At 37.0% G+C, this 222,707-nt stretch overlaps 8 protein-coding genes across 10 annotated transcripts; 4 read left to right on the forward strand and 4 right to left on the reverse strand.

Moving 5' to 3' along the window:
* Positions 1 to 640: 640 nt before the first annotated feature.
* LOC117334819 (peptidyl-glycine alpha-amidating monooxygenase A-like) lies at positions 641 to 22,688 on the reverse strand. The gene is made up of 10 exons (XM_033894637.1): positions 22,383 to 22,688; positions 15,477 to 15,643; positions 6,220 to 6,330; positions 5,819 to 5,891; positions 5,285 to 5,427; positions 5,022 to 5,098; positions 4,602 to 4,704; positions 2,943 to 3,052; positions 2,271 to 2,401; positions 641 to 1,392 (listed from the first exon to the last, which is right to left on the reverse strand). The coding sequence occupies exons 1-10, from the start codon at positions 22,509 to 22,511 to the stop codon at positions 1,291 to 1,293; spliced, it is 1,146 nt and encodes a 381-aa protein (XP_033750528.1). The 5' UTR covers positions 22,512 to 22,688; the 3' UTR covers positions 641 to 1,290.
* Positions 22,689 to 30,646: 7,958 nt separating this feature from the next.
* LOC117334820 lies at positions 30,647 to 86,663 on the reverse strand. Its single transcript, XM_033894638.1, has 21 exons — positions 86,562 to 86,663; positions 77,279 to 77,400; positions 75,845 to 76,863; positions 74,956 to 75,036; positions 74,408 to 74,620; positions 67,365 to 68,151; positions 65,455 to 65,574; positions 64,796 to 64,918; positions 64,176 to 64,262; positions 63,847 to 63,977; positions 57,614 to 57,709; positions 56,989 to 57,090; positions 54,583 to 54,693; positions 53,150 to 53,336; positions 50,921 to 51,061; positions 50,590 to 50,684; positions 50,405 to 50,457; positions 40,624 to 40,637; positions 40,303 to 40,450; positions 39,449 to 39,537; positions 30,647 to 36,967 (listed from the first exon to the last, which is right to left on the reverse strand). Exons 2-21 carry the CDS (start codon positions 77,373 to 77,375, stop codon positions 36,942 to 36,944), a joined length of 3,720 nt encoding a protein of 1,239 aa, XP_033750529.1. The 5' UTR covers positions 77,376 to 77,400; positions 86,562 to 86,663; the 3' UTR covers positions 30,647 to 36,941.
* A 434-nt stretch (positions 86,664 to 87,097) lies between these two features.
* Positions 87,098 to 123,336, forward strand: LOC117334261. Its single transcript, XM_033893768.1, has 23 exons — positions 87,098 to 87,156; positions 87,935 to 88,800; positions 94,569 to 94,648; positions 95,505 to 95,548; positions 96,092 to 96,327; positions 96,606 to 96,952; positions 97,387 to 97,472; positions 101,640 to 101,729; positions 102,342 to 102,464; positions 103,065 to 103,187; positions 107,310 to 107,384; positions 107,606 to 107,733; positions 108,023 to 108,109; positions 109,019 to 109,108; positions 112,222 to 112,350; positions 112,570 to 112,768; positions 113,611 to 113,754; positions 113,853 to 113,938; positions 114,367 to 114,437; positions 116,244 to 116,698; positions 118,354 to 118,632; positions 119,133 to 119,277; positions 119,834 to 123,336. The coding sequence occupies exons 2-23, from the start codon at positions 87,952 to 87,954 to the stop codon at positions 119,913 to 119,915; spliced, it is 3,948 nt and encodes a 1,315-aa protein (XP_033749659.1). The 5' UTR covers positions 87,098 to 87,156; positions 87,935 to 87,951; the 3' UTR covers positions 119,916 to 123,336.
* A 3,247-nt stretch (positions 123,337 to 126,583) lies between these two features.
* LOC117334262 (cubilin-like) lies at positions 126,584 to 155,356 on the reverse strand. 3 transcript variants are annotated; one of them, XM_033893772.1, is made up of 10 exons: positions 155,128 to 155,356; positions 146,201 to 146,297; positions 142,518 to 142,620; positions 138,150 to 138,262; positions 137,122 to 137,283; positions 134,619 to 134,709; positions 133,895 to 134,013; positions 130,055 to 130,273; positions 127,014 to 127,355; positions 126,584 to 126,677 (listed from the first exon to the last, which is right to left on the reverse strand). In XM_033893772.1, the coding sequence occupies exons 2-9, from the start codon at positions 146,274 to 146,276 to the stop codon at positions 127,027 to 127,029; spliced, it is 1,212 nt and encodes a 403-aa protein (XP_033749663.1). In that variant the 5' UTR covers positions 146,277 to 146,297; positions 155,128 to 155,356; the 3' UTR covers positions 126,584 to 126,677; positions 127,014 to 127,026. The 3 variants fall into 3 exon arrangements, with proteins under 3 accessions (XP_033749663.1, XP_033749661.1, XP_033749662.1); XM_033893770.1 differs by lacking the exon at positions 126,584 to 126,677 and having other exon boundaries at positions 126,720 to 127,355; positions 155,128 to 155,355; XM_033893771.1 differs by lacking the exons at positions 126,584 to 126,677; positions 155,128 to 155,356 and adding an exon at positions 148,211 to 148,399 and having other exon boundaries at positions 126,720 to 127,355.
* Positions 155,357 to 158,285: 2,929 nt separating this feature from the next.
* On the forward strand, positions 158,286 to 159,722 carry LOC117333989 (neuronal acetylcholine receptor subunit alpha-3-like). Its single transcript, XM_033893410.1, has one exon. It carries the CDS (start codon positions 158,286 to 158,288, stop codon positions 159,564 to 159,566), a length of 1,281 nt encoding a protein of 426 aa, XP_033749301.1. The 3' UTR covers positions 159,567 to 159,722.
* Positions 159,723 to 165,788: 6,066 nt separating this feature from the next.
* LOC117333990 (acetylcholine receptor subunit beta-like) lies at positions 165,789 to 167,099 on the forward strand. The gene has a single exon (XM_033893411.1). It carries the CDS (start codon positions 165,789 to 165,791, stop codon positions 167,097 to 167,099), a length of 1,311 nt encoding a protein of 436 aa, XP_033749302.1.
* Positions 167,100 to 169,233: 2,134 nt separating this feature from the next.
* LOC117333991 (neuronal acetylcholine receptor subunit beta-4-like) lies at positions 169,234 to 171,939 on the forward strand. The gene is made up of 2 exons (XM_033893412.1): positions 169,234 to 169,898; positions 170,023 to 171,939. Exons 1-2 carry the CDS (start codon positions 169,455 to 169,457, stop codon positions 170,755 to 170,757), a joined length of 1,179 nt encoding a protein of 392 aa, XP_033749303.1. The 5' UTR covers positions 169,234 to 169,454; the 3' UTR covers positions 170,758 to 171,939.
* Positions 171,940 to 172,537: 598 nt separating this feature from the next.
* Positions 172,538 to 218,888, reverse strand: LOC117334415 (tetratricopeptide repeat protein 37-like). The gene is given in 41 exon segments (XM_033894022.1): positions 172,538 to 172,734; positions 174,381 to 174,516; positions 180,911 to 181,038; positions 183,082 to 183,142; positions 183,504 to 183,709; positions 184,321 to 184,418; positions 184,793 to 184,921; positions 186,122 to 186,230; positions 186,571 to 186,747; positions 187,565 to 187,739; positions 189,249 to 189,372; positions 189,642 to 189,769; positions 193,417 to 193,582; positions 194,041 to 194,182; positions 195,743 to 195,817; positions 196,609 to 196,677; positions 196,790 to 196,846; positions 197,180 to 197,241; positions 198,127 to 198,341; positions 206,558 to 206,749; positions 208,273 to 208,375; positions 208,616 to 208,716; positions 209,463 to 209,494; positions 209,742 to 209,826; positions 210,161 to 210,268; positions 211,038 to 211,090; positions 211,468 to 211,647; positions 212,286 to 212,418; positions 212,835 to 212,920; positions 213,206 to 213,283; positions 213,488 to 213,630; positions 214,057 to 214,158; positions 214,675 to 214,810; positions 215,020 to 215,110; positions 215,112 to 215,131; positions 215,247 to 215,345; positions 216,107 to 216,232; positions 216,329 to 216,401; positions 217,090 to 217,325; positions 218,290 to 218,412; positions 218,857 to 218,888. Coding segments are annotated over 40 exon segments (4,602 nt in total). The 5' UTR covers positions 218,380 to 218,412; positions 218,857 to 218,888; the 3' UTR covers positions 172,538 to 172,656.
* Positions 218,889 to 222,707: the final 3,819 nt, after the last annotated feature.

The raw sequence follows: 222,707 nt of genomic DNA on the forward strand, positions 1-222,707 counted from the left end.
ACGCTGACCTTGACCTTGACCTTGGCACCCTGAAACACGAACTCGTTCAAGGTATTCCCATGCTGGACCCATATATGAAGTTTGGTCAGGATTCGTTCAGAAATGAAGTTGTAAGAGTGCTGACAAAGATTTTCTATAAATAGTAATGGTGACCTTAGCCTTGACCTTGGCACCCTGAAACACAAACTCGTTCGAGGTATTCCCATGCTGAACCCATATATGAAGTTTGGTCAGGATCCGTTCAGAAATGAAGTCGCAAGAGCGCTGACAAAGATTTTCTATAAATAGTAACAGTGACCTTGACCTTGACACCCTGGAATAACTCGTTCGAGGTATTCCCATGCTGGACCCATATATGAAGTTTGGTCAGAATCCGTTCAAAAATGAAGTCGCAAGAGCGCTGACAAAAAGTGAACATACGTACGTACGTACTTACGTAAGTACGTACGTACGAACGGAACGCTATATCCCCTCCCCGACTTTCGTCGCGAGGGGATAATTAATTATCATATGTAATATTAATTTTGTCTGACCGATATGCTCTCTGAATAAACAAAGTGCTGTTAAATATCTGATTAATATTCTACCTGAGGGACAAGTGGCTTTGGTTTTGACAATATACCAATGTAAGCAACTAGTGTGACATTTTACGTCTTTATTGAATCACAAATGTTATAACAAAACCCAACAATGATTAACATTAATATATCGGACATTCAATAATGTTAAAATATTTCATATTAAGATGATTGGGAACATAATAAATCACCCGATTTATGAACTGACTATTTTCACATGACTTATATCAATGAATTTTTTTTTAAATGCAATTAAGATAATGAATTACACATGTAAATGTGAATGTCCTTGAAATACAATGGATTAAAAATTTCTCTGAATTTATATGAATTAATTAAAAATTGAATCATCATTGCACAAAAATAATTTCTGACAACAAATATATTTCAAATAACTGGACATGAGCATCAATAACACAAAACTGTCAACTGTCAAAACAAGAGATAATTGATCTCTGGAATATTTGCTAAATGGAATCCTAAATTTTAAGTTCGGTATATTTTCTTATTACTGTATTGTCGCCTTAAAAATGTTTTTCTCTGCAGTGATTTTCTCCGTTGTGATTTACTCCGCTGTTGTTTTCTGCTACTTTAGATGATGTAACCAATACATAAACACAAAATATGGAAAATTCCTCGACACGACGACAACGCTTTACTTCAAAACATTGACAAAATTATACTGTGCAGTAAATCCTTGAGTTGTCTCCCCTCACATCTGTCGAAACTTGAGAACCCGTTTTGGAACGATTTCCCCGGTATAGATGTCGCGGCCATCACGAGACACTGCGATGTCATGCGGCTGTCCGAAACCCTGAAGAAAAACTCACTATTATTAGAAATAAATAAAAAAACAAATGTGTATGTTATGGGAGAGGGCTTAATATACGTTTGAAAACTTGTGCCCAATCCCTTTGTAATAGATTGTAAATTACAAATAAAATATGTTTAAATCAAAATTACTTACACTGGTACTGCAGAACAAAGTATCTTGTTCATATATAACACAGCGCCCGTGCCCGCACTCGAACTAGCGACCCTTCAGTCGCGTAACCCTGAGTTAAACTAGACCAACATGCCTCCAATAATGCTAATACTATTACTAAACATTTCTCCTGGTTGGAAAGTATGGTTTATGTTAGGATTCCGGTTACACAACCAATTACCTTCATCAGACAAATGACCAAGACCGTGTACGAGTTGTCTTAGAAATTCGAAGATCGATGTTCATTTCGGCTATGCTGTGTGTTACAATACCTACAGCACTACAGCATAGTATTGTAACACATCAGTATAGCCAAAATCGATATGATCTCCGAATTTCTACGACAACTCCTACACGTTTTACACCTTTGTCTGATGAAGGTCTGATGACAGTGTACATGCCGCATTAGTCATTAAAACATCATGTATAAAAATCATTGGTTGTATAACGAAAATCTTACCTAAATGTTAAAACCAGGTGACCAACCTTGTATATTCTGATCAACAGAGTTATCACCCTTCATTGAACTCTATGATGGTATCATAGCCCTTAATGGACAATTCCCCTCGCAGATTCAATTTCATTACACGGAGGAAGATCGTGTCCTGTGTAATCGTTAGTGTCATTAATTCGTTAAAATACCAGAGCTCCGTGACGCAGTGTGACCTTACCTTAACATAAAGGAGGTTCCTTAAACTGTGACTTACCACGAAGTTATCTCCCCCTACCATCCGGTTCGGTGGCTCTGTCCTGTATAAGATTTGACCGTTCATGTCGATTTTGAATAGGAAAGCGTTGGGCATTGGGCCACTCACAAGGTACATGGCCTCCTCTGGACCTGTAAAGTAAAACACGTTAAGGGTATAGGCTATCTCATATAGTTATCTCCCTTGTCTGTCATTGAACAGGTCTTTTCGTCTATAAATAACATGTAAATCGTATGTGCACGAAGGGGGTAAAAGTCTTTTTGGAAAAAAGACGTGTGTAGCATACAGCCTTAAGTATAGGTGTGAATGCAGGCAGACCAGAATAAGTAGCCTGTCGGGCGGAATGTACAAGACATATTAAGATTCTAGAATTATGTTATACCCGTAATTACCATATTCCCAATCAAGCTGATTGATCAGCCTATCATTTTACTCCATATTAATATATACTCGTCTCTAAACACTTTAATGGATGAATATCAGAATAACAGCTAATTACGCTACACAAAATCATAATATATTGTCTCTATTTGTCCTCAGTAATGTATACCGATGACCAATATACTTGTTATACAGGGGTTTACACGATTAATTACACGGTATCATGTCTTAATACACTTTACAGCCCGTACATGTAATGACGTATTGTGTTTATTATTGGGGCGTACTTACCATTGTCATCATATGCAATAGCGAACACCTTTCCGAATTCTTTATTATCAAACGACCGTACGAAGTGTCCCGCCTCCGTTCCGTTAATGCCTGCCGAGAAGCATTGGATTCTGGAACACAACATGTACAAATATTTAGGTTCTGTAATACTACTTCTTAGAAATATGTTTACTTCAGGCGCCAGCTTCATCAATATTTCCAACTTAAGTGAATTCCTTAACTGAGAATGTCTGTAGAAAACATTCACTGAGATGTTTCCTTAAGCTAATGATGCTTTCCTCTGAAACTTGAAACTTGAATGTTAGGGAACGTTGATGAAACTGGGGCCAGGTTAATTAACACACTGTTTTTGTTACCTACCTGTAAAATATCATCTCAAGTCATACTCTCTTTGCAGCATGGATTATATTGCCCAAATGAGTCCAATACAATTCATCCAGGTGAAATATGTATTATATATACCAAAATCAGTTGATTTTGTATTTTAGAACCTTCACATTAAACTCCAGCTGAAATAGAAGACTTCCAGCGATTTAAATCCAGGTACTGGGCATAATTTCATCCTTATCATGACAACTAAACAGATATTTATTTATCAATGACAAATGATATTTATCTGGGATATTCATTACTCATACTTATTTTCATCATGTAAAAAGGAGAGTATTATATTGAACACCGTTGAATAATTTTATTTCATCTGTTACACTCATTTTCATTGGTTGCAAAATTAAGGTTATTTCTTCATAGCCCGAAAAAATTTACGTCATTTTTAATGACGTAATACACGTAGAACTACTCTTGACGTCGTCTGCTTGCGACTATCAATGTGTCGTTCAACGTCGGATATTTTCGGATTGGTTATCGAACAGAATATCGATTATAAAGTCATCGGAGATACGAAAGCTCTATCAGAAGCTACAGTCGAGAATGTTCTGCAAACCAAAAACGTGTAATCAGCAACACTTTAGCTTCGATAATCAATCAAAACTGCGGCCATAATCAAAATGGCGTAGGCCCACTTGTGGCCGCGGAAAATACAGCTTGCCTCTGATACCGTCCAACTCATACGCCTCCTCGATTAGCAATGTTCTGTCATCGGGGATGTTTTCCAACTCATCTTTCAATAACTGAGTGTTTAATTTTCCTCACAAGACTCTTACATATAAACAAACATTCCAGTGTTTCTGATTTGTTAGCCTACAGCACCGTGAGTGACTGTTGACTGTGTCCTCAGACTAGTGCGAACTGAATCAAACCGGTTCGGCATGATCGTTTTCGCGGGAAATTTTAAAAGCGGCACAGTTATTGGCCTCAATGAACCGCTGGTGTAATATTAATGCGCCGCACATCAATCTATCAAATTGTTAAAATAAATTGAATAAATGATGGTTTATGTCTAATAAGCATTGTTTTTAGTTATTACAATAAAACTATAAGCATTATTCCCAATTTATTTTTGCTTTATGAAGTTTCGCGTCTATGAAAAAGAATGCCCATCCGTTTTTTTGTCTATGACTTCATAAACCAAAAATAAACTGAGAATAATGCTTAAATATCGAAGCTGCAAATGGCTATAATTGTATTGGATTCGAAACAAATAACTAATTTTGTATTAATGAATTATCACTGTACCTGTAGGAGATCGCCATTTCTTACCTGCCATGTTCTCTGTCGGCCACACAAATGATGTTTCTAGCCTCGATCAAAGCGAGGCTGTGTGGTACGAAGAATTCGTCATCACTCAGTAAACCAGTGTTTCCTGTCAACAAATATTCATTGAAATAGAAAACCAACAGCATTTGAACTCACACGAATTCGCGTCTGTCATTCTGAAGAGTATCGGTTAATATTTGCTTCTATCAGGTTGGTATAACTACATACTGACCTCACTAAAGGCAATAATTGGTAAATATACCGACATGTTGTTTTCCGCTCTATCTCATACAAGCGACCAATGTAGCACGTATTTGTGGATTCCCCTGGTTTACCCCGCGGCAACAGGTGCTGAATACCCTAAATTAACATTAGGATTCCTATTTCTCTGTTTCCACCAACTTCACTCTGACCATGACTTACCTATGCTGGACTTTTTGCCCCACTGTGTTAAAAGGTGTCCCTCTTTGGAAAATTTCATGATTCTTCCGTTGCAATATCTGAAAAAAACGATTTTAATTACGAAAATTCATATTTATATAAATAACGACATGAACAGGTAATTTGAAAAAAAATGTTTATAGAACCAAGGAGTAGGAACGCATTTTCTCTTTTTTTTTTTTTTATACATTTAATAAGCAAATCGATATCAAAGGTCACTGGTTGACCTCTAGTTTAACTCTTACCCGTCTGAAACAAAGAAGTCGCCATTAGATGCAACAGCGACATCTGTTGGTTTGCAAAAGTGGTCATCATCACTTCCGGGAGTCATAGCTTCACCCAAGACGATGTCTGATGGCTCGTGACTACCTTTAGGGAACATCATTACCTGTAAAAACCGAGATAAGCTTTGAAAATATCAGGTATGGTATAACTATATATGGATTTACTTTGTACCGGTACTTCATTATGAGAACAATTAAGCATTTAATGAATGGCTGAAGTAAAATTAATCTTTATCTAAAATGATACGTATCAAGATTTTGAAATATTTCGTCAATGCTTTTTTTTATGAGTAACCGAACATTCTACATGTGACTTTGGCATAATAAAAAAAAAAACCCATTAATTTGAAACTATTTAAATCCACATTATAACTCATAGACGTTCTAAATATGTCAAATCCAAACTCCTATTAATGCGAATTTGAAACAATCTAATCCACTGTTCCATGTATACCGCTAATTGAGTTTTAAGTGAAGAACTGTTAGTGTGGTTACCTGATGGAGGGCGACGTCCGTCACCCACAGATTACCGGCGTTATCCACAGTCAGTCCATGGGGCATATAGAACCTTAAAACACGAGAACGACTGTCTCTTTATAGAACTCAACACTTAATAACACAAATATCAACAGCAGTTTAGAAGCATGATTCATTTAATGGACTAACTTACAGTGTACATGCCATTCGATTGTATATTCTATGTAAGCGTCCATTTAAGTGTCCTTTCTTTTTACGTCCCTCATAGACCATTACCCGTTTACCCCATTTAATAATATTGTTGAATGGCAACTCTGAGCATATTGATTGTAACTACTTCAATCCACAGTGAATTCCCAATATATATATAAACATATTCAATGTCGATATCTCTGAACATTCGGAGGGCCAGACAGTACCTGTCGGTTCCAAAGCTGTCCAAGATCTGTCCTGTCGTCCTGTCCAGACGAACAATTGTATCATTCTTTATGGTGGGCTGGCCGGGTGCAAACTCATCACCAACGAAAGAGCTGTAAAACAAATACCGGAATTACGAAACAGTTAACTTTTTTTTCGGGTAATGAGTCCTCGTATCGACCTCGACAGAAGTTAACAATTGTAACAACTGGTCATGACCATACAACTGTCTTCCTGCCTCCGCGAATACATTACGCTGTAATGGTTAAGTATGATCAGCACAAAGTATGGTTAACATTTGTAAGTCACAAAGTATGGTTAAAATTTGTAAGTCACAAAGTATGGTTAACATTTGTAAGTCACAAAGTATGGTTAACATTTGTAAGTCACAAAGTATGGTAACATTTGTAAGTCACAAAGTATGGTTAACATTTGTAAGTTACAAATTATGATTAACATAAATTTTCCAAGAAGGGCAATAAAAGTTAAACTTGAATTGTTACCCTTTATATGTATAAAGCCACAAAACAAATCCCAAATCATGATCTCTGGACATGCATTGTAACAAAAGAATCATTTTAAAGTACCATCATTTTGTCAAAAGGACGTAACGCCCGGAACAGATTTATCAAAATGCTACACACGCGAAATTTAGTCAACCAACAATAAAAGATTATATCATAACCTTTGTCTCCAAGAGGTAAGAACTCGTTAGACATGTTTGACTGTAGGATTCAAGATGGATGTAACTAAGCTGTCTCGTTGGATTTCTGCCGGAGGATAGCAAAGTATTGAGACATTTTGTTGATCGAGTAACACGACATCGGATAAAGGACATGATGGAAACAATACAGGTATTTCAGTTCACAAAGATTCTCTTAATGGATAATGGATGATAATTAGAGAATGGGGCGATTTTGGTCGCCTGTGGTTGTGGTTGATGAATAAAAAAATTCGAAATATTTTTCCGTAAATTGCGTACACTCAAATCTTGGAGGATTTTTTTTTGTCACGACAAGGGACTACAAATATCACTGTAATACTTCCGCTGGCAACCCAGCTGTATAATTATACCCTCTTACATACAAATAAGAGGAAATCAGTTATTGATGGACAAAAAATCTTCGTCAACATTAAGTAAAATGACATTCATGCGGAAAAATTCTGTCTGTGTCATGATTCTGGACAGTATACCACAGAACACATCGCTGATCGAGTACACTAAAGCTGTATAGATCGGAGATATAATTGGAAACGGGGAGCCATATATTTGACATCAAAAGCCAATCTACATCGTATCAGCGCTCTGGAGCGCTTCTGCTGCTGCTGCTGCTGTTGTTGTTGAGTATTTTGCGTGGGAGGGCTTGTGAATAATATCGAATACGCCCCTTGGTGCCATCACAGCGGCGGCTTATAATTGTGACGCGAGTAAACACCATGGTGATCACGCATTCGGAAAAAAAGGTCAATTCCATGATCTGTGAGGTCAATGTAGAACGGCTGGTAGGGAACAGTAAAAATGAAACTAAATTGATCTGAGTGAAGAATAGATCCTACTTAGATACATATAACGGGTTTAAAGCTAAACTTGTGTCGCATTCAATCATATAGCAATAACACTTGGCCAACAACATTAACCAAACCTGGTTCTATATACTAAGTATAAAAGGCGTAGAATGAATGTGTTTGGGGTTCCGTTCTGCCAGTGTCAGGGCCCGGGGGACGCGTGACTCATAGACGTCTCCGTCAAACGCACACGGGACCAGGGGCCTTAACAGCACGTGTCAGCTCCAATTCCATTGCATGTCTATTTCGTGTATATGACGCATCAGAAAATGGATTGGCTGTGTTTTATAAACTCGGCATATCATATTTGATGATGTTTAAAACCAATTGAAAGTCACTAGAAACCTCTGCATCATGTCAAAACTCTACAAACGGTTAATACCCCAAAATAACCATGTTAATATAGATATTTATAGATATTGTACGTTTGGCGAGTTTAACAAATAACCATGGCAACATCAGTAACTATATAAGTCAAAACAAGAATTCCACGGAAGAGGATGTGTCGCCTGCACAGCTGTGACTTTGACCTTTGGTCCTGAAAAGCAATCCCAAGCGAGCACTTTTGGCATCTGTATGACGTTTGAAATTGATCGCCCCAAGGGAATTTGAATTATAACATGGAAACGAATTTTCTATATTCTGTAACAGCGACCTTTATCCTTGACCTTCGGACCTGAAATGCAATCACAAGCGATCACTTTGGTAAGAAAGATCTGTATGAAGTTTGAGTGTGATCGGCCCCAGGGAACTGGAGTTATCACACGGAAACCTCAGTGCGGACGCAAAGGTAGCAAAACACAAGGCAGTATTAGATAGGGTTGTGTCTTCTAGAAATAACGGACATTGAAAGGTTTGTTACACTGAATGTTGTTACACTGAAGATTTGCTACACTGAATATTTGCTACACTGAATGTTTGCTACACTGAATATTTGCTACACTGAAGGTGTGTTACACTGAATGTTTATTACACTAAAGATTTGCTACACTGAAGGTTTGTTACACTGAATGTTTATTACCCTGAAGATTTGCTGCACTGAATGTTTGTGACAGTGAAGTTGTTGTTTTTTTTACCTGCGGGTGTTTGTTACACTAAGGATGATATAACTACAAGTTTTAATTCACACTTTGTTTGCTACATTCTTGCAGCAAGATGCATTGTTACAGCAATTAAACTTTTGTTCGCACAAGCATTGTTACAGCAAAGTTTTGTTACACACGAGCATTGTTACATCGACATATTGTTACAAACGAGCATTGTTACATCAATGTTTTGTTAAACACGAGCATTGTTACAGAAAGGTTTTGTTACACACGAGCATTGTTACAGCAAGGTTTTGTTACACACGAGCATTGTTACAGCAAGGTTTTGTTACACACGAGCATTGTTACAGTAAGGTTTTGTTACACACGAGCATTGTTACAGCAAGGTTTTGTTACATGTTACACATGTTTTTGTTGTTTTTTAAGACTTTCAAATTATCCGTGTTTCTCTGTGCCTTTGGTCCTTCCCAACCCCTAGTGTTAATGTGTTATACGGGTTATTTCTTACCATTTTCGTCAATTGTTGACGAAAACCTACCAGGACCATACCATAAGGTCATTGTCCATCCCTTCTGTAGGCTATAAAATGACGTCATTAGGCCTAACTTTACCTGGCAAGTACAATTTCTCAGATGCTGCTAACAAAACTGTTTTGTCACTACATATGCTATAAGCGGTATCATGAAGCCTTTATATAGCGGGAACTGTTAGTGGCCTACATACAGGCATTCAATTTAGTTTATATACACATGTATATATTTACCTACAATATCTAAGAAATGTAAATGTATTTGGCCATAACCGGACATAAGTACGAAGTGAAACTGACAACGAACACTAGAAAGCTGACAACGGGGACAACTCGTACCTATCTTTAGACTCAAGTAACTTTACAGTATATCTACAGGTTAATGCCAGACACAGTATATCTACAGGTTAATGTCAGACACAGTATATCTACAGGTTAATGTCAGACACAGTATATCTACAGGTCAATGTCAGACACAGTATGTCTACAGGTTAATGTCAGACACAGTATATCTACAGGTCAATGTCAGACACAGTATATCTACAGGTTAATGTCAGACACAGTATATCTACAGGTTAATGTCAGACAGTATATCTACATGTTATTATTATACCTCAGACTTGTATCACAGCTTCTGATTAGTGAAAACCATGTCACGTGATTAAAAACATTCGTTATGTCAACCACAACTTTCCAAATAATTCATTGTTGACTTGCTGTCGCTTTCGAAACATCATGTCACCCTCTGAATATCATAATGTCACCCTCTCGTGAGCCCTCCAAAATCGTTATGTCACCCTCTCGTGAGCCCCAACTCGGAACCCTCTTCCGTAACCTCTTCAAAAGTAGTCGAATCAGAGGAGTTCCGAGTATTCTGCTTGACAACAACAATGGCTGCCGGCGGACGCTATCGTCTGCCAACAGAGGAGGAATTGGCGAAATTATTGCAAGAAAAGGATTCTAAAAACACCAAAAGGGTCATCAATGGGGCCGTGGATTCCTTTAGACATTTCCTATCTGCAACAGGTAGGCCTAGACCAAGGATTGTGAAAACTTCGACGTCCATACATTGAAAGTTCGACTGGGAGAATTTTATGCCGGGTCCAGAAAGACGTTGGGGTACCTCTTAAAAACTTTTCTTAAAACTGTTGATAGTAATAAATAAACTTATTGATACCAAAATTAATTCACTTATGTTTTTTTCGGTATAATAAAACAATTACTGCCCTTGTTCCGGGTTGACTTGAATATTTGCCCACCCTTGAGGTGTCATGTCACCCTCGGGCTAGGGCTACGCCCGAGGGTGACATGACACCTCAAGGGTGGGCAAATATTCATGTCAACCCGGAACAAGGGCAATAATTGTATAATGTCAGACACAGTATATCTACAGGTTAATTTCAGACACAGTATATCTACAGGTTAATGTCAGACACAGTATATCTACAGATTAATGTCAGACACCGTATATCTACAGATTAATGTCAGACACAGTATATCTACAGGTCAAGGTCAGACACAGTATATCTACAGGTACATGTCAGACACAGTATATCTACAGGTTAATGTCAGACACAGTATATCTACAGGTTAATGTCAGACACAGTATATCTACAGGTCAATATCAGACACAGTATATCTACAGGTCAATGTCAGACACAGTATATCTACAGGTCAATGTCAGACACAGTATATCTACAGGTTAATGTCAGACACAGTATATCTACAGGTTAATGTCAGACACAGTATATCTACAGGTCAATGTCAGACACAGTATATCTACAGGTCAATGTCGGACACAGTATATCTACAGGTTAATGTCGGACACAGTATATCTACAGATTAATGTCAGACACCGTATATCTACAGATTAATGTCAGACACAGTATATCTACAGGTCAAGGTCAGACACAGTATATCTACAGGTACATGTCAGACACAGTATATCTACAGGTTAATGTCAGACACAGTATATCTACAGGCTAATGTCAGACACAGTATATCTACAGGTCAATATCAGACACAGTATATCTACAGGTCAATGTCAGACACAGTATATCTACAGGTCAATATCAGACACAGTATATCTACAGGTCAATGTCGGACACAGTATATCTACAGGTTAATGTCGGACACAGTATATCTACAGGTTAATGTCGGACACAGTATATCTACAGGTTAATGTCAGACACAGTATATCTACAGGTTAATGTCAGACACAGTATATCTACAGGCTAATGTCAGACACAGTATATCTACAGGTTAATGTCAGACACAGTATATCTACAGGTTAATGTCAGACAGTATATCTACAGGCTAATGTCAGACACAGTATATCTACAGGTTAATGTCAGACAGTATATCTACAGGTCAATGTCAGACACAGTATATCTACAGGTTAATATCAGACAGTATATCTACAGGTCAATGTCAGACACAGTATATCTACAGGTAAATGGCAGACACAGTATATCTACAGGTTAATGTCAGACACAGTATATCTACAGGTTAATGTCAGACACAGTATATCTACAGGTCAATGTCAGACACAGTATATCTACAGGTTAATGTCAGACACAGTATATCTACAGGTTAATGTCAGACACGGTATATCTACAGGTCAATGTCAGACACAGTATATCTACAGGTCAATGTCAGACACAATATATCTACAGGTTAATGTCAGACACAGTATATCTACAGGTCAATGTCAGACACAGTATATCTACAGGTTAATGTCAGACACAGTATATCTACAGGTTAATGTCAGACACAGTATATCTACAGGTTAATGTCAGACACAGTATATCTACAGGTTAATGTCAGACACGGTATATCTACAGGTTAATGTCAGACACAGTATATCTACAGGTTAATGTCAGACACAGTATATCTACAGGTTAATGTCAGCAGTATATCTACAGGTTAATGTCAGACACAATATATCTACAGGTTAATGTCAGACACGGTATATCTACAGGTTAATGTCAGACACGGTATATCTACAGGTCAAGGTCAGACACAGTATATCTACAGGTTAATGTCAGACACGGTATATCTACAGGTTAATGTCAGACACGGTATATCTACAGGTCAATGTCAGACACAGTATATCTACAGGTTAAGGCCAAGGAAAAAAAATGTTGTGTTTCCCCTTTCGTCTCTCAAAAAATTAGGGTAGGTAGGTAGGGATTTTTTTTAATTTTTTTTCATCTTTTTTTTTTAAAAATAAATAATCAAATGTTCATATTTGAATATTTATATATGCTGTATATATCATTTCAATATCATTATATTTCAGTGTTTGATCATTCTTCTACCTAACTTCATTTTGAAATGCAATGTATTGGGAGATGAAAATGATATTAAAAGTATATCAAACTTTATTTGCAGTGTTTGTTATCTCTTTTCAGATAATCTCAAATAGGAGCATCATATTAATAGTCAGAACAGTAAAACCATGTCATTATAAACGCAGTTTATTGAGAGTTTCCACTCTTCGATTTTTTTCCGTATGGACGATAACATGGAGGCTGTTCATGTTCGAGACATTCTAGACACACGGGCAGAACAGTTTTATATTGTTTCTTTAATTCCTGATCAACCTCCCCATCACAACCACCACAATAGTAGCACAAATCGAGTCGTCCAAGAGATGCACTGTAAAATGGTACTTCGATGGGATTAGCGCAGGTGAGGGTCATTCTAACCAATGCTTTGCCATGAAGACCGTCGCCAACAGACAGCCCTGGTCCAACCTCAAAGGTAGTCGACTGTCCAACCTCCCTCCCCAATATAACACAATCACCTTTTACAATTTTTTCGTGATATCTATAAAATATATCTCCACATAGCGTTGTATGCGGCAGTGATGTCATAATTCGCTTTTCGTCCATGTGTTTACATTTTTTTATCGTCAGTGCCAAAACAGACGACGGCGTGCAAAAAGCCGCCATGTTTTTTGAACATCGAGGTCATCAATACGCTTTAAAACCAGTGCCCGTCATATACAAGCGTTTATAAGACTTGGGTGTGTATAATAATAAAACGGAAAACGGGCTAAATTTACGAAAATTTCCGGATTTTCAGTATTTCAAAAAAAAAAAAATTAGGGTCGGTGGCCTAAAATTAGGGTCGGTCGGGAAAGGGGAAACACAACTTTTTTTTTTCTAGGCCTAATGTCAGACACAGTATATCTACAAGTTAATGTCAGCAGTACATCTACAGGTTAATGTCAGACACAATATATCTACAGGTTAATGTCAGACACAGTATATCTACAGGTTAATGTCAGACACGGTATTTATACAGGTTAATGTCAGACACAGTATATCTACAGGTTAATGTCAGACACGGTATATCTACAGGTTAATGTCAGACACAGTATATCTACAGGTTAATGTCAGACACAGTATATCTACAGGTTAATGTCAGACACAGTATATCTACAGGTTAATGTCAGACACAGTATATCTACAGGTTAATGTCAGACACAGTGTATATCTACAGGTTAATGTCAGACACAGTATATCTACAGGTTAATGTCAGACACAGTATATCTACAGGTTAATGTCAGACACAGTATATCTACAGGTTAATGTCAGACACAGTATATCTACAGGTTAATGTCGGACACAGTATATCTACAGGTTAATGTCAGACACAGTATGTCTACAGGTTAATGTCAGACACGGTAAATCTACAGGTTAATGTCAGACACGGTATATCTACAGGTTAATGTCAGACAGTATATCTACAGGTTAATGTCAGACACAGTATATCTACAGGTCAATGTCAGACACAGTATATTAGGTTAATGTCAGACACAGTATATCTACAGGTTAATGTCAGACACAGTATATCTACAAGTTAATGTCAGCAGTATATCTACAGGTTAATGTCGGACACAATATATCTACAGGTTAATGTCAGACACAGTATATCTACAGGTCAATGTCAGACACAGTATATCTACAGGTTAATGTCAGACACAGTATATCTACAGGTTAATGTCAGACACAGTATATCTACAGGTTAATGTCAGATACATAAGCAGTCTCAAATCGTACAACCGGCAACGAGTGAGGATACGAGTGAGGATACGAGTGAGGCGATCTTGACTTTGATGGCCGCGTGGTGATTGATGACTGTTTTCTCCTAAATATTATCAGATCTGAAGTAACAGCTGATCCTTACCATCCTTCATGACAGGACTGTCGTTTTTTTTTTTACGATCTTGTTGCATTATTAAAGATACAGTGGTCCACTGAAGGACTACATCGGTCGTTTATCATTCCTTCAACTTGAACAATTATAGGTTTAGTAAACGTGTCACCTAATGACAAGGTAGAATTGTTGCGATGTAAAAAGATATCATTTCCGAAAAAAAAAACAATAACTTCCTCATGCGGACGAATCACCAAGCAGCCCTCAAACACATGGACCTGAGAATTTATTAGTCTACGTATGAACACAGGTGTTGTAATTTTTAACGCATGCCAAAAACGCCTGAAAGTGTGCACACACTAAGGAAGGTCCAAAGACACGAAGAATCTTAGAAATGCCCAGGCCCCTGTCATACACTCTAAGGAAGGTCCAAATACACGTAGACTGTAACAATTTTTCGTGCCCCTGTGCCCCTAGTCAACGAAGGGAAGTAACTCTGATATATCAGAATATAAGTCAACAAAGAATGTGAACAACAGAACCCGGTTAGTCCGGAAACTCCTGTCTGTAAGTATACACGCCCATTCCTGTTTCTGATATTATGTGTTTAGTTCTACGTGTACGTAGTACAGTGTACTGTTGAAGACAACCTAATTTGTAGTCCGAGTTTCCTCTGACCCTGACACCATGTACTACTTCTATAATAGAGGTCTATGGCTATTTTTTGGTTCTTATGCCTGTGATAAGTTTCTCGCCGTGCTATCCTCTAACATTGTTTGAGTAAACATGAACCAGACATGGTGACAGGTCCAGAGGAAACTCGGACTACCTTATTTGGTCGTACGATGGAAAACCTCTGATATGGTCCTGTGATCATGTTTAGATGGAAAGATTGTATGCGACGATTTCACTGAATTGTGGTAACAACAGAAAGATGTGGCCTGATACTCACTTATATCCCCATTCTCTCTCCCCTCGGTGGAAAACTATGAGGTCACCAGTGGTGGGGTCGACCGCTATACCCCCAACTTGTCCAATTTTGACGTCACTAGCCGGCCAATGTGACACAAGATGAGGTTCCAGGCTATTTATAACGGGTTCGTCAGCGTAGTCAAGGCGCTGTAACAAAATATGACATAATCATACTGGTGTATAGCATGTCTGATCACAGGGGCCTCAGAACCTGTTACAGTATGGGTGTGGTACCGATGGTAAGCTAGATATGTAATAACTCAACATTCATGTCAATCCCGTAACTAATAAATCATAACTTTCTTACTTGTTTTTTTATCATAGCAATATAGATGTTCAAAAAAATTAAATCAAATATAGAAAGTTACCTGTTAGATTCATATTTTAGTAACAGTATACTACCACAGTACAATATTAGCACATTCAAATAACGTTATAATTGTCTCTGTATTAAGCTGTAGCACTCAGTATTTCTGTGTACAGCGTACTTACTAATACTGTTCATTCCTTGTACAAGTTTCTGTCGTTATACTTAAGTGGTAAGTTTATTTATTGTGTATATAGAGACAATCGTAATTGTTTTGCATTTAATGAAATGTTAATATTCATATGTATTATTAATGTGTGTTTTACAATGAATTAATTATGAACTTGTAATTTCATAGCTGCAGTTGGGCCATGTCGAATATTTAGTGTTGTATTATACTAAACATGTAACCCTCGTTAAATAAAGATATATTATTATGATTAAAAACGATACATATGTGTACAACCAATGTTTAACGTCATTTTGCCCCAAGCCTCATACAAGCAGGAATCTGGCTACAAATATTATCTTGTGATAAATGTAGTCATTATTGTGTTATTACTGAAGATCCCTTGGTATACATGTACCAAACGGCCAATCATAGTTATATATAGATTGTCTATAATTGTTTGGCTAATGTAACCACATACGTACGTAATTACCTATCTCTGATGTAAGATGATCAAAAGAAATAAGAGGAAGCGGGATTGAGGTGGTTTCAAATTATCAAACATGATATGGACTGATAGGAAACTTCGGGGTCAAAGACAGAGGCGGAGGTACAATATGAAAATATAGCTGTTTTCCGTCACTGCCGTATGCAGCAAAAATATATACGGTGGGTGTATTCCGACAATGCGGTGCCAGTTGCAGGATAAAACCAGACACATTCGTCCCTCACAGCTACCATATATATAACCAGACACATTCGTCCCTCACATCTACCATATATAAAACCAGACACATTCGTCCCTCACAGCTACCATATATATATAACCAGACACATTCGTCCCTCACAGCTACCATATCTATAACCAGACACATTCGTCCCTCACAACTACCATATATATAACCAGACACATTCGCCTCCTACACAGCTACCATATATATAACCAGACACATTCGTCCCTCACAGCTACCATATATATAACCAGACACATTCGTCCCTCACAGCTACGATATATATAACCAGACACATTCGTCCCTCACATCTACCATATATATAACCAGACACATTCGTCCCCTAACACAGCTACCATATATATAACCAGGCACATTCGCCTCCGACACAGCTACCATGTATATAACCAGACACATTCGTCCCCTAACACAGCTACCATATATATAACCAGGCACATTCGCCTCCGACACAGCTACCATGTATATAACCAGACATATTCGTCCCTCACAGCTACCATATATATAACCAGACACATTCGTCCCTCACATCTACCCTATATATTACCAGACACATTCGTCCCTCACAGCTACCATATATATAACCAGACACATTCGTCCCTCACAGCTACCATATATATAACCAGACACATTCGTCCCTCACAGCTACCATATATATTACCAGACACATTCGTCCCTCACATCTACCCTATATATTACCAGACACATTCGTCCCTCACAGCTACCATATATATAACCAGACACATTCGTCCCTCACAGCTACCATATATATAACCAGACACATTCGTCCCTCACATCTACCATATATATTACCAGACACATTCGTCCCAGATACATCTACTATATATATAACCAGACACATTCGTCCCCTGATACATCTACCATATATATAACCAGACACATTCGTCCCTCACAGCTACCATATATATAACCAGACACATTCGTCCCTCACATCTACCCTATATATAACCAGACACATTTCGTCCCTCACAGCTACCATATATATAACCAGACACATTCGTCCCTCACATCTACCATATATATAACCAGACACATTCGTCCCTCACATCTACCCTATATAAAACCAGACACATTCGTCCCTCACATCTACCCTATATAAAACCAGACAAATTTGTTCCTCACATCTACCCTATATATAACCAGACACATTCGTCCCTCACATCTACCCTATATAAAACCAGACACATTCGTCCCTCACATCTACCATATATATTACCAGACACATTCGTCCCTCACAGCTACCATATATATAACCAGACACATTCGTCCCTCACATCTACCATATATAAAACCAGACACATTCGTCCCTCACAGTAACCATATATATAACCAGACACATTCGTCCCTCACATCTACCATATATATTACCAGACACATTTGTCCCTCACATCTACCATATATATAACCAGACACATTCGTCCCTCACAGCTACCATATATATTACCAGACACATTTGTCCCTCACATCTACCATATATATAACCAGACACATTCGTCCTTCACATCTACCATATATATTACCAGACACATTCGTCCCCGATACATCTACTATATATATAACCAGACACATTCGTCCCTGATACATCTACCATACATATTACCAGACACATTCGTCCCTCACATCTACCATATATATAACCAGACACATTCGTCCTTCACATCTACCATATATATTACCAGACACATTCGTCCCCGATACATCTACTATATATATAACCAGACACATTTGTCCCTCACATCTACCCTATATATAACCAGACACATTCGTCCCTCACATCTACCATATATATAACCAGACACATTCGTCCCTCACAGCTACCATATATATAACCAGACACATTCGTCCCTCACAGCTACCATATATATAACCAGACACATTCGTCCCTCACAGCTACCATATATATTACCAGACACATTTGTCCCTCACATCTACCATATATATAACCAGACACATTCGTCCCTCACATCTACCATATATATTACCAGACACATTCGTCCCCGATACATCTACTATATATATAACCAGACACATTCGTCCCTGATACATCTACCATATATATAACCAGACACATTCGTCCCTCACAGCTACCATATATATATAACCAGACACATTCGTCCCTCACAGCTACCATATATATAACCAGACACATTCGTCCCTCACATCTACCCTATATATAACCAGACACATTCGTCCCTCACATCTACCCTATATAAAACCAGACAAATTTGTCCCTCACAGCTACCCTATATATAACCAGACACATTCGTCCCTCACATCTACCATATATAAAACCTGACACATTCGTCCCTCACAGCTACCATATATATAACCAGACACATTCGTCCCTCACATCTACCATATATAAAACCAGACACACTCGTCCCTCACAGCTACCATATATATAACCAGACACATTCGTCCCTCACATCTACCCTATATAAAACCAGACACATTCGTCCCTCACAGCTACCATATATATTACCAGACACATTTGTTCCTCACATCTACCATATATATAACCAGACACATTCGTCCCTCACAGCTACCATATATATTAACAGACACATTTGTCCCTCACATCTACCATATATATAACCAGACACATTCGTCCCTCACATCTACCATATATATTACCAGACACATTCGTCCCCGATACATCTACTATATATATAACCAGACACATTCGTCCCTGATACATCTACCATATATATAACCAGACACATTCGTCCCTCACAGCTACCATATATATATAACCAGACACATTCGTCTCTCACAGCTACCATATATATAACCAGACACATTCGTCCCTCACATCTACCCTATATATAACCAGACACATTCGTCCCTCACATCTACCCTATATAAAACCAGACAAATTTGACCCTCACAGCTACCCTATATATAACCAGACACATTCGTCCCTCACAGCTACCATATATATAACCAGACACATTCGTCCCTGATACATCTACCCTATATAAAACCTGACACATTCGTCCCTCACAGCTACCATATATATAACAAGACACATTCGTCCCTCACATCTACCATATATAAAACCAGACACATTCGTCCCTCACAGCTACCATATATATAACCAGACACATTCGTCCCTCACATCTACCCTACAATTATATGTATATAAAACCAGACACATTTGTCCCTCACAGCTACCATATATATAACCAGACACATTCGTCCCTCGCATCTACCATATATAAAACCAGACACATTCGTCCCTCACATCTACCATATATAAAACCAGACACATTCGTCCCTCACAGCTACCATATATATAACCAGACACATTCGTCCCTCACATCTACCATATATATAAACAGACACATTCGTCCCTCACAGCTATCATATATATAACCAGACACATTCGTCCCTCACATCTACCATATATAAAACCAGACACATTCGTCCCTCACATCTACCCTATATATAACCAGACACATTCGTCCCTCACAGCTACCATATGTATAACCAGACACATTCGTCCCTCACAGCTACCATATATATTACCAGACACATTCGTACCTGATACATCTACCATATATATTACCAGACACATTCGTCCCTCACATCTACCATATATATAACCAGACACATTCGTCTCTCACAGCTACCATATATAAAACCAGACACATTCGTCTCTCACAGCTACCATATATATAACCAGACACATTCGTCCCCTCACAGCTACCATATCTATAACCAGACACATTCGTCCCTCACATCTACCATATGTATAAGTAGACACATTCGTGCCTGATACATCTACCATAAATATAACCAGACACATTCGTCCCTCACAGCTACTATACATATTACCAGACACATTCGTCCCCGATACATCTACCATATATATAACCAGACACATTCGTCCCTCACAGCTACCGTATATATAACCAGACACATTCGTCCCTGATACATCTACCATATATATTACCAGACACATTTGTCCCTCACATCTACCATATATATAACCAGACACATTCGTCCCTCACAGCTACCATATATATAACCAGACACATTCGTCCCTCACATCTACCATATATATAACCAGACACATTCGTCCCTCACAGCTACCATATATATAACCAGACACATTCGTCCCTCACATCTACCATATGTATAACCAGACACATTCGTCCCTTACAGCTACCATACATATTAACAGACACATTCGTCCCCGATACATCTACTATATATATAACCAGACACATTCGTCCCTCACAGCTACTATACATATTACCAGACACATTCGTCCCTCACATCTACCATATATATAACCAGACACATTCGTCCCTCACATCTACCATATGTATAAGTAGACACATTCGTGCCTGATACATCTACCATATATATAACCAGACACATTCGTCCCTCACAGCTACTATACATATTACCAGACACATTCGTCCCCGATACATCTACCATATATATAACCAGACACATTCGTCCCTCACAGCTACCGTATATATAACCAAACACATTCGTCCCCGATACATCTACCATATATATAACCAGACACATTCGTCCCTGATACATCTACCATATATATTACCAGACACATTTGTCCCTCACATCTACCATATATATAACCAGAAACAGTCGTCCCTCACAGCTACCATATATATAACCAGACACATTCGTCCCTCGCATCTACCATATGTATAACCAAACACATTCGTCCCTCACAGCTACCATACATATTACCAGACACATTCGTCTCCGATACATCTACTATATATATAACCAGACACATTCGTCCCTCACAGCTACTATACATATTACCAGACACATTCGTCCCTCACATCTACCATATATATATAACCAGACACATTCGTCCCTCACATCTACCATATATATAACCAGACACATTCGTCCCTCACAGCTACTATACATATTACCAGACACATTCGTCCCCGATACATCTACCATATATATAACCAGACACATTCGTCCCTCACATCTACCATATATATAACCAGACACATTCGTCCCTCACATCTACCATATGTATAACCAGATACATTCGTCCCTCACATCTACCATATGTATAACCAGATACATTCGTCCCTCAGAGCTACCATATATATAACCAGACACATTCGTCCCCGACACAGCTACCACATATATGACCAGACACATTACAGTCTCCTGATGATAAGAAATCTTCGTGTCAACATATTGTTCTACCTTGACATCAAAATATTCGTAGTTATTCGACGATATAACAATCAAAAAATTCCTTAAAATTTTCCATTATTGTGATACTAGTACTGATATGCTATACTGTTTTGTACACAAATTAACCCATATTTACACCTTAGTATCGATAAGTTATCTGGACACTGCACTTTGATAGAAAGCGACGTCACAATATGGCGATGACCTGGGGCGAAGATGTACGAGGCATGACAATAACATATGTCTTCTTAGAACAAGGGAAGGCGACCACGATAAATAACTCCGCGTCGTATCTCTCGTAGGCAGTACGGAAATTATCATTACTTATATGTACATAATCACCTTAACCAGAAAAATATATAAACAATGAAGAAACTACATATACATTATACATGAATGAAAATTTATATAAACGTTGAAAAGCACGTGTCCAATATTTACCTGAAGTCTGTCGAGTAGCTCCGGAAGGTGTTCCCATATGTATTCCTCGTATCCCCGGGAGGGTCGAGCCCCGACCCCACAGGCAAACACCACCAGTAATACCACGATACTAAGACCGACACGATCCATTCTGAGGTCAATGTTTTCTTCTTATAATCAGTGTTTTATATAGCCGAGAAAAGACAGGTACATGTGATTCACATAGCGTAATGGCCTGTGTGTGTACACCTGTCTTGAATCACACAGGTGTAGGTCCCTCCTGATAACGAACCGATATCTATATGCTTCTAATACCATCAACAAGGTTCTATTAGCATAATAATTTCGCGTTGATGACGCGCGGTTATCAATGACAAGTTGCCATAGGGACGGAGGCCAAAATCGATTCTGCTTCAGGAAGCGTGGGCTGGCACTAAATCGATGGCTATTTATAACTATTAACTGTGTGTATGTTAGAGCTTGTCTTAGTCGGGTACCAATCTAATTTAAAGATTTTTTTCATGGAAGCAATTCCACTGTTTAAGTATCATAAAGGAAATTATTTACACTTTCTTTCAATACACAATAGGGCGTCTTAGCTAATTAAGGTTAAACCCATTGAAGTGGGTCTTTGCATTCGGTGAAAATGGATGCTGTTTAATTGAAATTCCATGCTAATTTCTCTAGGATTTAATGAAATTGGTGTACATGTAGACTAACTCACTATAAATACTGCGTACCAACATTACACATGTTGTACAATGGTAACAAAACGTAAAAAATGTAAATAAAAATAAGCAGGTCTTATCACATATAATTATGTCATTCTTTCGTATACATTGATAAGTCGTTATCAGCAGAATTATTTATGATATCCATTTTTAAATGCGGTATTAAAATACAATGTAGCTTTGTTTTCAGATTTTCATGTTCTGTTTTACACACACACACACACACACAGCATTGATATTGTCGACGTTGAAGTTTGATAACATGTTTTTTTTTGATGATGAGACAAACACATGATATAAAGGACGAGTCACATTACTTGTTTGTCTATAATGACTCGGTACATTACATTGATAGATGTCAACGTAGTACTAACATCAAAATTTGTCGTGATATATCTGTTTACATCACTAATTTATATTGTGTTGTGTGTTGTACTAGGTCACGCTAATTAGCCGAAAGGTTAAATGTATGATTTGAGTTGTTTACACCAAGCGCTATATTTAGGTGTTTAACCATTTGTTAAATGGTTGCAGAAAAAATATGAAAAATAAACACCAATACCAAAAGGCACCACAAATAATATTAAAAGGTTTTCACCATTTGTTTCCATGAAAACGAGAAAAATACAAAGCACCCCATACTAAAGGCACCACTAGATCACTAAAACAGTACGTGTACCAGGTTTCGTCATGTTATTTTAAATGGTTTTGGAGTTACCCTTCGGAAACGATAACATTTTGGGTGCGCCTTGGCAGATGGAGCCGAATTTAATAACGCGTTTCTTGGGAGATAATAAATAAGCGACAACAAAAAATGCCCCTCCAAGGCTTCCGTAGTAGTCGTTGCTCTGGATTTTTCTGCATGTGTCAACATTCAACAACACATATAAATATACCGAATGAATCTAATACTGCGCTGTACTGTTTCGTCCTTGTTCTTTTAGGACCCGACAATGATTTCCGTCCCTCTAGGACTCCTCAGTGATGCTAGCGGACCATACAGCCGTTTCGTCCCGCTAGGACTCCTCAGTGATGCTAGCGGACCATACAGCCGTTTCGTCATTGAAGGACTCGTCAGTGATATTAGAGGCACCATGTAGCAGTTTCGTCATTGAAGGACTCGACAGTGATGTTAGAGGCACCATGCAGCTGTTTCGTCCTTCTAGGACTCGTCAGTGATGTAAGAGGCGCCATGCAGCTATGTCGTCATTGTAGGACTCTTCAGTGATGTTAGAGACACCATACAGCTGTTTCGTCCTTCTAGTACTCGTCAGTGATGTTAGGGACATCATACAGCTGTTTCGTCCTTCTAGGACTCGTCAGTGGTGTTAGAGACACCATGCAGCTGTTTCGTCCTTCTAGGACTCGTCAGTGGTGTTAGAGACACCATGCAGCAAGGATTCGACACTGATGCTAGAGGCCCAATCTAAGCCCTGAAATATAGGAAGAGCGGTGCATTTACTCTTAGGCTACAACTGAACAAATTTCGTAGCTTCAGAAGATAGTTAGTATTTTGTATATTCTGAACGGATAACCCTATTCCTCAGAATTTCTACGTGACGTTCAGGACATAGGTTCTGCGTCACGTATGCCGCGGTTGTCGTCCGGTCTAAATAGTAGTCATGGCTTCTGATTGCGTTACACTCCACCAACGTTCTTGGAGTGTCACTTGGCTATCGAGATGCGGTCGCAGCCATAATGTTAGAGTCGCTGAAAAGCTTATTTCGACTTTTTAAAGACTTAAACCATGCGACGGCGACCTTTCCTGCGACGGCGATCGTGTGCGGGCATACTGACGCTACCACTTACACACATACCCGCACATCATACAGTCATACCCGCACATCATATACAGTACGTATACGGCCGACAAGAATTGTATGGTTGCCATATATGCATGGAGCCACGATCTGCGACATGGCTACGCTTAGTCAATGGGACTTAAAACTTTGATGTCCGTCACGTAATTGTGTGTTAGTATTTATTCGTATTCCCTTTTCTGTCCTATTATTTTGACTCCTACATGTAATTGTCGAGACGGAAACGGGTCAATATGCCACTAACACTATATACAATTTGTAAATGAAGTTCACAATAAAAATCCTATTTATATTACATGAATATCTTTATTAGATTAGAGATAGAAACTACGTAGAATCCAATAGAAATCACTGTGCAATACATATGGCCAACATTTAGAGATTATTAGCTGGATGTAATGTACTTTCAAGTTTCAGAAAGAAAAATCCCTGGCCGTTTTGAAATTAAGATCTGACTTCAAATCAAAGTTGAGCAAGTAATATGATAATTATATTGGTATAGATTATTTCCTTAAAGTTTCATGAAAACAAAAAAATCTTCGCTTTAACTGATGGGACTAATTGTAATAAAAATATAGTCACTAGTCATGATTAGTTGTTTGGATATTGACTTCAGGTGGAGGGTGTTACATGATCTTAGGAATTGTTTTGTTAATCTAAGAAAGTTTTTACTTTCTGTTATTGTAACCGGAAAGAAAATTCAACAACCAGACCGAGGCTCTAACCTGGGACCTCTGACCTGTAGACTGAGGATATAACCTGGGACCTCTGACCTGTAGACTGAGGCTCTAACCTTGGACCTGTAGACTGAGGCTCTAACCTTGGACCTGTAGACTGAGGCTCTAACCTGGGACCTCTGACCTCTCGACTGAGGCTCTTACCTGGGACCTCTGAACTCTAGACTGAGGCTCTAACCTCTGACCTCTAGACTGAGGCTCTTACCTGGGACCTCTGAACTCTAGACTGAGGCTCTTACCTGGGACCTCTGAACTCTAGACTGAGGCTCTAACCTGGTACCTCTGACCTCTAGACTGAGGCTCAAACCTGGAACCTCTGACCTCTAGACTGAGGCTCTAACCTGGAACCTCTGAACTCTGGACTGAGGCTCTAACCTGGGACCTCTGACCTCTAGACTGAGGCTCTAACCTGGGACCTCTGAACTCTAGCCTGAGGCTCTTACCTGGGACCTCTGACCTCTAGACTGAGGCTCTAACCCGGGACCTCTGACCTCTAGACTGAGGCTCTAACCTGGGACCTCTGAACTCTAGACTGAGGCTCTAACCTGGGACCTCTGACCTCTAGACTGAGGCTCTAACCTGGGAACTCTGAACTCTAGACTGAGGCTCTAACCTGGGACCTCTGAACTCTAGACTGAGGCTCTTACCTGGGACCTCTGAACTCTAGACTGAGGCTCTAACCTGGGCCCTCTGAACTTTAGACTGAGGCTTTAACCTGGGACCTCTAAACTCTGAACTGAGGCTCTAACCTGGGACCTCTGAACTCTAAGCTGAGACTCTAACCTAGGACCTCTGAACTTTAGACTGAGGCTCTCACCTGGGACCTCTGAACTCTAGACTGACGCTCTAACCTTGGACCTCTGAACTCCTGACTGACGCTCTAACCTCTGACCTCTAGACTGAGGCTTTAACCTGGGACCTCTGAACTCTGGACTGAGGCTCTTACCTGGGACCTCTGACCTCTAGACTGAGGCTCTAACCTGGGACCTCTGACCTGTAGACTGAGGTTCTAACCTGGGACCTCTGACCTCTAGACTGAGGCTCTTACCTGGGACCTCTGAACTCTAGACTGAGGCTCTAACCTGGTACCTCTGACCTCTAGACTGAGGCTCAAACCTGGAACCTCTGACCTCTAGACTGAGGCTCTAACCTGGGACCTCTGACCTCTAGACTGAGGCTCTAACCTGGGACCTCTGAACTCTAGCCTGAGACTCTTACTTGGGACCTCTGACCTCTAGACTGAGGCTCTAACCCGGGACCTCTGACCTCTAGACTGAGGCTCTAACCTGGGACCTCTGAACTCTAGACTGAGGCTCTAACCTGGGACCTCTGACCTCTAGACTGAGGCTCTAACCTGGGACCTCTGAACTCTAGACTGAGGCTCTAACCTGGGCCCTCTGAACTTTAGACTGAGGCTCAAACCCGGGACCTCTAAACTCTGAACTGAGGCTCTAACCTGGGACCTCTGAACTCTAAGCTGAGACTCTAACCTAGGACCTCTGAACTTTAGACTGAGGCTCTCACCTGGGACCTCTGAACTCTAGACTGACGCTCTAACCTTGGACCTCTGAACTCCTGACTGACGCTCTAACCTCTGACCTCTAGACTGAGGCTTTAACCTGGGACCTCTGAACTCTGGACTGAGGCTCTTACCTGGGACCTCTGACCTCTAGACTTAGGCTCTAACCTTGGACCTCTGACCTGTAGACTGAGGTTCTAACCTGGGACCTCTGAACTCTAGACTGAGGCTCTTACCTGGAACCTCTGACCTCTAGACTGAGGCTCTAACCTGGGACCTCTGACATCTAGACTGAGGCTCTAACCTGGGACCTTTGACCTCTAGACTGAGGCTCTAACCTGGGACCGCTGAACTCTAGACTGACGCTTTAACCTGGGACCTCTGAACTCTAGACCGAGGCTCTAACCTGGGACCTCTGAACTCTAGACCGAGGCTCTTACCTGGGACCTCTGACCTCTAGACTGAGACTCGCCTCGGACCTTTGACCTCTAGACTGTGGCTCTAACCTGGGACCTCTGAACTCTAGACTGAGGCTCTTACCTGGGACCTCTGACCTCTAGACTGAGGCTCTAACCTGGGACCTCTGAACTCTGGACTGAGGCTCTTACATGGGACCTCTGACCTCTAGACTGAGGCTCTAACCTGGGACCTCTGACCTGTAGACTGAGGTTCTAACCTGGGACCTCTGAACTCTAGACTGAGGCTCTTACCTGGAACCTCTGACCTCTAGACTGAGGCTCTAACCTGGGACTTCTGACCTCTAGACTGAGGCTCTAACCTGGGACCTCTGAACTCTAGACTGACGCTTTAACCTGGGACCTCTGAACTCTAGACTGAGACTCTAACCTGGAACCTCTGAACTCTAGACTGAGGCTCTAACCTGGGACATCTGACCTCTAGACTGAGGCTCTAACCTGGGACCTTTGACCTCTAGACTGTGGCTCTAACCTGGGACCTCTGAACTCTAGACCGAGGCTCTTACCTGGGACCTCTGACCTCTAGACTGAGGTTCTAACCTGGGATCTCTGACTTCTAGACTGAGGCTTTAACCTGGGACCTCTAGACTGAGGCTCTAACCTGGGACCTCTGACCTCTAGACTGAGGCTCTAACCTGGGAACTCTGAACTCTAGACTGAGGCTCAAACCTGTGACCTCTGAACTCTAGACCGAGGCTCTAACCTGGGACCTCTGAACTTTAGACTGAGGCTCTAACCTTGGACCTCTGAACTCCAGACTGAGGCTCTAACCTGGGACCTCTGAACTCTAGACTGACGCTTTAACCTGGGACCTCTGAACTCTAGACCGAGGCTCTAACCTGGGACCTCTGAACTCTAGACCGAGGCTCTTACCTGGGACCTCTGAACTCTAGACTGAGACTCGCCTCGGACCTTTGACCTCTAGACTGTGGCTCTAACCTGGGACCTCTGAACTCTAGACTGAGGCTCTTACCTGGGACCTCTAGACTGAGGCTCTAACCTGGGACCTCTGAACTCTAGACTGAGGCTCTAACCTGGGACCTCTGAACTCTAGACTGACGCTTTAACCTGTGACCTCTAGTCTGAGGCTCTAACCTGGGACCTCTGAACTCTGGACTGAGGCTCTTACATGGGACCTCTGACCTCTAGACTGAGGCTCTAACCTGGGACCTCTGACCTGTAGACTGAGGTTCTAACCTGGGACCTCTGAACTCTAGACTGAGGCTCTTACCTGGAACCTCTGACCTCTAGACTGAGGCTCTAACCTGGGACTTCTGACCTCTAGACTGAGGCTCTAACCTGGGACCTTTGACCTCTAGACTGAGGCTCTAACCTGGGACCTCTGAACTCTAGACTGACGCTTTAACCTGGGACCTCTGAACTCTAGACTGAGACTCTAACCTGGAACCTCTGAACTCTAGACTGAGGCTCTAACCTGGGACATCTGACCTCTAGACTGAGGCTCTAACCTGGGACCTTTGACCTCTAGACTGTGGCTCTAACCTGGGACCTCTGAACTCTAGACCGAGGCTCTTACCTGGGACCTCTGACCTCTAGACTGAGGTTCTAACCTGGGATCTCTGACTTCTATACTGAGGCTTTAACCTGGGACCTCTAGACTGAGGCTCTAACCTGGGACCTCTGACCTCTAGACTGAGGCTCTAACCTGGGAACTCTGAACTCTAGACTGAGGCTCAAACCTGTGACCTCTGAACTCTAGACCGAGGCTCTAACCTTGGACCTCTGAACTTTAGACTGAGGCTCTAACCTGGGAACTCTGAACTCTAGACTGAGGCTCAAACCTGTGACCTCTGAACTTTAGACCGAGGCTCTAACCTGGGACCTCTGAACTTTAGACTGAGGCTCTAACCTTGGACCTCTGAACTCCAGACTGAGGCTCTAACCTGGGACCTCTGAACTGTAGACTGAGGCTCTAACCGGGACCTCTGAACTCTAAACTGAGGCTCTAAGCTGGGACCTCTGAACTTTAGACTAAGGCTCTAACCTGGGACCTCTGACCTCTAGACTGAGGCTCTAACCTGGGACCTCTGAACTCTAGACGGAGGCTTTAACCTGGGACCTCTGACCTCTAGACTGAGGCTCTAACCTGGGACCTCTGACCTCTAGACTGAGGCTCTAATCATTTGAGCTACCTGGCCATTGGTGTTCTGACTTATCCAGTTTCACTACATTATTACCCATAGAAGTAAAACATATTCTCTTTTTTTTCAGTAAAAGACTGTTTTGTTAATGGTTTATTTTCCTCCTTGTAGTAGCTGTTGGCTACATCATTGAACAGCATACAGGAAAGCCTTCTTATGCCATCTAGGGCAATTAGGGTTAAGTGTCTTGCCCAAGGACACAGCCATGGTACAATTCTTTTATGCAAATCTAATCTTCCAAGGAGTCCTCAAACAAAGAATGCTATATACATAGAGGAAGTGTGAATACAATATGAACAGGTGAGCTAAGTCATTACTAAACTTCGGACAGTATACTTTTTTTTTCATTTAAAGTAACAGTGACCTAGATTTTGACTTTCTGACCACAAAAGTGACTTGCCATGTTAAAAGCACAAAGTTAAGTGACCATACAATATATAAATGTAGTCCAGAGACTGATTTTGATTTATAATAACAGAATAGTCAAAATTGCAGAAAGGAAACACATATTAGGTACAATGTATAAGCAAATGTATAGGCTTTAATTTATCTATTAATAATAACGGTCTTTTTGACCTTTGACCTTTAAACTTTCTAGTCTTTTAAACTGTCTATTCTTTCTTTTCCTTGCTTTGCTTTCATCTGCTGGTGTCTCTTATCTTCAAATAACCATCTTGATTGTTGCATGGATGATAAACCAAGTAGAAACAAGCAAACTCGTGGTATTTATATTCCCTGCTTTCCTGACATATTGTAGGTAAACATTTACACATGAATGAAAAATTATGTTGAGCCATAATGTATTGCTTGAAACTTGAAGAAAAAACATAAAGTCTTATACAGAATTTTTATGTTTTATTGAACATGTATAATGGGATAAAGTAAAAAAAAAATGAAAATATTTGCAGAAGTAATCTAATAGCAAATAACAATGTTCTTCATGAATCAAGGGAGGATAATTACTCTGTTACTCAGTTTGATGATAATTGGGTAATATTTGTGTGAATTATTGCAGGGAACTGCAGAAAACAATGTTTTTAGTTAATCAAAGGGCCATAACTCCATCGAATAAAGTTCAGTAGAAATGGCAATCAAACATGGCTTAGCTCTTTATACATTTAACCTTGTTACCTAGTTTAACAAACATCTGATAACATTTGTAGCAGTTACTGCACTGAAACAAAGTGTGAAAGATGGACAGACAGATAGTAGGACAGTCTAAACGACAGCTACAAAGTAATTCCAAGAACTTTCAGTTTTGGACAAAACATGACAGTTTGAGCTTGACGCTTTGCTATTAAAGCATTAACTAACACTAAGTGAAATTTTGGTTCCACAACACAGCGACAGTACCAAAGACTGACCAATGGTGCAGTACCAAAGTCTGACCAATGGTGCAGTACCAAAGTCTGACCAATGGTGCAGTACCAAAGATTGGTCAATGGTGCAGTACAAAAGACTGGCCAATGGTGCAGTACCAAAGTCTGACCAATGGTGCAGTACCAAAGTCTGACCAATGGTGCAGTACCAAAGTCTGACCAATGGTGCAGTACCAAAGATTGGTCAATGGTGCAGTACCAAAGTCTGACCAATGGTGCAGTACCAAAGAATGGTCAATGGTGCAGTACTAAAGTCTGGCCAATAGTGCAGTACCAAAGACTGGCCAATGGTACAGTACCAAAGTCTGACCAATGGTACAGTACCAAAGCCTGACCAATGGTGCAGTACCAAAGACTGACCAATGGTGCAGTACCAAAGACTGGCCAATGGTGCAGTACCAAAGGCTGACCAATGGTACAGTACCAAAGGCTGACCAATGGTACAGTACCAAAGTCTGACCAATGGTACAGTACCAATGTCTGACCAATGGTACAGTACCAAAGGCTGACCAATGGTACAGTACCAAAGTCTGACCAATGGTACAGTACCAAAGGCTGACCAATGGTACAGTACCAACGTCTGACCTATGGTACAGTACCAATGTCTGACCAATGGTACAGTACCAAAGGCTGACCAATGGTACAGTACCAATGTCTGGCCAATGGTACAGTCCCAATGTCTGACCAATGGTACAGTACCAAAGTCTGACCAATGGTGCAGTACCAAAGATTGGTCAATGGTGCAGTACAAAAGACTGGTCAATGGTGCAGTACCAAAGACTGGCCAATGGTACAGTACCAAAGTCTGACCAATGGTGCAGTACCAAAGATTGGTCAATGGTGCAGTACCAAAGTCTGACCAATGGTGCAGTACCAAAGAATGGTCAATGGTGCAGTACTAAAGTCTGGCCAATGGTGCAGTACCAAAGACTGGCCAATGGTACAGTACCAAAGTCTGACCAATGGTACAGTACCAAAGTCTGACCAATGGTACAGTACCAAAGTCTGACCAATGGTGCAGTACCAAAGTCTGGCCAATGGTGCAGTACCAAAGACTGGCCAATGGTACAGTACCAAAGGCTGACCAATGGTACAGTACCAAAGTCTGACCAATGGTACAGTACCAAAGGCTGACCAATGGTACAGTACCAACGTCTGACCTATGGTACAGTACCAATGTCTGACCAATGGTACAGTACCAAAGGCTGACCAATGGTACAGTACCAAAGTCTGACCAATGGTACAGTACCAAAGGCTGACCAATGGTACAGTACCAACGTCTGACCTATGGTACAGTACCAATGTCTGACCAATGGTACAGTACCAAAGGCTGACCAATGGTACAGTACCAATGTCTGGCCAATGGTACAGTCCCAATGTCTGACCAATGGTACAGTACCAAAGGCTGACCAATGGTGCAGTACCAAAGTCTGACCAATGGTGCAGTACCAAAGATTGGTCAATGGTGCAGTACAAAAGACTGGTCAATGGTGCAGTACCAAAGACTGGCCAATGGTACAGTACCAAAGTCTGACCAATGGTGCAGTACCAAAGACTGGTCAATGGTGCATTACCAAAGACTGGTCAATGGTGCAATACCAGGTCTGGCCAATGGTGCAGTACCAAAGACTGGTCAATGGTGCAGTACCAAAGACTGGCCAATGGTGCAGTACCAAAGTCTGACCAATGGTACAGTACTAAAGTCTGGCCAATGGTGCAGTACCAAAGACTGGCCAATGGTGCAGTACCAAAGTCTGGCCAATGGTGCAGTACCAAAGACTGGCCAATGGTGCAGTACCAAAGGCTGACCAATGGTCAGTACCAAAGGCTGGCCAATGGTAAAGTACCAAAGGCTGGCCAATGGTAAAGTACCAAAGGCTGACCAATGGTCAGTACCAAAGGCTGACCAATGGTACAGTACCAAAGACTGGCCAATGGTACAGTACCAAAGTCTGGCCAATGGTACAGTACCAAAGTCTGGCCAATGGTGCAGTACCAAAGGCTGGCCAATGGTACAGTACCAAAGGCTGACCAATAGTACAGTACCAAAGGCTGACCAATGGTACAGTACCAAAGTCTGACCAATGGTACAGTACCAATGTCTGACCAATGGTACAGTACCAATGTCTGACCAATGGTACAGTACCAAAGGCTGACCAATGGTACAGTACCAAAGTCTGACCAATGGTACAGTACCAAAGGCTGACCAATGGTACAGTACCAACGTCTGACCTATGGTACAGTACCAATGTCTGACCAATGGTACAGTACCAAAGGCTGACCAATGGTACAGTACCAATGTCTGGCCAATGGTACAGTCCCAATGTCTGACCAATGGTACAGTACCAAAGGCTGACCAATGGTGCAGTACCAAAGTCTGACCAATGGTGCAGTACCAAAGATTGGTCAATGGTGCAGTACAAAAGACTGGTCAATGGTGCAGTACCAAAGACTGGCCAATGGTACAGTACCAAAGTCTGACCAATGGTGCAGTACCAAAGACTGGTCAATGGTGCATTACCAAAGACTGGTCAATGGTGCAATACCAGGTCTGGCCAATGGTGCAGTACCAAAGACTGGTCAATGGTGCAGTACCAAAGACTGGCCAATGGTGCAGTACCAAAGTCTGACCAATGGTACAGTACTAAAGTCTGGCCAATGGTGCAGTACCAAAGACTGGCCAATGGTGCAGTACCAAAGTCTGGCCAATGGTGCAGTACCAAAGACTGGCCAATGGTACAGTACCAAAGGCTGACCAATGGTACAGTACCAAAGTCTGGCCAATGGTACAGTACCAAAGTCTGGCCAATGGTGCAGTACCAAAGGCTGACCAATGGTCAGTACCAAAGGCTGGCCAATGGTACAGTACCAAAGGCTGACCAATGGTCAGTACCAAAGGCTGACCAATGGTACAGTACCAAAGACTGGCCAATGGTACAGTACCAAAGTCTGGCCAATGGTACAGTACCAAAGTCTGGCCAATGGTACAGTACCAAAGTTTGACCAATGGTACAGTACCAAAGGCTGACCAATGGTGCAGTACCAAAGGTTGACCAATGGTACAGTACCAAAGTCTGACCAATGGTACAGTACCAAAGACTGACCAATGGTACAGTACCAAAGGCTGACCAATGGTACAGTACCAATGTCTGACCAATGGTACAGTACCAATGTCTGACCAATGGTACAGTACCAAAGGCTGGCCAATGGTACAGTACCAAAGACTGACCAATGGTGAATGGAAAAGTTCATAAAATGAAGGTTATCTACAAAGAAGATTTTTCAGTTTCGCAAAATATAACATTTACATTTAGCAGTAAATATATTTAACAGATGATTATAATGGCAAGATCAGTAAAAAAATAACTGGAGATATGACACATACTAAAACAAAATGTACAACAGTTAACTTAATATATAATGATCATGTTAATGTAACTAAGAAACAGCAAAGTAACCTTGACATATTTAATAATTAAACATATTTGACTCAATCTCAAAGCTAAACAGATGACAATGGGATTTTTTAAGAACATGAAATGAACTTAAGTCAGTTTTATGTCAGCGTAATGGTGAAACATGTTGTTAAATTTTGCAAATGGATGAATTATTGCATACAAAATGATTGCACATCTAACTTTATATTATTCAAAGTTAAGTTGAGATGATTAAAACCTTACAAAGCACTGTCTGATGCTTTGGTGGTATTTTGAAATGTATTAACTCTCGGACAAAACATTGAAGTTTTTATTTGAAAATTGTGTATGATTTATAGTTATATAACAGCAATAATGAGTATCCCATCCTATAAAAGCACCTTCATAGTAAGTACTGTACACAATACCAATATATACATGTAACGCAAATCTGAAAACTTAACAAAAATAACACTATCACAGGTATGTTGAGAACATTAATTATCTTACAGCAATATTAGGTAGATAACTGGTCAGTGTGATACAGAATAAGGCCATATAAGGGCAGTAGATACTGTACAGTTGTACATCATGTAACTGATGATATTACTGGTTATAACTACATAGTTACATAAACCTGGTACCGCCAGTGTAACATACAACACATTGTAATGAAAGACAATCTCAAAGCTGATGTATTGCTATTGGCAACCAACATAACAATATACATCGCAGTAAGCAACAACTGCTGGCATGGACAACTATATGAGGCTAGCATATTGCTATTGCTGACATCTTCAAAGTTGGCATATCAGTCTTTGTGACATAAATGAAGCTAAAGTGTCACCGTTGTTGACAACATTGAAGTTGGTGTATCACCTTGTTGACAACGTTGATGTCGGTGTATCACCTTGTTGACAACATTGATCTTGGTGTACCACCTTTGTTGACAACACTAAAGTTGGTGTATCACCTTGTTGACAACATTTAAGTTGGTGCATGACCTTGTTGACAACATTGATGTTGGTGTACCACCTTTGTTGACAACACTAAAGTTGGTATATCACCTTGTTGACAACATTGCAGTTGGTGTATCACCTTGTTGACAACATTGCAGTTGGTGTATCACCTTGTTGACAACATTGCAGTTGGTGTATCACCTTGTTGACAACATTGATGTTGGTGTATCACCCATGTTGACAACGTTGATGTCAGTGTATCACCTTGTTGACAACATTGCAGTTGGTGTATCACCTGGTTGACAACACTGATGTTGGTGTACCACCCTTGTTGACAACACTGATGTTGGTGCATGACCTTGTTGACAACATTGCAGTTGGTGTATCACCTTGTTGACAACATTACAGTTGGTGTATCACCTTGTTGACAACATTGATGTTGGTGCATGACCTTGTTGACAACATTGATGTCGGTGTATCACCTTGTTGACAACATTGCAGTTGGTGTATCACCTTGTTGACAACATTGATGTTGGTGTATCACCTTGTTGACAACATTGCAGTTGGTGTATCACCTTGTTGACAACATTGATGTTGGTGTATCACCTTGTTGACAACATTGATGTTGGTGTATCACCTTGTTGACAACATGGATGTTGGTGTATCACCTTGTTGACAACATTGATGTCGGTGTATCACCTTGTTGACAACACTGATGTTGGTGTATCACCTTGTTGACAACATAGAAGTTGGTGTATCATCCTTATTGACAACATTGATGTTGGTGTATCACCTTGTTGACAACATAGAAGTTGGTGTATCATCCTTATTGACAACATTGATGTTGGTGTATCACCTTGTTGACAGCATTAAAGTTGGTGTATCACCTTGTTGACAACATTGATGTCGGTGTATCACCTTGTTGACAACATTGATGTTGGTGTACCACCCTTGTTGACAACATTGAAGTTGGTGTATCACCTAATTGACAACATTGAAGTTGGTGTATCACCTTGTTGACAACATTGAAGTTGGTGTATCACCTTGTTGACAACATTGATGTTGGTGTACCACCCTTGTTGACAACATTGAAGTTGGTGTATCACCTAATTGACAACATTGAAGTTGGTGTATCACCTTGTTGACAACATTGAAGTTGGTGTATCACCTTGTTGACAACATTGAAGTTGGTGTATCACCTTGTTGACAACGTTGATGTCGGTGTATCACTTTAAAGCAGGTTAATCTCTATTGATGACAATCCTGACAAATTATCTCCATCACTTGTCATTACAGTAAGTAGTAATTAGTTATAAGTCAATCTAATTGACTGCTTCAGTCCAACACCACATTATCTTGATATTTCCACATTCTCACAAGCTTAGGTCTGGTCCCTTGTTGGAATAGCTATGTAAAAGGAAAATGATCTTTTTAAATTCAGAGTTAATCACTTGTTGATCCAGTTGAATGTTAGACATAAAAAAAAGAAATATAATGCTATTTAATCCTAAAATAGGCCACTAGATTTTTAAGATTAAAGTTTGTTTAACAACTTTCAAGCGAATTAATTGCTACCTGTTTAATAGTCATTTTAAACATTGTAATAGCTATTGATGCAAGTTATTTAGACAAAATCAAATAATATTCACTTTAAATAACACAATAAGTCAAGTAGTTAAATTGTAAAGCACTATTAAAAGTTTTATAGAAAAAAAATCATGGAAGATTATACTTATGTTGCCTCTTTTTTTTAACCAACTTAATAGCCCTTCATCATGATAATAAATTGACTATACTTAAATAAATATAAATTTTTGAAAATGCAGCAAATAACATGTTTTAACTTTATGACCTTGAAAGTGGTGCCAATGTGATTGACTATGATTATAACTGTGTAATCTGACATCCTGTCTAATGCGACCAACAGTGTAATGTTTCATTGTGTATACTGATATCCTGTGTAATATGACCAACAGTGTAATGTTTCATTGTGTATACTGACGTCCTGTCTAATACAACCAACAGTGTGATGTTTCATTGTGTATACTGACGTCCTGTCTAATGCGACCAACAGTGTGATGTTTCATTGTGTATACTGAAGTCCTGTGTAATACGACAAACAGTGTGATGTTTCATAGTGTATACTGACGTCCTGTGTAATACGACCAACAGTGTAATGTTTCATTGTTTTTTGACGTCCTGTGTAATACGACCAACAGTGTGACGTTTCATTGTGTATTCTAACATTCTGTGTAATATGACTAACAGTGTGATGTTTCATTGTGTATACTGACATCCTGTGTAATACCACTAACAGTGTGATGTTTCATTGTGTATACTGACATCCTGTGTAATACGACCAACAGTGTGATGTTTCATTGTGTATACTGACATCCAGTGTAATACAACCAACAGTGTGATGTTTCATTGTGTATTCTGATGTCCTGTCTAAAACAACTAACAGTGTGATGTTTCATTGTGTATACTGACGTCGAGTGTAATACGACCAACAGTGTAATGTTTCATTGTGTATACTGACGTCGAGTGTAATACGACCAACAGTGTGATGTTTCATTGTGTATACCGACGTCCTGTGTAATACGACCAAGTGTGATGTTTCATTGTGTATACTGACGCCCTGTGTAATACGACCAACAGTGTGATGTTTCATTGTGTATACCGACGTCCTGTGTAATACGACCAACAGTGTAATGTTTCATTGTGTATACTGACATCCTGTGTAATACCACTAACAGTGTGATGTTTCATTGTGTATACTGACGTTCTGTGTAATACGACCAACAGTGTGATGCTTCATTGTGTATACTGATGTCCTGTGTAATACGACCAACAGTGTGATGTTTCATTGTGTATACCGACGCCCTGTGTAATACGACCAACAGTGTGATGTTTCATTGTGTATACTGACGTTCTGTGTAATACGACCAACAGTGTGATGCTTCATTGTGTATACTGACGCCCTGTGTAATACGACCAACAGTGTGATGTTTCATTGTGTATACTGACGTTCTGTGTAATACGACCAACAGTGTGATGCTTCATTGTGTATACTGATGTCCTGTGTAATACGACCAACAGTGTGATGTTTCATTGTGTATACCGACGCCCTGTGTAATACGACCAACAGTGTGATGTTTCATTGTGTATACTGACGTTCTGTGTAATACGACCAACAGTGTGATGCTTCATTGTGTATACTGACGCCCTGTGTAATACGACCAACAGTGTGATGTTTCATTGTGTATACTGACGTTCTGTGTAATACGACCAACAGTGTGATGCTTCATTGTGTATACTGATGTCCTGTGTAATACGACCAACAGTGTGATGTTTCATTGTGTATTCTGACGTCCTGTGTAATACGACTAACAGTGTGATGTTTCATAGTGTATACTGACTTCCTGTGTAATACGACTAACAGTGTGATGTTTCATAGTGTATACTGACGTCCTGTGTAATACGACCAACAGTGTGGTATTTCATTGTGTTCTGACTTCCTGTCTAATATGACCAAAAGTGTGATGTTTCATTGTGTATTCTGACGTCCTGTGTAATACGACCAACAGTGTGATGTTTCATTGTGTATTCTGACGTCCTGTCTAATACGACCAACAGTGTAATGTTTCATTGTGCATTCTGACGTCCTGTCTAATAAGACCAACTGTATGGTATTTCATTGTGTATTCTGACATCCTGTCTTAAATAACCAACATTGTAATGTTTCATTGTGTATTCTGATGTCCTGTCTAAAATAACCCAATGGTTAATAAAAACATGCTTCACAGGATTGAAGATCTACAGAATAAGTTGATGTTTGACTGGATAGAGAATGCCTGGTACAAGCTTGCTTTGTACTAGAATTGATACCTTGGTTACAAATAGGAAATAGAATGGGGTGGCCATGGGTGTCTGGTACAGTACATCTCATCTGATGCTTGGAGAACATCAACCTGTATCTAAAAATAAATTAAAAATACATAAACACCAACTATCGCCTTAGATAATGGTGACGGTAACATTAACTGCAAGAACTAATCAATTCAACATAGGCTATGGAGAAATCTCTAAAATTACTGAAATGATGATGGTAATTGTAACTTCATGAAACTAATTTAAAAGCTATCATCATGATGGCAGAGTAGTAACATTACCCCCTACCGCACAACATCCTTTGAATATGTGATGGAACAGAAAGGTAAAAAGAACAATCAAACAGATTCTAATTAACAAATTAAGTATACAAGGTATGGTGTGGGAATAAGAAATATTCACTAAAAATAAATTTCTGACAGGAATTTCAATAACAGGGCTTAATTTCTGCAAATAAGGGTTAAAGTTGAAAATGATTAACTACATTAGGTCACAGTATAATCCATAAAGTTTGAAAATGTTGAGGACAAGGTTCAGTCTACAGACTTAGGAAAAGGGGCATAACTGTCATAATAATGCAGATCCAAATAGGAAGGCAAGATGCTTCTTACTACATCAGTGAAGTTTTTGAAAAGTTTGAATGAGAACTGTTCTGACAAGCCATCTTACTCCATTATCAACCCCCTTTTTATAACTGCATGCTAGGACATCAATTTTTTTTAGAACCCTACTGTTCTGTATAAGTTAATTATTGGCTCCAACCGGCAGTCAATGCCATACCATACTGACGGAGTTAAAGAAAGGGAAGTAACTCTCAGACTGAGAGATCAGAATGTAGGAATTCAACTAACCCTTTTCCTCCAAGTGAAATGACCATAGTCTTTGGTAATAGATTTCCCTCTTTCTTTTCTTCGATAGTCTTTGACACATCCAAAGGAAAAGGTTGCCACTGATTATTGTCACAGAACAGCCAGAAAGAGTCAAACTGGTAAATGTCATCTAAAAATCAAAAATAAATGGAAAGCGATAACTTAATGAAGTTTCTGGTTAATTTCATTTTAATGAGTTATATGATCAATCTTATTTTCATTTGGAAAGTAAAACCGATTTATCTTAAAATTTCAAAAAAAAAGACAAACTTATGGAATAGATTATGACAGAAAAATAGTTACCTTTTTCTACAAACCTGAAAAAGAAAATAAAGAACATGAGATAGATCTTCTACAGTAACAAGAGGCCCAAGGTGCCTGAATCACTCACCTGATTCTAGAGCCACTATAAGGTTGATCTAGGTCATTTATATGCAGATACTAACTAATGTTAATTACCACTTTATTACACTGTAAGGGAAGGCTAGCTAGTTTAGATTAAATACTAAATTGTTTAAGCCTTCATTCTATGGAGGGTTAAAAGGGACATAAGTCAAACATACTATTTTCAATCTTTTTTCTTACTTTTTTTTACTTTTCTAATTGCAACTTCCCATTATTTGTCATTACTGATTTATTTCTCACAATTTTAATGCTTCATTTTACGTTATTACTTTTTTGAATTCAAAACTCTTTATTTTAACATTTTATCTTCAATTGTGCATTTTGTTTTTTTGTTTTTGTTTTTTTTACTGTTGTTAAGATTTTATATTTAAACTTTAAAGTTCTCCAATTTTACAACTTGTAAAATAACTATTTTTGCTAAAACATGTTACATGAAAGATGAAAACTAAAAATGAAGAGAGAAAGAAAGGGGAAAAAGTAAGAAATAGAAAGTTAGAATTATGTCCCAAAAAACCCTTATGCAATTTTTCATCTTCATTCTATCGCCAGAGGGTGCTCAAATCAATCGCTTCGGAAGTAAGGATTACTCCCTACAGCAGCCATGGCAACAGTGACTCTCAAATTCCTACCAATGCCCGACTGAAACACTTCATCATTGTTTGGATTAAGCTTTGGCCCTAAATTATACACTCACTGCTTTTTATCCTTAATATTCGAAATAATATCAATATTATATCCTCAGATGATAAAATCCTAGTTTAAAAAAAGTGTTTACGACATCGAGCCCGTTTTTTCGTGTCTGCTCCGGTTGAATGGCACAGGCAGTAGGCCAAGAGCTCGAAGTACTAGACTGGTTTTCGTAGTTCCGCATATCATACAGCAATCTAATTAAAATCTAGATGGTCATTCTCACTCGTTACATGAGAAACGTGTAGTGATAATGACCATCTAGATTTTAATTAGATTGATCATACAGCGCCCGTACTGCCAGTTCCAAGACTTCCATATAACGGTTAGACTTCCATCAACCGATGATTTTGCCGAATATTGATAAATTGTAAATTTCATTTCGGGACTTTCCCCATAGTTCAAAGTCAGTATCAAGCGTCTTTGTCAGTGGTCAGTGTCAAGCAAATTGGGAGATTGTCTAATTTTTTTTATTCGAAAACTTCTTCAGTAGTGTTGGGAATCACTAATAAGTTCATTATCAATCATCATCATATCGATAATTGATCGATCATGAATAGAACTTTAGGGAAATATCTTATTACCCATGTAATTTAATATCAAGAACAGGTGAACGAGTTATCTCCCTTTTTCTATCACAGATGAAAATTAAGTAATTAGCAAGTTTTATATTATTTATGTGAATTTGACCAATAATTCATGTAAAGGAAGCTTAATAATGCATAATAAATCATATTTTTATTTTTAAATAACTTTTTTCAACCTTTTATCAGGTAGCAGTGTACACCAGTTTGCCCTGGAGTTTCTGAAAATGAAGTGGCAAATTTTCTCTTACTCTTATATATATTTGCTTTGTTATTTGTTAGCTTTGTTTATCACCCTTTGAATAGCCAGCTGAGTCAGTTTGAGGCAGGGTCTCCTTGTAGTAGTTAGTGACTACCTCTGAACAACATGCAGGAGACCTGTCTGTCCACATGCCATCCAGGAAATGGAGCTTACCAAGCAAAATAAATAATATTTTCTTTTTCAAATAAATGATTTAAACTTCTTGTAAGGTAGCAGTGTAGACCAGTTTGCCAAGATTCTAAAAAATAAGTAGCATCTTTAAGTCTGAGGCTCGGTCTCCTTGTAGTAGTTGGTGACTATCTGACTGAACAACATACAAGAGGCCCATTGCATGCCATCCAGAACAAAAAGGGTAAAGTGGTCTTGCCCAAAGACATAACCATTACAGCACATACCGGACTGATTGTCAGCTTCCCTTCTGCAGGATAACTGTTCAAACTATACTTCTTCTATATATATAATACTAATATACTTGGTGTATTTGGTATAACGTCCTAGTAACAGCTAAGTTCATTTAAGGACGTGCCAGGTTTAGAGGTGGAGGAAAGCCGGAGTACCAGGAGAAACACTACCGGCCTACGGTCAGTACCATGGCAAGTTAACTTCCAACGTAGGTTTTCGAACTAGCAACCCAGAGGTGGATAGCTAGTGATATTAAGTGTTATGACACCTTAACCACTCGGCCACCGCGGCCCCTCAATAATAAATGATTAATTAACTATCTTACAGTGGCAATAGTACCAAAGAAGTGAAAATTGTGGAAAATTTGTTTCTTAATATCTAAATGGCTTGAAATTGAGAGAGTAGTTCTACAAAATGAAATGAAAACCATATTTTATGCAAAGTCTCAAAAACATTTTAATGAATTTTTTTTTAAGTAGAACATAGAGGATAATTACTTGCGGACTAAGGCCTGCAATTTCAGTACCTGTTTAAAACTTTTTTTATTTTTATTTGTCACAGATTCAATTGTAAAAGATGTGAAAATAAAATAAAATGGTGTTATCCCAATATCAAAATAGTTTGATATTGAGAGAATAGTTCTACAATATGAAATTAAAACCAGATTTTATGTAAAGTTTCAAAATCCTGAATTTGTTTCTTCAGTAGAATATAGAGGGAAATTAACTGGTCTTTGGCCAACAATTTGTAACACCCTTCCTAATGTAAATGTTTGCATATGGTGGTGTTGGCCTAAAAAAAGAAACATATAAACTATTTACATGTACACTAGTCCTACTGTAGTGTTACTGTATTTCACCTGTGTGGAGATGACATTATGAAGAAGACTATCTTGTAGAATGGTTATCATTAAATCCTGGTCATTGTTTGAATTTGTCAAATAATTTTCTATAATACCTTTATATAAGTAAAGTTTAAATTCAAAAGATAAAAAAACAACTACCGGATGCATTGTTCCCCAACATTGAATTTAACTTAGTGCAACACAATAAGTACATAATAGTTCCAAAAACTTAAGTATAAATTTGTCAGAATTGGTGTCTTGCACATTGTTTTCTTTGGTATATGTAAGCGAAAGGTTGAAATATGTCAGAATGGTATTTAAAGCAAAGATATTTCAAAAATTACCAATTGCTACCTATGTGCAGATGAAATTTTGGAGAAAAACTATTTTGTAAAATAGTGATAACAAAATATTAGTAATTCTTTCATTTTGACAAGTAGTTTTCTATTATACCTTTTGTAATAAGTTGAAACTGATTACAAATTCAAAAGACAAAACTACAACATGGTTCCACACCCTAAATTAGTTAATTAACTTAATGTGATATAACAATCAACATAATTTTAGTAAAATTTTCTCAGAACAGGTTTCTCGCACATGGTTTTCTTTGGCACATGTAAGCAAAGGGTTGAAATATGTTGATATGGAATTGATAATAAAGCAACTTATAGATATTTGAAAATTTACTAATTCATGAAATTTCAAAGTCAACTATTTTGTAAAATTGTGATAGCTAAAACGGTTAAACCTGGTACCTGTTTGATTTTGTTAAATAATTTTCTATCTTATACTTTTTTGTAATAAATTGAAATTGATTTAATTTTAAAAGATAAAAAAAAATGCATGACATCTTTCTATACACCCAAAGCAACAGAATTTTTCCTAATGCAACATAACAATTGACAATATTTTAGCTTAAAATTTGTCAGAACAGCTTTCTTGCATATTGCTTTCTTTGGTGCATAAAAGTGAAGGGTTTAAATATATTTGAAAACTTAGTTCATTTATTAATCAATGCAACAGATGATATACAGTGTAATTTGACACTGTCAAAATTTAAAGCATTAGAAGTCTAGAACATATCTAGATATTTTATTAAGAATTTGAGAAAAAAAACTTCTATTACTGAAAAAGAATTATTTAATATACTGCTAGTGTGTACTGAAGTACATGTACAGTATACGTAGTTCCTTGAAAGTTCGTGTCATCGTAAGCTATATGTACGAGATATGATTCTCGAAATGTCGTTGCTCCACAACATAAACAACAAGAGATCCCAGAGGGATCTTGGCGCCCACCATTGAATGATCTTCATAGGTTCCATGTCAGATTGATCTTTTCTCTACTTTTCCCTTCCTCTAAGTCTTACTAATATGTGTAAATTCAGAAACAGCCCTCTATAGCTAGTACTTTTCAAACAAGGGGAATCTATATATAAAATTTAAGATTTAGCGATAATGGCTATCTGTCGACCATGTTGTTTTTGGATTGGTCCCAATATGCAAAACTAGGCACCAAGGGGAACCTACATGTGAAATTTGAGAAAGATCCCTTCAGTGCTTTCTGAGAAATAGCGATAACAAACTTCAATTGTCAAAATCCAAGATGGCTGCCTGTCGGCCATGTTTTTTTCCGATTGGTCTCAAAATGCAATATGCATAACTATGCACCAAGGGGAACATACATATGAAATTTGAGAAAGATCCCTTCAGTACTTTCTGAGAAATAGCGATAACAAACTTCAATTGTCAAAATCCAAGATGGCTGCCTGTCGGCCATGTTTTTTTCCGATTGGTCTCAAAATGCAATATGCATAACTATGCACCAAGGGGAACATACATATGAAATTTGAGAAAGATCCCTTCAGTACTTTCTGAGAAATAGCGATAACTAACTTCAATTGACAAAATCCAAGATGGCTGCCTGTCGGCCATGTTGTTTTCCGATTGGTCTCAAAATGCAATATGCATAACTAGGCACCAAGGGGAACCTACATATGAAATTTGAGAAAGATCCCTTCAGTACTTTCTAAGAAATAGCGATAACAAACTTCAATTGTCAAAATCCAAGATGGCTGCCTGTCGGCCATGTTGTTTTCCGATTGGTCTCAAAATGCAATATGCATAACTAGACACCAAGGGGAACCTACATATGAAATTTGAGAAAGATCCATTCAGTACTTTCTGAGAAATAGCGATAACAAGAATTGTTTACGGACGGACGGACGGACGGACCACGGACCACGGACGCAGGGCGATTTGAATAGCCCACCATCTGATGATGGTGGGCTAAATATCAGCTGATCAAGACATCAAAGCATAAACTAACGACACAGTAATTTCATTAAGCAAACAAACAATAAAGACATTAAATATTACATATTTAAACGTCGCCTGTCTCTAAAACGTTAATGAACACGTAACATTTACACTAGACCTAGGAAACCTACTGGAAACCTACGACTCCGTAAGAGATTACATTTGTTATCGAAAAGATGGACGCTGGTCTAGCTGATTGACCCACTTCCGTCACAAAAGTTGAGCGATGTCGTAAAACGACACGGAAAAATCGTCAAAAACAAATATTTTATTGGTACACAAACGGTGTCTCAATACTAATAATTACATACCTAAAAAGCACAATGCCTAGGATTTAACCGTTTTGATAAAATCATAATATGAAGTTACCAGTCGGTGATTGTTGGGGAGCGCCCCGTGATTATATATTTATGTTTAGATTTTACTGCCCCCTGGTGTTAGAAAAGTTTTAAAAAATGCATCAAGGGTTTTTTGGGATACAATTCTGAAACACTTACATTGTTGTTGTGAAACAAAATATACTTAAATAACCAAATAGGAAAAGAGGAAAATGCGGTATTAAACCACTACATTTGAAAACCATAAAACTATCAAGCAGAAACTGAAAAAATGACATATTAAATCAAAGTGTTTGGTCACAAAATAGAAATAGCCGACTAATATCTAAAATTGTTAAACACAATTTTACTTAGTTTATAGCATCAGTCTGCAGGAATAGGAATATAAAACAAAGAAACACAAACTATCTACCGCTGAATAAAAGAAATTAAATATCAACACTTATCACGATGTAAAAATAAAGAAATGAAAAAATAAAAGATAAAGGAACAATAATCAAAACAATAAGTTAAATAGTTAAACAAACAAGAAAAGTTAAACATATAATTATGTCCCTTTTAACTCTCCATATCATTCCAGCATACTATTGGCACAATATCAGGTTTAGGGAGTCTATTGGCTATCAAGAAACATTGCTTAAAGAGTTAAACACATTTGACCCCTGTGACCTTGAAAACAGGTCATTCAATTGAATCTGGTAGCCTTCATACCAGTATGCTTCAGACCAGATACAAAGTCCCCGGTCCTCTTGGTTATTGACAAGAAGCTGTTTAAAGATTTTAGCCTATTTGACCTCTGAGACCTTGAAAGTAAGTCAAGGTTATTCATTTGAACAGACTTGGTAGCCTTTCACCAAAGTTTTCTACCTATATAATATCAAGTCCCTAGGCCTCTCGTTTATAAAGAAGTAGTTGTTTAAAACTCAGAACCTTTTTGACCCCTGTGACCTAGAATGTCAGTCAAGTTCCTTCGTTTGAATAAATTTGGTAGCCCTAATTCATCCAAGCCTGTTACATGCCCAATATCAAGTCTCTAGGTTTCTTGGATATTCAGGAAAAAGAAAAGTACTGACATATAGTCACACCAAGCCTACAGTACTGTACATGTGGTCACCCTCCAGCCTACAGTACTGTACATGTAGTCACCCCCCCCCCCCCCCCCCCAGCCTACAGTACTGTACATGTAGTCATCCCCCAGCCTACAGTACTGTACATGTAGTGACCCCCAGCCTACAGTACTGTACATGTAGTCAACCCCCCCCCCCCCCCCCCCCCCCCCCGCCAACAGTACTGTACATGTAGTCACCCCCAAGCCTACAGTACTGTATATGTAGTCATCCCCAAGCCTACAGTACTGTACATGTAATGACCCCCCAGCCTACAGTACTGTACATGTAGTCACCCCCAAGCCTACAATACTGTATATGTAGTCACCCCCAAGCCTACAGTACTGTATATGTAGTCACCCCAAGCCTACAATACTGTATATGTAGTCACCCCCAAGCCTACAGTACTGTACATGTAGTCACCCCCCAAGCCTACAGTACTGTATATGTATACGTAGTCACCCCCGAGCCTACAGTACTGTACATGTAATGACCCCCCAGCCTACAGTACTGTACATGTAGTCACCCCAAGCCTACAGTACTGTACATGTAGTCACCCCCAAGCCTACAGTACTGTATATGTATACGTAGTCACCCCCGAGCCTACAGTACTGTACATGTAATGACCCCCGGGTGTTGCATGTTAATTTGACTGAAGAAAATAAAAGTACGGGATATGGGAATAGGGAAAATACAGATGTAGGAATGAAAGCCAGATGTAAGAGTACCCCCCCGTTTCTTTAAATGGGAAATTAGTTTTAAAAGAAGTTTAAAAAAGGGTTTTAATGAGTAAAGTAGTAGAAATGTAAAACAATAGAATTTAGAAAAATTTTTTTTCCCCCCCCCGGGGGGGGTAAGTTGGGGGTACATTAAATACCCCCCCCCCTACATACTGTAATGTATCACCCCCCCGCCCCAGTACTGTAATGTAATCCCCCCCCCCCCCCCCCCCCAACCACTACTGTACATGATACCCCCCACCACAGTACTGTAGATACCCCCAAACTACATACTGTAATTATTTCCCCCCCACCTACAGTACTGTACATGTAAACCCCCCCGCCTACGACTGTACATTATCACCCCCACCTAATCTGTCATGTAACCCCCCCTACGTAATTATGTAGTCACCCCAAGCCTACAGTACTGTACATGTAATGACCCCCCAGCCTACAGTACTGTACATGTAGTCACCCCCCAAGCCTACAGTACTGTACATGTAGTCACTCCCCAGCCTACAGTACTGTGCATGTAGTCACCCCAAGCCTACAGTACTGTACATGTAATGACCCCCCAGCCTACAGTACTGTATATGTAGTCACCCTAGCCTACAGTACTGTACATGTAGTCACCCCCCCAGCCTACAGTACTGTACATGTAGTTACCCCCCCCCCCCCCCCCAGCCTACAGTACTGTACATGTAGTCACCCCCAAGCCTACAGTGCTGTACATGTAGTCACTCCCCAGCCTACAGTACTGTATATATAGTCACCCCCCCAGCCTACAGTACTGTACATGTAGTCACCCCCAAGCCTACAGTGCTGTACATGTAGTCATCTCCAAGCCTACAGTGCTGTACATGTAGTCACCCCCCCAGCCTACAGTACTGTACATGTAGTTACCCCCCCCCCCCCCCAGCCTACAGTACTGTACATGTAGTCACCCCCCAAGCCTACAGTACTGTACATGTAGTCACCCCCCAGCCTACAGTACTGTACATGTAGTCACCCCCCCCCAGCCTACAGTACTGTACATGTAGTTACCCCCCCCCAGCCTACAGTACTGTATATGTAGTCACCCCCAGCCTACAGTACTGTACATGTAGTCACCCCCCAGCCTACAGTACTGTACATGTAGTTACCCCCCCCCCCCCAGCCTACAGTACTGTACATGTAGTCACCCCCCCCCCCCCCCGCCTACAGTACTGTACATGTAGTCCCCCCCCCCCCTACAGTACTGTACATGTAGTCACCCCCCCCCAAGCCTACAGTACTGTACATGTAGTTACCCCCCCCCCCCAGCCTACAGTACTGTACATGTAGTCACCCCCCAGCCTACAGTACTGTACATGTAGTCACCCCCCCAGCCTACAGTACTGTACATGTAGTCACCCCCAGCCTACAGTACTGTACATGTAGTCACTCCCCAGCCTACAGTACTGTACATGTAGTCACCCCCCCCCCAGCCTACAGTACTGTACATGTAGTTTACCCCCCCCCCCCCAGCCTACAGTACTGTACATGTAGTCCCCCCAGGCCTACCTTACTGTACATGTAATGACCCCCCAGCCTCCAGTACTGTATATGTAGTTAACCCCCCCCCCCCCCAGCCTACAGTACTGTACATGTAGTCACCCCCCCCCCAGCCTACAGTACTGTCATTAGTCCCACAACCCCAGCCTACAGTCTTGTACATGTAGTCACTCCCAGCCTAACAGTACTGATATGTGGTGCACCCCCCAGCCTACAGTACTGTAAAATGTAGTCACTCCCAAGCCTACATACTGTAACATGTTAGTTACCCCCCCCCCCCCCCCAGACTACAGTACTGTACATGTAGTCACCCCCCAACTACAGTACTGTACAGTGTAGTCAACCCCCCCCAGCCTAACAGTACTGTACATGTGTCACCCCCCCCCCCCCAGTCTACAGTACTGTACATGTAGTCACCCACCCCCCCCCCCCCCCCCCCGAGCCTACAGTACTGTACATGTAATGACCCCCCAGCCTACAGTACTGTATATGTAGTCACCCCCAGCCTACAGTACTGTACATGTAGTCACCCCCAAGCCTACAGTACTGTACATGTAGTCACCCCCCAGCCTACAGTACTGTACATGTAGTCACCCCCCCCCCCCCCCCCCCCCCCCCCCCCCCCCAGCCTACAGTGCTGTACATGTAGTCATCTCCAAGCCTACAGTACTGTACATGTAGTCACCCCCCAGCCTACAGTACTGTACATGTAGTCACCCCCCAGCCTACAGTACTGTACATGTAGTGACCCCCCAGCCTACAGTACTGTACATGTAGTGACCCCCAAGCCTACAGTACTGTACATGAAGGTCATGTTCATGTTGTCATACTATTTAGGTGTAAAGAAGCCATATGTTCAGTATTTTTTTTTTTTTTTTAAACTTACCTGCAGATATCAGAACTCAAGTGTCTGCATATCCCACTCTCCTCCCAAGCAACCTAAAATAGACATCACAAAAGGGTTTATAACATTAAACAACCTAATCTGTAGTTTTTCATCAAGAATAGATTCCCTTTTGAAGTTGAATCAATGGTAAACAATGCTAGGTGATGTTCATAAATTGTACTTACGTAAACTACATTTGGCTGAAGTGCAGACAAAGTTAGCACAATGCCCACTTCTGAAGTATCCATACTGATCTGGGGCACATCATTCGCACAATTTACTGAAAGAGAAAATTTCCATTTTGAAGAATTTTGAATTTACCAGGTAACTTTAAAATTTACTGACATTAATACAAAGTGTACATGAATTTAAATTGTAGCAGACATGCACAGCATTATTAAAATATGAATATTTTTTAGGAGAAATATATATCCGCATAGATTTTATTGAATGAAATTAAAAGATGACACAAAAAGGTGTATGAACAAGACATTACAATGAGATCTTTGAACCTACTTCTCCGGACCCTTGATCCAACCACATGAGTTTCACCCAGGTATTCTCTACAATCTCTTGTGGAACCCTTGACCAGACAGGACATTTCTTTAGATTCTAGCTCACCAGTCGACTTATTATCCCACTGTACCAAGGCTTTCTCTGTATAAATAAACTCACCATGAGTCACAATTCATATGTATCATACTCAGTTTAATTAAGGTACAAGCTAAAATTACCCAATATCACTTGAGTTAGAGTTATTCCCCTTGAAGCGGCAGTGCAAGTTATATTTGCAGATTTTAATGTTTTCAAGATGACCCCTCTGGTAACAATATTCTCCAGTTGTCATGTCTATAGGCAAGACATATTTGCTTATGCTTTGTATGGAAATGAGTAGGGTCATACCCGGGTATAGGAAATGAGTAGGGTTATACCCGGGTATAGGAAATGAGTAGGGTCATACCCGGGTATAGGAAATGAGTAGGGTCATACCCGGGTATAGGAAATGAGTAGGGTCATACCCGGGTATAGGAAATGAGTAGGGTCATACCCGGGTATACGAAATGAGTAGGGTCATACCCGGGTATACGAAATGAGTAGGGTCATACCCGGGTATACGAAATGAGTAGGGTCATACCCGGGTATACGAAATGAGTAGGGTCATACCCGGGTATACGAAATGAGTAGGGTCATACCCGGGTATACGAAATGAGTAGGGTCATACCCGGGTATACGAAATGAGTAGGGTCATACCCGGGTATACGAAATGAGTAGGGTCATACCCGGGTATACGAAATGAGTAGGGTCATACCCGGGTATACGAAATGAGTAGGGTCATACCCGGGTATACGAAATGAGTAGGGTCATACCCGGGTATATAACAGACATGCAGGGTCATACCCGGGTATATAACAGACATGCAATCATTCCACTTGCCAAAACAATTTTTATGTCAACACCAGTATGATAGCTTTTTCCACTTGCACTTAAACTTCAATAAACATTATCTAATCATCATACAAGAATCAAGTGTATTCATTGAAACTTATTTTTTTAGAAAGGAAATCACTTTTAAATGCATTGAAATTAAAATATACATATACACATATACCCCTAACTTAGATTAAAACTTTTACTCAGACATGTTAACTCTACCAATTCCAGCCGTAGTCTACTGCTTTTTAGACTGATCCTCCGCCTACCACTTAACTGTCAAAATCTTCCGCTTTATTGATATTTCTACCAAAATAAGGAAATTCCATAAGATTTCTCGGTTTGGCTTGGGGGAAGCCATATTTGTTGACTAAGAACTTGTTCTCACAAGAAACCTTTCAATGAAGCTGGTCTGAAATCCTCACCACGTGAAGTACTAAACATACTGTTAGAGCATATTTATCAGCTGGTGTAAACGTAAGAGCGAAAAAATATCATAGCGGGTCTTAATAACAAGAACGTTTTACAATTAGTCTATTGACTACGTATTCAATCACATTATTGACACCGAACGTGAACTCATATTAGCTACAACAAAACGTCAGATATCAGCGACTCCGCTGAGGAGGAAGAAAAAAAGAAGATATAAAACATGTACTTTAATTTATTTGCTTGTCAGTCTGGAGTAGAAGGTCAAAAATGTTTCTGTAAGAAATAAACTCGTCATTCAATACAATGATTGGATCAAAATGTATGATTTTGTGCATATTTTTTGGTCAGTCATGGTAGGAAAAATGGGATACAAAATGTAGATAAACATCGGAACACACACAGTCAAGGAATAAAAATAAGAAAGTTGACACATTTTTATTTCTTTCAAGCAAATTCTGCTGCAAATGACTCCTTGAGATGAGCAAGATTGTGAAAACAGTGATGTCAATCACTAACTCAAATATCAAATGTAAAAGGGTAATTTCATGTGTGAACAGATTCATTCTTGTTTCAGGTCTGAGATGAACAATGAGACTCTTTGTTCACTGTTATCAATGAAAACAAAAGCAAAATATTTTGATGACCAACATCAATAAAATCTGTTATTCAAATGTGTTTTTTTGTTTGTCTTTTTTATTGTATATAACTTGTATATATTTTGAAAAGTATTTGTCAACAAAATGCTATGCTACATGTACCGATTTGAAGATCTGAATCTCCCTATTTTTGGTCATCAGAGGCATGTCTGCCCTCACTTATAGATATGACAACTTCACAGAACTCTAAACACACAAGAGAAACTGTATATTTGTAAGTACTAACTGTGGGGTAAATGGCCAACAACGGTGCCTGTTCGGTCATCATCGTGTACTTCTTGTACTCGTTCCCCCAAAGGAAATTCTTTCCATAGCTGTTCACCAGGCTCTCCGGTCTGCTTGAGGAGCAAACGAATATCATCTTCGTTTCTTTCTCTATCATTTCTTTCCTTCATTATCCTTTGAACACTTTCCTAGAAGTATATGTTTTTCTAAATCAAATTTTTTATAGAATATTTCCAAAAACATTTCACGATCAAGGCAAAGTAACATAACAAAATACAGAAAACAAGAGGCCCTCAGGGCCTGTAATGCTCACCAGGTTGGATTTGACCAAACTTCAAGATAATGTTCATGTTCAATTCATTGATAGGTGTACTTATTGAATTTGAACAATACTGCGTACGGTTATAGGGTGAGGATCTCAACCACTTCAACGATATACCCAGAGTCAAAGTCCAGACTCCCTAGAGGTGTGAAAAGACCCCAGGTATTGATTTTAAAAACATTATTGTGTTTAAAGAAACTAAGTCCCTTGTGGTGGAAAAACACCCCAGCCCCACCATTTGTACAATTTTGAATCCACATCCAATACAGGTGCTACCTGCAGTCAAATATCAGCCATATCCATTGATGAATTTTAGAGAAGAAGCTGTTTATATCACTTTAGCCAAATTGACCCCTTTTGGCTGGCCCCTCAGGTCCCCATCAGCCCCATCAGTTGTATAATTCTGAATCCCCACCCAATAATGATGCTTTCAGACAAATATGAGCAAAACCCATTGTTTGTTTTTGGAAAAAAGTTGTTTATATCAATATAGCTAAATTCATCCCGTTTGGCCTTGCCTCTTGGCCCCTGGAGAGTCAACCCAACCATTTGTACAATTTTGAATATCAACCACCTAGACATACTTCCAGTCAAATTTTGTTTAATTCCAATCAGCCGTTATGAAGAAGAAGTCAATTGTTGAGGGACAGACAGAAGGACGCCGGACGCCATGGTATGGCATAAGCTCACCTTGGTCCTTTGGACCACTAATGAGCTAAAAAACAAATCTTTACCTATGTGACTTAAGTTAATTGAGTTAGAGAAAAAAACAACTGACCTCTGATATTGGTAAGTATAAAACAAAAAAACAATTGATCACTGTGACATTGGCAAATATACCCGTATTCTTGAAGTCATATAAAGCTTTTTGTCTTTTTGTTTGAATAATGATTTTGACTAACATTACCACATTTCATCAAATTTGAAGCTGTTTGAAATGTGGGCTTTAAAGGCAAAAAGAGTTGAACTCTATAGTCAGTACTTGTAAATTTGACCTTGGGTTGGATGTCCAAAACACAATATGTAATTTCTTAACTTCTATTAATACTAAATGTGGTTTAAATCACCCTGATGAGGATGACAAGAAATTGTTCACAGATAACACAACTTACCATGTCCTCAGGATCATCTCCAGTGAAAGACTTTATAATATTAAGGACGTCCTCAGGAGACATAGGTTCCCACTCATTCTCCAACATTCTCAGTATATTACAAGCTAGGATCTGTGAAAATCATAAAAACATTAAACTTTCATTAATCAGCTCTAGTCTAGTGGTCAAACCATTTTGACTTTAACAAGAGGCCCAATGGGCCTGTATCCCTCACCTGGCTCTACAGCAACTTTGAAGTTGATTGAGTTCATTTCTACAGATACTATGCTGATTATCATAGTAAGCTAGGTTTATTCATACTAATAAATTTTCTAGTCCTTCATTCCAGCATTTTATTGGCCTAATATCTGGTCTAGGAGGCTCTTGGCTATCGCAAAATTATTGTTTACAGATTTAAGCCGATTTCACCCCTGTGATCCTAAATGTAGGTCAAGGATCATTCATTTGAACAAACTTTGTAGCCCTTCACCCCAGCATGCTACAGGCCCAATATCAAGTCCCTGGGCCTCTTGGTTATTAAGAAGAAGTCATTTGAAGAATATAGCCTATTTGACCCATGTGACCTTGAATGAAGGTCAACATCATTTATTTGAACAAACTTTGTAGCCCTTCACTCCAGCATGCTACAGGTCCAATATCAAGTCCCTGGGCCTCTTGGTTATTGCGAAGAAGTTGTTTGAAGATTATAGCCTATTTGACCCATGTGACCTTTAATGAAGGTCAAGGTCATTTATTTGAACAAACTTTGTAGCCCTTCATCCAAGCATGATACAGGACCAATATCAAGTCACTGGGCCTCTTGGTTATTGAGAAGAAGTTGTTTGAAGATTATAGCCTATTTGACAAATGTGACCTTGAATGAAGGTCAAGGTCATTTATTTGAACAAACTTTGTAGCCCTTCACCCTAGCATGCTACAGGCCCGATATCAAGTCACTGGGCCTCTTGGTTATTGAGAAGAAGTCGTTTGAAGATTATAGCCTATTTGACCAATGTGACCTTGAATGAATGTCAAGGTCATTTATTTGAACAAACTTTGTAGCCCCTCACCCCAGCATGCTACAGCACCAATATCAAGTCGCTGGGCCTCTTGGTTATTGAGAAGAAGTCGTTTGAAGATTATAGCCTATTTGACAAATGTGACCTTGAATGAAGGTCAAGGTCATTTATTTGAACAAACTTAGTAGCCCTTCACCCCAGCATGCTACAGGCCCAATATCAAGTCCCTGGGCCTCTTGGTTATTGAGAAGAAGTCGTTTGAAGATTATAGCCTATTTGACCAATGTGACCTTGAATGAAGGTCAAGGTCATTTATTTGAACAAACTTTGTAGCCCTTCACCCCAGCATGCTACAGGCCCAATATCAAGTCCCTGGGCCTCTTGGTTATTGAGAAGAAGTCGTTTGAAGATTATAGCCTATTTGACAAATGTGACCTTGAATGAAGGTCAAGGTCATTTATTTGAACAAACTTTGTAGCCCTTTACCCTAGCATGCTACAGGCCAAATATCAAGTCACTGGGCCTCTTGGTTATTGAGAAGAAGTCGTTTGAAGATTATAGCCTATTTGACCAATGTGACCTTGAATGAAGGTCAAGGTCATTTATTTGAACAAACTTAGTAGCCCTTCACCCCAGCATGCTACAGGCCCAATATCAAGTCCCTGGGCCTCTTGGTTATTGAGAAGAAGTCGTTTGAAGATTATAGCCTATTTGACAAATGTGACCTTGAATGAAGGTCAAGGTCATTTATTTGAACAAACTTAGTAGCCCTTCACCCCAGCATGCTACAGGCCCAATATCAAGTCGCTGGGCCTCTTGGTTATTGAGAAGAAGTCGTTTGAAGATTATAGCCTATTTGACCCATGTGACCTTGAATGAAGGTCAAGGTCATTTATTTGAACAAACTTTGTAGCCCTTCACCCCAGCATGCTACAGGCCCAGTATCAAGTCACTGGGCCTCTTGGTTATTGAGAAGAAGTCGTTTGAAGATTATAGCCTATTTGACCAATGTGACCTTGAATGAAGGTCAAGGTCATTTATTTGAACAAACTTGGTAGCCCTTCATCCCAGCATGCTACAGGCCCAATATGAAGTTCCTGGGCCTCCTGGTTATTGAGAAGAAGTTGTTTAAATGAAAAAGTTGACGCCGGACGGCCGGACGGACGGCCGGACGGACGGACGGACGACGGACGCCGCACCATGGCATAAGCTCACTTGCCCTTCGGGCAGGTGAGCTAATAAACAAAAGAGACCAAGGTGAAATAGAAAGTTTCTTGTGGTTAAAAAGAAAAGGGGAGACAACTTTAGTACCAAAAGAAGAAAAACTTTATGTGTAACATTTTATGGCTGGTGAGCTGAAAAGTGAGCAGAACATTTTAAAGAAGACGGTAGTAATTGAGGCTCTCACCTGTTGCCATGTCTGTCGGCCGAGCAGTTCTCCGGATTTAGTGAGCAGTTTTCCTCCTGTTATATTTGTAACTGATTCCAGCCGGGTGTAAACCTCCGGCATCTACAGTAAATACCATCAAACACAATTACCACTTACTCTATCATCTCTAAATCGGCATTAATCAAAAAAAAAAAATTTCAGCTTTATTAATTTATTCAATGCTGTAATTTCAGCTTTATTAATTTATTCAATGCTGTAATTTCAGCTTTATTAATTTATTCAATGCTGTAATTTCAGCTTTATTAATTTATTCAATGCTGTAATTTCAGCTTTATTAATTTATTCAATGCTGTAATTTCAGCTTTATTAATTTATTCAATGCTGTAATTTCAGCTTTATTAATTTATTCAATGCTGTAATTTCAGATACTATCTATGTTTAAACTATGTATCAAACAGGAATTATTTAACGAGGAATTACCAACATCTGTCATTTTAACAAACAGACCTGCCTGGTGTTTCCAAGTGCTATCAAAGGTATTCTTAAGTTCTGGAGCACCTGTACTACACACGGTAAAGTATGGGTTCTAAACATCATTTATATTTTATCATTCCAAACAGCACTTGGAAGTTTATCACCTTACCTGTGTTGTGTCTCCAACTGGCACTACAAACACCGGGATACCCAACTTTTTCAGTTTCAAAGCTATTGTTAACAGCTCATTGTGCACCTCCATAGTCTGTAAAAAAGACAATAAATGGTCATTCATTTGGCCCTTCAATGAGATAAACTACATAAAAAGTATCTGGGAGCGCTTAATGTCAGACAGAGGTTTTTAACCAATGCAAGGCCACACATATAATTATGAATACATCACATAGTCTTTAGTTAGCTTTGTGAAACAGTAAATTAAAGGTAAAACACAACAATGCAATAATTATACAATTTACATAATATGCAGTTACTGTGTTTTCAAGACTATTTTTGAAAATTGCCACCTGGTGGAAATTGTGATTTCTTTTCTGTTTGTGCAGCAATGTGTAAAGTTACAGTTACTGTAAAAATGAGGAACATAGCAGGATTTTGTTTCCTTGCATAATTTTTTATTCTTCAAACATTTTGGGATTTCGATAACATCAGTGGGAAGCAAACATAATCAAGAGTGGCCTGGGGTCTGAGCTCGGACCAATATACATCGACAGGAACAGCACTGACTCAGTCTGAACTCAGACCAATATACATCGACAGGAACAGCACTGACTCAGTCTAAACTCAGACCAATATACATTGACAGGAACAACACTGACTCAGTCTGAACTCAGACCAATATACATCGACAGGAACAGCACTGACTCAGTCTAAACTCAGACCAATATACATTGACAGGAACAACACTGACTCAGTCTGAACTCAGACCAATATACATCGGCAGGAACAACACTGACTCAGTCTGAACTCAGACCAATATACATCAACAGGAACAGCACTGACTCAGTCTAAACTCAGACCAATATACATTGACCGGAACAGCACGGACTCAGTCTGAACTCAGACCAATATACATCGGCAGGAACAGCACTGACTCAGTCTAAACTCAGACCAATATACATTGACAGGTACAACACTGACTCAGTCTAAACTCAGACCAACATACATTGACAGGAACAGCACTGACTCAGTCTGAACTCAGACCAATATACATTGACAGGAACAGCACTGACTCAGTCTGAACTCAGACCAATATACATTGACAGGAACAGCACTGACTCAGTCTAAACTCAGACCAATATACATTGACAGGAACAACACTGACTCAGTCTGAACTCAGACCAATATACATTGACAGGAACAGCACTGACTCAGTCTGAACTCAGACCAATATACATTGACAGGAACAGCACTGACTCAGTCTAAACTCAGACCAATATACATCGGCAGGAACAACACTGACTCAGTCTAAACTCAGACCAATATACATCAACAGGAACAGCACTGACTCATTCTAAGCTCAGACCAACATACATTGACAGGAACAGCACTGACTCATTCTAAGCTCAGACCAACATACATTGACAGGAACAGCACTGACTCAGTCTAAACTCAGACCAACATACATTGACCGGAACAGCACTGACTCAGTCTGAACTCAGACCAATATACATCGGCAGGAACAGCACTGACTCAGTCTGAAGTCAGACCAATATACATCGGCAGGAACAACACTGACTCAGTCTGAACTCAGACCAATATACATTGACAGGAACAGCACTGACTCAGTCTGAACTCAGACCAATATACATTGACAGGAACAGCACTGACTCAGTCTGAACTCAGACCAATATACATCAACAGGAACAGCACTGACTCAGTCTGAACTCAGACCAACATACATCGGCAGGAACAACACTGACTCAGTCTAAACTCAGACCAATATACATCGGCAGGAACAACACTGACTCAGTCTGAACTCAGACCAATATACATCAACAGGAACAGCACTGACTCAGTCTGAACTCAGACCAACATACATCGGCAGGAACAACACTGACTCAGTCTAAACTCAGACCAATATACATTGACCGGAACAGCACTGACTCAGTCTGAACTCAGACCAATATACATTGACAGGAACAACACTGACTCAGTCTGAACTCAGACCAATATACATCGACAGGAACAGCACTGACTCAGTCTAAACTCAGACCAATATACATTGACAGGAACAACACTGACTCAGTCTGAACTCAGACCAATATACATCGACAGGAACAGCACTGACTCAGTCTAAACTCAGACCAATATACATTGACAGGAACAACACTGACTCAGTCTGAACTCAGACCAATATACATCGGCAGGAACAACACTGACTCAGTCTGAACTCAGACCAATATACATCAACAGGAACAGCACTGACTCAGTCTAAACTCAGACCAATATACATTGACCGGAACAGCACGGACTCAGTCTGAACTCAGACCAATATACATCAACAGGAACAGCACTGACTCAGTCTAAACTCAGACCAATATACATTGACAGGTACAACACTGACTCAGTCTAAACTCAGACCAACATACATTGACAGGAACAGCACTGACTCAGTCTGAACTCAGACCAATATACATTGACAGGAACAGCACTGACTCAGTCTGAACTCAGACCAATATACATTGACAGGAACAGCACTGACTCAGTCTAAACTCAGACCAATATACATTGACAGGAACAACACTGACTCAGTCTGAACTCAGACCAATATACATTGACAGGAACAGCACTGACTCAGTCTGAACTCAGACCAATATACATTGACAGGAACAGCACTGACTCAGTCTGAACTCAGACCAATATACATTGACAGGAACAGCACTGACTCAGTCTAAACTCAGACCAATATACATCGGCAGGAACAACACTGACTCAGTCTAAACTCAGACCAATATACATCAACAGGAACAGCACTGACTCATTCTAAGCTCAGACCAACATACATTGACAGGAACAGCACTGACTCATTCTAAGCTCAGACCAACATACATTGACAGGAACAGCACTGACTCAGTCTAAACTCAGACCAACATACATTGACCGGAACAGCACTGACTCAGTCTGAACTCAGACCAATATACATCGGCAGGAACAGCACTGACTCAGTCTGAAGTCAGACCAATATACATCGGCAGGAACAACACTGACTCAGTCTGAACTCAGACCAATATACATTGACAGGAACAGCACTGACTCAGTCTGAACTCAGACCAATATACATTGACAGGAACAGCACTGACTCAGTCTGAACTCAGACCAATATACATCAACAGGAACAGCACTGACTCAGTCTGAACTCAGACCAACATACATCGGCAGGAACAACACTGACTCAGTCTAAACTCAGACCAATATACATCGGCAGGAACAACACTGACTCAGTCTGAACTCAGACCAATATACATCAACAGGAACAGCACTGACTCAGTCTGAACTCAGACCAACATACATCGGCAGGAACAACACTGACTCAGTCTAAACTCAGACCAATATACATCGACAGGAACAGCACTGACTCAGTCTGAACTCAGACCAATATACATCAATATGAACAGCACTGACTCAGTCTGAACTCAGACCAATATACATTGACAGGAACAGCACTGACTCAGTCTGAACTCAGACCAATATACATCAACAGGAACAGCACTGACTCAGTCTGAACTCAGACCAATATACATCAACAGGAACAGCACTGACTCAGTCTGAACTCAGACCAATATACATCAACAGGAACAGCACTGACTCAGTCTAAACTCAGACCAATATACATTGACAGGAACAGCACTGACTCAGTCTAAACTCAGACCAATATACATCGACAGGAACAACACTGACTCAGTCTGAACTCAGACCAATATACATCAACAGGAACAGCACTGACTCAGTCTAAACTCAGACCAATATACATCGGCAGGAACAACACTGACTCAGTCTGAACTCAGACCAATATACATCGGCAGGAACAACACTGACTCAGTCTGAACTCAGACCAATATACATCAGCAGGAACAGCACTGACTCAGTCTGATCTCAACCAATATACATCGGCAGGAACAGCACTGACTCAGTCTAAACTCAGACCAATATACATCAACAGGAACAGCACTGTCTCAGTCTAAACTCAGACCAATATACATCGACAGGAACAACACTGACTCAGTCTGAACTCAGACCAATATACATCAACAGGAACAGCACTGACTCAGTCTAAACTCAGACCAATATACATCAACAGGAACAGCACTGACTCAGTCTAAACTCAGACCAATATACATCGGCAGGAACAACACTGACTCAGTCTGAACTCAGACCAATATACATCGGCAGGAACAACACTGACTCAGTCTGAACTCAGACCAATATACATCAGCAGGAACAGCACTGACTCAGTCTGAACTCAACCAATATACATCGGCAGGAACAGCACTGACTCAGTCTAAACTCAGACCAATATACATCAACAGGAACAGCACTGTCTCAGTCTAAACTCAGACCAATATACATCAACAGGAACAGCACTGACTCAGTCTGAACTCAGACCAATATACATCGGCAGGAATAGCACTGACTCAGTCTGAACTCAGACCAATATACATCGGCAGGAACAGCACTGACTCAGTCTAAACTCAGACCAATATACATCGGCAGGAACAACACTGACTCAGTCTAAACTCAGACAAATATACATTGACAGGAACAGCACTGACTCAGTCTAAACTCAGACCAATATACATTGACAGGAACAGCACTGACTCAGTCTGAACTCAGACCAATATACATCGACAGGAACAGCACTGACTCAGTCTAAACTCAGACCAATATACATCGGCAGGAACAACACTGACTCAGTCTGAACTCAGACCAATATACATTGACAGGAACAGCACTGACTCAGTCTGAACTCAGACCAATATACATTGACAGGAACAGCACTGACTCAGTCTAAACTCCGACCAATATACATCGGCAGGAACAACACTGACTCAGTCTAAACTCAGACCAATATACATTGACAGGAACAGCACTGACTCAGTCTAAACTCAGACCAATATACATTGACAGGAACAGCACTGATTCAGTCTAAACTCAGACCAACATACATTGACAGGAACAGCACTGACTCAGTCTGAACTCAGACCAATATACATCGGCAGGAACAGCACTGACTCAGTCTGAACTCAGACCAATATACATTGACAGGAACAGCACTGACTCAGTCTAAACTCAGACCAACATACATTGACAGGAACAGCACTGACTCAGTCTGAACTCAGACCAATATACATCAACAGGAACAGCACTGACTCAGTCTAAACTCAGACCAATATACATTGACAGGAACAGCACTGACTCAGTCTAAACTCAGACCAATATACATTGACAGGAACAGCACTGACTCAGTCTAAACTCAGACCAACATACATTGACAGGAACAGCACTGACTCAGTCTGAACTCAGACCAATATACATTGACAGGAACAGCACGGACTCATTCTAAGCTCAGACCAATATACATTGACAGGAACAACACTGACTCAGTCTAAACTCAGACCAATATACATCAACAGGAACAGCACGGACTCAGTCTAAACTCAGACCAATATACATTGACAGGAACAGCACGGACTCAGTCTAAACTCAGACCAACATACATTGACAGGAACAGCACTGACTCAGTCTGAACTCAGACCAATATACATCAACAGGAACAGCACTGACTCAGTCTAAACTCAGACCAATATACATTGACAGGAACAGCACTGACTCAGTCTAAACTCAGACCAATATACATTGACAGGAACAGCACTGACTCAGTCTAAACTCAGACCAACATACATTGACAGGAACAGCACTGACTCAGTCTGAACTCAGACCAATATACATTGACAGGAACAGCACGGACTCATTCTAAGCTCAGACCAATATACATTGACAGGAACAACACTGACTCAGTCTAAACTCAGACCAATATACATCAACAGGAACAGCACTGACTCAGTCTGAACTCAGACCAATATACATTGACAGGAACAGCACGGACTCAGTCTAAACTCAGACCAATATACATTGACAGGAACAGCACTGACTCAGTCTAAACTCAGACCAATATACATCGACAGGAACAGCACTGACTCAGTCTAAACTCAGACCAACATACATTGACAGGAACAGCACTGACTCAGTCTAAACTCAGACCAACATACATCGACAGGAACAACACTGTCTAGTGACTCCTGAAGCTTCAGTATGTATGCAAGTCATTTCAAGTTAGATACCAACCATGCTATGGTGAGAAATGATAAAATACAATTTAATTCTTACATATCCCAAGGTATCTTGGTCGTCTTCTCTTCCTCCAGCTACACTTGCAGTTTCATTCAATTCCAGATCACTGATAACAATTATCCGAGGTCGGACCTTCCGTCCATGTAACCAGACAGTGCCACCTGAGCCTGTCAAAACATTTAGCGATGAGTATATGACTATGATACAGTTAGTCGTTTTATGTAACTCAGTTTCATTATAATATATGATAGCATAACACTACGATCTGATAGTATATACATTCTTGTATTATGTATTTACAAATATCAGCGATACATTTAATAACTATTTTTATTTAAGCTTGTACAGAGAATAGAGTATTTAACCTTTTTCTGTGAACCACACACAGGTACAGAGAAGGAGACCAAGTCCTAGGGGGGATCGTCCAGCTGTCTCATTAAATCTGGTCAAGTCTGGAACAAAGGAAATATTCTAATAATTAATTAATCAATATGTGAAACAATGACAAAAATATCTGCCTCCTGGTGCTCTTTCTACTGTAATTCGCAATTTTGGCAGGAAAGTAAATAAATTACGAGTCAGGAAATGTCCATAAATAATGAGTGATACGAAATGTCCATAAATTATGAGTCATATGAAATGTCAATAACTTACGAATCATGAAATGTCAATAAATTACAAGTCATGAAATGTCCATAAGTTATGAGTCATGAAATGTCCATAAATTACGAGTCATGAAATGTCCATAAATTACGAGTTATGAAATGTCCATAAATTACGAGTCATGAAATGTCCATAAGTTATGAGTCATGAAATGTCCATAGATTATGAGTCTTAAAATGTCCATAAATTATGAGTTATGGAGTGTCCATAAATTATGAGTTGTGAAAGAACCAACTTCACACTTAAGGAAATCGTAATGAAATTTCAAGTTATTTTGAGTTCTAAGAGGACTAGGAATCAAGAGTGGTGAAAGGCCTTGTACCTAATGTATCCTGTACATCGTGTAGCTGTCTGGAGGGATATAACAGTACTTCTGTCTTGTGCCCAAATACTGCCACACCATATGTCTCGGACATCTGGCATCCAAAGTGTTTACTTCCAGCCACTGAATGAACAGGAAAACAAACTCTTACCACCGCTACATGAGTAATTGTATATGTACTTAATTTGACATATTCAAATTTTAGCACAAAAGCCAATTAGCGGAATGATAAATTAGCTCACCGATAATGCTTGCAATTTACTAAATTACCCTATTTGTTGATAAATGTCTAAAACTTAAAGAAATACGTGATGACTTTCGCGAAAATCGGAACATTTCTATTTTTGTGGTCAAATTTTTGTAGTCGAATAACCGAAAAATACGACTTTTCCAACCCAATTAAACAATTTTTTTTAACATGATTCAAGAGAAAATGGTTTTGGTTTTTGAATTTTTACCCCAATAAACGAAATACCCTATTAAGCGTTACCCGATTAACTTGAATGTACTGTAAAACATTGTTGATAAAGTACCATTAGCACAATCCAAGTGCTAATGGCTCCTCTTGCCCATTAATTGGACATGGTATAATAAATAATGATCATATACAGATATAAACAGGTTTTATTTAACCATGAGAAGAAGAATTTTTATCTCACCTTGTAATATACTTCTGACCTTGCTTTTCATTTGTGTGACCTTGTCGGCCTGTTCCATGCTCCTTGACAAGTCTAGTAGGAACATAGTACTAGGGTCTGGGTGCTGTTGCCTATTACAGTCTGTGCAAAAGGTCAATATAGGGTGACTTAATAAAATATACATCTAAGGTACAATATATATGCATCAAATAAAAATGGCTCTTAGTTGTTAATATCAACAGTTATTATAGAATTATCCTTACTTGGTATTATTGGAAAGAATCTTTTTTATCTATTTGATTTTAAATCCAATTAAAAAAAATAACAAAACAACAAGTCAGAGTACTGCAGGGGGAAACAATATATGCCCGTTTAATGCCATGACATTATGATATGTCAACTAGACAGCGCCATTTTGAAAGGACAGATCATCAACACATTTTTGATGTTTTCTCCTGCTACCTGTTATCGTGCTAACCATAGAAAACGTTTGTTGCCAACTGCAGGCATACTACCCTATACAAAGTCAAAATGAGGTACATTTCTTAAATATATGATCTTGTATTGAAATATAATTTACATCACCTTAAGAGTGGCTATCTGGCATGCTATAAATCTCACTTTTCACTAAAAAGTCGATATTTAGTTTTCTAAAAATAGTGAAGTTTACAACATCAGAAATTGACAGCAATAACTTCTTAAAAAAAAGTTGAATCAGAATTTCTTTGGAGAAAACATAATTTTACATAATGACTCTAATGCATTTTAAGTTTCAAAGAAATTGGTCAAATAATAAAGGAGGAAACCTCAGAACAAAAATCAAATACAAATGTACTACAAGAGATCCCAAAGGTATCTTGGCATCCATCAATGAATAATCTTTATTGGTTATTAATCAGACTGATCTTTTCTTTACTTCTCCCTTCTTTCTTAACTCTAACAATCTGATGACAAGAGGAAACTACAAGTGAAATTTGAGAAACGTCCCTCCAGTTCTTTTCCAAGAAATAGCGATAAGAAACTTTAATCCTCAAAATCCAAAATTGCCACTTGTCAGGGTACTGGGACAATATTTATTTAATAGTGATTGTAGACGTAATAAAAAAAGTAAGACATTTTTGCTGATTCGGTATAATATTACTACCAATGGATACCTGAGAGTGTATATTCAATATTATTTTAATACCACCTGACAGTGTATATTCAGTATTATTTTAATACCACCTGACAGTGTATATTCAGTATAATTTGGGCATGACAACAGAAAATAAACGAAAGAAAAGAGACAAACATGAATGTTTATTGAGAATATATCTTTATCTCATTTTGAAATATTATAGTCAACTTCCAAATTTACGAAAGTTCAGAATATTATCAACATAATTTACTAGGTATCTCATTTTGAAATATTATAGTCAACTTCCAAATTTACGAAAGTTCAGAATATTATCAACATAATTTACTAGGCTTTTTTATTTTATTATTTAAAACCTGATCTAGATCACCACATTCATTTATTTTATCATTTAAAACCTGATCTTGACCACGACATTATTTTATATTATTATTCAAAACCTAATCTTGATCACCATTTATTTTTTTAATCGATGATATACTAACACGACATTTTCAGAAATAACAAGGATTTAATGTTTACCATCCCCATCAATCCATTACATATATCAAAACAAATAATTACATTATCATCAAAATAGAGATTAAAACTTCATTTGAAATTTTTCTCACCAATTCATTTTAAGTGAAATTGACAGTGGATATTTGGATAATGTGAGATTTATACATCTACTGACTTAATTTAATTATTATAAAAATAAAATTACAATTTTTTCTTAATATAAACAGGGTCCTTATATCCAATCATCATATCATGGGGAACTTTTGACAAATTTAAATCACAACACATCAATTACCTTTCAAAGCAGTGAGCAAGCACTTTTCCCCATTGTCTCCAAGTGTTACATTCCAGGATTTCAGAAATGCCCGGTGTCTCTCGTTAAATGAATGTTGACCTCCGTAAGCCCCCATGGCTGCCCCACCACCAGAGTCTGCATTGCCTGCCGGTACAGTGCGCACACCATGTGAGTTACAATCGTCGATATCCTCATCACCAAGGTAATCCGACTCATCATCTACATCATCGCTTTCCTCTCTGTCACTGGAAAGGTCATCATCACTAGGAAAATCACCATTGCCTTCTGGATCTATGTCAGGGGTACGGCCATCAGGTCGAACCCCATCCTCGAGAGAGTCCAAGGATTCGATTCTGCTATGTTGAAGATTGTGTTGGGTGACATTTTCTTGTTCTAAATCACCACCATCAGTATCAGGTTGATCAAAGAACCTAGACTGACAACTTGTACCTTCCCCTTTTAATTTTGCCATGATCCTTTCCTTTACCTCCCAACCTGATGGTTCCACTGTTCCTTTTTCTTTCTTCAATGATCCAAGATCCTCTTCAATCTCATTGCCCCCTTCTGGAGACAATCGTCCTGATTTATCTGGATCCTTGATGAGGATTGCCGCTCCCCACTTTTTGCTTTTATCATTATGGAAGCGTTTCTTGTGCGGAGTGTTAGATGGTAAGTGTACATCAGTTCGGCCAGTTCCAACCCTGTGGTCACGATTGAATTGTGTGTAATCAACCTGTGAATGTTGAGGTCGTTTGGTGTCTTTTCCTCCATTCAGCCCAGCTACCAGCTTCAAGTAACACAAGAGTTTAAATAAATAAATGTATAAGCATTTTAAACAGCAATGTAACATACCAGCTGGTCAGTGTTTCCTCTAGCCAGTTACAAACTCTGAAACATCCAGATTTTTAAGAAAAATTAGAGAGAGAAACAAAGGTCCAATGGGCCTGGATCTCTCACCTGCTATCCAGTTATCCTTTTTGTACATCAACATAATAAAGAACAAAAGTATCAGACTAGATAAAAAATATCAGGGCCTTCCAGATATTTGAAAATTGTCTTTTAAATATTTTGTCCAATTTAACTATTTTCAAACTTTAATCATGGTCAAGGAATTATTTTGAACAAACTTCCTATAGTCTTTCATTCAACCATGCTTCAAGCCAAATATCAGGTTTCTGAACCTTTTGGTTATTGAAAGGTCTTTCATTCAACCATGCTTCAAGCCAAATATCAGGTTTCTAAACCTTTTGGTTATTGAAAGGAGGTCATGGACATAATTTAGTCTATTTGACCACTGCAGTTTTGAATAAAGGTCAAGGTCATTAATTTAAACAAACTTGTTGGCCCTTCACCCAACGTGCTACATTTTAACATGTTTTTTTTTTGTGCTTGGTTTATCGCCCCATAGACAGCTAGGATCATTTGAGACAGTGTCTGCTTGTAGTAGTTGGTGACTACCTCACTGTACAGACCAAAATGGGGTCCCTGGGTCTCTTGATTATTGAGAAAATATTTAAAGATTTTAGCCTATTTGACACCTGTGACCTTGAATGTAGGTCAAGGTCATTTATTTGAACAAATTTGGTAGCCCTTCAGGCCAAATATTAGGTCTCTGAGCCTATTGGTTTTGGAGAAAAAGTTGTTTAAATGGAAAGATGACGTTGGAAGGATGACAGACAAATGAAGGACATCGCGCCATGGCATAAGCTGACTTTACCTTTAGGCAGGTGAGCAAAAAACAAAACCATAACAATATCATGCCAACTAGCACAGCTGCTACGTTTACAGAACTTGAGTAGATGTGTTAAAAAACCTGGATATATAGGCATAGATGAGTAGTAGACAAGTCTCCTACAAAATAGTACCATGCCAATTGTAAGTCATGAAACTGTTTCTGATAACATCTTCAAATAATTCAAGGTGACCTTGATTGCTCATGTCAAGACTTTTTGTGATAACATATACAAATAATTCAAGGTGACCTTGATTGTCCAGATTTAATATCGTTTACAGGGATCCGTGAATTTGTACATTAACAACATTGAGCCTGCATAGCTCACCTGTATGCACTGGTTAGATGAGTCTCTCCCTTTCATTTAATTAAAACAACTTGATTATAGGCCTTTCAGGTTATTAGAAGAACTTGATTATAGGCCTTTCAGGTAATTAGAAGAACTTGATTATAGGCCTTTCAGGTAATCAGAAGAACTTGATTACAGGCCTTTCAGGTAATCAGGGGAACTTGATTACAGGCCTTTCAGGTAATCGGAAGAACTTGATTATAGGCCTTTCAGGTAATCAGGAGAACTTGATTACAGGCCTTTCAGGTAATCAGGAGAACTTGATTACAGGCCTTTCAGGTAATCAGGAGAACTTGATTACAGGCCTTTCAGGTAATTAGAAGTTGAACTTGATTATAGGCCTTTCAGGTAATCAGAAAAACTTGATTATAGGCCTTTCAGGTAATTAGAAGTCGAACTTGATTATAGGCCTTTCAGGTAATCAGAAGTCGAACTTGATTATAGGCCTTTCAGGTAATCAGAAGTCGAACTTGATTATAGGCCTTTCAGGTAATCAGAAAAACTTGATTATAGGCCTTTCAGGTAATCAGAAGTCGAACTTGATTATAGGCCTTTCAGGTAATCAGAAGTCGAACTTGATTATAGGCCTTTCAGGTAATCAGGAGAACTTGATTACAGGCCTTTCAGGTAATCGGAAGAACTTGATTATAGGCCTTTCAGGTAATCAGGAAAACTTGATTACAGGCCTTTCAGGTAATCAGAAGAACTTGATTATAGGCCTTTCAGGTAATTAGAAGAACTTGATTACAGGCCTTTCAGGTAATCAGGAAAACTTGATTATATGATTATAGGCCTTTCAGGTAATCAGAAGTCGAACTTGATCACAGGCCTTTCAGGTAATCAGAAGTCGAACTTGATTACAGGCCTTTCAGGCATTCAGAAGAACTTGATTACAGGCCTTTCAGGTAATCAGGAGAACTTGATTACAGGCCTTTCAGGTAATCAGGAGAAGAACTTGATTACAGGCCTTTCAGGTAATCAGAAGAACTTGATTATAGGCCTTTCAGGTAATCAGGAGAACTTGATTATAGGCCTTTCAGGTAATCAGAAGAACTTGATTATAGGCCTTTCAGGTAATCAGAAGAACTTGATTATAGGCCTTGCAGGTAATCAGGAGAACTTGATTACAGGCCTTTCAGGTAATCAGGAGAACTTGATTATAGGCCTTTCAGGTAATCAGGAGAACTTGATTACAGGCCTTTCAGGTAATCAGGAGAACTTGATTACAGGCCTTTCAGGTAATCAGAAGTCGAACTTGATTATAGGCCTTTCAGGTAATCAGGAGAACTTGATTATAGGCCTTTCAGGTAATCAGAAGTCGAACTTGATTATAGGCCTTTCAGGTAATCAGGAGAACTTGATTACAGGCCTTTCAGGTAATCAGGAGAACTTGATTACAGGCCTTTCAGGTAATCAGGAGAACTTGATTATAGGCCTTTCAGGTAATCAGGAGAACTTGATTATAGGCCTTTCAGGTAATCAGAAGAACTTGATTACAGGCCTTTCAGGTAATCAGGAGAACTTGATTACAGGCCTTTCAGGTAATCGGGAGAACTTGATTATAGGCCTTTCAGGTAATCAGAAGAACTTGATTACAGGCCTTTCAGGTAATCAGGAGAACTTGATTACAGGCCTTTCAGGTAATCAGGAGAACTTGATTACAGGCCTTTCAGGTAATCAGGAGAACTTGATTACAGGCCTTTCAGGTAATCAGAAGAACTTGATTACAGGCCTTTCAGGTAATCAGGAGAACTTGATTATAGGCCTTTCAGGTAATCAGGAGAACTTGATTATAGGCCTTTCAGGTAATCAGGAGAAGTCTTTCATAGTAATGATTGAACATATTTTATCTCTGTGATCTTGCATATGGTTCAAGGTAATTTCTTGATTACAGACAATTTGATTAACCAGAAATTGTTGTAACTTTTTAACAAGTTTGACCCCTGTGACCTTAATTACAGATCCATGTAATTTATTTTTGCAAACTTTGTCGGCTTCGTCTGAGGGAACTAACACACAAATATCATTAATCTAGATATATGTTTAACCAGAAGATTTCATTTGAACTTGATTATAGGCCTTTCATGTAATCAGAAGAACTTGATTATAGGCCTTTCAGGTAATTAGAAGTTGAACTTGATTATAAGCCTTTCAGGTAATCAGAAGTCGAACTTGATTATAGGCCTTTCAGGTAATCAGAAGTCGAACTTGATTATAGGCCTTTCAGGTAATCAGAAGTCGAACTTGATTATAGGCCTTTCAAGTAATCAGAAAAACTTGATTATAGGCCTTTCAGGTAATCAGAAGTCGAACTTGATTATAGGCCTTTCAGGTAATCAGAAGTCGAACTTGATTATAGGCCTTTCAGGTAATCAGAAGAACTTGATTATAGGCCTTTCAGGTAATCAGAAGTCAAACTTGATTATAGGCCTTTCAGGTAATCAGGAGGTCTTGATTACAGGCCTTTCAGGTAATCAGAAGTCAAACTTGATTATAGGCCTTTCAGGTAATCAGAAGTCGAACTTGATTATAGGCCTTTCATGTAATCAGGAGAACTTGATTATAGGCCTTTCAGGTAATCAGAAGAACTTGATTATAGGCCTTTCAGGTAATTAGAAGTCGAACTTGATTATAGGCCTTTCAGGTAATCAGAAGTCGAACATGATTATAGGCCTTTCAGGTAATCAGAAGTCGAACTTGATTATAGGCCTTTCAAGTAATCAGAAGAACTTGATTATAGGCCTTTCAGGTAATCAGAAGTCGAACTTGATTATAGGCCTTTCAGGTAATCAGAAGTCAAACTTGATTATAGGCCTTTCAGGTAATCAGAAGAACTTGATTATAGGCCTTTCAGGTAATCAGAAGTCAAACTTGATTATAGGCCTTTCAGGTAATCAGGAGAACTTGATTATAGGCCTTTCAGGTAATCAGAAGTCAAACTTGATTATAGGCCTTTCAGGTAATCAGAAGTCAAACTTGATTATAGGCCTTTCAGGTAATCAGAAGTCGAACTTGATTATAGGCCTTTCAGGTAATCAGAAGAACTTGATTATAGGCCTTTCAGGTAATTAGAAGTCGAACTTGGTTATAGGCCTTTCAGGTAATCAGAAGTCGAACTTGATTATAGGCCTTTCAGGTAATCAGAAGTCGAACATGATTATAGGCCTTTCAGGTAATCAGAAGTCGAACTTGATTATAGGCCTTTCAGGTAATCGGAAGAACTTGATTATAGGCCTTTCAGGTAATCAGAAGTCGAACTTGATTATAGGCCTTTCAGGTAATTAGAAGAACTTGATTATAGGCCTTTCAGGTAATCTGACCTTAATTACAGATCCATGTAATTTCTTTTTGCAAACTTTGCGGGCTTCGTCTGAGGGAACTAACACACAAATATCTTGAATCTAGATATGTTTAACAGGGAAGATTTCATTTGAATGTTTTAACAAAGTTGACCCCTGTGGCCATGAATATTGCTTAAAGTCATTTCTTTTTCAGAAAATTTGATACATTTTTTGTATGTTCTTGAATATGGTTCAAGGTTGTTTCTTTTTAGAATTTCGTGGGGACCCATCCCAGGAACCTACCAGCCAAATATCATGATACTAGGCCTTTTGGTTAACAAGAAGTTGTTAAATATTTTACAAAGGTAACAAATCGGACTCCTGTGACCTCGAATATGAATCAAGGTCATTTCTTTTTGTAATCTTTGTGGGGCTCCATACCAGGAACCTACCAACCAAAAATATTATGACCCTAGGTGTTTGGGTTTGTGAGAAGAAGTTACTTTAATGTTTTAGCAAATCTGACCACTTGGACCTTGAATTTACTAGGTTAAAGACATTTTTTTGAAGAAGAAATTGCTGAAATGGAAAAGTGGACGTCAGATGCTGGTGGACAGACCCCGGATGCAGCACCATGGCATATGCTCATTTGGCCAGCCAAGTGAGCATAAAATCACTCTGGTGTGAATAAATAATGGCATACAGTATTTACAAGACATATCATCCTGATTAAGACCGTTTTATCTCAGATTTACTCAGAACTCTGTTTATCGAGATTTATATGACAGTAACATTATATAGTATATTTTTTATACAATACTAAAAATACTAATACTTTAAACTTAATGTATTACTACACTATAAAAGTTTGAGCTTTGATCCAATTTTATCTATATATATTTTTTCAGTTTGAAATCTGAATTGGATTAACAATGAATTTCTATTAATTGTACACCGACTCTATATATAAACATTGGTATGTAACTTACAATCTTGTAAAAAATCATTTTGGGGATGATCTGATTATTTGTTTTCATTTGTTTGTGGTAATTAGATGTTTCTCAACCATGGGTTCCATTTTATGAAACTTGAGAAAAGTAGCTGTGTATGCACTGTCAGCAATGCCGCATCTTTCAAGTATGTTTCTGATGGCTTACCTGTACAATAAGTTTCTGATGGCTTACCTGCATGCACAATAAGTTTCTGATGGCTTACCTGTACAATAAGTTTCTTATGGCTTACCTGCATGCACAATAAGTTTCTGATGGCTTACCTATACAATAAGTTCTGATGTCTTACCTGTGCAATAAGTTTCTGATGGCTTACCTGTACAATAAGTTTCTGATGGCTTATCTGTACAATAAGTTCTGATGGCTTACCTGTACAATAAGTTTCTGATGGCTTACCTGTACAATAAGTTCTGATGTCTTACCTGTACAATAAGTTTCTGATGGCTTACCTGTACAATAAGTTTCTGATGGCTTACCTGTACAATAAGTTTCTGATGGCTTACCTGTACAATAAGTTTCTGATGGCTTATCTGTACAATAAGTTTCTGATGGCTTACCTGTACAATTTGCTTACCTGTACAATAAGTTTCTCATGGCTTACTTGTACAATAAGTTCTGATGGCTTACCTGTACAATAAGTTTCTGATGGCTTACCTGTACAATTTGCTTACCTGTACAATAAGCTCTTCAGATGTAGATTTCGCATCATAGTAATGGTATTTGTAGAAGACTGCTGACATGTGCGACAGGAAGTTGACATATGTATACACTTCCTTTAAACTCCGAAGAGTCTTGCTTTGGCCACTTATAATCTGACTCATCAACAGATCAATGATCTTACTCGTCCTAACTGTCACATCTACCTCATAGTTAATGGTAGACTCCTATAAAACACAAATATTGAAAACACATTTCAACCTTCTGTCTACAATGAAGTTTCAAATGTACATGTTCACATTTTAGCTGTAATCCTATTTTAATAGTTTTCACATCGAAAGCCTTCTGTTAAATCATGATTGTACTAATTGCAGTTTCTGTATATTAGTATCTACATATAATGCTGTAGGTTTATCAATTAATACATCATTTGCAATTGGCTACTAACTTATGTACCAGAATTTTCGAGTGGGTCAAAATAAATATGTTTACAGTCTAGATGTTGACCTTGTGGTTGGTGTAACATGACCTAGTCTTTTAATCTCAAACTCTGTTAACCTACCTGATCTTGGTCGACACCCTCTATGGTGTAGTCTTCTCTTTTCATAAATGTTTCAACAGTTCTGGAATTATGCTCAATAACCTAGAAAAAAATATCAAGGGATTCACAATCTTCAAACTTTGTTAGTAAATGATACTTACAGCAGAAATAATTAGTATTTATCAAGTTAAACTATAAATTCTATTGAATTTCAAATGAAGGATTACTGATGATATATAATGAATTAGAACAAATTTAATACAATTAAAATGCATTATACTGCCTGTTAAAATATTCAAATGCTAAATAAATTCATATTTGTCATCCATACAAATTCACATCATTTTAATTTAAAGAACAATTATATCTATTTATTAATATGTTCAATATCTTTTTCTGAAGGATTTAGGACTGAATATGGGTCCCATTCCCAATAGCAAAGCCTTCTCCCCCAAATCCATCCAAGCATTAAAATTCCCAAAATAATGTTAGCCTATTTCACATATTTGATCAATAATTGATCAAAACATTTGGATGTTGCTGTCTCGTACACAGTTTGGAAAGGCAGACCTCAGCATGATGGGGGAGACGCTTGTTTATTTACTTCTGGAAAGTACTGAGTTACACTGGAAACAAATAAACCTATTACTGTAAGTAACTATTACTTAATTCAAATATCACTATGTTTTTTTTTCTGAATTTCAGACTTTATGGCACTTTTATCCCAATTTCAAAGCCATGAATACCATTCCCAAAACAGTGACACAATCCATATGTTATATATACAATAACTCATATCCTTTATAACTTTGTTGATAATCACGGTAAAACACGTAATTACTGACAGTGAGATATTAAATCCATTGTTTTCAATAAGACAAAGGTACCAGTAATGTAGTGTATGTTTTACCTTCTCGGATGACTCATCCCTCTCTGATTTGGATCTCGGCATTTGTCTCACGATCGGTTCAAGCACATCAGTGTCATTTCCGGCCCTAACTCTGGAGGGGTAACTGCTTACAGAGTTGATTCCATCAAAGTCTTTAACACGAATACTAGAAAATTTTACAGAATCTGGAATATCTTGTGTTTCTGTTCCATGTGAACCTTTCTTTGTCCTTTCCTTTCCTGACTTCAATACAGTGTCTGAATGATCAAAGTCCTCCTCACAAGAAACTTTTTTCTGATTTGGCCATTTTCCTATACCAGAGCTTTCAGCTCTTTTTCTTGTCCTATTCATTGAGGATGTTCCTGTTCCATTTTTGTCTGTGAGTTTTTCTTGAACTGTTTTAAAATCTAACATCATTAACTTTTCCTGTTCTAACAAACCTTCAATCATCTGTTCATCACCTGTTACAGTATCACATTCCTTCTCAGCACTTTTTGAATCATCCAATACATTTTCCTCATTAGAATATTTCTCATTTCTCAAGGTTACCGATTCCATCAGGCCATCTGGCCCAGGACTAGAAGAGGTTATTTCCCGATTGGGAGAATCCTGATCTGTACTCACTTTACCAAATAATGTTTGAGTGGATTCAAACCCTGAAGATATGCCTTCACTCTCCAACAAAAATGTGCCATTCAATGGTGTTAGACAAGTTTTCATGGTGTCACCAAAGTCTGCCGGGTCCGACACAAACACTTCAAATACCAGCTGGTTTTGTGTGAGGTCCAGCTCATCAAAACGAATGTTATGTTCCAGGAGTTGTCTGACATAATTCTGTAAAAATTCCTTATTCTCAATTAGTTCTCTCAGGGCCTTATCTGTTATGCCCCTACTGACATAATGTGTCATGGAACGGGAATTTTTCTGATTTTGTCCACGTGTTTCACTGGCGTAAATGTCAAGGTCATCCTTTTCCACTTCCTCCTCACAGGATGACGTATCTTTTAACTGTATTGTAATTCTCTGCCCTTGACATGCTTCTGAAACAAAAGGAATTAGAACTGTACGCCAACAACTAGTTAATACCCCTATGCTACCCCTCATTTGCAACCATGGCAACCAAATGACATCTATTATTTTGGAAAACAACACAGTAACCATTGTAGTTGCTATCCCTCAAAATCTTGACATACCAATTTTCAGATTATTTGAACAATATATCTAAAGTTTGACCTATCAAAAGCCTCCGTTATGATTCCATAATAACAGTTCTGGAAACACCTGATGTCTAAAATCACAGACATAATAAGTTACACCACTTGACCATGTTTGAATGAAACTGATCTAAGGACAGTTGTCCAGCTAATGGCCACTTCACAAAACCTGCTGATAGTGACGTGGTTACCATTAATAATGTACCAAACTGTTTCTATAAATACTGTATTCATTACAAACCTTTTTTTCTCTCTGGTGGATTCACTTCAAATCTCTTCATCAGCTGCTTGTCAACTTTCAATTTGATGAAAACAGTATGGAAATGAGGAGAACTCATAATTCTTCTAATACTTTTGATTACTCTGAAAATATATATATAAAAATAACATCAGTTTTGAACACTTTTAAGTTTATTTTTGTCTGTTTCCCAATATTAAATAATATACACAATTCAACAGCAAACAATTTCCCTGTCCCCTGAAATATGTAAGATAAAATTTCAACAGGTAGATGCTGTGGTGATTAGTGTGGGCTATATATATCAAAGTGTATGTATATTGAAAAGTCTTTATGGACAGAATAGGACATTGACTTGGTACACGTACATGGTTATGGATAAATATCATGTCTATTATAAGAGAGGTGTAATGGCATACATTGAAACCTATTACCGGGTAGCAGCACCAAAATTACAGTGTCATGCCCTGACAATTCTGTTTTCATATCATTTGTCTACTCTACCCAACACTTGACTCAAACTGTCCACAGGCTGTCAAATGACACAAACCAAACCACTTGACTCAAACTGTCCACAGGCTGTCAAATGACACAAACCAAACCTGTCTTCCTCACTCCAAACATCCATGTATCCGTAAAAATTTCCATCATATGGCTTTGGAATCAGAGGAAATGCCAATTGGTCGGATATGATACAGGTACTTCTTTGTACACATGATATACAGATACAGCTTAACCTGTACATTACAATCTGATATAAATACCTAGATATCATCAATACGCCTAAGCTACATGTATTATTTTAATCAGATTGTCATACATTTAAACCACAGGGGTTAGTTACAAATGATATTATATATGAGATGAGTTGCACATTATATATCCCTACACCGCGACCCATCTCATCAGGTTGGGGAAAACCACCAACTTTTGTATAATATGCGAATTCACGTTTTATACGCCAGTTCGAGTATGGATTTGTTACTAAAAATAGACCAAATTGATTAAACAGTAAATTTTGAAACATATTTCTTGATAGGGATTAAATTTACAACAACATTTCTTACGATGTAACTTACCTTATTCTATTTAGCTATGATAATTACACACAGTTACAAAACTTGTATCCATATCTGTATCAAACAATAGTCCCAATAGGCCTGTATCGCTCACCTGGCTCTACAGCAACTTTGAAGTTGATTTAGGTTATTCCTGCAGATATGTTGCTGATAACGACTTTATACAAATATAAGCATTGGAAAGGTTTATTCATGTCATAGCCTAATATCAGTTTTCTTTGCTTTCCAGAAATCCTTGTTTGAAGAGTTAAGCCTATTTGACCTATGCGACCTTGAATGAAGGTCAAGGTTATTTTAACAAACTTGGCAGCGCTTCACCATAGTATGCTACAAGCCTATTATCAAGTCCCCGGGCCTCTTGGTTATTGAGTAGAAGTCATTTGAAGATTTTAGCCTATTTGATCTAAGTGACCTTGAATGTTGTTCAAGGTCATTAATTTGTACAAACTTGGTAGCCATTCACCCCAGCATGCTACAGGCCAAATAACAAGCCCCTGGGTTTCTTGGTTATTGAGAAGGTTTTTTTTAAATATTTTGACCTATTTGACCTATGTCACCTTGAATGAAGGTCAAGGTCACTCCTTTGAACAAACTTGTTAGCCCTGTACGCCAGCATGCTACAGGCCTAATATCAAGTCCCTGGGCCTCTTGGTTATTGAGAAGAAGTGGTTTGAAGATTAAACCCTATTTGACCTATGTGACCTTGAATGAAGGTCAAAGTCATTCATTTGAACAAACTTGGTAGCCCTAGGCCTACTCCCCATCATGCTACAGGCTTAATATCAAGCCCTGGACCTCTTGGTTATTGAGAAGAAGTTTTTTTTTAAGATTTTGGACTATTTGACTTATGTGACCTTGAATGAAAGTCAAGGTCACTCATTTGAACGAACTTGTCAGCCATTCACACCAGCATGCTACAGGCCTAATATCAAGTCCCTGGGCCTCTTGGTTACTGAGAAGAAGTCATTTGAAGATTTTAGCCTATTTGATCTTATTGATCTTGAATGTAGCTCAGGGTCATTCATTTGTAAAACTTGGTAGCCATTCACCCCAGCATGCTACAGGCCAAATATCAAGTCCCTGGGCCTTTTGGTTATTGTGGAGAAGTCGTTTGAAGATTTTAGCTTATTTGACACACGTGACCTTGAATGGAAGTCAGAGTTATTGATTTGAACAAACTTGGTAGCCCTAGGCCTACTCCCCAGCATGCTACAGGCTTAATATCAAGCCCCTGGGTTTCTTGGTTATTGAGAAGTTTTTTAAAAATATTTTGACCTATTTGACCTATGTCGCCTTGAATGAAGGTCAAGGTCACTCATTTGAACAAACTTGTTAGCCATTCACACCAGCATTCTACAGGCCTAATATCAAGTCCCTGGGCCTCTTGGTTATTGAGAAGAAGTTGTTTGAAGATTTAAGCCTATTTGACCCATATGCATGTGACCTTTAATGAAAGTCAAGGTCATCCATTTGAACAAAATTGTAAGCCCTTCACCCCAGCACTACAGGCCCAATAGCAAGTCTCTGGGCCTCTTGGTTATTGAGAAGAAGTTGTTTAAAGATTTTGGCCTATTTGACCTATGTGACCTTGAATGAAGGTAATTAAATTGTAAGTGTTATTCATTTGAACAAACTTATTAGCCCTTGGGTTGACAGAAACGTCCCATCCAAGCCAGATTTCACTTGTTAAAGAAACAAAGCTTAAAGTGTTTGCCTATATTATCATAGATAGTAGTTATTCACACCGTTATATAGAATCTTACACTTGTGGCCAATTGTATTGTGGAATTGATTAAACTTGTTAAATAAAGGCTCATGGCATATCAAATTATTAAACAAGAGGCCCAATGGGCCTGTATCGCTCACCTGGCTCTACAGCAACTTTGAAGTTGATTGAGGTCATTTCTACAGATACTACGCTGATTATCATAGTAAGCTAGGTTTATTCATATTAATAAATTTTCTAGTCCTTCATTCCAGCATTTTATTGGCCTAATATCTGGTCTAGGAGGCTCTTGGCTATCGCAAAATTATTGTTTACAGATTTAAGCTGATTTCACCCCTGTGACCTTAAATGTAGGTCAAGGGTCATTCATTTGAACAAACTTTGTAGCCCTTCACCCCAGCATGCTACAGGCCCAATATCAAGTCCCTGGGCCTCTTGGTTATCAAGAAGAAGTCATTTGAAGAATATAGCCTATTTGGCCAATATGACCTTCAGTGAATGTCAAGGCAATTCATTTGAACAAACTTGGTAGCCCTTCACCCAAGCATGCTACAGACCCAATACCAAGTCCCTGGGCCTCTTGGTTATTGAGAAGAAGTTGTTTGAAGAATATAGCCTATTTGACCCATGTGACCTTGAATGAAGGTCAAGGTCATTTATTTGAACAAACTTTGTAGCCCTTTACCGTAGCATGCTACAGGCCCAATATCAAGTCCCTTGGCCTCTTGGTTATTGAGAAGAAGTTGTTTGAAGAGTATAGCCTATTTGACCCATTCGACCTTGAATGAAGCTCAAGGTCATTTATTTGAACAAACTTTGTTGCCCTTCACCCCAGCATGCTACAGGCCCAATATCAAGTCCGTGGGTCTCTTGGTTATTGAGAAGAAGTCGTTTGAAGATTATAGCCTATTTGACCCATGTGACCTTGAATGAAGGTCAACATCATTTATTTGAACAAACTTTGTAGCCCTTCACCCCAGCATGCTACAGGCCCAATATGAAGTCCCTGGGCCTCTTGGTTATTGAGAAGAAGGCGTTTGAAGATTACAGCCTATTTGACAAATGTGACCTTGAATGAAGGTCAAGGTCAATTATTTGAACAAACTTTGTAGCCCCTCACCCCAGCATGCTACAGGCCCAATATCAAGTCACTGGGCCTCTTGGTTATTGAGAAGAAGTTGTTTGAAGATTATAGCCTATTTGACCCATGTGACCTTTAATGAAGGTCAAGGTCATTTATTTGAACAAACTTAGTAGCCCTTCACCCCAGCATGCTACAGGCCCAATATCAAGTGCCTGGGCCTCTTGGTTATTGAGAAGTTGTTTGAAGATTATAGCCTATTTGACCAATGTGACCTTGAATGAAGGTCAAGGTCATTTATTTGAACAAACTTTGTAGCCCTTCACCCAAGCATGCTACAGGCCCAATATCAAGTTCCTGGGCCTCTTGGTTATTGAGAAGAAGTCGTTTGAAGATTTTAGCCTATTTGACCAGTGTGACCTTGAATGAAGGTCAAGGTCATTTATTTGAACAAAATTGTAAGCCCTTCACCCCAGCACTACAGGCCCAATAGCAAGTCTCTGGGCCTCTTGGTTATTGAGAAGAAGTTGTTTAAAGATTTTGGCCTATTTGACCTATGTGACCTTGAATGAAGGTAATTAAATTGTAAGTGTTATTCATTTGAACAAACTTATTAGCCCTTGGGTTGACAGAAACGTCCCATCCAAGCCAGATTTCACTTGTTAAAGAAACAAAGCTTAAAGTGTTTGCCTATATTATCATAGATAGTAGTTATTCACACCGTTATATAGAATCTTACACTTGTGGCCAATTGTATTGTGGAATTGATTAAACTTGTTAAATAAAGGCTCATGGCATATCAAATTATTAAACAAGAGGCCCAATGGGCCTGTATCGCTCACCTGGCTCTACAGCAACTTTGAAGTTGATTGAGGTCATTTCTACAGATACTACGCTGATTATCATAGTAAGCTAGGTTTATTCATATTAATAAATTTTCTAGTCCTTCATTCCAGCATTTTATTGGCCTAATATCTGGTCTAGGAGGCTCTTGGCTATCGCAAAATTATTGTTTACAGATTTAAGCTGATTTCACCCCTGTGACCTTAAATGTAGGTCAAGGGTCATTCATTTGAACAAACTTTGTAGCCCTTCACCCCAGCATGCTACAGGCCCAATATCAAGTCCCTGGGCCTCTTGGTTATCAAGAAGAAGTCATTTGAAGAATATAGCCTATTTGGCCAATATGACCTTCAGTGAATGTCAAGGCAATTCATTTGAACAAACTTGGTAGCCCTTCACCCAAGCATGCTACAGACCCAATACCAAGTCCCTGGGCCTCTTGGTTATTGAGAAGAAGTTGTTTGAAGAATATAGCCTATTTGACCCATGTGACCTTGAATGAAGGTCAAGGTCATTTATTTGAACAAACTTTGTAGCCCTTTACCGTAGCATGCTACAGGCCCAATATCAAGTCCCTTGGCCTCTTGGTTATTGAGAAGAAGTTGTTTGAAGAGTATAGCCTATTTGACCCATTCGACCTTGAATGAAGCTCAAGGTCATTTATTTGAACAAACTTTGTTGCCCTTCACCCCAGCATGCTACAGGCCCAATATCAAGTCCGTGGGTCTCTTGGTTATTGAGAAGAAGTCGTTTGAAGATTATAGCCTATTTGACCCATGTGACCTTGAATGAAGGTCAACATCATTTATTTGAACAAACTTTGTAGCCCTTCACCCCAGCATGCTACAGGCCCAATATGAAGTCCCTGGGCCTCTTGGTTATTGAGAAGAAGGCGTTTGAAGATTACAGCCTATTTGACAAATGTGACCTTGAATGAAGGTCAAGGTCAATTATTTGAACAAACTTTGTAGCCCCTCACCCCAGCATGCTACAGGCCCAATATCAAGTCACTGGGCCTCTTGGTTATTGAGAAGAAGTTGTTTGAAGATTATAGCCTATTTGACCCATGTGACCTTTAATGAAGGTCAAGGTCATTTATTTGAACAAACTTAGTAGCCCTTCACCCCAGCATGCTACAGGCCCAATATCAAGTGCCTGGGCCTCTTGGTTATTGAGAAGTTGTTTGAAGATTATAGCCTATTTGACCAATGTGACCTTGAATGAAGGTCAAGGTCATTTATTTGAACAAACTTTGTAGCCCTTCACCCAAGCATGCTACAGGCCCAATATCAAGTTCCTGGGCCTCTTGGTTATTGAGAAGAAGTCGTTTGAAGATTTTAGCCTATTTGACCAGTGTGACCTTGAATGAAGGTCAAGGTCATTTATTTGAACAAACTTGGTAGTCCTTCACCCTAGCAAGCTACAGGCTCAATATCAAGTCCCTTGGCCTCTTGGTTATTGAGAAGAAGTCGTTTGAAGATTATAGCCTATTTGACCCATGTGACCTTGAATGAAGGTCACAGTCATTTATTTTAACAAACTTAGTAGCCCTTCATCCCAGCATGCTACAGACCCAATATCAAGTCCCTGAACCTCTTGGTTATTGAGAAGAAGTCGTTTGAAGATTATAGCCTATTTGACCCATGTGACCTTGAATGAAGGTCAAGGTCAATTATTTGAACAAATATGGTAGCCCTACACCCCAGTATGCTACAGGCCCAATATGAAGTTCCTGGGCCTCTTGTTATTGAGAAGAAGTTGTTTAAATGAAAAAGTTGACGCCGGACAGCCGGACAGACGGACGGACGACGGACGCAGCACCATGGCATAAGCTCACTTGCCCTTCGGGCAGGTGAGCTAACTAGTTTAATAAACTCTGTATAAAAGAATGTTGTTTACATCATGGACCCACACAACTAAATCAACCAATCAGCCGGTGTTTCACCTGAACCAAGTCCTGAGGAAAATGTGTTTTTGAGGTTTGTAGCTGTTTTCCTGAGTAAATAACATATGAAATGGATTCTTTATATACATGTGTATGAGAATAAAGAGTAGGGTCTTGAGATTTGGAAAATCAAAAAATATACACTCCTACTGAAAATAGAATGATGTAGGAATTGGGGTGTAAAATTAAAGGAAGGGGTTCCCCATGCCAGCTAGTGCACTGTAAATGTCAGGGTTAATGTCTTTTGAGTACCCGTGTGCTCTTAAACCTTTATGTTATTGCATACAATAATGACATTTATCTGATAGAAAAAAACTTCAAACTTTAATTTCATATAAATTCCACATCATTTGAACTTCAAACGAGCAAATGAAGGGATGGAGTTACTAGTAATAACATATAGTAAATTATTAGTTGTGCGAATCCTTAAGTGCTAATCGATTTAAACATCTACTTAACCCCATGGCTATTCACTTAATCTTTTACTCATGGCTGGAATCCTTTCATATGCATTTTTTTAATAAATTTTATTGATGACTACCCAAGTTAAAACTTGATGTTGTAAGTACTAGTGTTTTAGTAGAATTTAAAATAATCAGCTTGATGGAAATGAATGGATACAATGAAAAAAATATTCATATTATAAATAGATTGGGGCTCATTTTCACAATTGTTTCTTTGTTTGTTTTTAATCGACAAGTGCAATAAAAAAACTAAAAATTACTAAATAGCATTTTAAGTAATCACACATCTCTAATCCTGAATATGTAAATAAATACCAATAAAAAGAAAGAGTGCATTGTTTCTTTTCCAATGCGTAGGGAATGTTCCCCATTTATGTGTATAATTTTCGTTAAGAAGGAGAATTATAATTCTAATTATTAACAGAATTATTTCTACTTCAGTATACAGTGAATATCACCATTTTATTCAAAATCTTTTTGAGGGGAAATAACTCTTAAAGCCTATAACAAGAGGCCCATGGGCCTAAACGGTCACCTGAGTTTTGATATATTTAAGCACATGTGGCACCTTTCACTCTGAACGAAGGTCAAGGTCATCCATTTGAACAAACATATAGTAGCCCTTCATCTTTGCTTGCTACAGACCTAAAATTGGGTCTCTAGGCCTTTTGGTTATCAAGAAGAAGTTGTTTAAAGATTATAGCATATTTGACCCCTGTGATCTTGAATGAAGGTCAAGGTCATCCATTTGAACAAACTTGGTAGCCCTTCATCCACGTATGCTACAGACCTAGCATTGGGTCTCTGGGCCTTTGGTTATTAAGAAGAAGTCGTTTATAGATTTTAACATATTTGACCCCTGTGACCTTGTATGAAGGTCAAGTCCATCCATTTGAACAAACTTGGTAGCCCTTCATCCACGTATGCTACAGACCTAGTATTGGGTCTCTGGGCCTTTGGTTATCAAGAAGAAGTCGTTTATAGATTTTAGCATATTTGACTCCTGTGACCTTGAATGAAGGTATCCATTTGAACAAACTTGGTAACCTTTCGTCACAGCATGCTACAGACCTAATATTGGGTTTCTGGGCCTTTTGGTTAACAAGAAGTCGTCTAAAGATTTTAGCATATTTGACCACTGTGACCTTGAATGAAGGTCAAGGTCATCCATTTGAACAAACTTGGTAGCCCTTCATCCCAGCATGCTACACACCTGATATGAGCCTGAGGTCTGTGGGTCTGTTGGTAATTGAGAAGTTGAAAATGTAAATTGTTTACGAGGTACGAAGCACAACGGACAACGGACTAAGCTGGACAAAAGGCAATCACAATAGGTCAACTGAGACTTTGTCTCATGTGACCTAAAAATCTGGAACTTTCATTGATCAAGCACCTGTCCATGTGTATTAGAGATCACCTTCTAATATGTGCACAAATAGTTTTACTGCAATGGCACAGCAGGGGAAGTTCGATCAGCACAATGAAAAGGTTTGCATGTTCAATTTGTAAGGCAGTACCAGTGTAATACGACTAATGAAGAATTTTAGAACAAGGGATCATTTTAAGAGATAAACAGTGCCGGAAAACATAATATAAAACAATCGTCGAAAGGCAGAATGGTACACAACTTCAACATTTTCTCTTAATTTACCCATTTTGATATTTTCTTCAAAGCATATTGGATTGCTGCATGCCACAAAATTGCCGTTGAAATGAGCGTATGGCATTTATATTCACATCATGACATCATAACAGCAAACTTCACAGAATGGCCACACAATGGTTTTCGAGCCAAATAATCAAATTTTGTACCAAGTGGGGTCTTGTACCAAATGTGGTAGGGTAACGTTAGTCCTAATAAATGCGACTTGGAAGAAATTTTTTTTAGTTAACTTTTAGAGAGATTTTGGCTATTTTCAGAAACAAAACTATACCTCAGTTTGAGTATGCGTATTTAACTGTATTATACGCAAGTTGGTGGTTTTCCCAAACCTGCTCATATATCATATCTTTAGTTTGTAACGAATTTACCCCTGTGTTTATTAGCCTATAGGCATACATGTATGTAGTTGTAACACATTTATTGTAATACAGATGTCAAGACAATGCTTTGGTTTGGTTTATATAGTACGTGAATCTGATGCTTACCAATGATTCTGATGACAAACTACATCGTAATCAAAGACGTTGTTGTGAAATCCAGGATAGGACTACCATGATAATAATATTTCCTTCGAAATGTAAAATGGCGTCAATTCCGGAAGTAAATTACGAAACCGAAAGTAGATCATTAAGATCCTACACAAATCTGCACCCACTTTAAAAATTATATATCAGAACACACACACAAAAACGGAATAAAGAAAGAAAAATGAAAATGAGAATATTAGAATTGATAGTTTATAACGGGAAACAATATACATAGACTTTTTTTTTTTGTTAAAGACCGGAAGTTGGTATAATGCGGACTTTTTTTTCTAGGGGTATGATTTACTTGGAAACCGCCATGGAGAGGTTGGTAAAATTTCCTGAACGGTTAAATACTTTATCTTATATTTTAATGTATCCTTTTTGCTGATATATATGACAATCGCCTTGTATGACGTTCTAAAGTTACAAAAACTCGAGTTATTGGGCTGTGACGTAATACGGTTTTGCAATTGCTAAAAATAGTACGAGGAAAAGTCAAAACGAAAGTAGATTTTCCCATTATCATTGAAAGAGGAAATATATCATAAGGAAGGTATTGTTTCACCATATGATGACTTTTGTATATCTTATATGTATACATCACTATATATATACACACATTTTTATTATGTTTTTGTTTTTAACCTGTACTGAGCATGTACAATTTGTAACTAGCTGCTCCACGTAACCTGTTACAACTGAGGTACAAGATTTAGTGTAGTGTCATTTTAGTGTCCTTCTGTTCCTCTTACCTATAATTTTATAACTCGTTTTTTTTCTCTTTTTTTTTTTTTGCGAATATAAAATACAATTTTCATTAGTTTCCTTTGCATGCTCAAAAGTTGTTGAGCACATATTGCTTGTTCATCAAGATTGATTAAGACAATGCCATTTAACAATTTCATTGTAAACTGTGCAAAGATATACTATACATATATAATATTCTACTGTAGGTCAGAATCCACATTTAATGAATGAGAAAGCTTAAATCCTTTGTGTGTTGCTTCAATGTGAAGGAAGTAATATTTTGATAAGACAAGACATGATTTCTGAAAATACATGTAATCTACACCTGTATTTGTTGAATACATATATTCAAGTTTAAGCGATCAATCTGCTCAAACAGTTTAAACAAAATTAAGGTATGCTTTTAAGAAACAAAATATAATGGATACAAAATCGTAGGTCTCTAACATAAAATTGTATTTGATGGCAGTGTTATCACTTGAGCCTAAACCAGTTATAAATACAGTCATATTTTTCTAAGTGAATAAAATTGATCAAGTTCTTAATTAATAACTAATAAGGTCAACTGATTCTTTTTTTCCCAGTTCAGACCAAGATAAGAATGGGTCAGGATAACTCCAAAAATCAAACAAACAATGAACTATCAAAATCACAAGCTGAAACATGTATGGATGATCACATTTCTAAAATGCAGGGAACATCTGTTGATCAGTCGCCAAAATCATCAGTACGTTTAAAGGTCAAGGACAACAACAATGTGTCTTTGTCTCAACCAGTGGAACAAGTGACTTTGCCAGAAACATGCGATACTATAGTCCCAGGAATGTCTACAGGGCTACATTATACAAAGACAAAACAAGGGCCAGGAGACACGGAAGTCCACACAGGTCTACAAAAACAACAGCGTGTGGAAATGGACACAGGATTGCAGCAAATGTCTGTTGCCAATAACAATGAGGCAACAGCAAAATTTGGAACAGAACCTAATTCATCTGTTACTTCAGACACAGCCAAGCTATATAATTCCTATGAAGAGGAGGAACCATTCAAGAAGTCAATGTACAATGTTCAAGGTGTCTTCCCTAGTCATGATGGTAAGGAAAGCTGGCAGGATGATGATGAATATATTTCAAATATATTTCCACTTGCATATGATGCCTGTGTCCATCCTGCATCACCTAAAGATGATGCTCCTGTCAATCGTGTGTCACCTAAAGATGATGCCCCTGTCCAGCATACTTTTGATGAATCAGTCGGTGAGAAGCCACTCATTGAAAATAGAAAGATATTAAATCCAGAATGTCAAGTTGAGCCAGCAACTACATCTACCATTCAAGATAACAAGGGAGATAATAATAAAAATCAGGACAAGGACTGTGATATATCGGCTACAGAACTGGTAACTGATGTGAATGGCATCTCTCCCACATTACAGGAGGCATACACAGAGGTATATTGATTAGAACATTTATTGGTTGTATAAAAAAAAACAAATCTCATTTAAAATCCTGTTTTAGTCACCATGTGTAAAATAGATAATAATACTACATGAGTTAATTAAAAGATTATTAAATAACTATAATTAATCCTAATAATTAAGATGTTAAACCCTCTTGCTAATATAATGTAGACATGATGGGGAAATAATTTGTTAATGTTATTGACTGTCATTTTTACACAACAATGTCATTAACATAGTAAGGACACAACGAGGTCATTAACACAGTAAGGACACAACAAGGTCATTAACACAGTAAGGACACAACAATGTCATTAACACAGTAAGGACACATCAAGGTCATTAACAGTAAGGACACAATAAGGTCATTAACACAGTAAGGACACATCAAGGTCATTAACACAGTAAGGACACAACAAGGTCATTAACACAGTAAGGACACAACAATGTCATTAACACAGTAAGGACACATCAAGGTCATTAACAGTAAGGACACAATAAGGTCATTAACACAGTAAGGACACATCAAGGTCATTAACACAGTAAGGACACAACAATGTCATTAACACAGTAAGGACACATCAAGGTCATTAACAGTAAGGACACAATAAGGTCATTAACACAGTAAGGACACATCAAGGTCATTAACACAGTAAGGACACAACAAGGTCATTAACAGTAAGGACACAACAAGGTCATTAACACAGTAAGGACACATCAAGGTCATTAACACAGTAAGGACACAACAAGGTCATAAACACAGTAAGGACATAACAAGGTCATTAACACAGTAAGGACACAACAAGGTCATTAACAGTAAGGACACAACAAGGTCATTAACACAGTAAGGACACATCAAGGTCATTAACACAGTAAGGACACAACAAGGTCATAAACACAGTAAGGACATAACAAGGTCATTAACACAGTAAGGACACAATAAGGTCATTAACACAGTAAGGACATAACAAGGTCATTAACACAGTAAGGACATAACAAGGTCATTAACACAGTAAGGACATAACAAGGTCATAAACACAGTAAGGACATAACAAGGTCATTAACACAGTAAGGACACAATAAGGTCATTAACACAGTAAGGACACAATAAGGTCATTAACACAGTAAGGACATAACAAGGTCATAAACACAGTAAGGACACAACAAGGTCATTAACACAGTAAGGACACAACAAGGTCATTAACACAGTAAGGACACAACAAGGTCATTAACACAGTAAGGACACAATAAGGTCATTAACACAGTAAGGACACATCAAGGTCATTAACACAGTAAGGACACAATAAGGTCATTAACACAGTAAGGACACATCAAGGTCATTAACACAGTAAAGACACAACAAGGTCATTAAGACAGTAAGGACACATCACGGTCATTAACACAGTAAGGACACATCAAGGTCATTAACACAGTAAGGACACAACAAGGTCATTAACACAGTAAGGACACAACAAGGTCATTAACACAGTAAGGACACAATACGGTCATTAACACAGTAAGGACACAACAAGGTCATTAACACAGTAAGGACACATCAAGGTCATTAACACAGTAAGGACACAACAAGGTCATTAACACAGTAAGGACACAACAAGGTCATTAACACAGTAAGGACACAACAAGGTCATTAACACAGTAAGGACACAATAAGGTCATTAACACAGTAAGGACACATCAAGGTCATTAACACAGTAAAGACACAACAAGGTCATTAACACAGTAAGGACACAACAAGGTCATTAATATGTACAGTAAGGACACAACAAGGTCATTAACACAGTAAGGACACAACAAGGTCATTAACACAGTAAGGACACAATAAGGTCATTAACACAGTAAGGACACATCAAGGTCATTAACACAGTAAAGACACAACAAAGTCATTAACTCATTAAGGACACAACAAGGTCATAAACACAGTAAGGACACAACAAGGTCATTAACACAGTAAGGACACAACAAGGTCATTAACACAGTAAGGACACGACAAGGTCATTAACACAGTAAGGACACAACAAGGTCATTAACACAGTAAGGACACATCAAGGTCATTAACATGTACAGTAAGGACACAACACGGTCATTAACACAGTAAGGACACAACAAGGTCATTAACGCAGTAAGGACACAATCAGGTCATTAACACAGTAAGGACACAACAAGGTCATTAACATGTACAGTAAGGACACAACAAAGTCATTAACACAGTAAGGACTCAACAAAGTCATTAACACAGTAAGGACACAACAAGGTCATTAACACAGTAAGGACACAACAAGGTCATTAACACAGTAAGGACACATCAAGGTCATTAATACAGTAAGGACTCAACAAGGTCATTAACACAGTAAGGACACAATACGGTCATTAACGCAGTAAGGACTCAACAAAGTCATTAACGCAGTAAGGACACAATCAGGTCATTAACACTGTAAGGACACAATACGGTCATTAACACAGTAAGGACACAACAAGGTCATTAACACAGTAAGGACTCAACAAGGTCATTAACATAGTAAGGACACATCAAGGTCATTAACACAGTAAGGACTTAACAAAGTCATTAACACAGTAAGGACACAATACGGTCATTAACACAGTAAGGACTCAACAAGGTCATTAACACAGTAAGGACACAACAAGGTCATTAACACAGTAAGGACACAACAAGGTCATTAACACAGTAAGGACACAACAAGGTCATTAACACAGTAAGGACACATCAAGGTCATTAACACAGTAAGGACACAACAAGTTCATTAACACAGTAAGGACTTAACAAAGTCATTAACACAATAAGGACACAATAAGGTCATTAACATAGTAAGGACACATCAAGGTCATTAACACAGTAAGGACACAATACGGTCATTAACACAGTAAGGACACAACAAGGTCATTAACACAGTAAGGACTCAACAAGGTCATTAACACAGTAAGGACTCAACAAGGTCATTAACATAGTAAGGACACATCAAGGTCATTAACACAGTAAGGACTTAACAAAGTCATTAACACAGTAAGGACACAATACGGTCATTAACACAGTAAGGACACAACAAGGTCATTAACACAGTAAGGACACAACAAGGTCATTAACACAGTAAGGACACAACAAGGTCATTAACACAGTAAGGACACAATAAGGTCATTAACACAGTAAGGACACAACAAGGTCATTAACACAGTAAGGACACAATACGGTCATTAACACAGTAAGGACACGACAAGGTCATTAACACAGTAAGGACACAACAAGGTCATTAACACAGTAAGGACACAATAAGGTCATTAACGCAGTAAGGACACATCAAGGTCATTAACACAGTAAGGACTCAACAAAGTCATTAACACAGTAAGGACACAACAAAGTCATTAACACAGTAAGGACACATCAAGGTCATTAACACAGTAAGGACACAATACGGTCATTAACACAGTAAGGACACATCAAAGTCATTAACATAGTAAGGACACAACAAGGTCATTAACATAGTAAGGACACATCAAGGTCATTAACATAGTAAGGACACAATAAGGTCATTAACATAGTAAGGACACATCAAGGTCATTAACATAGTAAGGACACAATAAGGTCATTAACATAGTAAGGACACAACAAGGTCATTAACACAGTAAGGACACAATAAGGTCATTAACACAGTAAGGACACAACAAGGTCATTAACACAGTAAGGACACAACAAGGTCATTAACACAGTAAGGACACATCAAGGTCATTAACAGTAAGGACACAACAAGGTCATTAACACAGTAAGGACACAACAAGGTCATTAACACAGTAAGGACTCAATAAGGTCATTTACATGTACAGTAAGGACACAACAAGGTCATTAACACAGCAAGGACACAACAAGGTCATTAACATAGTAAGGACACAACAAGGTCATTAACACAGTAAGGACACAACAAGGTCATTAACACAGTAAGGACACAACAATGTCATTAACACAGTAAGGACACAACAAGGTCATTAACAGTAAGGACACAACAAGGTCATTAACATAGTAAGGACACAACAAGGTCATTAACATAGTAAGGACACAACAAGGTCATTAACATAGTAAGGACACAACAAGGTCATTAACACAGTAAGGACACAATACGGTCATTAACACAGTAAGGACACAACAAGGTCATTAACACAGTAAGGACACAACAAGGTCATTAACAGTAAGGACACAACAAGGTCATTAACACAGTAAGGACACAACAAGGTCATAAACACAGTAAGGACACAACAAGGTCATTAACACAGTAAGGACACAACAAGGTCATTAACACAGTAAGGACTCAACAAGGTCATTAACAGTAAGGACACAACAAGGTCATTAACACAGTAAGGACACAACAAGGTCATAAACACAGTAAGGACACAACAAGGTCATTAACAGTAAGGACACAATAAGGTCATTAACACAGTAAGGACACAACAAGGTCATAAACACAGTAAGGACACAACAAGGTCATTAACACAGTAAGGACACAACAAGGTCATTTACATGTACAGTAAGGACACAACAAGGTCATTAACACAGTAAGGACACAATAAGGTCATTAACACAGTAAGGACACATCAAGGTCATTTACATGTACAGTAAGGACACAACAAGGTCATTAACATGTACAGTAAGGACACAACAAGGTCATTAACACAGTAAGGACACAACAAGGTCATTAACATGTACAGTAAGGACACATCAAGGTCATTAACACAGTAAGGATACAACAAGGTCATTAACATGTACAGTAAGGACACATCAAGGTCATTAACACAGTAAGGACACAACAAGGTCATTAACACAGTAAGGACACAACAAGGTCATTAACACAGTAAGGACACATCAAGGTCATTAACACAGTAAGGACACAATAAGGTCATTAACACAGTAAGGACACAATACGGTCATTAACACAGTAAGGACATAACAAGGTCATTAACACAGTAAGGACACATCAAGGTCATTAACACAGTAAGGACACATCAAGGTCATTAACACAGTAAGGACACAACAAGGTCATTAACACAGTAAGGACACATCAAGGTCATTAAGACAGTAAGGACACATCATGGTCATTAACACAGTAAGGACTTAACAAAGTCATTAACACAGTAAGGACACAATACGGTCATTAACACAGTAAGGACACAACAAGGTCATTAACACAATAAGGACACAACAAAGTCATTAACACAGTAAGGACACATCAAGGTCATTAACACAGTAAGGACACAATAAGGTTATTAACACAGTAAGGACACAACAAGGTCATTAACACAGTAAGGACACATCAAGGTCATTAACACAGTAAGGACACAACAAGGTCATTAACACAGTAAGGACACAACAAGGTCATTAACACAGTAAGGACACATCAAGGTCATTAGCACAGTAAGGACACATCAAGGTCATCAACACAGTAAGGACACATCAAGGTCATTAACACAGTAAGGACACATCAAGGTCATTAACACAGTAAGGACTCTGGGCCATGATGCATGTTATTTGTTGTTTGGAGAAAATGTTCTCCGTAAAATTTGTTCAATGAGTAGTTTTGACTGTTTGGAAAATATTCACAAATCTGTTACTCATATCTCCCAATTACTATATACATACTAAATTTAGCTACATGAATGTAAATTATAAGTTCTGATGTGAAATCATGTTATGGAATTCAGTCGCAGACATAATTAGCAAACTGTTTTGTACCTTCCAGTTTCAGGCTCTTTTCAGTTATGTAAATGATCTGAAATTATCAAACCGGAGTTTAATGAAGAAACTAACTGAGGAACAGCAGTAAGTCCTTTGATTATTTGTTTGTAGATAGTCTGTTGGATTTATGTAACTGTTTTTTGGCTGTCATGTGATTTTTTGTAATACCATATCTGACCTAATTAGCAAATACTGTACATGTACTTACAAAAACATGCAAATTCCATGCTTTATGAAAACATTACAGAGCAAAATTTCAATGTGAAATTTGGATGGAAAAAATAACTTCAAAAATAAATTAGATTCAGTCTTTGGTTAAAAGGTTGAAAATTATATTGGTAGATCAGTGGGGGTAAGGCATATTCTTTATGTTTAAATAGCACACACATCCTCTTTTCCTAACAAAGGTGGAGGTGAGCTTATTAGGGTAATACGGTCATTATATTTGTGTCTTAATGATAAAGGTGGAGATTGCCTTGAAATCCAACAATTTAAGTTGTCAGTACTGTCTCTATTACTTCAACGATCAGTATCTGATATTAGTTTTATGTATTCAATTAATTCAAAAATCCCATATATTCATCAATAATGTATTAATTTTATTGAAACAGTCCATTGCCTAATTCAATATTTCTTTTTTGATGATTTTTCTTTTGATTTTGATATTCCTGATTTCACTTTTTCATGTTTGCTGTATGGTTTGTTAAAAATTAACAATATTACTGTAATAGGATGTATACAATATACAATGTGCTGTTGAATGATGAATGTTGTAACAGTTAAGGATATATAGGGGGACATTAATGGTAAGTTCCTCTTACAATGTATATTGTTCCTATGATTGTGTTTATTTCATTTATGAAACCTGCTTTATCTAATATGTAAAAATTTAGGCTATGGACTTGAAAACCATCTTGATGATTGATTGATATTTTTGTAGGAGATATAAAAAGACATTTGAGGACTCTGAAGTTAAAGTGTCTGGTAAGACAATTGTTTCTGTCGTTTTGATGTGTTTTGGGGTCTCTTCTAAAGATTGTAGTAGTTCACAGGTAATATGTGAAAGTTAGTTAATTAAAAGTACTCGGTAGTTATAGAGAGAGCTGTATCTGATTATTGATAAAAAATCATGATCTTGCAGCCATCATGTTATTAATTAAAATTGATTATCATGATAACTTTTAGTCCATTGAAGGACTATAAATTAAATACATTTTTAGTTTACCTGTTACAAAGGGCCGATGAGCTTATGCAATGATTTTGTCTGTTGTGTACATCATCCGCCTGTCAATTTTCTTCTTCTAAAAATTGCTAGTTGACATCATGAATGACAGCAGATTTTGATCAAACTTGGTCCAAAGTATCCTTCGTTAAACTGATAGAAGGGACCATAAATTTGAATAAAAATAGTGAGTCTGACCCCCCCTGATGGGGGCAGATGGATGGGCCCAGGGGATATTTAACAAATTCTTTAAAAACCTTCTTCTATTGTCATATTCATGGTATTATCATTTGTGGTTGTTGTAGGTCTGGAGGAGTGTGTTAACTTCCTTGAAGAACGTGTTGATCAGAGAGAAGGTCAGATCAGAAAGTTAAAAGGCATTATACAAGTACTTCTTCAGAAAGTCTCTGTTCTTTCCTCTACACTTGAGGATCTCCCAGGGAACAATGGCCGGGGCCAGGAATCTGAGGTATCATCATCATCTGAAGAAGAAGAAGAAGAAGAAGAAGAAGAAGAAGAAGAGGAGGAGGTTGATGAGAAGGTAATATCATCAATTAAATCTTGAATCAAATGATTGTATGGAGCAACTTGCAACATCTATACTCTTTGGCTTCAGGCTTACCGTACATATGCACAAATAAGCCCCTTCTTCATTTTTGCATAATCATCAATTTTAAAATATTAAGCTAAATGTGGTTTACAAAAAACAAAAATACTGGGGAAAGGGGCTTTTCTATAAAAAGCTACATTGTAAATATCATATGTGAAATTAGTATTCATAAAAGAATGTAACATCCACATATATTATATATATCTCAGGACTTGGAAAAAAAATACATGTTGCCCAAACCAATGACCGACAAACCAAAGACTGTTGTTCCCAGCAAGCCTCAGTTGGGTTACCGCGGCACCAAAGTCACTACAGTCTCTGATAATCGGACTTACTGTACAGACGAAATATCATCAAAAGTGTTAAGGAGAGCTGTGAGGGAACGGTCTAAAGCAAGCCTTAGGGTGGCAGGAAAATCAACCAAGTCCTTGGACACTTCCTCAACTACAGGAACAATACATGATCAGAAAGGTCGAAGGTCACAAACTGTTCAGAAGGATAAAAAGGTCGACCAGTATGAGACAACAAAAAGGGGAGCCGGTGTCGAGATACCAAAGTAAGACAATATTTAGTCATTGTAGCCCAAAGTAAGACACTGGTCTGTCAGTGAAGCCCAAACTAAGACCAATGGAATCCAAATTAAAGTAAGGCAAGTTTAGTCACTGTAGACCAAATTTAGACATTTTTGTCAATGTGCCCAAAGTAACACATTCTTGTCAATGTGCCCAAAGCAACACATTCTTGTCAATGTGCCCAAAGTAACACATTCTTGTCAATGTGCCCAAAGTTAATTCAATGTACCCTAAGTATACCCTAAGTAAGACATTTTTCAATGTTCCCAAAGTAAGACATTTTGTCAATGTACCCAAAATAAGACATTTTCTAAATGTAACACAAAATAAGATATTTTCTCAATGTAACCCAAAATAAGACATTTTGTCAATGCAACCCAAATTTACCTATTGTAATCAAAGTATGTAACTTTTTCAGAACCAGGGAACCAAAGACCAGGAAAAGATCACCAAGACAAGTTCCTATTCAGAATCAATTTAGAAACACCTTGACTGAAGTAACAAGTAAGATGTTCCTCTTTATTTTAGATTTCATGCCATCCTAGCTAGCAGTATTGGGAGGGCCAAATTCCTCTCTATCTGGTATTTCTTGACATCATAGACATTAGCCATAAGTTTTATTTGGATACAAGCTAAGGGTATATGCTACATGTATGTTACATTAATCATACTTATGACTTGTAGTAGAGTTACCTCCCATGTTGTTTCTTACATCAAAGTACAATAGTGTGCCTGAGTGTTCAGTGAATACACGTTTTGTAATAATGCTATGTGGTACGATAGAAAGAACTATTGATTTATAAAACTCATTTGTTTGTGTCTTTAGTGGAATCTTCACTGATACTTACAATAGTATGGCTACAATAGAGTTGAAGTCTCCAGTCAACATACCAATTGTGATATTGAACATAATCAGTTGTATATTATTTTGGACTACATACCGGTCTATCATAGAGCTATAATGGTACATATAGCTGATAAACATAACATTTACAAATATCAAATATTTACATTGACAGCTATGAAGATATACTTACAATAACTGGAACTGAAATTTCCTTTCTAAAACTAGACACTATTAAATTATTGGTAGATATTACAAGGAAACCAAACAATGTTTTTGCTTTAGATATTTTACCATGCAGTTTCTTTGCTTGTGACAAAATTTAGTTTTAGTAACTTTTAAAGATATTTCAATCCCCAGTAAATGTGAATAATTATCTTTAGATGCTGTTCAGTTGATATGTAAGATTCCTTTTTATTGGTAAACTTTCCTAAGAACAGGCTTGTTACACAGGTACTTCTGCTTGATATTATGGAACTATAACCAAATGAATATCACTTGTATTTTAAAATCCTGTTACAGATTTTTAGGTACAACAAACATGTACCCCTCTGGCCCCATGGAGATTGTTATAGATACATTATGTTATAGATACATTATGTTATAGATACATTATGTTATATAGATACATTATGTTATATAGATACATAATGTTATAGATACATTATGTTATATATAGATACATTATGTTATAGATACATTATGTTACAGATACATTATGTGTTATAGATACATTCTGTTATAGATACATTATGCTATAGATACATTATGTTATAGATACATTATGTTATAGATACATGATGCTATAGATACATTATGCTATAGATACATTATGTTATAGATACATGATGCTATAGATACATTATGTTATAGATACATTATGTTATAGATACATTATGTTATAGATACATTATGTTATATAGATACATTATGTTATAGATACATTATGTTATAGATACATTATGTTATAGATACATGATGCTATAGATACATTATGTTATAGATACATTATGTTATAGATACATGATGCTATAGATACATTATGTTATAGATACATTATGTTATAGATACATTATGTTATAGATACATTATGTTATAGATACATTATGTTATATATACATTATGTTATAGATACATTATGTATTAGATACATTATGTTATAGATACATTATGTTATAGATACATTATGTTATAGATACATTATGTTATAGATACATTATGTTATAGATACATGATGCTATAAGGATACATTATGTTATAGACATTATAGATACATTATGTTATAGATACATAATGTTATAGATACATTATGTTATAGATACATTATGTTATAGATACATTATGTTATATATAGATACATTATGTTATAGATACATTCTGTTATAGATACATTCTGTTATAGATACATTATGTTATAGATACATAATGTTATAGATACATTATGCTATAGATACATTATGTTATAGATACATTATGCTATAGATAAATTCTGTTATATATACATAATGTTATAGATACATTATGTTATAGATACATTCTGTTATAGATACATAATGTTATAGATACATTATGTTATAGATACATTATGTTATAGATACATTATGTTATAGATATATGATGCTATAGATACATTATGTTATAGATACATTATGTTATAGATACATTATGTTATAGATACATGATGCTATAGATACATTATGTTATAGATACATAATGTTATAGATACATTATGTTATAGATACATTATGTTATAGATACATTATGTTATAGATACATGATGCTATAGATACATTATGTTATAGATACATTATGTTATAGATACATTATGTTATAGATACATTATGTTATAGATACATTCTGTTATAGATACATAATGTTATAGATACATGATGCTATAGATACATTATGTTATAGATACATTATGTTATAGATACATTATGTTATAGATACATTATGTTATAGATACATTATGTTATAGATACATTATGTTATAGATACATTATGTTATAGATACATTATGTTATAGATACATTATGTTATAGATACATTATGCTATAGATACATTATGTTATAGATACATTATGTTATAGATACATAATGTTATAGATACATTATGTTATAGATACATTATGTTATAGATACATTATGTTATAGATACATTATGTTATAGATACATTATGTTATAGATACATGATGCTATAGATACATTATGTTATAGATACATTATGTTATAGATACATTATGTTATAGATACATTATGTTATAGATACATTATGTTATAGATACATTATGCTATAGATACATTATGTTATAGATACATAATGCTATAGATACATTATGTTATAGATACATTATGTTATAGATACATAATGTTATAGATACATTATGTTATAGATACATTATGTTATATATACATAATGTTATAGATACATAATGTTATAGATACATTATGTTATATATACATTATGTTATAGATACATTATGTTATAGATACATTATGTTATAGATACATTATGTTATAGATACATTATGTTATAGATACATTATGTTATAGATACATGATGCTATAGATACATAATGTTATAGATACATTATGTTATATATACATTATGTTATATATAGATACATTATGTTATAGATACATTATGTTATAGATACATTATGTTATAGATACATTCTGTTATAGATACATTATGTTATAGATACATTATGCTATAGATACATTATGTTATAGATACATCATGTTATAGATACATTCTGTTATAGATACATTATGTTATAGATACATTATGTTATAGATACATTATGTTATAGATACATAATGTTATAGATACATTATGTTAAAGATACATTATGTTATAGATACATTATGTTATAGATACATGATGCTATAGATACATTATGTTATAGATACATTATGTTATAGATACATTATGTTATAATTATGTTATAGATACATTATGTTATAGATACATTATGTTATAGATACATTATGTTATAATTATGTTATAGATACATTATGTTATAGATACATTATGTTATAGATACATAATGTTATAGATACATTATGTTATAGATACATTCTGTTATAGATACATAATGTTATAGATACATTATGTTATAGATACATTATGTTATAGATACATGATGCTATAGATACATTATGTTATAGATACATTATGTTATATATACATAATGTTATAGATACATTATGTTATATATACATAATGTTATAGATACATAATGTTATAGATACATTATGTTATAGATACATTATGTTATAGATACATTATGTTATAGATACATAATGTTATAGATACATTATGTTATAGATACATTATGTTATAGATACATTCTGTTATAGATACATAATGTTATAGATACATTATGTTATAGATACATTATGTTATAGATACATTATGTTATAGATACATTATGTTATAGATACATTATGCTATAGATACATAATGTTATAGATACATCATGTTATAGATACATTATGTTATAGATACATTATGTTATATATACATTCTGTTATAGATACATTCTGTTATAGATACATTATGTTATAGATACATAATGTTATAGATACATTATGTTATAGATACATTATGTTATAGATACATTATGTTATAGATACATCATGTTATAGATACATTATGTTATAGATGTATGACAAAGAACCTGAAGCAGTATATTAGTTGTCTGATTTTTACAATTTTTTTTACTAATAACTGAAGCTTGTTTTAGATATTTTAATCCCAGTAACAGTTACATAATATATATTTATCTTCAGATTAAATTGATGTAAACCTTTCTTTCCATAGATATGACCAAGGAGCTGAGTGGTAACCCCAGGCCCTATAGTATGGACCTTAACGGCTGGATAAGCGAGGCCAACATCGAAATTGTCAAAGGTTATATAATTAACTGTACACAAACTGGACTACTTAGTGATACCTGTCAAACACATTTTATAAGTTAAATCAGGGTCAGAATATGTAGGTTTTGTTAAATAATGATGTAACATGGTGTTGTTTAGACAGTGAAGGTATACACAGTACTCATGCATGCAGTCAGATTAGACTTAGTTTTTAATTATATTTAATATAAAATTTTACCAGCCAATTATTTCCAGGAAGAAGGGAGGGGGTAGTTATTGCAAATCGCTCGTTGTTTATTGTCTATTGCTATATATCCTTATCTTACAAACTTAGGATAATTGAATTATGATTATATAATTTATAATATTAATATATATAACAGTTTGTATGATAAAAGTTATAAATGCTTATAACCAAATGATTTTCTGAGCTCGTTATTACACCTCTTTTCAGTAAAGGATGATATACTGTACTGTGTAGTACCATATTACGTTTGTATCGACAAATTAACTCCTAGCTAGCTGGCCACTATATAATAGAATTAAGTTTTAAACCTTATCATGGATGTTCATACACACCCTTTAATGCTGAGGGTAGGAGTATGTCTATATGACACCCTGTTTACATTACTTTTATTTTCTACAGGGTCCGAGTCAACTGCTCCTACAGGGCGTGGCCCAAATGTCATCCTGTGTCTTGATATCTCCGAGAGTATGGAGGGACCACCCTTCCTCAGTATGGTCCAAGGGGTTCTCCAGTACATCGATGGTCAGTAGCAGTTGTGGAATACCTTTCCTTTATTTTTTTTCTGGTCTTCAGAAAATATATGAACTGTGTATAGATAGTAACAATTTTATACACGAAAGAATCTATTGCTTTATCACAAATTATACCCATCTTGCAGCAGTTTACAAAATGACTGAGATATTGTTATATATCATGTTCCAGTTATTTTTAATGGTACCTGCAATATCTTTTTTTGAACATCAGCATATAGTTAAATTAATATATAATAGAAATAATCACTTTGAAAACAAAGATAAGACATTATTTGAAAGGAATTAAATTTATGTAGGTATGTGCAGACCCCAGAGTATTTAATTATTTCCCTATATTGATTATGTTAATGAGTATTATAACCTGATGGCATGAAAGGTGTAAAAAATGTAATAATTTTCTCATAACTTCCAGGGTAAGCATTCAATGTTGAAATAACTTTACAGTCTGTAATCATTAATGAATAAAATAATGATAATAAGTTATTCAGTAAGGAGGTATCTGTTAGTTTTATCATATTGCTTTTTAATAATATTTACACTGTAATTAACAATTTGCTGTTTAATTAACTGGTTCCTGATATTTTCACAGGAGTGGAGAACATTTGCATATCTCTGGGGTTCCAGATCAATATTGCCATTGTAACATTTGGTCATAAGACCGAAGTACTTCATCACCTTACAAACGAGTTGTCAGTTCTCAGGGAATCTGTCAGTAAGTATGCCAAATAGTTAGATCTCAGGGAATCTGTCAGTAAGTATGTCAAATTGTTAGTTCTCAGGGAAACTGTCAGTAAGTACATCTGTATGCCAAATTGTTAGTTCTCAGGGAAACTGTCAGTAAGTATGTCAAATTGTTAGTTCTCAGGGAATCTGTCAGTAAGTATGCCAAATAGTTAGATCTCGGGGAAACTGTCAGTAAGTATGTCAAATAGTTAGTTCTCAGGGAATCTGTCAGTAAGTATGCCAAATAGTTAGATCTCAGGGAATCTGTCAGTAAGTATGTCAAATTGTTAGTTCTCAGGGAAACTGTCAGTAAGTATGTCAAATTGTTAGTTCTCAGGGAAACTGTCAGTAAGTATGCCAAATTGTTAGATCTCAGGGAAACTGTCAGTAAGTATGTCAAATAGTTAGTTCTCAGAGAAACTGTCAGTAAGTATGTCAAATAGTTAGTTCTCAGGGAATCTGTCAGTAAGTATGTCAAATTGTTAGTTCTCAGGGAATCTGTCAGTAAGTATGTCAAATTGTAAGTTCTCAGGGAATCTGTCAGTAAGTATGTCAAATTGTAAGTTCTATGGGAAACTGTCAGTAAGTATGTCAAATTGTTAGTTCTCAGGGAAACTGTCAGTAAATATGTCAAATTGTTAGTTCTCAGGGAAACTGTCAGTAAGTATGTCAAATAGTTAGTTCTCAGGGAATCTGTCAGTAAGTATGTCAAATTCTTAGTTCTCAGGGAAACTGTCAGTAAGTATGTCAAATTGTTAGTTCTCAGGGAAACTGTCAGTAAGTATGTCAAATTGTTAGTTCTCAGGGAATCTGTCAGTAAGTATGTCAAATAGTTAGTTCTCAGGGAATCTGTCAGTAAGTATGCCAAATTGTTAGTTCTCAGGGAAACCGTCAGTAAGTATGTCAAATTGTTAGTTCTCAGGGAAACTGTCAGTAAGTATGTCAAATAGTTAGTTCTCAGGAATCTGTCAGTAAGTATGTCAAATTGTAAGTTCTCCGGGAATATGTCAGTAAGTATATCAAATTGTTAGTTCTCAGGGAAACTGTCAGTAAGTATGTCAAATTGTTAGTTCTCAGGGAATCTGTCAGTAAGTATGTGAAATTGTCAGTTCTCAGGGAAACCGTCAGTAAGTATGTCAAATTGTTAGTTCTCAGGGAAACTGTCAGTAAGTATGTCAAATTGTTAGTTCTCAGGGAATCTGTCAGTATGTCAAATTGTTAGTTCTCAGGGAAACAGTCAGTAAGTATGTCAAATAGTTAGTTCTCAGGGAAACTGTCAGTAAGTATGTCAAATTGTTAGTTCTCAGGGAAACTGTCAGTAAGTATGTCAAATTGTTAGTTCTCAGGGAAACTGTCAGTAAGTATGTCAAATTGTAAGTTCTCAGGGAAACTGTCAGTAAGTATGTCAAATTGTTAGTTCTCAGGGAAACTGTCAGTAAGTATGTCAAATTGTCAGTTCTCTGGAAATCTGTCAGTATGTCAAATTGTAAGTTCTCAGGGAATCTGTCAGTAAGCATGCCAAATACTTTGTTAGTTCTCAGGGAAACCGTCAGTAAGTATGTCAAATTGTCAGTTCTCTGGAAATCTGTCAGTATGTCAAATTGTAAGTTCTCAGGGAATCTGTCAGTAAGCATGCCAAATACTTTGTTAGTTCTCAGGGAAACCGTCAGTAAGTATGCCAAATTGTTAGTTCTCAGGGAATCTGTCAGTATGTCAAATTGTCAGTTCTCTGGAAATCTGTCAGTATGTCAAATTGTTAGTTCTCAGGGAAACTGTCAGTAAGAATGCCAAATTGTTAGTTCTCAGGGAATCTGTCAGTATGTCAAATTGTCAGTTCTCTGGAAATCTGTCAGTAAGTCAAATAGTTAGTTCTCCCGGAAACTGTCAGTAAGTATGTCAAATTGTTAGTTTTCCGGGAATCTGTCAGTAAGTATGCCAAATTGTTAGTTCTCTGGGAAACTGTCAGTAAGCATGCCAAATACTTTGTAACTTCTCAGGGAAACTGTCAGTCAGTATGCCAAATTGTTAGTTCTCAGGGAATCTGTCAGTAAGTATGTCAAATTGTTAGTTCTCAGGGAAACTGTCAGTAAATATGACAAATTGTTAGTTCTCTGGGAATCTGTCAGTAAGTATGTCAAACTGTTAGTTCTCAGGGAAACTGTCAGTAAGTATGTCAAATTGTTAGTTCTCAGGGAATCTGTCAGTAAGTATGTCAAATTGTTAGTTCTCAGGGAAACTGTCAGTAAGTATGTCAAATTGTTAGTTCTCAGGGAAACTGTCAGTAAGTATGTCAAATTGTTAGTTCTCAGGGAATCTGTCAGTAAGTATGTCAAACTGTTAGTTCTCAGGGAATCTGTCAGTAAGTATGTCAAACTGTTAGTTCTCAGGGAAACTGTCAGTAAGTATGTCAAACTGTTAGTACTCAGGGAAACTGTCAGTAAGTATGTCAAACTGTTAGTTCTCAGGGAAACTGTCAGTAAGTATGTCAAATAGTTAGTTCTGTGGGAATCTGTCAGTAAGTATGTCAAATTGTTAGTTCTCAGGGAATCTGTCAGTAAGTATGTCAAATAGTTAGTTCTCAGTGAATCTGTCAGTAAGTATGCCAAATTGTTAGTTCTCAGGGAAACCGTCAGTAAGTATGTCAAATTGTTAGTTCTCAGGGAAACTGTCATTAAGTATGCCAAATTGTTAATTTTCCAGGAATCTGTCAGTAAGTATGTCAAATTGTAAGTTCTCCGGGAATATGTCAGTAAGTATGTCAAACTGTTAGTTCTCAGGGAAACTGTCAGTAAGTATGTCAAACTGTTAGTTCTCAGGGAAACTGTCAGTAAGTATGTCAATAGTTAGTTCTCAGGGAAACTGTCAGTAAGTATGTCAAATAGTTAGTTCTGTGGGAATCTGTCAGTAAGTATGTCAAATTGTTAGTTCTCAGGGAATCTGTCAGTAAGTATGTCAAACTGTTAGTTCTCGGGGAAACTGTCAGTAAGTATGTCAAATAGTTAGTTCTCAGGGAATCTGTCAGTAAGTATGTCAAATTGTTAGTTCTCAGGGAAACTGTCAGTAAGTATGTCAAATTGTTAGTTCTCAGGGAAACTGTCAGTAAGTATGTCAAACTGTTAGTTCTCTGGGAATCTGTCAGTAAGTATGTCAAATAGTTAGTTCTCAGGGAAACTGTCAGTAAGTATGTCAAATCGTTAGTTCTCAGGGAAACTGTCAGTAAGTATGCCAAACTGTTAGTTCTCAGGGAAACTGTCAGTAAGTATGTCAAATCGTTAGTTCTCAGGGAATCTGTCAGTAAGTATGTCAAATCGTTAGTTCTCAGGGAATCTGTCAGTAAGTATGTCAAATTGTTAGTTCTCTGGGAAACTGTCAGTAAGTATGTCAAATAGTTAGTTCTCAGGGAATCTGTCAGTAAGTATGTCAAATCCTTAGTTCTCATGGAATCTGTTAGTAAGTATGTCAAATAGTTAGTTCTCTGGAAATCTGTCAGTAAGTATGTCAAATTGTTAGTTCTCAGGGAAACTGTCAGTAAGTATGTCAAATAGTTAGTTTTCAGGGAAACTGTCAGTAAGTATGTCAAATTGTTAGTTCTCAGGGAAACTGTCAGTAAGTATGTCAAATTGTTAGTTCTCAGGGAAACTGTCAGTAAGTATATTGTTATTTCTACAAAGGATAATCCATAGAAAACCTCTATAGAATTAGTCTAAGAGTTTCAAAGTATTTTCACTTTTTATACCGTTAGTAGGTAGAATTTTCATATTCTCTTTTTGGTTAACAAATTGAATTTGTACTGAGTATGTCACTTTGATTTGGACTGAGGAGGAAAACAATGATTCTACCATGTGGTACACATATACAGTAAATTTCACTTGTGTCAAACACGCTTGTATCGAATACATCGGATTAGTCAAATGTTTCGTTCAGTCCCAAATTTTTCCCTTATTTATGGCTTACATTTAATGCTATTATCAAGTTTGATTTGTACCGTTCATGGATATTTGGCAATAATGAAGTGATACTAGGTTTCAATATATTTCTGTATGTTGATGTTCTTGTTGGTATATTGTATAATATATGTCTCTACATATTGTAACTCTGCTTCTTCTCTCAGGAAACTTAACTACAGGGGGCACAAGTCCCCTAACTGCGGCCCTCCTCCTGTCTACAGCTGCCTCAATAGGACACGGTACGTAGCCATGCTCTTTATATACCAGTCTTAACCATCAGGGAATCTTTTCTCAAATTGTTAATTTCTAAAATCGTAAGGCCTCTTGTCTTCAAAATCTCATGTTTTACAATTCAAGCCATGTCAATGGACCTCTTGTCTTGAATTCTGTGCTATACATGCCATTTGGATATCTTGCCAGGAGTTGCCACTTAAAATGTGTTTTGTCTTTAATATTATAGGCCGTCAATTAACCACTGGTGGGTATATTCAGCGCCCCAGAATCATCATCTTCACTGATGGCCGTGCTACACTTGAGTCAAGACTCCTTGGGGAAGACATACCAATTGATGGAGATTTCTCTTATGAGGTAAAAGGTCAAAGTTCATAAAAATAATTAGAATACAATCATGTTAGAGTCATCTTGCTTGCAGTCAAAGTTTAATCTATCCGTACTTGATTAAAATTTCTATTTTTACAAGATCATTGTTGTTTTCCTTTATGCCATTTTGATATATTACCATTGCATGATTGTGAAGATTTTTCTGATGGAAATTTCAGAAAACTGGGTGAAAAATAAATCGTGTTAGAATGCAGGAATTCCATTTATACAGCCAACCAGCTTTCATTAATCCGAGTTAAACTTTTCTCATTAACAGGTAATGAGTAACATGACGGGTGTGGTTGAAGACATAAAGAAAAGGAAGCTGACTGTTTCCTATGTACCAGTCGGAGATTTTTACCCGGTGAGTTATATGTTGAAAGAATCAGTTGACTTTTTAGACACTTGACAAAAAGTTCAGTCAAACTTTGGAGGGGGTTCAATTGTTGTTATCATATTGTAATTTGTAGATTTGGTATGGATTAAGTATGAAGTTGAAATATTTTTAATAGAATGTGCAGACAGTAGGTTGAGAACAACAAAGGAATTACATCACAAAAGGTCACGGTCAAGGTCAATGATCCAATTCAAATTTCAAATCTCTCTTTTTATTCTAACTGCCAAAAGAATGCATTCGCTGTTCAACAAGCTAATAAAGATTGATAATCATCATTTTTCAATTCCAATAACAAATTATGAATAAATGATCACCTTAAGTTTTTGTACAGTTGTAATACTATCATGTAACATGTAGTTTGTACAGTGCATAGCAGTAATAATACCATTCAAATTTCATTTGATATTTTCTGGTCTTAAGAATTTAGTTGAGTGTAGGATACAGAGAATCTCAAACTGGTTGATGTTACATCTGAATTTTATAAAATAAATATGTCATATATTTGATACTGTATTTAAGTGGATCATCCAGAAGACTATTATAAATAACGTAAGAATTCTAACAAAGTCAGATTTAATAGGAATCTTTGACTGCCTTCTATATGCTGTGTATATTTCATATATGTGTGCGTAAATGTTCCACAGATATATGGATCCAGGGGGGATGGGGTTGGGGGCAGATGGATCCAGGGAGGATGCCCCCCCCCCCCCCCCCCCTCAAAAAAAAAAAGTTTCATCAGGTACACCCTATACACAAAAGTTCATTCCAGAAAAAAAAAAATACACCCCCAACCTATATCCTGGATCTGTCTATGTGCTGATCAAGTGACCAATTGACCAATCACACAGATATATTATTTATGTATATACATTACAGAGATATATGGAACAGATAGCAGAAATGACTGGAGGGAAGAGGTATCCCATGGAACATCTTGATAGGGCTATCAGACACAGTAAAAACTTCGTAAGTGTTAGCAGTCTTATAACTATTGCTTTATTACATGGATAATTATATAATTTTCTTACTTTTCCTTAATAAATTGATACCTACATGTATAACTATTGCTTTATTACATGGATAATTATATAATTTTCTTACTTTTCCTTAATAAATTGATACCTACATGTATAACTATTGCTTTATTACATTGATAATTATATAATTTTCTTACTTTTCCTTAATAAATTGATACCTACATGATTGTATAACTATTGCTTTATTACATGAATAATTATAAAATTTTCTTACTTTTCCTTATTAACTTGATACCTATAACTAGTACTTATACATTTTTTTGTGTTTGATTATTGATTGACATCTGAAAAAAAAGTGCTACATCAATCTCCAACAAACAGATAAGAATACCACCCTCACAAAGTTACATACTTTACACTATTACCACCCTCACAAAGTTACATACTTTACACTATTACCACCCTGTAACAGTTACATACTTTACACTATTACCGTCCTCCGAAAGTTACATACTTTACACTATTACCACCCTCTAACAGTTACATACTTTACACTATTACCACCCTCACAAAGTTACATACTTTACACTATTACCACCCTCTAACAGTTACATACTTTACACTATTACCACCCTCACAAAGTTACATACTTTACACTATTACCATCCTCCAACAGTTACATACTTTACACTATTACCACCCTCCAACAGCTACCTACTTTACACTATTACCACCCTCACACAGTAACCTACTTTACACTATTACCACCCTCCAACAGCTACCTACTTTACACTATTACCACCCTCTAACAGTTACATACTTTACACTATTACCACCCTCTAACAGTTACATACTTTACACTATTACCACCCTCAACAGTTACCCAAATTTACAAAACCCCAACCACCCTAAAAAATATTTTTTAATTCCCTCCAAGAAAAATAAAAATTTAAAACCCCCAAAAAGAAAAAAAAAAACCCCCGCAAAGTCAATTTAAAAAATTTTTAATCCCAAAGTTAAAAAAAAACCCTTTAAAATAACCACAAGGTAAATTTTCACTATTCCACCCTCCAACAGTTATACTTTTACAAAATTACCACCTCCAACAGTTTTCACTTTTCACTATTACCCCTCCCAAATTCTACTTTACATATTTCCACCCCCCAAAAATTCATACTTTTTCACTATTCCAACCCCAAAAAAATTAAAAAAGAAAAAAATTTAAAATTCTCCCCAAAGTTAAAAAAAAATTAACTATTTAAAAACCACCCCCCAACAGTTACAAATTTTTTACAATTAACATCCCAAAGTACTACTTTCACATTACCCCCTCCCAAAGTTTTACTTTACAATATACCACCTTTCCCAAAGTTAAATACTTACATATTACCACCCTCCAACAGTTACATACTTTACACTATTACCACCCTCCAAAAGTTACATACTTTACACTATTACCACCCTCCAACAGTTACATACTTTACACTATTACCACCTCCAACAGTTACATACTTTACACTATTACCATCCTCCAACAGTTACATACTTTACACTATTACCACCCTCCAACAGTTACATACTTTACACTATTACCACCCTCCAACAGTTACCTACTTTACACTATTACCACCCTCCAACAGTTACCTACTTTACACTATTACCACCCTCCAACAGTTACATACTTTACACTATTACCACCCTCCAACAGTTACATACTTTACACTATTACCACCCTCCAACAGTTACCTACTTTACACTATTACCACCCTCCAACAGTTACATACTTTACACTATTACCACCCTCCAACAGTTACATACTTTACACTATTACCACCCTCCAACAGTTACCTACTTTACACTATTACCACCCTCCAATAGTTACATACTTTACACTATTACCACCCTCCAACAGTTACATACTTTACACTATTACCACCCTCCAAAGTTACTACTTACAAATATTTCCACCTCAAAGTTACAATTTTCCATTTAAACCCCCCAAATTTCTACTTTACACAACCACCTCCAAAGTCCTTAATTTCCCCCCTCCAAAGTTACTACTTTCACTATTTTCCAACCCCCCAAAGTAATCTTTAAATTACCACCCTCAAAAAATTTTCTACTTTACACTTTACCCCCTCCCCCAAAGTTACTATTTACATATTAAACCCTCCCAAGTTTCATTTTTACACTTTCCCCCCCTCAAATTACCTATTTTTCTTTACCCCCCCAAAGTTTATACTTACACTTTAACCCCCCCCAAATTCCCAATTTACCATTACACCCCCAAAGTTACCCACTTTCAATTAACCCCCCAATTTTACATATAACTTTTCCCCCCTTGTTACATATTTAATAAACCCCCCCAAATTACATTTTAAAATTTATTAAAAGCTGTTTTTAATTCCCCCCCTCCAAAAGTTAAACTTTTTCAATTAAATATTACCACCCTCCAACAGTTACCACTTTACACTATCCCCCCTCCAAGTACATTATGTTACACTATTACCACCCTCCAAAAGGTACATACTGTACACTCTACACCTCCAACAGTTACACTTAACTTATACCAACTCCAACATTACTACTTTACACATATACCACCCTCAACAGTTAATACTTACACTATTACCACCTCTCCAACATGTTACCTACTTACACTATTACCACCCTTCTCAACGTACCGACTTTATCCACTATTAGAGTCTCGAAAGTTAATACGTTACACTATTACCACCCTCCAATAGTTACATACTTTACACTATTACCACTCTCCAATAGTTACATACTTTACACTATTACCACTCTCCAATAGTTACATACTTTACACTATTACCGCCCTCCAACAGTTACCTACTTTACACTATTAACGTCCTCCGAAAGTTACATACGTTACACTATCACCACCTTTTTTGTCATATAAATATTATAGATTTAGGTCACTGGTATTTAATTAAATTGGTTATCTACACCCTGAATGCCATTTCATGCATGTTTTGACAAATGAGCAAATTAAATGTGTAATATTGTTATGTTGTTGGTGGTGTGATATCTTTAATATATGACACTTAAGTGTACAAACTATTTCATATTTATATACAGGCTTTTGCTGTTAAGTTGTTGCGTGTCATCAAAGAGGCAACAGGGGGCAATCTGAAAGACGACCATGCTAATAGACTCATTCTAACAAGTGTCGCTAGCAATGACCCATTTGTCACAAAAGATGATGAGGTGGGTAACTAGAGCAACCATTTTATTTATTTATTTTTTTTTTGTCACAAAATAGGATATGGTTGTTTTTACTAAGAATGTGTGATACTCTAGCTACACCTTTGATGTAATATAATTTTGTATCTAAGTTAATGAATGGACATTTTGTAAATTGAAATGACGATCCGAGGTTGGTTTGATTTTGAAATGACTATTCGATGTTGGTTTAATTGATATTAGGAGGACATTTTGGAGATAGTGAGTAAGGTTGATGACCTTGATAAGACAGCTGACAGTGACTCTGATAATGACGAAGGTCACAGGGAGTTGGAACATGACATGCTGCCCCTAGGGTCAAGGGTCAGACGAGGCCCAGACTGGTCCTGGGACAACCAGGACTCAAATATGGCTGGGACAGTTGTGAGCCATAAGTCTGATGGTAAGCTTTGATGTTACTATTAATAACTGAATAACTCTATTAGGGTTTATATTATATAATTACCTGTAGATACTGTGATGTTACTATTAATAACTGAATAACTCTATTAGGGTTTATATTATATAATTACCTGTAGATACTGTGATGTTACTATTAATAACTGAATAACTCTATTAGGGTTTATATTATATAATTACCTGTAGATACTGTGATGTTACTATTAATAACTGAATAACTCTATTAGGGTTTATATTATATAATTACCTGTAGATACTGTGATGTAACTATTAATAACTGAATAACTCTATTAGGGTTTATATTATATAATTACCTGTAGATAATTTGATGTTACTATTAATAACTGAATAACTCTATTAGGGTTTATATTATATAATTACCTGTAGATACTGTGATGTTACTATTAATTACTGAATTATTCTACTAGGGTTTGTATAACCTTAAGGGCTGTGGTGGCAGAGTGGTTAAGGTGTCCCGACACTTTATCACTAGCCCTCCACCTCTGGGTTGCAAGTTCGAAACCTATGTGGGGCAGTTGCCAGGTACTGACCGTAGGCCGTTGGTTTTTGTCCGGGTACTTCGGCTTTCCTCCACCTCTAAAACCTGGCACGTCCTTAAATGACCCTGGCTGTTAATAGGATGTATTACCTGTAGATTTTTTGATGTTACATTTAATTATTGAATGTTTAAAGAGAACAAAAAAATGAGAAATATGTTAACAAAATATTATTTTGATTACCCCACTAGTGATCTGCTATGGGGAAGTCAATACTGTGGTATATATTTATATATTTATATATGACCTTTAACCTTATGACCTCCAGAATGGCTGTGGGTAATTTGGGACAATGGACACAGGAACCAGTACTGTTTTGGTAGAGGTGGAAAATATGATGTCATTCCAGTTGATGAACCTCGTATTCTCAAACCTGGAGAAACTATCCAAATAGGATGTATGGTCAAAAGAGGTTTGTATTTTAATTGTGTCTCATTATAACATAAATTATTAATTCTTAATACCCCCAGTTAATACACAGGTTGTGATATCTGTGGTAAACTTTTGTAGGACCTGACTGGAATAATGGAAACAAAGATGGCGGAGAAGGCAATATGGGAAGTGTATTACATGTGTACCCAAACAAGACATTACTGGTAAATATTGCTGGTAGTGAATCGTAGTAGACACTGGTTTTATTGTACAGTCGGTGAAAAACTTGTTTGATGTATTAAATTGATTCTCATTACCATGGTAATAGCACCTTAACTTATTCTACTATTTTCAGTTTCGATATAATGACTTGAATTAAATTAATAACATATTGGGGCTATTAATAAAAAACTTCAATAATTTCTTTTGTTAAAATTTTAATTCATGTAGTTACACTTTGTGCAATTTTTAAGAATTTATCACAAGAGGAGTAAATAAAAGTGTATATTCCTGGGCCTGAGTTTCAATCTCAGGTTCGTTTGTGATTTTAGAAAAATTCAAACTGATACCATTACTATATATGATTATAGAATTCTTATTTGACAACAGGATTTGTATTGTTTTAATTGTTTAACCAATTTAATTTGACCAGGTGCGCTGGCCAAATAAGGAGATACTTGACCACGATTATGGCCGTAATGGCAAGTTTGAAGTCACTATATGGTATGTATACTGTATCTAAATCGAACAACCAAATTGTCTATATTGTAAAATTCTTTACTTGTAATTAGTAACAACTGGGTATATCTAAATCTGAAATCCACGAAAATTTCAGCAAATATTTATTATATGTTAATATACATTGTTTGCCCTATTTTCAAAAAAGCCTTAAGTCAGAGAAACTAATTAAAAAATCCTACGAGTACATGGTAGTACAGTAGATCCCTCTTATTATAATATTCTACTTTTAGGAGAAAAACATTATAAATAACTGGGATATCATAATAACCAAGCAATCAATTATATAACCTTTCAACCGGAAGTTGGGGCCCATTACGATTGCATTTTGTAAGACCTATGACTATTAAGTGTTGAAAGAGATCAAAAACACAGAAACAACCTTATACAAATTAATTGAAATAACAATGTATTATAATAAAAAATATGTAATTTATTTATTGTTCCACCTATTTTGATATATAATATCATATTGATACATTTGTATTTTGTCGCAAAATCACCATGATGTCGCAGTATATTTCTAATTTCATTTTAAATTTCTGTCAGAAAAATGTTGAAATGCAGTCCGAAATAAATTGTAAGGTAATATTCAATTATAAATAAATTAATATAGAATTTGAATTATAATTGTACACCATTTATCATGATTTGTTGAATTCTGATCAAAGCATTAATTTTGTTACCTTCCTCTCGTAAACCTCAGTAACATTTTGCTGTGTGATTCACATCATGTGACAGTTACATGACATGACAAAAACTTGCATTTCCATGAATGTATCAAGCTATTTGGTATGTTATAATGGAATTATGACTTTTGTAGTGGACAAATTTCTTCCCTTAGTACTGTATTCCTACTTAGTACTGTATTCCTACTTAGTACTGTATTCCTACTTAGTACTGTATTCCTACTTAGTACTGTATTCCTACTTAGTACTGTATTCCTACTTAGTACTGTATTCCTACTTAGTACTGTATTCCTACTTAGTACTGTATTCCTATCTATGAAACTTTTTACAAAATATGAATATCTAATTCAGATTATTGTTATGTGTCGTTAAATTTTCATTATATTTTTCTTTATAAGAAAACAAGTTTGAACTGTTAGTTCTGATTCTAATTGATTCAACAAACCACAGTTTTCATTTCTTGAGATGGCTCAAGCAACAAGTAATTACCAAATCTACTAAGAATAAAATGATAGATAATTAGAAAATGACATACAAATATGAATTATTAAGTGATAATGCATCAATATACTTACATGATGTTTCCATAATTTGTGTGTATTAATAGAAAGTGAAATATAAGCTCATGCAATTTTAACATAACTAGTCTGACTTTGCAGTGACAACAGTATTTCAATTCTGATTATCAATAAAAAGGTGGGTTTATTGGCCTGCGTGTGGCGGGTGGTTTTGCATGTAGCTAGATTAACTCAAGACAAAGTATAGTTCCAGTGGCAATACACATCAAGTTTAGGCGATGCAAGCACATGTTTACTGTGAGTTTCATCAAGATATCTTAAGTTCTTGAGAAGGTTGGACCCAGAGAAGAAATTATTAGAAGAACCATAATTAGAAGAACTAGTACGAATACAAAATGTCCTGAGCCTTAATTTGAAGGGGAGACAAACCCCAGTAATGGTATAACTTTTTATATGTCCAATTAGTGTACCCATCCTTGTTTCCTGAGATAGGTGGGAGTGTATATGGGAGTATGTGCACTTAATATGTTTTCTATGGCATGTCATGATGTTAATGTTTATGTCTGAAATATTTTTTATTTAAGTGATCCATCAGAGCAATTAGCTCTAATGATGCAGGCCTCCTATGGAGGTGGTGCCACTGGTGGAGCCACAGCTGGTTCCACAGATGGTGCCACATGGGGGACAATAGGAAGTGATGATAAAAGTAGTTCCACAAAAAATCATGAGAGGAAAAATGCACCAGAGAAGGAAAATGATGACTACATTTCAAAACTGAATAGACTTAACGAAAGGAATACATCCTCAATAAAAACGCTACCCTCTTCAGAATCGTCGTTATCAAAACCATCACAGTCTGGAAATATTCCTAGGACGACACAGCATATGTCCTTAGGTGAACAGTCTTCCTCTGAGAGGGCTCAATCAGAAATTGCAGCAAATGCAAGTTTACATACAAATGTGCCTCATTCAGAAAAGTCACCAGAAAGTTCCTCAGCAGAACACACAGACATACATTCTACGGACCATCCGTTTGGAGGTAGTGTTGAAGATGTTGATATGTGTATTCTTTCTTAATGTAACTGTTATATTCTGTTGATACTTAATGGTAGCAATGATTTCCCTAGAAAATAATCTTAGCTTAGTCACATTATGTGTAAGGAATAAATATATAGAAATTTCCCCTTTATCAAACTACTATCAGAAGATTTTTCCAATACAGTATTTCATCAACCTTGTCCTACCTGATACTACTGCCACTATCGCATACAGTATCTGAAAACTAAATTGGAGAACAGGGAATGATATATATCTAGCAGGTAGATATATATAATTCCCCAGACAAACTAAATTGGAGAACAGGGAATGATATATATCTAGCAGGTAGATATATATAATTCCCCAGACAAACTAAATTGGAGAACAGGGAATGATATATATCTAGCAGGTAGATATATATAATTCCCCAGACAAACTAAATTGGAGAACAGGGAATGATATGTATCTAGCAGGTAGATATATATCATTCCCCAGACAAACTAAATTGGAGAACAGGGAATGATATGTATCTAGCAGGTAGATATATATAATTCCCCAGACAAACTAAATTGGAGAACAGGGAATGATATATATCTATCAGGTAGATATATATAATTCCCCAGACAAACTAAATTGGAGAACAGGGAATGATATATATCTAGCAGGTAGATATATATAATTCCCCAGACAAACTAAAATCTCACAAACTGATCTAAGTATTTAATGCGATAATTTTATTCATAAAAAATGTTGAGATTCATGTCCTACACAAATCTCTCTGATTTTAGGCCAGAGGGGATATTTTAGGCCAGAGGGGATATTTTAGGCCTGAGGGGATATTTTAGGCCAGAGTCCCCTAAAATAATCATCAATCTCCCTTCTCGTAGTCATCAATTTCCCTTGTTGGTCTCCAAACAATTTGGGATGTATGCATATTACCATAATTATAATTAAACAATCATTACGAAACATTTAAAATACTGGTATAATTAACTGAGGTGATAATTCTCCTTTCTGTTAGTATCACTGGATATAAAAGTTTTCTTACAAATAGGTATAAGTGTAATTTTCAAATTTTGATATCTTCACCATGCACATCATATTACCCCAAATGGTTATTTGAACAATATGGTGTCAATCTAAAAAATGAGGGTAGATTGTATTTTAAGTGATCAGTATTGTTATCCTGTAATATCCCTCTTAATAGAATTTTTTCATTGTCTGTTAACTTTGAAATTATTATCTTGAATGACTGTCTATCTTTACTTTTTTAATTTTACAAAGATTTTATTGAATTAAATTCAATGGGTATTGGGCAACAATATATAATCCCTCTCCCTTTGGTGGTATAATGGACTGCATACATAAATAGTACAATAGCATCAATAATATTGTAATAATGATAATGTCAATGAAGCTAAACAAAAAATGCCACACAACTAACACTGCAGCACGGATCAACAGATACCGTATAAGTGAATAAAGTTTAGTTACCTCCCTTTGCAACATGTTTATGAAATAGAGAAGGAAGTGTTTTAGATACACAGAATAATCTATATTTCAATCTCTTTTTTAATCTCTTGATTTAATTGATTTTTTATAAATTATGATAATTCTAATCATTATTGACGCTGTATGTTTTTTATTCACCAACAGGCAACAACTGCAATATTACTGGTGTGTCACGTAAAACAGGTCGTAGTGATGGTGTTACAGACAATATAACAGGTGTTACAACAACTCGTATTGGTAGTGTTACAATAAACCAAAGTCATAACAGTAATTCAGGAGGATTACCAAACCTACCTCATGGTGATGACCGGAAAAACCTGTCCCACCCAGGGACGAAAACCGCTCCAACCCAATCAAAGGGAGGATCTCAGGATAGAAATACTGGTACAGATGCTGCATCATCATCAACAGAAGGACCTACAGGTGAGCTATTGTTTGGTGTATCTATCTTTGTAAAGTGGGCTATTGTTATGTCATAGTTAAACTGTCGAAGGTTATATTTATTGTAGTTTGTATTAGATACCTGTCTTCAGGAAGCCTTATGAGAGAAATGCTTCATGCAATGCCAGTACATGTATGATATTACATTACCTTATTAATAGTAATCCATAAACAATGTCCGTTCTTAAATAGCTGAACCCAGATCCTAATAAACAATGGCCGTCCTTAAATACTGGATGATAAATTTGTTTATCTTATTAAATAATTATGTGTGTAATGATTTGTTTCCTACCGGTATATTCCAAAATTTGAAATTATACTTCGTAAATATAAGGTCAGAAATTGAATGAAGCCCCATTTATATGGCAGTATTGAGTATTCTGAATCATCATAGTTCTCTATGAAGTATGTAATGCTTGCTTTGACAGTTTAAAATACCATAATTGTAGTTACATTATCTAAAAAAAAAAAATCTGATATAGATGCTGCCGCTGAAACAGAAGGCAAGGTTTCCTGGCAGTACAAAGATGAGTACGGAGGCTGGACCTACTACTCTGAGGAGAATAGCGACAAGATAGAAAAGACCTTCAAGTCAAAGAGAGGCATGACTGTGATTAACGGTGGCAAGTACGTACACGATTTTAATCATGGCTGTCATTGACCGCAAGAACAAAAACTGAGAACAAGCTTGATCGTTTTCAATGGGGTACTTAATAAGTATATTGTATACTTAAGACATGACTTCATCAGTGGGGTACTTAATAAGTATATTGTATACTTAAGACATGACTTCATCCCACTCTGTATTACTAACACAACACTAGTTATGTAACTCTGATGAATTTAAAATCCTGTTAAAAAGCTGATAAAAACATTCAGTACATTTTGTGCATCAATGTTTGACTGGCTGTAAATGTTTTGTATCAATCATCCTTAATGATTTGAGTGGAGACCACAAAAATATTTTCTATACCTTTAATTTGCAGTCAAATGGTTTTACATGTGTAGTGAAATCATATCTGACCAATGAATGTTATTGCAGTCTTAGGTATGATGTTTTTGTGAGAATCCTGATATTTGTCACCTGTCTCGGGGGTCAGGGGTCGGGGGTCAGGGGTCGTTAGAATTCCTGTATTGTAGCTGATGATGTATTGATTATAACAATTACATTGAATGTTTACAGACACAGGATCCTGTTGGCTAAAATGATGCAGGTCCACACCACAACCAAAAGTATGACTGCTGTCAGACGCCAGGTCAAATGATTCAGTCTTCAATGAAGCCAGACACATGACACCATCATTTAGACCGTGGATCCAGTAGGACACCCAGATACGTGACTTTATTAACCATACAACATTATTACATACTTCCCATAACACACGTCGTATCAGCTTCCCATATTCATGACACTTGATCCTTTTAATTGAACACTAAAGGGATCCCTGCAAGAAAACCACTTGGGCCTACATGTACATGCAAGGTGTTTTGTAAAATGTATTGAAGAACACATCATAGTCTCTGCACTTTACAGAGACATATTACTACTTACTGCAGCAACATGGTACTGTTGTAAAGTCTGTAAGAAAATGAAGGGAGTATAACTATGTCAGACATCTAAAAAAAGTGTTTACACAAAAAGTTAGACAACAAGCTGAGAAACCAACAAGAAAACCATTTGAAGCAATAACCAGGTCACAATAAGAACAGACCAAACTCTGGATCGTCACTAAGAACACCAAGTATTGAACTAGCTCCAACAGATCCGTGGATGAAGTTCTGTGAGAATTTATAATCAAATAACGATTATGGAACAAGAGTTATGGATCTTTAATAGACATTGAATGTTGTGATGTCACACTATTACAATAGAATTGGTCGGCCTCCTCCTTTTGTAGTACTTTAGGGATGAATTTTGATGATGATACACTGTATGTACATTCTGACAAAACACAATTTACCTCTACTTACCCAGTTTTCTTAACCATCAATCACCCTGTCTACCTAAAGGTATCCAGACCAAGTAACAATATATCCACATCTTAAGGCAATTGGTGTTGGCTCTGTCCACCTCTAAGACAATTGGTGTTGGCTCTGTCCACCTCTTAAGACAATTGGTGTTGGCTCTTTTCACCTCTTAAGACAAATAGTGTTGGCTCTATCCACCTCTTAAGACAATTGGTGTTTGCTCTATCCAACCTCTTAAGACAACTGGTGTTCACTCTATCCACCTCTTAAGACAATTGGTGTTGACTCTATCCACATCTTAAGACAATTGGTGTTGACTCTATCCACCTCTTAAGACAATTGGTGTTCGCTCTATCCACCTCTTAAGACAATTGTTGTTTGCTCTATCCACCTCTTAAGACAATTGGTGTTCACTCTATCCACCTCTTAAGACAATTGGTGTTCGCTCTATCCACCTCTTAAGACAATTGGTGTTGACTCTATCCACCTCTTAAGACAATTGGTGTTGACACTATCCACCTCTTAAGACAACTGGTGTTCGCTCTATCCACATCTTAAGACAACTGGTGTTGGCTCTTTCTGCATCTGAAGACAACCAGTGTTGGTTCTATCCTCCCATTTCTATTTCCATCATTTTGATTGCTAGAGAAGGTGACTCTCCTTTTGTCTTTTGTCAGCTATGGGGGCTTTTGTACTCAGTAACATTTTGTTTCCGGATCAGTTTGTTTGAAAAAAAAAATGATTTCATTTTTAATAAAAATCGTATATTTATACATTTTAAATTGTATGTTTATACGTTTTATATGAAGTGATTTTACATGCATGTATTAAGTAGTTGATGAAATTCATGCATATTAATTTTTTTTTGAGATATGGTTAAGAAATGTACTAAGTACAAATCTGTCACTTTAGTTTGGTACTTACATGTATAATGCATTTCAAAATTGCAGTCTGCATTGATTCTACTACCAATTAGGCTGATCAGGTGACTTATCACAGACTCAGATGACATGGAAATGTTGATTTTTATTGTCATATGATAATAAAAACATTATAGCCATTTTATTTTAGTTGATACATTTGGGATTTAACAGAAAAATGTCATCCTTGCACTAGTCTTTATCATTGTACTTTATCAATTGAAAATATTTTTTCATACAATAATTTTAGCTAAAGGCTATTATAATAATTGTATCAAAACATGATGTAGATTTTATTTATGTGTCATGTGATCTGATGTAAGGTTTGTACGTAAGTAGAGGTAAACATTTCTAAGTTTACATACATGTGCTATGAAGTGTTCATAATTTAGTGATAATATTTGGTATATTCCATGCGTTTACTGTGATAGATGTGTTTATATAATTTAGTGATTTTAATAATATGTTCTCACAATATATTGGATCTGGAGCTCGTATTAGCCACTAATTCTGTCAAAATGTGTATTAGTCACACATTATGGATTATGATAATTGATTGCTGTTTTAGGTATTGGTTTGTTTAATTTAGTTTTTTAAAGAAAGCTTTTTTTAAATAAATCAGCAAATTTCATTCCAAATGTTAGCCAAAAAACAAACTATTGATCACAAATTTTAATGGGTTTTTTTTTCAAAATATAGCAGTGAACTAAAAGATAACGATAAAAAAATTGTATATGAGGTAAATTTTTTGTTGACATGCATACATGTATCTTGTACATTTTATGTGACTTTATTGATATCAACATTTGTTTATTTCAAGAAGAGCTGGTAGAGGCTTTTTAATGGTAGGTAGACATTAGTTATTGGATATTTCAAAGTCCACTTTTGTTATTACTTAATCTTAAAAAGTCCTTTGTTAAGTATTATATGCATATATTCGTGGATTTGTTGTTAAAATCCCAAAAATTATAGACCTTAATAGTTATATATTTTTGTACCTTGATTTTATGTATGTGACACTTACTATACTAAAACAAGGTATTTCTATATTCTTACATTATGTGCAATTTTATTTGTTTGATCTGGATCATTTAAAGATTTATGTCAGTATATATAATCTGTACATAAGACATGTAATGCACTATATATATATATACTGTATAATGGAGCCTCAATAATTCCGCCATCCAGTTGTCTCCCTTCTCACATGTATACCGAATCTGAATTCCCTACTCCATCCACCACAAATCTAGTTTACCTGTAGCCCAATACAATCCACCCTGGAAACATCCTCATGGCCAGGAACAAATCTGATTTTCCAATTACTAAGCCACCACTTTAACTTATTTAATCGTTCATCTATGCAGCAACTTCTCATCTAAATCTTGTATATAGCATTGATATGATTACCCATTATTCTATCAAAACCCTGGTTATGTAACCACACAATATCAAATACCATTTTATAATAAGTTGTAAATGACTTTGATATGAGGAAGGTTGTATGGAAACGACAACCGTTGCTTCCTTAGTTTGGATAAAATGACAGTCAGATTTGTGGTGACTAGGACAAAATGACAGTCAGATTTGTGGTGACTAGGACAAAATGACAGTCAGATTTGTGGTGACTAGGACAAAATGACAGTCAGATTTGTGGTGACTAGATCCACGTATTTTAGTGTCTACGTGGGGAACTCCTTGTGTGTGTTTTGATTGTCAAAGACTGTTCTATTGGTTTTCATGTCTAATGTCAATGGAAAGTGAGAAATAAATTGTATTGCATGAGTTTTTGAATCTGTTCCGAGTTTCTCGCATTTTGTATGGGTATCGATACCCACTGACGTTATTTGTACAACGGGAATATATGTTATTCCTCAAGAAAGTTGCCCCCGGAATCGGCTCTTCCCAGTGTATGGACGCTTTTACTTGCCTGCATCGTTCACAAATATAAAAATGAACTGAATTATTGAATGAACGTGTTTGATAAATTAAAGCATTTCAATACCTCTTCATGTGATTCCCAATGTGGATTTCCATGATTGACAGAAATATATACTGATCAATTTTCTTAGAATAACCTGCGTAAAAAAGAAAAGAAATGTCATTTTATAAAAAAAGAAGAAACAGCTTACTTAATAGACTCCATCACAATAATTATTAATAATTATAATCCTTTACTACAATCGTTCGTGTAATTCGTTGCGAAATTACTATATAGTATAATCATTTTCTACAAGCTATCGTTCGTGGTTAATTTGTAGTGAAACTACTATATAATCCTTTTCTACAACCATACGTGTAATTTGCGCTAACACTTGTTATTATTATGATATTTATCTTAAATGCATTAATCGATTGAAAATTGAGTTTGTGAGCTTTTGAAAACGTCCGTTTAATTTTCCACACACACAGTGAAAATGTTTGGCGATATGACAAAAATGTTAAGTCAGCTGTCAAGTTGTCAGATGCCTTTAATTTTGGCCAAACTCGTCGTCGATATATGTTGGCATTGACATCTCATAGTTTACTGTAGGCGTGTAATTTTCCAAAAAGTGTGGTGCAACAATTGGACGTTCTAGACTTGCATCAGCTACTGTTACTAACCTATTTATGGAACATCCGGAGCAGATCTACTCCGACGTAGTGTCGTCCAAATGTATGGAATATATACATGTATAATACATGTGTATATATTGTTATATATAACGTTGGTGGTATCTTGGAAGTACACGTGGACAAAAAAGTTGAGGTAGACAACCTCACCTCAAGAAGTTGACCCGAGCCCCATAACATTTACATAAGAAGTGATATTACAGATAGATTCATTCCTTTCCCAGATACCCTGGTCGTTGGAAGGTCCAATTAGTCCATCAAATTGCTGATTTATAGGGAAAACGTATACAGGCAAGTAACTCAACTTCAACTCACTATCATCTAGAAAGACGGGTAAAGTGTTACAATGGCTGGTTATCCGGAATGGACGATAGGAAAGGTTGAGGAAAAATCTGAGAAAATACAGAGCAAGGGCAATGACAGAATGAAACGGAGAAGGAGCAACAGATCGAGAAATTAAAACATGGTCACCATATACTGTACCATACATAAATGAGTTTCAGACAATTTAGAGGGTACCTCGAAAATCGACACAACAATGCGACAACAAAACCTCTCCAAACAAGCGTTAGTGACCCTAAGGACGTACGATAGTTACAATCGAGGATTCATGGGGGTAACTTGACCGGGATCGGGAACAAAGAACACCAAACAAAGCGTAACAACAATGGGAAACAAAGTACAGACAAGAAATACTAAGAAATGATAAAATAAATCATCCATCACAGACCATGCCAACAAGACAGACTGGACAAACTCTAAAATACTCGGGAGATGATGGAATCAATCCGGATAAGGACGAAAGGTACATTGATGGGAAGAGAGAGGATCCAACTGATTGGGATGAAAATTCATCAGGGCAATTTGACAGTTTTTTGTACCATTGTTGAATAGGTCGTCAAGACTCGGTTATTTGACTCTTTGCTTGACAAAGGTAATTCACGTTTTCTAAAGCTCGCCCAAACATAACAAGTGTATGTTAAAGATAAACATCTTCAAATGATGGGCACTATCAGGTCAGAGGTTGGACGTGACATTAGGGCTGGTTGGTAATCAGTTCCCGATGTTGGCAATACAGGATTTGTGTATAAAACGTGAGACAATGATAATATAAAAATACTAGTGGATTATAGAGGAAGTGTCAGAATTTAGTAATCAAAAGTAAAAATAAAAGTGAATTCAGCATGTACAATATCGTTATTGTATTTATACGTCAAAAGATTCTCATTTTCTGATATACCTTAATAACAACAAACACCCGTCTATGTTAGAGGTTTATTGGACAGCATTTCGGTACGACTCATGGAATGAACAGCACATTTATAACATGATAAAAAATAACAAACTGACAGAATAATGTTTACATGTATAATGAAACGCACAACAAATATGACATGACATTTTGTCACAATGAGTTCAACACGATTTGTGTTCAATGTCTATAAAACAACACGTAACTCAAATGTTAAATGTACGATGACGAAAACAATCAATATTGCAATTGCCCCGATTAGATAAAATTGTTAATATCTAAACTTTCGATTTCCATCTCCTTTATATTTTTAAACCACAATTGGAACCGTGCCATTTGAGCATCTAGCCCAGGAAATTTAAGAAGCGAAATTGTTCATTCGCCGTTCATGTCGTTACTGAAAATAATCTAAGTGTAGCTTTACATTAGTGAATGACGACGGAGTTATTTGTTCCCTGTCGTCACTAGCGCATTTTTCTTGCTGGCAACACACTTTGTTGAATTTTGCCATCACAAAAAAAATTCTAATGACGAAATTTTCGGTAAATTGATGGCGTATGTGCATAAGTCCGTTATAATTGTATAAACTTATGATTTTACCTCTGGAAGCGAGGCTCCTCAGGTTCTTAGAGGTTTTTGCTTCTCTTTATCTTTTTCTAAATTTTAATGACGCAAGGTATCAAACAAAACCTAAGAGATTCATTACATTAGTGATTAGTGAGCGGTGATGTCGTAAGCGATAAGTCGAGAAAAATAGTCTCAATGGTGATGTCACTGATGGTGTTATTGGTGATGTCATTGATGGTGTCATTGGTGATGTCATTGATGGTGTCATTGGTGATGTCACTGATGGTGTCAATGGTGGTGTCATTGGTGATGTCACTGATGGTGTCAATGGTGATGATATTTGGGATGTCACTGATGGTGTCTTTGGTGATGACACTGATGGTGTCATTGGTGATGTCACTGATGGTGTTATTGGTGATGTCATTGATGGTGTCATTGGTGATGTCATTGATGGTGTCATTGGTGATGTCACTGATGGTGTCATTGGTGATGTCATTGATGGTGTCATTGGTGATGTCACTTATGGTGTCATTGGTGATGTCATTGATGGTGTCATTGGTGATGTCATTGATGGTGTCATTGGTGATGTCATTGATGGTGTCATTGGTGATGTCATTGATGGTGTCATTGGTGATGTCACTGATGGTGTCATTGGTGATGTCACTGATGGTGTCTTTGGTGATGTCACTGATGGTGTCATTGGTGATGTCACTGATGGTGTCATTGGTGATGTCACTGATGGTGTCATTGGTGATGTCACTTATGGTGTCATTGGTGATGTCATTGATGGTGTCATTGGTGATGTCATTGATGTTGTCATTGGTGATGTCATTGATGGTGTCATTGGTGATGTCATTGATGGTGTCATTGGTGATGTCATTGATGGTGTCATTGGTGATGTCACTTATGGTGTCATTGGTGATGTCATTGATGGTGTCATTGGTGATGTCATTGATGGTGTCATTGGTGATGTCACTGATGGTGTCATTGGTGATGTCACTGATGGTGTCTTTGGTGATGTCACTGATGGTGTCATTGGTGATGTCATTGATGGTGTCATTGGTGCATAAATCCGTTGAGATTGCTACTTTTTCGTCTTTGGATGTCCAACATTAGTGACCCGGACCCTGGACTAATGGGTGTGGAGCAAAGAAAACTTTTATGACGACTTGAACTGTCTCCAGAAGACGATGATGACCCGCATATAGAATTGTTTCTGGTGGACGGCGTTGATCTTATCGAAAGAGGCTCCACGTGTTTCACACTAGGGGAAACTCCTTTGTGTGATGTACAAAAATGGCGGATTAAAGTTACAACACCGACGAAAAGAAAGGCACCTCCCGCACCTGACCCAAGCCCGATGTAAAGACCAAGGTAAAAGTCACCTGTAAAAAATAAAGGTAAAACACATATGTTACTGTAATAATTAATGATTCAATGTTACTTGTAAAAAGTCTTTTCATAACTTAAAACTTATTTTAGAAGCCCATGCTGTAAAAGAATGAAGTCGCCGTTTGTAACATTGCTTTTGACTGACTGTTTGAATGTTTCAAGCAGCATGTCAACAGCAAGGCCCGTGGTTAGCCATGACAATACTACAACTGATAAGCTTACTTCTGTACCAAATTGCACCATAGTAGTGATTTATAAGCTTGCAAAATATCACTGGATATGCTATTTAGATGACTCTTAACCTAGATTTTTAGGTTTTATCCATATGAAGTGGAACACGCTTGCACTTCCGGATCACATTTTCTGACTACCATATGCTTTTTCAAGTGTCTCACGTAAATCCGTATTTCTTGTTCACATTCTGCACTCGATTTTGAGTTGGAATAAGCGTTTCGTTTACATTACGGTATTCTCTGTTTTTAAGTATGTAAAGTAATACACGCATATAAACCTACATCATACAGAAATTTTCTGTGAAGGACTTATCAGTGAGGCTAGGGACATCATGCAGCTGTTTGTTATTCTAGGACTCGACAGTGATATTCGGGATAGCATACAGCTGTTTGTCCTTCTAGGACTTGTCAGTGATATTAGGGACATCATACAGCTGTTTGTCCTACTAGGACTTTTTCAGTGATATTCGGGATAGCATACAGCTGTTTGTCCTTCTAGGACTCGTCAGTGATATTCGGGATAGCATACAGCTGTTTGTCCTTCTAGGACTCGTCAGTGATGTTCGGGATAGCATACAGCTGTTTGTCTTTCTAGGATTTGTCAGTAATCCTAGGGCATCGTACAACGGTTGTCTGTCTAAGAGCTATCAGTGTTGTTCGGAGCTTCAAACAACTTTCCGTCCTTCTAGGACTCGTCAGTGATGCTCGAGATATCGTACAGTTGTTTATCTTTCTAGGACTTTTCATTAATGTTAGTAGGACTTCTATCAGTGATGCTAGGGACACAGTACAGTTGTTTTGTCCTTATAGGCTCGTTACTAATTTTTAAAGCCAAAATCTAATCAATTTTGGGGGAAATAAATTTTAAAAAAAATAGCAAAAAAACTAAAAATCAATTTAGTTTTTATGTTGATAAAAAAGTACGGAATATTTATATCATGCAACGATTCAGGTGCTCGTGTAACAAGGGATTGTTCATTCATTAGATTTACTGCCAGCAACACGCAAAACTGTTTTGTGGAATAAAGGTCACGACTTACACACCTCACACTGTTTAAGGGTAAATCTTGTACTAATCCACAATATTATTAATCAAAGTACCGACATTTGACAGGCCTCCAACACCAGTAGATCCTATTAACCCCTGGGTTTTATCATGCGTTCAGGACGATGAGTCGAAACACTTGTTTTGTCGGGGTATTAAGTGCCGGTTTAAGCCTTCATCAATTACGTCATACATGTACATTACAAACACACTTAAACTCTGACTAGTTATATAAACATCTAATACTATAACTTAAAGAATCTAACTAGTTCCCAATTATATAAACATCTAACACTATAACTTAATGACTCTGGCTTGTTCCTTATATATGTAAAGGTAAATTATACATAGACAGGTAAATTATATATATATGTATCATATACACTGCATATATATATCGATAAATTATATCTGTATAGGTGAATTATATCTGTATATATTATATATCTATATATATAGGTAAATTATATCTATATATATAGGTAAATTATATCTATATAGGTAAATTGTATCTATATAGGTAAATTATATATGTAAAGGTACATAATATAGGTTAAGGTAAATTATATATGTATATATTATATATATATATAGGTAAATTGTATCTGTATAGGTAAATTATATATGTAAAGGTACATTCTATAGGTTAAGGTAAACTATATATGGATAGGAACATTCACAATTGGAATTAGTCGTGTTTCTATTATTGTAGAAATGAGTACTTGATGTTTTAAACATTTTAGATTTATGTTATATGAAGTCGCATTTAAAAAAAAAGCTATATCATAAACTTTAGAGCTTATTTTGCATCAAAACTTGTGAAAGTTTAGAAATGAATTTGTTTAAAGATATTGGAAATAGAACATCCTCAGTGCCACCGCCATACCAACACAGAGACGATTAAACTACAGAGCGCGGGAGTGTTTAATGTATGACAGAGGTTGATCCGTTTTCTTCCTCTCCTGCCAAAACCAGCTTATCTTACTTAAAATCGGAGGAAACTTAATTAGGCTACACGCTACATGTATTCTACATAAAAGCATATTTGGGAAATTTGACAATTGGTCAAATTAGCATCAGAATATATCTAGGGCATTATTGATACGTTATTAAATTATGTAACACTTCTCTACGGATGTTTTTCAAATCCATTTTCGCGAAAGATGAGGACATTTGTTCTTATTTAAATGACCGAATAAATAGTGTTCTAGTAGAAGATATTTATAGCAAGTCACTAAAACTTCCCCGTAGCCTCCATCACCTGCATATCTCGACGTAGAAGAGTATTGACACACATATCGTTTGTGTGGATTTCTAACGATGCTCAAAAGAAGGCGATATGTTTAGTTTATGGAAAAAGAATTATAAGCTTAACTCGAAGAAGCACATGACAATCTTCATGATTTGTTCATACCTTCAGATGAAATGGATGAGACGACAGCTGATGACGGGGTGGTATCTATGACGGCGGCTATTTCACTGAACCTGATGACAAAGCCGTGAAAGCTGAGGGAGGCGTCCGCGGCAAATTTGACGAGGAAACTTGTTCCATTGCTGATATAAGAGGCTGTCACTCCATTAGGATGTGGCGTACAAACGGACACGATCTTTGTTTTCTCACACACGTAAGTACCTGTAATGACACAATGATGTTTGTATGTTGTATGAAAGCAAGAATTTCCAACTCTTACCAAGCAACTGTTTTGGGTGTTGTACACAGAGGACAAACGCTCAACTAAGATCAATAGTGAGACTGTGTTAAGCGACAAATTAAAAAAGAAGATAAGAGTTTAGAAAGAGAAAAAAATATTATACACCAAATTTGGTCGCCTCTAACTAGCCATGCCATGGAGGAAACAGGTACAATTCGTACACTCTAACCAAAGGGCAAAATTTGGTCTCCTCTTACTAACCATGCCATGGAGGAAACAGGTACAATTCGTACGCTCTAACCGAAGGGCAGTCTTGTTATACATCTACGTTCGTAATTAAACACATTAGGATTATTATTTTACTTGCTTTTACATAAGATACAAATGATACAAAGTTACAAAGAGCAATGGTTAATATAAAGAAGTTTTTGAATTTAAAGTACACCTGCATGAATATAAACAAATATCAAACTTGATAAAATTGATAAAATTAAGGTTTACTGTTACTGTTAAGATTGTTGTAACATCATATTTTATTATTATTATATGTAAATTACATGTGTGTTGACTTTATCAAACTCAGATGCTTATTGTTTTAAAATCTTATTAAAGGTAATTGGTAGGTGTAACAATATATATTCCCGAACCTGCATGTGATGTTTGTTCTTTGGAATTTAGCAACACACAAAACATAGCATGACCATCTATTGCTGTTGTATGTATATACACAGCAGTAAATATAGAATTTGTCGCTTTAATATTAGATTATAAGGATCAGCTTCCAGCTGGAAAGACTTACTTAGCGTTTGTTTGTTGACTTAATATATATGATAAACCAGTAGTTTTCGCATCACATTTTGCTCAACCGTAAAATAAATAAAAGCGTTTAAGGAATTGTAAATGAGATTTGGTTAATATATTTTCATATGAATCGTGTTCCGTGGCATGATTAATGACCGGGTCTTGGTTCTCTGCTCAAGGCGGTGTTTAGCACTATTATTACAGTACTATTTAAATCATCGATCTAGCGGTAAGTAAATTAACAGCTTTAATATGTGTATCATGGTAGAATTAACGCTTTTCCATTGTGTACATTAAAACCAAAATAAAACCCAACGCATGTTACACTTTTGAGACACCTTCTTTTGTTTGAAGAAAATGTATATTTTATGTATATTAACGATAAGATATTCCTCAGAGAATCTCAATGTCCATCATATACCAATAGTCTCTTTATAAGATGACACAAATTTCACCGACTTACATCACAATACAATCACTTACCCACCTACCAACATCATAATACAATCACTTACCCACCTACCAACATCATAATACGATGACTTACCCACCAACAAACATCATAATACAATCACTTACCCACCTACCAACATCATTATACGATGACTTACCCTCCAACAAACATCATAATACGATGACTTACCCACCAACAAACATCATAATACAATCACTTACCCACCTACCAACATCACAATACGATGACTTACCCACCAACCAACATCATAATACGATGACTTACCCACCTACCAACATCACAATACGATGACTTACCCACCAACCAACATCATAATACGATGACTTACCCACCAACCAACATCATAATACGATGACTTACCCACCTACCAACATCACAATACGATGACTTACCCACCAACCAACATCATAATACGATGACTTACCCACCAACCAACATCATAATACGATGACTTACCTACCTACCAACATCACAATACGATGACTTACCCACCAACAAACCAACATCGCAATACGATGACTTACACACCAACCAACATCACAATACGATGACTTACCCACCAACCAACATCACAATAAATCACATACACACCAACCAACATCGCAATACGATGACTTACACACCAACCAACATCACAATACGATGACTTACCCACCTACCAACATCACAATACGATGACTTACCCACCAACCAACATCACAATACGATGACCTACCCACCTACCAAGATCACAATACGAAGACTTACCCACCTACCAACATCACAATACGATGACTTACCCACCAACCAACATCACAATACGATGACTTACCCACCAACCAACCAACATCATAATACGATGACTTACCCACCTACCAACATCACAATACGATGACTTACCCACCTACCAACATCACAATACGATGACTTACCCACCAACCAACATCATAATACGATGACTTACCCACCAACCAACATCACAATACGATGACTTACCCACCAACCAACATCATTATACGATGACTTACCCACCAACCAACATCACAATACGATGACTTACCCACCAACCAACATCACAATACGATGACTTACCCACCAACCAACATCACAATACGATGACTTACCCACCTACCAACATCACAATACGATGACTTACCCACCAACCAACATCACAATACGATGACTTACCCACCAACCAACATCACGGAGACGGATTAATATAAGTTTTTAAAAAAACTTGTTTCTGAATCCATTTCATGCTGTATTTTTTTTTTTTTTTTTTTTTTTTTTTTGATTGTGTCTACTTTTCATGTGTTACCAATGAATGAATAAAATAAAGTTTACATTAACCAACATCACAATACGATGACTTACCCACCTACCAACATCACAATACGATGACTTACCCACCAACCAACATCACAATACGATGACTTACCCACCTACCAACATCACAATACGATGACTTACCCACCTACCAACATCACAATACGATGACTTACCCACCAACCAACATCACAATACGATGACTTACCCACCTACCAACATCACAATACGATGACTTACCCACCTACCAACATCACAATACGATGACTTACCCACCAACCAACATCACAATACGATGACTTACCCACCTACCAACATCACAATACGATGACTTACCCACCAACCAACATCACAATACGATGACTTACCCACCAACCAACATCACAATAAGATGACTTACCCTCCAACAAACATCATAATACGATTACTAACACACCAAATTGTCCATGTGCTCAGTGGTTTACTGTCTTAGTACTTTGTCTATGCCCTCATTGAATTACTGTCTTATTACTAACAATTAAATCAGTAGTTAAGACATTGTCTATGTCCTCAGTAATTTACTTTCTTAGTACTTACAGTTAACTTAGTAATTAAGACATTGTCCATGTCCTCAGTGATTTACTGTCTTAGTACTTACAGTTAACTTAGTAATTAATTAAGACATTGTCCATGTCCTCAGTGATTTACTGTCTTAGTACTTACAGTTAACTTAGTAATTAAGACATTGTCTATGTCCTCAGTGATTTACTTTCTTATTAATTTGATCTCTATTTGATATATAGAATAAAAAAAGACGCACTGCTGTTAAAAACACATTTATTTACGCCAATATATATATTGTGTTGGATTCAGAAGTTAACATATGACTGATAATTGACTCTAAACACAGCGACTTAAATAGACATGTATGACCATGCCACCCACGCTGGAAGAAAAGTACTTCAAAAGCCTTTTTAAATGATGTTTGTAATTTGTTTTGTTTTAGTACTTAAATGAGAAATGAATTTCATAAATTACTCACCAGAATATATCTCCAAAGAATCAAATGCACAGTTTGTGGATGTTTCCACGTCACTGAAGATTATATCCAAGGATACTGTTCCTTCTGGAGCCGTAACCACCCAGCGACAGTTGGAGTTCCTGCAACGAAATTAACGTCAGGTAAATGGCCGAGTTTGGAAAGAAAAGATATGTCATGAAGAGCTTTTCATTTCGAAAAAATTGAAAGAATGTCGACGTATCTCTACTTTAAAGAAACAATACTGGAAAATAATACTTGAATTCAGAAAAAAAACCGAATCCTTTTGTGACTTAGATGTTGACGTTTATCATGTAATCGTTAAAGTGTGATTTGTTTGTCTTGGTTCTCAGTTTGGGAAAGATCATCAATAAGATCACATCTATATTGATATCAAACTTGATTAACATCATAACAGAATACAAACTAGTATCCTCACTATTTCTCGTCAACACATTTGTACACACTTTACCTTTGTTGATTGTTTACATATCAATTTTTATAAAGAACAGTGAAATATTCACATCGTATCTACTCTCTGTTTTAATTTTAAAGTGAATTGGAATGTCTGAGGTGAATTTTGACAGAAATCACAAAGGGAATTGCTTAACATTGTTTTCAAATATATTTTTTTCGTAGTACGATATAAGTAAGATATATACTGTAGATCAAAATGTGATAATTATTGTACAAAGATGGAGATATGATTTATATCGTAAATACCTACACTGTGTACTCCCCCGGGAAGTTTGGGGAGGTGATGTACTGAGGGGTAGAAGTAGCGGCGAGGGTCTGCTCACCCGAACATCCACTTCCGGCTGAAAATGGCAAGACATGTAAAGTGACGGATATAAGTAAAAGAAAATCACGTCGTCAATGTTATCATTACACTGTTTTATCACGTCGTCAGTGTTATCATTATACTGTTTTATCACGTCGTCAATGCTATCATTATACTGTTTTATCACGTCCTCAATGTTATCATTATACTGTTTTATCACGTCATCAATGTTATCATTATACTGTTTTATCACGTCCTCAATGTTATCATTATACTGTTTTATCACGTCATCAATGTTATCATTATACTGTTTTATCACGTCATCAATGTTATCATTATACTGTTTTATCACGTCAATGCTATCATTATACTGTTTTATCACGTCAATGCTATCATTATACTGTTTTATCACGTCAATGTTATCATTATACTGTTTTATCACGTCATCAATGTTATCATTATACTGTTTTATCACGTCAATGCTATCATTACACTGTTTTATCACGTCAATGCTATCATTATACTGTTTTATCACGTCGTCAATGCTATCATTATACTGTTTCATCACGTCGTCAATGCTATCATTATACTGTTTTATCACGTCAATGCTATCATTATACTGTTTTATCACGTCGTCAATGCTATCATTATACTGTTTTATCACGTCGTCAATGCTATCATTATACTATTTTATCACGTCGTCAATGTTATCATTATACTGTTTTATCACGTCGTCAATGTTATCATTATACTGTTTTATCACGTCAATGCTATCATTATACTGTTTTATCACGTCGTCAATGCTATCATTATACTGTTTCATCACGTCGTCAATGCTATCATTATACTGTTTTATCACGTCGTCAATGTTATCAGTATACTGTTTTATCACGTCGTCAATGCTATCATTATACTGTTTTATCAGGTCGTCAATGCTATCATTATACTGTTTTATCACGTCAATGTTATCATTATACTGTTTTATCACGTCGTCAATGCTATCATTATACTGTTTTATCACGTCGTCAATGCTATCATTATACTGTTTTATCACGTCGTCAATGCTATCATTATACTGTTTTATCAGGTCGTCAATGTTATCATTATACTGTTTTATCACGTCAATGCTATCATTATACTATTTTATCACGTCGTCAATGCTATCATTATACTATTTTATCACGTCGTCAATGCTATCATTATACTGTTTTATCACGTCGTCAATGCTATCATTATACTGTTTTATCAGTCGTCAATGCTATCATTATACTGTTTTATCACGTCAATGCTATCATTATACTATTTTATCAGGTCGTCAATGCTATCATTATACTGTTTTATCAGGTCGTCAATGCTATCATTATACTGTTTTATCACGTCAATGCTATCATTATACTATTTTATCACGTCGTCAATGCTATCATTATACTATTTTATCACGTCGTCAATGCTATCATTATACTGTTTTATCACGTCGTCAATGCTATCATTATATTGTTTTATCACGTCAATGTTATCATTATACTGTTTTATCACGGTGTCAATGCTATCATTATACTGTTTTATCACGTCGTCAATGTTATCATTATACTGTTTTATCACGTCGTCAATGCTATCATGATACTGTTTTATCACTTCGTCAATGCTATCATTATACTATTTTATCACGTCGTCAATGCTATCATTATACTGTTTTATCACGTCGTCAATGCTATCATTATACTGTTTTATCACGTCAATGTTATCATTATACTGTTTTATCACGTCGTCAATGCTATCATTATACTGTTTTATCACGTCGTCAATGTTATCATTATACTGTTTTATCACGTCGTCAATGCTATCATTATACTGTTTTATCACGTCAATGTTATCATTATACTGTTTTATCACGTCGTCAATGCTATCATTATACTGTTTTATCACGTCATCAATGTTATCATTATACTGTTTTATCACGTCGTCAATGATATCATTATACTGTTTTATCAGGTCGTCAATGTTTATCATTATACTGTTTTATCACGTCGTCAATGCTATCATTATACTGTTTGATAACGTCATCAATGCTATCATTATACTGTTTTATCACGTCGTCAATGCTATCATTAAACTGTTTTATCACGTCCTCAATGCTATCATTATACTGTTTTATCACGTCGTCAATGCTATCATTATACTGTTTTATCACGTCGTCAATGCTATCATTATACTGTTTTATCACGTCATCAATGCTATCATTATACTGTTTTATCACGTCGTCAATGCTATCATTATACTGTTTTATCACGTCGTCAATGCTATCATTATACAGTTTTATCACGTCGTCAATGTTATCATTATACTGTTTTATCACGTCTTCAATGCTATCAGTATACTGTTTTATCACATCGTCAATGCTATCATTATACTGTTTTATCAGTATATTTACATTACTAAAGCTACTTACATAAGTCTGCTGCTTTCATAAAAGCGAGTTTGAATCCTGCGCCTTGGTTGGATGAATCTGACGTAAAATTTACCCTGACGTAACGCTGTGATGACTTATAGACTCCTGACTGACTTGTGCCACATAGAGCTGTTGCCAACGCCGTGGAGGATGTCAGGTTGCCTACGTGGAAAACAGACTTATAAGTATATCGAATCAAATATTGGCGATAGTAACTACGTGAACAAAAACCTAATCAGCAAAATGGATCATGGCGCCCATCATCGCATGATCCTTTTTAGGTCTATGTTTCATCATTTCTGTATTTTTCTCCTCTTCCTTCTAATAACTTCTTGTTCTATCAACATATTGAATATACAAAATATGACAGTACTTTTCTTCTTCCGAACAGTCCCTTTGAACAGGAGACCAAGCATTATGTTGTTTTTCAAATAAGTCAGCGGTTTGGGCCAAAGGGGACCTACATGTACCTACTGTGTGTGTAACTTAAAAGATTTCTTTTTGTGAAAATGCGATAACAAGCAAACTCCTAGAATGCGGGAAGGCCACAGGTTGGCCTATACATGTATGTCTCAAAACTGACCTTTTTACAAGGTCAAACTACATATAAGATTTGAGAGAGACCCATGCAGTTCCCCTTGAAAAGCAGCGATAACAATGACCATATGTCAGTCATTTTCCCCCGATGAATCTCAGTATTGAACATGCATAATATGACCCAAGAGGAAAACCTCCAAATGGGAGTAAGAGCCACGAAATAACTTCTGAGAAATAACAACAATTTAACCTGTTAAAATCGAAGATGGTTGCCTGTTAGCCATTTTATTACTGAACGTGTTAGATTTCAGAAAAAAAACTTCTGGTACTTCACAGGAAAATGCATTAACAAGAATTGTTCACGAACGGACAACAGACCATAGGCCAGGTACCAAGGGCGATTTAATAAGCCCATAATCTGATGATGATAGACTGAAATCGGTCAGCAGTGTTTGGAATAATGAAATTAAAACAAACGTATTATTACATACCATCATATATATCTATGGAATCTCCTGGGCACGTCACGTCATAGTTTTCTATGTATAAGAAGATTGTCCAACTCGACGACCCGCCATCAAGAATCCAAGAACAAGACAGGTCACTGTGGATAACATCAATTATTATCAAAATTTCTTTCTTTTTTTCTAACCAAACAATTATTACAAACCTTTATATTATCACAAAATGCAAGATGTAACTGATATCATGGTATGATCAATAAAAAGTGTCCCCTGCCTTCAGGGCGTGAAAAAGATACTCCAACCCAAGGGGTCATATTCTTGTCTGTTTACCCCGATATTATTAATATAATTATTATATTATCTACGCATGGTCCCTGTTTTAATAATGCTTAAACAATGAAATATCTCATAATGTTGTGACGTGATTGAATACTCGGCGTGACGTCATTATATTGTTGCCAGCACACGCTATTTGTTTACCCCATGCGTTAGCAGATAATCACACCCTTGGGGTTGACATAGAAAACAAGTAAAACGGAAGACAAATGTGTGAATGATGGAGAAAAACATCAGCTGAAAATAACTGGAAATTATAAAATGCTTCAAGCATTGTGACTTGTTTATGGTTACGTCATGAATTATCTTAATATGTCGTCGTTATATATACATTAAATGTATATTCTAGTCGATAAAAAACTCGAGGGCCATGTAATTATTAGATTTGGTTAACTATATTTGTAACAGGTCTAAATCATGCATGATGACTGACTTAACAAATATATAACACTCGCTAATGAAGATCATCAATGTACCGTGAGCAATGGTGTTTTCCAAAGTCGTTATAATTCACAAATTATTGTAATGAAGGTGTGTAATCTGTTCGTACTCTTATTGTACGTATAATTCATCGCTTATTCCATAAGAGTAAATCGTATTACCAGTAAATACCCATACGTCTTGGTGCATGCAGGGCGATTGATCTTCAAAAGGCGATATAGCAATATATTCAAAGCCAGTTTACGAATGTACGTGATATTAATGTATGCAGATGATCGCAAGGGTGATGATAACGATAATGAGCAAACTTTAATAATACGCGAATAATAATTGTTCATGCGTATGAAATTCAAAAGTGTTATATAGAACTATAATCAATCGATAGAACGTTTTGCAGACAGGCTTACACGTATTTAAGTTTGAGTGTACTGAAGTGTCATTGTATTTGTGTTAAGTTGAGAGTAGAGGTTAATCATCCTAAATATTACATGTTTGAGTCTACAAAGTGTCATTGTACTTGTGTAAAGTTGAGAGTAGAGGTGCATAATCCTAAATATTACAGTCAATCTACTTCCTGGATTTCAGCCTCCTATTATTATCGTAATGGCTCTACAGCTCTCTGTGCTATAGAATACATATTGGTATCAATTCCATTATAATTTCATACAGGCGTGTAGTTGAGGTAAACGAAAATGGACATTACAAACACAACTCATTTAAAGTGACGGAGTTATCCTCACAGGAGGCTTATTTAAATGTTCTCTAGTTAGTTGTTTTCCGTAGTTGAGCAATGATTTATTTCATACAATAGTAGGGTGTTCAAAGCAGAAACAACATATACACAAGGGGAATATTCCAGTTATTGTTGTTGACACATATATGGTGGTCTGTATGTTGCTTTTTGATTATTATCTACGTGCTTTTTCCGGAGTCCTTGTCTAAGGTATATTTATATCTGATTACAGAAGGATAAGTGTATTTTGTCATACAAAGCTTCCAGAAGTAGTCATTGAATCTCCCATTATCTTATAACAATGAAACGTTTCTATCCTGCCGTTTGTTGGTGTTAAGTTCACAATGAGGTCGTCTGCTCGATAACATATCTACCTCCACATGTGGTTGAAGTAATACTATACACTTTATCAAAAAAGAAACATTTCGAATATAATAGTCGAAAGTTGTAGCAAAGCATATAGAATATATATTCAATGTTTATAAAGCAGTGTGTTGTTCAAGATTGAAGATTTAATTACCAAAGTGAGTAACATCACATTGAATCAAATAGAAAAAGAAGTTTTATATCGTTTCTATGGGAACCTGACTTATGATGAATGGATAATGTCTTCAGGTACTCCGGTTTAATACCACATTATGACCCATTGCGCGTTTCCATCTGGTCCAACAAATGTGATAAGCACACATATAATAAGTTTATAGAACTCGTTTAAAAGTGTGACTAATTATAGCTTGGGGTGTCAAATCACACGTATTGTTTTAGAACGTAGTGGAACTGATCGCTAAAAACAAAACAGATAGTTCGCGAGATTTGTTTGATGTGACTTCGCAGGTAGAGTATTTCTCTGTATTAATTAAGCAAATGTGCAGATTTGTTTTCGCATGATTTGTTTCCCAAAAGGGAGTCATTATGTACAAGAATATCATAACTATTTATCCAAGAAGAAATCTAACAGTCCACCGATATCATTCATGTGATTTATTATTATTGCACCATTTTTCAAAATCACACTGGAAGACCCTGGTATTACGAACACGCAAAACCTGAGGAGTTGGTACCGCCATTGTGAAGTTTTTAATAGTGTAGATGCATAGCAACAGGTACATTTGCTTGTTAAAGAATCACGTTATTCATAACAAAAGTATCCCTTGTCATACACATTCCAAATAAAAAACAGTAAAACATTTTCGCTGTATAATGCAGCATTGAAAAATTACATATTTAAATATTGATATTAGTCAAGTGGCATTGAATGTTTTATATTTATAACAAAATTTTAAACATAGAAACATATGGCATTGATCTTGAAAGAAATACGCATGTGTCAAAATAATATTATTTCTATACCAAGTATTGTTATAATACAAATTGATTGACAAATCCCCTATATATCTCAGTTATACACATTCCTTAAATAGATAACTGGTCATTATCTCGAAACACGTGCTATTGAACTTTTGACCATTGAGTGACCAGTACCAATATTTCATTATTTGATAAGTAATATAAGAATTTGGTGTGCGGTGCCATAGGTTAAACCCCAATAACAATAAAAGACTGTTTTTAAAATCTCCTCTCCAAATGTCTAAATGTCAACATCAATATTGTAAGACACACTTTGAATGGGCATGTCAAGTGCCCCTCTTTAACATTGATAATATTGATACTTCGGTCAGGTCTGATTTAGTATTCAATATTTATTTAAAGCACTTGATCAATATCAACAGATACAAATAGACTCAAATTGTTAAGCAACGCATGTTATGGCATTAATCTCTACGGCTATACTGATGCAACGCCAAATGTCTTTGCGAGTGACTGGAATCTGTGAGACCCCTATGGATAAATTACTATTAAACACAGAATTGTGCCCGTGCGTTGCGTTTCTATCTTCTATAAACGCGTTAGGTGAACGGGAATTCCAATTGTAAAACGAAAATTTCAAATTTATTAATGTATAACGATTTTACCTGCATTAATTGCAATTGTATTTAACGCATTATACCAATGTCAATAAGCTCTTTTTATCTGTACTAGATATGCGGAACGTGATAAATGTGTTAGATTTTATTGTTAACCCTTTAACATGCAGAAGTAGTATCAATCAAACAACGCAGTCAACATTTCTATTTTATAGAATGATTTTTTCAGTGTAGAATAATTTTGAAAAGCTGTGTATGCCAGTAATGTAGAACTTTAATCAATGAGCGACATTATAGTAACTCCCCACTCCCTGTTGTTATAAATTCCTTTTAAATTAAAAGGTTATTTTCTCTTGAGATTTAATCGTTTGTTTTGAATGAGATTTCATAACACGATTGGTTTTTATCCGAGTGTACAAGAAAGTGGTTTTGTCAGACAGGAAATTCCGACTGACCGATTGGCCATGATTTTCCGCCTGACTAGCAATATATCAGTGTTGATACGTTGATAAGGTGTTAGAGCGTCCTCACTTCCGGAGCTGTCGATTTCACGGTCACGCATCAGCGGGCATACACCAAAACCAATAAGAAATGAATGGAGTCCGTGTTTTAATATCTTTGTCCCCGGATGTAAATCTTGAAGTATCGACAGCCCACAGATTGTAGATAAGAAAATTGCTTTTGTGTACTGTACAATTACAATAAACGCCATGTACATACAAATGTACATAGATCCGTGTTTCCATAAGTAGTCTATTTGATACTATATAGGCATTAGACACCTTCAACCAACTTAATCACCTTGTCATCCGTTTAAAGAGATTTTTCACACACGCACTCGGGTATGAATTTTGGTGGTGTCATATTAAAAAAAATATGATATTTCAATGAGAATATGTCGAAACCTCAATGAAGAGCAGTCATGAGGAATATTTTAACGATAATAATAATGATCTATACCTTTGATAAGTACCGGCGCCATCGTTATACCCCGGTGTCGTAAGGTACTGAAAGTCGTTGGTACCAGTCAGAGCTAAAGTACTTCCACTACATTGGCAGACGGCTGTAATAAAACGTGAAGTTGATTGATTAATACCAATGAAGTTATATAATGTACACCGTTATCATTGAAGTTATATAATATACACCGTTATCATTGAAGTTATATAATATACACCGTTATCAATGAAGTTATATAATATACACCGTTATCAATGAGGTTATATAATGTACACCGTTATCATTGAAGTTATATAATGTACACGGTTATCATTGAAGTTATATAATATACACCGTTATCATTGAAGTTATATAATATACACCGTTATCAATGAAGTTATATTATGTACACCGTTATCAATGAAGTTATATAATATACACCGTTATCATTGAAGTTATATAATATACACCGTTATCAATGAAGTTATATTATATACACCGTTATCAATGAAGTTATATTATGTACACCGTTATCAATGAAGTTATATAATGTACACCGTTATCAATGAAGTTATATAATATACACCGTTATCAATGAAGTTATATAATGTACACCGTTATCATTGAAGTTATATAATATACACCGTTATCATTGAAGTTATATAATATACACCGTTATCAATGAAGTTATATTATGTACACCGTTATCAATGAGGTTATATAATGTACACCGTTATCATTGAAGTTATATAATGTACACCGTTATCATTGAAGTTATATAATATACACCGTTATCAATGAAGTTATATAATATACACCGTTATCAATGAGGTTATATAATGTACACCGTTATCATTGAAGTTATATAATATACACCGTTATCATTGAAGTTAAATAATATACACCGTTATCAATGAAGTTATATAATATACACCGTTATCATTGAAGTTATATAATGTACACCGTTATCATTGAAGTTATATAATATACACCGTTATCAATGAAGTTATATAATATACACCGTTATCAATGAGGTTATATAATGTACACCGTTATCATTGAAGTTATATAATGTACACGGTTATCAATGAAGTTATATAATGTACACCGTTATCAATGAAGTTATATAATATACACCGTTATCAATGAAGTTATATAATGTACACCGTTATCATTGAAGTTATATAATATACACCGTTATCATTGAAGTTATATAATATACACCGTTATCAATGAGGTTATATAATGTACACCGTTACCAATGAAATATATCAGCTAATGAAAAAGTATCAAGTATGGCATTATATCTGGACGAGGCGACAGAAATAAAGTAATACAATTTACAACATTATCAGAGAGAAACAAAATATTACACGAATACAGCAACATAATGCATAAACCAGGAGTGTACTCTCATCATAAACTCCGGTTTTTGTGTTATCCCTCCATAACAATGTATTCAACTTGATCATTAAGAAACGAAATGTTACACGAATAAAGTAAATCAATTAACACCATCATCATAGAGAATAAAAACATCACATGAATAGTATAATACAATGTATAACTTAAAAATTGGTAGATTAAAGGCATATTATTTACATAGACAATGCTTGCTTAATCCAACAATCACTTATTATTAGATACATCTATATAATTTTGAGGCTAGATATTGAACAAGAAATGTCTTGACCATGTTGAGCATACGTTCTTGCTTAACTTGAAATGAAGGTACCGCCCCTTTTCTTAACATTTACTTATAACGGGACCAAAAGGACCTATAGAAAGCTGTGTGATAAGGTGAGTTTCCGGTCATGGCATTTTCCTTTAATTATACAAACTGATCCCCCTTCCCAGACCTTGGTTTTTAATTCCCGTTATTGATTTGATAATTACAGTATGCATGGTTAAAATACCTGTGAGTAGAGACACAGGTATTAGAGTAAACACACGTATTTCACGTTCTTTTAAATTATCATACATAATATGTATCTGATTTAATTACGGGGCTAATGTATCTACCCTGCTATACATTTGTTCGGGCCCGTTTCCATTTTCCCGACTTCCCTTCTGGGGTTCAGCTTAACTATCCTGTATAGTGGTCAAATAGCAAAGACTGCTTCATTACATATAGTAATCTAAAAGTTTATAACAAAAAGTTAAAGAGTGGTTGACAGAAATATCAGTCTAGAAAATTGGTTGAAAACAAATGAATAAATGCCATTTCAATTTGTATTAGACATCAATACATAATTACGTATATTAAATTCGTTGAGGAGAATTTCGATTGTATGTGCTACGTAATTAATGTTTAAAGGTGTCAGAAGTGTGTCTTTTGTATAACCATTACATCTTTGCTCCCAACATCACGATTGACCTCGTATATTGTCTAATGCTATCAAACCATCGGTATAAGATTAAAATATATGCATGCACGAGAAAGCCATATTTGTGACCATTCTAATTATCAAATTATGATATATATATTATTTCTTTTGCCATATGAATACCGATATTTCGTATCATGCCCAATTGTCTGTACAGTATTAGTTTCATATTTATTTCTGTGGAAATGCTTAGTATTTACCTAGATTTATAAAGCAGATGCAATTGTTTAAACAGAAGACGCAATTTTTTTCTGGTCCTATATTGTTGTCATTGAGTACGCTTTAAAATTATCTTTCTTTACACCTTATTCTTCCGCCTTCGATTTTAGTGGCAGGTACGTACTACTTTCTTGATATATTATCTCATTTTCTTTGTATGCTATCCGACTATCGTTCTACCTGTAATCCATTGTTAATATATATAGATACATGCTTTAACTTTTGTATAAATAGTGAAAATGTTTGCTTGATTTTATCATGTATATAGGTATAAATCACCTGAACTGATAGTTTTCATAGCAAGTGGATTATGTATTGTAGAAAATTTACGATAAAATATAACCAAAATGTCATCTAGTTTATCAATGATTCTTATCATAATATTGATTTCAATATATACCTAGAAAATGTAAACATGCTTCGTGGAGTTCTCTGGCCAAGAGTAGCAGTAATAATGAGAGGTAATTCACAATAACATACTTTTAAACAAACAAGTGTGAAACCATTTTAGATGCAGGCGTATTAGGGAGAGAATATAATGGTTATGCATGGATAATGTAAGGAAACTAGAATATTATTTTGTGATATAACATTGAGCAATTCAAGGATAAAGTAAATCTCTCGTCAGTGATTATCCCTTTACAATAAATGATATGATATGAAATGCTATACAATGCTGAATATTCATGCCTTTGCCATATGTTGGCCTCTCGAAAAAGGCTCTCCAAACTAGATTAGTAATAATTTGTTCGTTTAAAAAAAAACCACCTAGTATATCTCCAGTTCCCACATTCCTCATGATTTATATAAGATATACTATAATGTTTTTATTCGAACACATTTTTGGGGGGAAAGATAGCGATCGATGAATATGATTGGAAAACGACTTGATATATATATATTTTTTCCATTGGTGTAATGTAACAGTAAAAATAAATGGTACATATAAAATATATATATTCAAGGAAAGCTTGTCACTTTTAGTTTTGCTGAATGTGGGAACAGTAATGAAACCGGTTTGATTAGACCTTCAAAGTCACATGAAACATGAATGTTTATATTGCGGGAAATCAAAGGGAGGTTAGTAATGTCTCTTACCTGGTATGATATGTCTTAGTAGCAGGATGAGGCACACCTGTAGGGTGCACGTGCACAAGCCCTGGGGGTCAGGCATCAGCGACACACAGTATGCGATCTGTAACAAACAGTACCGAAGTGTTTACTCTATCAGAAAGAAATCTGAAATGAAATAAATCATTTGACCAAATGCAACAAAAGCAGATCGAGAGGACAAGAAAGCAAAATATTCGAATCCAAAATAAAAAAAAATATAAGAATCATATATCAAGGGAAAAGAAAAGCAAAATGAAGGAAATTATGAAATCCTCCAATAGAAATGAGCAAACACTCGGGGATATGTACGCTTGCTGAACCCCTTTTGTCAAATCTATATAGAGACGGAATGTTAAAATGGACATATAGATAATGTTATTGAAAAAGAAGATTAAGGAGCATGGGATGGCTCAAATGAAATATCATTTCAAATACAAAACCTAATTCTTCAATATATTTGCAAATATAACTAATTAATGTGTCAATACCAGTACAGCTGTAGTTTTATACCATCGTTAGGTTAATACCAGGAATATACCGAAATGCAAACGAGACCGTTATCATAACTCAAAATCTGTAATACAAGGGCAAACTAGAGTATTCTATTGATACCATTCAAAAGTAGAAGGAATATGAGACCAGATGATATCAAAAGCTAAGCGTCTTCTGCTTATTCGACCACATCACTATACGAATCTAGTTTAAATCCGTGTTATTTCACACCCTCAAAATGTGACAAGTTGTTGGTTATTACATTCTTAACGACTTACCAACAGTGTAAAGTTCATCAGGTTAAAAAACGGTGAGTAAAAATGAGCATAACACGAAAACACCACAACTTAAACAAAAAAGGCAAAAACAATTGTAAAAATCAAAATAATAACCAGGTATATCAACGAGCACCGACCACACCTGAATTCATATAGCACAAGGAAATACAACAATTCCTAATGGGATCATGTTGACCCTAAAACAATTTCCCGAATTGTGGTATCAAACTAGAGCCCCGGAATCATTTGTTGTTAGAAGATATGTTTATCTAATCGTTAGCTATAAAACTAAGGATTGTGTCATTTCATATATCCCGTTCAGATATATATAGTGTTCATCTATAAAATGAAGTATTGTAATATGTTTTCTACCACAATACCCTGTGTTATTCAACTCTCAGACCATCAGTTAATCATTACAGCTGTTGATTAACAATCTGTTTATACCACACGTGGTATAAACTCTGTACGCATTTCGATTGGCTAACACGGTGAACTTTGACCCAAGCTGCAATTGTTATTGACGTCATCAATAATCTAATGACGTCACATCACCGGGTCCCGGACGTCACCTGTACACTTTATTTGCATACGCGAAATTATACTTGGCCACGTTTCCCTTTGATTCAAGCCGATATTATTGTGGTAGAAACAGGTCACACGACTCGTGATTGTTGGATATGGAATTTATTTCACACTCGTAAGTTATTTTTTAAAAGTTGCAAAAAACACTCGCTAAAGCTCGTGTCTTTTGTAACTTTTAAAAAATAACTTACTCGTGTGAAATAAATTCCATATCCAACAACCACTCGTTGTGTAACCTCTATATATACCCCGTCTTCCTATATAACCCGTCTTTCTATTTGCTGCGTACATTTATAAAACGAAGCATTGTAACATTTTATATACCCCATCTCTCTATATACAATGTTCATCTATAAAACGAAGTACAAAATGTATTATAATATTTATATTCACCGTTCATCTTTATAAACATCTTTACAAAGATGTAATGCAGTATTTATGTTCAAGTTTTGTAGAGTTGTTATTTTGACATTCAAAGAACATTTTAATAAATATAAATATATTTATTATATAACTATCTGATATATAACTGTATAACTATATAGCATATCGATATAAAATGTACAAGGTTAAGCAGGATAAAGATTTATATGTATCTTAGATACATAACATTATCAAGGTATGTCTATTCAACACTTACCCGAAATGATTATGTAGCGGAATCCTAAATCGCAGCTTCATTGCCCACACAACCTTACAATTTGAAATAATTTTTCACAAGGAATCGCCTTTATGTTTATCAATCAAAACACAAAATAGATTAATATCTTATAAGTCCAGATGGTCTGTAAGAAATCTTTCACGATTCAATACTACCCGTGTGATTTTTAATCGATCATCTTAGGCCGAAAGGTAAATGCATATATAAATAGTAGGTTGATTGTAGGGACGGTCTATCGACACATAGTTAAACAAGCTTTAATCCCCCAGTAAAACCCGTCGTCTGTTTGAGGTGGGTGGTAATGGGTAGGCTATACTGTAACAATGGGTCTTTAACTCAAGTATCATTCTGATTTATCGAGTAACTTATATCAAATGACTGGAGTTAAAATGAGTCTTTAAATAGCCATATCATACTCAAAGTATCATTTTTTCCTGATTCAAAAGACGGACGTTCAAAATGAAGTGTCGATAGATTAAAACAAATGTCTCGATATCCAAATTTGTTTAAAATTATGAAGTATCTTTCTGATACATACCACGGTGAAGAATTGAAAGCCTCTGGTGCTCTCACGTGTAGAACAGGATAACTACGTCCGGGACAATTAGTTAAATATATTTTCGTTTCCCACCTTTTATAAGCGATGTTAGGAAAAAATCAACATATCCGTTTTCATTGTTCGCACTAATTTATTAGTAGATTGTGGTAGAGGGCAAAGGTTCGTGTAACCTTGGATTACCGGCGGATTAAGCAGATCATCTCATCAGCCCAATCTGATATAGACAGTCAATTTACCACGCAACGCTAATAACCAGAAAAAGATAATATCTGTTAGAGACAACAATCGTGTTGTCGGTCAAGTATGAAATGATTTTACACCCGGAAATTCAACAAGTGTGCAAAACAGCATTGGTAGCTTCACCTGTAGTTTCCTAAAATATACATAGTGCATGAACATATATACCAACAGATCATTGAATCGTTACAGTGCGTAGCATTGTGAACAGCATGAACATTCGACACACACACATTACCAGCATCGTCATCAAATATATAAATTCAGAGAAATTCTATAACGGGTACATTTTTATTTAAGTGATTATTGTTTTACAAATAATAAATATATGAATGATTACCAGTGATTGATAGGACAGTTTGTTACCAATTAGAGTGTGGTGTAACTGATATCTCTCGGAATGTCGTCATAGAGTCCAAATATGTCTAAAACAGGATAACGCAGTCGATATTCCTGTGTCGTGCACTAAATCTTTTATAGAAATGACAGGTTTATGAGCGGATACGACGTCGATAGCTATCATTTGACACATCGTTATGGAATTCATAAAGACCTATCTATTGAGTAATGTACTCAAAAAGACAAAACTAGACAATAAAACTGAACTTTATATATCACACCATTTAAAATCGTAATGGGAGGTATAATGGTATCATCTAGTTTATAACTCGATGACCTCGTCCCTTTGGCACTAATCACCGGGTCACCATGGAAACTTTTGTAATGTCAGATTGAACTACAACGGTAAAACCCTTGGTGTTAATTTGATTCCATTTTAGTGTTACTGTGTTGTTTGCTTGCTATGTATCACAGTGTTATAATAGTTGATGTTATCTATCTAAATCATGCGAGGAGTTACGATTGCAATTTCGATAACTGGTTTTAAATGTACCGTAAAATAAAGGGGAAAATGTCAAACGACAAAGAATTCCAACACAGATCTAAAGAAGATAATAATGTTGATAAAATGTTGATAATCACAAACGGCAGAACACTCAAACAAATAGAAAGGCAATACTATTCCCTAACAACTGGAGAGTAAGTGTTGCCTGAATCATATGTGTTACCGGTCAGGATGTGTTAGGTGAAGTCAAGGAAATAAAGCAAAATATGAAAAAAGGGCTTCTACCACAAAAAGTAGGTGTTATCCAACTCAAAAGGTATGAAATAATCAATGCAACTGCTGAATAACATTCAGTTTATACCACACAAGGAATAAACTCTAAATGCGTAGTGATTGGCTGACACGCTAACCTTTGACCGGGACTATCTTTTTAATCACGTGGTTCAATGCAATTTGATTGGTTAACAAACGATGTCCCAGAAATAATTACATAACATTTCCATCCGAAATTGTCAGTTTTGGATATTTAATAAACGGCATTTCAATTCAGGTCATATCCTTACACTACACCCTGATATTGTAAAAAGAATACAAAACAGGTAAATTCATCCTCAGATTTTCTCGTTAATTATTTTTCAAAAGTTACAAAAAACACTCGCTAAAGCTCGTGTTTCTGCAACTTTGGAAAAATAATTGACTCGAGTGAAAAAATACCATGTTCAGAACAGGTAAAATATGCAAGAAAAACAATTGCGTTAACATTGAAAGTGAACATGAATCTAAAAATAACTTAAGCAAGAATCAGAAGAAAAAATGAAACAAAACAAACTCTAGAACACGACACTGTATATCAAGACAATGATAAACTACTGAATGACTACCTCTCCAATTTGTAGAGACGTTAATTTGAAGTATTGAGAACATAATCATTCCACATATTCATATAACATAATAATTAATTTCAGCAGGAATGAATATGTTGATCAGTTTTAAATGTTGTTTCTTTTGTTTCCCTGCCTCTCTGTTTATTGCCGCAAGGAGTAACTCTTCCGTTGAGTGTTCAGACTTTTGTTTCCTTGTCTCTCTGTTTATTGCCGTAAGGAGTAACTCTTCCGTTGAGTGTTCAGACTTTTGTTCCCTGCCTCTCTGTTTATTGCCGTAAGGAGTAACTCTTCCGTTGAGTGTTCAGACTTGTGTTCCCTTGTCTCTCTGTTTATTGCCGTAAGGAGTAACTCTTCCGTTGAGTGTTCAGACTTTTGTTCCCTGCCTCTCTGTTTATTGCCGTAAGGAGTAACTCTTCCGTTGTGCGTTCAGACTTTTGTTTCCCTGCCTCTCTGTTTATTGCCGTAAGGAGTAACTCTTCCGTTGAGTGTTCAGACTTTTGTTTCCTTGTCTCTCTGTTTATTGCCGTAAGGAGTAACTCTTCCGTTGAGTGTTCAGACTTTTGTTCCCTGCCTCTCTGTTTATTGCCGTAAGGAGTAACTCTTCCGTTGTGCGTTCAGCCTTTTGTTTCCTTGTCTCTCTGTTTATTGCCGTAAGGAGTAACTCTTCCGTTGTGCGTTCAGACTTTTGTTTCCTTGTCTCTCTGTTTATTGCCGTAAGGAGTAACTCTTCCGTTGTGCGTTCAGACTTTTGTTTCCTTGTCTCTCTGTTTATTGCCGTAAGGAGTAACTCTTCCGTTGTGCGTTCAGACTTGTGTTCCCTTGTCTCTCTGTTTATTGCCGTAAGGAGTAACTCTTCCGTTGAGTGTTCAGCCTTTTGTTTCCTTGTCTCTCTGTTTATTGCCGTAAGGAGTAACTCTTCCGTTGTGCGTTCAGACTTTTGTTTCCCTGCCTCTCTGTTTATTGCCGTAAGGAGTAACTCTTCCGTTGTGTGTTCAGACTTTTGTTTCCTTGTCTCTCTGTTTATTGTCGTAAGGAGTAACTCTTCCGTTGAGTGTTCAGACTTTTGTTCCCTGCCTCTCTGTTTATTGCCGTAAGGAGTAACTCTTCCGTTGAGTGTTCAGACTTTTGTTCCCTGCCTCTCTGTTTATTGCCGTAAGGAGTAACTCTTCCGTTGAGTGTTCAGACTTTTGTTCCCTGCCTCTCTGTTTATTGCCGTAAAGAGTAACTCTTCCGTTGTGTGTTCAGACTCTTGTATAATACAGTGTTTTACATATCTAGAGAAGTGTACTTTTAAACGGAACTTTTAAATAGGAAAAAGTACATTAATAGTCATATACATAGCTAATCAAAATGTTTATTCACAGGGAACAGAAATTAAGAAAGGTTACCGATATTCAGCTGTATTCTATGCCAAAATATGTCGACATGTGTGAGTCAGGTTTCGAGCCAAGTTTATGCTGGCAAACTGGACCGTGTAACACAGGCTAAATCAGGACAAGAAGGTTTAACCATAATTGGAATCAATGGACTATTGAACTTGAAACACTTAACCGTATTATAATGTGTTAAACTAACACCCATGTCTTGTGCTGGGAGCCATCCATAGACGTTTGAAAGGAGAGGTGCCAATTTTCAACATTCTACGACCCTCAGCATATTTTTCGAGGAAGGATGTCTATGGTAGTGATTCAAATATTTATTTGATTAATTTACATGTTTAAAAAAAATCATTACATCATTATTTTCTCCGTGTTTGGGGGTTGAAGGTTGGGGGTCAAAGTTACATGGATGGTCGGTTGGTACAGTGGTCAAACACTTTCACCAAGGCGGCCGGGGTTTGATTCCCCGATCGGACGTGGTTTTCTCAGTGTGCTCCAATTTCCATCCACACTTAGACCCTTCACGCGCTTCCATCCGGGCCAACAAGCGTGTTTGATATAAGATGATACAAGCTTGTTTCGCAATTTTTGTAAAATAACTGATATCTTTCATCAGTCAAGAGTTTAGGGGAGTACTGCATTACATAGCGTTCATATAATCACCATCAGTTATTTTTTGGTACTACTTTATAGTGCGTTCATTGTGTAGTATCGCCATCAGTTATTTGGGGTACGACTTTAAAGTGCGTTCATTGTGTAGAATCGCCATCAGTTATTTTGGGTACCACTTTATAGTGCGTTCATATAATCGTCATCAGTTATTTGGGGTACCACTTTATAGTGCGTTCATTGTGCAGAATCCCCATCAGTTATTTGGAGTACTACTTTAAAGTGCGTTCATATAATCGTCATCAGTTATTTTGGGTACTTCTTTATAGTGCGTTCATTGTGTAGTATCGCCATCAGTTATTTGGGGTACGACTTTAAAGTGCGTTCATGGTGTAGAATCGCCATCAGTTATTTTGGGTACCACTTTATAGTGCGTTCATTGTGTAGAATCCACATCAGTTATTTGGAGTACTACTTTAAAGTGCGTTCATATAATCGTCATCAGTTATTTGGGGTACTTCTTTATAGTGCGTTCATTGTGTAGTATCGCCATCAGTTATTTGGGGTACGACTTTGTAGTGCGTTCATATAATCGTCATCAGTTATTTGGGGTACTACTTTATAATGCGTTCATTGTGTAGTATCGCCATCAGTTATTTGGAGTACGACTTTGTAGTGCGTTCATATAATCGTCATCAGTTATTTGGGGTACTACTTTATAATGCGTTCCTTGTGTAGAATCCCCATCAGCTATTTTTGGTACTACTTTATAATGCGTTCATTGTGTAGTATCGCCATCAGTTATTTTGGGTACTACTTTATAGTGCGTTTATTGTGTAGAATCGCCATCCGTTATTTAGGGTACTACTTTATAGTGCGTTCATTGTGAAGAATCCCCATCAGTTATTTAGGGTACCTCTTTATAATGCGTTCATTGTGTAGAATCCCCATCAGTTATTTGGGACACTACTTTAAAGTGCGTTCATATAATCGTCATCAGTTACTTGGGGTACTACTTTATAGTGCGTTCATTTTGTAGAATCATTGCCAGTTATTTACTACTGCCATTGCATCCTAGCCCTACTTTACAGATATCTATTTAAAATAGGATTATAAACTGGAATGTGCCAGCTCTTATAATTCCAATTTTCGCATATGAAGAAAGGGGCTAATCCTACATAGGACCTGTCGGACACTTTTAAATGCATTTAATATATCATAAAGGAGTATTTTATCTCCAGGGTTCAAAGTGCAAAATCAAAACCGGACAACACATTGCGATTTACAGGTCCATGTTTACAATAGCTGTTAACATACACGTTTTGTAATTTATTTTTTATTAGAATATCTGGCCTGTTTCATCAACATTCCTTAACTTAAACATTACATAGTTAAAAGTCCCAAGCTTTCTTCCCTTCAAATAACATAATGTATTCCTTAGGAAAATAAGTAAAGGATTTTTTCTAAGCCAATGAACGTTGATGAAACCTGGGCCTGGTAATAAAAACTATAAACAGAAAATGCAATGCTAACTGACCATACTCTTTGAATACGTGTACGTGTACCAATCTATGGAAAAGGTGATTTGAAGGCATTTAATGGACGAAAATTTGAATGTTTAGTGTAAAATATACTGCAAATAACTATAAAGATATTATTTATGACCTGTTACTAATTATCTACATGTAACTTATGACCTCATGTTCATATGTTTAAAATTCAACCAAAATGCATTATATTTAATCGTTTCGTAGCAGTTGCCATTACTCATACAGTTATTTTCATTATGCTGTCATAATATGCCAGTAAACTTTTGTCGTTGTATATAAATTTAGCTATATCCAAGTATTAAGGATTTATTAATAACAAAAAAAAAAAAATAAAAAAAACGGACTTAATTTGATGAAAGATATCAAAGTGAAATGAGGAACAATTTATCTCGGTATTGGTATATATAAACATGGGTATTACATTGAAATATTAGCGTATACATATGTAAATAAGTGGCATAATTTCGAGAACAAGTATGTATAAAGGGCGAACAATACATTCTTATGTATATCAAGGTATCGAGGAAGGATGTGTTTTGATCCATATAAACGCGATCCTTATAATGATATTTTTATACGGACCAAATTTTCAGGATTTTAGCAATAGTGTTTTTTTCTGATTAAAATAAAACCCAGTTAAGCTATATTAAGCATCTGTTCAGAGTTACAGTGTAGTGAGATACATGTATGTACGTAGCTAACAAAACAAGGCATTGGATTCATATACATGTTATTTAATGTGATGGGATGATTTTAACGTGATGGGATGATTTTACAAAGGAAACAAAAAATGTACACGTATCAAACAAAACAGTAAAATATATATTGGCTTACCTTAACTACAATGCTAGGTGTATATGGACGCAATACACCATGGCTTGTGTAATGGTCAGTGATTTCAATGGCTAATTGATTAGGTACTTGCTCCTGTCTTCCATAGGTAAGAATCGGTCAAATTCCATCAATACCAAAACTAAAATATTCCAAAAATGAATGGTATCAATTGTAAGAGCACTCCTGAAATGTTGTTTAACAGGGAAGTAGTGGATCTGCAATAGTGTTGATACCAGCCGAATGTATGGACTAATGGTAGGTCTCTATTCAGCCGAGATTTTACCTTAATCTCCTCAAAGAGGCTTTTATTTTCTTCAATGGCTACTTATTATCCTATTGTTGAAATGTATTCTTGTGTATTCACCTTGGCATCTGATAACACGAATTTCGATTTAATGGATAAAGGCCGTAATTAAAATGTTTGTGAAAGAATATGTGATTGTGAGGATGCAAGTCATTATGTCCAGTTTATATACAATAACACACGATCAGAAATTGAGTCCCTATTAAAACTCATTCGACCGGGCTCTGATTATGACATTATTTAATTAACTGATAGATTTGATCTAACACATTATTGTCATATATAAATCGTGTTAAAATTAGCTCCCATCGGTATTGATGTTAACTATTTGATATTGTTACATAATCATCCGTGAAGCATGTGTAATTTAAGGCATTGGCAAGGACCACTGCCTAATATCGAGAAGTAATTTTTCATTATGCTTTCATTTCATTATTTGCCATTTACATTTATTTTTTAAATTCATATTTAAATGAACAATTCATTTGTGGTGGTTTTGTGGATTATTTTGTATGCACGACATGCGATACATCTGTGACATGTCGTCTAAATCATCTAAATAGCTCAAAATGATGCGGCTCATTGGACGTCAAACAGGCATCTAGCAAGGTTTATCATTCGCGATGATTGCCAGTCATTGTGCATTTGCATACAAAGTTATCGACATTCGTATAAAAACTAAATAGATGTAATATCTATCCCCCAAATGGCTATCAATGAGAAAGAATTTTAATCACGTTTTATGTTAAGAATCTGCATTATATAAGTAGAGGATAATATTTTAAGGATGTATATCACGAGCTATTTACTCCTATTACTTAAGACGATAAGTCATTAGATTAAGTACAGTTTTAATGATATCTCTCACAAATCCCTAACGACACTGGATGAGTGCGTTACAGTTTAAGGAATAAACAGGGTGACAATTGGTCTGCATTATCTGACATAGGTCCGCTAAAACGTCAGGCTGAATTTCATTTTAACAATTCGTTTTATTCTTGTACCATACATGGTCGTTATTAGGACAGAAATAATTAGAAAAACATTAATGTGAAAAACAAAAAATACTCCCATCTTTGACCCAAAAACATTGCAACGGTTACTTTGGGATTGATATTTTTATTATTTCGGACGAATTCAATGACATTTGGCACCAGGGTTGCCTCTGGAGACAGGAGTGATCATCCCTCACCCACAGTTACATTGCACAGAATGTTAACTCAATACCCGCAAAAATAATAGCCGCTAATGTATGAAGTTGTGTGACGTAAGGATTATTTCTACATTAGCGAAAGGTCAATCACGACATCGTGTCGCTAACAATTTTAGTGTTCCTTTACCAACAATTACCAGTATAAGGAATCACCCTCGGCACATTGGACAGTGGCGAGGTTCTGCATTTATAAGCGTAGGATATGATGATGCTGAGTGAAGAAAATGTTCCAATATTGCAATTTTAAAAATTTACTGTGGAAACATTCATTACTTATATTTAAACATATAATCGCAATCGGGATAACATGGAGCTTTTAAAGAAATATTTTGTAAACGATAATAGAATGGTTTCTGTTGATTTTGACGGTGTTACTGCCAGTTTTTGCGTATGTAATACATGTATTTGTCACCGGCCTTTATTCATTTTAAAAGCTTAATATCTGTGCTTTTACTGCCTGACAAAAATTCTGTGATATTTAAATTGTCTTTCTTATTATGTATTTTAACTTTGTTTGAACTGTGAGGAACCTCAGGGGCCCCAACCCCTAAGGCCCCATGTCTGTGATATCAAAATTTTATTTTCAAGATGAAAAAGGATGTCCCTATACTTTATCACTAGCCCTCCACCTCTGGGTTGCGAGTTCAAAACCTATGTGGGGCGGTTGCCAGGTACTGACCGTAGGCCAGTGATTTTTCTCCGGATACTCCGGTTTTCCTCCACCTCCAATACCTGGCACGTCCTGAAATGACCCTGGCTGCTAATAGGACGTTAAACAAAACAAACCAAATCCAGTATTTGTACATTGATTGCACTTTGATGAAATGGGTTTTAAACCTTTGCAAATTAGCAGAACCACTTTCCCGTCCGTTAGATTTTCTCACTGCCTGTTGATACGGAAACTGTTTGGATCATCATTGCTTTCCTACCAGTTTAATGATGGGTGACCTGTATTTCAAAAAAATGATAATTGATGCATAATCCAGTAGATTTTATTGGAGCCGAAGTAAAAGGGGGTGGGGATATTCATGAGATACCAAATTACCAAATCGCCCGTACTTTGCTCTCGTTTTATCGATTATAACTACAGCTTTGTTTAAATGCCGGTATTCTCTGTTGGGTTTGTTTTACAAACATTGAAAATCAGATACGTCAAACTATCTACATGTATCTGTAAAACAAGTGCAAATAATGATAGAATTGCCGTGTTAATCATCAGATGCTGTCACCTGCTTATCTGTTTTTATCCATTACAAACAAACACATGTTTTATACAGTATCAATAGCGGCTGTCTCTTGGGCCAGAGATTCTATCTGAATTTCCCTTATTATATTTGCATAGAAGATAATGGAAAATCATGAAATGTAGGGTAGGTGGTATAAGCCATGTACTGTGTCCAATATAAAACGACAAATGGAAGGGATACTCCAATATTCGAATGTTCTTTTTGTTAATATTGTATATTGTACAAGGGTTAATGTTCCCAAAAGCCTTGCCATCAGAACTGTCTATAGTTTATCAGTCATCAATGACGTCAATGGGGTGTCAAATAAAAAAGGGTGAATGCTTGAACAATAGACTCTATCCGGCGATTTAATCCTCATTCGTAGATTCGGTTTGCAATAATCAACATTACAACAATGACAAGCGCACATACATTTCTCGCTTTGTTGAGGTTGGTTCTTTTTGTTCAAGTCACGTTTGCCCAGACAGGAACGGACCTCAAAGCTTTGTTCGAGGAGTTATTTAACACACGAGCCTACAATAAGAACGCATCACCACATGTCAAATTAAGCGATCCAATTACAATAAACATTGCGTTCTTCCTACAAGGAATCAACTATTTGGACGAGGTGGAGGAAAAACTAGCCACCACGGCAAACCTCAAGTTAGAATGGAAAGACGCATTCCTGTCATGGGATAAAAAACATTTCAATAACATCTCCTATTTTTATGTTTCTCAGGACGAAGTGTGGAAACCAGACATCTCATTAAATAACGGTTTCACCAAACTGACAGGACTTGGCGACAAGGTGATTCTGGTGAAGGTAGATAATCATGGGGAAATACTATGGAATCCGCAGGAAGTTTTCGAGACAAAATGTGACATAGATATAACAAAATTCCCATTCGATAGGCAATCTTGCAACCTGGTATTTGTGATGTGGGCACACTCGCCACAGGACGTTAGTTTAGCATTGAAGGAATCGCCATTACATACAGATCTATACGAACAAAACGGAGTATGGGACCTTTATTCATCCAGTATTAAACTGGATAAGGGCAACATCGTGATATCTTTGACGCTGGACCGGAATTCAAACTTTTATATACTTACCACCATCTGTCCCATCATCTTACTTTCATTTTTGGACATTTTCACATTCGTCATCCCTGTCGAAAGTGGAGAGAAAATAGGATACAGCATGACTGTGCATCTGGCGTTTGCCGTTCTCCTTACCATAGTCAGCTCATCACTACCCGTCAATTCCCGTACTGCATCATACCTGGCTGTGTATGTGATCAGCCTACTTATCAAAGGGACCGCCATCGTTATGGTGACTGTCATCCAGGTTCGACTCCATCATCGTCCAGATAATATCGAATTGTCTCCAACCTTTCGGTATATCGTCAAGATAAATCGGAGAATAAATGCATGCTCAAGAAAAAAGGTTCAACCAAAGACAGACAATACTAGGAACGATATTTTCTCTCTGGATTCCTCTCCGCACGTTACAATGGTGAAGAAGCATCCAGAATCCCCCAGACTTCAATCGGACGCACATTGTGACAGCGAATCGGATGGAAATGATATGTATACGTGGTCTAACGTCTCTGCGGCTCTAGATGGCTTCTTTTTCTGCTTCTTCACGGCTGTAGACGTTATTCTGGTCAGCGTATTTTTCAAGGCACTACTGTGAATACAGCCAAAGTAGCAATTCCTGATGAAGGCTGATCACGAATATGGTCACTGTTTTGTATACAATCAGAGATTTGATATCAGTGATTTTTGAAACAGAACGTAAAAAGCTCTTTAAGTATATAAAGTAAAATTTTCAATAAATCCGATGACTGAATTGATTTGTTTGGTTTTATTGATCCGCTTTAAAGTCAAACGAAAGCATTGTATGGTGACATCGGTGGTAAACATACAGGGCCCGTCCATTTCAACACGATACCCATACCATAGATCATAACTTCATAGTGAGGTATGTGGACATGATATATACTTAACGGTACCAAAAAGCGTCGAATCTGTGTATTTGCCTTCGATGATAAGCTACAATTGATGACAAACCTGATATAAAGGTCGGCAGGAAATGTTTACCTAGCCTGAGCAACATTATCTTCTCATTCGCTACATCATTATAATTTGTCCAATATTTATGAAACGGGTTGGGGATTTTGGGCAGTGGCAGAATGAAAGACACAATGGTGCAGAGTTCCTTCTTATCACGTTTATTCCAGATACATATAGTCTCAGCAGGACACCCTAAAACAGTAGAAACAAATACTAAAAGTTTACGGTATATATGGACATCACAGATAAATTTAACAATACAGTAATAGAAACTTTACATATGACCACATACAGTTACCATGATAATAACACAATTACATCATCCCGAATTACATTGACAATAATATAAGTGATAGACAAAATGACCTTATAACTAATTTGACATATCTTATATTAATAACAACACTTACTCTATCAATGTGACAGAGGTTGAGTCAAAATACAAATTCCGTCCTTTTTTTTTACAATAAACCTGACAAAATGAAAAAACACCATATACCACTATACTTTATACAGTGACAAATATATATATATCTATAAAATACTTCAGAGATAATTAATATACCACTTACAAGTGCTATATTGGACAAATGGCCTGAAGTTAGGAATAATTAAAAATTATTTTCAATATGGCCGCCAGGCCAAAAAAAAACCTTACATATTTTTACAGATACAGTTAATACTGAACCTAATGACAATTATAAACCAGGTAATATGTAATTGGCTACAATTGTATGTACAAATACCATTTGTAATTGAATAACAAACTAAACTAATTTAAAGAATTGTATGCATGTAATTAAAAATACCTTATCATGGCTCTTTGTATCCCCTGGTGGTCTGACTAGCTCTGTCCCAGCTCTGCATGTGCAGGGTGGGCCAGGTGTGGGAGAGGTGGTCACATGGCTACAGGTGACGGGTGCCAGGTATGAGGTCAAGGGTCACAAATACAAAACATAAACACAAACACATGACACTTGACATGAACACTGACACTGAACAGGACTTGATTACAGTTGACATAGACAGTTACATACATTTGACAGAAACTCACAACCTCACTATTACTATACACCTTGTTTAAAATATTATATGAAAAATGTATTAAAATATTAATTTTGATTTCCAAGACTGGATGTCTCCGCCACATTTATTTAAAAGATAAAACATTCACGATTCACGCTATTTTCCCGTTATGCATTAGATAGATTGTCTTAATCCCTAAATGTTCAAATGTCCTTTCAAACCGTAATCGAAAAAAGAAATCAAGATAAACAAGAGATCCCATAGGGATCTTGGCGCCCACCATTGAATGATCTTTATAGGTTCCATGTCAGATTGATCTTTACTCTACTTTTCCCTTCCTCTAAGTCTTACTAATCTGTGTAAATTCAGAAACAGACCTCTTGTACTTTTCAAAAAAGGGGAACCTATATATGAAATTTAAGATTTAGCGCTAATGGCTGTCTGTCAGCCATGTTGTTTTCGGATTGGACCCACAATGCAATACCAGGGACCAAGGGGAACCTACAAATGAAATTTCAGAAAGATCCTTTCAGCAATTTCTGAGAAATAGCGATAACAAACTTCAATTGTCAAAATCCAAGATGGCTGCCTGTCGGCCATGTTGTTTGCCCATTGGTCCCAAAATGCAATATGCATAACTACAGACCAAGGGGAACCTACAAAATAAATTTGAGAAAGATCTCTTCAGTGCTTTCTGAGGAGTAGCGATAACAAACTTCAAATGTCAAAATCTAAGATGGCTGACTGTCGGCCATGTTGTTTTTTTCCCCGATTGGTCTCAAAATGCAATATGCAAAACTTGGCACAGAGGAGAACCTACATATGTAATTTGAGAAAGATCCATTTAGTACTGAGAAATAGCGATAGCAAACTTCAATTGTCAAAATCCAAGATGGCTGTCTGTCAGCCATGTTGTTTTTCGATTGGTCTCAAAATGCAATATGCATAACTAGGCACAGAGGGGAACCTACATATGAAATTTGAGAAAGATCCTTTCAGCACTTTCTGAGAAATAGCGATAACAAACCTCAATTGTCAAAATCCAAGATGGCTGCCTGTCGGCCATGTTGTTTTCCGATTAGTCTCAAAATGCAATATGCATAACTAGGCAGTAAGGGGAACCTACATATAAAATTTGAGAACGATCCCTTTAGCATTTTCTGAGAAATAGCGATAACAAACTTCAATTGTCAAAATCCAAGATGGCTGCCTGTCGGCCATGTTATTTTCCGATAGGTCCCAAAATGCAATATGCATAATACGAAACCAAGAGGAACCTACAAATGAAATTTGAGAAAGATCCCTTCAGTGCTTTCTGAGAAATAGCGATAACAAACTTCAATTGTCAAAATCCAAGATGGCTGCCTGTCGGCCATGCTGTTTTCCGATAGGTCCCAAAATGCAATATGCATAATAAGAAACCAAGAGGAACCTACAAATGAAATTTGAGAAAGATCCCTTCAGTGCTTCCTGGGAAATAGCGATAACAAACTTCAATTGTTAAAATCCAAGATGGTTGCCTGTCGGCCATGTTGTTTTCCGATTGGTCGCGAAATGCAATATGCATAACTACAGACAAAGGGGAACCTACAAAAAATTAAAAAGATCTCTTCAGTGCTTTCTGAGGAATATCAATAACAAAATTCAATTGTCAAAATCCAAGACGGCTGCCTGTCGGCCATGTTGTTTTCCGATTAGTCTCAAAATGCAATATGCATAACTAGGCAGCGAGGGGAACCTACATATGAAATTTGAGAAAGATCCCTTCAGTGCTTTCTGGGAAATAGCGATAACAGAGTTCAATTGTCAAAATCCAAGATGGCTGCCTGTCGGCCATGTTGTTTTCCGATAGGTCCCAAAATGCAATATGCATAATAAGAAACCAAGAGGTACCTACATATGAAATTTGAGAAAGATCCCTTCAGTGCTTTCTGAGAAATAGCGATAACAAACTTCAATTGTCAAAATCCAAGATGGCTGCCTGTCGGCCATGTTGTTTTCCGATAGGTCCCAAAATGCAATATGCATAATAAGAAACCAAGAGGTACCTACAAATGAAATTTGAGAAAGATCCCTTCAGTGCTTTCTGAGAAATAGCGATAACAGAGTTCAATTGTCAAAATCCAAGATGGTTGCCTGTCGGCCATGTTGTTTTCCGATTGGTCGCGAAATGCAATATGCATAACTACAGACAAAGGGGAACCTACAAAAAATTAAAAAGATCTCTTCAGTGCTTTCTGAGGAATATCAATAACAAAATTCAATTGTCAAAATCCAAGACGGCTGCCTGTCGGCCATGTTGTTTTCCGATTAGTCTCAAAATGCAATATGCATAACTAGGCAGCGAGGGGAACCTACATATGAAATTTGAGAAAGATCCCTTCAGTGCTTTCTGGGAAATAGCGATAACAGAGTTCAATTGTCAAAATCCAAGATGGCTGCCTGTCGGCAATGTTGTTTTCCGATAGGTCCCAAAATGCAATATGCATAATAAGAAACCAAGAGGAACCTACATATGAAATTTGAGAAAGATCCCTTCAGTGCTTTCTGAGAAATAGCGATAACAAACTTCAATTGTCAAAATCCAAGATGGCTGCCTGTCGGCCATGTTGTTTTCCGATAGGTCCCAAAATGCAATATGCATAATAAGAAACCAAGAGGTACCTACAAATGAAATTTGAGAAAGATCCCTTCAGTGCTTTCTGAGAAATAGCGATAACAGAGTTCAATTGTCAAAATCCAAGATGGCTGCCTGTCGGCCATGTTGTTTTCCGATTAGTCTCAAAATGCAATATGCATAACTAGGCAGCAAGGGAAACCTACATATGAAATTTGAGAAAGATCCCTTCAGCACTTTCTGAGAAATAGCAATAACAAACTTCAATGGTCAAAATCCAAGATTAATGTTGTTGGCCATGTTGTTTTCCGATGGGTCCCAAAATGCAATATGCATAACTAGGCAACAAGAGGAACCTAAAAATGAAAATTGAGAAAGATCCCTTCAGTGCTTTCTGAGAAATAGCGATAACAGAGTTCAATTGTCAAAATCCAAGATGGCTGCCTGTCGGCCATGTTGTTTTCCGATTGGTGGCAAAATGCAATATCCATAACTAGGAACCAAGGAAAACCTACATATGAAATTTGAGAAAGATCCCTTCAGTGCTTCCCGGGAAATAGCGATATCAAACTTCAATTGTCAAAATCCAAGATGGCTGCCTGTCGGCCATGTTGTTTTCCGATTGGTCGCAAAATTCAATATGCATAACAAGAATCCAAGGGGAACCTATATATGAAATTTGAGAAAGATCCCTTCAGTACTTTCTGAGAAATAGCGATAACAAGAATTGTTTACGGACGGAGGGACGAACGGATGGACCACGGACCACGGACGCAGGGCGATTTGAATAGCCCACCATCTGATGATGGTGGGCTAAAAATGAAATATCTCCAAGAGCCAGTTGAATGTTGAATCTTTTCCCATGATAAAACTTTCACGTGCTTCCTCCCAGAACGGAAATTTCAGAATACATTAGTTATCATATATTTTGTAACGTTCTTGCCTACACGTTCAGTTGGGCCATCCTGTTTGTTTAAAATTATTATAAATGGTATAATGTCTTGATTGTAAATCTACGTCAATTTGTGGATGCCTGTCGCCTGAATTTGAAAGGTATGAAAAACTTATCTGTATCTTGTTTGAGATGCGCCGATTGACAATTAAGTTACACAAGAAACACTAGATAACAGGCCTATGTATGACGGGGTTATCAAAATTAACGGAACAAATTCGTCCCATTTTCTGTCATGACGATGATTTTGATATGAACAATATTACTTCAGAGTAGTTGAATGTCCCCGTCGCAAAAGATTAGAAATAAGAACGATTAGGAATATTAAAATCTATTCCGTTATAGATTTCCGAATTGATTTTCTTTACTAGCCACAGTGTATTGAGAATGAACAAGAGCGCTTAGTACCATCCATATCTTTACACAACAAAGTGGGCAAAGACAAATATCTCAATAGTTGTGTGAACGCGTTCAAAGTTCCATTCATCCGTAAATAAAAACACTAGAACGCTACCAACTTTGATATCAACCAGATGTGTCGGGGCGATATGAAATCCCACACTGGTAACGAAAGATTTAAACATCTCAAGTGTTGTATTTGTTTTGTTTGAAAACGTGACTTTTTAATGTCGGTATTCTCTGTTGGTTTTTGCATCAACATGAACAATCAGATAAACATTTTGTTCTGATAAATGCAAGCAATATTTCACCCGTGAAAAAGTACAAATAGTGAAATTATTGCTGTACCAATTATCAAATGTTGTCACCTTATCATTTAATAGCTGTTGTGAACAAATACCGTTTTTAATACAAACTCGAGAGCGACAGTCTCTTGGGCTAGCGATTCTATTTGAATTTCCCCGATTATATTTGCATAACATACGTTATACCATACACATACTGTACATGTTCCTCAAAGTAAAACTTCCACTGAAGAGTTAACTGCAGATACATTCCTGTTATTGAGATTCCGAAAACTCCCCTTGCATTCTCCAGGCGCTGATATATTGCTTAATATGAAATAGTTTTGAAGAAAATATGCACAAAAAGCGGACATTTGCTATGTGTTCACCTGACAAAGCTTTGTCTCATCTATCAGTCATCGATACGGCCACTGGGGATGTGATATTAAAGAGGCAGACACTAGCTTGATCAACAGATGTAAGCAAAGCACTTTAGAAATCAAAATCTATCTATCATAATCCACTCACGGATGGGTTTTTTTTTCAATAGGCAACATCACCACAATGGCCAGCTCACAGACAATTCTCGTTCTTTTGAGAATGTTTCTTGTGGTTCAAGTCACTTTTGCCCAGACGGGGATTGACATCAAAAACTTATACGACGAGTTATTTAACAAACGTTCATACAATAAGAACACATCACCTCATTCTAACTTAAGCGAGGCAATTACAATAACAGTAGAGTTCTCCCTACAAGGAATCAACTATTTGGACGAAATGGAGGAGAAACTAGCCACCACAGCAAACATCAAGCTGGAATGGAAAGACGCATTCCTGTCATGGGACAAAAGATATTTCAAAAACATTTCCTATCTTTATGTTCCTCAAGACGAAGTGTGGAAACCAGACATTTCATTACAGAACGGTTTCACCAAACTGAGAGAACTCGGTGATCAGGTGATTCTGGTGACAGTACAACATAAGGGGGAAATAGAATGGAATCCGCTTGAAGTATTCGAGACCAAATGTGACATAGACATTACAAAATTCCCGTTCGATAGTCAAATTTGCAAGTTAGTATTTAGGATGTGGACATACAAACAAGAAGACGTGAGATTCAAATTAAAGAAAGGGCCAGTTCATACAGACGCTTATGAAAGAAACGGGATTTGGGGACTTAGCAGTTCCAACATTACACAGGAGAGGGGTACCATCGTCATCTCTTTATCTCTGGACCGGAAGTCAGAGTATTACATACTTACCATCATCTGTCCCATCATCTTACTTTCTCTTTTGAACATTTTCACATTTGTTATCCCAGTCGACAGTGGAGAGAAAATAGGATACAGCATGACCGTGCATCTGGCGTTTGCCGTTCTCCTTACCATCATCAGTTCCTCACTTCCGGTAAACTCCCAGACTACATCCTACCTGGCGGTGTATGTGATCAGCCTACTTATCAAAGGGACCGCCATCGTTATGGTGACTGTCATCCAGGTTCGACTACATCATCGTCCAAATAACATAGACCTGTCTCCAATCTATCGATGTATCGTCAAGATCTGTCATAGAAAATGTACTTGTTCCGGAAGAAGGGTGCAACCAAAGACGGACAATATAAGAAATAGTATTTCGTCTCTAAACGAGAATTTTGATATCAGTATGCATTCCTCCTCAAACGTGACGGTGCTGATTATAAAGAACCATTCAGAATCACCCAGACTTCAATTGGACGCAGAAAGTGACAACGACGAAGATGGAAATAACATTTATACGTGGACCAACGTCTCTGCTGCTCTAGATTATTTCTTTTTCTGCTTCTTCGCAGTTGTTGACATTATTTTAGCCGTCCTATTTTTCAAAGCACTACTGTAATCACTGACGATATGGATTATGTATATAAAGACCAATGTCAGTGTTATTTTAAACAGAATATTGTGAAATATTTCAAAAAACAATTTTTTAAAAATTCGATCACCAAACGGGTCGGGTCACTATTCTGATTTTGTTCTAATTCCTATCGAAAGCGTTGCAGTTAATAGGATGGCAACGGTGATAAACGGCCAAGGCCAAATAAATTCAACACAAATTCCTTTACATTACAGGACATCGTGAAGCGGTCTTCAAGTGTAAGCCAATGAAATTGCATCGAACCACGTGATTAAAAATATTCCCGTTCAAAGGTCACCGTGCCAACCAATCAAAACGCATTAACTGAATGTTATTCAACAGTTGTGATGATTATTCCATGCCTTCGGAGTTAAATAACGCCCACTTATTGTGGTAGAAATAATACAAAAGAAATATTACAAAGAAAATTAAATGAGATATCTCATTATATATAAGATATCTTATTAAGTATATGATATATCTTATATATAAGTCATCTTATAAAGTTATGGGACATCTTATATAATTTGGTAAAATCCGGGATCAACGTTGCTTCATGAAGAAATAACTTGGCTTGCAATACTGCCTAGATTATAAGCAGAATTAAAGCACGGGTTTGTTTATCGAATGCTGACAATGGAAGTTACACTGCCTATTCATGGCGGCTTTTCACCTGTACCCTATTTTTATCTAACAGATTCACGTTGTCTCTACAAGTCGTAGCTAGATGTTGTTATTTTATCCGCTTTTTTATTTGTCTTCACGGCAGCCACCAGTACATCTGATTAACTTTGGGCATTGAATTCTTTTGTGTGGCTTTTATCGTCAGTCAGCAATGCTTTAAAACAAATCAGTTTGCGCATGCGAGTATGACATATTTTCCGAGGCTTATTTACATATTGAGAGTCAAGAAACCAGTAAGAGATTCCCCGTAATTAGTGGGAAGTTTCCCGGTTTTAATTATGAATATAACTACGGTATTGATTTATCAAATTATATAATCATTAGGATAATACGTATTCTGTCACTCAACAATTTTTTTTTCTTTTCTTTTTTTTTCTTTTTTCTTTTCTTTTTTTTTTAATAATTTTGTTGTTGTTGTAATTTTGTCATTGTTTATATGTTAAGAAAACAGAGCGACTTAAAGAATGCCCAATAGGACAAATTGATGAAGTTTCATCTGAACAGTGTGGAACAGCAAACAAAAGCATACATTTAGTACGGTAACGTATAGTTCAGTGAGGAACAGCAAACAAAAGCATACATTTAGTAATGTAACGTATAGTTCAGTGAGGAACAGCAAACAAAAGCATACATTTAGTAATGTAACGTATAGTTCAGTGAGGAACAGCAAACAAAAGCATACATTTAGTAAGGTAACGTATAGTTCAGTGAGGAACAGCAAACAAAAGCATACATTTAGTAAGGTAACGTATAGTTCAGTGAGGAACAGCAAACAAAAGCATATATTTAGTACGGTAACGTATAGTGAAGTCTTTTAACGATATCTTGTCACATTATGTTAATTGTGATGATGGATAGTGCATAGACAATCACCATACCATTCAACTACACCGGACTTTGTCTGATCTCTGAACAAGGTGCTAGTGCACTGTCGTGATTACATCATTGCTTTATTGATTTAAACTTATATTCAAAGTACAAGTCCTTATTTGAAGAAAAAAAACCCATCAATACTCAGATGTCATTTCGATAACGTTACATTCATATCACATCATCAGTGTTAGTACAATGTAAATAACATAAATGATTAGTGATACTATCGTGGACCAGCGATTTGATGTCATTATCTAGAGAACGCAGCAAAACAAACTTGTTCTCCACTTCATCATGATTCTGAGCTCTCTCATCACTGGCTAGTCATAGGTGGTAAACTCAGCAAACATAATCAAATGATTGAATCGATACACACTCATAAAATACTCGTTTATGTCCATTACAAATGCGCCAAGTTGCTCAAAGCCTCACACACAAAACTTTTCATCAAACTGAAAATTTAACCAGGTAATCGTGATATAAAAACTTTAATAATCCAAGAATTTGTACCTAATACAATTAATTGATTTTGGGTTCATACTAGTAAAAAGTATGTCAGAAATCATCTAATATTAATAAAATATCAATAATACAGACCCCAGTATACAACCTATCCAACTAACAAAGCTTTTTACAATTGTTAATTGATAACATGGATGTATGCTATTCAAATATAACGTATCCCCTTCCACAACAAGTCCATGAACTAGAAAAAAAAGGAAAACGAATTTACCATGAATCATTATCATCACGTACCTTTTCCCAAAAGGTAGCATTTCCAGAATGGCTGGCATACTGAATGTACATGTTTTATTAGCACTGCTGTCTCTAGTACAGTTTACTCTTGCTCAGATAGGGGCCGACTTCAAAGTTTTACAAAATGAATTATTTAACGAGCGTTCCTACCAAAAGACAATCATACCACGTACTCGTAAACATAGAGCACTATTTATATCCTTTGAATTCTCTCTTCGCAAAATTATCTATCTTGACGAGATAGAGGAGAAACTAAGTACAAAGGCACATCTGACGCTGGAATGGAATGATACTTTTCTGTCGTGGAACGAAACACATTTTAATGATATTTCCTACCTTTACATGCCTCAAAACGAGGTGTGGAAACCAGACGTCTCCCTTCAAAACGGATTCACCAAATTGAAAGAGCTTAATTGGCGACGACGTGATATTGGTGAAAATACTGTCTTCTGGACTAATAAAGTGGAAGCCGTCTGAAGTATTCGAAACCATGTGCGAGATGGACATAACAAACTTTCCTTTCGATCAACAAATTTGTAAACTGATATTCAGGATGTGGACAACGGAGCCAAACGATTTGAAATTTTCGTTAAAGGAACCGGCACTTAAATTGTGGTCATACGAACCTAATGGGGTATGGGACCTCCATTCGTCCACAGTAGATCTTCAACAGGGGGACGTCATCATCTTTTTGACACTGAACCGAAGGCCGGAGCATTACTTACTCACCCATATATGCCCGGTCATCTTACTGTCTGTCCTGGCCATCTTCACTTTCGTCATTCCAGTCGACAGTGGAGAGAAATTAGGATACAGCATGACAGTGAATCTATCTTTCTCTGTTTTACTGACTATTTTCAGTACGTCTTTACCTGTCAACTCCAGGACCACCTCTTACCTGGCAGTGTATCTGATTTGTCTACTGGTCAAGGGGACTATTACCGTTATATTGACCGCTGTTCAGATTAGATTCCATCATCGTCCGAAGAACATTGACCTACCTAAGAGATACCAACTTGTCATCATGATCAGTAGAAGATTGCATATGTGTTGTGAAATACGGAAGAAACCAAACAAAGTTAAGGTTACTAAGATACCGTCCTCTAAGAGCGATACGTCGGATAACGGTCCCTCATATCCTCACAAGCTGGCAGAAGAGGAGTGCTCTGAAGCTAGACAAACGTCTGATGAAATCACAGACAGTGAAGACGAATTACACGAAGTGTTTACATGGACTGACCTCTCTGCTGCTCTGGATGGTTTATTCTTCTGCTTGTTATCCCTTGTCGATGTAGTGCTGGCCATTGTGTTTTTCACAGCAGTTTATTAAATAATGCATCTGTGTAAAGGAGACACCAGAAATACAACGTTTGTGTGATAAACACGATGAGAGAAGTTGTGCACGTGTTAAAGACACTGTTACATATACATTGCGAAGTCTCTATGGCGATTACGAACAAGTTCTTTTGGCCATTTTCGTATTGTCTGTACCATTTGCAAAGTCACCGGCTCACTTTCTACTAGTACTAGTCTTACCGATGTCGTGATGACGAGCTGGCTTCTCCAAAATTCTGCTGACGTTTTATTCGTTTTGGTCTATATTGAATTTCAAAAACATTTAGCACCCATGTACAATGATAGCTACGTAAAACAAAATCTTAAGGATTTCCATAGAATAAAGTCGCATTCTTCAGTGCAAGCTAAACTCCAACCGTGGATCAACTGTGCACATGTTAATCGGATGAAGCAAAATCATCGTGGGGCGTATACTGTTTATTGACAGATCTTCAGCAGTGCACTCAATTTTCAAAAGGCGCCATCGGAGTGTCAAAGAAAATGTGACTATGCACTCCTAAGAAATGTAAATTCCAAGGTAACCTTTATACTCAAACAATCTAGACCCCTGTTTGAAATAATCGCGAACGGTCGGAGATATGCAACATGCTTTTTGATAGATATTGCATCAACATTAGACAAATGTTTTATATTGTGTCTTGTAAGGTATAAATACAAAAACTAGAGTAGGTATAAATGGTTGGATCACTGATTTTTAATAACTGTATACCTGAAAAAATCTCTGAATTTCAATCTTGTAGAAAAATTTATTACTTGTGCAATGAGTTATTTAAAACGTTACTATGATAATGATATTGGTTTAAATAGTTGAAACAGTGTAACAAAAAAAATAGATGTCGTTTTGAACCATTGTGTTGGCTGCTTTATCATTCTTTCATATTGATATATCTTGGAGAAGTCATCTTTAGATGTCTAATAGGTTGGGTAATTTGCATTATTTTCCAGTTTATTCCACAATGTTTTGTGTAACAGTACGATGTATATAGTAATGTTGTTTAAATGTGTATTTTGTATCTGGACTTCATTTTTCCTAACTTCTTTTTAGATCTTGTTTTATTATCTATTGCAATACCAATCTGTTATATTCCAAAGGTATTTTTAAGAAGCACTTCATAGTCTATATTTTGTACTTGTTCAGTAATTACACAATTTCTTCAGAATATTGCACAACATATTTACAGAATTTTGATGCGTATTTCGTCTTGCAATCTTGTTCATATCTAAAAATAAATAAAATGACAAACATGAGCTTCCAATTGATCTATAGATATATTTAATCTTTGTTATTTGGTATACAATGTAGCAGGAACGTGTCGCATGAATCCGAAATCTGGTAGAGCCTCATACTGATGTGAAAATATGTGTTCTATTTAAATAATATTTTGCTTCAAACGCACTGCTGCCTAATATTCTACTGTGGATAGTTTTTGTATGTGAATTAGGATATGATAGTCTTAACCATACAAAGCATTAGTTTATATAGGTGAGATTCAAATCACAAAGCTATCAAATAATGTGTCTCTACATGTCTTGGTTGGATGGCACAGTGGTAAAACACTTGCCTTTCACTAAAGCAGCTGGAGGACAAATCCCCGATCGGATGTGAAAAGGTATGGGGTAACTTGCCAGACCACGTGGGCTTTCCCTGGGTACTCCCACATTATACAACATTTTTGGGGTCAGTTGATATTACTTGATTTACAATTGTGTCGTTTACATTTACATATCAAGATAAACACAAAAACAAGCAAACATTTTGAGATTTCACAATTCTGTCTTTTTATAAATCACTGAGATCCTAGAACTTCTAGTTTCAAACGAAGTAGTGTGTTTTCGGTTATTTGTTTTTGCGACTTGTCACTTATGGCCAGAGTCACTTATGGCTGGAGAGAACATTGTAGAAGTCCAGGACAATCACATCCTCCTCCTCTGCTGCCTCTGCCAACAGTTTCTGTACAGATACACATAAATAGTCATATATTTTTGTAATTGTCCACATATTGTCAAGATTTTTATTTGTATAACTGTCTATATATTATAAAGCTTCGAATTTGTATATAAACTGTCCGTATATTGTAAAGGTTGGTATTTGTGAAACTGACAATTTTCGAATTACTGACAAGAAACCCTTTACTTAACGATAAACAATTCTCTAACTGCTGACAGAAACCCTTTATTTAACGATAAACAATTCTCTAACAACTGACAGAAACCCTTTATTTAACGATAAACAATTCTCTGACTACTGACAGTAACCCTTTACTTAACGATAAACAATTCTCTTATTACTGACAGTACCCCTTTAATTAACGATAAACAATTCTCTGACTACTGACAGTACCCCTTAACTTTACCATAAACAATTGTCTAATTATTGACACAAACCCTTTATTTAACGATGAACAATTCTCTAATTACTGACAAACCCTTCACTTAACGATAAACCATTCTATAATTACTGACAGAAATTCTTTACTTGACGGTTAACAATTCTCTAATTACTTGCAGAAACCCTTTACTTGAGGATAAACAATCTCTAACTACTGATAGAAACCATTAACTGAACGGTAAATAATTCTCTAATTACTGACAGAAACCCTTTACTTAACGATAAACAATTCTCTGACTACTGACAGAAACCATTAACTGAACGGTATATAATTCTCTAATTACTGACATAAACCCTTTACTTGAGGATAAACAATCTCTAACTACTGACAGAAACCATTAACTGAACGGTTAATAATTCTCTTATTACTGACAGAAACCCTTTACTTAACGATAAATAATTCTCTAATTACTGACATAAACCCTTTACTTAATGATAAAAAAAGCTCTAATTACTGACAGAAACCCTTTACTTAACGATTAACAATTCTCTAATTACTGAGTCTGATAGAAACTCTTTACTTAACGATAAACAATTCTCTAATTACTGAGTCTGATAGAAACTCTTTACTTAATGATAAACAATTCTCTAATAACTGAGTCTGATAGAAACTCTTTACTTAACGATAAACAATTCTGTAATTACTGACAAAAACCCTTTACTTAATGATTAACGATTCTCTGACTACTGACAGTAACCCTTTACTTAACGATAAATAATTCTCTAATTACTGACAGAAATCCTTTATTTAACGATAAACAATTCTCTGACTACTGACAGAAACCCGTTATTTAACGATAAACAATTCTCTGACTACTGACAGTAACCCTTTACTTAACGATAAATAATTCTCTAATTACTGTCAGAAACACTTCACCTATAATAATAAACAATTCTCTAATTTCTGACAGAAACCCTTTACTTAAAGATAAACAATTCTCTAACTACTGACAGAAACTCTTTATTTAACGATAAACAATTCTCTAACTACTGACAAAAACCCTTTACTTAACGATAAACAATTCTTTAATTTCTGAAACACTTTACTTAATGATCAATGATTCTCAATCATTCAAGGAGCCCAACATGTAATAGATGCATCTAGCTGAACATTTATGTCTATCATATTTTTTATTTTGATTTGCATTGTAAGTCAAATAGATATACTTGGAATAGTTCTGATCCTCTACATCCTCCCGTGTACATACCTTGAGAGCTTCAGACTCCTTGTTAGGGTTGTATATAAGTTTGATGAGGAGACATCTCGCTATGGACACTTCATCACCCTTATCAATTTGTAAATGTCTTCCCTCACTCACTTTAACAACACAGTGCTTGGCCAGTCTATAATGGGGAAAATGATGTTAATCAATATTTAACATTTTAAATGGCTGATATAAGGAAACATGCCAGGGGTGTAGCTATGGGGCATTTAACTGCATTGATGAGACCTTTGACAGTGGCCATGGAAAATGTTCATAGTAGTTTAAAGAAGACATACTGTACCTTGGGTATATTGTCAAGTAGCCATGTAATCATACCGACCTGACTGTAGTCTTTATGATACAAATGAGTGTAGGCATGAAAACATTTGTCTGTATTCATGGAGACCTCCTACTGTAGTCATGGAGACCTCCTACTGTAGTCATGAAGACATTTGACTGTAGTCATGGAGACATCTGATTGAAGTCATGAAGACATTTGTCTGTAGTCATACAGACCTTTGACTGTACTTATGGAAACACACCTGGGGTTTGCTGTCAGACTGACTGTAGTTATAGAGACATACCTGGGGTTTGCTGTCAGACTGGCTGTAGTTATAGAGACATACCTGGGGTTTGCTGTCAGACAGGCTGTAGTTATGGAGACATACCTGGGGTTTGCTGTCAGACTAGCTGTAGTTATGGAGACACACCTGGGATTGGCGGTCAGACAGGCTGTAGTTATAGAGACATACCTGGGGTTTGCTGTCAGACAGGCTGTAGTTATAGAGACATACATTATGTACCTGGGGTTGGCTGTCAGACAGGCTGTAGTTACGGAGACATACCTGGGGTTTGCTGTCAGACTGGCTGTAGTTATAGAGACATACCTGGGGTTTGCTGTCAGACAGGCTGTAGTTATAAAGACATGCCTGGGGTTGGAGGTCAGACAGGCTATAGTTATGGAGACATACCTGGGGTTAGCTGTCAGACTAGCTGTAGTTATAGAGACATACCTGGGGTTTGCTGTCAGACAGGCTGTAGTTACAGAGACATACCTGGGGTTGGCGGTCAGACAGGCTGTAGTTATAGAGACATACCTGGGGTTTGCTGTCAGACAGGCTGTAGTTATAGAGACATACATTATGTACCTGGGGTTTGCTGTCAGACAGGCTGTAGTTACGGAGACATACCTGGGGTTTGCTGTCAGACTAGCTGTAGTTATGGAGACATACCTGGGGTTTGCTGTCAGACTGGCTGTAGTTATGGAGACATACCTGGGGTTTGCTGTCAGACTGGCTGTAGTTATGGAGACATACCTGGGGTTTGCTGTCAGACTGGCTGTAGTTATGGAGACATACCTGGGGTTTGCTGTCAGACTGGCTGTAGTTATGGAGACGTACCTGGGGTTTGCTGTCAGACAGGCTGTAGTTATGGAGACATACCTGGGGTTTGCTGTCAGACAGGCTGTAGTTATAGAGACATACCTGGGGTTTGCTGTCAGACTGGCTGTAGTTATGGAGACATACCTGGGGTTTGCTGTCAGACAGGCTGTAGTTATGGAGACATACCTGGGGTTTGCTGTCAGACAGGCTGTAGTTATGGAGACATACCTGGGGTTGGCTGTCAGACAGGCTGTAGTTATAGAGACATACCTGGGGTTTGCTGTCAGACAGGCTGTAGTTATGGAGACATACCTGGGGTTGGCGGTCAGACTGGCTGTAGTTATGGAGACATACCTGGGGTTTGCTGTCAGACTGGCTGTAGTTATGGAGACATACCTGGGGTTGGCTGTCAGACAGGCTGTAGTTATAGAGACATACCTGGGGTTTGCTGTCAGACTGGCTGTAGTTATGGAGACATACCTGGGGTTTGCTGTCAGACAGGCTGTAGTTATGGAGACATACCTGGGGTTGGCGGTCAGACAGGCTGTAGTTATAGAGACACACCTGGGGTTGGCGGTCAGACAGGCTGTAGTTATGGAGACATACCTGGGGTTTGCTGTCAGACTAGCTGTAGTTATAGAGACATACCTGGGGTTGGCGGTCAGACTAGCTGTAGTTATGGAGATATACCTGGGGTTGGCGGTCAGACTAGCTGTAGTTATAGAGACATACCTGGGGTTGGCGGTCAGACAGGCTGTGGTTATAGAGACACACCTGGGGTTGGCGGTCAGACAGGCTGTAGTTATGGAGACATACCTGGGGTTTGCTGTCAGACTAGCTGTAGTTATAGAGACATACCTGGGGTTGGCTGTCAGACAGGCTGTAGTTATAGAGACATACCTGGGGTTGGCTGTCAGACAGGCTGTAGTTATAGAGACATACCTGGGGTTGGCTGTCAGACAGGCTGTAGTTATAGAGACATACCTGGGGTTTGCTGTCAGACTAGCTGTAGTTATGGAGACATACCTGGGGTTGGCGGTCAGACTAGCTGTAGTTATGGAGACATACCTGGGGTTGGCGGTCAGACAGGCTGTAGTTATAGAGACATACCTGGGGTTGGCGGTCAGACAGGCTGTAGTTATGGAGACATACCTGGGGTTTGCTGTCAGACTGGCTGTAGTTATGGAGACATACCTGGGGTTTGCTGTCAGACTGGCTGTAGTTATGGAGACGTAACTGGGGTTTGCTGTCAGACAGGCTGTAGTTATGGAGACACACCTGGGGTTTGCTGTCAGACAGGCTGTAGTTATAGAGACATACCTGGGGTTAGCTGTCAGACTAGCTGTAGTTATGGAGACATACCTGGGGTTTGCTGTCAGACAGGCTGTAGTTATGGAGACATGCCTGGGGTTTGCTGTCAGACAGGCTGTAGTTATGGAGACATACCTGGGGTTTGCTGTCAGACTGGCTGTAGTTATGGAGACATACCTGGGGTTTGCTGTCAGACTGGCTGTAGTTATGGAGACGTAACTGGGGTTTGCTGTCAGACAGGCTGTAGTTATGGAGACATACCTGGGGTTTGCTGTCAGACAGGCTGTAGTTATAGAGACATACCTGGGGTTAGCTGTCAGACTAGCTGTAGTTATGGAGACATACCTGGGGTTTGCTGTCAGACAGGCTGTAGTTATGGAGACATGCCTGGGGTTGGCGGTCAGACAGGCTGTAGTTATGGAGACATACCTGGGGTTGGCGGTCAGACAGGCTGTAGTTATAGAGACATACCTGGGGTTTGCTGTCAGACAGGCTGTAGTTATAGAGACATACATTATGTACCTGGGGTTTGCTGTCAGACAGGCTGTAGTTACGGAGACATACCTGGGGTTTGCTGTCAGACTAGCTGTAGTTATGGAGACATACCTGGGGTTTGCTGTCAGACTGGCTGTAGTTATGGAGACATACCTGGGGTTTGCTGTCAGACTGGCTGTAGTTATGGAGACATACCTGGGGTTTGCTGTCAGACTGGCTGTAGTTATGGAGACATACCTGGGGTTTGCTGTCAGACTGGCTGTAGTTATGGAGACGTAACTGGGGTTTGCTGTCAGACAGGCTGTAGTTATGGAGACACACCTGGGGTTTGCTGTCAGACAGGCTGTAGTTATAGAGACATACCTGGGGTTTGCTGTCAGACTGGCTGTAGTTATGGAGACATACCTGGGGTTTGCTGTCAGACAGGCTGTAGTTATGGAGACATACCTGGGGTTTGCTGTCAGACAGGCTGTAGTTATGGAGACATACCTGGGGTTGGCGGTCAGACAGGCTGTAGTTATAGAGACATACCTGGGGTTTGCTGTCAGACAGGCTGTAGTTATGGAGACATACCTGGGGTTGGCGGTCAGACTAGCTGTAGTTATGGAGACATACCTGGGGTTTGCTGTCAGACTGGCTGTAGTTATGGAGACATACCTGGGGTTGGCGGTCAGACAGGCTGTAGTTATAGAGACATACCTGGGGTTTGCTGTCAGACTGGCTGTAGTTATGGAGACATACCTGGGGTTTGCTGTCAGACAGGCTGTAGTTATGGAGACATACCTGGGGTTGGCGGTCAGACAGGCTGTGGTTATAGAGACACACCTGGGGTTGGCGGTCAGACAGGCTGTAGTTATGGAGACATACCTGGGGTTTGCTGTCAGACTAGCTGTAGTTATAGAGACATACCTGGGGTTGGCGGTCAGACTAGCTGTAGTTATGGAGATATACCTGGGGTTGGCGGTCAGACTAGCTGTAGTTATAGAGACATACCTGGGGTTGGCGGTCAGACAGGCTGTGGTTATAGAGACACACCTGGGGTTGGCGGTCAGACAGGCTGTAGTTATGGAGACATACCTGGGGTTTGCTGTCAGACTGGCTGTAGTTATAGAGACATACCTGGGGTTGGCTGTCAGACAGGCTGTAGTTATAGAGACATACCTGGGGTTGGCTGTCAGACAGGCTGTAGTTATAGAGACATACCTGGGGTTGGCTGTCAGACAGGCTGTAGTTATAGAGACATACCTGGGGTTTGCTGTCAGACTAGCTGTAGTTATGGAGACATACCTGGGGTTGGCGGTCAGACTAGCTGTAGTTATGGAGACATACCTGGGGTTGGCGGTCAGACAGGCTGTAGTTATAGAGACATACCTGGGGTTGGCGGTCAGACAGGCTGTAGTTATGGAGACATACCTGGGGTTTGCTGTCAGACTGGCTGTAGTTATGGAGACATACCTGGGGTTTGCTGTCAGACTGGCTGTAGTTATGGAGACGTAACTGGGGTTTGCTGTCAGACAGGCTGTAGTTATGGAGACACACCTGGGGTTTGCTGTCAGACAGGCTGTAGTTATAGAGACATACCTGGGGTTTGCTGTCAGACTAGCTGTAGTTATGGAGACATACCTGGGGTTTGCTGTCAGACAGGCTGTAGTTATGGAGACATGCCTGGGGTTTGCTGTCAGACAGGCTGTAGTTATGGAGACATACCTGGGGTTTGCTGTCAGACTGGCTGTAGTTATGGAGACATACCTGGGGTTTGCTGTCAGACTGGCTGTAGTTATGGAGACGTAACTGGGGTTTGCTGTCAGACAGGCTGTAGTTATGGAGACACACCTGGGGTTTGCTGTCAGACAGGCTGTAGTTATAGAGACATACCTGGGGTTAGCTGTCAGACTAGCTGTAGTTATGGAGACATACCTGGGGTTTGCTGTCAGACAGGCTGTAGTTATGGAGACATGCCTGGGGTTGGCGGTCAGACAGGCTGTAGTTATGGAGACATACCTGGGGTTGGCGGTCAGACAGGCTGTAGTTATAGAGACATACCTGGGGTTTGCTGTCAGACAGGCTGTAGTTATGGAGACATACCTGGGGTTGGCGGTCAGACTAGCTGTAGTTATGGAGACATACCTGGGGTTTGCTGTCAGACTGACTGTAGTTATGGAGACATACCTGGGGTTGGCGGTCAGACAGGCTGTAGTTATAGAGACATACCTGGGGTTTGCTGTCAGACTGGCTGTAGTTATGGAGGCATACCTGGGGTTTGCTGTCAGACAGGCTGTAGTTATGGAGACATACCTGGGGTTGGCGGTCAGACAGGCTGTGGTTATAGAGACACACCTGGGGTTGGCGGTCAGACAGGCTGTAGTTATGGAGACATACCTGGGGTTTGCTGTCAGACTAGCTGTAGTTATAGAGACATACCTGGGGTTGGCGGTCAGACAGGCTGTGGTTATAGAGACACACCTGGGGTTGGCGGTCAGACAGGCTGTAGTTATGGAGACATACCTGGGGTTTGCTGTCAGACTAGCTGTAGTTATAGAGACATACCTGGGGTTGGCGGTCAGACTAGCTGTAGTTATAGAGACATACCTGGGGTTTGCTGTCAGACTGGCTGTAGTTACGGAGACAAACCTGGGGTTTGCTGTCAAATAGGCTGTAGTTATAGAGACATACCTGGGGTTGGCTGTCAGATTGGCTGTAGTTATGGAGACATACCTGGGGTTTGCTGTCAGACTAGCTGTAGTTATGGAGACATACCTGGGGTTGGCGGTCAGACAGGCTGTAGTTATGGAGACATACCTGGGGTTGGCGGTCAGACAGGCTGTAGTTATAGAGACATACCTGGGGTTTGCTGTCAGACTAGCTGTAGTTATGGAGACATACCTGGGGTTGGCGGTCAGACAGGCTGTAGTTATGGAGACATACCTGGGGTTGGCGGTCAGACAGGCTGTAGTTATAGAGACATACCTGGGGTGGGCTGTCAGACAGGCTGTAGTTATAGAGACATACCTGGGGTTTGCTGTCAGACTAGCTGTAGTTATGGAGACATACCTGGGGTTGGCGGTCAGACTAGCTGTAGTTATGGAGACATACCTGGGGTTGGCGGTCAGACAGGCTGTAGTTATAGAGACATACCTGGGGTTGGCGGTCAGACAGGCTGTAGTTATGGAGACATACCTTGGGTTTGCTGTCAGACTAGCTGTAGTTATGGAGACATACCTGGGGTTTGCTGTCAGACTGGCTGTAGTTATAGAGACATACCTGGGGTTTGCTGTCAGACAGGCTGTAGTTATGGAGACATACCTGGGGTTTGCTGTCAGACTGGCTGTAGTTATGGAGACATACCTGGGGTTCGCTGTCAGACAGGCTGTAGCCAGGACCAGCATCACTGGGAGACAGTGGGAATCCAGTTTTTGTACCTCTGTCACTGGCTTCTTCAACATTCCCTCAACACCATCCTGAACACCAGTCCTCTGTTTTGAGAGATATAACATTACACTCAGCTGAGTACAATAATGCAGAGTAATACAGAGTCAACCTCATACTGAGCATATCAAGATTTGCACAAATTGTATTCAAAATTAAAATGTCCCTTTTCACCTTTGAATTTGGAGGCTTTATATGGCCATGTTGTTGTCACTGTGTAATCATGGCAAATCACCCTCCAAACTTTTGTTTGTGCTATCAACCAAATTTACTCATCAGGCTACAAAACAAGAGGCCCAATGGGCCTGTATCGCTCACCTGGCTCTACAGCAAATTTGCATTTGATTGAGGTCATTTCTTCAGATACTATGCTGATAACCAATTTATTCAAATATCAGAGTAAGCTAGGTTTATTCATATCAATAAATATTCTAGTCCTTTATTCCAGCATACTATTGGCCTAATATCAGGTCTTGGTGACTCTTGGCTATGGCAAGATTTAAAAATATTTCACCCCTGTGACCTTGAATGTAGGTCAATGTCATTCAGTTGGACAAATTTGGTAGCCCTACACCCCAGCATGCTACAGACAGGCCCAACCTCATGTACCTGAGCCTCTTGGTGTTTAAGAAGTCGTTTGAAGATTATAGCCTATTTCACCCATGTGACCTTGAAGGTCAAGGTCATTTATTTGAACAAACTTGGTAGCCCTTCACTCCAGCATGCTACAGGCCAGATATCAAGTCCCTGTGCCTCTTGGTTATTGAGAAGAAGTTGTTTGAAGATTATAGCCTATTTGACCAATGTGACCTTGAATGAAGGTCAAGGCTAATTCTTTGAACAAACTTGGTAGCCCTTCACCCCAGCATGCTAAAGGCCCAATATCAAGTCCCTGGGCCTCTTGGTTATCGAGAAGAAGTCGTTTGAAGATTATAGCCTATTTGACCCATGTGACCTTGAATGAAGGTCTAGGTCATTTATTTGAACAAACTTGGTAGCCCTTCACTCCAGGATGCTACAGGCCCAATATCAAGTCCCTGTGCCTCTTAGTTATCGAGAAGAAGTCGTTTGAAGATTATAGCCTATTTAATCCATGTGACCTTGAATGAAGGTCTAGGTCATTTATTTGAACAAACTTGGTAGCCCTTCACCCCAGCATGCTACAGGCCCAACATCAAGACCCTGGGCCTCTTGGTTATTGAGAAGAAGTCATTTGAAGATTATAGCCTATTTAATCCATGTGACCTTGAATGAAGGTCAAGGTCATTTATTTGAACAACCTTGGTAGCCCTTCACCCCAGCATGCTACAGGCCTAATATCAGGTCCCTGGGCCTCTTAGTTATTAAGAAGAAGTTGTTTGAAGATTACAGCCTTTTTGACCCATGTGACCTTGAATGAAGGTCAAGGTCATTTATTTGAACAAACTTGGTAGCCCTTCACCCCAGCATGCTACAGGCCCAACATCAAGACCCTGGGCCTCTTGGTTATTGAGAAGAAGTCATTTGAAGATTATAGCCTATTTAATCCATGTGACCTTGAATGAAGGTCAAGGTCATTTATTTGAAAAAACTTGGTAGCCCTTCACCCCAGCATGCTACAGGCCTAATATCAGGTCCCTGGGCCTCTAAGTTATTAAGAAGAAGTTGTTTGAAGATTACAGCCTTTTTGACCCATGTGACCTTGAATGAAGGTCAAGGTCATTTATTTGAACAAACTTGGTAGCCCTTCACCCCAGCATGCTACAGGTCCAATATCAAGTCCCTGGGCCTCTTGGTTATTGAGAAGAAGTTGTTTAAATGAAAAGTTGACGCCGGACAGATGACGGACGCCGCACCACGGCATAAGCTCACTTGCCCTTTGGGCAGGTGAGCTAAAAATATATCTATATTTACAGAGTCAGTTATGTAGAAGACTGAAATACCATATTCATCCTGTAATAAGCCCAAAAGGCAAACACTACATCATATCTTGTCTCAAAGACTAATTGCTAAGCAACACAACATTGTTTGCATTTGATCTGGAAGAACAATAATAAACATCAGAGGCCATTTTACCAGGGATGATCTACTTATTGTAGAGACAAAATTACCTTGGCCTGTTTGTAAATGTAGTAAACATGTAGTACTTTGCACACCAGGTCGATTCTCCTTCTGAAAAAAAAGTTAGATATTTATTTAAAAGGGAAGAAAACCTCAACATATGGTCGTATAGTTACGTTGGTTTTTTTTTTAAGATTTTGAGTGGAAGAAAGAGAGAAATTTTAACATATAGTCAGAAAGTTCCATTATCATAATTTTGAGAGGAAGAAATGAATAGGATTTTGCAAGTAAGAGAGGAAGAAAATTTCACATGAGGTCAGAATGATATTTTTATTAATATCTTCCTTTATCTGTACATGCTTCAAGCTAAATAAAAATTGAGAATTGCAATTATAGAATTAATCCTGATTTTACTGTGTTATCTTCAAGTTGGTAAAACAAGTATTGTGTGAAATACTCCATGTTCCCTCACCCTCTGCCTTCCTGGTCCTCTCCTAATATTTCACTTAGGTTCACACTGACCCCTTCCTGCTCACATGTCTCCAACAAAGCCTCCAGGAGAAATGGGTTGTCTCGTGACTTGAGTAACTGTTCCGACATGGCCCCAATGTCTCCATTCATCACAGCTTCTGTGATCCTGGCAAAATCTTCCAGATCTGGATCTGCACAGCTCTTTAACTGAATGTGATTACAGAATGACGTAAATGAATTGTGAACTCATACTTCTATGTATACTGAGCTGAAAACATGCATGTAATGTTTCTCATTTAGTTCACATTAACATGTAGATCCTCTACATGTATGTATTATATATTCAAGTCACATTATTTTATGGCTCGCCATTTGTTCAATTATAATATCAGATTAAAAACATAGGTCAGCAAAGTAATTGCTAAACATTACATTCATATGTAGTTGTCATCTGTATCTAATATATATATATGTATACAGTTGGCAAAATTTCCACTATTTTGTATTCTTAATGACTGTATGACCTTTAGGTGTGGGGCACGGTAGCCGAGTGGTTAAGGTGTCCCGACACTTTATCACTAGCCCTCCACCTCTGGGTTGCGAATTCAAAACCCACATGGGGCAGTTGCCAGGTACTGACTGTAGGTCTGTGGTTTTAGGTAGTCAATTTCACTCTTAGTTTGAAATATGAATGTTTTAACTTACAAATTATAATATAATATATGAAGTTCAAATCTTAACAGTTTTGTTGTTATTTAACAAATTCTCCATAACTTGGAACAGATACAGTTATGTATACCAGATAAAATAAGTCTCACCTGGCATAGTAAGGCTTCTGCTTCGTCTACTCTACCAGCTCCAACAAGGGAAATAACTCTTTGTCTTTTACACCAATTTGTCAAAGTGGTTGAAGCTTCTATATATGAAATTAATATAAAAATCAAATAAAATGAATTAAAATGTCAACTTAAAGGCGAAAGTTCAAATACATGCAACACAAATCAATAAAAAGTTATGCGTAATGCATCTGATGTAAAGATAAATCACAACTAAAGGAAAATCAATAGGAAATGATAACAGTACAATGTCGATAGAAAATCACACTTGATATACAACATCAATATGAAATTGAAGTTACTTCTGTGACTGTAATTTAAAAGTCAATTGAAAGACTTGAGCATTAAGTCCATAAAAAATTCATGATCAGCAGAGCTTCAAGCATTCTGATATATGAATAATATAAAATGGCCTAAATTTACATCTAATTATATTTTCAATGGGTTTACATACCTGTAAATGTTGAAGAGATCCAGTTCAGGTACACAAGGGCAAGTTGAGTAAGTCTGTCTGCATTGCGATTGTGGAATACAGTATGGCTGTGGATGGCCGCTGTCAAGTTACACCAGTTGTCCATCTGATCTGTAGTAAAATAATCATACTGTTGTTTACAGTTAATTAATTAGCACTGTTTATCTCACTTTAAAAATTCAAAAATTTAAATAATTAAAATCATAATAAAAAAAAAGTATTTAAAACTCCAAAAACTTTCAGTAAATCACACAACTTCAAAAACCACTAATAATGGCTAAATGTCTGTAATACAGATCATTTAAGCATTCAGTTCTGTATTCAATACTAACATTTACATTCCTGCCCCTTACCATACACAAACAAGACATTTACAAATAGAAATTAAATAACATAGATCTCTAAGAGCCTCTGGAATACTAAATTAGCATAACAGCTCATACATGTAGTGTGTGCTCCCTTTCTGTGACAGAAACTTTTCACATGCTTTCCCCTGAAATGGAAACTTTGGAATGAAGTCTGTGTGGAAAACAGCTAGCATTAAAAGGATTTTATCATGAGTCAGTTCAAACTTTTCCTTATTTGCACGTTTCTTGTTTTGAAGTGCTGTAAACACACTAAACATAAATGTTGTTATTACAAATGGCATTGTTTATTACGTCATACTGCGGAGGCATGTCCTCTGAATTTGGAATCAAGTAAGCAGTCACCAAGGAAACAAATATAGCAGCATCCTGCTTTTTATTGTTGGAGACACTAACTGCTGTTATATATTGTGTTGAGTGACAACCCAAATGCATGCATGATATTGTTGTTTAAAGGGGTATGAATGCATGATATTGTTGGTCAACTGTACTGTTTATAGGGGTATGAATGCATGTAGCATCAGCTTGATGACAACATTACAATACTTCAGACATTCTTGATAGGCCTATTACCACAATGAACCTCATTTGCTGAATCAACAACAATGGCAAGCATTGAACTTTCAGACTTGAAATATAAAACTAGAGACCTATTAATAGTATTGTATCAATATCATGTTAACTTGTCTGTGAATGTCCTGGGCCGCTCCTATATATGCATCCTGTGCAGTTGACCCTTTAACCTTGGCCAATGACCACTTGAGTGTGATGAGAGTATAGAACTTGACATTGTGATACTATCATGTAAATATAAATAAAATCTGTTGAGCGGTTCTAAAGATAAAAGTGTCATTGACTCAGAACCTGATAAGACGGGGTGAGACAAAACAAAGATGGTAACACTATATGTCCCATAGAATTGTGGGGCATATTTTCACAGCTGTACCTGGGTTTAGATGTACTGCCCTTTGAGCACTGGATAATACCCCATTTCTGCGGGTCTGACTGTGGTGTCCACCTGCTAACTGAGCACTGGTAACTAGCTTCATTATACCCTAATAAAAGTAAGCATATAAAAGAATCATTCAAATTCAACAAATGTTGATGAACCAATTGTAGAGTTACAGACATTAAACCTAGAAATATTCTAAGGCTAGAAAAAACTACTTCACATATCAGTAAATGATGAAAAAGCAATAAAACCTGGATAGATATAAAAAAAAAAAATGGATATTTATTTTTAAGATATGACATAAAGTCAAAAAGCTAGTGTGTTACCACTGTGCCACCAAACCTTTATTTAGTATAACCAATAATCAACTGTGATTTTCTGAGAAATTCCAACTACAACAAATAGGTAAAAGTTTTTTAAGAGTGGTGACGACCTTTACTTACAGGTAGTGTTGGGTTTAATGAATGGACTTTCTGTACACAGGTGGCAGCACCAGCCACTGCAATGGATTCATGACAATGAGTGACAAGGACAGACCCCAGGAGGCGCCACAGGTCCACCTGGTCTGGATATTTATGGATACACTGCTGGACAAAGTTCTTAGCTGCCCGTGGATTGCCCTATGGACCAAAATTTATATCATATAAATTCATTTTGTATATTCAAAATTAATCTTAGAATTTAATGTCTATGTGCATTATAGAACTCCTGTATGTGTAAACAGTTTAATGCTTGGTTTTAAAATACAGAGCATTACTCACAACAGGTAGATAGGTATATAATCATAATGTAATATCATAATATTTGGTACAATGAGGACACTATATCGGCAGAAGGTACAGGATATCTTATTCCAACATTTACTTGGTAAAGAATTAGTGATTCCATTTCAGATGTACTCCATCAATAAAGTAAAGCAACACTGGAAGAACTAATTTAACATGAGAGGTTAAAGTAAGAACTATCCCCCTTTTGACAAGTGACTTGAATCACTCATGATTTGATACAGATGTTTAACATGACATTAAGAATTATCTCCCTGGTGTGTGGTACGTGATCAGAATCACTCCAGAGGCCTTTTCATTTTCTTTTTAAAGTAACACTTCAAGTGTAAATCTTGCCAGACCTGAAGATATTAATGCAGGCCTTGAAAGTCATTGTCAAGATTCATACATAAGAAACAAGACATCACTTGGTCCATCCTGATTTCATAAACAACTCTGTTAAATAATTGGTAAAACAATTTGGACAGATAAACATGATGATTTGATGAAGATTGCTCATGTCATTTAGAATTACCTCCCTTGTGACTTCAGATCTAATGTGCCATTCCTTAATTACTGGTCTAATGTACTTAATACTAAATTACACAAACATTCTTTCGACCCTTTGTGATGAAGGTTTTATCAAACTTCCAGGTAAATACTACAAGCTTACCTCAATAACAGCATTGGCAGACGACATGAGGTGAGCTATGTCCGACTGACTGGTCGACCCGGCTCCCACCAAAAGTTCCTGAAGGACAGCCAAGGTCAAGGTCATGTCTGTTTGAATTATCCCAAGAGCACACAATGCCAGTAGACCCATCCTTGAGGGTGGAGTCATTTGGGAACTGTGAAATCATACAATAATGGATTTTTAAGAAAGTGTCATTATCCTCCAAATACGGCCTGTAAACATGGCTATCATATACCATGGAATTAAGGACAGACAAATACAGTCTGTAAACATGGCTATCATATACTGTGGAATTAAGGACAGACAAATACGGCCTGTAAACATTGCTATCATATACTGTGGTACTGGGGGCAGACAAATACGGCCTGTAAACATGGCTATCATATACTGTGGTACTGGGGGCAGACAAATACGGCCTGTAAACATGGCTATCATATACCATGGAATTAAGGACAGACAAATACAGTCTGTAAACATGGCTATCATATACTGTGGAATTAAGGACAGACAAATACGGCCTGTAAACATTGCTATCATATACTGTGGTACTGGGGGCAGACAAATACGGCCTGTAAACATGGCTATCATATACTGTGGTACTGGGGGCAGACAAATACGGCCTGTAAACATGCCTATCATATACTGTGGAATTAAGGACAGACAAATACAGTCTGTAAACATGGCTATCATATACTGTGGTACTGGGGGCAGACAAATACAGTCTGTAAACATGCCTATCATATACTGTGGAATTAAGGACAGACAAATACAGTCTGTAAACATGGCTATCATATACTGTGGTACTGGGGGCAGACAAATACAGTCTGTAAACATGCCTATCATATACTGTGGTACTGGGGGCAGACAAATACAGTCTGTAAACATGGCTATCATATACTGTGGTACTGGGGGCAGACAAATACGGCCTGTAAACATTGCTATCATATACTGTGGTACTGGGGGCAGACAAATACAGTCTGTAAACATTGCTATCATATACTGTGGAATTAAGGACAGACAAATACAGTCTGTAAACATGGCTATCATATACTGTGGTACTGGGGGCAGACAAATACGGCCTGTAAACATTGCTATCATATACTGTGGTACTGGGGGCAGACAAATACAGTCTGTAAACATGGCTATCATATACTGTGGTACTGGGGACACACAATATATGTCCTAACAAAAGCTCCCCTATGTCTGTGAGGTTCAAAATACAGGTTACAGTGACCGACATTTGAAACACTGACATAATTAACAAATTATCACTAAGTACGATGTATGCTGTTTGACCTCTAGTAACAGGTTACATAGAATTGAACAAGGTCTAATCAGAACAAAGAATTTATGGGCAGATCACTATTTGTATATAAGGGATTCCCACAAAACTTTTTACCATGAAACCATCAAGACAGCCTGAAACAATAAAGAAAGAACACTTTTTATTTTACAACAGTTACTATAATTAGAATTGCAAAACAGGGTATTATTATATCAATCACTCTTGTTGCTCTGTTTGGAGGCGCTGGAGAAGTTTCAATGTGGGAGAAACCCAAGTTCCCTAAGAAAACCAACATTGTTTGGCAGTGGACCTCAATACTTTTTCTTGTCCGTTGGGTAAATCGAGTTATTAACAGAACAGCATAAGAACATAACTAACCTCTGGAAGAGGACTGACTTTGTTGTCTCAAGATCTCCTTCCCGATAGTGGACCATTCCCATGGCAACAGATACATGTGACTGTTCTTCCTCCGTTTCAGCTAGAGCCAGGGCGGCCGTGTATACTACAGAGAAAACATAATTATCTTTATTAAGTACATTATATGTGCTTTGGAATTATTTAGAATATTAAAAATATTTCTTTTATTAAGAATTCAGCTTACAGGAAAATGCATGGCCAGATCGGGTTTCAAACTCCAAACACTAGCTGGATGCTCTAACAATGGAGCTAGATGGTCGCCAATGATTGATCCGGTCATAACAGTTCATAAGTGAAAAGAATCTGGATGTTAAAATGTTAAATTTAGGTCCAGTTTTGTATGGTTCTACTAACCTGTAACACTGTCAGAGTACCGACCAGCCTTGTACAGGGCCAGACCTTTGTTACACATGTCCTCCAAGGTCACAATGTCAGCCACAAGGTCATACTGCACTCCCGCTTCTAGGTACCGCTGATCTTTACTGTAAGTGTAAAGTCTACGTTATACACAAAGTACTTAATATTTACATACTTAATTATAACAAGTCCAAACTCAAGGACAAACTAGAAATTGTATTTGACCTCTTACATGGCATTTTCAGCCCCACCGACTGCCAGGTTATTGCTATACAATCTGACACAGTGAAACAAAGGGAAGTAACTCTGATAGATCAGGATGATTATCTTTGATAAACATCCACTGTTTGTTTTAATGACTTACTGCAAATTATGTTAATTTATTAACTCTGTTCGCTAAGTGTACTATATCATCTAACCCTGTCTATCATGGTGTCTATCCTAGCCCATTGTTACTTACACCAGTTCAAGTTTTTCTTTGTCTATGCTAGCCCATACCAATCCATCATTATCCATTCTAGTCTATCATAGTCCATTACAGTTTATGCTAGTCCAATACTAGTCTATCACTGTCTATCCCAGCCTATATCATTCCATCAGAGTCCATCCCAGTCTCTCCTAATCCACCTTAGTCCGTACAAGACCATCCTAGTCTAGCTAGTCTATCCTAGTCCACCCAAGTCTATTCTAGTCCACCCAAGTCTATTCTAGTCCACCCAAGTCTATCCTAGTCCACCTCAGTCTATTCTAGTCCACCCAAGTCTATCCTAGTCCACCTCAGTCTATTCTAGTTCACCTCAGTCTATTCTAGTCCACCCAAGTCTATTCTAGTTCACCCCAGTCTATTCTAGTCCACCCAAGTCTATTCTAGTCCACCCAAGTCTATTCTAGTTCACCCCAGTCTATTCTAGTCCACCCAAGTCTATTCTAGTCCACCCCAGTCTATCCTAGTCCACACCAGTCCATCCCATTCCATCAAAGTCCATCCCAGTCTCTCATAATCCACTTTAGTCCGTACAAGACCATCCTAGTCTAGCTAGTCTATCCTAGTCCACCCCAGTCTATCCTTACCTACCCAGTCTATCCTAGTCCATAGTCCATACCAGTCTATCCTTACCTACCCAGTCTATCCTAGTCCATAGTCCATACCAGTCTATCCTTACCTACCCAGTCTATCCTAGTCCATAGTCCACCCCAGTCTATCCTTACCTACCCAGTCTATCCTTACCTACCCAGTCTATCCTTACCTACCCAGTCTATCCTTACCTACCCAGTCTATCCTTACCTACCCAGTCTATCCTAGTCCATAGTCCACCCCAGTCTATCCTTACCTACCCAGTCTATCCTTACCTACCCAGTCTATCCTAGTCCATAGTCCACCCCAGTCTATCCTTACCTACCCAGTCTATCCTAGTCCATAGTCCAAACCAGTCTATCCTTACCTACCCAGTCTATCCTAGTCCATAGTCCACCCCAGTCTATCCTTACCTACCCAGTCTATCCTAGTCCATAGTCCACCCCAGTCTATCCTTACCTACCCAGTCTATCCTAGTCCATAGTCCATACCAGTCTATCCTTACCTACCCAGTCTATCCTAGTCCATAGTCCACCCCAGTCTATCCTTACCTACCCAGTCTATCCTTACCTATCTAGTCTATCCTTACCTACCCAGTCTGTCCTAGTCCTTTAGTTCCACCCCAGTCTATCCTTACCTATCTAGTCTATCCTTACCTACCCAGTCTATCCTAGTCCATAGTCCACCCCAGTCTATCCTTACCTACCCAGTCTATCCTTACCTACCCAGTCTATCCTTACCTACCCAGTCTATCCTAGTCCATAGTCCACCCCAGTCTATCCTTACCTACCCAGTCTATCCTTACCTACCCAGTCTATCCTTACCTACCCAGTCTATCCTAGTCCATAGTCCACCCCAGTCTATCCTTACCTACCCAGTCTATCCTTACCTACCCAGTCTAATCCTACCTACCCAGTCCTAGTCCTAGTACCTATCCGATCTATCCTTACCTACCCAGTCTAGCCTATACCTACCCAGTCTATCCGTTACCTACCCAGTCTTATCCTGACCATAGTCCACCCCAGTCCTATCCTTACCACCCAGTCTATCCTTACCTAACCGCAGTCTATCCTAGTCAATAGTCCACCCCAGTCTATCCTTACCTACCCAGTCTATCCTTACCTACCCAGTCTATCCTATTCCATAGTCCACCCAGTCTCTCTACCTACCCATTCATCCTTACCACCCGTCCTATCCTTACCTACCCAGTCTATCCTTACCTACCCAGTCTATCCTTACCTACCCAGTCTATCCTAGTCCATAGTCCACCCCCAGTCCATCCTTACCTACCCAGTCTATCCTTACCTACCCAGTCTATCCTTACCTAACCAGTCTATCCTTACCTACCCAGTCTATCCTTACCTACCCAGTCTATCCTTACCTACCCAGTCTAGCCTAGTCCATATTCCACCCCAGTCTACCTTACCTAACCAGTCTAATCTTACCTCCCCAGTCCTATCCTTCCTACCCAGTCTATCCTTACCTATCCAGTCTATCCTTACCTACCCAGTCTATCCTTACCTACCCAGTCTATCCTTACCTACCCAGTCTATCCTTACCTACCCAGTCTATCCTTACCTACCCAGTCTATCCTAGTCCATAGTCCATACCAGTCTATCCTTACCTACCCAGTCTATCCTAGTCCATAGTCCACCCCAGTCTATCCTTACCTACCCAGTCTATCCTTACCTACCCAGTCTATCCTTACCTACCCAGTCTATCCTTACCTACCCCAGTCTATCCTTACCTACCCAGTCTTTCCTTACCTACCCAGTCTATCCTTACCTATCCTAGTCTATCCTTACCTACCCAGTCTATCCTTACCTACCCAGTCTATCCTTACCTACCCAGTCTATCCTAGTCCATAGTCCACCCCAGTCTATCCTTACCTACCCAGTCTATCCTTACCTACCCAGTCTATCCTTACCTACCCAGTCTATCCTTACCTACCCAGTCTATCCTTACCTACCCAGTCTATCCTTACCTACCCAGTCTATCCTTACCTACCCAGTCTATCCTTACCTATCTAGTCTATCCTTACCTACCCAGTCTATCCTTACCTACCCAGTCTATCCTTACCTACCCAGTCTATCCTAGTCCATAGTCCACCCCAGTCTATCCTTACCTACCCAGTCTATCCTTACCTACCCAGTCTATCCTAGTCCATAGTCCACCCCAGTCTATCCTTACCTACCCAGTCTATCCTTACCTACCCAGTCTATCCTTACCTACCCAGTCTATCCTTACCTACCCAGTCTATCCTAGTCCATAGTCCACCCCAGTCTATCCTTACCTACCCAGTCTATCCTTACCTACCCAGTCTATCCTAGTCCATAGTCCACCCCAGTCTATCCTTACCTACCCAGTCTATCCTTACCTACCCAGTCTATCCTTACCTACCCAGTCTATCCTTACCTACCCAGTCTATCCTTACCTATCTAGTCTATCCTTACCTACCCAGTCTATCCTTACCTACCCAGTCTATCCTTACCTACCCAGTCTATCCTAGTCCATAGTCCACCCCAGTCTATCCTTACCTACCCAGTCTTTCCTTACCTACCCAGTCTATCCTTACCTATCTAGTCTACCCTAGTCAATCCTAGTCTATCCAAAGCCATCTTAGTCCATCCTAGTCTAGATAGTCTATTCTAAATCCTAATTTTCCTTTTGTAGTCCATCCTTGTGTCTAACACTCACCACAGTATGCGAGCATAGTTGATCCTAATTTCCTCATCATGGGGTGAGGCATCATCACACAGCTCTAGAGCAGATTTGAGAGATCGGGCAGCCATCTTGTATAAACCTTGGTGTTCCAGTAGTAATCCATACATGTTGTAAGCAGTGGGATTGGTCTTGTCAAGATCTGAACATCACAAGAAAATCATAACATCACAAGAAACTCATAACATCACAAGAAACTCATTTACAATCATAAAACCTATTGTCCATAAACTGAAATGGCACATACCTTGCAGCTTTCAAAAGTAAGTTTTGTTGTATAAACCATGCAATTTGAGAAACCAATAATTAATAGTGGTGTTAAGTTGCCTTTGTATATGCAGGCTTTTGCTACTGCACAGTTTATACCAATCTCTGAGTTTCTGTGAATTATATCTGTACCTTTGTATGATCATATGTTTCTGTACATAGACTAATTTCTAAAGACCTGTCAGCTTCATAATGAAATATTATCTACTGTAGCCTGTTTCTTTTAATTATTAAATATTTTCATATTAAAACATTATCGATTTTCACACAAATGTCTATTCCTACATTCACAGACAGTCAGGATGTACGAATTAACACAAATATTTCTTATACCTAGATATTTGGCAAGAGCGTCCGAGGCTGCTGGTATGGCTGCCATTTGCTTTATTGAGTATCGGAACAACTCTGTGTTGTGTTTACTCTTGTCCTTCAGCATAGAACACACCCAGCTGGCATACCCAGTGGCTCCCTCTACCTGTACACGAAAAACATTTTATCACCACAATTAAAAGAATATTTCATGTATTCAAATTTTTTCACCAAATCATTACAATATGTGTCTATGATATATATAATGTAGATGTAGATATACTGGATGAAGTACAACCAGTCACTAGTATAAGATATATATATGCAGTATGGTTGTGAAAATGTACAAATGGCCAAGGCCAGCCAGTCATTTCAGTTACACTTTTGCTCTAAGGATATGTAGAAAATTATATGTCAAAATTGTGATGCAATCATATACAAAGCAGAGACTATCAGCTATCTTGCATTGAAATATTTGCATCACCTGCCATGCTATAAATCTCACCTTTCCCTACAAAGTCAATGTTCAAATTAAGTTCTAACAGTTTGAGGAAAGCAAGTAATCAAAAGTCTCCAACTCATCAATCACAAATTTATTTCATGACAAGATTCAAAAACTGATAGGGAACAAAGGGCAATAACTTTGCAAAAACAATTTAATCACAATTCCTTTTAACCATACAAAACCAAATATCATGATCATAATGTATACCAAGTTTCACAGAGATCTGTCAAAAATGTAGGAGATTACCGGACAAATAAAAGTTTAGACAGACAGACAAACAACACCATATACTTTATATACTCGTCAAATTTGATGAGCGTATAAAAATTGTCAAGAGACACAGCCAAATCATAATTAGGATGATATTATAGTTGTGTATACAGCGAACACCCTCAAATGATTTCTGAAATGTGGTATACATTATAATCACAAATGGTAGATATCATTTCTTGCACATAGAACCAGTAAAGAATAGAAACAAGGGGGTTCATAGTGAGATCGATACACCTCAATTATCAGGCACATTCTCAAAATTGGCAGAATTGATTTGTTAAACTGATTCTCATTTTCAGCTAACAAGATATCAAGTGGCAGTGAGCTTATGGTACGGTGTGTGATTTGGCAGCTGTCATTTTTCGTCCATCCATCAACTTTTAACTTTTAGAAAGCTGTAAGCAACTGAGAACTGATTTTTGGCCAGGAAGTACATGCCTTGGAGAAGAGTATACATGTTCTTAAAAGTTTCCTCATATAAATGACCTTGACCTATCTTCAAAGTCACCAGGTTCAAATATATTAAAAAAATCTTCATACCAAGTTCCATCAGGCTCAGAAGTCTGATATTTTGTCAACAGGTATCTTGGATAGAGTGGTATACATTAATTTTCCTCATATAATTGACCTTGACCTACTTTCAAGGTCACAGAGGTCCAACATGTTAGAAAATTCAAGAATCTTCTGAAGTTCAAGACAACTGAGAGGCATGATATGTCCAGCAGGTACCTAAGACAGAGGTGTACAAAGATTTCTCACATAAATGACTTTAACTTATTTTCAAGGTCACAGGGGCAAAATAATCAAAATTTCCTTTGTGAATGTTCTTAAGTTCTAGAAAACCCACCTCTTGTCTACATGTCAAAATCTACCTAGTAGGCGTAAACATGTTAAAATTCAAAGTTGAACTGAATCACAATACTTCAAAGAAAAAAAATTTGATCCTACGTGATTGGCTAGTTCATTGGTGTGTCTGAACAAGTCCATGGCATCTTCATGTCCAACTGTCTCTGCAATCAGTGCCTGCAAATGTACAGATAATGTACAAATACTAGTAATATATGTATAACATATATATTATATTGTATACATTGCAAAACAAATTAAAAAAAAAATTAATATCCCAAAATCACTAATTCTCAAAATTCACCTAAATATGTCATTTTTATCCAAAAATCAATCTGTGAAAAGTGAGGGGAAAATGCATCTGATTTATGTTAAGCATCCATTCAAATTTGGCCATAAACTCATTTGTTAGTCAATTAGAGAAGCAATAATTAATATGTTATATCAATTTCTCAATTTTTAACCCAAAGATACAACAAAAAATTCAAATTCATGTAACCTGTAGTGTGTGCTGAGATGTCCATACTACATTGCAACTTATGTATATTCCAGCTTTTGTTAAAATCACATTCATTGATACTTGTTTAAAAAGTGAGCTTAACAGTTTTTAAATTCCAGATTTGCTGCATCCCAGATTTCCAGAGTCACTGGACCATAAATTCTGGACGATTTTCCTTAAATGATGGATGTGTTGAGATGTCCACTATATGGTCTAACTACCTGTTTATACCAAGTTTTGATAAAGTTTGAATTTTGCTTTCGAGTAACAGCTTTAAATGCAAAACTAGTTGACAATACATCACTTTGCAACTTCATCACAAGACAGAAAAAAATCCTTCAACTAACCTGATTACAACAATGCCATTAAACATGGCGCCAAGCTCCATTTTGTACAATGTACATGTAAACAGTGTACAGTATAGTTATAGTGAGTGGTAAGGAATGAGGTGACAAAGGATTGTTATTACCTGTCCAATCCAGCAGGCAACATAGGATGGCTCTAAACTCTGAGCGGTCTTGAAGGCATCGTGGGCAAGCTGAAAAATGTCTGATCATGGTTAATATAATTCCCTAAGGATTAAGTGAAACCTTAGAAATACATTATAAAAATCATTCAGAAGAAAAATGGAAAACCTCATGAAATATTACCTCTATATTGCCATTCTTGAAATAAAGTGTTGCCAAATTAGACCAAGCCACTACATTCTGAAAACAGAAACAAGAAGTTAGGACAAAACATTTACAGCTACAAGGCTAATTAATCAGCTGTTCATCATTAATTCATCATAAAGTGATTCATTAATTCATAAGTTAACATTAATTTACTTGTAACTATATCTATTTATCAATAATTATATCTGTTCTTAAAATCATTTTTTTATACTAACTACAAAATTTAAATCAAGTCATTAACATTTCTTTAAATATCAACTAACACTAAATTACGAATTGTACATCAGTTTGGTATCAGTATCCATCTATTTTAGTGATAGAAATATTTTTTTATTTCACAAAGATCCCAGTCTATATATATCTTACATTTGGTTCAGCCTGTATGGACTTGATAAAGCAGTGCTGGGCCTTATCTGGTGAGTAACATCCTGTAATTAAATATTCACCAATTATTACCCTGGTCACAAAGTAATTAAATATTCACCAATTATTACCCTGGTCACAAAGTAATTAAATATTCACTAATTATTCCCCTGCTCACAAAGTAATTAAATATTCACCAATTATTCCCCTGCTCACAAAGTAATTAAATATTCACCTTATTAACCTGGTCACAAAGTAATTAAATATTCACCAATTATTCCCCTGCTCACAAAGTAATTAAATATTCACCTTATTAACCTGGTCACAAACTAATTAAATATTCACCAATTATTACCCTCGTCACAAAGTAATTAAATATTCACCAATTATTCCCCTGGTCACAAAGTCATTAATTATTCACCAATTATTACCCAGGTCACAAAGTAAGTAAATATTGACCAATTATCACCCTGCTCACAAAGTAATTAAATATTCACCAATTATTACCCTGCTCACAAAGTAATTAAATATTCACCAATTATTACCCTGGTCACAAAGTAATTAAATATTCACCAATTATTCTCCTGGTCACAAAAAATATATCGATTCAAGATTTACAGAGGTGTCAAACACCTAAAAAAATATCCTACACAATAAAACCCTGAATCTAATATGAATTTGAATTTCACAAATTTACTAAAAATGTGTAAACCTGTTAGAAGCACACCAGCTACATGGTACGACTTCTAGCTAACATTGGGTTCAATATTAGAGGTATCTTGCACTCCTGATTTCCAGATTTCATAAAAACTGTGTTTCATTACTTCATTTTTAATTATTCACTGATCCGTACTTTGTGCTAAATATTGTGTGTACTGGTTTTAATCAAATAAAACAAAACGAAAAATAACTTTTACAGTCAAAAATTAGCATCCTAATTGTGACTATACCTTTTGAACAGAATACCCTTCCTAGAGCATTCCAGTGTAGATGGTTCTTAGGATCAATTGTCAAGGCTTTCTTCAAGGAATTTACGGCTTTAGTGGACAGTCTGGCAATGACGTCAGTTTGTGCCGACTGCTGTGATTGGTAGAAGAAATTGACTCCAAGGTCATGCCATAATGAGGCACAATCTGAAAGGGCCTTTAAAGCTCGGCCATAACACCTGAAAAAGAAGACAATAAACTTTTGAAGACACATAGGTTTTCCTTGGCTCTTAGTTGCACCATCCAATTTTGAGACTGATTAGAGAAACAAAATGGTTGCCAGCTGCCATCTTGAAATTTTGACAGTTGAAGTGAAGTTTACCGGTAAGTCTATTTCTTGAGACGTTTGGTTTTGTATTGGTTAACATCCTATCAATAGCTATATATAGTCATTAAAGGAAATGGCCTCTGTATTTATGAGATTAACGAATGTGGTAATGAGAGTGTGCTTTGGGAGGCTGTGGTATGTTTGTGTTTGTCTCCTTGTAATAGTGTGGAACTGATGTAGTCTTCATAGTACTACCTCAATGAAGCATACTTCCAAAGACAACCCACTCAGTCACATTATACTGACCATGGGAAAACTAGTCGTCCAACTCTCCAAGCTACTAAGCATTAAGCAGGAGTAGCAATTACCATTTTTATAGACACTGCATGGTCTGTCTCGACCAGTGGACAAACCAAAAGCCTTCATCACAAGGGCAAACGCTCAACTGAAGGTCAGAAGTGAGGCATTGTCAAAGGAGACATATTAGTGGGAATAAAGCTGTTTAGAAAGAGGAGGAAAGATACTGTAACATCCCAAATTTGGTCACCTCTTACAAATGCATTCCCTTGCAGTACTCTTGAGAAGTACATGTATTTATAAAACTAAAATGTGTAGGTCCCTTGTTGCGTCCTTTCAATTTTGAGTCTGCATAAAAATTCAGGGAAAAAAGAATGGCTGATAAGTAAACATCATGCACTTTGACCTGGTACCTAGGGGAACCTACAGGTACATATGAAATCATTAGAAATTGTGATCAGTAATAACTGTCAAAATCAATATAGCTGCATGCCGGCTATTCCGTTTTCCTTATCAGCCTCAAAATTGAAAGGGCACAACTTGAGACAAAGGGGACTCTAAGTACCCAATACACTGCAGGTGTTACCTACCGACAGTACAGGTATGTCTTCTTTCCCACAGTACAGGTGTATATTTTACTACCCAATACACTGCAGGTGTTACCTACCGACAGTACAGGTATGTCTAATTACCTGTTACAAAGGTCAGTAAAGGTAAATATTAGATCTCTGATACTTTTACTTTTATGTATGAGACTGATTAAAGGAACAGTGAAAAAGAAATGTAATTCATCCTCCAATGAACTGCAATCCTCCAATGAACTGCAATCCTCCAATAAATTGCAGGTTTTGCACAGTTCTGTTGAAATAATCCTTAACCTGTTCCTGGGGCTTTCAAGGTCTGTCTTTCACACAATATTACATTTTGTGAAAAGCACTCTATGATTGAAATTAGAAAAAAATATTAAGATACTCTCAGGTACAATAAAAGTTGGTAACCAGGTTTTATGTTTATGTTTTTGTGTAATTGTACATGAAACGTACAACGTAGTAAGAATTTATTGCTCTATAAATAAATGCATCAAGATACATCTGCAGTTTAACATGGAATACTTGTGTTAAAATAAAGCTAGTTTTTAATAAGTTGCATCTTGTTTTATTTCATTTATAAGCTAACAGATGATGATTGTATTTAGATTATACCAACGGTGTCATTATCATTTATTAGTAATTATAATTAAAGTTAGCGGAAATTAAAAAGATTGTTCGCATGATTGATAGATCTCAGTAGGTACGTTTTTGTTAAATATATGATTCAAGAGGATAATGGCGCGATTCTTCTTTGGAGGTAAAGTTGGCTGCTCATTTCCCTATAAATGTACCTGATGTATGTTTACAGAATTTAAGATGGAATATATATAGTTCGAGTGGTATGTCTTGTGGAAGAGACATCAAAATGTTTACCCAATACACATGTGTACATCACCCATTTTCCTGGAATATCATTACTGCTATTACAATTGTCAAATTTCCTGCACATTTTTGTATTAACAGGAAATATTATTTCCTCCACACTTTCAACTCATCACATGATTTATCCACACTTCACATTGAAAGGAACATTTCCGGAATTATTAGTAATTTCCTGTAAATTTTCTGACAATAATAGACAATGTATCTGGGTTCCTGTTGATGCCTATGCACCTCTGAGCATCCAATATATACTGCCAATATATAGAGAATACCCAGATATGACCATTGTTTGTAATGATTTAAAACAGACTTAGTGAGTTAAAATTCTGGATAAAAAAACTGTGTGGATATATGCCAGCTAGAGAGGAAAGACAAGACACGACAAGAAGGAATTTAATTAATGTTGTTATAAATTCCAAAGCTGAAGAAATGCAGACAATGTAAATCAACGTTCTGATGCTGGAGACAGAAAGCTGATTCAATTGCTTTGATATCAACAAAGTGTTGCTATAACAACAAAACAGACATTTTCAGAAAGTCATCAATTTTCATCAAAATGGCAACACCAAAAATACCTATCCGTATGAAAGGTCAGACAACCTGTGTTCATCACAGGAAGGAGCAACTGGAATTGTATTGCAAAAAATGTCAAGAACTGGTTTGTCATAAATGCGTTTCATCTGTTCACAATAGCCATACAATTTGTGAGCTCCGTGAAATCACTCCTCAGAAGAAACAAGACATTAAAAAGTTTATCGACAGAACAGAACAAAATGACCTGGTACAAATCAGGAAATACATCACCTCTTCTCAGACACTCCTTATAAACAATGACAGTACATTTGAGGAACTATCACATCAGTTGATTATGCAAACAAGCAAATTAAAACAAGACCTTGACATGCTCACAGCAGAGACGCTCTCTCTTTATCAAAAAATGAAAGAGGACAATACCAAGCTCTTAGAGAAATACAAACAGGACCTGGAGCTATACGACAAGGGAATCGAACAACAATTACAGGAATGCAAGAAAGCACTTCAGCGTGGTTCTCACTTACAAATTTACGATACATCTTGTGAGATCCATTCTCCAACCAGTCTCCCTGTAAAACCTATCTTGGGTACGGTCAGCTTCACCCCAAACGGAAATTATCAAAGTCACCTAGAACAAGCCTTAGGGACAGTTATCACCTCAGGTCAAGGTCATACATCTGCTGACCTAGATCAGTCAACATCAGAAGATCTGGGAAACTCCTCTACACAACAAAATCAGTCAGGAGATAAAGGACAGAAAGCAGGGAACAATCTACTGCCAGAGACCAACTTGGTTGAAGAGTGGCAGACATTAAATTATATTGGTTCTATATGCCCCACCATTGATGACCAGGCGTGGACCAGTGATTGTCGTAGAAAATTAACTCTCCTGGACAGGAAGGGTACAGAAATACAGACAGTCACACACACAGCTGATATCAAAGACATCAGTCTATCACCCACAACACACAGACTGTGGATCTGTGATGAAAAAAACAACATCATTAAGGTTGAAACAGAGCGATTGACACGCCGCGTACTAGCACAGCTAACAAACAAATTGAGATCCAAGGAGGAAGTGGAGAGTGAGGTGGTATCAGTAAAACTAACCCAAAGATTCAGAACCAATGAGAAACCAAGATGTTTATGTGTTACAGCCAGTAACCATGTTATCGTAGGGATGACCAAACACATCGCCAAGTTTACCACAAAAGGTCAAATGGTGCTCACTACAATGGCTGCAGGGACTGGGAAACCAATAGTGTGTACGCCACACAGGATCACAGAATGTCCTGTCACTCACAATGTCGCAGTGATTGATTTCAGTAATGAACGTGATGGTGGTGATGGAAATAGACATGTTGTTGTCATGAATACTAAGTTTGATGAACAGTTTGTATACAGAGGTAGCATCCCCAGTACATGTAAACAAACACCACAAACAGGAGGGGGAACATTTAACCCCTGGGGTGTGGTTTATGATAGTGTGGGGAACCTCATCATAGGGGACCATAACAGCCACAGGGTCCTACTCCTCCGTGGAGGTGGTGAGTTCCTCAGGATCATACACACAGACAAACTCAGTACATGGGCTGTAGGTGTAGACAATAAGGATATCCTGTGGGCATCATTTGCAGCCTTAGTAGGAAAGAGTATAAAACTACTACAGTACAAAAGTGTATGATAATGTAAAACTATTACTACAGTACAAAAGTGTATGATAATCTAAAACTATTACTACAGTACAAAAGTGTATGACAATGTTAAACTACTACAACAGTACAAAAGTGTATGACAATGTTAAACTATTACTAAGGTACAAAAGTGTATGATAATGTAAAACTATTACTACAGTACAAAAGTGTATGACAGTGTTAAACTACTACAACAGTACAAAAGTGTATGACAATGTTAAACTATTACTAAGGTACAAAAGTGTATGACAATGTTAAACTATTACTACAGTACAAAAGTGTATGACAGTGTAAAACTACTGAAGTGTGACAGGAGGAGGACCACGCCATCAGCTGTGAAAAATATACTGAGAAAATAACAACACAGTAAGAGCAATCTGTGTATATTCAAAATATATGTGGAGCCCCAACAAAAGTGTAGAAAATAGGAATGTCTGCAGTCTCATGTAGATCAGTTGAATGCATTCTGAATTTTGTTTTTAGCTCAGTACAAGGTCCATGTTTCTTCCCCAAGGCAAGAAACCACAGAAACCCCCTGTTGTTCTAAATGTCAACAAATAGGTCAGTACATTTTGTACAAGGTTCATGTTTCCTAACCAGGACAAGCAACCACAGAAATTATTATAATGAAAATAAACTTAAGATAGTTGAAACCAAATAAATGTATAATTTGTAATGAAATTTTTAACAATTTTTTTGAATAAATATAAATAAAGAATTTATTAGTTTTTGTTTATAGACAACTGTAAGGTCATTAGCTTTTTCATATTCTCAATAGAAACATTTAATTTTTAATATATTTTGTTATAAGTTAGAGATTTGTTTAAGTAGTAGTTCAGGCTGTCTTGGGGTATATGAAGTATACATGTATGAAAGATGAATATAAGATCTGGGAATGTATATCATAAATGTTATTAATACATAACCTTCCAAAGAATACCAATAAATGTAAGTCATCCATATTCAGTTTTTGTTGTCTATAAAATGTTATTATACCTAAGCATTTTATTAATTAAACAAACAATTTACATGTATCGGTTACAAAACACTTATATCACGTCTAACAGATAAAGGAAAAGGAGTAGGCTACAATGCAAACTTACGTTAACGTTTTTCTGCTGAAGACAGACGTGTTTATACTTTATGTGCATATAAAATACGGAATGCCGATCAGTTGGAGAATGCATGATTGAATGACAAATAACTGATTTACATAGATATTTATGTATAAGTTTCAAACGTGACATTTTGAATATGAGTGAAGACATTGCTAATTGTTTGGGTTTAAAATTGATCTGCTTGTTTTACTGTTCTGTAAAATTTACTCACCAACCGCTGATTTCAATGGCGGCGGAGATCATCAAAGACTACTACTGGCATGTTATACCGGAGTGATTAAATGCCATGGCTTCTAAATACACCATTTATCTATCAATTGGGCCTGATGATTAATTAACCCATGATCGGGAGTGACAACACACGCTATCGATATCCCTATTGTCAGTCAGGGCATTTGTGGGAGAGGTGTGAAATCTTGCCGCGGGGGTCACAACAAACACCTGTTCAGTGGTCATTACAGGTAATTTTTTTGTTCGAATCAAGAGATGTTAATTACTTATAATATCATAGCTAACGGGCCATGAAAAAAGTTTGATACATCGAAAACTTTGATTTGTAAAAATTTGAATCATACATAGGTTTGTTAGTAGCGTTTAGAGGAAATTCGGGACCAAGCAAAAAGTTTGATACAGTGAGAAATTCAAATCAACGAAGTTCGAATCATCAAGGTTTGACTGTATATTTTTGAAGGAAGGTTACACAAACTCTTTTAATAATATGATTATTTCTTGATCCATTTGAAGATACATCATACAATAAGATGCCCAAGGGCCTTAAAGGTCATCTGACTCTAAATTAAAGACCCCTATACTTTTGAAGTATGCATTTTCTGTAGCGAGTATAGTGGCAATGTTTGCCATGGTGGCCATCTTGGAATTTAGACCAACCTGAAAAATAACAACACTTGATCACAACAATCTCAGGATCATTCCTGGTAAGTTAGAGCTGAATCACATTTGTGCAATTTGAGAAGAAGTTTGAAATAGGTGTTGTTCAGGAAAGCCATGATTGCGCAATCATGTTACAAAATGGCCACTATGGCTGCCATGTCAAAGTTTTTACGAGGCCGATAAATAAAAACACTTTGTTGGCTCTCCTTCCTTAACATCCTCACCAATTTCCAGCTCAATGGCACCAGTGGAACTGGAGAAGAAGTTTAAAATGTGTTTTATAAGATGGCTGCCATGGTGGCCATCTTGGATTTCTGACCGACACTTGGTCAGGACCATCTCAAGATCATTTCAGGCAAGTTTCAGCTCAATCCAACTATTGGAATTTGAGAAGTTTGAAATGTGAAATGTGAAATGCACGACGACGGACGAAGCATGATGACTATAGGTCATCCTGACCTTTCGGGTCAAATGACCTAAAAAGGAAAGAGATAACAGTGATATAAATTGTCATTATAGACTATAGTAAAGTATACTTCCTCCCAAGGGGAAAATGTGAGACCACAGGGTCATGAAATTCACAATTCTGGTAAAACACCTTTAGAACCTCCCATCTATGATGAGTACTGTACTTTGGGATATTTTGGCGTTGCCAAAATTTGGCGCTTTTTGCTCAAAATTAGGTGGTTAAATATTGGTGCGTCAAATGTTGGCGTTTTCCATCATGTGTGTTAAATTTTGGCACTTACCTGTAGTAATGTATTTGATATGTTTGTTCATTATGCTACGAAAGTCTACATATTTAGAAGCCATGTTGCGTTGACACGTGTACACAGGGATTTAAACCTCTGTGGTTAAGCGACAGGATTCAATCACCTACCTAAGATATAGCCTTTGTTTGAATAGGTTTTCCTGAGAACATAAAAGTATAAGCCTTTTGTATTTCGTCTCACCTGGTTGCACAGGAAAACATGTAGTCTTCGCTTTGTACATGTAAGTTACACAAGTTAATGGATCGATTGAGACGCGACTTATCCTTGAACACAGCTAATACAACAATCAATATGAAAACAACGTGAATGAAATTTATGACACATTTAGATGAAAACATACCTTTATTGACGCGTTTTTATAAAAAAAACAATATTCCAACACACATCAACACATATCGTGGAAGCTGGTTATGGGTATTTAGTAAATGAATGGAAGGGCGGTTGCTGTAATCCAAATATTGTTCTGACGATTTTTTTTCAGGAAATTTTGGTGTGTTTAATTTTGGCTCATTCACCCCAGGCGCCAAATAAACCAAAATATAACCACATCTATAATATCCAAAAGTACGGTATTTGATTCTACCTTATTTAAGTCCTGAGAAGAAGTTTCTTGAAATTTCACTTAATTTGACCATTGGGTCAGTCAGTGCCAAAATATATGTAGTGTACAACAGGCATCCCATACTGATAATTCTAACCAAGTTTGTATTATTTCCAATGGCAATTGGGAAAAAAATGCTCAAAAATGGGATTTCCCTATAAAAACTATCGTAAACTTTACCCCCTCCCAAGGGGGCAATGTGAGACCACAGTGTCATGAGATTCACAATTTTGGTAAAGGACATTAAGACCTTTCTATTGGTGAAGAGTATTTGATTCTACCATATCTAGGAGTTGGAATGGTTAGGACTATATAATTCACAATTTTGGTTGACCTTTGGCCATGGAAGCTTCCTGTCAAATTTCATTGAATTTTGGAGAAGAAGTTGAAAATGAAAATTTTTTACAGACAAATGATGCAGGATGAATGACACATGACGATGGACAAAGGCGATTAAAATAGGTCACCTGAAATGAAGGCAACAACAAAACTTCAACTATCAAAACCTAGCTTGAAGATGGCTGTCTGTCAGCCATTTTGTTTTCCTGATCAGCCTCGAAATTGAATGGCACATGTACAACTAGGGACCAAGTGGAAACAACACATCAAGTTTCAAAAATATATATATGTAGGATGATTTGAATAGCCAACCATCTTTAGAATTGCCCATCATCATCATCAAAATAGCCCAAACAATTTGAACTGATCTAAGATTTACCATTTACTCATACCTCTGTATGTACCTACCTAGCCCCAAGTTCCAGGGTCTGTAGAAGATTTATTCTAGATGTCCCTGGGGGACAGGTTTCCCCTGCCCTGGACACCAGTTTATTGTCCACAGTGAACCTGAAGGTCTCCGGTGCCAGACTATGGACCAGTGTACAGGCATCGCCCATCAACTTCCACAGACAGGACATGTCCGCACGGTGGTTCGCTGCCCTTTACAACAAATAACTGGTATTTTACTAAAGAACCAAATTAAAATCTAATAAAAAAAACAATTATGAAGGAAAATGATGGAGCTATTCCTTTATCAAGATGAAAATTGCTACAGAAATCTCAGTATGATATGGAATTTCAGCTTTCTCACACTAGTAATGTTTACGATATCACTGCCAGGTCGTCGGCAGTATGATCTTATACAAATATATCATGGGTGTCTGTGTAATATTCTGGACTACTGCACAGACACCCATGATATACCGGTTTTGATACATAATCACTAAAACACAGTTATAATCACTGACATTTCGACTTTCCTTTAGGTCTAGAAGTCACCTTGACCGTCGTCAACAGTGTTGACATCTGAGTGACTTAGACGCTTGAAAGGAAAGGACGAAATTCCGAAACCTCACAGCTAGGTGTTCAATAGTTCACACGTGACCGCGCAATAGTCATTTAAGCCATGCATAGTACAAAATATAGCTTATGTGTATAGTTAAAAAATCAAACACATTACGCAATAAAAATAAATAATAAACAAGACATAAGTTCAAAAGTTCGAATGATATGGGGACTGCTAAAATAGAATGGTTTTTAAGGAAAAATACTGCCAGAACATTAAAATATTGATCTCCATCTACAGCAAAACAGAATGAGATTATTATATATTAGCAACTTGATTCTTCTAACAATGCTATGAAAATAGGCAAAATTAGTGCCTTCCAAAATTAGAAATATTGTATAAAAATAAATGACTGACGCTGTCCTCTACTATAATAATGTTTAAGAACCTTTCATTGGATAGCATTCTGTTGTTTTAAAAGTATCAACAGAAAAGATAAGAATTCGACTAGGATGATAAATATTCTAGGAAAATACACTATATTTAATATATTAAATAATTTAAGCATGTAAAGTGTAAATTATCTCCCCTTACACTACAGATGTACCAGAATGAGAACAAATGGTATACATTTTAGACGATTGACTAATGATGGGGGCTATTTAAATAAACAAACATACATGTACAATAAATCGACAAGTAGGTATATATCAATAAGCTATAACTGTTACATAACCAATATAACTGCAGTTATTAACAAAATTTCCAATATTTACTTATTTAATACAACAATTCAAGAAACAGGAAATGGACTAAGACAAATAATTATCAAGACAATTGAGTTGTAAGTGGTGAGGAAAATCTGGAACTCCCTGTGATGAAATCTTTTGTATTTTCTTTATCGGGGACATATACGAAAAATATATAAAAAATCAGATTTACAATGTATGAATATGACAATATGAATGAAAAAGTGTATGTTGAATGAATCTCCTACTGCATGAAGACACCAATTATGTACTTTCATGCTTTTGATCAAAACAAATATTGAACATAAAAAAAAAAAATAGTGGCTTCCGTTTCAATGATTTTTAACCTTAGTTTACTTTCTATGATTCTTAGTCTGTTTAACACATGTAGATACTTTTATCTACAATGTACTTCCTCGTTTACTTACCTGGTGAGGAAAAGCAGAGCATCCTCACAATTTTCTCGGGCACGCCCATGGAAACTCTGGGACAGGTGATTCCTAGCCAGTAATAGATAAGTCTCTCCAACACCTGGGTACCAACAAATCATTGTGGTAATCTTGAGGATTTTTCAACACTTTTTCATGAAAATTATGAAGAAAGTAATAGAATTGTATACTAATATGTAGTTTTTCTTTATTTAAGTGAGAACAGATTTTTTTATACTTGAAATGAAGTTGTGTATAGCAGGTCATTAACAATAGGAAACAAGGACTTTGAAACAACTAAACAAAATTAAACTAAATCTAGTGTATCTGTATGTATAATTACCCTTCAAAGCTGGTACGTAGTTTGGTGAGCGTTCCAGGATAACCTTGTACTCCACAATGGCCTCCGTGTACATGCATAGCATCTGCTTTATAGCAGCGATTCTGGATAAACGAAGAAATGGCAATACAAAGACATCCTTATCAAAGTATAAAACCCTGGGACTGCATAATTAAGTGGATTTGTGGAGAGTTCCACACAAAGTCAAAACTTATTTCTTTGGCTGCATCAAAGCTCTGTGTAGTAATATTTACTATTAAATTATATTATATTAAATTTAATATTTTATCTCCAAGAATTTAATTTCACTATCAAGAATATACAAAAGGTTCTGCAATTTCGTTGTATTTCCAGCTCAATTGGATTGACAGCAAAAGCCGAAATAATAGTTTTATACATAGTACATACATTGCCTGTGGGTTATCAGCTAGGTACATAATGTAAGATTACAACTTCTCACTATCAGGGGAATCCATTTAGCTGTCATGGTTGACCTGTATCGCCTTGACACGTGAAATGTGAGTTATTTTTACCTGATATGTCCATGAACAGGTAAATGTTCCTTTCATATTTCTAACATAGACAGCAATGTCTGTACCTGATAGTACACCAGGGAAACAAAAAAAGTTAACTTGGAACTGACAAGTATTGTAGAGCCCACAGTTTCATGTTTCTTAGAAACAATTTTGTCAGATAGCACACTTCATCAGATAGGATGCAGAATACATGTTTTAAATATTTTAAATTGTATAGCCATTAGTCAACGGGCAACCACAGGAAATTAAGGTTAGTAGTTCTCATGAATAATTTATAATGTTGACAAACCGAGATATATATACTAATTACTCACTGATACAGACAGTACAGGGAGTTGGGAGCCAGCTGAAATACACAAAGAAAATAAATTTGAAAAAATATGTATCATTTAAAGAAGAAGGTAAAATTGTAAACAATAAAATTCCATCGTGTGCCAACATTAAATATTTTTCAAAGTATTCAGACTCACACATGTCCAATACGTCCTGTTTGATCAAAATCCATTTAGGAAGTTACTAGTCTGAGATATTTTTATAAATAGTAACTGTAACCTTGACCTTGGTACTCTGAGACACACTCATTCTTGTGTTACCTCTGAAGCCTTGGTGAAGGCCTTGAGAGCTGCCGTTAGACTGCCTCTGTGTAGGTAGGCTTCAGCCAGACACTCCCAAACATGGCTGTAACATACATTATATACTAATAATCATATATGTAAACTTGTTATGTATAAAAACAAATAAAAGCATACCTGTAACATTCACGCCACTACAGTTTTATCCCATGGGTACTTGCCATTTCTTTTAGTGTTAGATGTCAACCACAATTGGTTCAACATCATAATATTTACTTAATCAGTCAATCCACAAGTCTTTAATAAATGTCTGGTGCTAATATGTAACAGAAGTCTTTCTTTAATAAATGTCTGGTGCTAATATGCAACAGAAGTCTTTCTTTAATAAATGTCTGGTGTTAATATGTAACAGAATAATAAGGCACCAACACTGTACATACTTGTCTTTAGGGTCAGCCCTCAGTGCTGACTGGAAGCTGGTGATGGCCACAGAAGGACTGTCATACTTGACTTGGTACAGCCCCAACCGAAGCCACGCCCACTTGGCACTGCCAATGACAAATAAAGTAATTCTCAACCTAACCATAGTTTTACAAAATGATGTTCAAACTTAGTTAACAAATATAAATGGAGGAAAACAGACTAGAATTCTAGTTATGGATATGTTACCATGATATTTGCATGAGATAATCTTTGGAATATAAGTAAGTACTTGGATGGTGTTAGAAGGTTTAAAATCAAGATACAAAAACTGATCACTAGACCTACTACATGTACTCAGTGTAAAAAGAGATGAAAAACATTGAAATAACATGATAGAAAAATTATATAACAAATGAATGAAAGCTATCACATTAGTTACCTATTAATTGATACAGACATTGTTATATTTGTATCATATCTCATCAAAATCACGGCACAATATCTGCATAGTTCTATACTTTCACTTTAAATCTTGGTCAGATATTATTTTAACATTAAAATTCACATTTCATATATCTATAGCACCTAGTAACTGAAGTAAACTTTGAAAGTACAATATGTATGATTATAAAGTTCAAATATTTGATAAATGATTAAATGAGAATTATCATTATTTATAAATAAATGTATAATCTGTTTTATAGCTGCTTTAGGTTATCAGACAGAATTTGTACATTGATAACTCATTCCATTGAATAATTAATACAATGTCTTTACTTCAGAACGATTAAGGATAGTAAGCACAAACAACAATAACCCATAATTCCCACACAAACATAATCCCTAACCTAGTTGACAATGTGATTATATACTATGGACACCATCAGTACTTACCTTCCTGCGCTAGCTTTAGATGTGACAGAGACGATGATTTTATGGGCATCTTCCTGTTAGTAATGATAAGATCAACAGTAAATCATTTTTAATGTTACTTAAAACTTCTTATTTGACTTCCTGCTTTTAGTGAGTAATTGTGTTGCACAGTTTCTGTGTCATGTAATTTCTATATTCTCCCTAGAGAATGCATGTTTTTGAAATTCTGAACTTTAAAAGCTATACTGTAACAAGTCAGATAAAGCTGCTCTGTGTTCTTGTCTGAATATGTTTATATCCAAGTATGTCCCCATGCAGGTACATTAATTATTAGGCACATCTTTAGATGCCATGATTACTAAAGGGCATTCACATATCTAGGTGTCCCAAAGCTTCACAATGTTTAAATCCTTACAGTTAAAGACAGCTTATCACTTCTATGGTAACTGACCTCCTGACCTGCACTGGACAAAAGATCACAGAGGGCTGCACCAGCATCATCATTGTCAATGTCAAGGTCAAATGCCTTCTGATAACACTTTGTGGCCTTGACCTTGTCTTGCTGGACATCCAAGGAAAAGTGACCCAGATACAAGAATACCTCACTGTTGTACGGGTCCAGCTTGGCAGCCTGTAACAGACAGGTACATAGATAATATCATCTACAATGTACAACAGGGACGGTAACATTCATTTATAAAGACTGATATTTTCAAAGTCCCCCTCCCCCCTATTACTATATTTCAACATATGATTTTCTCGTTTTGTTCTTAAATTATAAGCACACAATGTAAGATATTTGATAATTAAGGACACCTTTAAATTTCAACAGATTAGCACAATCATAGTGAATGGGCATAAACTATTTCTTTATACAAAATATTTTATAAAAATAAGCTTCATTGGTATATTGATCTGCTAAAATTTCAACTGAATTTTTTATAACACAAATATCCTGCTGGACAAATGTTAGTTTAAACATATTTTATTGGTATGTAAGAGATAAGTCAGTAAGCTTTTTCCAACTTTAGACAATTTCTCCAAAATACTACAAGGTTTAAATCTATATTAAAGTCTGCCTTTACCTTACAACAATTTCTTTTTTAATTCATGACTGAATTTTCCAAACGGAGAAAGTCATTTCTTAATACATGCATGTTTAACTAATTCTCTGTGCTAAACATGTGGAGGGAGTGCATTACTTTCATTAAATCAATTAACATTTCTTCATACCACCTTGACCTTGAATTTTCCTTGACCTTGACCTACCTTTAGAAATGACATGTAGCTCTTCTCTCCCAACTCCTTGGATTTCTCCTTTTTCCACATTTCCCAAAATGCTTTACCCAGCATGAGGTGGTTTTCACTTATGTCTGGAGCAGATTCCACGGCCAGTGTTAACCTAAGGATATATTTCCACTATGATGACCACATTTTTTTGTATGAAGCTACATGTATCCTCATAACTTGCATGTTCTCTCATGTGATGCAGCCATATCATAAATAGCACACATACTGTAGACACATGTATTGGGTCAACACTATATAGTTGTGACATCATAAATAAATGACATCAAAATAATGTCACATGACCTTTTTGGTAGTACAAAGAGTCACCATTTGAGGGAAATCAATTTGAGAGTTTATGCTCCATTTCTCATAAATTAAACTTGTGTCAATGCGCAATACAGAATTTATCATAAAACTAAATTGAGTAAATGATTTTTCTTGAAACTGTGTTATTTGGATTAAGCATAAACCTCACTTCAAAACTAATGATTACTTATGTATATTATTGTCAATAATAAATACTCATACCTGAGGATAGCCCCAGAGTAGTCTCCCCTGACGAAATGTATCCATCCATCTAGAGTGGCGGTGTCCTTGGTCCCAACCACCAATTTCTATCAAAATCAAACTCTTATCAATGTTTAACTATACAATAAATCATGTTTTCTATTAATAGCTCAAATTAATCCTGTCATTTTGCATAGCACAGGCTCACTTTTCTAGCTTTCCTGGTAATATATTAGGCACACAGAATTTTCTGTATAAAGTATACAGATTTCTTCATTGATAACTAAAATCCGAAAATGTAAACTTTATGTGACCATAAAATAATTAAAATCTAATAACTCATTTTTTAAAATCAATATTGATCAGGCAAAATAACAAAACAAGTTACCCACCTGGGCTTCTTCAACTCTGCTGGCCTTCAGATAAATAAACCCTAGTAAAACCTTCAGCTCACTGGACAGATTTCCTCCCTGTTTTAACAAGTCAAAATAATCATCATAACAAATATGGATACATCTGTAAGAATGCTACAAAAATATAAAGGTCACTGCCACCCTGAATTATATATTTTCTACCAAAGAAATATTTTGGTTGTAATTCACTATTTCAGGTATCTATTTGTCATTCGGAGAGGCCAGTGTGCCATCTATGAAAGACTGTCATGGAGACTTTACCTGAGAAAGTGTTTGGATGGCCCTGTCCAGAGCAGTCGGTGTTCCTATCCTGTAGTCTATGTGACAACGTAGCCCAGACAATCGTGAGTCCAGGTCACCACCTGATATTACAACCCGGTCCTTCTTGAGTATCAGACTAAAACCTGAAAAATCACAGCTCATATCAGTTTACAGAATATCAACAACATAACAACAAGTACTTTTAAACTACCTGAACAACAATTAATCCACTAGTGTTTTATGTACTACAGGTACATGTATACAGAGAGACGGCACATTGAACCCTTAACAAACTTTAACTATCACATGTACAATACTAATGAGGTAACACATGTGTCCATCATCCTTAATTGTTATTAATGTGTGATAGTCTTGGTTTGGATCTTTTACATGTATCCTCAATGTTAGGTATCCTCAGTAATTCAAGCATTAGGGTGTACTATTATACAGGTAGAGCAAGCCCTATTGGATGGGTTGAAATTAAGGATTGCACACCAGTAATATAGGGAACTCATCAAATTAATCTTTGATGGTAATTTTGTTTATTCGTGATGTGGCAGTATACTTACAGGTAGTACAAACTTTCTGAGCCTGTTTATTAATGTGTAGTGATAACAAAGTCTTGGCTAGGCAGTAATGTACAACAACGACTCTCTTCAGGACCTCGGCAGCTACAAAAATACACAATATATACTGTACTACCACATTTCAACTAATAACAGGACTTTCTACATGTATATATATACTAAGGAAAATGGAATACTCGACAACAAGTCTTAAGCACTCTCATTGATTTAATGGCAATTCTTCGGACTATGTCTTTACCAGGCAAATGATATGTAAAAAGACATATTTATATGATTATCTACATGTACAAAATTAAATGAAGATTCTGATTGGCAAAACGGTAATAATTTTCATTGAAATCGAACAATATCTAAATTTAGACCAATCAGCAGCCTCAGTGTGGTTCAAATGGCAACGAAACCTATAATTACCTTGACCTCTAAACAACAAATTCACTTTATTATACCATTTGCGAATTCTTATGTGTGAAAGAAAAGTAAGAAATAAAGTCTGATCATTGATGTGACTGCTGGTAATCATTACCATCTTCATTAACTCTCCATTCTCTCCTTCCTGATCCTAAACTCCAGAAAATTGTAAGCTCAAAATTTCAGTCCTACCTGAAGCAAGCAATGGTCGAGCCTGCACGTAGTTTTTCTGATGCAACAATATGTAGCCCTGGGCAGCAACAAGATAAGGGCTCTCTGGCTCAAGGTCCTTCAACTTGTTGACAGTAGTCTCCAGGAAGTTGTATATCTACACAAGTATTATACAAACACTTAGTTCTGAGGAAATCAGGAATATGTGTATGGGTCAAGATTTCTCAATCAACAAAACTTTACAGTTTACAATTACTTTGCATTCTGATCAAGTATCAAATTAATATTTTCATTCCAATTTGGAATATTTTGAAAATGTGTTGCAGGAAATATATGATTATTTACAAAAAGAAAGACAGATGGTACCTGTGTTTGTTTCCATGTGGTGTATGATGAGGATTTCCAACGGATAAGAAAGTGCTGGGAACATAGACTGTAGGCGACCACATTGATCAGGCAGGCCATTTACCTTACAGTGCTGGATAAAAAACAAGGGAAACTCATGACATTCTATAATATTATAAAACCTGTCTTCCCATATTCAAACATCAACTAAATGGACTGTAATTTGTTTGATTTTTTCATTGACTTACCTTGATAAGAAGGTCCAGGTACCGAGTGACCAAGAGTTCTGGTTGTGTGAAGGTCACTGTTGTCTCCTCTCGTGTTAGCATGGCAACCAGCTCCATCACCTTTCAAGAATAGCAAAACATAAATAAATCAGCACTAACTGAAAGCTTGCCTTTCAACAAATTAGCATCAATTGAAAGCTTGCCAAATTTTCAATAATTTTTTCTTGTATCAAACCTCAATAATCAACATTTTAACATATGCTACAAAACATCATTTAAAAGATTTTTTGGGCGAAGGTGTGGAAACAAAAACAACCTATATATCAACAGGTGCACCAATGGGATTTGGGGGTGGAGAATGGAATATACCTGTGTATACTGTATGTGTCTGATCATATAATAAAACACACACTGCGGTCAATGTAGGAATCCAATTAGAACTAATCATTTACTTTTGTGACCTCTACTTGACAATACGCACTGATGAGATCCTTTGTTTCTTTTGTACCTTGTATTTAGCCTTGGATCTGAGAAAGGAAGGAGAGTTACTTGTATATTGTTATAGTGCTGCCCTCTGACCTTGACAAACCCAAGTTATGAAATTAGAACTTGCTGTCTCCTTGACATTCGAATCCAAAACACTCACATAATCGTTATCATTGACGGAGGTGAGTTAAAATAAGAAAAAGAAATGCTTGCAAAGACTGGTTACCCTTGTGTCAAATTAATGTGGGTGTGTGGGATTTCTCATGTTACTGCATCAAGACAAGGCTTTCCATGTGACACATTCTAGCTATAGTAGCCCAAGCATTCCCACCATCAAGGATACAGTGTATATAGAATTTTGGCTCTTAAAAGGATTTTGACCAAATTATTCTTACCATGTGTTCATGTTGAGTTGTCAAACTTCTCTCTGCCATAAGAATATCCACCAAGTCAGTTTGAAGGTGTTTTCTTCTGGCTGAATCTTTTTCCCCTTCAATTACCTCCTCATATATCTGTAATCCCTATAAAAAAGATCAAAATTTGAAATAATACATTTCTAAGATTACTGGGGTACTTAAAAGAACCCTGAAACACATCATGTTCAATGGATTACTCACCCGTTCTAGCTCCCCCAGTCTGATGTACAGCTTAGCAAGTTTCACCAGAATATCTCGTTTCTTCTCCTCTTCACTAGAAAGCATGAAAAAAATACTTATTAGAATATGAATATTCACAGTTTTCACAGACGATAATGAACCTGGAAAATTAATACATCAAACTTGATTCATATGAAATGTTTTTTACTTAGAAACTAACTAATTACTGTAGCTAGAAAGCATATTATGTGTACAATACCAGTAAGTGATAACAATATCCAATCTAATTATATCTAATGTTAAATCTGATGTAAAGAAATACCTTTATATACAGCTGATTATATAGAAATAATCACTGAAAAGATAAGGTCTGCTCAAACAATCATTATCCAGGAGAAATTTTTCAACAAATCTATAGAAACAAAATCAACTTAAAGCCTATAAACTAAAGACAGCATCCAATCTTTACAATTACAAAAATGAACAGCCAACTTTGGTTTATTGATACTGTAATATGATACATCATGTACATGTATTAGTGATCTACTGGGTAGACTTACATTTTAGGTAAGACTAAATTTTATTCTGGAACACAATGGAAACCCTTTATCAGACTCGAGACATATGATTATCTAATATTACCCCAGATAGAGATTTTGCAGAAGCTCTATAGATGTACAATATTTCTTGGGTATTCTAAAGAAAGTTGTTAATCGTGTATTGGTAGTTCTATGGTTGTACATTATTTCTTTGAAATTCTCAGAAAGTTAAAAACTCCTCACCTGCCGTGTATTTCCTGCAACTTCTGATAAACACTGATCAAGTCAGTCTCATGTTCTGGTGATGGTCTTTTCTCATAGAGACCTGCCAATCCCTGCCAGGCTAGGGCCTGACCAGGGGCAGATTCTATAGCCCTTTTATATGCCTTCACCGCCTGATCAACCTGGTCCAATCCCTCGGCAGCAACACCCACAAAAACCAAAGCATTGTAGTTGTTCTTGTCCCAGGCTAAAACAGACTGTATAGGAAATAAAGTCCCAATAAAATAACTGTTAAATTATTTTAACATTGGTTAATTGGTTATAAATGCATCTATGCTAAATATACATATTCATCAGAATTTATTAACATTAAAGAGTTGAATCATAGGTGTTTATGTGTCAGGTAGTAAATAGAAAAATGTAATCCATGGCCTTTTTAATGATTTGGGATAGGGTCCTTTTGCTTCATTTTGGGAAGAAAATTGGTAACTGTGTAGCCGGAAACAGTGCTACATGTACATAAAACATCACAAAGATGCAATTTTTGGTTCCATCCTTTATTCATCGGAACACAACAGGAGAAGATATCTATCACTGTGACAGGAGTCTCTAGACACATACAGCAACAGTCGAACATGTTATTTTTTCTGTCTACATACTATAGTTTTTTCAACAATTCATTTTTTTAATCCATCATTTACTTCATAATGACAATGTATTAGATCTGTATTGTTTGCTGTCCAGTGTATCAGTGACAATGCGAGGTATGTACAGGTATACGTACAAACATGCAATCACATGACAAGGACATCACATAACACAGGTAACAAATAGTCAAGACACACATATGGACAAGACAAACTGGTTGGACGAGTACAAGGACAGGTATATATAAATAACAACATACATTGTACATACGCTGTGCAAAGATTCATCTAATAATACAATGAAATATAATAAAAGCAACACTGCCACAACAGGAAAGGAAGTAATCAGGAGTAAATTGCAAATGTTGGGAATTTCATGAACCTAGTTCAATCAGGAATGGGGCCAATTATATAATTATCGGCCACAGAAAAAGTAATGTAATCAGACCTGCTATGTATACATTAATGTGGTAGTGTTGGATTGTATTTCCCTTTTTATTAAAACAGAAGTATAAGATGCAGTTTTTTTGTTGTTTTTTTTAAGCAAAAGTGTCCACAAACGTGTACATCATACCTTGCAATGTTTCAATGCTTCCTTGTACTCTTTATTTCGGATGGCCTCTCTCGCATTTTTCAATGTCGCTTTCACTTCTTTCGAATCCATTATGAATATTTGCAGTCACCGTGTATATAGGACCTAAAATAGATTATACCATACAATAGCTAGACGTCTTTCTTTCTTGTGTTTGTCACATTCATTTTGGAGCCAAAAGTGCAGTAGAATCAACACATGGATTAGTTATTTAGGTATGGAATAAGGGCAATTAGAATCAACGAAAGTCACATTGTATATACTATCTAAATTGATAGCAGAATAATCTGCATAGCTTAGATTTACGAAATACCATATTTTTGCAACAAAAGAACAAACACATAAAATGAAACAAACAAATTAAAGAAATCTGGAGTGTGCAAAATCTAAAATGCACATTATGATGAAGTTACATGAAAATAATGGTTAGTTTTGGACATTTCTTTTTGTTTAAAATCGTTAAAGTATCCATGTTGATGACATATTGGTCGCGACAAGCTCTAAAATAGCATACAAGGAGATATATTGGTAATAATGTTGTCGACGTACTTATTTGTTGGGGGCAGCCATATTTTTCTAAGGGCGACTACTCTATTCAGTTTCCGGTTACGTTTTCTACTTTCGGTTTACCTTCGCACATGCAGATACCGTTATGTCATTATATTCTATATCCTGTTCGCATTAAATTTTAACTTCATTGTGAGTTGTTTAATTTCTAATACTTAAAAAAAAAAAAAAAAAAAATTTAAGAATATTGTCTTTCACAAAATAATACACCAATATGTTGCAATAGACATCATAATCAAATTACAACACGTACTTATTTCAGTAAGGCTTTTATTTTTATTTTTTTATTGATTTAAAAGAAATATATAATGTAATTCAATAAATGAAGAAAGAAAGAAAGAAAGAATTACCTTAATTTTCCAGCCAATCATTTCGGTATACAACACAATGACTAGTTTAAAATATTGCAAGTTTATGGATATTTGTTCGTTTTTAAAATTCAAAATGATATCATTTTCCCATATAGAAGACCCTTGCTTTCAGGGACAGTATTTGTTATCTAGAAATTTAGAAACTAATGTACCTGACATGATAAACTCTTTTCAATGTCAACAAAATTTTATTGACTTTCAATATGTGTAGTGAACTAGGAAATAGACAAGTTTTATATGTGATGTGTTCAAAATTACCTAGCTAGAGTAGTTAAAGCTATACGCTATAGTCAGCCATATCTATGCGAGTTGCTTCCCTTAGATTAGTTGTTAATTAACCTGTTTAAGATTAACGGCCTTCATTTGTTGTCTATGTCAAATAACGGTAGCACATGAAAGTCAGTCATGGACATGTTGCACACGGTCCGTGGGACCAGTGGTCAGTGCCTAGGGCTTTAATTAGAAATGACGTTATAGGGTTTTAGAGACGCCCATATTTCGGAGTAAAGGTCAGGATTGGTCAACCCTTGGGGGGATATAAAAAGACTTGCGCGTTTTGCATACGCAGTTCTCCAATAGTTTTCAGTCTAAACGGACTTAGTGCCGTTTGGATGTACATATTTAGGATGTAAATATGTAGACTTAGATTTTTTTAATGTGTGTGAACTGTTAAGTGTGAATGCGCCGGCGATAGTGTGGAAGATGGATGAAACTTCATTGGATTATATTGTACCTTCGGGATTTTCATTTGGATTAATAAATATAAGTAAACTTTATATCCTGCGTCGAATTATGTTTATCGCACCACAACCATCCCAAAACGAACTTTCACGTCCCGTGTTTATGGAGAGCGGACGTTACATACATGTATTTTTGTATGTCAAAAGGATTGGACAGCAGGCTATTCTTTCCAAATTATTACAATCAAAATTAATATTTACATCAGTTATTCTGCAGTGGTGTCCACTCTCACAAGTAAAGGGAATGAACTCTAAATTAGTTTGAGAGTTATAGAAATTTATTAAATCCATTGATGCTGATTTACTGATGAGTTGCCATGCACGGATTCTGTGGGAAACAGGTCATACAGTCCCTTTGCATAATCACACCGACCACCTACTCAACAGAGATACGTGACAGTTCATCAGCAAATCTACATATGGTATTTCATATTAAAAGAGTTCGAATTTGTTGGATAATTTATAATCAATGTTTTGAGTTATCTCAAATAATATAATAATAAGATTCTAAATCGTTTCTTTAATGTAAAAAAAAAAACACTACTGTTGTCACATAACAATACCCATCTAGTCGAGTCAGTTGATATCAATGTTGCTAGTTATAATTTACATTATGATATATAATACCTCTATGGTTTAACTATTTATATAGGCGACTTCTATTTCACGTACTTCCTATTTCAAATGTGGTATCATGTGGTTATGGTCTTGTATACTGTCTTAAACTGTTGAAACAAAAGTGTAACTTTATTGGAAAAATGTAGAACGAAAATACTAAAGAAGAAAAGGTGGTATATGTTAGTTGTGTAGTTTCCTGGTGAAAGATGACATGTTGCATTTCAGAAATCCCGAGGTTTTGTTAGATCATTGGTGATGGCCAATACTTGTCACTTTCGATTTAGATCTGAAACGTATATCTTTTACAGAATCTAAATGTTCTAGGGTTAGTAAGGGAGGTTGGATGGTGATTTTCAGCAGCTTGTATATCACCCCTCTTGAAACTGGCAATGTGTTTCAAGCCAGTCGGATAAAGTTGTATAGTAGTTTGTATCTCGTCTCACTGGCGATAAAGATGTGTGGCTTTGGTTGAGCTGGATTGTGTCCGCATACCCCTTTGATTAGATGACATTATGATATAAAACAGGAAATTATTCGGTCCTATTTGTCTTCCTTGTACTTCCGTTCTCTAATCCTCCTGAAGTATTTCTATTGTTTGTCAATACCATGTGTAACACGGCTGTAGTGACGCTGTCACATTGTTAATATGTATTTGTTGAGGAGAGGTCTTCAATTAGTTGACATAACGTGTTCCGAATCCCTTTGCTTAACTCATTTAGAGAATTAAAAAAAAAGAATAAATTATAAAAACAGAAAACAAAAAAACAGCAGCATTCTTTGGAAATGGGTCAGATTCCGGTAGCTCTAACAGGGGATTTCTAGTGGAACAGACTCGAATCGCTTACCTAGATTTTAAAATCTTCAGATTCATTTTATTCTCATGAAACTAAATGTATTGATAATTAATTCAGCTTAAACGCATATATTAACCAGTTCAGTGCAACGCAATCTTGTTTAAATTAGTATTTGATGCACCGATGCACCAATAGAAGAAATTGTGCTTCCACAGCGTAAACTATTTATGATAACAGTATGACAGTATCCACACAATAACAATAGAGAGGGAAAACTGATAATTATGCATTTAAAATGTAGGTTAAACTTATTGAGGGGTTGTTGTTAGCATTCATCTTCATAATTTTGATAAAACTTTAAAATCTTTGCTTTATGAGATTTTGACAGATAATGTTAAGAATGAGGTTACCATAGGCTCTCCCTGTTTACATCTTAGATTTAAGTTGTTTTATGTGTCCCAGTACCCATCCTTGTTCTTTCTTTTCTGAAGAGACCAAAGTATGAGAAGAATCGCCACTTCCAATGTCTTATGGTTCAACCAATTTCCGTTCCTATGAAAATGTAATGTTTCCGAAGTCAAATTAATGAATAGGAGATTTGATTTTGTTTTCATTTAACTACGTGATTGTTGACAATTCATTTTCTCAGATTATTCATTGTTTTGGGTGTATGCGGTCCTTGGTAATGGTGAAACTGATTTAGATATGTATATGCTTGTGTTTAGATATCACTCAAATTTTTTTAGTCGAGATAACTGCCGAATCAAACATTCCGATACCGTTCATTAGTATAAATAAAATATACAAAAGTGACACAATATATTAGCACCTTTCAACACATCCTGAGAGTTACATAAGTAAAGCCGTGAATTAAGCTGCATCATACAGCTGTTTCGTCATTCTATCACTTCTCAGTGACGTTAGGGGCACCAAACAGTTTCATTCTTCTAGGACTCGTCAGTGATGTTAGGTGACACCATACATCTATTTCGTTGTTCTATGACTCCTCAGTGATGTTAGGCGATATCATACAGCTGTTGCGTATTTATAGGACTCGTCAGTGATGTTTGGGACACTATACAGCTATTTCGTTCTTCTAGGACTCCTCAGAAATGTTAGGGACATCATTCAGCTGTTTCGTATTTCATTTAGGAGTCCTCGGTGATATTTAGAACGCAGAACAACTGTTCTTCAAGGACTCGTCAGTGATGTTAGGGACATCGCACAGCTGTTCGTCCTTCTAGGACTCCTTAGTGATACTTGGAACGCAAAACAGCTGTTCTTCTAGGACTCGTCAGTGATGTTAGGGA

The sequence above is a fragment of the Pecten maximus genome, chromosome 9, assembly GCF_902652985.1.
Source record: "Pecten maximus chromosome 9, xPecMax1.1, whole genome shotgun sequence".
Lineage (NCBI taxonomy): Eukaryota > Metazoa > Mollusca > Bivalvia > Pectinida > Pectinidae > Pecten > Pecten maximus.

Excerpts from the sequence above, each read along its gene's own strand:
- LOC117333991 (XM_033893412.1), top strand. The coding sequence starts at position 169,455 with ATGGCTGGCATACTGAATGTACATGTTTTATTAGCACTGCTGTCTCTA. Across the intron at positions 169,899-170,022 it reads GGACTAATAAAGTGGAAGCC|GAACCGGCACTTAAATTGTG; the intron begins GTCTGAAGTATT and ends TTTTCGTTAAAG.
- LOC117334820 (XM_033894638.1), bottom strand. The coding sequence starts at position 77,375 with ATGAGTTCTCCTCATTTCCATACTGTTTTCATCAAATTGAAAGTTGAC. Across the intron at positions 76,864-77,278 it reads TCCACCAGAGAGAAAAAAAG|AAGCATGTCAAGGGCAGAGA; the intron begins GTTTGTAATGAA and ends CTTTTGTTTCAG. Across the intron at positions 64,919-65,454 it reads GGTCAGAAGTATATTACAAG|TGGCTGGAAGTAAACACTTT; the intron begins GTGAGATAAAAA and ends CTGTTCATTCAG.
- LOC117333989 (XM_033893410.1), top strand. The coding sequence starts at position 158,286 with ATGACAAGCGCACATACATTTCTCGCTTTGTTGAGGTTGGTTCTTTTT.
- LOC117333990 (XM_033893411.1), top strand. The coding sequence starts at position 165,789 with ATGGCCAGCTCACAGACAATTCTCGTTCTTTTGAGAATGTTTCTTGTG.
- LOC117334819 (XM_033894637.1), bottom strand. The coding sequence starts at position 22,511 with ATGGATCGTGTCGGTCTTAGTATCGTGGTATTACTGGTGGTGTTTGCC. Across the intron at positions 6,331-15,476 it reads GAGAGAGAATGGGGATATAA|CTCTTTCGTTGGTGATGAGT; the intron begins GTGAGTATCAGG and ends TTTGTTTTACAG. Across the intron at positions 1,393-2,270 it reads TAGGGGGAGATAACTTCGTG|GGTTTCGGACAGCCGCATGA; the intron begins GTAAGTCACAGT and ends GTTTTTCTTCAG.
- LOC117334261 (XM_033893768.1), top strand. The coding sequence starts at position 87,952 with ATGGGTCAGGATAACTCCAAAAATCAAACAAACAATGAACTATCAAAA. Across the intron at positions 97,473-101,639 it reads CACCTTGACTGAAGTAACAA|ATATGACCAAGGAGCTGAGT; the intron begins GTAAGATGTTCC and ends TTCTTTCCATAG. Across the intron at positions 116,699-118,353 it reads TACGGACCATCCGTTTGGAG|GCAACAACTGCAATATTACT; the intron begins GTAGTGTTGAAG and ends ATTCACCAACAG.
- LOC117334262 (XM_033893772.1), bottom strand. The coding sequence starts at position 146,276 with ATGCCTGACCCCCAGGGCTTGTGCACGTGCACCCTACAGGTGTGCCTC. Across the intron at positions 130,274-133,894 it reads TTCTTTGGAGATATATTCTG|GTACTTACGTGTGTGAGAAA; the intron begins GTGAGTAATTTA and ends GTGTCATTACAG. Across the intron at positions 127,356-130,054 it reads CTCATCCATTTCATCTGAAG|GTGACTTTTACCTTGGTCTT; the intron begins GTATGAACAAAT and ends TATTTTTTACAG.